Here is a 203,167-nt window from a genome sequence, read left to right as displayed (position 1 = left end):
TCTCTCTCTCTCTCTCTCTCTCTCTCTCTCTCTCTCTTTCTTTCTTTCTTTCTTGAATGGATACAGCTTGGAAGCCAAATACTAGTCTTATATTTAAGAGAAATGTGGCCCATTGAAAGCTTCTGCTCTACTGAAGGCTTTTATGTTAAAAACAACAGCAAACTAATCACCAGCCTTTAACGGTTTGGGGAGCTCCCACACAAATCTGGCTTTATAGCTTCCCTGCACGTCTAGACAGTCTTTCTCTGCTAAGTCACTGTACTTCTCCCTGTAAGGCTCACACACACCCATTATTCACCGTCGTTTCCTGGGTCAGTTTCTGGCCCTCACTGGTTGGCTTTGTGGGCCGTAAGGTTGGATATATCTAGAACGCAGTAATCTGGGGAGAGCTGGAAGAAAGCATGTGAGCCAAAGCCATTTGTTTTTGTTTTGTGTCCATACATCACATGCCAATGCTTCTGTAGAGAAAACCTGACGTGGCTCTGGACTATACTCCCTGGCAGAGTGAGGATGTGGCTGGTGAACGTGATCAAAGGGTCTTTCCATGTGCTAGGAAACGTCCTAGCCCTCATTAAGGCTTTGGCTTAGTGTTTCTCTAGTAAGTAGGATGTGATGACAGACTTCTTTCCAGTGGCTATGGGGATTGCCAGAGGTTAATGCGGTGCCCAGCCCCAGTCTTGGATATTTTTGGGGAAGTTGCTATAGGGCAATCAACTACATCCTGACTTTCAGGTAAACAAACTTTATATGGACTTGTGTGTGTGTGTGTGTGTGTACTAGAGGGAAACCCTTTTCTTGTTCTAGTGAACAAGAGACTACTCCTTTAGCACAAGAGCTAAATAAACTGTGTCTCTTCAATGTCATGGAATATTATCCAGTATTAAAAGGACAAGTTGACAGAAAACCATCTGACCTAGAATGCAGCTAAAATTTAATTAGGGCTTATTGTATACTGGACACCGTCCCAAGGCTTTCCCCATGTATTAATTTACTAGATCCTGACAAGCACCCTTTAAGCACCCATCTAGCAGGTAAGGAACTGGGGCATGGAGAAATTAAACAATCCATCCAAGGATAAACAGTTAATATGTTGTAGCACTAGGGTGTGATCCTGTGGAATCAAGACCCAAGAAGGCTGAAAATTGTGTCTTCGGGTAGATACTGAAGTTGAGCACATCAACTGCTGCTGAATTGTCTGAGTCGTCCTGTTTATCATGTTGTATCAGTCCGTAAGCAGTTAGCCCTTTTGCTTCCAACGTTAGTGCTCTTTTCTTTTTCTTCAAATCAACAGAACCTTCTTGATGCTAAGCAGTATGGAACTTACACCAAGCAGAAGAGCTTTTGCTTGAGTTCCTAAGGTGCCATTCACATACAGCCCTTAGGAAAAGTTGAGCTTCTTCGTGGTTTGCAGGGATTTTCTGTTTGTTTGTTTGTTTGTTTGTTTTGTTTTCTTAGGAATGTGAAGCATATCATGCTGTTGAACATACAAGGGGATTTTATTAGTCCATTAAGGAAGCTGAAGTTTAGACATTAGATCCAAGGTCACAGAGGGAATCCATACCTTTGATGAGTAGAATCTTAACTGTGGTGGTCTGAATGATTCTATAGGCTCATATGTTTGAATGCTTGGTCCCCAGGTAGTGGAACTGCTTAGGAAGGATTAGAAGATGTGGTTTTGTTGGAGTAGATGTGGCCTTGTTGGAGGAGGGTTTTTGTTTTGTTTTGGTTTGGTTTTTTTCTGGGGTTACTTTGTGGTTTTAAAAGGTTGTATCAGGCCAAGTGTCTCTCTCTGCTTGCTGCCTGCAGATGAGGATGCAAAGTTCTCAGCCACAGCTCCCTGTCATGCTTGTCAGTTTTCTGCCACGATGATCATGGATTAATCCTTTGCAGTTGTAAGCGATACCCCAATTAAGTGCTTTCTTTTTAGAGTGTTGCCTTGGCCACGTGGCTCTTCACAGCAACATAACAGTGACTAAGACACTCATTTTTAAAGAGCTTGCTAACCTAAGCTGTGGACACACAGTGATTTATACCAAAGGCCTTCCAGGTGATTCTCGCCTCTAGTTATTGACTTAATTAGGTCAGAGCTTGTAATTAGCATGACATTCACCCATAGGTGTCAGTGGAAGAGTGGCTTAGGATAGGCTTTGGAATGGCTCTGTGTCAGTGTTCTGGGGCTGCTATAACGAAATACCATAGACCAAGTGGTCTGAACCACAGACTAAAATTTACTTTCATAGTTCCTGAGGCTAGGCAGTGCAGCTCCAGGTGCTGGCCACTCTGATCTCTGTGACTCTTGTTTTCCTAGTCTGCAGACCCAGTACCACTTCTCTGGGTGGGAAGAGAAGAAAGTGGATTTTTCCTTGTCAGTTACAATGATACTAATCATCACCCCAATGAGCCTTTGATTTCTGTGTCCAAAAGAGGCCCTTTCTCTATTTGTTGTGGGTTGGGGCTTCAACTGTATGCATTTTTAGTCTGTAGCAAAAGCTCGGCCCACTGCAGCTACCTAGTCCCATCTTTCTTCTGCATAGGGAGTGCTGTTGTAGAAGGATTTGTCCCACTTGTAGCGGGGGCAGTCACTTTTGGACCTTTGTCATCTAGTGAATTGCCTGCCACATGGCAGGACTTTACTTACTGTTTAGCTTTGCTGGTGAATTCGTATCAGTGAAGATCTTCTGTTGCCTTTTTGTACCTGAAGTTTTCTTGTGGCTGTTAACCCTATTCTTTGAAATTAGGTAGCCAGGGCGTGGTGTTTCAAGGGGTTGTTACAAAAGAAGCAAAGTTTTGGCCACTGCAACTCCGCCAACATTTGTTTATGTAATTGAATACCTTTGAGGTAAATATGAAGGAATAATATGCTGAGGGATGGGTGATGAGGAAGAGGATAAGGAGATGTCACAGGGGACCCACACTAAGACAACTGCTGGTGTAAAGATGAAATTTTCATCTCGGTCTCTGATTTTCACAGCAGAAAAGAAAAGCATTATTCTGTACATTTCTTCGTTCTCTTAAGCTATTTAGGAAGGAGACATTTTTACACCGAAGGTACTACAAGGAAAAATTTGTTGCATGTGTTATAGAATTAAGAACTTTGACTTTGTTTAGTGTGTAAGGCATTGCTGGCAACACTGCTTTGATCTTTCTTTAAATAAAACAAATACTAAAGTCTGTGTTAGTTTCTTACAGACTTATTGAAACTCAAAATTATAAGAGTGAGTTAAATATCCAGGAAGTATTTCTTTGGGTAACTCAAAGTGTAAATGCAGCCATGCAGTTTTCTGGTGATTAACTTGTATTCAAGCAACAGTACTAACATAGAAATGAGAATGCACACACACCCATGTGTATCTTGGTATACCTATACCTTGGTAATGAATTCTAGGAAACTGCCTCTGGCAGTGATCACCATAATTTCTATCTAAAACTTAGAAGCTGTTCTTTAAGAATTGAGATAGAAATGAGCTACCTAATTTCAAAGAATAGGCTTAACAGCCACAAGAAAACTTCAGGTACAAAAAGGCAACAGAAGATCTTCAATTGACTTAAAACCTGAAAAGATGGAATTACTCTGGCACATGAGCCATCACCCTCTACAATGTTTTAATTCATTTTGGATGGGAGTCTGGAATAAAAAGAGACATGGTCGAGCCTCCCTAGTCCCAAGGATGATAGTTCTCAGAAACACACCATCAAATGTTACTGATCTATGTCTCAACATTAAGGCAAGGCTCGTTTTACCTTTTTCTTGCTTCCATTTTCGCAGTGCTAACACTTGTTTATTTCCTGGATCTCTAAGCCTGCATTTTCAGTCTTCCTTTTAATCTTCTCAGCAAAGTACATAAAGATCCTTAAAGCAAAACTGTCTTATTGATATTTCTAAATGGCCCTTTGAAAAACTGTTAGGCCACCTCTTCCTTTCCTGTCAAAGATTGGATTTCCTTTGGTCGTGGGACCCTTCACTGTGGTACAGCGGGCTGCCAAGGTTTGAACACGACTAGGTAGAACATGCTTTGAATCAAAGCTGTGCAAAGCCTTTCTTACCTCTTTGGCAAATTATACTCCAAGGCTTCCCTTCAGAAGGAAAGCCTCAGTCAACCAAAAAACCGAATGCATGATCTGCCCATGTGTCCTAGCTAGAACAAAACAGACACTAACCAGCTTGCCTTGTCCTGGAGTCCGAGGCTTTTGTTTTTTATTTCTTGCAGGAGGAGGAAAAACTCCTCTCCCTCTCTGTGAGTAGGTAGACTTGGTCTTTATAGTACCCTCTCCTTTTAACATGGTTCTTGATGCCTTTTGCAGTTAAAGGACGTCTCTGGATTCAGAGTGGAAGTGGATGATTGTATCCTTTCTTGCTATGGCAGTGGGCTTCTGCCATAGAGCTTCATGTTTACCACCTTTAGTTGATTGCAGTTCAAATCAGTAAGACTCTGGTAAAGCAGAGGTCTTCCCCCTTCTGCTTTGGAGAATCCTTGTTTGTGACCACATTCATCAAATCTGAGGCTGTAAGTCAGGGGCCAGTGGGAGGGAGCCTGAAGTGATATATACCTGTTCAATCCTTTCTGCGAGCTGGCCTGCTTTGCGTTTCTCAGTTGCTCTGACTTGAAAACCCTTGGGACCGTGCGATAAGGGCAGAGGAGAAGGGCAGGGAAACTGATACAGCACATGGTCAAGAGCGAGTTCAAATGCTGGCTGATTTTCTCTGCTGTGCTCCTAGCCCACTGCTAACCAGCTACTTTGCACCTCCTCTGTGGCTCCCTTCACTGACACTCTCTTGTTCTGGGGTTTGGGAAATAAATTTTGCCCTCAGCAAGACTCTTTGTAGCGTTTGACCTGATATGGGGAATACTTATGGCCAGTGAGGCCAGCCTGGGCCTGAGGCTCCCAGAGGGCCCTGCCTCACAGCAGTACTGTCCCTGCTTCTGAAAGGGAGGCTCCCTCGCACCTTTTCTCCAGGGTGGCTCTCTTTGGTTGAGCCGCTTAGTATTGAAGAAATATTTTCCTGGCAAGGCCGAAGCCAGCGAGGAAGGGCAGGCCGTGCTCCGGCTTGTGGGAAGTAGATAAACAGCACAGATGCAGGCGTCTGGCACACTGACTCAGATCCCAGCCCAGGTACTTGCTTATTAGCTACGTGACCTTGGGCAACGTTGCCAGGTTCCCATTTTCTCACATATAAAATGAGGCTGATAATAAACGCTTACAGGCTTTAGCGGGGATTTTATGGCTCTATTACTACTGTGCTGTGGGTGGTCAGCGCATGGGTCACACAGGTTGGGCTTCAGTGTGTTGGAGCCTCGGAGAACTGGGGAGGGGCACTAGGCCACAGTCTTCCAGGTCCCTGGATCAGCGGGCCCCAGCTGATGGAGGTTTGGGGGGCGCAAACCACCTTTCCTAAATGAGCACTTCCGGGTGAAGGTTAGAAAGTCACATCTGTCCCCTTTTGTGCAGTCCCAAGTTTAGGCTGTGTGTCTTTGATTGGGTCTCTAGGAGCGGGGGAGAATGGATGTGATTGGAATGTCATTTTTTTCTGTATTACCACAGACTTAAGATGCTGTGCTCTCAGGGGTCTTTGGCCCTGATGGGATATAAATCTGATTAGAAGCCCTTGCTGTTGTGCCACAAATCATTACCCCCCTATGTTCTGTTCTTATAAAATATGGATAGCAGCGTGGCTCCGTCTTTCAGGAGTTTAAGTGCATTAGCTAATGATCAGGAGACCTTAAGAATATGAAATTTCCACCAATGCCAAGAGCTTTTGTTATTACACATTATTTTACTTGGTGTCCTTAAGAGCTTGTTTTAAACATGAGAATCCTAGGGCATATTTTTGCTTTTCTAATTGTAGAGCAAGAGCTGAATCCAGAGAGTGTTCAGGATGCTAATGGATGTCCTGATGAAGTCCCCAAGTAGCTAATGGAAGTCTTGATGGAGGTCCCCAAGTAGCCCAGGCAGGACTGACTGTTTGGGTTGCACTGATGGGAAGGATGGATAGAGGTGCTGCAGTTGAAGTGAGTCTGGATTCAAGGGTCTTGACCACTTCAAGCAGAAACACCTGGAAACATCCAACTGTCCCCCTTTCTCCTCTAAATAATTATGTTACAAGGGACTCTCTGAAGATGTCACTGGTAACATTTTGAACACCTTCAGTCAAAGACTTTAGATACAGAAATTTAAGAAAGAGCCATGTAAATAGCAGGTGCTCCTGATAGCTGATGTTGTTTTTATCTTGTTTCAGGCAGTGGAGCGACTGCTGTGGTTCAGGCAGCCCTATGCAAACCCAGGCAAGAACGAGTAGCCATAAAGCGGATCAACCTGGAAAAATGCCAGACGAGTATGGACGAACTACTAGTGAGTACAAGGGAAGGGGATTCCTGGCCCTGGGCTAGCGGACATGGGTGAGAAGGACGTGGTGTCCATGGGGTGCGTTTCTTGGGCATCGGCAACACCACTTTCTTCCCTGAGTGATGCTCGTGACTGAATACCTCTGATGGGTGTTGTTCAGGCTGCGCAGTCCTCATAGCCCCAGTGTGGCACTGCATTGTTCACACTGAAGGACTACACTCCATGCTCAGACCTGAGGTCACGTGACTTCTGACCCTAGAGTTAGATGTCTAGTTTCTTCTCGCACTTGTCTAAGAGTTCATGACACAGCTATGGATTATTCCAAAAGGGTTTCCTGATCATTTCTGCTTTTATAAGTTACAAAATCATATTAAAATGTAGGTGATTTTTTTTTTTGTAATGTAGAGTAGACTGCACTGGCTGTTGACACAAGTTTGTTACTCTTACATGGTTACCTTTTATTTCTTATTTGAAACTAAGCACTTACATAAATAATTGGAGCTTGTCTGTGCAGTTCTGTCTATAGGAGCTTTGGTTGGTTAAGGGAACATTTACTTTTGGCTTAACTGCTCATTATTAAATGAACAGCTTAGCAAATGCTTATTAGTTACCTAGCAAACTGTGAAGGGTTTTGGAATTTAATCTCATAAATATAGTTGTCGTTGTGCCTGCCAGTTTTTTTTTAACCCTTTGGCCATTTATTTCAGGATAAAAGAAAACTGCAGTGGAGGAGTTAACTGGTTATCCCAGTGCCAATCCCAGCACAAATATTAGTCCAGTAGCACCACACAAGCTACAAAATATAATGACAGTTGGCTCCACATAAAGAAGCCTTTTGTTTTATTCTACATTGGGAATGGAATGCCATTAACAAGAGCTTTTTGTCTCTACTCAGAATATAGCTTTTATTTCAGGCTTAATTACAGTACACTATAGTATAAATTAAGTTCAAGGATAAAGCTGTACTTTTCCAGATCCGTTCGGCCTTACATTTTAAATCAGGTTACACAATGCATAGATCTCACTGGGACTGAAGCAACGGATTGCCAGCCAAGGCCCAGACTAAAGCAAGGGCTTCTGCAATTAAATGTTAATTAAAAAAATCATTCATGTATGTTTTTTATTTCTTCTCAAAATTTCAGCTGTGCAATTGCTTGCGTGGGCATTGCTACTCCATAGGACTTATCTGTTTCTGCCTGTGTAGTGACCAGTACAATTGTGTCTTTGTCATTTACCAGTTCTCAAGGTCACCTTCCCTGAATGGAAAAAGCATTGAATAAACTGTGGGGGAGAGTTGGGTCCTCCTTCAGGCACTAACTTGTTTTTTAACTTTAGTTGCATTGCCTAATAGCTTTGGGTCATTTAAGAGAGAACTGGAGGGGAAGATCCTGGAGGTCTTTTGGGTGTCTTCAAATTCTGTTGCTGTGCAAGAGGGTGCATACCTTTTTTTTTTTTTTTATGTGTACTGTACATTAACATTTATGCCTTGTTTGAAAATCCCTTAAGAGCTTGCCTGTGATGTTTGCATTTCACTGTGGTGCCGCTCTGTTGGAGCCTCTGCCGCCTTCTGACTACCAGCCGAATATTTTACACAGACTGTGAGCAGCTTGAGCGCCCTTGTGCTGGCAGTGTTGGAAGCAGCTTTGGAGCTGCGCTGATACAGTGCTCTGGTCTCTGTCAAGCTCTTAGTTGCTCAGGGCCCTTGGTAGCTTTTTTTCTCCTCACAGTTGGCAAAACAGACACGATGGCCCAGTTAGGGTTAGGTTGTTGGAGGTCAGCAGAGACATTTCCTTGGACCAGTAAGCATGCCATCACAGGCTCTTTGCCACTTACCTACCTGTCTGTCTGAGGACTGGGCTTTTTATCCCTGTGTGAGTTCGTCTGTTAGCAGTGTTTAACTAATTCTTCTGACCTGCTTTCTCTTGCTTGTGGTGCCTAAGCTGTAGAGAGCGCACGGATACTTATTTTTTCACTAAAGTAAAATGATAACATTTTCAACATAAAAGATGCATTCCTGAATGTATTCCTTTGGCCATTGCTTAGCCTAGAACTTTTGCCCTTTCATTGCCCTGATGTATTTAGAGATGGTGGGAGGAATGACTCTTGGTGTTTCAAGATATGCTACTGTTCCTGACTTCTTTTCAAACAAAAGTAATTAAGAATTCAGAGGGTAGCCTGTCCACAGTCACCAGGCCTTTGTGGTCCAGATGATTGACACGGGGGCTTTGTGTGGGGCTGAGTTGCCGTACCCTTTTGACCTCTAGTCCTGCTGTTGCCTGCACTTTCATTATTCCTGCGGTTTCACATTTTGGCAGTGTTCGGACATCCGGCATCCTAATAATCCTTTAATTCCATGCGGGTGTATTATCTCCAGGTTGGGGCACTGTCTCATCTCACAGAGGGTGCCACGTGTTAACTGGAAACCATTGTTCTTAGAAGAAACAATGGCCACTGGGGTCTTTATCTTGTGAGAGCATTATGTCATAGAAGTCACAATTATCAACTATCTACCAGCTCTTGGAACATGTGCCTCCCCCAAGGGCTCTTTCGCCCCAGATCCCTACTCCCTGCTCTGTTTCCAACCCTCAGTTCCCTCCCTGTGTTCATGGCCCTTGTCCCACGATAGGGGACACTATATGCAGAGCTGGCAGTGATGACACACAGATTCACAGCATCTCTGCTTTGCTCATGGCCTTGACTCCAGGTTTAGCTGAAGAAGGACTGAAGTTGTTAAAAGTGTTAATCACCCTGCCAACTTCTTTGAGAATAGAAGAAGGAAAGCAAATGTCAGAGGGACTCATTGGTACTGAACAATTGCTGATTTAAACATGTCTGTTGAAATGAGTTCTGCTATAACTCTTCTTCTAGGTGGAAGAGTTATAAGTAAAGATGCATTTATATGTTTATCTGATAGATACTTAAACATAATTTCTGTGGCATGCTTAGTCTATTAGAGGGTTAAGTTACAGATGTGTATATTGAGTTTCAAGGCTCGTTATTCGTGCAAACCTTGTTTGATGTAGTTTAACAGTAATTAGAAAAGAGGGCCCCCCCCTGAATGGTTTCATTCAGATATTGACTGACATTTAAGTACACCAAACTTAGGCTTTCTCTCTGTATTTGCCTGCATTCTTCTTGTCTGCTTTAGAATTTGCCTGTGACTGACTGTAACCTGTCAGCATGAAGTGATGATGGCCGATAAGGTCTGTTGCTGGTCCTCCTTGTGTCTGTTTCAAACATGTGCTCTGATCATGTCTAAGATGTTTACCTCATACTTAGTGTAGGACGGCACTCATCCGTCCCACCGCAATATTGATAGGAATGGAAATTTAAAGTAGCTTATCGCCTGGGAAGATACTTTTTTAGTTGTTAATTTCCCATATACCAAATGCTTCAGATGCTAGGGAGGTTTTGCCCCCTTCTAAACTAGTAAATCGGTCTCTTCATTTTGGCAGAGGGTGGTGAGATTTTTGAGCAGCGGATGTCTGTCTTTTCCCTCGGTTGGGAGCCACTGTGGAAGATTGATAAAGCAGATGGGAATGTAAGACTTGCTAAGTGACCCCCTGTCATGCAGACTGGTGAGCTCCTTTTGGAGGGAGCTTTGAGCCTCCTGAAAGTGCTTGCGTCCCTGGCTTTTTGGTCAGTTTCAAAGGTTAGGAACACTATACATAAGACGCTTTTGAGTTTTTCTTTAAAATCCATTATATATGTGGAGAACTAATCAGCTTTATTTTTAAAGCATCTGTTTTTTCAGTCCTTCATCATATGATAAAATAAATCGATAAATACACCATTCATTTTTATTTACCTTGTAATTCAACTTTTTTTCTTGTCCTTTATTTTATCCAGAGGCTATTGAACATTTCTGACTCATCAGCTAATTTGGCTTTTTTTTTGGACATGAGCTCCTAATTCAGCCATTATTTGCCTAAACTTTACTGCTCCTGATTCAGCCTTCCACCATGCCCAGCTTTTTCTTGAATCCTAGGCTTTAACCAGAGGCCTCTTACCTTCTCCTCTGACTTGAGTTCCTGTGTTCTCCTTTGTGCTATTGAATATACAGTTTAATTACTAGGCCATAAGTTGTAGGTGAAACCCTTACACCTTGTTTCTTTAAGAGGGCAAGGAAGGGGGAGAGGGAGACGAAGAGAAAAGAAAGGGAAAAAATAGCTCAGGGATTACATTGTGAAATTATGTAATGATTTTCGTTTGTGATGGATGACAGATGTGAACAGTCATTTCAGAGGAAACAGTGCCAGTACAAAGTGATGGCTCCTGAACACTTTGGGAGAGGAAAGATAAAGGTCCCAGAGTCAGAGGACTTTTCTACTTCCTACTTCAGGGCCCAGGAGCAATGCTGCCTACAGTGGGGATAACCCACTTTCTCACTGGTGCCTTAGTCTCTTTCATTCAAAGAGAATCATAGTAGCTGGTAAAAATTCACTCTCTTGAGAGCTCTAGGATGTTTAAAGCTTAGTTCTTTAAAAACACACTCTTTCAAGATTCATTTAAGACAAGAATACAAATTACCAGCGAGTTTAATTACTGCATTACCGGCATTTAATGTAGTCCTGTGCTGTGGCAGTGAAAACCTTGTCAGGTCCTGGCTGGGGCTCGCAGTGTGCCTTCTTCTTTCTATGTACAGCATGAAAATACTTCTGTCTCTGAAGTTGCTCCAGTTGTCAGAGTTCGGGCTTTTGCCCTTCTCTCTCTCTCCATCATCCGCGTAAAGGCCATTTGCTCTGTCTCAGACAAGATTCATCGATAAATCAAGGCTTTTTTTTTCTCCTCAGCAAAAAGACACTGCTTTCTGCTTCTGGGCTATTATTCTTCCTTTCTCTTCATCTTTTCTTTATTCTCTCACTTCAACTCTATTTTTCTTCCCTCCCCCACTTTAGAAGTATAAATTAGCTTTGATTTATAAAGTGTTTTGGAGAAACAAAAGCTTTGTTTGGTCCTCTGGTTTAATGATCATTCTGAAAAGAAGAGTTAACCCTAACCATAATGAGGTGCAGGTTTTCCATTCTCTTTATTGCAGTGATAGTATCTGAGGCCATCGGAGCAGAAGTCTCCACTTTATTTGAGCCTAAAAGAAAACAAACAAGCACCCTCCCAATAAAACCAAACTTCGTCTGTGCTGTATTAGCAAAACTGATCCTTTTTCAAGTTGTGTTTATTGTTTCTTGTGGGACAGTTATTCTGCCTAGAAAGCTTCCAGCTTTATAATTTGGCCTCCAAACAATAGTTTCTGCATGTATTTTCTCTATTTCATGTATGAAAGTAGTTTTTAATTCTGCTTGAATGTCTTAATTTCTAAGTAGTGAATTATCTATTCACAGCTCCACTCATTCTTCCTCAGCTGTGGACAGATTGCATTTGGCTATTCGTTGTAGTCTTTTGCACGACACCTTTAGTGATAAAATGCATACAGCTCACCAACTGAACATTTTAAGTCTCAACTGGAAGATTTTGCTTTCTTGCCACCCTGCTTTGTAATCATTTTCATCTGTTTCAGTGTTTGTGTTTTTTGCAAGTCTTGTCCAGTTGGAGGCAGGGCTCAGCGTAGAGTTTAGGGAGCGCTGTTTTGAAGATAGGGACACATGTTAAAGAAATGAGAGAACAATTACTTATATGCAAAACAAATTCATTTCTATAGTTCTGAACTTACATTAGCCTATCAATATGCGTAAACTGGAAAATAGTTTTTATTCTTAGAATATAATATTTAAAAGTTAGGTCATAGTTTCTTCAGATACTAATTAAATAACACCAATTGAATTTACATTTAAAAGAATTTAAATGCAGTTTTTGGAAAAGGTTGAAAACATAACTAAATCCAATTTTTCAAAAAGTGAATAAAAATAGACACTGCAAAAGAGACTTCTTTGGGCTTCTGCTTTGTCAGCAACAGAGACCTACCTAGTACACACTCATGTACACAGGAAGAAGTGTGGAAGGCGCTTCAGACTGAATGCAACTGTGGTCATGTGTTTCTTTTTTTCTGCTACCGAAGACTGACCCTGGGTCCTCACACATGCTGGACAAGTACTCTACCACCAAGCCTCATCAAACACCTCACTGTTTTGTATCTTACTTTCATCATCTTTTTCAGTGCTCTAGACGGTGCTTGGGTTGAGGCAAATGCTTTTGCTCTTTCCTCCTCTCTTCTTTTCTCTTTTGCGTTGAGTGTTCCACAGTGATGAAGACCGTGGCTGCCAACGAGTGCCCTTGCATGCAGGGGAAGTTTGTTGAAGGTGGGGCTGGTCTCTTTCTTGGGCAGGAGGGTTCTTCCGTGACAGAACTCCAGTGGGCCCGGCACACCTGTGTGGGGCAGGATAATCCTCAGATGACAAGTGACACCTCACATTCCTGGTAATTTGGTGCGGACACCAAAGTCTGTAGCATTGTGAACAGGTGGCTTCGTGTTTCCCAGGAATTTGACAAGGCAGCAACCAAAGAAATTCTGTTTGTGTTGTTGTTGCTGGTGTTGTAACCATCCACCTGACTTTTTTGCGTGTTTTCCATCACAGTTGTGAATAGCTGAACCTTCTCCTGGTTCTAAGCTAACCTCAGAGCTTTGCGTGTGTACATGTGTGCATGTGTGTGTTATACACACACATATGACTGTTGCTATTTGTTAAAGAACTATTTAAGCCAACTTAATTTTTAAACAAAGGTTCTTCATACTTTTTTGCAAACAATTTCATGTCTCCACAAACAATACTCTAAACCCTGAGATCTACATTCTGTTCTGTCAGTGAGCGGATATTTCCCCAGTTTGATTCTCTGCTCCTCCTGAGGGATTTTCCAGACAGCCAACCAGTCAGCCTGGCACTTCAGCCTGTGACAGCAGCTCCAACACCGAATTAAGCTGGTGCTCCAGATTTGTGCTTCCGTTATAGAATTTTTTCTTTCTCTTTTAAAACTATCTAGAACTTTCCCACTTGTAATCTTAATTAGAATGTATAGATACCAAACCACAGGAAAATAATGGCAGAGGAAAATGGTAAAGCACACTTTTTCATTTGCTTGTAGTGATGTATGATAGACTGTTTGGCTCACTCCTTGAACGGGGTTTTCTCTGTTCATTTCTCCGAAATGATGCAAGGGTTTGTGTCATAACAATGCATCATTTTCATAATTCAAAAAATTGATGTGACATTTTATAATTGAAAGTGATAGCCAGATGAGTACATTGCCCTTGTAAAGCTTTGTTAACTTTCTTCTAATTTTTCAACAAACATCAAAATTTGCTTTTTATTCTTATATACTTGATATGAAATTAACTAACTGGTTTGTTTTTGAGACAGAGTGTCATGGTCTTCAGGTTGGCCTGAAACTCTCAACACAGCAGTGAATGGCCTTAAGCTGCCGCTCCTTCTTGCCTCCAGGCCTTAGGGGGAGTGTGCGCCTCCACGCTCAGGTTTCCGTGGCGCTGGGGATGGGACTCAGTGCTTCCTGCATGGTGGGCGGGAACTCTACCCCCTGAGCTCCAACCCCAAACCTTATTCTTATTTACCTTAAAGCCTGTCTTTTATGGTATATGCTTAGCTGTGGGCATTGCTTTGATTTCCCTTCCTGATGATGCTGTTACTGTGGAAATACAAACTAGAGAATTACCTTCTGAAGTGTTTTTTATTTGCTTGATTACCCCAATATCATTTAAGGAATTATTTAAATCTTGGAGAGCATCACATACATTTTAAAGATATGTTTTGCTATCTATTTAATTTGGATGATCAGATTTATAAAGGTCATATACTTTACATTCTCCCTGATTCTTATATTTTCAAATTTGTAGTTTCTTTTCTTCTTCACCCTTTCCATGCATATATTGGACTGTTTTCTAAAACTCTTTGAAGCAGCTTACCAGGATTCGCAGAGCGTAACGGGGTTATAAATGAAACACATATGGCGAAGAGCCATGGTGGTGGTAAAGCTGGCTCCTGACTCCCCATTGTCCCCGTCTGTGTTTAGTCAAATGGCCCATCCTGCAATACAGGAAACTCCTGGAGCTACCAGGGCCAGTGATTGTGTCACATGAACCATCTCCAGGAACAGGTGAACAAGGTGCCAGGGTCAACTCTACGCCTTTAAGGCTGAGCCAGGCGCTCTTAACCCTTGCAGCGAGCCACCAGCATGGAGACACTCGCCTACAGACAAGGACCGGAGACCGCTGACCAGTAGCTTGGGTTGTCTTTTAGCATAATGTTACAGGCTAGACCTGCGAGAAGAGGTGTGTAAACCTCCCTTTGCTTTTTGCACACTATTCCTAAGTGGCAGATGGTATTAATCTCATTTTAAAGGAAGGGATAATGAGGCTCATAAAGGATGAATGCCCTGCAAGGGTAGTCAGGGAGGTGAAAGGCAGAGTTAGGGAGCCGAGTACGGGATTAGGTTCTATGTATGTAGTCCAGGCTGACTTCAAAGCTAAGATCCTCCTGCCTCAAACTTTCCAATCAGCTGCCATTACGCATTTGCGTATTGGGAGGTGTAGTTCTTAGAGTTTTTGGAAGATCAGGTTCTTGTTAGCTATAGTTCCTCTTAACATACTACCATTTAGAGAAAGAATTTTTGTGTGTCCGGGGGTGGGGGGAGAATAAGGACTGTATATCAATGCCACAAAATCCCTCATAAATACTGTATTAATTTCCCTATTTGGTATTAGCAGATTTCCCCATCTGAATCCTTTGTCGTAAACTTTATACATTTTAAAAAAGTATTCTCCACCAAATTTAAGGGGCCCAAGTTAGGTTGGCAATGTAGCTCAGTTGTTAGAGTGCTTGTATAGGGCAGCCAACGCCCTGGGTTCCATCCCTACCACTGTGACATAATGAGTTCAGGGTCAGCCTTGGCTATCTTAGACCCTGTCTGAGAGAGAGAATTGGAGAGAGGAGCCCAAGACCTCTGTCTCGTTCTGATTGCAACACTTGCCCTAGGCCCAGGAGCAGTGTTGGGGTGTCCTTTTGTCTGTCTTCGCACGTGGCTCCAGCAGAGAGGTGCGGCGGAACTCTCCGCTTCAGGGCTGCCCTGTCTTAAGTTGGTTTACTCCTTGGAAACTTGGCTTGTAGTTGACTCATTTCCAGTGAAGCTGCACAAGCGGCTTCGAGCCTGTGCCGCAGCTTGGTTTGCACTTGATGACACGCACAAGTCCTTGCCACGGACTCCGGGGAGCCTCTGCGGTTGTCCTTAGCCACCACTTTGGCACATGTGCTGCCCGAGCCTGACCTCTGCTTTTTGTTGTTGTTGTTGTTCCAACGTGGAACCCTCCTCTCCATTTTCCGTGGATAATTTAATTTTTGGGTTTATCTATCCTGGTGAGGTCCCAACTGTTTGAAATATTACCTTCTGCCATCCTTCCATCTCTGTTTCCTGCTCCTCCCTTCAGTTTGAGCTCAGCTAGGCAGTGCAGAGCGCCTGTCTCCCTCCCAGCCCTTAGGACAGCGTTTGTGTTCGTTCCCCTACCTTCACTGGGCCACCTTGCTGACCTCCAAGCTCAGCGTGAAGTTCTGCCACTCCATGCTAGGTCCCTGGTCTCATACACAAGCATTGCAGGGGAGTCTGCAGGAAGGCGCTGTAGGCCTGACCCAGACCTGTCCTGTGGGGCCTGAGCATTTCCACCTGCCCATGTGACCACATGCACTCCAGTTTCAGAAGCCCTGGCCCTTGACTTCTGCCTAGACTGTGACCCAGCTAAGGGAATCAGAACTGGATCTTTCTGTAGGAAGAACTGGATACAAAGTTTTTACTTCATTAGTCTGTCTAAGCTTGGGCAATATATTCATCAGCATTTGAGAAAAGAACAAGTATATGAATGCACTTGAGGCAGTGGGGAAAGCTTGGGCTGTTAGCAGGAGATTCAAATAGCAGCCCGACCGCTGCTACAAAAGTAGACTTTTTGTCTTTTTTTCCTCTCCTCTTCCTTCTTTCCTTTTTTTAAATGCTGGTGATCATACCTATACTATACTGAGATAAAGCCCAGCTCTAAAAGGGAGCTTTTTTTTTTTTGAAAGAGTATTTGATTCAGCAAATATTTATAGTTTTCAAGATTTTACTGTTTTAGACTTTGCTACTGGACAACTAAACCAAATGATAGTATATAAACGAGGGTGCAGAGAGGCCAGCAGAGGACCTCATGTCTTCCTCTCAGTGTGTATGTCTTCTTTTAGCTTCCTGGGTAGCACAGATAACAAGGGATAACTATAGTGACCCATGTTTTCATTCTGTCTTTAGGCTTTTGAGGCCCCGTTACATAGGGAAACTGAGGCAGCTCGGCTAAGACAGGAGTATGGGATTTGCACCCCAAAACTAAATGGTGAATGACTGTGGTGCTGCACGGTAGAAGCATGCGGGGCTGTGAGCTGTGGACTGATGGAAGTCTTCCCCAACTTCTGACCCCTTATTTGGGCTGCTTTATGCTGCTCCTGTGGTTTTGTTGGTAGGATCCTGACTGGGGCTGAGCTCTACCCACTTTTTAGAATTCTGTAAGTTATTTCTCTCTCTCTTTCCTCTCACACACACTCACACACATGGGGGAAGGAAGAGAGGGAGTTTGCTCTACAATGTCAGAGCACCTGGAATTCTTGGTGTATAGGATGTGAAATTACGGCCATTTATGTACCAAGGGTTAAAAATTGTAATTTTTTTCTTCAAGGCAAAACAATTTCCTTAGATGTGAACTTTGGTTATTCATTGTCCTTTTGAAAGATTGGCGGTCGGAAGCCAGGAAGGCATTCATTAGCAGCGATAATTCAGAGTATGTCTTCGGCCAAGATACTTCCTCTGTTCTCGTGCTGTGTAAATCAGACCGAGTTGGGGAGGTATTCTGTTGCCCACTGGGTGATGTTGACTCAGAAAAGAGTGTCCCAGGATGTATTCCATTTCTCATCTAGAAGCATCTCATGGCAAAAGAACCTGATGGCCCTGAAGAAACAAATGACACCGGGCCTTAGGTTGACTCAGATCTCGGTCAAAAGATACAAGTGGTTGAAAACTGTCAGACCTAGAAAATCAGCTAGCTGGCTGAGGGGAGAGAGGAAGGAAAACATCTGTACAGGAGAAAGGGAAAATAGAAAAGTAAGTGAGTTTCTCAGAGCATTAGGAAGAGCTTTAAGTACATGTAGGTATTAAGGTATGTGCCTGTGTTGAGAGCTGGCATATTTTAGCCAAGTTATCTGATGTTCATGATCTTTTTAATAATTTGAGGATTAGGTCATACTAGATAGACACGATTGTAGCCCAAATTGGAATGTGCTGGTTAGGCGGCCGAGTTAACTCTAAGTCAGCCAGAACTGCAGTACGGACCATGCATGTGGTTGAATGCCCAGATGCTCCCTTCTTTCATAACCAGCGTGTAACGGCACATATAAAGCCGCTTGGGTGACCGACTAGGGGTGCTCTTTTGCTATTGGATAGCACCGTGAAGTAGATGGCACTTCAACTTTATGGGCTGTGGGTTTATGGTCATGACTTTAAACACCAAACTAAAACCGGTGCGACCTTGAGCATAGCATTGAAGCTTTTCATGTGCTTTATTTAAAAGCTTTGTCATTTTATGTAACCACATAAAGTTTGCTCTCTGTGGCAGTGTCTGCAAAGCATTGCTCTCTGATGTCTTAGTGAAGAGGACAGTTAATGTACTGTGGGTCTTAGAATCTTCAGCCCGGCTCCAATTGCCAGGATCTCTTTCAGAGTGAGACACTGTATCTGATAGTTCCCAAGCTTGTTTTACCTTGCCCACCTCCCGTCCCCCACCCTCCCTCCTTTTTCTCTGGAGGAATATCAACTGTGGCATAGTTTGTGAAATGATAGGCTGGCATTTGCTCAGTTACCACACTGAGGAAACAGAGGCAGTGTTGTCTCCTTTTGGATGAAGGTGGAGATAAGACCACCAGAGCAGAAGCTGGTCACGGGGACTCAGTTCTCCTTGTAGCTTGCCAGGCTTGTCTTTCTTTTTATCGATGCCTTCAGGTCAGGCAAGGAGCACATAGTTCCGTGTTGCAGAGCCCTTGGCTGGCAGCATGAGGGTCATCTGGTTAATACACTGGGCTGAAGTCCCTCTGTCCTGTGACAGGCAATATAAATGCATCACTAAGCAGTCTGACCAAAGTGTGGTCCTCCATCCGCTGTTTTTCTGAGCTCCATCATCTCCTGTGAGGACTTCTGAAAAGTTGCAGATAGTTCGTGGGGGGCGGGGGGGCAAAAGGGGTATTTCCTCCTGGGTTTCTACAGGCCTTTTTTTTTTTCCTCTGAGGGGGAAATTCATCGAAAAACTGGAATTTCTTGGCGAGCATTGTTTCAGTCATCTGATGACCAAAGGAAGGGACAGAGGGCAGGTTGGTTACAGTTCTAGATCATGTTTTTCTTCTTCTTTTTTCCTTACAGAAAGAAATTCAAGCCATGAGTCAGTGCAGCCACCCCAATGTGGTGACTTATTATACCTCCTTTGTGGTCAAAGACGAACTTTGGCTGGTCATGAAATTACTAAGTGGAGGTAAGTGAGTTACGTTGCTTGTTTTTGATGTCTGTTGTTTTATGGGAGCCGTCATTCTGAGTAAGATTTTAGACTTGATGCCCCTCATTCCTTGGCTTGAAAGGCCAGATTTTTTAACATTGACACCCAAAGCTTTTCATAATTGGGTTTAATGTCCTAGAGTGTCTGTGTCCCTTTCTCCAGGTATTGAATCCCTTCCCCTTCTAGGTTAGGTGATGCCAATCTCCCTGATGATGATATGTTGTTCTCAGAGGCTTGTAGCGCTTCCCTTTTCCTGTGTCTCTCTTCTCTCTTCTGCCTTAGAATGCAATCATGTCCTCTCTGTAGCCACCATTTATTCTTTTTGGAATCATTGGTCCGTCATTGTCTGTGTGTATGAACTGCTTTAGCACCACACTGCAGCTCAGCCCAGCCCTTCCTCTTCAAAGTCCTTTAAACACAATTCAGGTTCATAGAATGTTGTGTTCTGTGATAAAGAAAGGGTTCCATGCCTCCTCCACTGCTGGTGGGAATGTAAACTTGTACAACCACTTTGGAAAGCAATCTGGCGCTTTCTCAGGCAACTAGGATAACTCTTCCTCAAGACCCAGCTGTACCACTCCTAGGCATATACTCAAAAGAGGCTCAAGTACACAATAAGGACATTTGCTCAACCATGTTTGTAGCAGCGTTATTTGTAATAGCTAGAAGCTGGAAACAGCCCAGATGTCCCTCAGTGGAGGAATGGATGCACAAATTATGGTATATCTACACAATGGAATATTACTCAGCAATAAAAAACAAGGAAATCATGAAATTTGCAGGTAAATGGTGGGATCTGTAAAAGATCATCCTAAGTGAGCTATCCCAGAAGCAGAAAGATACACACAGTATATATTCACTCATATAGAAATATAATATAGGATAAACCTACTAAAATCTGTACACCTAAAGAAACTAATCAAGAGGGAGGACTCTTGCTAAAATGCTCAATTCCTATCCAGAAAGGCAAAGAGGCTGGACATCAGAAGAAGGAGAAAAGAGGGAACAAGTCAGGAGCCTGACACAGAGGACCTCTGAAAAGCTCTGCCCTGCAGACTATCAATGTAGATGCTGAGACTTATGGGCAACCTTTGGGCAGAGTGCAGGGAACCTTATGAAAGAAGTGGGAAACAGTGAGATCTGGAGGGGACAGGAACTCCACAAGGAGAGCAACAGAATCCAAAAATCTGAGCACAGGGGTCTTTCCTGAGACTGATATTCCAACCAAGGACTATGCATGTAGATATCCTAAGACCCCTGCACAGATGTAGTCCATGGCAGTTCAGTATCCAAGTGGGTTCCATTGTAATAGGAACAGGGACTGTCTCTGACATGAACTGATTGGCCTGCTCATTAATTACCTCCCCCTGAGGGGGAAGCAGCCTTACCAGGCCACAGAAGAAGACAGTGCAGCCAGTCCTGATGAGACCTAATTGACTAGGATCAGAAGGAAGGAAAAGAAGTCCTCCCCTATCAGTGGACTTGGGGAGGGGCATGCATGCAGAGGGTGGAGGAAGGGAGGGATTGGGACTGGAGGAGGGAGAGAACCACAGGGGGGATACAAAGTGAATAAAGTGTAATTAATAAAGAAAAAAATAAAAGAAAAAAGAAAGGGTTCCATGGACTCTTGAGCCCTGGCATGGTGCCTGGTGTGGCAGAACCTAAGTTTCTGTCCCATGTTTCTTCACACATTTTTAAGTTATCTGTGGCGGCTGGAGGCTATGAGCTGGTACTGGTCAGAGCAGAAACTGTGGACTCCCCAAAGAAAGAACCACCCACTGAACTTGATGAAACTGGCATCCTGCGGCTAGGCACTGCATTTTGCTACAGTTTACACGGAGAGAAATGTTGTAAGAGGAGGTTTTTCTTCCGTCCCTAAGCTTCCCGAATAACGACTCATAAGACTCAATTATTATTTTACAAATGCCTAGGCCACGTAGCTAAGCTCTTCTCTGATTAGCTCATAACTTAAAATAATGCATTATATTAATCTACATTCTGCCATGCGGCTGACTACCTGAGCTCAGGCCCAATATATCCTCTCCTCCTCACACCTTGCCAGCGAATCTCTGAATCTCTCGTGTGCCTGACTCTATCTCAGAATCCCATCTGCCTTCCAGATGTGTCACCTATTTCTTGCCTCAGCTATCGGCCATTGACAGGTGTTAATTGACAGGTGTTGCCTCCATATAATACACAAGGGAGCCCCTCCACAGAGAAATGCTTGTCACTCTACTGGCTTGCAGTGTTTGCTGCTCTTGGAAAGAGATCTTCAGCCTCATCGCTCTCAAGTTACTGACAAATTACTTTATAAGGCCTTCTCACATCCACGATTTTACCTGAAAAACAAAAGAAAAGAAAACAAAACAAAAAAAAAAAAAAAAAACAAGCCAACACCTCGATATCAGCACCAGAGAAGGAATGAAAATGATAACCATTGGTATTCTTGGACACTTACTCCTGTCCAAGACAATTCAAGTACTTGTCTCATTCCATCTCAGCGTGCTCAGTGTCGCCACCATTCCCATCATGCAGAAACCGCATGGAAGCCTGGGAGGTACGCAGTGAGTCCCATGTCTCTAACTCTCACGAACTCAAGGACTGACACTACAGGAACATGCAGGTGTACAAACTCTCTCATCTCACACTCCTGGACATCAAAGCCAGAAGGCCTGCATGGTTTCCTCTGCAGGCCTGCATTCTCTTCGTGCCGTCTCTCTCTCTGGTGATGCTCCTTGTGGAAAGAAAGCTCTGGGCATGAAGGAGATCTTAGAAGCAGGAAACAATTCTGTGGTGATTCCGTAGAGCCAAACCTAATGTAGCTGGATTTTTAGACCCAGTACCAGCTAAGAATAAATTAGGGATGTATTTTAATTCACTACGTGTTTAAAAAAGATTTATGTATGTATTGTATGTATGTATGTATTTTATGTAGAGGAGTGCTTTATCTGCATGCGTGCCTGCATGCCAGAAGAGGGCATCAGATCTCATTATAGATGGTCGTGAGCCAGAATGTGGGTGGTGGGAATCAAACTCATGAACTCTGGAAGGGCAACCAGCGTTCTTAACCGCTGAGGCATCTCTCCAGCCCCTAAGTAATTACTTTTTAGTAAAAGAAACTCTGTGTCAAGCAGAGGCCCAGATATAAGATGGTAAGTCTCTGTAATTAGAGTGAGTGTACATGGGTGGGTCTCGTGGGATTCCAGAGAACATGTCTCGCTCTCTTGGTCCCCTCCACATCAGTCCTGTTTTCTTGAGTGCTTGCTTTAGTTTGTAATTAAATAGAAAAAGAAAAGTCAGAAAAAAACCATACAGCCGAACTGTCACCCTGGACTCCCGAGCTCTCACTGGCTTCCTTCTGGTATGTCCGGTGCTATGGCAATAAGGCAGTTTTAGCCACTTGAGGTAGAGTGTCACAGGTTCCACTGTCTCTGAGAAAATGGCCAGTTCTGATGACCTGGACCCCTGGAAGTCTTAGATTCTCTGTCCCAGTTGAAGAGTTCACCTCAGTTAGCCTTTTGCTTTCGTGAATTTGAGAACATCCCTGGATTCTTTTTGAGGACCCAATAAAAAATGCATTGTCTGCCTGAGAGTCCAGTCATCTCCAAACAGGGCTTTAAAAGGTAAGATTCTAGGTTTACAGCAGGCTTCCACAGGAAAGGGGGATGCAGACAGATGAGGACTCGTGAACATCCCTTTCTGACAGCTAGAAATACGTATCTATTGGTTAGGTTTTACACTTTTAAGAATAAAGCAAACAGTGTTTGGAGTCACCATTTTTCTCAATGACCTAAAAATCAAAGAGCTGATACATAAACAGATGCTTTCTCCCCGCTGGGAGGGAAATTCACATTTGTTTTTTGCTATGCTATTTGACCACATGGAATCCCCTAATGAGGGGGCCCGGGCAGCTGGTTTAGTAAAATAATATCTGATGGGGAGACTCAGTCCTCTTAGTTAATCATAAAGAGCCTCCAGCAGATGCAGGTCCTGAGGTGAGCCATTTGCTAACTCTTCAAAAATGCTGTTGATTCAGGTAATTACAGCTGCAAAATGACCCAGAGGTGTGCAATAGTGAATTCATAGTGCCTAGGATGCCAGTCTGTATATAGTAGCCAAGCACTAGTCCTTATTCATTAGAAAAACCTGTGCATAAAGCATAACATGAAAACCACAGTTGCCTAGATTCTCACAGAGACTCCGGGGGTTCGGGGCAGCGGTGTGGAGGCGCCATGCTTGCCCTGCCTTCCACCTTTGAAGTAGGTCCCGAGAAGAGCTGTTGTCACTGCTTCCTCTTGGTTCTCTTCTGCCCTTCCTCTTCTTCTGAACAGTGTTTGCTTCGTGACGTCACTTGTTTTCTTCTTTTAAAAAAATCTTTTCAAATATGTCTTTATACTTTTGTAATTTTTAAGTGATTTATTCATTTCTATTTTATGTACGTTGTTGTTCTGCCTGCTTGTGTGTGTGTGTGTCAAATCCCCTGGAACTAGAGTTACAGACAGCTGTGACCTGCCATGTGGGTGCTGGGAATTGAACCCAGGTACTTTGGAAGAACAGCCAGTGCTCTTAACCAGCCCTTTATGTCCTTTTAGTAGATCAGTTTGTTTTTTTTTTTTGTTGTTGTTGTTTTGTTTTTTTTTTAAGACTGTTTTTCCAGCTGTTTCTGAACTCCTGAACTCAAGACATCCTTGCATTTCAGCCTCCTGAGCGTGTGAGGACCACAGCCAGCCTTTAAACCTCATCTATTATTATTTCTAGTATTACTATGCCTATCAGTGGAGGGTTGTGATACCTGTGACACAGGCATGTGTATGGAGGTCAGAATGCCTTGCAATGTTCACTTTTTTCTTTCTGCCATGTGGCTCCCAAGGAGCAAAATCAGATTGTCAGGCTTTGCAGCAAGTTCCCTTTTACCCGTTGAGACCTCTCTCATTGCCTCCCCACCCCTGCCCACCACCACCAAAAGAACATTTAATTAAAAAAAAAATGCTGGGATCCATCCATCCCAGGCCCTTTGAAGCAGTCAAGATTCTCTAGGGGAACAGAACCTTTGTGGGGCTGTATGTCCTACAAGTGATTATAAAAGTGAAATTGGTGTAAATGACTGGAGGTTGAGCATTCCACCATGGCTCTTTGTGCAGTGGAGAGGTAGAGGACCTGGCAACTGGCCAGTCTGCAAAGCTGAAAGCCTTCGAAGCCGGGCCCAGTGATGCAGCTGCCATCCGAGGCTGGAGACCTGGTGGCTCCCTGGGGTCACCGGTGCCAGCCTGCACTGAAAGGCCGGTGTCTGCGGGGGCGGGGAGGGGGCAGCAGCAGGCACTCTCACCCAAGTGGGGCTTGTGTGTGTTGGTGACATTTCTCTCTTTTTATTTTATCCAGGCCTCCAGCCTATTCAGTGCTGCTGCCTCTATTTGGGGCAGGCAGGTCTTTTCCCCCTAAGCTACTGTCCCACATGCCAGTCACCTCTGAGAATACCTGTATGTGCTTCATTTACTCTTAGGAATTTCTCAGGACAGTGAGTTTGATAATGAATCCTAATCATCACAGCCTTGCACACGCACATCGGATCACACAGTTTTTCACCCCTTCCCCTCAGCTTTACGTGTATGTGTTTATCTTGTATGCCATGTGTGTGTGGCCAGAAGACGCTGGATCCTGTGGAGTAGAAGCTGTGGGCCACCCAATGATGGTAGCTGTGGGAACTGAAAAGCAGCCATCGATCTTCTGTGCTGAACCATTCAACTGAGCTCTAGTTCCTGATTCTTACTGAGAATCTTCTCAACTTCACACTGAAAGTGTCGTTACCAGCTTATTAATAGATGCAGTGTTTCTGGCCTTGGGCATGGCATTTGATTATTACTATTCCTTGGGAATATTGAAATTAAGTGAACAGATTTTATTTTTGGTGTCCCTCTCTGGGTTGTAATAGTAGAGGGTTCTTAATCTAAAATAGAATGGATTTTCTTATAAAGACCATCTTTCCAATACTTCTGTCCGTCTACACAGGTTCCATGTTGGATATCATCAAATACATCGTCAACAGAGGAGAGCATAAGAATGGTGTTCTGGAAGAGGCGATAATCGCGACAATTCTTAAGGAAGTTTTGGAAGGTTTAGACTATCTGCACAGAAATGGTCAGATCCATAGGTACGATTTCTTCACAGTCTGCTCTTCGTATTGTACAGCTCTAGTTTGTAAAGAATTTCAAGGAAGTGTATTTTGCAGGTGGGCCTTTGTGTTATCCAAAAGTAATACTTAGAAACAAAACAAACCTCCAAAGAATAAACATGGATTCATTTCCTTGGTATCTTTGGTATCCTTGGGGCTGGTTCATGTGGTGAAATTGCAATAGAGCAAATGTAGTAATTGCTGCATGGGCCCATTAAGAAATTAGTTAACATAATTGCTCTGGGAGTGTACTTGCTTGACCTGATGGCCTCTCCCTCTTCTCACGGGAGGCAAGAATGTTAACATTCTATGGTAACAGTTTTGGACCTGGGGTAAGAGAGAAGGAGGCAACACTGATTTCTTCTTCTGCAATAGGAACCAACAGTCTGTGAACACAGGATGTTTCAAAAGCAACATTATTACTTTGCCTCTTAGGAATGTTATAAGTTAATAACATTGCTCAACCCGGAACAACAAGAGAGCTGTAGATTTAATGATCTGTGCCGTATTTTTTTTAATATTTGTCTCTTAATTATCACTTTCTTTAAGTATTAAAATTGCTCCATGGAGCTTCCATATAGTGAAGAAATACCATATAGAATATTATAATTAACACTTCGCCTTGGTATCACCCCATAGGAGAGATTGATCAAATTCATGTTAAGTGGGCTGTGGGACTGTTTGGATTCGTGCCACAGGCTCTAAGTGGAAGCAGAACAGTTCTACCAAGACAAGGATTTAATTCTTGATAAATATGGCAGACTTGTAGCTGTAAGGATAATCACTAACTCGGAGACATAAAATAGTCTACTCAGTAGTGATTTAATTAAATGCAGATAATGGCTTCACATAAAATATTTGTTACTAAAATCCCTACTGTGCCTTGGGAGCAAAGTATGAATTGACAGTATGCACTTACAACTTTTAAAAAGCTGTAATGTGACTTTGATATTTGCAGTATAATGATTGTGTCCAGCAGTTGGCTTGTGTTCTGTATGTTAAAATCTTCCTGAGAGTGAGTCAGTGTAATATATAATCTATGCTTTATAATTTTTCGTCTGCTGTTTTTCTCCTAACAGGGATTTGAAAGCTGGCAATATTCTTCTGGGAGAGGACGGATCGGTACAAATAGCAGGTAAAGCTATTAAAGATGAAGAGCCTCATTGTTTACAGACTTTCATATTTTAAGCAATGGAGGACAGCTCCCATGAAGTAGATGTTTTAACACTGTGTCTGGCCTACCCTTCTCTAATGGACACACCCTTACACAAGGCCTGGGACTGGAGCCTGGATGAATCATGACTAGTTCGCCAGATAAATAATGCTATTTTAGCACAGAACCTTTTGATAATGATCTGATTTTCAATTTTATTATTCCTACCTGAATAGCTTTTCTACCATTCAGACTGAATAAAGATGATATTTATATACCTGCAGGAAAAGCCATTTGGAAAAATTGTTTTTGCTTGAGATTGAAAATTTAAAACATTATATACATTAGTCTAGAAAGCTTTCATTTCTCTGTGCCATTGAGTGACCACATCTGGTGAGTATGTTCCATGCTTGGCTCCTGTCATGTTGTGGTTTAGAGTTGCCAGAGTATCCTGAAAGCCTTGGCAGAGAAGGTAATGCACATCCGTATTTTTCTCTTGTTCTGCCTCAGGTCCTTGCAAGTCTGCCACAGTCATCTTTTTAGCCATCACCATCTTTCTGTGCTGGTGATTGTGGCTGGATGGTCTTTTCTGGTCATGGACAGTTACTGCCATTTCTGAGGGTTCAGCGTTCTGTCTTCCAGCAGTTAGATATTATTAGCTGCTATTGCCAGCACCATCCTTGGTGAGAATCACATTCAACTCCTGTTAGTAAGAGTGTTGAAGTGTGCTTCATGCTGAGGAATCAGCTTCATTGGCTTAATTTTTAGTTGTAAGAAGAATCCTCTGTGCTCACATAGATCTAGGTCTTGAGCATATCTAATTATTGAACCAAAATCAACCACAGTGCTTTATTCTAGACAAAAGTGTGTTTTGTCTGGAACCTGGGATCCGTAGAGATGGCTCAGAGAGTAAGATCACTGGCTACTCTCGAAGAGGATACAGGTTTTATTTGCAGCATCCACATGTGGTTCAAAGCCATCTATAACTATAGTTCCAGGGAACATAATTCTTGTTTCTGTGGGCTTTGTGAACACATGTGGCATGCAGATATACATGCTGGCAAAACGGTCAAACACGTAAATTAAACTAATTCTATATTTTTAAAGAATTGAAAGAAAAGAAATGCAGGAGTTAAACAGAAAACAAAATCTAACAGAGAGACTAAGCTTCTAAATTTTGGGGTGCTGGGATCAAATGCAAGTCCTTGTGAATAGTACACAGGTGCTTTGCCGTGAGCGCCACCCTCAGCCTCAGGGCCTGAACTGTGGCCAGCTCTGATTCTGTTTACTTCTCTCTTGCTTCCACCCTGAGGTGAGACTCAGAGCAGTGGGCAAGCAGGATACTGACGTGGCCTCTGTAATTTTATATGTAAAGAACAACTTTTGAGTTCTCTTTTAAAGAAGACATTTTTTTAGAGATGCAAATGAAATTTCTGTTTTTCCTAGAATATGAATATGTTTTCCCTCAGAAAACATATAATGGAAGTAAATTGGTCGATAAGGTAGATTTGGTCAAGTATAGTAGTTGGTTTAAGACCTCGGGAAGCAACTTTGTTGTCTCAATTAAACCAGAAGGCTTTGAAATGCTGATTTACATCCACTGTGTGTCTCACTTAGGACTTGTTGTTGGGTCTTTTAGCCTCACTTTCCCCATCTGAAACTGCTTACTGCGCTGGCAGGTAATGATTAACTTTGTAGCTACCGCACCTTAAGACTCAGGTGTTTGGGTCAGTGATTTCTTGCACCTATGTGGCAACTCTAGCTATGCAGTCTAATGCCCTCTTCCGGCCTTCATGGGCACCAGGTACACATGGACATACATGCAAGGAAAACACCCATACACATAAAATGAAATAATAATAATAATAATAATAATAATAGTAATAATACTCATGTGTCTGTGATCAGACCCTGGGAACTGGAAAGTGTTCTAGGTGGACAAAGGACCATTTTGCATCTTTCTTTTCCCCCATGCAAACATTTCTGTTAAACTGTCTGAAAGGAGTCTAGGAAACAGGGGCTAAGATCTTTACAACCTGCAAGATTCAATTAATTAATCAATTGAAGTTGTTTCTGTGTGTGTGTGTGAGTATATTGATGGCACTGTACATGTGTGGAAGGCGGGGACAACTTGTTGGAGTCGGCTCCCTCTTTCCACCTTGCCGTGATTTCTGGAGCTCACATCCGGATTGCCAAGTTTTCAGGGCATGCACCTTTACTCACTGCATCATCTTGCTGCTCCCATCACACATTTCCTTTAAGGAAAGAGACACGTTCGTACAGAAACTTTGCGTTCATAATTTCACATCGCCTGTGGACTGTGTTCAGATTCTGTCTCTTGTCCCATGAAACCTGGAGCGACCCCTGCACACAGGGTTGTTGTAATTAATAAACATACGAAATGCTTAGAACAGCCAATAAAATGGACAGTGGCCAAAAGCAGTCTAATGAGCACACTGTAGAAGTGGAGTTGTATGTAAAGGGAAACCATGCTCAGTGTCACACGTGGAGAAATTCAGCGTGAGTGTGTTTTGAGAGGCCTTGACCACAAAGCCGAAGGGTAAAACACTGGTAACAGCACGAAGAGTCACACCCACAGTGCAGTCTGGTGGTGTCTCTCACAACGCTTCTGGTCGGCCATGGTGGGGCTGTGGCATCTCCGGAGTTTGCAGCCTGTCTTTCTGAGAGGGTGCTCTTAATCCCTTCTTAGCACACAGTTACGGCTCTGCTAGGAATCCACCCTCTGGCTATCTCCGTGTGTGTTTAGAATGTCAGAGGCCTAAAGTTTATTTGTTGGAGGTTTCATTTTGGAAGGGTGTGTAGCCTAGACTTGAACTTGTGGCAGTCCGGCTGGCCCTGCCTCCCAATTACTGGGATCACAGGTACATCTCCCCCATGCCCAGATAAATTGCTGGAGTATTTGTTTGTGAAAGCAAAAGATGAGATGTAACACAGTGTCTTAAGTGTAGTAGACACAGTATGCTTACATAATGGGATACCACTCTAAAGGACAATGGAAAACTCACCATTGGGTAAATAAATTAAACAAGGGGACAGATGTCATTGCCTTTGTGACCAGAATGAGGAAAACTGAAAGGGGATCGCTCTGACTTTGCACATAGATGCAGGGAGTTTAGTCCCACAGGAGTTAGACTATTCATGTACCTAACACTTTGAATTTTAAACTGTACATCTGGCTGTCCTTATAAAACAAATTCAGTGGCTTAGCAGAGTTAATAATACACTACCTATAAACTGGATCATTTTCAGTTATTGCGCGCGCGTGTGTGTGTGTATGTGTGTGTGTGTGTGTGTGTGTGTGTGTGTGTGTGTGTGGTATTTCTGTAGACCAGAAGTTTACCTTGTGTTTAGTTCCTCAGGTGCTGTTCACTTTGTTTGTTTATTTATTTATTTATTTATTTATTTATTTTTTAAAGACAAGGATTCTTATTGGCCTGGGACTCATCAAGTATGGTAGGCTGGTTGGCCAGTGAGCCCAAGAATCTGCCTGTCTCTGCTTCCTCAGAGATGGGGTTATAAGCAACAGCTGAGCAATTTTTCTTTTAAACCTCTGTTCTAGGATCAGACTCAGGTCCTGATGCTTATGTAATGGCCTTTTTTTTTTTTTATTATCAACTAAGCTATCTCTCCAATCCCCAGTCTCAGACTTTTTATTATAAAAAAAGGTCAAATGCCTGAAGTTGTAAAAGTAGTTTTTATTTGTCTGATGAGATTCTCATCTCTGAGGCTTACTATGTCCATCTGCTAAACTATGCCTAGTCCTGGAAGCTTCTAGCTTCCTTACAATCTAATATAGGCCTAGAATGTTTCCAGCCTTTGAGACTCACTACAGAATAATCTAATCCTCTCTAGTTCTTTTTGAACTCTGGCTGGTTCAACTCAGCTGTTCTTGCTCAAACTCTTCTAAAAGCTGACTGATTCAAACTGGCTTCTCTCAGCTTCTGACTGAATTGATCTGCTTAGTCTCAGACTAACTCTAGCAATCTGTTCTAATCTTTTTTCTCCTCATTCTCTGGCTCGTTCTGTCTTCACCTGTGCCTTGCTTGTTCTTTTATTTTTTTTTTAACCTATCTCTATAAAATTCTCTTGGTAAAACTGTTTACTCTTTTCTCTCTCTCCCTCTCTCTCTGCACTGCTCTCTCATAAGTCTCTCCTCTTTCTCTTCTCATGGAAGTTGGGCATATCTTATGTAAAATATTTCTCTTGTTTGTTACTGTGCCTGCCTCTCAATTAGACAGTACATTCAAACATAGGGGCTTCCTTCTGCAAACTTACTTTAGCTTCACTGTTTGGGATTAAAGGTGTGTGCTAAGGTCACGTCTGAATTCCAGACAGATCACACAGAAGATCACCTAGAAGGTCTTTGAATGTGATCATAACAGCCATGTTGCTGGGTTGAAATTCCTCTACAGGCAGTGGTAGGAATGATCCTTCTCACACACCAAGCTTGGCTTCAGTGCTTTTCACTATTCATTCTCTGTCTATCCTTCCTCCTGTGTTTTGGCGGCTTATGTTGTTCATATGGAATTTTGTTCTTCTGGCATGTAAGTAGCAACTTATACGTGTGCATTTTGTCAGTCCTTGGTGAGTGTAGGACTCCTTATCCAAAAGACTAGGGGTAATCTGGAAAACTACTTTGGTTTAGGCAGTGACAGGCAAGATAAATGTGAGTAAAACTGTGAAGCTGTACAGCCACAAGCAGTCTCCTCAGGTGTCTGCAGACTGTCAGCTGGTTGACATTCCCAGGCCACCACTCAGTAGTTCCATGTTGTTGGATAAGTTACCAAGCTTCTCTAAGACTCATTTCCTTTAGAGGGGAGTAAAGAAAATAATGCCTTTTTTAACAGTGCTGGCACACAGTAGGTACGCTATAGCTATCAGCAGATGCTGTTGCTATGGTGACTAAGTGGGACTGTCATTTCTAGCATTGCTGCAGCCAGCAGGACGACACTTTCACTACCTGGAGGTCATGGATAACCTCAGATTTGTCTTACAAGGGATTCAGCTATGAGACTTTCCGAGTCACAAAAAGGTAAGCTCAGTAAGTTTAGAATTTGCAGGAAAACTTGGCATTAATCTTGAGTTTAGCTGCCAGAGAAGTACAACTAACTTTGTTTGATGAAACAATCAGCTCAGTAAGAGGGTCAAAATAGCAGTCAGTTGCCTTTGAAGTGCGAGGACAGGTCAACCCTGCTCTGCTCTGCCACTTGGCACCCCGCCAGTCACCCCATCTCATTATTCTTGTCAGATTAACGATCTGAGCCCTTTCTGGGGTGTCTGGAACACCTTGTCCTTTGCTTTCTCTCAGTTGGGATCTTCGGAGAGTTTCCCCCTCACGCACATTTTCTGTCTGTCCCAGACCTTAACGTTCTCTGTCTATCATGAGTGGTGGTGGGAGTGCTGTGGCCCTGGGGGCCGCTGGGTTCATGAGGACACCTGTGGAAGGAACCTGTGTTTGGTGGCTCTGAGGACCAGCTGGGTCGGGGTGTGAAGAGCTGTGCGCTTTGGGTGTGCCTGGTACACAGCGAAGACTTTTGTTTTGCAGTTCTTCCTTGTTTCCTGCTGGGCTTTTTACATAGTGAACTGGGCTGTCCTACCCCTCATGCCTAGGGAGGCCCAGCAGGCATTTACTCAGCAGTCCCTACACCCTTGGTGCTATACATGTCTAGAATTCACCCTTAATTTCCTCCCCTTCTCTGAACTGAGCGCAGTGTTGGGTTTGGGCAGAATTTAAAGTCTTAAAAAAATTGGAGGTATAAACGTAAGGTTATTGCTCTAAAAATCGTTTCCTGTGCTGTCTGGGTACAGGGTGCTGCTAATGCTGTTCTCATTTCATTACCAGATCACTGAACCTGGCCAGGCAGTCACTGGCTAAACAGAAACTAGGACCTACGGAACTCAGAACTGGGCTTTGAGTTCCTGGCTGTCCTCTTTGGTGTGGTTATGAGGGAGGTAGGTGGGTTAGAGGGACAAAAGCAGTGGCACAAGGCACAAAGGCTGTAGCATTCTCTTGTTACCTGATGTTCTGTTTGAACAAATAGTGATTGCTTGTACACAGACTGGTCATGCCCATTTTTCTTTGTGTTTCCTTGTATCCTCAGGATGTCTCTTAAAATAAAAGTTCTACAGAGGAGCTTAATTTTTACATATTTCTTTGAATATATTATGTGTAATGTATTCTTCATGCCAAGAAGCCACTCAATCTGTTATGCAGGTGAACCCCGTTTTCCAGATCTTTCTGTTACCCAAGGGAAGATCAGGGGCCAGACTCCGCCATGGGCAACCCCGGCTTTGTTATGTAATGCACCTAGAAAGCATGGTGAATAGGCGTTCATATTTAGTTCTGTTTACAGTGGTGCAAGCCATTGGGAGGCACATGCATTTCTACTGACTCTGGATGTGAATTCAGCAGCCAGTGTGTACTCTGTGTTTCCTGTATGTGAGGCCAGCTCTTAGGCTCTAACTGTCTAATGGACACACTCAGCCTTGTCATAGCTCATGGGGAAGGAGCTCGTAGTTTGTTTTAAAGACCAGAGGCAAAGAGACAGAGTGAGAAAAGACATCACATGGGTCAAATATAGGCTACATGCTGGAGGCCACCTTCAGGTTCTGGCCTTCTGACTCTAGAGTTTTTCAGCTCCCCATCTGTGGGATTTCCAGGAAGAACCCACTCACTACATGATTTAAGTGATTTAAATCATGACTTAAATGATTTCAGTTTCAGATTGCAACTGAGCTGTCACCAGCTTTTCCGTGCCTCTTTGTAAACCTACTTTGGGTCAGGGAACAGTATGCCCAGCATCTTCCTCCTTGCTCCTCCAAATTGAATTGCAGGTAAGATTTGAAAACAGAAACTGTCCTCGGTGTCTCTTGGTGTAGAGTTAAGCTTGGAAGTGACACCACACAACACTCCAAGGATTGGTAAAAGCTGCTGCACGATGGTGACACATCAGCCTGGTCTATAGAGCGAGTTCCAGGACAGCCAGAGCTACACAGAGAAACTGTTGAAAAAGAAAAAAAAAATTGGTAAAAGTCAGCTTTGTTGTCATGATTAAAATCCAGGGATGGAAAGCCCCCTCAGGATTAAATAAAAGGCTTTCCATCTTCTGCGCCAATGATTCTGCTCACAATGAACTTGGACTGGGTGTCTTGGTAACAAGTAGGGTTTACCATAGGATAAAAGGGGGTGTGGCTATTTGGAAGTCATGCTTTTCCCACAGCATGGCATTTATTTACTAATTTGATGCTCTGTCATATTGTCACGGAAAGTTCAGTGCCTTGTCTGGCAAGTGACTAAGCCTGTTTGTCCAGAATTCGTGATTGAGAGAGAGAGAGAGATTATTTTGAGCAAACAGAAAAGAATACTGTACAGGTCACTTTGGGATGGCATTAAAGGCATGTGTCACCATCACAGCCTTACAGACATGATTTCCAAAGGCCTTTCCTGATACATAATGCTACACTTTATATAACAGATGTCATGCTCATACGTGCGCATGCACTTGCCATTTGGGAATTATGCACACTGCGGTCAGTTTGTCTCTCTGTCCCCTGTAAACTCATGTCAGGACTTATAACTACCGATAGGAGTAGTGACAGCACGCAGGCTTGTGATGGGCGTAAGTGGCTGTAAACTAGCCTGTAAAGAGAGGCTTTTATTCTGAAGAGATGCCTCCCATGGCGGGAAGACACCCCGCAGGTGGCAGGTGACGTAGAATGGCCAGAGATCAAGACCACGCCAGATGGAAAACCTGGTGTCAGGTTCTCAGCCCTGCGAACATTGAGAAACAGATTTCGGCTGCCGTTACGTTTCCTGGTGGAAAGTTTGTGGTTAGTCTTACAGTCACAAACTGCACTGCTGTCTGTGAAGGCCTGTTTCCCATCTCCGGGCTTTCTCTTGAATGGTACTGAGCTAAGCAGCATAAGATACTGGAAATTCGCCCTCACACCAGCCTGAAGGTACCTGAGTGCATCCCATTTTGGCCACAGAGTGTTCCAGTCTGACTTCCATATACTTCGGTTCCTGGGAGGGAGATGATATTCTTTTAGTCCTTACATCCATGGGCAGCTTCTGTCCGTGTTTCAAACACTGAAATCTCTCTGATAAATACTGCCAGAGAAGCTTGGGAAGGAACTTACTTTCAGTGCACTAGCTTCATTCTCGAGGAGAAAGTGGAGAGTGTGTGATTGAAGCTTTAAACCCACGTCCGCTGGGTTATTTGTGCTCCTTCTGTCTTCCTTGGGCTTTGATGGGGGTGCCTACAGGTTTTTATTGAGATGTTTCTTGTGTTGTGGGAAAGAGAGGCTGATGCTCGCAGTAAGGTAATGTGGAGACTTGATCTGTTCCAGAAGCAGCCTTTGGTGAGGATGGGCATACTCTGAAAGGAACTGAATCTCAATGAGTAATTGCTGGTGGTGTCATATTTATTGATACCTTGGCCCAGCGTGTGGGCTCTGACACTGACTGGGAAGCCTGCTTGAAACCCGGTGAAACATTCTGACCCCATAACCACGTAGTCCATACGTGGCTGTGATAATAAAACACCAGAGCCCAGTTAGAACATTCTGTTTTTCCAGTCAGCTGTTACCGGTGTGTGGGAAAAGGGGGCAGGGACCTCACTTACTTGCAGTGTTGAAAGATGACTAGGAGATGGTTAAAGGACAAGGCTCCACGCACTCTGTCCGACCTCCTGCCCTGTCCCTTTGCTGTTCCCCTTTGTTTGACCCATCATTTCCCCATTGTCACCCAAGGGAAGACTTGACTGTGTACTTCCCATGTCACTTCCTGGATACAGTTTAAAGCCGATGGGTGGAATACATAAAGCTCCTCAAGAAGCTGTAGACGGGCCTGCCCATGGCCGTGTCTCCTCTGCGAGTACTTCTTCTGTTCCTCAGGGCCCTCTTCACTTTGCTAACACCAGCTGTCCTACAGCTCTGTTCCCGGCATCCTTTCCTCCCCCATCCTTTCCTTCACTAACCCAGCCTCCCTTGGTTGAGCCCCCAAGAGGTTTGAACGTGGTCGTGATCTCTGCACGCTCTAACTTGCTCTAGCCCATGGTGCTGTAGAGAAATTTGGCCTTTCGTTTTCCCTCTTCATTCCAAACCAGGTACCTCCCAAAGGTAGAAATGCAGGACACGGGGGTTCAGGAAGGTTTGTTGAATGTGGTCTGACTGGGAGACATGGTATAGGCAGAGCTGATAGATCAACTGAATAAGCCTACATACCAGCTTACAGGCAGAAGGGACAGTGTTTGAGATATCCAGGCACACACACAGTTGCATTTCCTGCCAAAGCTGAAAGTAGGTTTTTGTTTTGTACGGATGGGCTCTCATTTGTTTCCCAGCTGTCTTTGAACTCACAATCTTGGTTCTACCTCCTGAGTACAGGGATTGTAGTTGGTGGGCCAATGCTCCCCATCAGGGATAGTTTCTTAATGAAAAAAAAAAAGTTTTTTCTCTGTTTTGGGGTATGCTTTGCCCTGGGTAACCATGGATTAAATGATTAATGGAATCAGAGGAGAGTGAATCAAAGAAAACAAGGGATATTGGGTGTGCCTAGAAATTAGAATACATAGATGAGTTAGAATCTTTGGTGGGAATAGTTGCTTTGTAGTCAGCAATACTTGTGAGATTTAAGGATAGCTTGTCATTATATAACTTACAGTTTGACTATTGATAAGAAAAATCTCAGAAAAAACTTTTTTTTGATTAAGTAAATAAGGACAGTGAGTGGTAAGTTGATTGGACTTCTTGACTTGGGGGATTTTGAACTTCTTGACTTGGGGGATCTTGATAGGTGTTAATATTTGGTGAGACCTCTAGCATGTGCCAAGGATGTGATCAGTTCTGGAAGCTTGGGTTTCTATCCCATCTGTACAGTCATCGGGGAGAGATTGTAGGCAGCTTCCACCCTTAGCAGCGGCTGGCGTTAGCTTGGGCAATAACTCAAGTAGCGACGGAGGTGAACGTCGGGGAAGTAGATGGAATTCTGTCTCCTTCTCTCTCTCCCTTGCTGCCTTCCTTCCTCTTTTTCTCCGTTCCTTCCTTCTTTCAGGACTCTAATCACCATTAAGTTTCATATATTATCAAAAACTATAGATGCCAGGGCAAAACAAGAGTGTTTAATCGAAAGAATAAAGTTGAGTCCACATGTATACTAATTTTTTTTCATTTATATTTTGGCTTCTTATTTGTTATAGTCTATTCTGCCCTTGGCAAAAAATAAGCATTAGATGCTTGGGCTCAGTGTCATCTTAAATGACTAGCTGATGCGTATTAATAAAGCATTTACACACAGTAAATGAGCTGACAGTGTCATACAGTAGAAATATTGGCACAAGCATATAGCGCAAGCGTTGGAGGCACAGCACATTTAACTGTGAGATAGTAGACTTACATATATTTACGTGTGGCATATGCATTTGTTCATGTTACAGGCAGGTGCATGTTTTTGTACGTGCATGTGACTGGAGGCCATAGGTCAGCTTTAAGTACCTTCCTCATCTGCCTTTTAACTTATGGTTTATGCATGTGCGTGCACATGGGTTTTCATGGTTGTGCTTGCCCGCACATGCCCTCGAGGAGCAGGTGGTCAGTGTGGGGTGTCTTCCTCTCTCCCATCCCACCTTATCATTTTGAGACAAGATCTGTACCGAGCCTGGAGCTCAGCTAGACTAGCTGGCTAGTAGAGTGAGAACTTGATAAGTCACGAGTATAGATAAAAAATACTGAGCCATCAAGTCTAGTGAATACTCTTAATAGTTAGTTGTTTTAAATGTGGGATTTTTCCTTATAGCACATTTGAAACCCTGCAGATTCTTTGAATATTTTGTTATCCTCAATTAATCCTTCTTAGAACTTTGCGGAAATGATGTCAGTTGTTTCTTTGAATACTTGTGGCAACTGGGGCTATTTTCATCATTTCCCACAGGGCTGTCTTCTTTCAAGTGTGCAGATAGACTGTTGTGGTTTCCTAGAAGCTTCTGATAATCGAGCCAGTTCAGTAGGGCTTTGCCTGCAAAAAGACCACCTGCGGGTCTATAAATGTTGCATTGGAAATTTAGAAGTATTAATATTTGATCTAAGATACATGCGCCTGTCTTTTTGCACGTGGCCAGCTGCGGACCCCAGTGACTTCAGAAGTGTGACTCTGGCTTTGGAAATGATACTTGTATAAAGTATTTACCTCAGAGCAGTGCCAACAAGCTCAGCAGAGTAGGCTTCAGAGATGAGGGAGCCAGGCCTGGCGAACAGTTAGAGACTTGTGTGTGGAAGTTTAGTCAGTCAGAAGGTCATGCAAGCAGATTTCTCTCAGATCCCCAGACTGCCCTTGCAGCGTTTGCTACAGAGCCCCCACCAGGACCTCCCAGGGGAACTTTAACTCTGTATTTCCTGACAGGTCAGCTGTTCTGGAGATCAGCTCCCTCAGATGGAAAATAAGGAGAGTTGACAACATGATCTCCAAGGACTGATCTTGTATCAGAATGTTTGAGTGGCTCCTCATTAACAGTAATCACTAAAGATGTTTCTGGTCCTGTTTTAAAGCGTGCAAATCTGAGGGTCATTTTGGGCACGGAGGATGTGATTAAGCCTAGTTTCTGTCTACAGTTACCATTGTCAGAGTATATTTCAATTAGCCCTGTTCACTGGTTCACTGGATTTTCCTTGGCTCAAGTGTCATATTTAATAGAAAGTTGACAGGACAAGACTGGCTTCTGCCTGGACCTTCAACATAGCTGGACCTTCAACTAAGACTAGTTTCTTAGCCACACTTGAGGGAAAATGGTTGATGACAATGTTGAGAATCTACCCAGATGATACCCTATGGATAGGTAGTCTTGCCTTTTGTTAAATTTTCCTTTACGGAATGAAAAGAGATGTCATCAAATTTCTTTTTCATTTTGCTATCAGAAAACGTTGTAAAATCAGCACCATCTGATGTTTCAAAGACCATCAGGACTGGCCCTCTTGCATTCATGGATGGGGACTGTACATTTGTCCAGAGCAGCTGACAAGTGACCTTCCAGGGCCCAGACTCAGGAAATTCCACAGGATCATGTTTTTGGACTGTGAATGACTCAGATGCTATCCTGTGGATAGGGCCCCCAACCAGTAAAGCCAGACCAGTACTCAGTGAGCACCATTTGCTTGTAAGAAGGTAGAAGCAGAATGAAAGACAAGAGTTTGGTGGGAGGCAAAGGTGAGAGGTCAGCAGCGAGTGAGGTGGTGAGAAGATTCTGGCATTTCCCCCGAACCCCACAGGCACCAGTCTCTCTGGAGCAGGACAGGTGGCATGTAAGCAGTTGATGACTATTTGTAGATCAGTTCCCAGCATGCTTATTGACTCCCTTCAAAGATGAGCGGCTTCAGGGTTATTGCTTTGATAAGACGACATTTTACCTTTATTTCAGCGGCGTCTTCATGAGTGGGAAAGAAATGATCAGACTGCAATCTTCTGTGCGTAAAATAGCCACCACAGCTTCTCTCCCGTACTTCGGCCTCTCCTTTAGCGATGGACAGTTAACAGCAACATGATTATAAACTTAAAGAGATTCGGAATCCTCTGAAGAGGGGTGGCTGTTCTTAGCTGCCTGGTCTTCTTGATAAAATGGACATAGTTAAGGGGCGCTGAATTAGGCCATTCACTGGACATGTAGTTAATCTTTGTATCTCCCTTGGACTTACTGCATCACAAAATACGTGGCCTTCTGTTCATACATGCTTTTCCTTATGTTCTCTTCTCACGGCTGTGCTTCTTTTCATCTAAGCTGAATGAGGGAAGCTGGGGAGTTACTGTGCAGTGGGGTCGCGAGGTCCCCAGGCACAGTGATTGGCTAGGAAATACCAACTTCACTGAGTCAGCAGCGGGCAGCAACTTGCTGCAGTGCAGATTCTGTCCAGTGGCTCCGCTCTGGGACCTGAGTGAGGCCTGCCTTTCTGAGATGCTCCCAGGCGACACTGCTCATTTCAGTCTGTGGGCTACACTCTGAGGGTTCAGACCATAGAGTTTTGAAGATAGCTCTCTTTTCTATTTCTTAGAAGCGTGTTGTTCTGGTCAAGGTTGTGAAATTATTGCTCCAGATAGCAACCAAAAGTTAGAATTTGCTTTCAGCATGTGCCCCTTGAGATGCTTCTGCACTTGTCATTTTGATTTATGCCCTTGGCATTAAAAGCTGTGCTAATACTGGAGCTGTTTTATAATTGAAAATTGCAATGCATACTAAACTTTTTTTTAAACCAAATCCTTTTGGGGATTGCAACAAATTTGGTCTTTGATGTAATGATTAACTCTTGGCAGTCAGGAAGTCTTCCAGTGCACATGGTTGGGTTGGAGGAAGACAGGAGCCTTCTTGTAAAAGTTAAGCCTTTGGGTACAAATCATAGAGTTGTTGTCTAATGGGAGATTAAGCATCAAAGACATTGGACCTGCTCCTGTATCCAGGAATCTTAGGCACAGGGTTTCAGTTGCTTCGGAGCTCTGTGAAGCTCATGGACTCCTGCCTGTTTCCTTCCTTTTTGTGCTGTGTGTTGGAGTGTATCTTTCTCCCTGGGCTGCTGTTGCTCTCCAAATCAAGCCTTGCACAGAAAGAGGAGTTTGGGGAGCAAAGGAACCCATCTAGGTGCAGACTTTCCTGCAAGAACATGAGGGATCCCACAGATCCCCTTTGGATCTCACTCACAGGCTAGAGCCGTTCACTGGTGCAGAGGAACCCATCACTGCTTGGCTTAGACCCATTTAGATCCATCCCTTGGGGGATGGCCAATAGTCCAGGGTGCGGTGGAGCAGGAGAGGTGACAAAGCAGAGCGGTGACCCAGCAGTGTGTGTCCCAGGAGGACTCTAGACTCCGCAGTCACTGTGCATGGGCCTTGGGGCATTTAGGTTCATTCCAGTGGGTGCACTGAACAGGGGCTGTCAGGATAGAGGGAACACTGTCCCCAGCACAGTGGGACCCTTTACGGAAGGAAATCAGCCCAGTAGATAATTGTAGGTTGCTGATGTCCCAGATCTTAGCTTGAATTCTGCTCCTGGCCCCTAGAGTGGTGCCTGGGTTCTGCTGTGGTGGTGGGGGTGGGGACGCTCAGGAACGCAGAGGTATAGTGCCCAAATGCTCCCTTGGACACTTGAAGTGTCTCTCTGCCACCTTTGGGGGGGGGGAAGTGCTGTCCCAAGCTCTCCTCTGTTCTTGGGTTGCAGGTTCCCAGCCTACAGGAAGGAGGCTGCGGCCTCTGGGGTTTCCACTTAGACTTGGCTTGGCTGTCAGTGCCCGGAGGCTTGATGACATTTTGATGATGGCAGGGCTCCAGGAAAATGAGAAGTTGCTGTGATTTAATTCATAAGCAAAGATAAACGGGTAGACAAAGACCACATTTCATCACTCATTAGAAAAGTAAAACAGAAGCTGTCATTTGGTAGTTAAAGGAGCTCAATGGCACTTGGCTGGCTTTTGTGACAATTAGAAGGCTTACCTTGGGGAGAGGTAATACTGGAAGCAGGGTGACGCCGCAGGCATGCTGACTTCGGGTCTGGGAGGAGCTTCCTCACTCCCCAGTGCCAGTCTTGGGGCAGTGGTACAGGGGCAGGGGAGCTGATCAGAGTTCCAAGGTCAGAACTATACTTTAGGAAGAATAATCTCTGTGGAATTTGTGGGCTGGACCACACTTGGAAGAGGCCCGCCTGACCCTGTAGTTGTGGAAGCCATGGCTCTCCCTGGTCCTGCTTTTCTTCCCTGTCTTAGAAATGGGGTGGAGGGACAGCTAAGTGTCATGTGTTTCTTTTATTTATACTTTCTGGCTCGTGCAAAGACCACTCGTTGATGTATCTTCTCCTTTCTGGTCTCCCTGGTAGGTCCGTTATGTCTGAAGTACAACTCTTCCTGGCCGAGGCCTTGTACCCACTGGGGACCGAGCAGGAATGGGATCCTCTAAGTGCTGACTGACATCCCAGTACAAATAGCACAAGAAACATGAGATACATTGTTAAAAACATATTCTACAGTTGGTTCCTAACAGAACCGTAGCATCTGTTTTCATATCTGTTGCTATGTGGTTTGTGTAGTAATGATTTAAGCCACAGTGTACTTTATGTGCTTGTTGGGGTCTGTCCTTTTCAGGAACCTGTGGAGCTCAGGAAAGCCAAGAGGCTGGCGGGGCTGAGGATGTGTCAGGCAAGGGCTGCTGACGTAGTAGAATTCTTCCTAACTCTTAATGAAACTGATGTTCAGACTGATTTTGCCATTCATTAGGAAGCGAGCCCCAATTTGTCCTGTAAGCGCAGAGAAACCCCTGGTCACACTCCCTGTAGGGGAGTGAGAAATTCTGTTGTAGCAGGCGCACACCAAGAATCCACACACAGGCCTCTTTGTCCTTCTTTTTGGCCTCAGTAAGCCAAATCTACAGAGAAACACCAGGAAGTAAGTCTATATTTGGGCCTGTCTGGGATTTTTTTTTTTTTTAATGCAAGGTGAAGAAAAGCTCTCAAATGCATAACAACTTTTCTGTGCTGAAACCTGCCATTTTTTTTTCCAGCTTCCAATAAACCGTTGTAAGGTTTTCCCTTATACCTCCCTGGAGTCTATACCTCACTCTCACTTAGAAATGGAGAATAAGAATGCTTGTAGATGCCTGGGTAACTCGGGGTCCCCGGGACCCCTCCTAGGCCTTTATCATCAGGAGGCCAGGCGAGCCCCTGGGTTATTATTGTATTAAAGTAGAATATCACACTTGAGTGTGCTGATTTTAGACAGGGTAACAGCACGGCTGGCAGACTAATTTTGTAGGCTAAATCAGGCAGGAGGAGTTGCCTTTTCCCATTGTTTGTTTTTTTTTTTTTTTAATATGGATTTGTTGCCAACAACAAAAAGAGCAAAGAAGCTTCTCCGTAAAGAGAGAAAAGAGAAAGCTGGTGTTTGTTGTCTCTGGGAACTGGGAAATCGGCAGCAGCAGCAGGTGTGGGCTTCCTCTCTGGATATTCTCTGCTCTGGGCTCTGGCTGAGGGGCAGAAGCTGGCTTGAGAGCTGGGTGGGAGGCTGCTGAGAGAGCACCAAGGCTGAGGAGCATCAAGTGTCCTTAGTCACAGGGACTGTGGCTCTCAGGACATGGCCTCCTTTCTATTTTCCCACAGCCCCTGTGGACACTTGCGTTTTTTTTGACATTTGAAGCTGCTAGGGTTTTTCATCTTGCATCCAAGCTTGTGCTTTGCCCACACTCTGCCGTTTGCTGGAACTGGTTTCCTGGTAGCTTACTTGGCCAACTCCTTACCTCATTTTCAAGGCCAGGACCAAGGCCCACTTTGGTTATTGTCTTTGGTGACAGTTACAGCTTGCGTGTTCTCCCACACAGACACCATGATGTTGGGTTCCACGTGTGGTGTCGGCGTGTATTATTTCATGTCTTATCCCTCAGGAGATGGTAACATCTTAAGATCTGGAAGCAGATTTTTCTCACTCATATTTCATGTCAGCCACTGAAGAATGCTGGTGGCAGATCCTCTTCCATGGCTCCCTTATGCTGTTTGTTAAAAGGTGAGAATAGTACGTTGTCAGTCACCCTAAGGAAAATTTATATATGGGGAGAGGAAGCAGGATAAACTTATAAAATGAAAGCAAAAGAAAACTAGACCTGCCGGATGCAGTGGCACATGCCTGTCATCCCAGCACTTGGGAAGGCAGAGACAGGCGGATTTCTGTGAGTTCAAGGCCAGCCTGGTCTACAAAGTGAGTCCAGGACAGCCAGGGCTATACAGAGAAACCCCATCTAGAAAAACAAACAAACAAAAACAACAATAAAGAAAACTAGACCTAAATGATAAATACAGTCAAACAAACAAAGGTTCAAGAAGGTACCAAGTCATGTAGTTGAGGTGTGTGCTGGCGCTGATCTTGCATGCTGTGACTGACATCTGCCTTCTGTCTTGTAGCATGTGGTGCTCTCAAAATCAGGTAACTACAATGCTACCAATCCTCTCCACGCTTTCCACTTACACATCCATCTAGGACGATGACAAAGTGTCTCAGATGATACTGGACAGAGTAGGCAGATCCAAGGATCAAGATGCCGGGGATGCCTGTCTGGTAGCATGCCCTTTGCTAGGTCTGCCTGCGAACAAACGGTGGAGGGAACCCTGCTGCTGACAGCAGGCATCACATGTAGAGGCAGCACCGGGGACGCTAGGAGCTACTGACATCGGAGGAAAACACTTTGGTGGGGCAGGAGGTTCTGGTGGAGGTGGGAACAGGGAGCGATGGTGCAGGAGAGGAAGGGGTTGATATTTACGTGTTGGTTAAAGGGCTCTAACGTCATTCCAGTCTTTTAAGGAGGCCTCGGGGGCCTCTTTTCTTGCTTGAGCCTGGTTCTGAGGGAGCAGGAGATGGGGATTCAGGAGGGTAGCTACCGCAGGACTCTTAGCACAAAGTAAAGATGGCTTAAACTGAGGACCTGACCGTGGGACAAAGAAAAGAGCAGATGGATTCAGAGAGTTTGGAACCTTCCTGTACTAAGATGACAGCATCTTCCTGGCTTTTCCCTTACAGTGGTGTTTACCCATGTCCTGCAAAAGCACAAAGAAGGGATGGCTGAATTCATGTGTAGCATTTGACTGCCAGAAAAGTGTGCATGATTTCTGACCCAAGTGTGTCTGGCTGCTTTCAGCTGTATGCCGGTGCCCCTAGGAGAACTTAGGGCTTATCTTTACTAGTCTCACCCACTTGTCACTGTCACGTGTGCACGGTCTGGACAGAGCAGAATGCACTGATTTTCCTGTTTGTATAAGTACACTATGTTCTTTTGTCAAAGGCCCTGTTCTTAGTAGGGATAAATAGTTCTGAATACACATTAGCCACACACAGGAGCAAATTGTAAACTATTCTGTGGTTGTACTGGTGAGTGGAGTTTAGGATTGGCGTTTTCTGCTTCTAGAATTTCTTTTCCCTGAGCTGTAAAGACATTTAACCATCTGTTTTTGACTTTAAAGTAGATGTTCTAAGCAGAGGCTGTGAATAAGTATGTGACTCATGTGAATCATGGAAGATATATTGAAGAGATATTGTCAATATTTAATTGCTACCATGTATCTTTCGCAGCTATTTCTCTAGCTTTCCAAGTGTATAATGTAAGCAGGTAGAATTTTAAGGAATTAAAAAATAATAACTGTAGTTTAGTTGTCTCACATCCTGCAGTGCCTTTAGTGTAAGAACCTAATTATTCCTAAAAGCAGCCATTATATATATCATTGTTTATTTAATATTATCATATTGTAAGATCATTTCAATAAAAATAGTGTTGAATTCTTTGTTGAACTTCATTTGGAAATATAAGTCAAATTACAGTTTATATTTTTAAGAGCCTTAGAGGAGTCAGCTTCTCTAGCCACGGGTAGTAGGTACTTACAAAGGACAGTTCTCTTGACTTCTCTGGTGAACTACTGCAGTGTAGTCATTCAGAGAATTTTAGAGTAGGCTCCATCTATGCAAATTAAATTGTATGACATTTTTCAAAATAAAAGTTTATTGCTGGGCTGGCTGGAACTGCCTCCTGCCCAAATAATAACAATGAAACCTTTTTATTAATATGAAAGCTTGGTCCTAGGGCTTGGTTTGTTCCCAGCTCACTTGTATAACTTAAATTGACCCATTTTTACTAATCTGCATTCTGCCACGTGGCTTGTTACCACTCCTCTGTCCTGGCACCTGCTTCTTTCTCCAAGTCTGGCTGGTGAATCTCCCACGCACAGTTCTTTCCCAGCATTCCTATCTCAGCCCGGAAGTTCTGCCTATGCTTTCCTGCCTTGCTATAGGCCTTCAACTCTTTATTAAACCAATGAGAAGGTGATGGAGAAGATGGTTACAAAATACTGAGACAGGTGATGCTTCATAAAAAGAGCAATATCAAAGTCTGGCCTGTACTCAACTCTCTGTGGGTACAGAAGTCAGCATTTGAAGAATATAAAAACAACCTTTACACAGCACACAAAAAGATTATCCCAACACAACTTTTCTTCAAGAGTAACATGCAAGCAGCAGATGGAACAAAGTTGCCATCTCTTAATTTTCATTTCATTTACTTGTAGCTGATATCCTGTTGGGAGTGAAATATGTTTAACTGTAAATAGATACAACTTATTTACACTTATGGGACTAATTACAGTATTGCTAAGTCATACCAGTGCATACCAGTGGTGTTGTTCTAAAAAAACGCATGGATGCCTTTGGTGTAGGTTTGTACTTGAGGTTGTTCTTTGTAATTGCTGGCCTCCTGACAGTCAAGAAAGAGAACTAGCAAAAAAAGAATTATACCCAAGCAGCATTGCAGCAGTCACACTGCATAGTATCCTGCGTTGTGCTAAGGTGCTGTCTACCCCCGTTTTCTGGCAGACGGCCTGGGTCTTGCTATGTGGCCCTGGCTGGCCTCTGCCTCCCAAGTGTTGGGATTAAAGGCATGTACCACCGCACCCTGACCTTTCTACACTTCACTCTCCAGGGATCCTTGATAATGGCTGTTACCAAGGAGTGTGCTAGTCCTGAGTAGTTGGTTCTTTTAATTTATAAACCTCTTTTACTCTATATGCAAACATGAGCAAGCGTTAGTAAGCAGCAGTTTACTGCTGTCAACAACGGAAATTATTTTTGCACGTTTGTCCGTATGCATTGTCCAGTATATCAAAGCAATCTCACATACCAAAGTTTGACTATATAATGAACACCATGAAAAGTATGATGTTTTTGGCCAGCGAGATGGCTCGTTGGGTAAAAGTACTTGCTAGATGAGCCTGAAGGAGTTGAGTTCGACCCCACGAACTCGTGTGTAAGGGCCTGATGTGGTGGGGGAGCGCATCTGTAATCGCAGTGCTCCAGCAGCCAGACAGGGGTGGAGGAAAACCCGCAATCCTGTGGGCCAGGTAGCCTGCAGCCTGCAGCGCAGCAGGGACAGCGGGAGAAGGCGCCTCAGTATGCTGGAAGGAGAGAGGCAACTCCCAAGGCTTGTCCTCTGTCCTACGCAAGTACATCTTGTGCGCACACTCATATGTTCCATCCTCTCCCCTACACATGCATGCACGCACACACATATGTAGCGCACACTAATTACTGAAGTAAAAGAAGGGATTACTTTATTCTGCATATCATTCCTGTGCACTCATGACAATTACCCAGGAAGCAAACTTTGGGAAAAACCCAGTCTTGTCTGCCTCAGCTTTTCCTGGTTGTGGCTGGTTGCATATAAACAAAACTAGGCTTGCTGTGAGCTTTGGTTACCTGGTATGTGGCTTTGCTCCTATGATTCTGGCCAAGGTATTAGTACATACTGTTTAGGGCATGATGATGTGGAATGGATCCATATTTCTCTTTATGAAAGTAACTTTTTGAACATTGATAACATAGAATTAAATGGGCTAGAAAAAAAATCACAATAAAAATATCAAAGTAACTATATTACATACTACTCTTGCTTTCTCCAGTGGTTTTCTTGTTAGTGATTAAGGAATAAAAGACCTACATAAAAGCCAAGACATTTTATAGTCTCAGCTTTTGAAATGCGTTTATGCTTTCATTGATAGTGTAATTAAAAAAAAAAACAGTGATTTTTTGGTACCTTTTGGTAGAAAACATTGTATGGTATGGTAAGCTTGCTGGCCCGCTACCTCTCACAGGATTTTCTGCAGTGGAGAGAATGGCAGATGGTAGGACAACCCTGGCTTATTTCTGAGAAAGCTCCATGTTTGCAGCCACCCATCACCACCCTGAAGCCCAACAGGGAGAGCTGAGATCAAGAGCAGACTTCATAAGCCACATAGACCATACAATAAGGTTGATCTTTTTTCTCTGCAGATTTTGGGGTAAGTGCATTCTTAGCAACAGGGGGTGATGTTACTCGGAACAAAGTGAGAAAAACATTTGTTGGTACCCCGTGCTGGATGGCCCCTGAAGTCATGGAACAGGTAAAAATAAATGTTGCCTTGAATGTTGTAGTAAATACATGTTATTGATATATCTATAGAGAGAATGTCTAATTAATCTACATAACACACATCTGATTCCCTGCAGCTGTTAACGTTTCATTTCAGTCAATCACTGCAGTAGAATTTATAATACAGTGGTAGATTTGAATTCGTGATTGCCCATAGTAAACCACACTGCAATTTTGTAAATAGTACTTTGAGTATCTGACACAATAATGGATGTACTAATGTGGACTGGGCCTGTCACATCACTATGGGTGCTTTTTCTTCATCTTTCCCCCCCCCCCCCCCTCTTTCTTAGGTGAGAGGCTATGACTTCAAGGCAGACATGTGGAGTTTTGGAATAACTGCCATTGAATTAGCAACCGGAGCAGCGCCTTACCACAAATACCCTCCAATGAAAGTAATGACTGCTGGAGTGATTTGCTGGGTTGGAACAGTGATGGGCGTGAGGGGGGCGGCGGTGGGAGGTGGGGCCGTGGGTTCTGCAGTTCTCCTGAGCAAGCTTATTTTCCTCGCTGACTCGGGGGAGTTAGTGGGGGGGAATTCGGCCAAGTTGAAGGCTGACTCATGCTCTTCTGCACCGAGTTGACAAAGTATAGCAGTGGCAGTGCCCTGCTCTGGGACTTGGTGCGGATTTGAGCCGATGCACGTCACCGACTCTTGAAAGAGCAGGACAGTCTCAGCTCTCCCAACAAAATCTAAGAGCATGTTAGAGGACTATTACATTTGCAGACAGATTTCAGATTTCTTTAAGAAGAAAGTGGTCCATCCCATTCTCCGCTTGCTCTCGGAGTATGGTGTTGTGGCTCATCTGACGTGAGTGCGTCATGGTGTTTTGTAGCACCATATACTTTAGGTACTGTTTTCAGGTTTTTATTATTCTATCTGCCCTTCCTCCAAGACAGGATCAGTGTTTCCAATTTCTCCAACTTGATTTTGCTTTGAAGCTGCAGTTGTTGAGTGGAAATTAGGAAGACGTTTCATCAAATCTCTGGTCCATGCTGGTTTTATTTTTCATCTTTTCACTTTTAGAAAACTTAAAAGAATTAAAACCTAGTGATGAAAAGTGGTCTAAGAAGCAGGTAGCGGGGCGGAGCTTAGGGTTAGAGCATGTGCTTAGGGAATGTGAGACTTGGGTTTTGTCCCCTGGCCGGTTTCCAACCTCTGCGCCACGCCCCCCCCACCCCCCATGCACTTTCTCATCGTAGAGAAGCCGAACGCGCAAAGCAGAAGAGCAAGGAAAAACAAACACTTCTGATCTCACCAGCCACAAATAATCTCAGTTAAAGTTTGGGCGGGGTTAGTTTCTTACTGAAAGGGTGTTTTTGGTGACTGTGCCCTGGACTTCACCTGTCCCGAGCATACGGCCCTGCCGAGCTACACCCCCGCCCTGTTCCCTGTCTGTCTGAATTTTTAATACAGTTCGGATGCCAGTGGTGTGCTTGCATGGGTGCCATACAGAGCGTGTCTGCACATCTCTTTACTCTGTGATTTACTTTGAGCAGAAAATCTGGAATTGAAGTGTAAAACACAGAAGAGATTTTCATGGAAAAAAAAAATACCACAGGAACTCTGAGGACTTTCTCTTTAATCCATTTTTTTTTTAAATTTTTATGTTTCTTTATCTTCCTGTCACCACGTGTTTTTCCCACCTGGGTTTAAAGAGGTGGCGCTTGTTAGCTTTAAGTCTACCAGGACCCTTTTCAGGAGCTCACAGTCCACCCACATTCTCTTCCTGACCAATGTCCTCCACAAACAAGTCACCTTTATCATTCATCTATTCACACGTTTCAAAGTGTTTGAAAGGAGTCTTGGCATGTATAGCATTTGCATAAATTAGGGCCGACTTATGCACTAAGAAGTTTTATTCATTTTGTAGGTCGGCAGTATGCTGTCCACCTAACTTGCTTTTTACAGCAAGCACTTAGTGTGAAAGAGATGAATTATTTCCTTTTTTACTTGAAGCTGTAGTTTCTGCTGCCTGCCATGTATCACATACTTTGATATGGTTATAGCTTTTTTATAACTCATATTTATATCCTGGACATCAGTATCTTACTCCTTCAGTTTTTACCCAGTCCTTTTAGCTGTTTGTTTCCTCACTCTGTTCTCTCCTTAAGAGAAAATCACAGTGCCTCCCGGGAAGGTGTGGTTTTATTTTTAGTGTTGCTAATAGGTTGCAGGAGCCCCGAGTATGCGAGTATGGCGGGTTCTGTGCTTACGAATGGCCTTCACACTTGACTGTCCCGGTCTCTCCCAGCCACGGCTCTTTCCCAACCAGCCTGCGTTGCAGCGACATGCTCCCTGAGGTCCTGTGAGAGCCATGTCCCAGAAAACATTTTCCCTGTGGCTTTGAGAGATCGTGATTAACACACAGAGCAAATTTCATAAGTTCTGTCGATGGGAAAACCCTAAAGGGAAAGGAGGGTGTGGGCAGATTTGCAAAGAAATGTGTGTTCCTCCAGTACACGACCCCAGGACCATTCAAATCATGGGAAAAGCATGTTCATAACGTAGTCAAGGAAAGTCTTGGATGCTTTTGTGAAAACTGAAAGTACCGTCATCATTCATTCAACAGAGACCATCTCTTCCTTTGTTCTGGCTGCAGGTGCTAATGTTGACTTTGCAAAATGACCCACCCACTTTAGAAACTGGAGTAGAGGATAAAGAAATGATGAAAAAATACGGCAAGTCCTTCAGAAAGTTACTTTCACTGTGTCTTCAGAAAGATCCTTCCAAAAGGTATGTCACACTCAGAGCGGGATCTGATAACCTGGTTTGAATTCTGACAAAGCTGTGTTTGTGGATGAGAAACTCTGTTTGCCATCCCATCCTGTTAGTGGGAGTCAGCCTGAGTCTGCAGGGAGAGACACCATAGCATCAGGGGGAGGAGGAGGAGGAAGAATTGAACTTGCTTGCCCAGAGTAGGCACAGTCACCGAAGGGAACAGAGCAGAAACCAGAAGCTGAGCTCATATCCTGCACTGTGTAGGTGGAGCTGACCTCCTAGAGAGGAACATCCGGCTAGCTCTAGTCTGAACCAGGCCCGTCACTGAATTTTACATGAGCTTCAGTTCAGTTGCAGAACAAGTTGTTTGGGCTGTTCAAAAGATTATCAGCAGAGAAAACCTTACCTAGAGAGATTAATCATGCAAGCGGAAGCAAATGGCTTTAAATTAACTTAGTGTCTCCTCTGTATTCTTACCCCACTGCCTTGCACTGGAACAACTGGTTTTTGAATCTGTTTCTTCCTTTTTAATCCTGTGACTTTGAAATACCCCTGGCCTTGACAGTGGAACTCAGAGTACTTTACCATGGAAAGGAAAATTTCAGTGATGCAAATCATAGGCAAGCCTTGACCCTTGCAGAGACACAGTGTCTCTCTGGACAGTCAGTCCTCTGTCATAGTTCACCCAAGGCGCCAACCTGTACTTAGATTAAAAATAAATAATAATAATCACTTTTCTTCTGGAATTCTCTCATTCAGGGACGGATCCCCCTTGTTAGAAGGTATTGCTTTATTCTAGTTGTAAACTGTTCATGTAACTTCTTAAGCTTTTTAACTTTCTCACACGATTACTGTCAGCTAGGGCATGCTTCTTTAGCCCTAGCACAGTTTTTGTGGTACTTTGTGACGATTTGCTATTGCAAATCCTTAAATTTTTTCCTGCAAATATTCCCTACAGACTGCTTCTGCTCGACATTTCTCTTGTCCTTATGTTTGATATTTAGGGATTTTTTTTTTCTTCCTATGTCAAGTGATCTTTCACTGGGCTTACTTTTTACTCTCCCAAAAGCGAGACTGCTCTTAGATATTAACTTTGTTCTTTAGCTTCTGCTTATCCTTTCCTAGTATTTAGCCGTGAGGGAAAATTTTGACATTGCAAAGCCACCGCAGCTGGTGAGAGCCAGCCTTGAGTTTCTGTTTGGTTCCAGGTCTTCACTGACAGCCTCTGTGATTCTGGAACAAGTTGAGAGCCACCTAGTGGCTGTGGTGAGGAATGTCACGCAGCCCAGACAATGGTTCCTTAGGGTAGAATTGCCAGTGTGGTAGTGACAGGTTTGGGATTTGGTCAAAATAATTTAGGCTTACATGCAGTATATTTAACAGACCAGTTTTGTCTCTTAATAAACTAAATAAATAAAGTAAAGACTTTTCCAGGTTTTATTCACTGTGTGAGTTCAGATGCCTGATTCCTTCCGTGTGTGTGAGACACAGTGAACCAGAGAGGAAGAACTGTACAGCTGTTCTCTCTTGAAAGAGCTGTAGAATAGTTGTGCTCCATGACCTCCCCAGAGGCTCTGCCTTTTAATGAGGAGACATGGACACTGAAGACAAATGTGAGGAGTTTAGGAAAAGTAAAAGCAAATAAATACACAAGAAACCATCATGGATTGTGAGGATGGAAGAAAGTACATTGTTGAATTCTTTTCATATAACATGTAATTTAAAACAAGTCAGTATGAAATCTACAAATAAGCATTGATGCACATGCCAACATTTTGAAATGATGGCTTTTCCAGGGTTTTTAATCCCTTCTGCCCTTCTGCTCTGTTCATGTCGTGTAAGACTTTCTGCTTTTTTCTCTGTTATTTTTCTTTTTCTTTCTGTTCTCTTCTGGTAGTTTTGCAATCCTGGATGGGGTTCCTAGCTCGGTTTTGTTCTCATTTCCACGAATTAGTTTTTCGGTCTGTATAATGGGTCTAGTAATGTTCATTTCAAAGGATTGTTCTGAGGACACAGTGAAGTGACATGTGAGGCAGACAGCAGAGTGCCTGGGGCGGGCTTCAGAGCTCAGGAAATAGAGATTGTCATTCGCAGTTTGCCTCCACCCTGGCTGCGAGAATTGCAGTGATTTTAGATACTAGTTAGATTATGCTAGTGATACATAATTCATACATACATACATACATATACATATATGTATTTGGCACTGTTACACTGTACGCATTTGTGTGACTTACAAAGTAAATTCAAACTTTTAGGAAGAGTTGTACACGAACCTTTATATGTGGCAACAGAAGCCAGATTCGAGCGGCTTTGGGAGTTGAAAGCAAACTCTGATGATTGTTGTGTGTCTGTGTAGCTTGCATTGGCTCACCTCCCCGCAATCTGAGTGCGTGAGCAGGCAGCAAAGCCACAGAGCTGCTAAGAGACTCAAGTGGCGACAGGCACAGTGGCAGGATAACCGGGACAGATTCCCTCCTGTGCTCACACGCCAGGCTCTGGACTGTCCTCGTGACTTGGAGCTAAGGTGTCGGAGCCCCGTGTCCCATGGAAGTCTGTGCTTCGCCTTAGCCTAACGGAGTTGCTTGTATTTGCATAGCAGGATATCTTGCTCTTTTTAAAATGAGCCTTGATCTTACAGATTACATACCCTTAATTGCTGGTGACCTATAGGAGGAGTGAACATTTACTTTGAGCACCAAGGGGGCGGACGTTACAGAGATAAATCTGCCAAAATGAGTTAGACTGGAATACAGTGTTGCTGAGGGGGCGGGGGGTGGGGCTGTGCAGAGCAGTTTCTGCCTGAGGTCAGTAAGCTGTTCGAATTTATTAAAGCATGTGGTGAGAACTGTTTAGACTGCATAATACTCATCCCGAATCCTTTGAGATTCCTGAGTCTCAGTGGGCTCTGGCCCCTCCATACATATCAGAGGAATCTGGTGAGAGATTTTCTTCTGAGCACATTGGTACAGAATACTGCGTTGTTTTTATGGATTTTACATCATCCAGTCATTCATAGTCTGGACTATCTCAGGTGCGGGTAGCATTTTAGCATTTCCTGTAAAACGGTGTTTCTGTTTCTATTACCTGCTACATTGCTGGGTGGTGATGTGATAGCAGCCATGTGGAGGTGGCAGGGAAGATAACGCTGCTCCAGTAGAACTCAGTTACAAGACAAGCAGGATTGATGGCTCCACAGTGAGCATGGAGCAGTAGTTTCCGTAGCATAAAATGACAATAAATAATTAACTAAGCATGCAAAGGGAAGCTCAGATGGGCAGCAGCACCTCTGCTTGTCTCGCACTTTCATTTTCCTCATTTCTTCTACTTCCCCTTTCCCCTACTTTCTCATGAAGGGAGCTTAGCATGTGTGACATTTTACCCCAAAGCTATGAACACTTCAGCTGACTTCAGTGCAAAAGCACCCAGTGACCTGCTGTCGAATTGTTCTCTGTATCGGATTAGGGTGACCTGCAACTTAACAGTTGTGTCTATTAAAGAAAAACAAAAACAGATTTTTTTTTAAAGCTATTTCCCCTTCTAACCTTATGGTGTCTTTGTGAAGGATAAGGGTGGTATTGAGTGGGGAGAAAAGGATTTTTTTCTGCAACATGCTTTTCCCCTTTACATTTTTGGTTGCCATAGAAATGACCTTTCTCTGGAAGGGAAAGAATTTTCCCAGTTCTGTTTCTCAAGGTCAGTCCAGCATTTCACAGTCCAGCCCTCTCTCTGCCTTGGTTTAACATTTGACCTTTGGCATGCAGAAGGAGGATGAGGGGTTGCCGAGGAAAGGGAAAATCATTTTGGGTCCCCACCTCAGCACCTCCACTGTCCCCACTCATTGATTTGCTGGCATGATCTCCTTCTTGCTGCATCTCTTCCTCACTGTGTGGAGCAGATGCTTAGACTTCAGTGCTGGCTAAACTTAGCCTCAGGAGTTACAGCCCTGTGTGCAAATGTCTACCAGCATCGCTGTCACTTCACACCTGGGGTGTGAAATTGAGCTATAGTAGTTTGCTGTTCTGTCCCGGGCATTGGGAAACGGAAATGAATTCTATAGGCTCTTTGCCTTCGAAGGGCTCATGGCATGATCAAGTGGAACTAGCAAGAGGGTTGAGCATCATAGATGGAGGTAAACACAGAAGGGGAGTGAGGAAAGGCAGGTTTCCCCGGGCACCAAGTTCAGAGCAATGAATCCTCCTTATAGAAGCTGGGAGAGAGATCCTGAAGATGTTTCTTGACTTAACGAGCATGCTGGGTAGGAAACGTTTTGAATCAGAAAAAGCAGGGTACATTTTGTCACGAACGAACAAGAGACAAGTGAGGACGCCATCATAGTTTTGAGGGCAGACTTGTGTGGGGTGGGTGGAGGCAGCCCCTGAGGCTTTGCCATCACCAGGCTTGATTTGGTTTCCTTCAGGAGAACCTGCCTCTGAGGATAGGCAACACAGGCCGGCGAGCAAGATGAATGTACTGCCGATGCATCACGTAAAAAGGCTAGGTCCTTTCTCATCCCCAAGTTCTCTGCTTTTTAAACAAGATGCAAACGCGTGCATTTTGAGTTTGCCAAGGGATACGGCTCTCTTTTTGTTCAGACCCTTATTTACTCAAAGCAGCTATCAGTTAGCAACTGTGGTAGTGGGTGTTTGGCTCGGGCTAAATATTCTTAAAATTCACAGGAAAGAGTGAGCGGTAACCGTTAGGATAAAAATCGTCTTTGTACAGAACACAGTTTTTCACTCCAGCTTAGGCAGATAGCGGCCTATGCCTGTGCTTGCTGTGGTTTTGTTTCTGCTTGAGTTTGGTCTCTGTGGGCATCTTGGTGAAGCCTCTTGGTTCTGTAGGAGTAGCCACCTATCATTTTAGGCACAAGGTCAACTTCTAAATCTGTACCCTCGTCTCCATAAAATGGTCTTTGTACTGCAGCTAGCCTGTGAGAATAATGTGCCGTGATGCCTTCTTCTCTCTTCCAGTTTGCCGTTATATGATTTTTAGAAGATGTAGGAAATGTGGAAAAGAGCTCGGTGTTTGCTTCAGTCTCTTCCATCATTATTAACATTTACATTTTGTTCGCGTAGTCACGGTGGTTTCCCACACTTAAGAAAATGAACAGTAATTTTTTTTTACAGGCTTCCTCTGTGTAGTGAATTTACAGATCTATTTCTAAATATTTTCTTCTGTTTTTTTTTCTCTTTCTTTCTTTCTTTCTTTCTTTCTTTCTTTCTTTCTTTCTTTCTTTCTTTTTTTTTTTTGTAATTTTCGCTGCTTTCTTTCAAACCCAGTGTTTAATCAGGGGTAACAAGCTGTGTTTGGCTTTATATTTTAGGTGTGTTTTGGTCTAGAACACTTCCCTCATCTCCCCCTCGTTCCTCTTGGAAGATGAGGGGCTTGTCTTCCAGCAGATTATGATGAATCCCCTTTTTCTCCCTCCTAATTCCTCCTGCTTTGCCCTTTCCCTCCCTCCTCCCTCCTCTCCTTTTCTTAATGTAGGACTTAGCCGCTTGGATGTTAGACAAGTGCTTCTCCGTTGACCAACATCTCCACTCTCATACACATGAGTATTAGGGCAGCTTTTTCCCCTTGTTCCTCCTTTTTTTTTTTTAAACAGATACAAATAGAGAAAGCTGATGTGAAATGGATTCCTAATTAAGGAGTTATTGGCAAAGGAAGCTATTCCTTATGGACGATAGTCAGGTGAACATAGAAGGAATGCTAAAAGTAGGAAATCAGTGTTCTGCTACCTCCCACAAAATATTTAAGGCAAAGAGGGTAAACCACAGGGCAATGTTTTCAGCAACAGGAGAAAGACAACACTCAGCAGGACACTGGCTAATTGCTGTGGGGAAAGCAGACCTTCCAATGCTGAGCTTTGGGGCCTGGGGACCCATTAGTTAAACTTGGTGTCACTAACAGTGGACTGTCCTAATGGTCACCTCCTCTGTGATACTGCAGTGCAGGTCATGACAATATCTTCAAAAACACAGTGTGAGGAGGCCAGATTCAAAATGTATTTTGACTTTCAGAGTCTTCTGAACTTTGGAGAATTTAAAAACTCTACCAGTTATGTAACCCTTGTCCAAACTCTGCAATCTGAAATGTTTCTAAATGTCTAATTTTATGAGCAGTCTTTGTCAGCATTCCGAATCATGATGAAACTTCTTTGAGCCTTCTGGACCTGACTTGAAGTTTATGGGACATAGAGCAGAAGGAAACAGGTCACATGATGCCATAAGGAAATAGGCATATCCAGAAATACTTTTAAGTGAATTTTCATTTTATTAAAAACCATGCCTTATTGCATTTCCTTGAAAGACAGTGGTCCGTATACACTTGAAACAGTCACTTCAGTAACTGTGTAGACTGAGCTGGCACACAAGTTCTGTCTGTGAGCCCTTTTCAGTAACTCTGAAGACTGTAGTTCCTTTTTACAGGGTCATGTTGCAGTTTGTATGGCTTCTTAATAACCTAGGTCACAGAAGTTGGTGTGCCAGCTGTCGGAAACTGCCAGGTTGGCATACTCAAATATAAGAATGGAGGGTGCAAAATTGATCGTGCCCAAACATTAACTCCCAAGACTTTATGTGTTTTGCAGTAGAGCAGTGTGGAAAGACCTAGAAAACCGACACTGTTTTAATCAGTGCCAGCTTGTGATTGACTGAGTTGTTGCTTTTGCTTGCCCTAAGATTAGTCTTCCAGAAATGCTCTAAGGTTAAGCTGTAGCATCAAGGCAGTATATTTACTATGTGGTGATTGTTTCAACTCTAATTTATTATTGATCTTTCAGGCCCACAGCAGCAGAACTTTTAAAATGCAAATTCTTCCAGAAAGCCAAGGTAACATACTTAAAGCCCCCAAGTCAGTCTGCTATTTTGAAATGGCTGTGAGCTTGCGTGTCTCTGATTTGGTGTTAAACTATTGGGATCTTTTTTTTTTATTTTTATTTTTTTCAGAACAGAGAGTACCTGATTGAGAAGCTGCTGACAAGAACGCCAGACATAGCCCAAAGAGCCAAGAAGGTAAGCTCTCCACCTCCCCAACCCCATCACCCAGAAGGGTCCTCTCCCCTAGCCAGAATTGAGAACCGTGAAGAAGCAGGAAGAAGGTTCCCACCCACTCTGCCTTGCAGTGTCGAGATCCTCCGATCCTCACCACTCTGGGTTTCCCCTCTGGTTCCCTCAGGTTGCTGTTACATGTGTGGGCATGGAAACAGTATGAAGCTTGTATGTTTGCAGTTTTTTGTGCAGCAGCTCCCCTCCCCACCCCAGAAGGTTAGAAACTGGGTGCTGGCAAGGTTTAAAAACTGGAGAAGTGAGATAGCTCTATTACTTTCTTTTGTGGTTTTACAAAGAAGGAATAGTCAACTTTAAAATGTAGTTTGAAATGATGAAAAGAAAACATGCATTGTAGGAATGATGTATGGAATAATAGTCACGCATGTAGATTTGCATGTGGTCATGTGCGTGTAGAGTCCAGAGATCAATGGCAAGTGTCTTTCCTTAGTTTCTCTCCACCAGTTTTTTGAGACAGTGTCTCTCACTGGACCTGAAGCTTATGACTCAACTAGGCTGGTTGGCCTGAGAGCTCCAGGGATGCACTTGTCATGCCTACTCTTAGCCCCAGTGCAAGCCAACACGATGGTTACGGCTGTACCTACTGTGCCTGGAGTTTTTAGGTCAGTGCTGGCAGTTTAGACACGGGCCCTCAGTCTTTATTGACTGAACCATTTTCCAACCCCAAACTTGATTGTAAAGGTTGGTTGGATATCTGTGGGCTATAATTCATTTCTCATAAAAGATCCATGATCCTTTTCCAGTCTACCTTTGTTCACAGTTTTGATTACCTACAATTTTTCAGTCCTAGGTTTTAGCTTTTTAAAATATCATGCAATTATGTATGTATTCATCTATTATGGGTTATTTTGTTATGGGTTTCATTATGATATATATGAAATCCAATAAATGGTAGCATCGGTTTGGTTACTTGGCTTTAAATTTAGTATCACCCGCTAGTAATTAAAAATATATTTCCTGCAGATTTAGAAAGGGAAGTCTCTTGCTTGCCTCCCTGTTTCCTGCTGTAGACAGAAAGCTGAGAGGAATCAGAATTGTGAGTGATGTAAATGAAACCGACAGATGTTCTTTGGATACTGAATCTCCTCACACCCAAGGTTAAGTGGATACCAACTTCAAGGCTTTGACGTTTCAAAAACCGTTCTTCTCAAAATGCATTTAGCTGGAGCTTCAGTTTTGAGTAGTTTTTTTCAGTTAGCTGTGAATGGGAGCCTCCCTCCCCATAAGCATCTCTCCTCCACTGAGGAGATAGTTCTGAGGCCTAATTGCTTCTGGTTTCGTGGGGTTATTATTGCTTTCACTTAATCAAAGCCAGTTTTTCAGGCCTCTCGCCTGTCTAGCCGTAGGTTGGAAGGGGCAGCCTGGGGAAGCCAGCGATTCCAACTAGTGAGAGAGAATCTGCCGGGATCTGAAATTGCCTGGCCTGGCAGGCTCGAGGTCTCCTAACGGGAGGCAGAGAGAGGAGCCTGAATCTCTTCCTTCAGTGTTGTTGGAGTCTAGCCTGGGGACTTTTGGTCACATGTCCAAAATGCCATCCAGAGGTGACAAAGCTGTCAGAATTTCCCTGGTTTCTATAGTCAGTATCTGCACGGGACTGTTTGAGCTCGTTGGCTCCGTGCTTTGCCTCTCTGTCTTTGCACCTGTTCCCCCAGACTCCAACATCGGCGTTACGTGCGACATCTCCTTCCTACCACGTCTGCGCCATCTCAAGCGCCTTTCCTTGCTCCCCAGCAGCACTGGGACCCTTTCACCCTCCTTTCTTTCCCACCACTTTCACCACCAACTTTCACCCTTCACTTCCTGTTTCACTGTGTGGCCCAGGCGAGCTTCAAACTCATGATTCTCCTGCCTCAGCACAAATGCTTGGCCGCTGTACAAGGCTCCTCCCCTGTTTTTAAAGTCTTATAAAAGATTATTTTACCTACATTAGTGTTTTGCCTGCATATGTGTCTGTGCACAGTGTGCATGCCTGGGGCCCATGGGGGCCAGGAAAGGGTAGCTGATGACCTGAAACTAAAGTGAACCACCACGAATCACCATGTGAGCACTGGGAACTGAACCTGGATCCCCTGGAAGAGCAGCCAGTGCTCGTAACTGCTGAGCCATCTTTCTGGTCCAGCCCGCCCCCCTTTTTCTCCCCTTTAAAAATGGTTCTTTTAAGTTTTGAGACTAATGTAATTTTCTCTTCTCTTTTTTTCCCACCAAACCTCTGCATATACCGCTCCGTAGCCTCTTTCAAATTCGTGGCCCTTTTTTTCATTAAGTGTTGTTACATATGTATCCCTAAATATAATCTGCTCAGTCTACATCATGCTAATTGTATGTATGTGTGTGTTCGCAAGGCTGACAGTTTGATATCGGGCAACCAGTTGGTGCGCTCTTCCCTGGCAAAGACTGTTTCTCCCACTGCCGGCATTCCTCAGCCGACTGTAGTTCTTTGTTCAGGGTTGAGGCCTTGTGGCCTTTCCCCAGCCCACTTTAGCATATTTGTTGTCCTTCTTGTTCGGTTCAGGATTAGGCAGTCCTGTTGGTGAGACTTCATGGCTGCAGCTTCTGACACTCCTGGGAGACACAATCTCACAGCAAACTTCCTGATCCTCTGGCTCCCACCGTCTCTCCACCCCCTCTTCCTCAGTGTTTCCTGAATCTTGGGTGCAGGAGTGTTTTGTAGATATGTACGCTGGGACCAGGCTCCAGACTCTGCATTTTGATCAGTCATGGTTTTCTGCAATGCTCCCTGACCGTTGCAAAGAGATGCTTCAGTGATGAGGGTTGAAGACTACATGACCTGAGGATATTACACAGATATTTAGAATGCAAGTCCAGTGTTTTTAACTAGATGCCTGTGGTAGATTTCTGTCTTTCTTTCTATCTCCTGTTCTAATTATCCTTAGACTCCACTTCAAAATTAACTTTCTGACCATGCTCAGGAGTGCCTTTCAAAATTAAATGGAAACAAACATGAGGAAAGATTTAAGAAAAAGAAAGAAAGAAAAGAAAAAAGAGAGAAAAGAACACATGAGGAAAGATTAAAAAAGAAAGAAAAGAAAAAAGAGAGAAAAGAACACTTTCTGCCTAATAAAGGCCAAGATTCTTAATACTGAATTTCTAACCTTATAGTCTAGCCACCAGGAAAATGCACCCTAACATCACCCAGACTTTCCCTGGAGACTTCCATCAAATTGAGCAAATGAAGAATCCGTTCAGACTGACTTTCTTTTCTTCTGTTGCAAATATCTTATTATATATGAGTGTGCTATATATCCCAACTCCTATTTTGCCTTTATCGTGCACAGTAAGCAGCTAGAACTTTGAGGGATGTGAATTTCTAACCATATCTTCTCACATGTGTTAGATCTTTTCAGTACATCATCATCATCATCAATTAGTGGGTTTGCTTTTGCTTTATGATCAAGTCATAATATATAGCCCAGGCTACCCTTCAGCCCACGACCTTCCTGCTTCTGATTCCCAAGTGTTAGGAAAAACTGGTGTGCATCAATGCTCATACATGCTGGATTCTTGATTTCAGGCCTTAATTTGTCATCTATCTTTAAAAAAAAAATAAAAAACCAACCCCCCCCCAAAAAAAAAAAAAACAGCTTTCTGTCTCAGTCTAAAAGGCGACTGTTGAGTTTCTAAGCATCATGTAAGAAAGGCTTCATAATGTTTTCCTGGCTGTTTCCCTTCTTAAAGATAACTGTGCCCCTGTCACACATTCCTTGTCAGGTCCGCTTTGGCTGTTGTCTGTACTTCACCCCTCATGTGGAAATTTGCTGATAGGTGCAAGGCTAAGACCCCCACCTCGATGGCGCATCTGTTCTCCATTGCATGTGACCAGAAACACTTGCTCTTCTACCGACCACATGTCCTGAGTCAGTCAGAGAAAGGCCTCTGCTGCCACCCCGTTCTTCACCCTCTTGACCTCAATCATCTGTTGTGCCCACACTCCTAGGAGTCATATTACTGGAAAGGAGCCTGTCTTCCTGTTTGCCTCCTAGTCCTTCTGTTAGTAAGCAAACATGGTGGTCTCCACAGGAAACCTCTCTCAACGGAGGCCATAGGAAGCAGATGTTATTTGAATTACCACGTTTAGTGAAAGCCTTTACTGTAGGTTATCTCCACATTTCCTGTAATTTCACAGAGCTTACGTAGGTTTTGTGTTCAAGTTGGTGCAGGGGGCTTTTGTGTTTTTAACTCGTGTGCTTCCTTACAACGAGGCAGATGTCCTCGGCTTATCGCTGTCCTGTTTGCTGAGGTGCTTTCTCAGTTTTCCTCTTGTTTCTATGGTGTGGACTTATCCCTTGCACACTGCTTGTTGATGATAGGTCATTGATTTTCTTTCATTTTGTTTTTGTTTTTTTTTTGGTTTTTTTGGTCCCCACCACTCTGTTTATTAAATAAAACAACGATCCCTTTATAACGGGTGCTTAAATAATGATTGGGTCTCTTGGGGTGAGGCTTATGGCCACTTTACAACTGTGTGGATTTTAAATTTGTCATAAACAATAATATACATGTTCCCTTCATGCTAACTCAAGTTAACCTATATGTTTCTTTAATATGGATGATTTTCATATTTTAAAGACACACAGACTCATATGTAATTGCTCTCAGAAAATCTCTTGTAGCCACCACTATTCCTTTGTACAATAGCTAGAACTCACACACACTTTCCCTTGTAAAATATTTTTACCATCCTGTCTTCTTTAGGGAATGTTCTGATGTCTGCAGATCACTTTGCCTTTCCTTGGCCCTGATTTTTCTGTCGTTTTCATATCTAACCTCTACGCCCATGACATGAACCTTGACTGACCACAGTCACAACTAATGTTTACATGCTTTCTGAAACACACATAGGGCCAGATGTGTGTGGGGAGGGGTCTTAGCCACCTACATGGCTAAAACTGTTCCCTGGTCAGCTGGAGATCTTGATGGAGAACGGCTAGGCCTACACATAGAGTTCGCAGTTCTTTTTACTGTGGTCTCTGAGTTCTGGTGGGAACCGGGATGCTGGAAAGTATGTGTTTCCTCTGTGCTAACCTCCCAGAGGAAGAGTTAAAAATGGCTCGTAGTGTAGTCAGCATCGGAAGGGGAAGGGCTATCAGGATAGGCATGGTTGTGTGTCATTTAATCCCAGCACTTGGGAGGCAAAAACAGAGGCAGGCATATCTTTGAATTTAAGGCCAGCCTGGTCTACATGGTGAGTTCAAGGCCAGCCAGGTGACGTTGTTTCAAAAGCAAAACAAGGAGAAAGGGAAGTCAGCAGTGCCATGGTGTGTACAAATGGTACAAATTTCTTTTTATCAATCTGTAAGATTCTTCCTGTATTTTAAAGACCTAAAACCATTGACCCTATTTGAGTCTAGTGTGTGTTTGTGAATCAGTAGGCAGAGATGCCACAGTTCGCGTTTATTTAATACTGTGTTGCTTTATGTATTTTCACTGTTTTGAAATAACTTCAAACTTTTGCAAGAAACTTAGAAGAATACTGCACAACTTTTTGAGTGTATTTTCCTTTTCACTCTTTCCCTGAACAGTTCAGAATGCATAACGTGCAGGAAGCCCTTTGCCCACAGCTGCACCTTAGTGTGTTTCCCCCAAACAAGGACAGTCTCCTGCGCCACACAGCACAGTGACCAGAAGGAAGGAGTTAATCTGTATGTCCTATAATGTGCTTCCCTGGTCCCAGGCAAGGTTTACCAGTCTGGTCAGCTTCCCTTCAGGACCTGATTCCTAATTCTTTTAGTTGCCCTGGTTCCTTTCATGGAGAGCACTGCTTCTCTTCTGCAGCTGTCACACTTTTGAAGGACCCACGCCAGTTATTTTGTAGAATGTCCTTGGATAAAGTTTTAGCTGGTGCTCATCGTTTGACTTACCTGCATGTTTTGACAGTAGCCTTAAGGGATGATGCTCAGATGAAGAGGCACACCCTGCTGCCTCATTCCCACCCTGCCGAGCTGTCATGCTCACTACCTGCTTTAGGTGGTGCCTGCCAACTTTCTCACTGAAAACACAAGCTCTGTCCCCTAATAGGAGGAACGTACTCATCTCCCAGGTCATGACATCTTTTCTCCAAGGCTGTATCTCTGTTCTACGTCAGTGTGGCTGCACATTCATAGGAGGCCAGGGCTAGGAATTCCTTGTAATTTGTAGCACATGGTACTTTAGGCAGGAAGGGAGGCTGGCACTGTTCTCCCCACATCTGTCCTGGGCACAGCTGTGGCCAGGTGACAAGACTGACCTGCTTGCTCCAGCATCACTGACTCTGTGATGCCTGGGCCGAGCCTTGGCCAGCACAGGATGCCTGGCCCCGAGGTCAGCGGCGCCAGATGCTGAGCCCACAAGATTGTCTCGGCTGTTATGTGGATACAGGGGGTCCCTCGTGGCTATGGCAGGTCTGGATGTTCTACAAGCATGTCGGCACACGGCTTGGGTGGGTGATGGAAGTGGCTAATCTGGCATGGGTTCCCTGGGTGGAATGGACAAAGAGCTCCTGGAAAAGTGCACAGAGGAGGGAGGGACTCACAGCCTTTATTCTTTGAAACTATGATTTCACCGCTGTTGCCTGTCCAGCAGTCTTGTTAAGAGCCAGAGCTAACCTCTGCTACCGTGAGACGTGTGCTTGGGCAGGGCATGGGAATAGGGAGCCGCAGTGAGCACAGCGATGCTCCTTTGGAGCCTTCACGCCCTCTTTTCTGCCTGTTTCCTTCTCATTCCAGAACAGTTGTGCATGCATGACAGAGGGCAGAAGCAGCATAAGGGACCTCCCGCATTATAACAGGAGTTAGGCGTGAGCTCCCTTCTCATTGCTGGGTCTACTCTGCTTCCGCTGCCTCGTGAGGAAGAGAAAGGGGGCTGGAAAACAACTAAACGGAGCAAGTGGGGAGAGGGGCCTGGGCTGTTACTCAGGCCCATAGTGAGTTGTCGGGTCTCAACACAGATAGGGTGGAGGAATGGCCACTTGAGGGCAGGGGTAGAGGCATGTCCGTGCCATTTGTGGTCACTTGGGGGCGCTGTGTCACGAGGTTTGACAGCTATCTGGTGGGGTTGGGTGAATCACAGGAAGGTAGAAGGGTTCGAGAAGGGGGAGGACATGGCTAATGAGAATTTGGTAGCACCACCAGATATTAAATTACTTAAAAAAAAACAAGTTATTAAACAGTCAGCTTAGCTTCTCATTCATAAAGGATAGAGGCGACATCTTCCTATGTTTGTATAGAACTGGGCAGTGTATAGCACAGCAGTTGGGGCAAATTTCGCAATAACTGGTTGTTATCATATACTTTATTGTTATTATGTATATTTTTGAGACAGGGTATCTCTGTGTAGCCTTGCTTTGTAGACCAGGCTGGCCACTAGTGGCCTCTGAGGCGCACACGTGACAGGACTGCCGCTCAAGGGGTAGCAGAGAGTGAAACCATCAGGCCCTGGTATGGAAAGGTGATGGAGCTGGTGGGTAAGTGCCAAGGGAGAGGAGAGAGAAACACTCGTGTGTGCTGGGCTAGGTAGCTGGTTATATCTGTCTGAGTTACTGCATCACTACAGCAATCAGTCCTGAGTATGGTATCTATTGGATAAGAGAGAGCATGAGATATGTTAACTAATTAAGAATGGCCCAAAAAAGACCATCAATACTTTTAAATATCTTTGGAAAGGTGAAACCTAATGTAACTAATATTGCCAAGCCAATATTAAAGTTTACAAGATTTTAAAATGGAAACGGACCATAAATGTTTGCCCCAGTTTTCAGAGCATAAATTGAGATCCCGAGACGCTGGGCCTTGGCTACAGCCCACAGTCATGAAAAACTGACTCCAAAGCCAACTTCAAAGCTTCCTACCTTTTAGGCTTCTCTAGGTCAAAAAGCAGGAAACTTAAGTTTTAAGCTTTTGCAAAGTTGCTTTTTTCCCTCCTGGTATCTCAATTCCCTAAGACAGAAGAAATAGGGCGATTTTCGCTTGGTTCCGTGGTTTCCCAGCAGAGGGCAGCAATGAGTTTTAGAGCGCCCAAAGAGAACCGGCCTTGGAAGGCATCAGACCTGCGGGAGGAGGTGACCCAGGTACTCTGGCTAGTCAGTTGGCCGCTCTTTCATTGGGGGAGCAATTGAAGGATGATGGTCTAGGCACTTGTCCCTTATATTTTAAATTAAACTTTTAAAATCTGTTATATTTTCTATTAACAAACTAAAGCAGTCTAACATACTTTTTTTTACACAATTCATGTCAAACCCGAAAGTCTTAATTTTACACAGATGGGAGAGCGTCCAGCATTTGTGAATAAATTAATAGTTGTAGTATCAGGCTTTTTTTTTTCCCCAGAAAGCCCCTTGTTTTCTAAGACTCTCGTCAGTGATAACCGAAGTAGAAGGAAGCAGGACTCCTCTGCCCCAGTCGCCACACCTGTGCTATGGTCAATGTCCTGAGTGGCCGGCCTCACTCGGCTGTCCTGCGCAGGCCGGGCCCGCCCAAGTAGGCCCGGCGCCGCCCGCGGTGGGCCGGGCCTCCCCGTGTCGGTCATCCGACAGGCACACCGGTGAACCTTGTCAAGCCCGTCCTTCCCTTAAGGTTGCCTCCCTCCCTCTTAGGTGACTCAGTGTTGCGTCAGGGTGGGAACCGGGATACCCGGACGGACGCGTCACTCGAGCTTGAGGCTGCAGTCCCCGCACAGCTCGCAGTTCTCACTTCTCCTCTCAGAAGCGGCTGCGCGCCTCGGCAGGGAGGACGGTGACGGCGAGGCGTGCTGCTTCTCCTGTCTTAGGGCCGGAGTGGCCGCCTGACCGGGGCGGTGTCTGGGACAGTCCTTCGGAGAGTCAGGCCCACAGACCTGGTTACCCGAAGTCTGAAGTCAGTTTAGAACAGACTCCATTAGGTCGGAACGGGGCTTGTGCCACTAGGGGGCGCCGTCGGAATAGTTCATCCGCGCGGTCGGTCTCCCCAGGAGCTCGCCGCTGCCTGTCCTGGAATGAGCTGCCTTCGTGCGTGCCGCGTGAAGCGCCCGCACCCCCGCTCAGCCGCACCTCTCACCCACAGCCCCTGAGCCCCTGGGCCGGACTCACAGGCCACAGCCCCCTCCTTCCTGAAATCCTGTCGTTCCGTTTCCCCCGAGTACCGTTGAGCTGTTAAACAGAAAGAAATGTGACTAACATTGGGAAACTACAAAGACCCTCCCAGGCTTCGGTGGCAGGTAAGGGAGGGGCAGAGCTCCAGCTGCTGACGGGGTGAGGTCCACAGCACAAGGAGGGCAGGGCCGTGCAAGGCCTCCCTTGATGGTTCTTCTGGTCTCCCTTTCCACCACCCACGCCTCAGCCACTGGCAAAGCTTCCTGGCGTTACAGAATTTCCGTTTGCACCAGCAGGTAGAGCATGGGCATTTCACAAGTGTTTTCTGTGAAGGTTCTCTCCCGGTCCCTCGGTTCAGAAAGCTGCCCTTAACTAGCATCACACCTTAAATTGCAGTGGCTACCTACGGTCATCTCGTGTTTGGACGTTTGCACGGCAGCCAGTGTTTCTATCTGGAAGGTTTGGAGACAGGGCCTGGCTGGATCGGAAGGGGGTTCACTGGGGTTCCGTTTTGAGGATTATAGCTGACCTCATTTCCAGCCCGAGCCTTTTGCTTCCCAGTCTTTAGAACTGTAACGGGTGTTTGCCTTGAGCCCCTGCCGCCCTGGAGCCAGCTGCACAGCCATGCTTTCCTCACCACGAGGGACCGTGTCCCCGTTAACTGTGATCCAAACATCGGCTTCCCTCCCCGGAGTTGTTTCTGTCGGGGGCTTTGTTCCACAGAGGAGAAGATGAGCGGCCCCCTCTTCCTGCAGCTGCGGGGTGAAGCTGGCTCACCCCTCATCTCCCTGCAGCCCTCTCTCGCTCCGCAGCCTTCCACCTGCACCGCTGTGGCATTGCTGAGCCCAGTTCCGCGGTTATTGACGTCACCCGGAGTTCATACCCGTAAGCTCTGCCGAGGTGTCCTCCTGTGAGTCCCATGGGTGGAGGAGCAGTGCCCCCATCAGCTCCTGGCTTCGGTGCTCGGCAGATATTTTGAACTGAAGATCATTCAGGGAGTAAGATGGTGCCGCAGCGGCCGCTGGTGTAAATGTGAGAGCGTGAGGCGGCTAAACTTTTGTTCAGAGGGTTTCAGCTCTGTGGGTTTCCTGGGGTTCGCAGCTAAGATTCGGATGCAGCTGATTCAAGGCTTAAACTCTCTTATTACCTGGGCTTTCTTGGAGTCCTTATCCTAAAGAACGACGACGCTTGAGGGTTATCATCTTAGCAAGGTGGCCCTTGCAGGAGTAACTGTGTGTCCCCTTTACTCATGCTCCTGTCCACCCCTTCACTGAGTGGAAATAATCTCAAACTCTCTCCATCTCTATCTTGGAAATCTTTCAAGTGAGTTCGACATTTTGGAGAGGGAAAGCAAAAGTCACAGGAAGTAAGGAGCTTTTGGGCATGGTGGGACAGGACGGAGCCAGTGCTGTGGAAAGATATCTACACTGTGCCTTTCTTTCCCTCTCCAGTCTTGTTCCTTCAGTCACAGAGGCCGTGGTGAGGTGAAGCGAGGTACAGAACAAGTTTAGAAACACAGAAAAAAGTTGGAGGGGAGTAGGGACAGGGCCTCCCCTTGTTTGGGGCTAATCAAATGTGATTGGCTTATTAGAGATTCAGGACTAACTTTTTGAAAGGCAGAATTATTGTGTATTTTTAGAAAAGATCTTTGAAATTCAGTCGTTTTAAAACAAATTAAAATTGAAAGGATCTAGTTAAGGTTGCTTTGAGAAGGTTGCTTGATTTTTTTTTTTAAGCTTGCTCTTTAATTACTGCTGACACATTCAAATGCTGACTTAAAAGTATTTAAGGACTTCTGTTTACTTTCCCAGACTAAACACAAAGGGAAGGAGCCCCGTGCAGCCTGCTGAGCAGCAAGCGCCCAAGCTGAGCAGTGCCTTCAGCTCAGCCCATGCTTGAAGGGCCACAGGAAGCTTTTTGCCTTGCTCCTGGGTTTGTTGGCAGATGCGAGTGAAACGGCCAGGCTGGAAAGGGCTTGTGGGCAGTGCAGACCTCGCTTAGATCCTCAGACAGTGGTCAGAGGACAAGCCCTGGGGAGCTGGGGGTGAGGAAGCCAGGGCCTCCTAAGTGTGCCCAAAGGTCAGTCTCTTAAGACAGACTCTAGCTAGTCCTGGCTCTGCCACCCACTCGTGGGGTAGCTGTTAGTGTCAGCGGCCCCGCTCTGAGCCCCTTGTGTAACAGGCAGGCTGTTGCTTGTCACTGACGTGTAGGCTTAACAACCAGAATCCTCAGTGATGCGGCTTTTCTCAACCTCCCAGCCCCAGTTCTCCAGGCCTGTTCCCGTTTGAGTGTTACATACTCGGCTACACCCTCTGACTGGAAGTGTTAGTGCCTCTATCCAGGAGACCTTAAGTGGGTCCCACTGAGTCATTTCGCCAAAGAGCAAAGCTGGATTCATGCTTCTTTTGGTTTTTCAGTCACTATCACATCATTTCAGATGTTGGTAGAAACCTTTTTGTGTCAAGAGATTTTCTTCACCATTTGAATACCTACATAATATTCCACTGCAAGAATAATTAATTCATTGGTTCTTTTAACTACAGAGGGGTAAAAATCACAGTACATGCATTATTGCTAAAATGTTACCTACTTGTGGGGATATAGTCCAAGGAATAAAATCGTTCGATTAAAAAGCCTAGCATTATTGATAAATATTGCCTTACTGATTCTTAAAATGTAAGACGTTCTGTTTAAATGTAAATGTGAGTCTGGGGTCCTTCATCAGTAAAGTAATATGTTACTACACAGACAGACACACACACTGTATACACAGATAGACACACATTGCTTATACAGACAGGCAGACAGATGTTGTTTACACCGACAGGCAGACAGATAGACAATATTCATGTAGACAAGCAGACACATTGTGTGTTACTTACACGGACAGGCAGACACTGCATATACCACCTCACACATAGTATTCAGGATTTGGTATTTGGTGCTGCAAAAGCAATGATGCACATTTGACTTGTACTGGCTTTCTCCTCGAGCTGTAGTTAGCTGTTTTGTAGAGAGAGCTCCAGGCTTGGGACAGTTTTGCAACCTTGAAGCCCCGAAGCTGTGAGTAGGTACAGGGAAGCTCCAAGTGTGTTTTATCCCGTTGCTGGAAGGTTGGTGACCAGCGCACGGCCATTCCTGTTCTGTAGCTCATCTTTGGACAAGGAATTGGGCTGAGTGTGGGGACCGGCTGAATGTGCACTGTTATGAGGTATTCTCCTCTCACTACTCTGCCACTGTAATCTCTTCTGTCCAGAACAAACAAATGATAAAGCAGCTGCAAGCTGGAGAGTGCTGATCAGGCCCCTTCCATCATCCCCTGGCTCACGCGGTTTTTCAGAGCTCATTACAGCTGCCTGTGCTGGCCGTGGTGTGGGGTACGGTTGGCATCCATAGTCAGAGAACTTGCAGATGTTATCTCTCTGGTCAGATGCTGGCTTTCAGACCCGAGCACCTTTGATCTTTAGTTCTTGTGTCTTTCGGAGATGGGGAATTCATTTTCCTCCTCCTCCACCTAAACCCTCGTTTAGGCTGTAATTACTCTTTCGGAGTAATTGCAGTCTCGAGACAACCTCTTCATGGTCCTTTGGCTGGCTCAGAACCTGGGACAAGCCCCCGGGCGAAGACCTCCTGATCTTTTAAGCTGAGCTGTGACCGTTTATGTCAAGTGCTTCTGTGCTGTAACCTGGGACTCGTAAGCGCTCTGTGTGCTGCCTTCTGGCTCTCACTGTGAGTCTGGGGGCGCCGCGTCAGGAAGGGGTTGCGTGTTGTGCTCCTGAGCATAGGGAAGCATTTAGATGTCACACCAGGTTTACCTTTGTTTCCCGAGGAAGTTAAATGTGGAAGGTTAGTGAACTTCATCCTGCTCTTTCACGCTCTTTCTATGTGTGTAGAGCGCAGTGGCCCAGCATTCTCAGGACTTTGAATCCTCGAAGTCTAGTTAGAAGCACTGTTAATTGTTTTTTATTTCATTGTAAAATTCGGATTTCTTCACTGCTCGTGAATTTTTAAGTTCTCGCCATTTCCTACCCAATACATGTCTATCTCTAGGAGCATCTATCTCTTCTCCATAATAAATACCTCTAAAGGAGTAAATACCTCTTCAGCCTTCCTAACGCTGCAACCCTTTAATACAGTTCCTCACATTGTGGTGACTCCAACCATACAGTTATTTTCGTTCCTACTTCACAACTATAATTTTGAAACTGTTATGAATGATAATGTAAATATCTGTTGTGCAGGATATCTGATACATGACCCCTATGAAAAGGTCATTAAACCCCAGAGGGGTCATGACCCACAGGTTGAGAACCGCTGCCCTATAGATTTCCGTGATGCTGTTCCTATGGCACTCCTGCTGTTTCTCTTCGCTACCTCTCCTGTAGATGCTTGACTGTCCCCTTTCTGCCCCTTCCTTACAGAAAGTGGCTCTGATACTGACAGTGCTTGTAGCCATGCCCTGTAACTGGAGTCACAATCAGCAGATCTTGGGCATGGCTTGTCCCCAGAGTAGCACTATTTGGAGAGTGTGGTATCTTTAAGTGGTGGGGCTTGGTGGGAGCGAGTGGGTGTGGGGCCTTTGAGAAGTGTGGCTCAGTGGGCTTTTTTTCAGAGGCTGCCCAGTGGCCTTGAGAGGCTTGAGAGGCAAATCTTTGTGGCCTTGTTTCAGAGGGACTGGACTGCTGGTTGTACCCTTAAGAGACGGAGGCCAAGAGGCTTTCTTTCAGAGGGGCTCTGGTAGGTGTTTACCATGGAAGTGGGCAGTAAGATATTAGTGGTCTTCTGTCTCCATCTTTGCTCCTCCTTCTGGCTTCCTGGCCACCATGAGGTGAGCAGCTGTCCTCCAGATGTGCTTCCTGTCACTACTTGCTGTAATGCCACAGGCCCGAAGGCGACCCGAGCAAATGATCTTGGACAAATCTTTCGAAACCAGGAGCTGAAATAATCCTTTTTATCTTGTAAGCTGAACATATGTTATATGTTATAGACATATATGTCTATATGTTAGTTATATGTCACAGTAACAAAATATGACTAAGGGAACCCTTACTCTCTCCAATAAGGAGACCAGGTGGTGATGATGGGTGTTTCAGTGATAGCCCCACCTTCTTCCTGCTTCCTGGGTAGGAGGGGCCACATTGCTAAACTCACACCAAGGCATGAGATTTTGCCGAAGGCTCATACAGTCTTTCTGAAGGGATATAAAAAGCCCACTTTCTGTCTGCTGCTGTGTCTCTCTGACCCTCCTGCCACTCAGTGTCCCCTTGGCACTCTACATATTGCTGGAGCATCTGGTCCACACGGCTGGGTTTAACATCCATCTTCTGATAGCGTTCTATCAGAGTGGCATCTCCGGAAGCCCCGATTCCTTTGGCATAAGCAGCTCTCTCACAGTCATGATTAAAGTTGCCTCTGATGTCGCTGGTGTTAGTAACACAGGCTTTTCTGTCACCATGTCCGGCAGGCTCCAGAAGATGTTGGGGAGCCTAATGAATGGGTGGTGAGGTTTTTGTCATAACAAGTGCGGAGTAGGAGGCAGTGACGTGGAAAGTTTCCACTGTGCCAGCAAGAGAGGGCTTGGAAATGGTTTGGCCTCATTGTTTGGGGTAGTTTTTAACTGCTGCAGACTAGTCAGTGTTAATCAGTGCTTAATGCACCTGGGAGTTGAAACCACAAGGACCCTGAAGACCGGAAAGAGACCTTAGATACTGTCCTTTAAGGTGCAGGAACTGCCGAATGGTGCCCAAAGCAACCAAGGGGTCCATGGAGAGGTGAGGAAGGGCATTGATCCTTTGTCTTTTAGGGCACCAGGCATGGCTGCAGGGCTTTGGCCAGTTGATATCAGGTGATATGGATCACATCGTCCATGGAGCCCGGCAGGCTGTGTAAATGCATATGATCATTTTCTGTTTGCCAATAAGTAGACAAGATTGAGGCAATAATCCAGACCGCTTAGGAACAAATTCTGGGAACTACCTGGACATCCAAAAATATGAATACTTTGTGTGTGTGTGTGTGTGTGTGTGTGAGAGAGAGAGAGAGAGAGAGAGAGAGAGAGAGAGAGAGAGAGACTTTCCCTGTGAATCTTCCCCTCAGAGTTAATTCTCTCAGGAAATGCCCTCACAGACAGCCCCACCCCCGAGTGGTGTGCCTCAGCAGCTCCAGAGTGATTTTAAATCCAGTCAAGTTGATGACCGAGATTAATGATCAGAAGAGGAGAAACTGAGTGAAGATGGAGTGGGTTTTAAATCACTGGCTAAGGCGTGGACTCCTGCTTTTGACTTCAGTGCATTTGAAAAAGCATCGCGTAAGCTGCAATTAGAGGACAAAAGCAGTTAATGGATTGTGAGTTCATTAGGATCAGGGACCACCCTATTGGTTTCTTTGTCCTCAGTGCATAGCGTGCTGTGTGATAAAGCTGGAGCTTAATAGATGTTGACCAGAAGAATGAATGTGAGTGTGATGAGGCTTATTTCCTCTTACTGGGAGGTTGGGCAGATGCCTGTCAAGCTTGCTCCAATAACCATCTGGTGGTGTTATTTTCTTATTTCTTGTTTGTAGTTAGGGAAGAGAAGGCAGAATTTACCCATCTTCAATGGAATTGAGGAGTGTTGTACACATCGCGTTATCCCACTCACTTGCAAGGGTGGATTACAAAGCAGAATTCAGAGGCTTTGGAGAAGTAGGGGATGTGGCTCAGGGCTAGAGTTTCTGCCTAATGTTCAAGGCTTTGAATTCAGTCTCTAGCAACACACACACACACACACACACACACACACACACACGAGGGAGAGATAGATTCAAATTGATATTTTGAAATTTTCTTTTAATTTATGATAATGACTCATTTTATGAAGTTAATTTTGCTTTAGATTATTTTTCTTCCACAGTGTCTGCATGTGAGCAGTGGAATGAGTTGGGTTATTTTATCAACAGTGGTACTGGCGTATCCACTTCTTTGGGATCCAGTATGTGGTTACAGACAAGGACCCTGATTTTGCCATTGTGGAGGATCAGCTGATCTATGGGACAGGTTCTTCTTTAAACGTGGGTTTTATTTAATGTTGTACTTCTGGTCATACGGAAAGTGGAGGAAGATGGAAGGAAAGGAGAAGTATTGGGAAAAAAAGGTGCACTTATGTTCTTGGGTGCCATGGAAAGCTACCAGTGTCTGTGACCTTCTTCAGCAATGTATGAAAATTGTTTAGCGTGATTTGTAGCCCTTGTGATGTTTTTTTTTTTTTAAAAAAAAACTTAAGCTAGAGTTTGATATATAAAAGACAGACATCTAATGTGTCCACAGGTGGATGGTATCTCTTGCCTTCTGGCAGAGGTTAAGTCTTTGAAAGAACACTTTGTTCTGTGATAAATGAAGAAATGTTAAATTCTTTAAGTACCTCCTTTGTCTGTAATCTGTGTCCCATGTAAACAGCCACATGTGACATTCTTAAAGCAATTTTTAAAAAATGGAACCATAAAAATAATCTGTTACAAATTACCTAAGTGACCAAGCAGATCTGAGAAATAGTCACTTTTAGAAAGGAAACACCCATTAGAATTAGAAAAACAAACAAACCAAACAACAACAACAACACACACACCAGAGAAAAGGCTTAGAAAGATGACTAGACAGATTACATATCACTGAAGAGAGAATTGGTGGAATGGAGAAATGATCAAGAGTGCAGCAGTACACAGGGACAGGGAATTAAAGAGAGTAATTTACAGATATGGAGGATAGAGCAAGAAATGACTGTTCAGTCTCATTGTGCTCTTGGGGAAACACAGAAAAGTCAGGAGAGGCAACATTTGATTTAATTTTCCAGAGGTTATTTAGAACTGTTATTCTGTAGTGTGAACAGAAGAAAAAGTAATCTGCGCCATGTAGAAAGTATAGTGGGACAAGCCTACAAGCCCGGATAGTCAAGGCTGGAGAAATAGAAGTTCAAGGCTAGTCTTGGCTAAATAGTGAAGTGAGTTCAAGGCCAACATGGGCTACTAGAGACCCTGTCTCAAAAACAAAGCAAAACTAAACAAAAGATAGAAAGAAATATGCACTTTGGAATTTGAAACAAAATTATAGGATTCCAAAGATTTAAAGATAGGAAAGCCAGATAAACTGGGAAGCTGAGTTGGGAGAACCATGAGTTTGAACCCCATCTGGGCTACATAGTAAAGCCTTAAAAGGGGGGGAGAGAAAAATCATGTGCAGAAGCATAGAGGATCACCTCCTAACACAAGTAAAAACTAGCTGACAGCAGATAGCTCAGTAGCAACAAAGAGAACCCCAGAAATGAAGGAATAACTTACTATCTTCAGAGAGTTGGGAGAAAATTCAAAAGTGAGAATGAAACACATTTTTACATTAAACTGAGAAAAATTATACTTAATAGACCTACATTAAAGGAACCGCAGGAGGAAGAAAAATGAAAATTAGCCAGCTAGGCGTCTAATTTGACACAGAAAATGAGCAGTGTTAACTGTAGGAAATAAAGAGGAGGACTTGATAAAAGTATGAACCCAAATTAGTGGCATTGGAAACAGCAGCAACGAAGATGTTGCTAATAAATTATAGTTTCTGCAGAGATTTCGAAAACCTGTAATATACTGTGGAGTGCTGTATGACAGCTAGCGAGGTGAGACAGATAAACTGTAAGAAAAATATAACTTATGAACTTGAGTCAAGAAGAAAAATAGATGGAATAGTTTTATAAGTAGAAGGCAGATGAGGATATCATGAATTTGTGGTGGAACTCTATTGACTACGTTTAACAAATTAGATAAAAGACTTTTGGATAGGCAGAAGAATAAACTTAGTAGAAGACATTGAAGAAAACGTAACAGATGGGCGGAGAAACCAGGCTCCTGATCAAGACAATTTAGCATAGCAAGGAATGAACCACTCAGCAGGGCTATTCTTAGATTTATTTGTTTGTTTTTTTTTTAAATAATTTTAATTTTTTTATATTAATCACAGGTTGTTTACTTTGTACCCCAGCTGTAGCCCCCTCCTTCATTCCCTCCTAATCCCACCCTTCCTCTCCCATCTCTTCCCTGTCCCTTTCCAAGTCCACTGATGGGAGAGGTCCTCCTCCCCTTCCATCTGATCCTAGCTTATCAGGTATCTTCAGGACTGGCTGCAATGTCCTCCTCTGTGGCCTAGCAAGGCTGCTCCTCCCTTGGGGCGGGGGGAGGTATCAAAGAGCCAGCCATTGAGTAGATTTATTTGACGTTCAAAGACTCAAGAATATACAGTGTGCCTCAATAAGATACTATAAAATTGGGAATAGGTCAGTGATGTGTAGAAATAGACCCTGAGATTTCAATAAAACTTGATTATGATAGGTATGTTATATGTCTGCGTGGATAAGGAGGATTTTGTTAAATAATAGTTCTGAGACAAGATGATTAAAAAAAATTCTAAGCTTTCTATCTGTAACTTTTTTCCCCCTAATGATTAAAGTGATGTAGGTAAAAGTCAAAGGCAAGACATTATGATTTTAGAAAGATGGGTTGAGAGTTAGCTCAGTTGGTAAAATGCTAACCCTGCAAACATGAAAATCTGAATTTGATCGTGAATTCCCACACTGAAATGTCAGGTGTCATGTACTTGTAATTCCAGCACTGGGGAGCTACAAGTAGGCAGGTTCCCTGAGCTTGTCAGCAAGACAATGAACCCAGGCCTCAGTGAGAGGCTGTGTCCTAACAAACGAGTGGGCAGATCTTCAGGCGCAGTACCCGTGATTTCCCTCTGGCCTCCACACAGATGCTCACACAAAGGAACACTAACACGCAAGCATGCATACATACACATACACATAGGCAGAGGAGAGCTTTTAGAAAGAGAAAATAAATTACTTTGCTTCATAGAAGCATCTCTGAAATAAAATTGAGTCTGTTCATACAAAAAGGAGACTGTCAACGTTAACTGCATTAAAGTTGAGGACAAGTGCTTACGAAAGGACATCAGTAATAGAATAGGCAAAACTCAAACTGGTTATAATATGCTTTTAGTTTTTTGTTTGTTTTCAATACATCCTGATTGCAGTACCCCCCACCCCCCGCTTCTCATAGTCCCCTCCACACGCCGCCCCCCCAGATCCACTCCTCATCCTTTTCCCTTAGGTAAATAATTGGCAGCAGTTGGTATCTACATTACATGAAGTAATTGTCTTCAAGTCCATAGAGAAATGTATGTAACATATGATGGCCATGACATTGCAGATGAGGAGCTCTGACTGGCTTAGCATCCCGTCAAAGGCTGCCCCATCAGTCCCCAGTGAAGTGATGATCAAGATCAGGAGTGTGGACCTCCTTTATTTTTATGAGAACAGAAACTGAGCAGTGGGGGAGGAGTGCGCATGCACACTGTCACACTCCTGGCAAAAGTGACATGCGGCACATTCCGCAGCCTCGTTCCCTTCACGTCGGCGCCCTGTGCTAGGAGACACGTACGAGCATGCTCGCTCAAAGCAGCAACGCTTAAAATTACTACCAAAGGGAAATGCCTCAGATAAGCGGGAGGAAGAAAAGCAGCGGTGTGGTCGCACAAAACATGAGGATAGCCTATGGACGTGAAATGAACAGCACATATGAATTTAAGGAATGTAATGGTGGGTAAAAATGAGCAAGTAACAGACTAGTGTGGTCAGAATGACACCGTTTTTGTAAAGCTTACAAGCAGTCATAACTAAATGATAGTATTTCAGGATATCTGTTGTCACAAGACTATTTTTACCAAAGCAAATACAGTGAACGCGGTGTTCTTGGTGATGACCAGTGTTAAGACAAGGAGGCATGTGTGTGACTGTAGTCGTCTCTTAAGCTGGGTGTTACTGTGCTTCATAACTTACATGTATGAGATGTATGTTGTTCATCACATACCGAATATGTAACTGCAGCACGGGGCTAGCTGCAGGCTTCCCTTGGCCTAGTTTGATTCCTCTCTTCTGTAGAGGTTCAACCATGGCTAAGTTACAGAACTTCTTCAGAACTTGGCTTCCTCAACTGAAATGGCGTGGTAGTAACTGCCCTTCAGTAGAGTCTTGATTGCTAAAGGAAATTCTGACACAGAGGAAGTGTGCCACAGATTTCATGTCCGTTAGTGATGTATAATCCTGAGTATCTTTATGTAGAATAAAAGTAGTCTCCTATACCGAGTGGACATGCAAATAGTGACACTAGAAATGAGGTGTTCACTGGATGGATTTAAATATGCAGAAGTAGTGTGTAGTGATTAAAATGCTGAGCACAAGTTCTAAGTCCCCGAAAGACTGAAAAGGGGTCTTCTGGAAAGAGGAGTAATGCTTATTGCTCCCAAATCTTTTAACCTTTGGAACATTAGCAAAATGCTCCTGTGTCTCTGGACTACTGTGAAACAGCATTGCAGAGGAAAGTGGTTTTGCAAAAGTGAGGTAAAGATCACTGCAGCTCTGTTCTTAGCAGTAATCACGTTTAGCTGCTGCAGTTGTGAACGAGGCTCAGTGGTTCCAGATGGCTTGTGAGAGAGGGTTGTGGTTCCGGCAGGTGATTTAAGATAACTTGTAGTCTAGCATAGGTCGGATTTTGCTGGGGTTGATGAGACAGTCGTGTGACCATTTGCCATTTGGTTGGCTTGGAAACAGTCTGACCACAGCCACGTACACAGCCCCTAAACCATATTCACACTAGTAGCCCTGTTGGCACAAGAGCCAGAGTCATGGGAAGGGACTGACTCCGGGGCTCTTTACTGGGGGTGTAGGGAAATGTGGAGGTTTTCTCTGTGTTGGTCCAGGCTCTGAGCGCTGTTACAGTAGCATTTCGATCTGGTAGAATAATAAGGAATGATATTGTGAGGGAAATTTCTGGCAGCGTGTAAAAGATGAGATTATTCTGTACGTGTTATCATTTTATGACTCAGTGTACCTGTGAAGCCCATACAGTCATTTCACAGTTAGTTTTTGTGTTATGAGGTTCAACACAAATACAAAAGTGTGAAATGTTATATTGGGGACACTTTTTTTTTAACCATGGCATGTGTGTGTGTTTGAGTGTACTTATGCATTGTATACATGCAGATGTGTGCATGAGTGACATAGCACACATGAGGAGGTTATGAAATGATAGATTTAAGGTCAAGTAGTGAGCTAGTGTGGTCAAACTTCCTTTACTTGCACATCTCAGCTTATTCTACAGCTGAGTGTTTCACAAAGGTGGGCAAACAAAACTGGCCTCTGCCATGCGTTAACTAAAATGACCATAATGGTTTCAGGGCAAATGCCTCTCTTCTTCAAGTAGGCATGTGGTTAAGTGAGAGATTAGTCATCTTTCTAGGAAGCCCCAGATTCCCCAGACCTTTCAAACCATTTCCCTGTAGCAAACCTTGGTACCAAATGCAAGACTGGAGGTTTTTCACAAGCTTCAGTCACTGCACTGTGCAATTTTCATATGGGGAATAGAGTCAGACAGAATAAAGCAAAATTGAGAGATTTTGAGAATATAACTTGAGGATAAAAGTGGTAGTTACCTCCTGGCTTATAGTTTAATAACTACAAAGTTAACTAGTGATTATTATAAAAGCACAAAGTATTTTGTAAGCATTACATTAATACTAAATAATTGTAAACAAATAGGTGATTTTTATTTCAATTTGAAGTGAGGTGTTAGGGGTTATATACTATTCCCAGGCAGCCAATTTATTATAGAAAGAACAGGTTTCTTGAGTTTTAGCTTTCATCTTTGCGTGCACTCTGCCTGATTCTGGTCTGTATGCTAAGCTTTGGAGACTTGTGATTTAATCTGGGATAGAATCTAGATCCATAGAAGTCTGCATGTGTGTCTCCATGTGTTACTGTTTTACAGCGGGCACACTGGCTCTACAAAATAAGACTGCCGTACGTGACACACGCCTTGATTGCTCGGTCTAGGAAAACAGTAGTTTTACTTTGGATTTCAGTGTGAGTAAGGTTCTGGGATGAGTATGACCCTTCAGTAGGACACAACCAATTTCTTTTTTTCTCATGCAGATTCATGTGGCCTTTGGTATTAACCCTTAAACCTCTCAATTAAATGCATGTATTCTTTCTGGCAGATACACTTGGCATTTCTAGACTATTGGGATTCTCTAAGTAATGGCAAATGCCTATTTTTAAAATTTCCCTTTAAGTTGCCAGGTTTTCTTGCTGTGCATTGCCACCCTGAATTTGCTTTTGAAGTTTGCTCGTAAGTTCAGACTTTCCCTTGGCAGCCTATTTATGCCAATTAGAGAGCATTCCTTAGGGGACTGTTCTGAAGTGGGCCCGCTGGAAAACAAGGCCATCCGCCTTCAGAGTGTGTCTGTGATGTTGAGGTGCTTTATTGTCCTGACTTCATGCTTCTTGCACAGTACAGAGCTGGTTCTCCATTGGTGACTTGTTCTCTTATTCTGTCCCACAGGGACTGGCAGCCCAGTACTGCTGCTAGTGAATATTAGGTTGCAGGACATTGGGGAAGCCATGAGCTTTATTAGAATGTGTAGGATCAACTGAGCTGCCTCCCCTTCTCACACAGATGCAATTTTAGGCAAACACTGGAGGACATAATGAAGAAAGTTCAAGCTAGCAACCTGACAGGTGGCCTGCTGGAAATTGATCTTCAAATGTTTGTTTGATCAAATATAAACAGCACAACATAATGCAGTTTCTGCCTTGTTCCCCCCACACTGAATATATTTCCAAAGTCCTCACTCAGCTTCCTCCTTCCTATTTCTAAATAATAGTCTATTGTAATTTTTACAGTCTGTCGTCTGTTACTCCATACTTGAGTTTTCTCAGGTTTTTACAATTACAGACACTGCTTCAGGTAGTTTATTTTTACATATGTGCCATTTTGTTTGTGCTAAGTTATTCTGTCAGGCACACATTGAGGTTCGGAGGTGTATGGTAAAAGGCATACCCAGTAGTTATATAAGTGGGTTTGGCCAAACTGCCTTTCAGAGAAACGTATTGTAGGAGAAGCATCCCCACCATTTCCCAGTGAGTATGTTAAAGTGGAGCCTGAAGGGTGACCCTGAGAAATACTGTCAAGGTTTCCACTACTGTACCCTGTTCTAGAAAGATTACTTCCTTTAATCTGATTCTTCACCTTCATGAAACTATCCATCCTTCAACATGGACACAAGAACATACCAATGTGCCTCCTGTGTAGTGCCCTTTGTGCTTACAGCTCCACTGTTCCCGCCGCTCTCCTGAATTATGATGTCATGGACATACCTACTCTAGCCCTCCGTCTTACACCAACTGCAGTCATCATTTCTTTTGCTATGTCTTTCCTTTCCAGTTTTCTCTCAATGAGGCCAGGACCATGAGGGCACTGAATTTATTATTTTCATTAAAAAAATAACAATGCATGCCCATTATGAGAAACTTAATTGATAAAGTGTCTGCATATGTAGACCTGGCCCCAGAACAGCAGCACTGAGGGCTGAGTACTTATTAGCATTGTCCTAGGCCTGTTTTATGATAGGTGTGTGTATGTGTTTGAACATCCAGATGGATGCATACAATTTAACACATGCTGTTATGCTATTCTGGGCATTGAGAACTTTTATTTTCCTTTAATAAAACACTTAAGCTTGTTCCATGCCAGTTGGCTTGCTTCTGCACAACATTAATGTGTTTCAATAATAGTTGCATGTGTGTATATTTCACAGTTTTTTTTTAAACCATTTTGACCTGATTGTCATTTGTGGGTCATGGTTTTCTATCTGGATGAGTAAAATCCTTTCAGGTTGGTGCCTTACTCCTTAGTATGGTAAAGCCATACTTAAGTCATGCTATGAAATTCAAACTGTTATGTCCTTGAGTAGCACCGCTTGGCCATCAGAGAGTGCCTGGAGATCTCACACATACATAAATGGAGCGGAGATGTTAATGAAGTGTTCTAGAAGGAGCCGCCTTTGCATGCATTCATGAAAGTACAGAGAGCAACTACCTCTTCCTCTGTCCTGCTGGACGCATCTTTCTATTTCTGAGGATTATTTTGGAACATGAGTCCAACTTAGAATAATATGAAAGCATTTTTCCTTTTGCCAAAGTACAGAGAGGGCAATGTTCTTTGGTTCATAGAGGACACTTTGCCTAGGAAAGTGTGTACTGGTGAAAGGGCCTGCAGCTGTGGGCTATTTCGATGCTTCCTTGAAAACATTTCGGTGTGTTTATTTCTTCACTACTTCACTTTATTTCAGAAAAGACTGGAAATAGATTAGAAAGATACAGATTCTCACTGCACAGAATTTACTTTGTGGGCAAAAGAAGGCAATGGGGCCCCAAGGATAGGAAAGTAACTAGGCAAAAATGAAGATTGTTTACACAGCAAACCACACATGAAGAATGGATTTGCCACCATTGGCAGTTCAAAGCTGTTGAACATGGATGGTTTGTCTGGTTAAACCACAGTGGTAGGTGTTCAGTGGTTCATGGTGGATCTCAGGTTTGGCCCAAAGCGTGTATGATAGAAATGAGGACACATCTTTCTTATGGTTGGAACCCATGCCTCCTGCCTGGAAGAAGCCCAATTGTTTTTGATGTTGAGGCCAATGAAAAAAGTGATTTAGGGAAGAGAGTTTTAAGCCACCTAAATTTATGATCAGAGACAGTCAAGAGTTGGAAGGCTCTAAGGGGCTGGCCTGCATATGCTTTTAGGTTCAGGAGGGGCTAGCACCTTACAGTTGTGCTATGGTGTTTTTTTTTGAAGGTACATATTTTGTTGGTAGCTTTGGCCCCAAGTCTCACCTCTCCATTTTACAGGTAGCTTGTAAAGAGGAAGGGCTTTCTGTCAGGAATAAAGTGGATGATGCAATGGAGAAAAATACAAAACAAACTCAGAAAGAAATACTGTTGTATAACCACTAAGAAAAAGACAGACAATAGGCCAGGATTGACAGGCTAGGAAGAAATTGCAATAACCCCCACATAGTGAGTGCTGATGGGGAAATAAAATGGTATGGCTGTTTTGGAAAACTGTTTCACATTTCTTTACCAGGTTAGCATATGGCCCAGTCATCCCATAGCTAGGTACACATTGACGAGAAAAGAGAAGTATGACCATCTAAAACCTCCTTTATGAATGTTCATAGCAGCAGCATTCATCATGGATCAAAGTGCAGTAACTCAACTGTCATCAGCTAATGAATGGAGAGAGGTCCATTCATTGTATGATTCTGTGTATATGCACTGTCAGGACTGAGCAAATCCATAGAGGCACAAAGCAGATGAGTGGCTTTTAATAGGGAATATCTGCTGATAGGCACACGGGTTTCTTTGGGGAATAGTTAAAAATGTTCTAAAAATGATGGTGATGATGGTTGGACACTTGAGTGTACAAATGACAGCTGATGGCTTACACACTTGAAATTGTGCTACGCTGACATGTAATGGTAGACATACAACCTGTACAATAAGCTCTCTACTGAGCAAACTCTATAAATACAAAGAAACCAACCCAGGCACTGACCTCTAAAAGTATGGCTATCTTTGCTGAAGCTAGAAACCAATTTCTGAAGAGTTAATGAGCTACCTTGCCTGCAGGAGAGCCTGGGCAGAGCTGGTGTGGCACTGGCTTTCCCTGCTCATGTGGCCCTCGGTGATTTCACTCTGTTTAGTTTTGTCTGGCCTTGAACTATACTTTGAAATGATGTTTGAAGTCTTCTAATATTAGGCATAACATAAGCCTTGAAATAGCAATATTTTCAATTAGCTTTCATAAACTGTTTGAAAATTGATCTGTTGCCTTGTCTGGGCTTTGAGGAGATTGGTTGGCCCATCTAAGCATTACCCGGTGGGTTTGCTCTTTCCCGTTTCTTCTTTATCCTCCATCTTTTCACCTTGATCCTTCTGTGCCAGAAGGACCCTTGAATAGAATGCAACGGATGTCCATTACAGTGGAGTCTCTTTCTTTCTTGAGTGTTTACAGTGTGGCAAATCTTGCACAATGCTTGCAATTATATGGGCATAAAGTGAACTTTGGGTTTCCTGTGGTAGATTCTTAGTATGTTTTATTATGGTGTTAAAAGTGTTTTCTTTGGCCAAATCATTGTCACATGAAAAAATAATAAGGGTTATTATTCAGTGAAGTTGACAGATTTTATATAATTTAAATTATGTTAGCTTATTGGAGTTTTATATAAAGAAACGTGGATTATGAGTCTGGGGACATAAATCAGTGAATGCTTGTGAGGATCTGGGTTCAATCTACAGCCCCATAAAAACAGAAGAAAAAAAGGGGAATTGTAGGAGGTAGATAGAGAAACAGAAGTTATCAACAGCCACAAACCCATGCTGTTAATTTAAATTATATAAAATTTAGTGCCTGATAAGGCATTATAATTGAGTTATAATATATAATTATAATATTATTGAGTTCTCCTATTATATTAGCAGAACGTATAATGAGGCGGAAGCTCTCTGAAAATTAGGTTTCAGTGCTAACTGGGCTTGCTGGGATGTCCTTGCTTTGGGGAAAATAGGCCAGCACAGCAACATGTCCAGTCTTTGGTGCACATAAATCACCACCAAATAATACACTTTTAAAAAGTGTATTATCCGGTTGACTCTTCAGGTTGACAGCAACTCCTTGTGCTTGGCTTGGTATCTCTAGCCTGAGGATTATGCATACTCTGATATCTGTCCCCCTCTGCTCTCCTGACCAGTGCTGTGGAGTCCTTCACCCCAACCCTCAGTTGGCCAACTCAGCGGCAGCCATTTTATTGTTATCTGATGTTTCTGTGAGCCCAGAAGCCCATCTTGCCTACTGTTTGTACACTGGCGGGTTCCTTGAGGCTAGCCCACTCAAACAACTGAAGGTTCCTTCTTGAACGGAGTGCAACAGCCACTATTTAAAAAGAGGGAAGGAATCGGTAGGAAACAAAAGCTGTGTGGCTTGGTTGTACAGGGACAACAATGAGGTGATGAAGGCAAAGAACGAGTGCAGACGGTAAAAGCAGGCGACGGTGGACTTTGTGGTGGACCCTTCACAACCCTTTCTTTCCTTGCAACAGACCCTTGCTTTGATTTTTAATACAGAAGTCAAATGGACATAAAAGGTCAAACATGTTTGGGTGCCTGTAATATGTAGTATTCTAATTTAATATATTTGACAAGATTATAGTAGAATAAATCGAGTGACTTCTTAGTATTGTTTCACCTGGTGATTTCAGATACATGTGTTATAATTAATGAAATCTGAAGCTCTAGTAGAATTATCTAGTAGGATTGGCTAGTAGGATTCCATTTTACAAGTCATATCAGTAATGCCCTCTTGCACAGTTCTCATAGGTTCTAAAACACTGTAAAATGAAAATCACATAGAACTGAATACATACTAAATTTTATTCTTCCCTTTAGCGCCTTCATAGAATGGCTCAATTTTCCTCAAAAAGAATTCTGTGCATTTTTGGTATTAATGAAAACATCTAATGCACTCATTCATTCATTCATTCTGCTACTATGGAATCCGTAACCCAAATCTTGCTTCAACATGTGGAGTTTGCTAGTTCCGTGTGCCAGCTGTTAAGGGGATGAAGTTCCTGATCTGTAGAACCTCCATGAGGATTGTTCATTAAAGAGATGTGGAGATTCATAGGATTTTTGTGAAATATTGAGCCGTCTGCTGGAGCAGTAAGGAAAGCCGCCGTGTGTGTCCTCAAAGGCTGCAGCTGGATACTGGTGTGGACTCAGTATCTGGAAGACAGTCTTCCAGGATGTGGAGAACTTGGGCACTTCCTCAGTAGCAGCTCTGAGTGCCTTGCATTGCCTAAAGAGGTTCACAGTTGATCAAGGCGCCAGCCATACCTGGTAGGTCTTGTCAACTTTGCCTCTGACTAGTGTTAGGAAAGCAACATTAGCAGGGCAAGGGTTCATGAGGGTGGCATGAGTTCAGAGAAGGTCATAGAATAATAAGCCGATAGCTTGTTCCCTTCTCTTTCCTATCATCTCTGGGGTACCGTTATACCTGTTACAAGGCTTTCCCCCAAATGCTCATTGATTCAGCTATTTATAAGAGGGTAATTCAGAATATGAATATGAAAATAATAGCCCATGGAAGTTTATCTTTAACCCAGACATTATGTCATTAATACTTTAAATCTCATTATGGCAATATAGCCTGAATGCCACATCTTTCTTCCTGTATGGAAAGATTGGAGAAAAATTCTGGCCTGCTGTCATAGTCATCCATCCATTTATTACCGGTATTCATAATGATGGTCTCAAAATACCCCAAGTAATCATATTAGGCTGCATACTCCTAAGAAAGTAGGTAAATGTGCAGCCCATGGTGATTTAGTCTCTAAGAGGGTTTGAGGGCGAGGACTCAGATTCTGTTTTATGCAAAGTAAAATTCAGTATAAATCAGTATTTTAGATCACCTGCTGAGCTTTAGAACTGAACTAAGCATTTCAGACTTTTAATCTCACTTACCTGTGAAAACACCTGATACGATAGGAATTATTGCTTTGTTTGAGATGAATGACCCAGAACAGTGGCGCGGAAATGACAACTCAGTCCATTTGGAGCCTTGGTTCAGGAAGAGTCCCCTATGTTGATGACCATTATGCTCGGCTGCCACCTCATAATTCCCATTTCATCCTTCTTTTACTGCCTAAGGTTTCTATAATATGAATCAATTTTGTGTTAAAAACACTGAACCAGCATATAATTCAGTGGTTTTCAATTTATTGGGTTGTGACCCCTTGGGGAGGGTGTGCTGTATGACCCTTTGATAGGGATTGCCTAAGACTACTGGAAAACACAGATACTTACATTTTGATTTATAACAGTAGCAAAATTAGTGTTACGAATTAGCAATGAAAATAATTTTAGGGTTGGGAGGCACTACAACGTGAAGAACTGGATTAAAGTGTCACAGCATTAGGAAGGTTGAGAACTGCTGATTGATACATGCAACATGTGTTAAAAACACATCTGTACATGATTTGAAATATGAAATATATGAACCTGAACACTTTGCCTCATGTTCAGTGAGTATGTACATAATACTGTTGGTGCTTAAAAATACAAAAGCCTCATAGATATTAAAGCTCCTGCTTCACTTATTTTTCTTAGGAAATTAACCCCTCTGGTTTAAGATCTTTAGTCCTTTATCATATTTTATTGTGAACATGATTTACCCACATCATTCCTTGGTAGGTATGTCTGTACCCAGTAAGGTCACGGACAGTCAGATGGCTTCCGAGTGTTGGCAGTGTAGATCTGAACCTACCTGACCAGGAGGATGGTACTCCAAAGATTAGCTGAGGGTAGCGTGATGAAAGTTCTGGTGGAACGGCCCCCAGTGTGTTAGTGAGGCAGAAGTGGGGTGGCCGCAGAGCGGCCCACGCAGACTTCATGGGAGTGTGGTGCGTCCGTTGTCCGGTGTGAGACAGATGGTAGCCTTCCTACTCCAGAAAACAAGCATTCGTGTCTCCATTGGACAGGCCTGGGGAGGTGATGCTCAGGTCATGCCACTGTGTGATTGAAGCCGAGGGAAGAGCCACAGGGGTGGGCAGGAATGCGAGCAGTATCCAGATCAGGAGGATGTAGAACCTAGGTCTTTCTGTTCGCTTCTTGCAAACCCACGCTGTGATGGGAATTTAAGCAAGTCTGGTAACTGGGAACACTGTGCACCAAACACGGAAAGTGTGTAGGCCAAACCCAGATTCTCAGCTCAGGAGTAGACTCTGTTTTCTGAATGACTTGGATCCCTTGTTGCTTTTTCTCTTTTTCTGCATATTACCTGTGAGGCTTTTATTGGGGTTAGGCAGAATAAAAATAGAGCATTGGTTTCCACATGTTCCTAGTTTCACTATTGGCCGGCAGGTGCCATAAGAAGAATAAGTCCTGAGGAAGGAGTGGACCTACAGGGAATTCACTTTGGGGCTGTTTTTTTGCTATCCCAACCATCGATCCCAGGACTGTGATTTTTCCCCCCTCACTATGTTTTACTTTTATTAGCCTCATGAGAATATATAACTGTAATATGTTGGTCAGATACTGTCTTTGTCAGGAAAGTACATGAATTAGAATATATGGTTTGCTAGAAACCTTTGCAGAGAAATATATATTATTTATTTTGCTGCTCTAGCAGTTTCTTTAGTAAGAAATAAATTAAGATAAACAGAATTTATGATAGCTTTTCATTGTTGAAGCACAGCTGGATGTTGCCCCAGAAATGGAAGTCATGTCTGGAGAGTTTTTACAGTGGGTCCTATATCCTACCTCTTGTTTATTACCAAGAATGAATTTTCTTGGTGATGTAAGAGAGGAATCTGGTCCCTGTGGAAGAAATATGTTATGTTAGTAATAGGAAAACAATGAAGACCTTTTATAAAAACACATCATCCAATATAGATCTTGCTTGCGTGGAGATAGTATCTCACTTCCTAGGACGGACCTTAAAGGTCTGTTATATGTTAGAGGTATGGACTATTTTCCCATGTTGGTATACACTGGTTCTGACACAGCAGGGACAATTCTAACATAGACTATATGATATTCTGCTAGGGGATTACTGATGGTTTTCTCGAGGGAAGGTGACGGTGCGATGCCCCAAGCCATGACTGTTAGAGATGGGTGTTACCATATTCCCAGGTGAGATGTCGCAGTGCCTTGGATTGTCCATCAGCAGATGAATGCATAAAGAAAGACACAATGGACTAAATTACTATGTAATTTTCAGGAAAATAGATGGAAATAGAGATCATGGTATTAAGAGAAGTAAGCCAGGCTAAGAAAGACAAAAACACTACATTCCCACACGTGGAACCTGCATTTCACACACACATGACATGAAAGCAGAAGAGGGTAGATACAGGGAGGGGGAGGTAGGGGAGTGTGAAGATGTGAGAGGTGCAAATCTGCCCTTGTGAAAGCCAGCAGTGGACACACACTAGTAGAACAGTAGCGTGCCAGAAAGAGCTGTGGTTTATAGATGAAACAGACTGGCAGAATATTAATAAGTGAGCATGTGGTTTGTTATAGTACTTTCACATTTTGTGCATTTGTGAATGTTTTATTTAAAGCCAGAAGTTTATGTGTAAGCCAAAGTGTTGTGCCATAAAGAGGAGGATGTGGGAGGCCTGGTCCTATCCAGTTGGTGACACTTCCATGACACCTGCTGGTTGAGTTACAGCATTTTTTGCTTCTCTACTCCAGCAGTTTAGGGAAGGTGCCTCCCTGACTAAGCTGAAGGTTCTGTGTTTAGGGGAGGGTAACACTGCCATCCAGGAACACGAGATTGCTCAGAAGCTTAAGCCTCCAGTGGAAATGGAAACAAGGAGATTCCTCATCTCCTGGCAGTTTTGTAACTTGGGTAGAATGACCTGTAAAGTGATTAGGAGAGAGAATTTAAATACCAGGCATGCTTCTGCAGGTCACCCTCATGGTGAAGTCCCTGACATTCCTTACAAGCTCAGACTTGTGCTGGAAACACACCTCTCCTATTTTGAAGCCAAGGGATCTGTCAGTGCTGGGCTTAAGCACGCACAGGTGTGCACCTTCTAACTAATCTTACACCTGACATTTCTGCCCTTCCCAGACAGCAGGCAGGCTAAATGAGTTGGTGACAAAGGAAAGTGATCTTATGGAAGCTATAGGGACTTGTTTGCTTCTTTGAATTATCCCCAGTGCAATATGATGTTACCCTGTCAGCTCAGAGGCAGATGGGCCCATCTGCTACCATCTTGAGCTCTGCTGTTACTCCCATTTAGAGCTCTGCCCTTCCTCCCAGGATTTTCAGATGCTTGGAAGGTGGCCCGCAGTTACCTTGACATCAATTGCTACTCTGCTCATGCAGGTAGAATAAATTAGGCCTTTCAACCTTCCATCTCTCTAGTCTCCGTTAGTCATTTCCTCACAATGAAGTGGTCTGTGATGGCAAAGGACTGTAATTTTTATAAGGGTGTGATAGCAAGCCTTTGAGGCTCAGTGTGAGGTAGGGTGGTCCAGAACAGGCTTAATTCTTGCTCATTCATTTAGGATTATTCTTTCATTTTATTTATTCATTCGGTGACACTCTCCTCTGCCTGTGATAGTGTTGTGTGTGTTGGGGCTCGTCCTGCTGGTTTTTCTGTCCCCGAAGCATCTGTTGGTGATATTGGGTCTGCTCATCATAGCAATGAAGAGCAATGAGGAGCTAATGCGGTCTTTTTAACTTGCTTGCTCCCTAGTACCCCTTTGGGATACTTTGTTACTGGGCTTTGCCATTCCTCTTTGAGGGAAAATGCAGAGAAAACTTGTAGGGAAGTTTGTTTATCAAACAAAGTTTGAGCAAGTTTTTTTCATCAGCAGCAGACAAACAGGATCCAATCAGCAAATACATATTTATCTGTCACTAAATACAAGCGATTGCAGTTGCCTGGAGCCTATTCTTTCCAAATTTTTTATTATGCCAGAATATTTTCCCATTATCTTTAAATTTATTTTGTAACAATTGCCAACTTAAACTGAAAACACACCAAACCCAGAATCCATCATTCTATAGAATAATATGGAAGCACACAAACTTAGCTTCCTGATAGTGAGAAATTGTAAGGCAGTACATGAGTAAATATGAACTTCACCCATTAATTGCATTTTTTTATTTTAGAAACTTTATTATTAAACTTGCAGATAAGAACATCAGGAAGAGCTTTCTCCTGTTTTTATTACAAAATAAATGACAATTCTTATGTGGTAAAGTGTTTTTGTTAATAGGTCCACTTACTGGAGCAGTTATTTGCAAAACCCATGATAGAGTCCACTGTTGAAGCCACCAAGTAGAAACCAACTGTTAAAGATGTTGGCAATCCTGAGCTGTTAACAGATGCCAACAAAGATAAGTTGATATTCTTTATTTGACTCCACTGTCATGCAAGGCGATAGAAACCTCTTTCCTTTCGGTTTTAATGATTGAAAAGAAGGAAACTCAAGTTTACATTATGCTTCACTGCCTGGAAAAGTCAGTCATCTACCCTGTTCTACATAAACACTGCTGTTGTGTTCCAAACAGTGATTTTAAAAGGCTTTATAATTTCAATTTTTAAATCCTTAGTTTTCAACTCGAGTGTATATACCTGGTAGGTTAAGAAATGACCTAGAGAGGGAGGTAGAGAAATCAGGAAAGCTCCCTGTCCCCCTTTCTACTGGGGATCCCTGTGTCACCATGGCCCTGCCTGGGTGAGGGAGGAAAGCGCTGGTCAGCCTGCCTGAGGGCCAGACAAGTCTTGTCTAAATGCAAGAATCTGTCCACAGAGGCAGGCCGCTTCCTGCTGAGGCTACAATCCTGGACACTGCCTTTGAAGTGCAAAGCTGATGTTTAGGACCTGAGATGCCGTTTGAGCTTATTTCCAGGTTAGTATAGAACTAGGGAGAAAGGGAGAAATGTTACTGGCTGGGGCTCCTTGAAGCCCAAAACATGGTGAAAAAGATGCTTCCCTTTCAACCCAGCAGACCTCCCTGCATCCTGTAAGTGCTTGTAGAAACATTCAGACTCACCTAGATATTTATCCATGTGCCACCCCGATGTTCTTTTGCGCACTGATGGAGGCTCTGTTCTCTGTTAGGTTTTCCTACCATTTATATCTTGATGGTCCGCTTGATGCTCGTAATTGGCTACACACTGTTCTGTGCTATGGCTGTCTGTTGATTTTGCAGTCAGAGACTAGGCATGTTTCCACCTGAGCCCCATAAAGCATAACCCTGATAAGCAGTGCAAACACTGTGTGCTTCTAAGAGGCACGGATGGCAACTGCTTTCCATTTTCCTGTTTTATATGGAACAGCTGTGCCGTGCGTAACTCTGCAGTTGACGAGACTTGACGTGGGTCTTCCCGACAGACATTTATTGTCTGTGTGCTTTTAACTGTTGCTGTCGTTCAACCTGGAACTTAAGACGGCTGAAAGCTGAAAGAAAGATCTTTAGAGCAGTGCTTAGTCGTTTGTATGAAGAGACTGTTTGGAATTCATGACACAAGCTATTATAGATTGGTTTTGGAACTTAGGGTTAGAAGGATGCTTGTTTTTCAGGTCCAAGGTCTGGGGTTCCATCCCTAACATCTCATAAATTGGACAAGGTAGCTCACTCTGAAGATTTAGGCAAGAGGATCAGGGGTTCAAGGTCATCTTTGGCTACATAGAAACTTTGAAGCTAGTTTGAGCTGCTGTGTTTACATTCAGAATCAGGTTTCTTGGTAGAAATCTAACATTGGGATTATTTTCTATGCAATAGTTCCCTAGGTTTGGATTTAGTTTCCATTCCACCAAATTAGTGCATTGGATATGAATGTATTGGCTCAGGACACCCCAAGACCAAGTACTCAACACAGAGAAGATGCATTTGTCCCAGAAGGACTAAGGGCAGGGAATAAGAGAAACAAGATAGAGGAAGAGGGAGAAGAGAAAAGGAACAAGGGGATGGGGAAGGCATATTTGTGCGCTGGGGGTAGGGGCTGACAAAGGACTGCCTCTGGATAAAGAGGAGACGGACATGGGCCAGAGGAATATGGCAGTTTATAAAGTGAGAAACGCTCTTGTAAGGATGAAGTGTTTAATATTAATTGGGCATGTTAGGTTGATTGCTGAACTTCAATACTTTGATAGGTGGATCTTGACTATCAGCCTCAGGTCAAATAAGGGAATAAACCTTGGTGGCCAGATTTAGGAATATAATCTATTGGGTTTTTGTTTTGTTTGTTTTTTAAGCAAGGCAGAGGGAATGGGTGAGAAGGGCAAGGCCTGCTAGAACCATGTTTGCCAGCCCAGGCTGCCTAGAGTTCTTTCAGGATATCACTCCAGACTGTGTTCCCCGTCATTAATCAAAGCTCATTCCTGATGAAAGGTTTACCAGGGTAACAGTGTTCGCTCGCTGTCTTCTTTGAGCATGGAGCTGTTTGAGCCAGTAACTAGCTCCTAATTTTGGTAGGTGTCATCTCATTGTAAGAAAACCAATCTCCTAAGACAGATCATGCTACCTTAGCTACTTTGCGTTTTGTTGTCTTCTTTAAATCCTCCTGTGGATGCTAACCATTTTCCATCAACAAAAAGCCAGAGGATGCAAGGTTGGATGTCTCTCTTCCACTGGTTAACTTGCCTTCTGTTTGTAAATACAAGAAATGGGGCTGCAAGATGCAGTGAGTGGCTCCGTCAGGCCAGAGAAACAGAACCAGTGGGAGACCCAGAGAGAAATTATTGCACATAGTGGGCACATTCATCTGTAGGGCTGCCTAGGCTAGGCTGGAATCCACAGAGCCAGCGCTCACGAAAGCCAGGCTGGGACTCTGAAGCATGGTAGAAGCTGTTGTTGTCCTGGCTTAGCTTGGAGGGCTTTTTCACTGATTGCATGAGTCCTAGCCAGTTTATCAAGGAGAATTTCCCTCGTTTTGATTGTGGGTTTTAATAACATTGACTAAATGCCTTCACAGCCTCACCTAGATTAGCTTTTGATTGAGTGACTGTGGACCGTAGTGTAGACAGGTTGACACAAGAGAACGGAAACTGACTACCACTTTGCTTCTCTGTTTCCTGGGAGACTCTTTCTGGTTCCAGCCCTTAGTTATACTGCCCTCTGGGAGCTACAGTAAGCTGGCAGGGTCATCTTCCTCAGTCCCCACCTGTCCTTTTGCAATTAAGTTCCCTTATAACTGGCTGCAGAGTGCAGGCAGTTCTACTCTGCTCCAGAGCCAAACATTATTTTCTTCTTTTCCTTTGGTTTTATGAGAAGGGTGTCTTCTCAGTTTGTGCTATTCGTCTTACCAGGGCAGAGTGTTCCCATGTTCCCATTGTTCTTCATTAACTGAAGGTACATATCAGCTTGGCACCCATTCCAGCAGAAGCTTTAGTTTGAAAAGACAATAGTTGCAAAATTGGATGCTGCTTTCGTGGATAGTAGCTGTTGTCATTGTTCTTTGTCACTCTTACTTGGAGAGATGCCATACTGGAGGATTGATGGGATTAAACCAGAGTAAGAAGTCTAATTGCCTCTGTGTTTTGTGCTGCTTTTGCAAAAGAACTCCCTGCATTCTCTTTGAAGACACTATACTTTCATGTTGGATTTCCAAAGTTACAAAATTCTTTTGTCTCCACCTGAAGAGCAACATTTATCTTTTTCTACTGTTGTTGTTGTTTTTTGGTTTTTTTTTTTTTTTTTTTTCCTCAGGAGAAAATGCTAAAGGATTATGAGGAAGTTCTGCAAGGTGTCCTTTAGTGTTCGGAACCACTCATAATTAACTTAGCAATGTGGTCCCTTTCCTCCCCAACTTTTCTAATCACCTATAGCAAACTCTCAAGTCTTCATCTCTGCTGCCCTTCATGCTCTGGAGAAAGAGAAGCCAAGTTTTCTCAGCAGTGTGAGCAGGAGTTTAAAAGGTGGTAATAGGAATCACTGAGGAGAAGGACCAAGATTTAGAAGTAGCCACCTACTTGATTAATAGCAATAAGCTTTTTCTCTTCTTGGTGTTTTAATGTGCAATAGCATGGTCAGATGGAACTCATTTGTAAGTGTGAATTAAAATGGGGTTTTGTAGACCCAGCGCATCCACAGTTGCAAAACGCTACTCGAAAAGCAAAGTGTGGTCAGGTCTATTGTCTAGCATGGTGAGGCTTATCAAATATGACTCGCTGATCTTCAGAGAGTCGCAGTATCCGGAAGGGAAAGTGAAATTGAATAAATTACTTCATCAGTCCTTACCTTGATTACTCATCTTTGTATGCTACATCACCATAAATGTAGTAGCTTCAGGCAGAGACAGTTCTTTCCAAAGTCTCCTGTTTTCTAAAGGTCGGGAATTAGGGAAAGCCTTGGCCTGTTGCTGTCTGGCCTCACACAGCTGCAGTTGCACGGGCTGTCTGAAGACTGTATCTTCATGGGGCCTCATCTGGGCTGTTTGGTCCCCAGAGCCTGCAGAGCCACACAGGATGCTTGTGTGACTCCTCAGCACCTTGGCCACAAATGTTCACGTGACCACTGTAAAGTTGTTTGAATGGAGGCATAAGGTATGGATTCACATTATCACCTTTTTTGACCTGCTGCATCAGGTCTGCTTTTCTCTGTCAGTCCTGTGCGATGCACTAAGCTACTCAGATTCAGGCAGAGGTGCTGGGCTCCAGTTAAGTTACCCATGTTTCCCTTGAACTTATTCCATAGCCCACATAGGCCTTAAGTAGCTATCTTCTTGGCTTAGCTTCCCGAATAGCTGAGATTACATGTCTGGTTTTGGATTCCAGTGATGTGATTCTAGAAGAACTCATAGGACCAGGAAAAAAACAAGTTATTGTTTTTTTTTTTTTTTGGGGGGGGGTGTAGGGTGATGTGTCCTTCATCTGTCTTCTGACCATGACAGTTTACATCTCTGGGGCATATAAAATGCAACCTTGTATTTGTAATACCCACAACATCCAAAAGTCTTTCCTCATGATGCTACCTACCAGGCTCAGCTTCAAATCAAGGGCTCCATCATCTAAACTTGGTGAGCACAGAGGAGGCGCTGTGCAGAGGAGAGTCAGTTCCATGGCTCTAGCTCCTTGAATTCTGTTGTGGAGACCTCGATCTGGAGAGACTTGTATTTGCTCTTCACACATAAGAACACTGTTACTTGGTATAGTGATTCTACATGACAAGATCTCTCAATGGATGGCCTTAGGCTTCTGTGAGGCGACACCTTGGATCTTTCTGAAATCTTCACAAAAGGTCACACAGTTCCACTCTGGGCTCAGCCCTGCCCTGAAGCTCTTTCTTGGTGTGGGACTCATCTGATGCCTGGATGAGTTGGAAATGAGAACTCATCATAGATGTAATTATTTGCTTCTGAACCCATCTCTCTCCACTCATGTTTTGCCATCTGCACTGAGCAGAATCCACGTGTGGCCTTTGGTTGTCCTGCCTGGCAGTCTCTTAGCTGGCGCGCTGAGTTTATTATGTACATTTATTTCAGTTGCCTTCTTTGCTCTAGCTGTCTTTATCGTCACCTGCCAAGGTCTGCCTTTCCTCTAGCTTCTAGTAACATTTCCCTTTAAGCTTTCACACACACACACACACACAAAAAGCCTTCCCAAAACAACAGTAGGCACTTCATTATCCTGCACTGTTACTGTGTGTTGGGACTTGGAGAGGGCTTGCCTTGACTTGGGGGTAGAGGGGAACTCTTGGCACTTGTCAGCTGTGAAGGGAATCTGATAGCCACAGAGAACCTGTGTTGCTCTGTTTTTAAGTTACCCAGTGTTGGGTGATTGTTAGGCATCTGTGATGGAGGCCGTTATGTGCGTATTGCTTCCTGCTGCTGTCACTATCAAGCTCCCCATGTATCACCCCCTGCCTACTAACTTATTTTCTTTTCTTTCTCCACTGTCTATGAAGAAATCCAGCTCATCTGCTGGGGAGTATTACAGAGGCTATGAACTCATAGACCAAATTTATCCTGCTGTTATAATGTATGTTTAACTGTTCTTTAAGATACATTTCTAAAGTAAAATAGAATTACTTTCTCTCCCTTCTCTTTTCTCCCTGCAGCCTCTCCCAGGTACCCTCCATCCAACCCCTCCCATGCCCCCCTACTCTCAAATTGAAATACTTTGTTTCTTTGATTATTGTTGCTACGTAGATATGTATACAGATATAGCCCGCTGAATCTGTTTTTGTTGTCAGTGTATATATGGTCCAGGGCTGGTGATCACTTTGCATTGGATAATCAATGAGGGAATCACCCTTGGGAGAATCTAAATCTCCTTCCCTCCGCAGTCGTTAATGGGCTACAGTTCTTTGTCTAGGGACCCCACAAAACTTTCTCCCTTCCGTGTTAGCGTGTCTATGGATATAGGCAGGGTTCTGCTCTTCTTTACACAGCCATTTCTAGGATGAGACTGTTTCACATCAGGCTGTCTAGTGTTCTGGCTCTTAGAGTCTCCAACTCTCCCTGTGTGATGCTCCTTGAGCCATAGATACAGAGACTGTGAAGTTCATGCCTTCATTCCTGAGGTTGCGCTGCCCAGGTCCCATTGATCCCTGTGTTGTGTCCAGTTGTGTTTTTTGGTTCTTTTTTTTTTTTTTTTTCCTGTGATGGGTCTCCGTTTGATATCAAGAGAAAGATTCTTCGATGAGGGGTGACAGCTGCATGTAGTCTCTGGGAATAAGGATACAATTTAGAAAGTAGGAAGGAATAATGCTATGCTATGAAGTTGGAAATGGAAATATGGGGTAGGGTCTTAAACTGGGTAGGAAGGAGAGAGATCAGTACACAGACAGAAAGATGGATGAGGGCAAATAACAGCAAGGTTGTTTGATAAAAGCTGAAGGAATCATATCACTCTCTTATTTACTAAAAATTATATACAGTGCAAATAAGTATATGTGAATCTTAAGGAAATTATGCCACCTGGGCTGACAGTGCTCCCCACATGGACCATGCATAGAGTAACGGAAACCCCAGTATGAGACATGAGAAACCTCCTTTTGTATGGTTGATCAAGTGACTCCCAAGACAACATAGACTATTGCCTTTTCTTTGTGAACACCACGCATTTCCTAGCCCTATTGTCTTTTGAAAGATAGTCATCCTGTCTGTAACCCGGTCTTCCAGAGTTTATATGTTGGTTATAACATTCATTGTTTATGGAAGCAATTAGCTGATTTCCTCCTTTTGGACTGTGATTTACTAAGAGATATAGGCACTTTTATTCCTCTTTGATCTAGAACTTGATAGAAAGATATTCATAAAGCTATGTTGACTGGTAAATCAAAATGCAATTTGAAATAAGGCCAAGGCAAGTTAATTTTTTTCCCTGAAGCAACATACAGTTTGATTGGTGATCCATCAAAAATAATAAACAGTAGAATGATGAAAACATATAGACAGAACTACAAATCGGAGGACCAAAAAAAAAAAAAAAGGTTCTTAGACTTAAAAAAAAAGATTATTGAAGAACATGGGAAGACACTTCAGGTCAGGTGCATGGCTTGCAAGTGTAAAGCAGCAGAGTGAAGAACGGATACAATTCCTACACACCCCAGCTATGGCGTGTCTAAAGGGACGCAGTGAAGATTGTTTTAGGAACTTTAATGTTAAAATGGCTGGAGTCGGGGTTGGGGATTTAGCTCAGGGGTAGAGCACTTGCCTAGCAAGCGCAAGGCCCTGGGTTCAGTCCTCAGCTCTGGAAAAAAAAAAAATGGCTGGAGTCAATCTATAGGTCAGACTGAGAAACTTCCTATATGATATGCTAGGAAGGCTAAATTGAGCTAGAAACCAGAGGCTTGGAGATGAATTAACATTGTGTTGAGTGCTATAGGGGACATCAATGTTGAAGGAGCCAGAGGCAGTACAAGGTGGTAGCTGAAGAGGTAAAAGATGGAAAATGCAGCATTTGATAGACTTAGCTGTGAGGGAAAATTAACTATATTAATAAGATTGCCTTTCAGGTCTTGTTATGAGGCAGACATCATGTTGGGAGCTGTAGGTGATCATTCCCTTTGGCTACCATGATGGATGTGGTGAGTGTTGCTGTAAGGGAAAAATCTAGAGGTGTTAAACTCGGACAACATCGGAGAAGTGTCAAAATGAGGCTGGTAGTGGAGGATTCTGAAATTCAGTTTTGAAGCATTGCTCTGGTGTTCCTATCTAGCCATGCACTTGGAAATCAGGACTTAGATGCGCTACGCTTTAAAGCTATCCTTCAGTGTTGAAAGGGAAGCTGTGAAAAAGGCCTGTGGACTCACAGTCACTCCATTGTGTGGCAGCATATAGTGGGGAGAAGCAGCCATGTTTATGGCGAAGAGAGAGAACAGACACAGGCAGAGGAAGATAAAGGCTGGCAGATAAATTCTGTGAGAACACAGAATGGAGGGAAATTGCAGTAAAAGAATGGATCCAGCCATGCCCACCAAGATGGCTGGGAGTTGGATGTACAGGCTGACCCAGCGTGTTTCCTCAGTGGTGTGCTAAATAGACTGAACCATCAGCCAGAGGAGGGGAGTATGAGGCAAGTGAAAATACAAGCCTCCAGGGAGTCAGCTTAGGCTCCAGGCTGTGTGAGGTGGCAGGTAGGAGAGGACAGAGCTGAGGCCCCCAGGAAGTAGCACAGGCATGACAGAAGGGCTGGGTACCAATGTTCAGATGGGGCTGATGCCGGCATTGAGCCCTGGAGACAGTGAAACGCTCACTGCTGAAACCCTACCAAGCCTCACTGTGTTTGTTAATTTTTGATAACTTAGAAGCCTTGTTGTTTGCCTCAACTACGTTAAAAAGGCAATTAATTAGAAGCAACTTTAATGCTTCTTGTTAGTAGAATGATTGAAAATAGAAATATGCCTTGTGCAGCTTTCTGCTGTTCAGGGGAGGCTGGGTGGACTGAGGTCCCCTGTGAGTTGGATATAGGACTGAGTCAGGCACATGTAATGTCTGCAGGGGAAGAGAAGCTGAGTTCAGACTTCTCAGTCATAGGGAAAATTATTCCCAGGAGGCTCCAGGACCCAGTGTCTAGAGAGTCTTGTGGCAGTGAAAGACTCTGAGGGCAGTTGGTAAGTGGCTGGGTGTGCCAGCTGAGCATGCATTTTTCTTTTGCTCCTAGTGTGCTAGAGACACGCACATCCATTTCCATGATCAAATGCCACATGGAGCAGGTCTCTGTTGGCTCCCTGATCAATTCCTTTTCCTTCCTGGTCTGAAATCAGGGCCAATGTAGAAACTCGCCCCTTACAAATATGTCAGGGGAACCATTAGAGTACTCTGGCCACCTGTCCCATCATTCTGTCCTCTTCTTCCCCTCGCTGCTGTGTTCCATGTTTGCTCTGGACACCCGGCCAGTGGCCACTGCAGCTGGCCAGTGAGTGCCACTGCTCCTCGGTCTTTTTCTGTCCCCCTCCCCCAAGCCAGTGGGCAGTCAGATCTTTGTTTCCTTTCTGTAATGGCTTGATAGATTGTAGTCATTGAAAGGGAGTTCCCCTCCCCCACCTCTACCTTCCAAAGTCTTTCTCCTAAGTCAGAAGGCCACTTGTAAAACAAATGAAACTTAGGCGCTCTGTTTCTATGAGGTAAAAGTTGTTGCTTTGTCCTTATAAAAACTCCCTCCAAGGATGTGATTTCATACAATTGATTTTTTTTTCCCTCTTTACTCGATGTCCCTGTCACATAAAGACAACACGAAACCTGACTTTCAAATTTTACTGCAGTTTTATTTGTTGGAGTGAGCTGGGGACCGGTGCGCAGACGAACTTGGGTTTTTATTCCTGATACTGTTCAGCCTGTACTTTCCCTTTATACATTTTAGAGTGCTCTATGTCCTGGTTAGGTTAATGTATATACTGACGGGTTTGCTCAACAAGGTAGTTGGCTAAAGGCCCATCCTGTCATAGCTTTCAATATCTGGGACCATAATCCTAGACATTTTGTTTTATCTTTTTCTCTTTCAGCAAATAAAACTGAGAGAGAAGCAGCCAGGGTCTGCAATACAGCAGACATGAGGGGCTGGGCGTTTTCTTCTTGGCACTCAGATTCTGCTTGTAGATTGGAAACTGACAGAGCTCATGAAGGCAGTGCTTGGGGGATAAGGCTTGTTCTCTGTTTCAGAGCCTGAGTCTGAGCTGTTTCCTGGAGGAAGGACGTTCCTTTTGTGTAATTTAGTGAGGAATACTAATTTATTGGTGATCCCTTGTTTCTACAATTATTCATAAAGGCAGTGTTTACTTTGGTTTTGGTCTGTGATTTCATTTGTTTTCTCACTTCTTAGTCGAAAATCTGTTTTATAATTGTTACAGCTCCAAATTCCTTTCTTTTAAATGTAGTCATTAACAAATGCCCCTCATCATGATTAGTGTTGCCAGGAAAATTAATTGTATTGTATATGTCAGTGGAGAATTATTTCCTCTTCCTTACCCATTCCTTGGTAGTTTGGAAATGAGCAATCTGTTCTAAACATCCTTAACTGCATTTCAGCATTTATTTCTGTAGTACTTTGCCAGCATCTATAAGAACCATTAAAATTACTAACACGATAATAGGTTTTTGCAGCAACTCAGACTCCAATGCTGAAACATCAATGCTGAGCATGGAGGTGCTGCACGGAGTGTCTCAAAGGTGACTTCCCCCCCCCCGCCCCTTTCTGGAGTGGTGAAAATGGCTGCACATTTTAAAAGTTAATTTCAATTATGAATAGATTTTAGTTCTTTTGAATTTTCTTTGTTGGAGCTCAAATCTTTTAGAACAGGCAGTCAGTTTATACATGGTAATCTCAAACCCAGCCCCTCTCTGCACGTCTGTTCATGTCTTCATGTTTATATGACATGTACAGTGCTTACATTCAAAGTGTTCAGTGGTTGCTGCTCTTTGTTTAATGGCATGTCTGTGTTATGGCTGAATGGTTTCTATTGTAGAAACATATCCTTTATTATCACATCATAGATGTACAAGTGTGTGTGTGTGTGTGTGTGTGTGTGTGTGTGTGTATGTATGTGTGTGTAAGGGTAAGCTAGAAGACAATTATGGGTGTCATTTCTTAAATAATGCACACATTTTTTTAAAGACAGGATCTCTTACTGGCCTGGAGCTACTTAAATAGACTATGCTGACTTGCCATACAGCCTCAGGGATCTACCTGTCTTCATCTCCTCAGCACTGGGATTGCGTACACCCCCAAGCAGAGCGGTTTTTACACGAGTGCTGGGGATTGAATTTAGGTCCTTGTGAATACAAGGCAGGAACTCTTACCATCTGGATCTCTCCCCACCTCTGTATCACAGACTTCCAGAATCCTCTTTGGATATTTTCTAGACAGCTTCTTTCTGATTTCAGTGACATATGGAGAATAAGAGTCTGATGCTGCTCTTCACCTTCTTTCTCCTGTGCTCTCTTCCTCTCTTCTGCTCTTCCCCTCTCTCTTTCAGGGACCTCCCTTCCTCCTCCATGTCTTTCTCTTCCTCTCCTCTCTCTCTCTCCTACCCTGCCCAGAGATGGTCCCTGTGACCCCCCTCCCCTTAATAAAACCTTCCACGTGGAAAAAAAAAAGAAACTGATGCTTTGTTTCTTCCTTGTTTTTTGTTTGTTTGTTTTGTTTTGTTTAACCCCAGCAGTTACTTGTTCTTGGGTCACTTTCTGGGCCTTCCTCTCCACATTTGTAAAATAAAGGGGCTGAGCACATGGTCTCTAAGGTCCCTTTCCACTTGAAGTTCCTGTGAGACAGTGGGCCACCTGCTGTTGGGTTCACATGTTCATCTGCTGCACTGCTTTGCCAAATTACATCTCAAATTGCCATAGTCAGCAGCTCCTTCTCCAGAGTGGAGAATCCTCTCCCTTTAAAAGCTTTTCCTTACCAAGCACAGTACATTTGGAAAGCACGTCCCATGAATTATATCATACCCTGACACCCTGTGTCCCCAAGTGCAGTAACGAAGGAAGCCTAATTATGACAGCCAGGTTGGGGATGAAGAGGCTCTATTTGTCATCTCACAGGTGTCAGATGTACTAATAAGTGTGTTAGGAGTAGTCTAAGGCTGTTTTGTTTTGCTCAAGTAGACTGGATAGAATCCTGGAACTCGGGTATGCTGTCAGGGTCTGAAAAAGAGCAATGTGACAATGGATGAGGATTCCCTCTGTGGATGTAAGTTTTAGATCGCTGATACTCTGGCCCAATGTGCTTCATCAGGTGCCCAGATTTCTCGGCCTTCACTCCGTCAGCAGTCAGCAGCTTGGGTGCATGTCCTCAGGCAATTTTGAAACTTGGCACATGACTTTTTGTGCATGGTAACTAATAAAGTTGCTAATGCATGTGAAAAATGCAGTCCATAGTTAATGGATCACGTGGGCGGCATTCTTAAAAATGTTTTGTTCTACCTGCCATACTTAGGCATTTCAAGAACCCAGTAGTTTTGGGAGGATGGTGAGGTGGAGGTCTTCACGTTGTAGGGTCCCTTGGTGTGTGAGCTTCCATTGTGTGTGGACTGAGAGCCACTTAGGTTACTGCTTTCAGAGTCTTGTGCATCTGCTGTATAACGCAGGCAGCAGGTCCAGGGAGGGCTGTGCTCAGCCAGCCAGTGAGAATATGGCTTATCTTGACTTCAGGTAAGGCGAGTTCCCGGGTCAAGCGGCCACCTCCATAAAACTGAAGATGGAGACTGGGAGTGGAGTGATGATGAGATGGATGAGAAGACTGAGGAAGGGAGAGCAGCTGCCTCCCAAGAGAAGGTACACAACCCTGATCACCACTAGCCAATGTGCATTGTGTTTCTGGTGTATCTCATGTGTTTTAATGGACGTGTAATTGTTTTTGCAGTCACGAAGAGTGAAAGAAGAAAACCCAGAGGTGAGGACTGGTAATTATGTATGTATGTTTGTGTGTATTTGCATATTTATTTATTCCCCCATTGGGTATCAGGGTTGGATCCGTTTGGGAGACAGTCCTCAAAATCTCATGAAGTAAGAGAGAAAGGAAAGGCAATTAGAGTTTATTGGTTTTGATTCTGTCCAGGGTTTTCGTGGCCTGATTAGAGTGTGGTGGATTACCCAGAATTCTCTGTGAGTCTCTGCACTCCCCTTGCTGTGGGATGATCATAGCACTTATGAGGTAGCCAAGAAGACGGTTGAATCACATGGAAACACACTCAGTGGAATCTTTGGCCTTCACAAGGAAATAATTATTTCTAGTTCATAGTGTTCAGTTTTGGGAAAATACTAAAAATATACAGATAAAATTTGCCTCATGCTTTAATTTGTGGAAAAAAACAACAACAGACATTGAAGTGCAAGGAACTCCAGGTTGAATCTCTGACCTTTCAACTGCACTGGCTGAGTTAGGTAAGCAAGAAACCCTTTTTCATGACTTCACTGAGAACTGGTCATTTTTTTTTTAAATAAGATCATTTTTTTTTTTTACTTTCTTCCTTCATCTGATTAATTATTCTAATGCCTAATGATGATTATAGCATACTAATACTCATAGAGGAAATTTGAGAATATTTAAATAGCTCCCAGTGTTTCACTGACAGTAATTAATACATACCTTGCTAAAGCCTCATTACAAAACTGGAAAACTGTGGCCTAGAAATGATACCCACCCAGACTTTTTCTTCTTCTGTTTTTAATTAGCAGACAGTTCCTTTTGGTTGAGTGAAGCGCCATCTTTCATTGGGTTTGAGGCAGCAGTAGCTAGCTGTGCTTTTAGCAAACCTGTTGCAGAGCCACAGGGCCCCGTGTCCCCTGGCCTTTCCAATCACCCTGCTCTCTTCATCTCCCCGTAGTGAAAGGGTCCTGCTGTCATTGCTCAGGTACCTGGCCACCAACGTTGGCTCTCCTTCAGATCCTGCCTTCTTCCCTGCTCGTTCTTTGAACCACTCTCTCAGTTTCCTACTTACAACATGAACTTTGCTCTAGGATGTTGTTCTTCTCCGTAGGAGCAGTGGTGGAGCCCCCACAATGGGACGCCCTGGGTAGCACGTTGTATTGGGATGGTATAACTAACTCTACCCTCTCTTGGCCACATCCCCACTGTGACTAGAGGAAAGCACAGAGTTCAGGTTTTTTTCATTTTGCCTCTGAGACTCTCTGTAATTGAAAGTGTGAGTCCTGCTTAGATGTAGAACAAGTGAAGATGCTTCAAGCACCATCATTGACTCAGAAAGTGTTGCAGTTCAGTCGTCTTTGTCCAGAAAACGAGGGCAGTATTTTATTTATATGTGTGTCCCCTTTGGAGACTGACTGTACCCTTTATGTTTGTTGCTAACATGAATATCCAGGCACTACAGTGAAAACATAAAATGGAGGAATGAATAGGCCATAATATTTATATGGTCAGAATGGGGATAAAAGATCAGAGGATGTTATGTGTAGTTGAAGCGAAGTTCGGCCAAAGCTGCTCAGGTACTGCCGGGTTTAGCCAGTGAGATGTGGCGTTTTACGAGTGCTCTGCTTGTGAGCGGCTGTGTGCCATCCTCGGCAGGCTAAGGAGACCATGCAGGCATCACAGCAGCTGTCGCAGAAGGTCAAGGGGTCTGAGGAGCTGTTTGTCCATGGGGCACAGAGGGAGAAGTATCTCTTGGGCCACATTTAGAGGTTCAACCTTGGAAAGAATTTCTGCTTTGGACTCTTAAGCTCTCAGAGTTCTCACTAGTTAGCTTGAAACTCATAGCCCAGCACTTTGAAAAATTGGCCCAGTTTTTTTTTTTTTTTTTTTTAAATATGATCTTCTGGGAAACTTACCCACTAGTAATTAATAATTCTCAGCAAATGGATAATCACCTTTTATTTATCATCTCGTTTTATAGAAATCCTTGGAGACCAAAGTTCATTAACAACAATACTAATATTAGAACCAGAGAGGATTAATTGATCAAAAACTGGGCCCATACCTCATGTCTGCATGGAACTGTGTTAGACAGCTTGGGGATTTATGCAGAGAGAGGAGAAAGCCTGCTTTCCAGGGAGCATTTCATCTTTGGGGAAGCATGCGGAGAAGAGCCTGGCTAAGGGCTCAATTTTTCAAATTTTTTTTTAATTTTTTAAATTAAATTTTTCTAGCTCATAAATCTTATCTAAAATTTCCAGTTGCTATCCATTATTGATTTTTGTTTTGTTTTTTTTTTAAAGATTTATTTATTTATTACTTATGCAATGTGTGTTAGCATGTACACCTGCACGCCAGAAGAGGGAACCAGATTTCATGTTTAGATGGTTGTGAGCCACCATGTGGTTGCTGGGAATTGAACTCAGGACCTTTGGGAAGAGCAATCAGTGCTCTTATCCTCTGAGCCATTTCTCCAGCACCCTTTTGTTTTGTTTTTGAGACATGTTTTCTCTGTGTGTAGCCCTGGATGTTCTGGAACTCTCTCTATAGACTGGCTAGCCACAAACTCACAGAGATCTGCCTGCTTCTGCCTTCCAAGTGCTGGATTAAAGGGATTAAAGGTGTGCACCCCACCGCTTCGATTTTCCTTTGAGAAGTGGTTTGGAATTTCTTTTTGTTAGACTCTGAACTAAGTACTTGTTATATGACTGTTGTCATTTTTGCTTCACTCTCTTAATTTTCTATGTGAAAAATGAAGCTGACTTTAGCTTTTAATCGAGCTACCTTTGCTTTCCTTTAACAGTGGAAGACATTCACCAAGGCTTTCATTCAAACAGTTTCTTTTCAAAGCCACATACATAGGTTAGAAGACATGAAAAGATTTACTGCCCTGCCTCCAGTTAGAGCGAGCAAAATGCTGGAAACATTGAAGTGATTCTTGGGCTCAGCCAGTTGAGTTAAATTTGGTAGCTTAGGGTTAGGCCTAGGCAACTCTGAATTTTAAAAAGCTTCCCCCATAGGAGGACCTCCCCTATCAGTGGACTAGGGGAGGGGAATGGGAGGAGAAGAGGGAGGGAGGGCAGGATTTTGATAAGTGGCTAGGATCCCCATGATTGACTAGGAAAACTGCAGAGGCCACTCTGAATCCAGGTATGCAGAATGGCGCCCAAGAGGGTGGTGGATCTAAGTTCCTGAAGCTTCTGCTTTGACAACTGCCTGTCTGAAATAAACAAACAAACAAACAAAGAATGAAAGAATGAAGGAAGAAAGCATTTCAGAAATCAGCAGACAAACTGACTTTGACTTGAGCTAAGAAGATCCTAGAAGAAGGCTGTTGAAGGGTTTTGTTATTCCGTGTCTAGGATAGGGTAATCATGAAAGCCTCAGCTTGCCAACTCTGGGGTCTTATTCGCATTGGGGAAATTAATGTGGATTTATAGCAAATTAATTTTTACCAGGTTTAACTCAAGATTAAACACAATTGTGAAGATTAAATTTATTTCTGTCATTTGATGGTTTTTAAAAACTGCCACTAGCTTTTAAAACCATTCTGATGAAAGGTGTTTTCTCTGATGCTAGGACAGTTCACAGACATGTCTGTAGGATCCCTCTTGGAGAATCTGCTTAGCTCAAGTCAAAGTCAGTTTTTTTGATGACTTCTGCAATCCTACCTTCCTTCCTCTCTTCCTTCCTCCCTCCCTCCCTCCCTCCCTCTCTCCCTCCCTCCCTCCCTCCCTCCCTCTCTCTCTCTCTCTCTCTCTCTCTCTCTCTCTCTCTCTCTCTCTCTCTCTCTCTCTTCTACACAGGCAGACGTCAAAGCAGAAGCTTTGGAAACTTAGCTACATAACCTTCTTGGATGCCGCTCTGCATATCTGGATTCAGAGTGGCCTCTGCAGTTTTCCTAGTCAATTGTCTAGATCCTAGCCACTAATCAGGAAGGTTTTTAAAGTTCAGAGTTGCCAAGACCTGTGTAAAGGCACAGAAGGTCGGGTTTCTTCACAGATATATTGTGCTAACCCCTGTCTGTCACAGGCTGCTCAGCCTAGGTACCAGCTGCTGCCATTTATCCAGTGACTGCCCTCCAGAGTACTTGTGACCAAAGATAGACCTGTGATCAGAAATCCACTGTGTTTCCAAACGTGAGCTCTTTGTTTTAGAATAATTTTCAATTTGTGGAATTGCTACAAAGATGATAAACTCCTCACTCATTTTCTCTTTGTGTTAGTTTTTCACATAATCTGAGTATATTTATCAGAACTCAAAACTGGATTCTACTACATTATTATCAGCAAGTCAGATTTCCCCTGGATTTGGTTAATTTGTGCACTAATGTCGGTTTTCTGCTCTAGTGGGATGCAGTCAAGCACAGCACATCGTATTCTGCCACAGTGTTATTAAAAGCAGAAAAAGAACAGACAGAGCCCAGCTCCAAGAAAAGTTGGAAGTCAGACAATGCCTTTTTTCTCTCTCTCTCTCTCTTTTTCCAGTGCTAGTGCGTTTACCTCTCTTTTACCAAGTCTGAGGTGCCTGTCAGGGTCAGTTTCCAGAGGGACTTCAACATTCATTTCTTGCTTTCCTTCTTTCCTCCTTCATATCCACTGAAGTAGCCTTCTTGTGGCAAACCGTTTTGAAAGAAAGCAACCCGGCAAACTTTTTTGTTGAGGGGTGACTGCTACTAAATTGCGCCAGCTTTCTTATAGGGTTTCTGGTTAATGGAGTGTGTGGCTGTGGCCTGATTTCATAGAATTAGCTCTCAGTGGTGACAGTGGGACCTGCACTTGTTCATTACTGAATACATTTTGTATGGGGTACCTCTTTCTTACACTGAACCCCCTGCATATTTGGAGGAGTCCTGTGTCCAGTGCTACTGGGAATGACTCCCCCATGACACGCAGACTTATGCCTACATGGGAAGTTGCAGGATGTGTGGCCCTTCTGTCCAGTCACCTGACTGGCCCTCCAACTGAGGATGGCCCAGGAACAAGGGATTGGGGAAGGATGGGGCAGATTGTGGATCAGCCTGAATGACTCTTTGAAAGGGGTATTTGATAGAGGACCTTTTCCTCTGCTGGTAAGTGGCCAGAGATCTGTTGTGTTTCTAAGAGTCATTTTCACCATCGTGTTCTTATAAAACTTTTCAAATGTACAGCAACATTAAAACACTTTATAGGGACATACCTGCCACCATGCTTCAGTAGTTACTAAAGGTGCTTTTCTACATGTGTGTTCTATTCATCCAGTTGCCCACCTTCACTTTTCCATTCCTTTCAAACCAGAGGCATTAATGCACCTCTTCCTATCACTTCAGTCCGAATGAAGTTATTTTTAATTGAGCACAGGGAGCAAGAATTTTATTCTCTGAGACTTTAGGACATGCTTGCTGCGAAGACTTCTGCTTATTTTAGTATTGGTAATAAATTAGAAATAAGATCCCGTTTGCTTATTTTCATCCATATCTCTCTTTGACTGTGGTGGGTTTTGTTGTTGTTGCTGACTATCTCTCAAGGTTGTGCTCCAGGGTAGAGCTCACAAACGAAGAGCTTGAGGCAGAAACACCTTAGGACCAGAAGAGAAATCTCGAGTTTGACTCTTGCATTTCTTTTAGGGAAATGGTTTTGTTGTTGTTTTTCACTCCGTTTACCTTATCAAATGACAGCGAAAATTTATTCAAAGTACTGCTGTGTAAGGCAGGTTTTGCTGACTCTTTGTCTCTTTTCATTAAGGTCCCTTTAACATTAGATGAAATGCTACCACAAGATAAGTTGTTAGTTTAAAGCATACCATTTCTCCTAAACTGCGTGGGCCACCCCAGAATTCATTAAAGTCGTAGATTTTCCTTCTCCATGAGATTCTGAGTGGCAGAACAAATGGGCCCTGAAGTCCGAGGGTGGCCAGCAGCACTTGGGATGTGCGTTTCCAGATGTTGCTGCCTATGGTCTTCTAAAACTAGCATCTCTGATGATCAGGATATTGTAATGTCCCAATGATAACATCTCCCTTTGTCTTCCTTGCATATCATAATATCGTTTTTCTTGACAGATCTCGGTGAACGCTGGTGGCATCCCCGAGCAAATACAGTCCCTCTCTGTGCACGACTCTCAGGTGGGTTCCTCTGCCTGTCATTCCTATTTGAGATGCTTTGCAGAAAGCTTCATAGAGAAACTCAGCAGTTGCAGATGGACAGACAACATCAGGGTAGTGCTACAAAATGAAGGTCTTAAAAACAACAACCAAAGAAACCATCTCTTTAAGCAGTTACAAAGAAAGAGAATGTCACCACTATCAGCTGCTTTTTACAAGATGTTCAGCTCTAAATAAGACTTTGCAAAAGAACTAGATGACGTGCCTTTGAAATCCCTGGTGGATGAGACCAGATAAGCTAGGGTCAGATGGAAGGGGAGGGTGACCTCTCCTATCCATGGACTTGGAGAGGGGCATAGGAGAAGATGGGGAAGGGAAGGTGGGATTGGGAGGGGAAAAAGGAGGAGGCTACAGCTGGGCTACAAAGTGAATGAACTGTAATTAATATAAAAATAAAAATTAAAAAAGAAAAATAAAGAGAAATCCCTGGTACTGGGTGAGATAAACAAAGAGAAGAAAATGATTCTTAAGCCTGTTACACTCTAGCCAACAAATACTGTTATTAATTGATACTTTTCTCCCATGCTTCTGATTGGATTTCTACACCCTCTCGATCCTTTTATCATTGAATTTTACGGGCCAATTCATCTCTATCACTTGTCTTAATAAAATAATAGTTCAGTGACTGTGCAGTGCATGTTATACTTAGAACAGGTGTGTAACAGGAGGCCTGTGCTGTGATTGTGTTGGGTGGTAAGGCAATCAAGGGAAGGATACGAACACAGGACCCCAGGATAGCCCCAGGTATTTTGTTGTACAGTGATATTCTGATGATATGCCCCCCTGTTTTACCTGCTTTTCTCCTTATGGAGCAGCTGTGAGCTGAGGAGGTGTTTAGACAGAGGGGATTCATGACTGCAGGAAGCTAGTCCGTGGCTAAGAGCTGCAGAAAGACACACGGAGGTTAGCCGGTTTGTGCAAGGCCATGTAGCCGCTCAGAGGCAGAAGCAGATTCAGTGTTATCTTTACACTCATCATTCAACTGAGTCAAAGACCCTGAGGCCTCCCCATAGAAGACAAATGAGGAGCAAGTATGGGTCCAAAAGCCAAGGAAGTAAGCAGGAAGAGGAGACGATATTGAATAATATTTTCCAACTTATGGCTCGCTCTCACATCTCCTATTTTCCCCAGCAACCTTTTGAGACAGGTGGCTTACCTGTTTTGTGAATGGAGCAACGGGCTCTGTGAATTACCTGTCTGTGGTTGCAGGTTCCCAGCAGAGCCAAGCTGTACCTGACATCTTTTATTTTCCCACTTGAACAAGGAGTTCTGATCAAGCCCAGGTATTCGCAGGAATAGTCTGTGTTGTAGAGGCCTCCATGATGGATGATCTGTATCAGGGTGATAGGGGAGAAGTGGAGGCAGGATGACTGCCCATTAAAATCCGTGTTCACCTGCGATGCTTATGTTTAATGTTCATGAGTCATCCCAGTGCACCCCCACCCTACCAGATCTACTCTAGGGATACACCCTAACACCTTCTGCATGGTAGGCAAGTGTTCTCCCACTGAGCTACATCCCTAGCTCTTGTTTTTTGACACAGGTTCTTGGTATGTAGCCTAAGCTGTACTTAAATTTGCAATTCTCCTGCTTCCATGGCCAGAATGCTGGAATTACAAGTATCACAACCGACCCTGGCCAGGTTCCTTATCTTTGTATGTCTCTAAGGTCTGGTGGATGTTGGCACTTCGCTCTGGACCAGCCGAGTGCCACATTAAATGGATGGCCTTAATTTGGGCTAGTTGCAACAGTGCTGTTCACGCACAGAATCCAACCTCTGACTGAGGCTGTCTGTATGAAGCATTCACATCCATAGTCAGGATGTTTTTTAAGCATTTTTCTGATCCTCTAAAAAAGGCGTTTGAAACCAAAAAAGACCTGCCGGGAGAAGCACTAATTTTCAAGTTTCCAGAAAGTGCTATAGGAATCAAGAGATATTGTGATTTTATTCATTTTCTTCCCAGTAGAGCTTACAATGTTATCTGTTGTTTTGTTTTCAAAGGGCCAACCCAATGCTAATGAAGATTACAGAGAAGGTCCTTGCGCAGTCAATCTTGTTTTAAGATTAAGGTAAATAGCATTATTGCTTATTTTGCATTTTTTTCTACAGTGTTCTGACCTCCTCCTTTAACTTCTCATAATATTAGGATAATATGAAATTGTTAACTTACTTGATTTTTCCAAAAAACAATGAATGTCATATTCGTGGAACTAATTATACTCCTTTCAATGCTTGCAAAATGATTAATAAGAGAAACACCATCTGAGAGCAGCTATAGGCTCTATGTACACTTCATTACATTTTTTTCTCCCCTTGCCTTTTCTTTATAGTTTTTTTTCTTTTTAACAATGTAAGATCACAGTAAGAGATTTTTAATGAGTTTCTTTCACACTCCAGCAGTCAGTTTCTGACAGAAATAAACCATGCTTACACTACAAGTTGCCTGTTCAGAACATTTTTCAGTGGCAGGTTTGATCAGCCACTGGAGAGAAATGACAGATATATTTTGAAAGCACTTTCATTCTTCTAGGAAATGGATACAAATATGGCACCTGATAGTCCATAGACCAGTGAATGAAAGCTGTTTCTATTTTAAGACTTTTTTGAAACTTAAAGGTCTATCTTTTTAGATGTTCTTTGTTAAGGATGTAGTATCTAAAAGAAAGGAAAATTGGCTAAACTTAATTGCAGACAGCCAGGTCAGTCAGAATGCTTTCTGTGACAGCATTATTCTGAAGGTGTAAAGGGGAAACATGGATTCTCCTGACAGTTAAACATATAAAGCACGTGTGTTTAATGATTAATGGAGGTCTTCACAGTTGTGGCTAGAAAAAGTGGGTGTACAGTCAAGGGCAAGGTTGGCTTCCAACTCATGGAGTTAGCATGAGCGGAAGAGTGAATCTGTTCCAACGTAATAGCTTTGAGGAATATGTACAGTTAGTGACTTCAGCAACTGCCAAAGAATGAAGTAGATCATTTTGTGCTTTTGCCTTTGGAGCCCAGAGTTGAGATTTAAATATTCAAATTCCATCCATTGTATACCCAGTTCTCTGAAGGAAAAACCTATATCAAATGAAAAGAAAGGAAGGGAATGTTGATATATGGTATTGAAGGTATTGTACTGCATACTTACATGTCAGCTTGACATTAGCTAATGTCAATGGACAGGAGGGAGCCTCAATTAAGAAAATGCCTCCATGACACCAGGCTGTGGGCAAGCCTGTAGGGCATTTTCTTAATTAGTGATTGGGGAGGGACCAGCCCATTATGAATGGTGCCATCCTTGGGCTGATTGTCCTGTATTCTATAAGAAAACAGGCTGAGCAATCCATGGGTAGAGGACCAGTAAGTAGCACTCCTCCATGGTCAGCAGGAACCAGGTTCCTGCCTTCCTTGAGTTCCTATCCTGATGTCCTTCGATGATGAACAGTGATTTGGAAGCATAAGATAAGTAAACTTGTTTCTCTACAAGTTGCTTTGGCCGTGTTGTTTCATCATAGAAATAGACACTCTAAAACAGGTATATTAATTTTATATACCTGTGTAAAACATTACCTCAAACAGTGTAGTGAAACAACACCCACTTACTTTTGCATTATGTCTGTCAGTCAGAAGTGCAGGGCCAGCTTTGCTGGGTTCTCCATCATCTTGTAAGACTGAACCTCAGGCACTCAGCTGACTGGGGTTCAAGGTCACTTGGGCTATTGGCTAAATGAGGTCTTTACACCTGTAGATCGAAACTTTTAAGAATATCTCACCCTATTTATTAGTCTTCTTCATTCCAAAGGGATATGGTTATAAAGTAAGCAATTTACACATAGGAAATAGAACTGTTAGGACCATTCTACAGCTCTGCAATCCATAGAAGATCTCTCTAAATAAAGTCTTTTAGAATGTAGACATCTAGTGGAAGTGTAAAATCAAGCCTTGAGGCAGAATAAGGATCTGTTTAGGAAACACTGATGAGCAGTAACAAAAGTGCCAGGAACCCAGAGTGGGTAGAATGGTGGGCAGGGTGTGAGTTTAGAGCAGGGTGGGAGCCCAGTCATGCACCTGTGTAGCTTCTGGAAAAGACTTTTGCCTTCACTCTAAGAGTCAGAAAGCCTGTGAGCAGAAGAGTGATGAAATCTGAGTGAAACTTTAAAATTAACATTGCAGCCACCTGATGGCTTTATAGTAAAATACTGGACCTGTCTATTTGTACTTGTGTGTACTTCTTCTGTCTGTATGGGTTTTGTGGTGATTTGAATGAAAATGGCCCCCATAGTCTCATGGGGAATGGCACTGTTAGAAAGTGTGGTCTCCTTGGAGTAGGTGTGGGCTTGTTGGAGGAAATGGGTCACTGGGGGTGGGCTCTGAGGTTTCAGAAGTTCACGTTAGGCCTAGTATGGCTCTCTCTTCCTGCTGCCTGCCAATATGGACGTAGAACTCTTTGCTGCCTCTTCCGCACAATATCTGCCTATGTGCTGCAATGCTTTCCTTCATTATGATAATGCACTAAACCACGGAAAGGTAAGCCAGCCACAATTAAGTGTTTTTCTTTGTAAGAATTGCCATGGTCATGATGTCTCTTCACAACAATAGAAACTCTAAGACATGTATGTATTTGCTTAATCTGTGCAAGTTTTCTTCTGTGTTCTTATTGAAGAATGATGGTGATGATTAATGGAAGGCAGAAAGATAATTTTTTTGAGAAAATGCTTAAAGATTACTGTAGGACTTGACTGAAAATATTATTAATGGAGTCATAATAATTATTTCCTGAGATGGACAAGGGAGTTGAAGTTTCAGGTTGGGTTAGAATCACAAGTTTGTTTGAGGGGCACTGTGAAATCTGTTAGATGTCAATGTATATATGCCAAGTAGGTGTTGAGATGCTATTAATCCAAAGATGGAAGGAGAAGACCTCCAACCCAAATCATCATGACCAAATTAATTAAAGCAAGCAATTAATTAAATCAAGCTTTTTTATTAGTGTACATAGGCTGCCTCCCACCAAAGACTAGGTTCAAGAGTTCAGCCTTGGACATGAGAAAGACAGGGTTTATGTAGCTCAGGGATAAGGAGTATCCAAATGGAGTATTTGGCAGGCAAAATAGGCTAGGATACAGGAGCAGAACATAAATAACATAACAAGTTAGTCATAACAACCTCCTGAAACAAAGAAATGTTTGCAAGGTCCTCATAACAAGTAATCATAACAACCTTTGGAAACAAAGGTAGGATTGGAAGATGATCATTACAACATTTTGAAACAAAGGCATGATTTCTGTTTCCTGGAAAAGGCAGTATAGAACAATTTGTAGTTTAGGTTAAAGGACGGGTATAGCCCAGTCTTTGAGAAACAGAGGCTTAATTATAAACAGGAATGAGTCTAGTTTCTTTTTACTGTAAGCTGGCTTTTAAGCCCAAGATGGAGATAGGCTATATGCTTTCAGGGGCCTGGGCTTACAAATTTGAAACTTTCTGTGCCTTGACATTTAAAGCTGTTTAGTGTGGCTAGCATCTAGGGGGACAACAGAAGGCAGAGAAAAGCAGAGAGATGTAACACTTGATGCCAAGGTAAGAATCCGAAGATTGGGAGGGAGAGAGGTGTGTCTTGGTTAGGGTTTTTAATCTCTGTGATAAAACAATGCAACCAAAAACAACTTCCAGAGGGAAGGGTTTCTCTGGCTTGTCCAAGGGCCAGAGTCCCCTGAGAGAAGCAGAGGCAGGCACTGAAGCAGAAACTATGGAGAAGTACTTCTTACTGATTTGCTCCTCATGGCTTACTCAGCCTGGTTCCCTAATGAAAAAAGGCCACTTGCAAATGGAATGCAACACCCACAGTGGGGTGGGCCCTTTCTTAACGGTCATTAATCAAGAAAGTACTTCCACAGACTTGCCTATGGCAATTTGAGAAAGATATTAACTATCTGTCTGTCTGTCTGTCTGTCTATCTATCTACCTACCTACCTATCCTCCTGTAAACCTCCCTTCCTCTTGCTATTGTTTGATACGGTGTCTAACTATGTATTTCTAACTCTTCTGGAACTCACAATGTAGACCATACTGGCCTGGAGCTAAAAGAGCTCTGGTGCCCAAGTGCTAGAATGAACAGCCTGTGCTACCATGCCCAGTTTTGGAGGCTATTTTTAAATTGAGGTTCTTCTCCTAATAACTAGCTTGATTGTCAAGTTGACAAGAACAAAACCAAACAAACAAACAAACAAGTCCAAGAAAGCCAACCAAACAAAACAACAACCCTGTCAGGACAAGATGGCACTCGGTCTCACTTTCCTGCTTCTGCTGAGATTTTGTCTGGCTTGATCTTGTGCTTATTCTCACAATTGCTGTGTCCAGGAAATTGTCACTGTAAGAGTCAGTGAATGACTACTCTCCCTGTACCCTCTCTTCTGAGACAATTCTTGAGCCCTGGGGCCGGGGAGTGATACAGATGTACTGTTTGGAGCTGAGCACTGGGCAGTATCTTCTTTTCTGTACATGGGCCACATGTGGGTCTCTGTGTCTATTGCCATCTACTGCACAAAGAGCCTCTTCTGATGAGGGGTGAGACTCAGAGGGCTTGAAAAGACTTGAAGTTGAGTGGGTGGGAGGTAGTGGTAGACCAGAGAGGAGTTGTGAAGATGATCAAAATATACTGTATGACATTCTCAAAGAATTAATAAAAATATAATTTTGAAACAAAGGCAAAGGTAGAAAGGGGAGGAGAGAGTATTGGTCCTCTAAGAAGAATGGAAAATATCTTTCTAAAATGGCGGGCTGAATATTGATCATTTACTGTTGGAATATGAAGTACAGTGAGAACGAGTTTGGTTGAGTGTAATACAGTCTTGATGTTGGCCAGAACTACTTTAGGAGAGTGATGTGTCAAATACATGGTCTGAATTTAAGGCACAGTGACAAGGGGGACTGTGAGGCAACCTGAATGGACAGACTGTGTTTGTCCAAATGTTCTTTGTAGAAATTCTTTTATGCCATAGAGTAAAGAGATGCGGATGGAGCGATGGAAGTACTGAGAGAGAAGTTTTGGATTTTGGTTTTGGGTTTTTTTGTTTTGTTTTGTTTGTCTGTTTTATGCCTTGACATAAAGAAGGGAAATTTGGTTGAGAAAAGGTACATTGCTATGTCAATGGATGAGTGGGCTGGCCATAGATAGGAACCTTGAGAAACATGTGCTGGGCGGTGTAGCCTTTACAGGCACTAGTGGGTAACTGTGTGGGTTAGAGATATCAAGAGATTGGTATATTTGGTGAGGGTGAGAACAGTGGTTGAAATCTTCTGTTTCTTTGATTTTCTTTGTAAAATGTTGAATATCATCATTTAGAAAAGTAGGGAGAAAAAAAATAGTTGTGTGATAGGACAGGAGAGGAAAATCAACAGGTGGTTCCAGACATCAGTTGAGAATAATGTCTATGAAGATCACATATCCTTGAAATGGACTTTATGCCCCTATCCCACAGGAGGGAGGATGGGAAAAAAAGAGAATATTAAAAAGAGAATATTAAAAATGAAGAGCTTAAAATTTAGAAGTTAACATATAAAAGAATTTGTAAAAGCTAAGTGTGGTGGCTTATACCTGTAGTCCTAGTAATTGGGTGATTGAAGAAGGATTGCCACAAATTTGAGGCTAGCCTGGGGTATAAGGAAAGGGTTTATCTCAAAAACCAATACCAACAATTTTGCAATGATGCTATGGGCCACAGTTTCGGGGAGACCACTTAAAAAAGCCAACATGGGCTATACAGAGCTGCTATTGAGTGCTCTTATGTGGAATGGTTGCTGTGGTCCCTTCTCACATAAGCTTCCCCGAGAGACCTGGCCTCCTCTTAGAATATCTGAACTTACAAGTTCTTTGAGAGTCAAAACCTGCCATTCAGTGTTGGTCCCTGCCGTGCAGTTTCCTCACATCCAATCGATACCTGCCACTCAGTGTTGTTCCCTGCTGTGCACTTTCTTCACATCTACTCCACAGTTGAAATCTTCTCTAGAACCCTTTGGTTACCTTTGGGTCCAGATAACCATATCCTGAACCAGCGTGGGCGATAGTAAAGTAGGTGGCTGTTCTTAGTTGTTACCAGATGAAAAGAAAATCATGCTAGCTTCATTCAGTCTCACAGTCACATCAATCTTCCAATGTCTGTCTATCTACATATATGCACATACATACTCATATATGCATTCCCTCTGAATCACTGGCCTACATGTGCTTGTTCCCCTTGACTCCTGAGTCTGTGTGGCATAACACGTGCTGTGCTCCACAGACTGATGGGTAGGAGATTCCAGTTGAAGCCAGCCAATGTCATGTGGGTGGCTGCTTGCAGTCTGCTTGATAAGATCACACTGATTTTTTTGGTGCAAGATTTAGACTTGGCAAGGAACGTGCTGTGCCTCTCTTTCTCACTGTACACTGTACACTGTGTACCCAACAGCCTCCTCTCTGTCCTCTGAAAAGATCCACACTGAATACCTGTGTGCCTGTCAGCCACCCCCCCAACTCTTCCTGAAAAGGTCATCTTCATTTTGAGAAAAGGAAATTGGGGAGTCTTTTACTTTCAAAATGATGGGGTCTGCAAGAAAAGACAAATGCACTGTGGGTCTGGGTAGTATATGTCTCCTTTATTCATTCACTTCTGTTCACAGACAAAAGACAAAGGAGGCAAAAGTCTAATTTTTCCTCGAAAAGGATTAATTAGCTTTTAAGACTGAGAAAATAGATTTAAACATTTGGTTTCTGTGTCAAATGCTAGACATGGGTAAAATCTAGATATTTTTTTTCTTTATGGAATTTACTGTTATTTTCTTCTCCATACTGTATATAGTTAGGTTGTATGTAATAACAAATATGTATCAAAGAAGAGTAAGGCATTAGGTCAGAAATGTTCTTGGATGCACTTCAAGAGGATGACCCCCAACTATATATAACCTTGTGTTTCATGTACCATCAAGATATGTTTATAACATTTTTGGAGTGAGTCAAATAATAAACAAATATTTTACCATTCATATACTTTTTAATGAAATAAAAATATGGGATTGAAGAGGTGGCTCTATGGTTATGAAAATTCGCTGGTCTTGCAAAGGACCCATGTTTGCTTCCCAGAATATACATTGGTCAGCTCACAACCACCTGGAACTCCAGCTTGGGGGATCTCATGCCTGTACTTATCTCCACAGGCATATCCTCATGCCTCGCACAAGAAAAATTATATAAATCTTTTTTGAAAGATTTATATCTTCAGGGGCTGAAGAGATGGGTTCAACCCATGGACATGGGTTCAATTCCCAGCACTAACATGCTTGTTCAGAACCCTTTGTAACTCCATTCCTAGGGAATCTGGTACCTTCTTCTGGCTTCCATGGGAATTGTATGCATGCGGTGCATGGACATCCATGCAGACAAACATTCGTGCACATAAGACAAAAATAAAAGAGACAATTAAAAGAGAGTCGCGTGTTTTTAACATAAAACATGCAGGCTTTAGCATCAACTCCTTCATTTGGAAAAAATGTTTATCAGTTGTGTTAATATGCCAATTCCTTTGTGTGAATGCTGTTCATACTTTGGCAGCTCTGCTGTATGGATTGCAGAAGTCAACCACAGCAATTGATGTATGTAGGTGCTCTGGAACAGGGTGTCCCATTAATTTTCTCATAATGAATTCAGCTTGTTCTAATGAAGCAGTGTCATCAGATGCAGAAGCACTGGTCATGGCCTCAGGTGAATACATTAACTCCCTGTTTGTAGGGGAAAGCTGTTTCTGGAGTGGAATACGAACTTAACAGAAATTCTAAGGTGTTACATATCATTCCATAATTTATTGACTAACTGTTTTAATCGTCCCCTGTCCCCTAACAGGCATACTTGGGGAATACACTTAGAGAATTTTTATTTCATAAAGAATGCTAACCTGTTAGGAAGTGTTGGTCACTGTGTTAGCATGAGTACACCAGAACTCTGTTCTGATCTTGTCGCTGTTCAGGAGTAATTAGTTAGTTTTCCAGCTGGTGAAATAGGGTTAATTGCATAATTCTCCAGTCAAGTGGCTGGAAGCCTTGATTAATTCCCTCCACCCCCTGGAGGTTAAATACTATGGGCATTGAGCTCTGTTATATAGTGCTCTTTATTGCCTGTTCTCCTCTTCCCTCGTCAACAAACTACTTATCTGCTGCTTTCTTTATGCAGGACTTTGTTGAAGAGACAAAAAACAAATATGACAAGGCCTCTCCCTTCTGAGAGGCCTGCTGATAGGCAGAGAAATCAGATTCTGCACAAATGACTCTAATGCAACGTAGAAAGTGATAAATGCAATAGAAGACAGATAAAAAACGAGAGCCAGGAGTAGTTAGGAGTAGGTGAGAGGCTTTTTGTCTGAATGTTATCTTTGCTTTGCTTGTTCCCATAGTAACCAGTGTTTATGCTTTTCAGTAGCTCCATTTAGAGCAGAGTAAGAGGTAAGAGGCATCTGGGGGCAGTGTCAGGCTGCTGGCCTCCATAAGTGACTTGCAGTCTTACATTATTTCTGACAAGACTACTTTTGCTTTTCAATAAAGTGATAATGTATTATTTTGTAGGTGACAAATTATTAGAAATGCAGTCCTGTAGTCTGAAATATATTTGCCATTTGACTTAACTCTTTGGATGTTCATGTTCAAATATTTTCTTTTCTTTGATAATTGGAGAAATTGTTGTATATTTGTTTATCATTAGTAGTGTCCTTCAAAATGGCAAAGCGCCTGCTATGTGCTAGGCACTAGGATGAGCATGCTGTATGCTTTGTCTTGCTTAGTCATTGCTTACTATTAAAATATCACCACTGGTGCCAACATTTCACAGGAGAGTATACAGAGTTCAAAGCTCTTCTAGTCCTTTTTTCTACACTACAAAGCCTTTAAGCAAGGAAATGGTCATGGTCACCACTCTCCTGAACGCGTCAGTCTTTGTTCTTCTCCACTTGATCCTGCATCCTTGCATTATTTAGTTTTGTCTTGAATACATTTAGAAATGAACACTTTAGGACTGCTAAACCTTCTGTCTTCTCATTAACACTCGCTGTGAACACTCTTTTAACAATGTTTCCTAATAAACTCATCATTAGTGTTGTGACAGAAATACCTGAAATATTTGTCTTGGGGATTTTAAAGGTGATGATTGAAATGCCAGTGAGTGTTTGTGGTTTTAGGTAATTTCAAAAGCATGTCCCATCATTTGCCTCACCTCATTTTTTTCTTTTGATCTTCACTTGCTACCAACAGATGAAAAAGAATGAAATGAGCCTTTAGGTAGATTTCCTGTGGTCCAGAAGCTGCTTTGCTTAGATTTGCAGGCATTTGGGTCTCATGCTAATCCAGTGTCTTAGTGATGTGGTACAGAGTGATGTGTAAATATATCTGATGTGGTGTCATGTTTTGTATGTAGAATTTCCACCTGCCAGTAAGCATGACAAATGAAGGACAGTTTATGTTCAGAAAGATTTGGAAAGATAAAGGGAGCAAAATAGAAGATTAAAACTGACCAATTGTAGAATGCCAGTTTAAAAATATATATGTACTTGAGCCAGAAGACTTTGAGTCTAAATAAATATTAGTGGCAATAAACAATGTATAAAGTTTTAGAAAAAAAAAAAACCGTCATTATTTCTTTATTTTTGAGCCACATATGGAAAGGTTAGATAGCTTAGAGAGATAGACAGTTAAAGTAAATGACAACAAAAGAAAGTGGTGGCTGGGGGTGTAGCTTAGGGATGGAACTTTACCCTGTCATTCCTATGGCCTTGAATTTACTCCTTAGCACCGTAAAAAGAAGAAAAAGAAAACCACACATACTATTTTCACTTAGTGATAACAAGAAGTACTCTTCTTAATATGTGTTTATACAGGCCTACATTTTTAAAAGCACTCTTACATAAGCATTTTATTTTGTTATAAAACAACATATGTTGAATAGTCTGTTTTGTAATATGTCTTGGATTCATTTTATATTGATGAATGTATATCTGTATACTCCTTTCAATGGTTTGTTTGGATTTTAATTGACTATGTCAAATCTTGTATTACTTAAAATTACATGTTATGAATCTGTACTGCATGTGCCTGCCATCTATAAGGCCCTGGGCTCAATTCGAGACAGAGCACAGGGCTTCTTGAAGTGCTGGCTGTGCCTCACAGTTTATGTGAGGATGCTAACACATCCCTGTAGCAGCAGACATCATTTCATGGATGAGTCCTACCTCAGGGCCTAACTAAATGAAATGCCTAACTGCAGAAATGGATGCTCTCTCCTCATGAATGTGCTCACTAGAAGCTGAACATAGAGGACTGGGGTTCATCTGGAAGTTATGCTTTGGGGGGGGGATTTTGTTTGCGTGGAGCACCCTGGGGTGTGACAGCTAACACACAGGACTTGATCGTTGGGAGAGGTGGGAAATGGACTTCAAGTTCTTAGAACCTTACGCCTTGCCCAGCAAGTGACAGACTGTTAGTAACACGTTTCTCATACAGGGCAACTGTGAGTCTTCAGAAAAGATACATTTCAGCACTTCTTATACCATGGTGACTCACAGGATTGTTTATATGGGCAATTCTTCATGCTTTCTTTTCTTTTCTTTTTCTTTTTTTAATACCACAACACAAAGCACAGTTACTTGCTAGATTTTAACCATAAAAATTCCCAGTCAGCTTGGTACTTGGCCCTCTATCTTTTGTTCTTTCAGATATCTGCACTTAGAACAAATATAGAATCTGTGCTGCAGACTCGGAAGACAGTATCTGTGGGGGAGATAATCAGAGAAGCCCACACTAACTGTGTGCATGCCTGAGCGTTTTTTGTCTAATGTGCGCACTCAGTTTGGATTGTTCCCGAGGCCCTCAGTATCTAGCACCTCTTCTGCTTTCAGGCCTCTAGGTTAATTCCTTAAAGTACTGGCACAGTATGCTCCTCCGCCCAGACTTCTCTGTGACAACATGTTCCCCAGTGTGGTGGGTTGAATGAAAATAGCCCCCAACGGCTCATAAGAAGTGGTGCTGTTGGAGTAGGTGGGTTTTGAGGTTTCCAAAGCTAAAGCCAAGCCTGGCGTCTCTCTCTATCTTTGTGCTGCCTGTCAATATGGATGTTGAACCCTACGCTCCTTCCACAGCACCGTGTCTGTCTGTGCTCTGCCATGCTTCTCCCATGATGCTAATGGCCTAACATTCTGAACCTGTACGCTAGTCCCAATTAAACATCCTCCATTAGGAGAATTGCTGTGGTCATGGTGTCTTTTCACAGCAATAGAAATCTTCACTATGACACCTAGTAGAACCGCCTTCTACTCCTCCTTTCCCATTGAAAGAACACTGAAGGCTTGCACTTCTGATTGCTGCCTTTAAGTGGCTAAAAAGTGGAAGTCATCATTGAACCATTCTAGTTTCCTAGGACTTTTCAAGGAACATTTTATCTGACCTCAGAAAAGTAGAGTGCACTGCACCATGTTCCATGACCAGTCGGTGTCAGGAATCAAGGCCTAATATTTAATAATGATAATCATTTAATAATTTAAAAGTAGAGCAGAGGCTGCACCGTCATGTGCTCCATGTGACTGGCAGCTGGTCTCTTATGCAGGACTGGTGGGTCACATCCTGAGACTCACACATCTTTAGTGAACTCTTGCCTCTTTCTTATGAGCCTTTTGATGTTCTTGCATGCAAAACTGTGTCTGTAAAAGTAGGAGACACTTTCAGAGTCTTAGTGGCGTTTAAGTCAGTGTTAATCACCTGATACTTTGGCTGATTGGTAGCAGCCTGAAATTTTAACAGATGTCTTCATATTTCATTTTTTTCCTTGATGCTAATATTGCAGAGTCTCTCTTCCTTTTCCTGTTTTATATTCCAACTGTCTGGCTGCTGCTAAGGTAACCTTCTGCTCTTAACAATCTAAAAATCCACCCCCACCCCCAGTTTTACCAGGGGCGGTTGACTCTTAGGACTTGTCCTCTTGATCAGAACTGCATAAGTCTAGAGACTGTTTGCAAAGTTATTTCTGTTCTCAGTTACCATATCCCTAGAGATAATGAAGGGCAAGATTTCGTCTTCAAATATTGGGTCTTGGAATTGTAACAAGCTTATGTCATTTGGGGGTTTGCTGTGCATTAACTTTTCTTTCCCAGCGGAAGCAGACTTCTTGGAGTATAGTTTCTGCTTTATTTTGCAGTCCTTAATGCACTAGAAAACTTTGTCCATCTACATACAGTTCACTGGTTGTGTTGTGGGAAATCTTCGCTAACCGGTGAACTTCTTTGGGTGGTCTTTGTATTCATTTGCCATCACTGTCATAACAAATTACTGCAAGCCTATTGGCCTAAAACAGTATAGATTGGTTATTTTCCAGATGTGGAGGTTAGAAGTTCACTGTGCACAGGGAGGTCTGTGGGGATAATTTCTTTCCTCTTCGACCCTAAATTTTAGATGTTTCTTCTGTTCTCCAGTCCTAAGCCAGCAGCTAAATGCCTCTCTGCAGCTGTTGTTACATCCTCTTCTGACCCAATGAGGAAATCTGGTTCAAATGAGCTCTCCAGAGTACCTTCCACCTAAACTTCCCTAATCCCATCCACTGCACTGGGTATCACACATGGGCTTTTGAGCTTCAACCCTGGACATATTTAGGTATCTGTAACTCTGATGGTAGAAAAATAGCTTTAAGTGTTTCTCGTCAGTTAAAGGTGTATAACTTTTTTTCTGGTTTATTATATTTTTTCCTGATCTTCCACATATCTCTTACTGTTTCTAAACATGATCTCTAACATCCCTAACATTAAGACTCACCTGAAGATAGGCGGTGAAATTTTATGGCATTGGGTTACACTTGCGGGGTACCCAGCATTTATAGCATGTCATATGCTAAAAAGAAAACATATGTATGGACATGTTATGTCTCTACGATATACTAGAATCATTTGTAGGGAAATTGCTATTACCTAGCTCATCACCTTTAAGGGTAAGACAATATATGGTAATTTGTGGAAGCCTGTTTTCCTACAGCATCTCCAAGGCAGAGGTTCAAATCTATGCCTTTTTCTGCCTTAGGATCTAATAACCAGTTATTTGCTGCTCTGTCTGTAGAGTGTTTTAAGTCTCTCACTGTTACAAAGCACTGCCTCCCTCTACATGGAAGAGTATTTCTCTAGGATGACAATGAGCATAGATACAGGGCAGGAAGTAGGGTACAGACAAGGAATCCTAAGTTTTCAGTCATGGATGAAATGATCACAATTATGTATAGCATTGCCTGCTGCTGAACAACATGTAAAACGATGTTCTATTCTGTGCTTCTAATGGTGTAGACTAAGTGCTAAAGTTACTCTCACAACTAGAAAAACTAATCAACAAAAACTTCAACATGCCAAAGCTTAGGAGTTAATTAATTTGACTGGAGTCACACTCCAATTTTGTATCTTAATAGGAATTTCAGTTTGTGTTACCTGATCCTAGAGGATTCTCATATAAAAACTCCTTAGTATGGCTAAGAATGAGAGAGAAAGCTCCCCAGATGCATTGATAGAGACTGTTAAAAACCTTATGCTATGGTGTTTGAATTTTAATTTCTAGTAAATGGAAAATAATAACGTATTTTGGAAAAGATCTTGTAAAACAATTGTCTGGTTAACTTTAGAAACTCAAATTTCTTTTCTCCACTGCCTTCATTCTCATTACAGAAACATTAGAAATGTATTCCCGTTGTTACTGGGAGGAAACATGGAGGGAATTATTTAATGTAGAGGAGGGTTCTTTTTCAGTCCACTCTCACCCAGATCCTGTCTTCTGATGAACTTGTTTCCATTGTTTTCCTTTGAGCATCAACAGACACTTCAAAGACTGTCATGGCTAAGGCCTAATAGTTAAAAAGGTACTCGGTGACCACTGTAAGCAGGATATTGCTGGTCATTGCATCTGTGAATGGTGAAGAGACCCCGTCTTGACAAAAGCTGGTTACCTTAGGAAACTGAGTTGACTATAAAAGTTGTTGGAGTTGAGTGTATTAAGTCAGTTGGATTCCACTCAGGGTGTTACATGGGGTAAGGAATGCCTTGGAGTTAACCACTTAGTAACCACTCAAGAAACCCATGGAATTGCAGAGATGGGGGAAGGATGGCCCCAGAATCTGCGTTTGGTGTCATGTCTGGATGCCAGTGGCTGTCAGTGGCTGGGCGACAAAGCAGAGGTGTGATTGGGAAGGCCGAGAGTCCATAGGAAAGCAAGCAGTTATTGGATGGCATGGCAGTTGACATAGTGCTCCTCAGTAAGTTTCTTGGACCCATTCGCTGGACAGTGCCAGGGTCTAGCTTGATTACCCCTTGGAGTCCAAGTTTCTTGATCCAAGTTTCTGAAAAGTAGTGATATATAGATGAGAAGGAGGTAGAAATTTGATGTATTAAGGAAGTCTGGCTAAATAAAACTCATCTTTTGATAGATTTTTTTAAAATCAGTATTTGTGTACATAGAGTAAGTAGAGATAACCTCCCAAGATTTCAGCAGCCAGCACAGGAGGAAATAGACGGCCTCACTAGTCTCAGAACTACATCCAACTTTTTGTTGTTGTTGTTTAAGAAAATTAAACTGCACTCCTGGTAATCTGCTGAACTTAATGAGTCAAGTAGGAAAGTACCTTCAGTCTTGAAAGGAAAATAGCAGTTTTGATGTAAGAATTAGGAAATGTTCTCTACCGTACTGGGCCACAAAATACTTGTAGGAGCCCTCTTCAAAATCCTGTGCCGTAGTTTTCTTTGCAAAGATATGCTTCTTTTCTAAAAAGCTGATGAAGGCGTCTGCCCTGGGTGAGATAGTGGACCCTGCTCCCTGATGCATGGTCCCTCATACCGTTCCTCTGTCATCGTCATTGGTAAATCAGAGCGCCCTGCAGTGGGAAGGTGGAGGCAGCCCTTCAGGTTCTGTAAGGAAAAAGTGTCTGTCTGTGTTGTGATTCCTGGAGACTCTATGTGCTGGGGGCAGGTTCTGGTTTTAGAGGTCCTGTCAGAGGGACACATGGAAGGTCAGCCTGGTGAGAACACAGCTGGGGTTCTCACTCTCTGAGCTGCCCTCTTTACGATTCCATCACAGCACTTCGCTCCCTCCCCTGAAAGAAAAGTCTTTCTCTGGGAATGTTAAGATGAAATATTAGTCCCCTAAAAGCCTTGAAATGAATGTTTATTACCACAGCATGGGCTGTACCACTTTAAACTATCACACTGTAAATCATACCGAGATCGGAGCCAGACTGGCTTCACACCGCATTAGCCTAACTGCCCCATGGCAGGCCGCGCTGGGCTTTACTTGCAGTATTTTTAGCAATACCCAAGCAAGGCAGAGGAACCTTCTTTGTTTCTCAGAGTTTCTGTTTCTCTCATCTCCTTTCCCTGAATTAAGGTTAGTAAGAAAATAGGGGCGCTGAAAATACCAGCAATAAAAGACACTTAATAATCCCACATCCATTCTTTTTCAGTCGGTGCTTTGAGGGGTAAAAATGAAAACTTTAACTCTTTAGTCACGACTTACAAAGCGTTCTGTTGGATCTTCCCTCCCCTGTTAGCATCTTGGGCACTATCTTCTGAGACACTTATATCGATGTTGGCTCTTTTGTGGAGACCTTGGGGTTCTCTGAGGAGTTCCAGGATAGGGACCTTCTTCCCATGAGCTGAGGAAGTGAGCAACAGTCCTCAAGAGGCCAGTAAGGGCAGAAGGGCTGGACTGCAGCTACCTTCAAGACTGATTCTTTACCATACCATGTCACAAGAGTGCGTGTACAGGCATGCTCTAAGGTCGCTTCTTCTTTGCACCTTGCCCGTGAAGATGGTTTTCTCTTGCTCTAGGAACAAGGGCTCATGAAATACTAGCGTTCCCTCCTTGCAAGCACCACTGTCACTATGGAGTCACTATCTGGGAGCAACTGTAGCTGGGTTGCTGATGGCAGCATCATGCTTCTTGGGCTGATGTTTCATAATGAATTCTGTCACTTTGCTTTCCTCCGCTGTATCATCTTATGTAAATGATTATTGGCTGGGGGAATCAGAGGTCATAGTAGGGACTGGCACAGTCATTTTGGGTAATTATCAAAGTGCCCCGGAGAAATTGCGCATCATTAATAACTGTAGCACTCTTTAGAACGTGACTGTCTGGTGCCTGCTCTTCCTTCCCATTGAGCCAGAGGAAGACTCTGGTGTAGCCATTCATTCCTGTGCACTATGCATTCCTTCCTGATGGGTTGCCATGGGCAATGTTAGGAGACATTAAACTTGGCCTTTAAGAAACATACTGCATCTTGTTTAATAACACAGAGATATAAACATGAGAAATACCAAAAAAAAACTATACAAAGGAATGTATGGTAGATATTCCAGTAGTACAGCTGAGCATAATATCATAGTTTATTGAGTGTCAGTGTGACTGACCTAGGGGAGTCAGCTGAGGTCTCTGCTCTGCTATGAAGGGCTTGGAGCAGGAACCTTTCTGCCCCTCAAAAGCCTACTGCTTTTATGTATACAGCCCTGCACAACTCAGAAGACAAGGAGCCATGTGACAATGGGGCGGGTGGATATGGAGGCTGCTTGGGGCCCCTGCTTTAGGGTGTAAATGTCAGGTGATATGTTTCGTGCTTCCAGCTGTGTCCTGCAGATCAAAAGGAAGTGCTCAAGGTACAAAAGGCACAGTTTGGGGGCTGGCTACGTGATAGTCTCCTAGCCTGATTTCAAAGTGACATAATTATTTTTTATTTATTATTTCTTTTTGTCAGTCACAAACAAGTACACATCGGGTACCCCTTATCTGAAAGGCTTCAGACAACACCTGCTTTTAGAATTAGAATTTTTTAGATTTTTGAAGTGTTCATCCGTACATCTGTATATACGTGTGTAGATATATATCATGAGATTATCTAAGGAGCAGGCCCCAGATCTGAACGAACACAAAACTCATAGATATGTACATGTATAGCCTGCAGGTAATTTTATGCAGCATTTTTTGCTGCACCTGTGCCTCGACTCTAACCCATCAAACAATGTCAGGTGTGCAGCTAGCTTGTGATGTCACATGAGCATTGGGAAAGTTTGAAAACTTTGACTTGTTTTGCCTTTTAGATTCTCAGTGAGGAAGACTCAAACCAAAATTCCTTTTCTAAAACAGCACCTTTTCGGGAATCCTATAGAACTGTAAGAATGTCCTCTGCGCTGACTGCCCCAAACCTCCCTCCTTCCCAAGTCAGGCAATTCATCTTTGGTGCACTTGGTTTGCACATTTACCAGTTCTTTTCTATTAGTATAGTTCCTTGAAAGGAGATCAGTTGTTCCTTTCTTTTTAACAGTAGGCCATTTGGGTTTTGGTCTGGAGTGGCTTTTAGATGTGAGTAAGCAATCTGCCCAGTGTCCTGTGGTATGTAGCTCCCTCTGTCTCCTTGCACACTTCCTGTCTTCTGATCACAAGCCAGCATGCACATTGACTCACCTAGTTTTACCAGCTGTTTCATGAACTGTGTCATCTCAGTCCTGGCTTTCTTCTTTTTATCGGAACCACTGGCCATTCTTCGAGTTCATCTCTGCCTCAGAGAGCTGTCAGCAGTTGTTCTTTTCAGTGTTAGTGTCTTTGTTAAAAACAGCGTATTGGTCATAGCCTAGTATTTTATCAAAATTACTTTAAGGACAAGCCAGTAGCTCCCCTTAGGCTGGAATGGCTTCAGAGCATTCAGTAAATCACCATGGGTAAGGACCCCAGACTTATCACGGCAGCCTTGGACTTCTAGTTGCATATTGAGTGATAAGGGAAGGACACACATCCAATTTTTCTATCCTATTCTCAACTACATTATTAGTGTTGAAACTACACAAAGGTCCATTAAGTCTGAGGTTGCCTTAAAGGGAGGTTATCTCTGCTATTAAACTGACAACACCCTTGATGTACTCAACAATATTGCAATGACCTCCTTTACCATCCCTCAGAAGTCAGCTGTTTATATTTATACATGCCTGTGTAACTCAGAAGAGAGGAGCCATATAAAAGCATTTTAACACATGGCACTGATAACCAAAGACTTTCCAACGGCAGCCCCTGAGAAGGAAATGGTTATTTTTATAAAGTACCGTCCTGTCTGATTTGAATGGTTGCCTTCTGCTAGCTAAATCCTCATAGTGGTACCAACATCTATTATTACTTGGAAAAAGAAAGTCGTGAGTATTGGAACTATTTTATATGAAGACATCCTCACTCTGGAGGATTTCTTTACTACATAATGTGCAGTCTCATGAGAACAAATAAAAAAAATGGAAATTAAAATCCTCTTACCTTAACGTATCCATAATAATGCTGCTGGAAGCCAAGGGTCAGAAACTGCATGAAGGTAAAAATCTTCAGGGAGAGAGAGTGCTATTCTCACAGCAGATGAGGTCAGCAGCCAGGGCAGGGCCTGGAAAGGGACAGCGGCTCTGTGAGTGGAGGCCTGGGTCTCTGCCAGCAGTGGGAAATGCCTAGGCTTTAATCTTACAGTATTGTTTCCATCCCTGTCAGGTCAGTTTTGCAAGGATCTGCACAGAGAATACACCATTGGCATTGCAATTCTGTTTTAGGATTTAAAGCAACTTCAGTGGGATTTAATCAAACAGAAAAATAGGTTTAACTACATTGGAGGGGGTTGTGTTTCCCCCCTCCCATATATGCATAGTTAATTGCTTCTGTTTTATGGATCGCTTTAATTATTTTCAATTAGAAAATTAGAAGTCATCCATGGGTTAGATTGGCTTTCATTAGTTATTGGTGAGTAGTTTTGACTTTCTGTTTTTTTGGTTTTTGGTTTTTTGTCTTTTTTTTATCAGTGACTAGTAAGTAGAACTCAGATTAACTAATTCCATTTATTCCACAAACATTTTGTTTTGCTACTTAAGCATATGTCAAATGCTGGCCTGTAAGTTTTCTTTGGTTTGCCTGTGGTATATATGCAAGATTAGAGTCTCACAACAGTGTGATGCAGCCATGATCATTCAGGCCTTTACAGCCATTGAAGCAGGACATTCGCCCCAAGCATGGTTGGATACCATAAAAAGCTAAAATGTTACGCTCAGGATGCGAGGCTAAGCACTGCACTCAGGGTCAGCCGCTTTGGACCCAGAGAAGAGCATGTCTGATTGCAGGCCGGTTGATGCCCCAGGTCCCGCCTCTGAGAAAAAGGTATCAGACGGGTCTGATGCTCTTTGGGTGGATGACACCTAAATGAACATCGGTACAAAGTCCCAATTTATTTCTAATATCAGAGATCAGACCTCTACTCTTGCCTGATGCGTCTAAAACAAAAAGGGGGAACTGTAGAGAGCTGTGGAATGTCGCGCCTTAAAGATGGAGCTGGTTTCTGCCTTCCACCTTCCCGATGGTGAGTGCTCTCTGTCACGAACAATTCCACATTTGGCTAAGGCTGAGGATCTGGCTTGCTTCCATGTATGTGGACCTATCTGCATTGCCCACGTGGCATGCCTGGGTTGGCTACCCAGAGGCTATTTAAGCTGTGGGCTGGCTTTCCCCAGGGTCAGATGATTGTTCAAGGTTCCTGAATAAACTGCATTGAAAAAAATAAAGAAAGAAAGAAAACAAGCTAAATGCTGAAGGAGAGCATACAGTAGGCTTCTGAGTAGCTCAGGCTTTGAACTTTACCTTGTCTTGGTAGCTAGGTGTCTGGACATTGGACGGTGAATGGGGATGGACTCAGTGAGGACAGCAGTTCAAAACGGAATAGTTCTTAATCATAGAACGATGACTGAATTTGAAAAATTAAAGTCTCTAGTTAACCGCTAGCATCTACATTTACTTTTGAGTATCCTTGAGGTACAGCTTTTGTTTGATATTGGAATACCCAGCCTCCAGCTAAGCCCTTCCTCAAACTGTGCATGACCTGGATAGAAACAGAAACTGGATGGGCCATCTTGTCCTGTCTGTCTGCTGTAAGCATACAGCAGAGGAGTCTGGCTCTGAGTGTGGGTTACATGTGAAGAGCCAACCCTCCCATAGATAGATGCTTACCCTTCCTGCTGTACCATCCTGAACATGTCCTATGTCAATTGACAGATGCTGATCCAGTGGCCAAGGCAAAGAATGGAAGGTGCCATGAATGTCAAAAACAATCCTGCTTCTCTTTTTAATTTCTGTTGATCACTCACTGAAATGTTTACGTATTCATGGAGCATAGACCAGGAGAGGGGGTAGACACAGATTCAGATGAAGAGGCTTGAAGTAAACTCCACAGTAAAAACAGGGCATTTAAACACAGAAGCACCCCTAAGCTTCCAGCCACAGCCTCCACGGTACAGAGTTGCCCAGGAGTAATCCTTGTTGGATTTTCACTTAGGTCTTGCTTTCTTGTCTCTGATTCCTACACCTTCCCCTGGATTTTGTACCTACCTTTAATTGTGATATGTTTCTGTGATCCCCTTTCCTTTCCATCTGGAGTTCCTTTGGAGACCTTCACAGCACTCAACTTGGCTGTTGTGTTTGCTTCTCACCATTGAATGGTCAGAGGTTGAAAGCATCCCACCTGGACCAGTTTCAGAGCCTTCTCTAAAGCCAGTAGACATATACATAAGTTCAGTATGTTTATGGCAAAACTCTTTCATGCCACACATATTTCTAAAAAGTGCTAGCTACAACAAATGAAGGTATCAACACTGGAAGAAAAATGTTCAAATTGTGACATTTTAAACTGGCCAAGATGTGCTTTTAACTAGGGAGTTTTGCTATCTTCATGGAAATTGGCGTGTGAATTATGACCTGGAAAAAGGAGATTGACATGGCGTGGTCCAGAAATAGTCAGAGGAGCTGAATTTGAGTCATCATTGATGCTTATGTGGGAAATCAATCGTTTGTTTCTACTTTGCCTTTTTCTAAGGAAGATAGGAGGTAACTCCTCACACAAAATATAAAGTAGGAGATACAAGATGATGTAAGCATCCTTTGAAAAGGGAAAGAGAATGGTTCAGGAAAAAGTTGTGCAATTACAATCACCGTGAAGAAAACAGCCTTGGCTCATTAGCAACTGGCAAATTAGAATTGTCTCGATGGTTCTTTCTCCCAACTTGTAAGATTAAAACATTGTATAGTGGCAAGATTTTTCTTGAAACCAAATTCAAGACATTTTCATCTCATGGTTCTTTCCATGAAGAATCTTGGCTAACAATGTGGACCTTGGCCTATGGTATTTCTTTTCAAGGAGTGAAAAACTGTTCTTGAATAGCATTTTCTTAGATTGAGCTTCCTCAGAAGCTATGAGCTTGTCTTCATTGATTTATAGCATCAGGCTAGTTCTTTGGGGCCTAAACCAGGATCTTGCCTGTTTTCTTTCCTGTGACCAGCTCTGATAAGAGAGCCCTGAGCTTAGAATGAAAGAAATGCCTTTGACAGGGAAAGGGCAAGCACTTAGTACACAAGAAGAGATCTGACAACCACCAACAATGTTGTAAGCTCTTTGTGGCTTGAAAAGAATTTTCATGTTTACATGTCATGCAAGCAATTAGCATAGTTACCATTCTTAGGAAATTTCAGAGTTGGTTTTTTACTTCACTGGGAGAAAGGTGCAAAGACTATACAGATAGATCAAACGATTTTTCAGAATCAGAAGCCTGGAGTACTTCTACTTAATACTTAGTGTAGGTTATACCTGTAAACCATACATTATAGATGAGATTTCATCTGAAAAATCACTTTTCATATAAGATGGGATAGTGGCTTCCTGCTCATAGATTCAAGTCTATCCTTTGGAACGTCATTGTCTTTTATTCTAAATATATCTCCAATGATTTGTCTGCAAGGTTGGAAAGGACTGCATGCTTCTATTCTAGTTGTAATGAGTGTCTCTCACAGTATGTCTAGGTCCAGAGTATGAATATTGAGTGTGTTAAAGAACACAGTTCAAAGTCTGACATGATCCTGGACGTGTTGACTAGCATCTTTACACTCAGGGACTCCTCACCAGACTTTATCTCCATGTGGTCAAGGACCAGGGCTGTGCTGTTGTTCATAGCTATCCTCCAGGCTACTTCAGAGCACAGGGGGTTCCTCAGATATTTGCTGTTGAAGATAAGTTAGGGGTTGCAGAGATGGGCTGATTGTTGAAGTGCTTGACATTATGAAAACCTGAGTTTGGATCTGCAGAGCCCATGTGCAATCCAGGGATGACAGCCCATACCCATAATTCCACCCTGGATCCCTGGAGATAGGAAGCTGCCTGGAGATTACTGGCCAGCAGTTTAGCCAAATCCTCTAGCTCAGTAGTTCTCAACCCTGTGGGTTTCTATGCCTTTGGGATTCGAATGACCCTTTAACAGGGTTTACCTTAGACTACCAGAAAACAGATGTTTACATTACAAATCATAACAGTAGCAAAATTACAGTTACAAAGTGGCAGTGAAAATAATTTCATGGTAACGGGTTCACAAAATGTGGAACTGTATTAAAGGTCTCGGCATTAAGAAGGGTGAGAACTACCTATCTAGCTGTAGGTTCAGTAGGAGACACTGTCTCAAAAATAAATGGAGAGGAATCAAAGAAGATACCCATGCCAGCCTCTGGGCTCCACATGCACGCCCTCGTGTACTCACAGCCACATAGAGCAACACACAGACAGATGCACACACTAACACACACACACACACACACACACACACACACACACACACGTAGGTGGCACAGCTTCTTAACTTCCCCCTGTGTTAATTGAAGTGAGCAGAGCACCAAGGCACCATTTAGATACATTTAACAAAAAGGATATTGAGAGCCGCTCCTTTGATAGTCCAGTTTGACGGGGTGTGTGTGTACTAAGACATACATTATCCGCCCAACTTCCACTATGCACAAAGCCCCAGGAACGGCGAGCAGAAGACTGGAGCAGCTCTATTGGTTGCCATCACCCTGTCCAGGTCAGTGAGTACTTTTATAAGTGTGTGCTCAACAGCAGAGTGTTGCCGCAGCAGCTGCCAAGAGAAAAGAGCCCTTGGCAGTTGGCAGAGAAGATGGATATATACAGGCAGTTTTGGTCTGATGAGTTAAGTCCCTGATAATCCAAGGTTTTCAAAAATAGAAACATTTCCTCAGTTAACGAGAGGAAGATGCTTTTCTTTTTTAAACCTTAGCTCATTTATCTGGGTCTTTTTAAAGTCTTTATTGCTCACCTGATAATGAGTCTTTGTAATACAATTTGATATAACCTTTTTAGATGATACAACACCCCTTTCTAAAAGCAATACTTGTTCCCTAGAGGAAATTTGCAAAGCACACCAAGCTATAAAGAAGAAAATGGCTTCCCATCAGGCCACTTCTCAGGAATAAACCTGATCAGTGTTTCATGTGTTTTCTCCTTTTCCTCTTACGCTGCGTGTATTTTGTACTAATAACTGAACATGCAGTTCTGTACTCTGCTTTTCACACTTAGGATTATGCCATAACCATTTTCAAACGTCATTAGAAATTGTTTCTATAAACAGAATTTTAATAGCTGCATGCTATCATATCTTGTGGTTATTTCACTGCAATTTGTTAGACTATCTTCTTATCATTGGAAATTTAATTTGGTTCCAGATTTTTACCATCCTAAACCATGTTCTAAAAGCTGGCTTGATAAATAAAACTGTCAATTTTCTAAATTATTTCACATAAAACATTTATTGATGTACAATAGGGTCAAGGGGTATAATCGTATTAATTTTTTGGAAACATGTTGCCAAGTGATACTGTCAAAAGCAGTATCAGTTTATGCCCTCGATGGTAGTGAATAAAGGTCTAAGAGAATGTACCCTTACTGGCATTTTACCATCCCTATTATCATTTTGTAATTTTTACTAATTTAATTTGATAGATTAGCCAGGAAAGGCTGCATTTTATAGCTTGCATTTCTGCTGAGCCAAGTCTTTAAAATCCTCAGGTAGACAGAATTGAGGAGGCCATGAAAAGACCTTTGGGCAGTTAATGAGTTTCCAACCCACTAAAATCGTTCACTCTACATTTAAAAATAGATTTCTCTTTTAAAAATTAAATTTACTTTTAAAATTATACATAAAATTGTACATACTTGTGAGCAAATTGATGATTCTCTTATTACCCTAAAAGAATGCGTGCCATGTCCCCAGGCGGACTTTATCCAAACAAGGAAGCCTCAAGCTTCCTCTAGAAATGAAGATATTTATTATAAAGCAGAGAAGCAAATTAAGTTATTCTTGGGTACTCTGAATTTGTCCTTTAAGAATGAAGTGTTATGCTATTACCTGTTCATCTCACCCCCTTTCCTAGTGTCTCTGACAAATCTCCTGCCTAGAATGCCCCCAAGCCCTCCCTTGCTCTGCCAGTGGTAATTAGAGCCTCGCTGCCTGGCTTCCTTACTGGTTTGGAGAAGACTGAAGTAGTTGTCTGAGAGTCAGTCAAGTAGGTGAATGCCAGCCAGCAAGAAATACCCAGGGAATGCTGAAGAACATCTACCCCTTCAGCTAACACATTTGCTCCTAACCCTGTCTGTTTACAGAGGTGACCATTTGTGCTCCCAAAAAGGGTCATGGCCACTTCTGGAAGATCTGTTTGTTGGTTCACTGCTGTCTTCTCATTTTTAGAGCCACAGTGAAGATGCATTGGATACATCAGGCTTGTCCAATACTTGGAAGTAATCAGTAATGCACCCCCTTTGTTTCCTTAGGCGCAAGGTTACATGTTTCTGACTCTGATGGAGTGCTGCAGTAGAACCTCCTGATGATTAAAGGTTACAGAAATGAGTGAATTTGGGGCATCTGTGTCAGCCTTCCTCTCTGGGTACATCATCTTCCACCCCAGGCAGCAGCTCCTTTGCTCAGTCTGCAGTTGGGAGATTGCAAAATAACAACACTCATGGGGCTGTTCCAGCAGGCAGGCTTGGTTCTTGGCCAACCTGTCCTTGTCTGTCTTTATGGAGAAAATCTGTGAAATAGCTTTGAAATTCCTCAGCTGTCTTTCCCCCAGTTTAGTAGTTTAACGGACTGGGCTTTTCCTTATGCTAAGCATTCATTTGCTGGTTGATACCAGGTACCGTGAAGGTTCAGAATTGGTGGTTGGCGACCAATTGGTATTAGCGACCCTCCTTAAGAAATGTTTATATTTAAGGAGAAGACAGATTAAGGTAGGAGTGGCAGTGTATGGCGGCGCCGAAATGCTAGGCCCTAGTGTCTGTGGTAAGCACTCTCCTAAGGACAGAACGGTGTACTCCCTTTTGCATGTATGCTTTCTTTCTAACTCTGAGTTCTATGATTGGTCATAGCCTGTTGACTAAGCTACGCATTTCTTCATTCCTGCGTGTTCGCTTTCAAGTCTACAACATTTCTGTGTATCCTGAACATATCTAAACTGAGTGCATGACTTTCTCTTTCCGCCATTTTTAATTCCATTCATTGTTAGGACAGCAATCTCAACTTCTTAGAAAGGTTTGACCATGTCTACTTAATTAAATGGTTTCTGTTATATTTTGTTGAAGTTTGAAGAATTAGGTTTGATATGTATTTTCCCTTGTTAGGTATTGTGTAAAAAGAAACCAAGGAACAACTAAGATACTGTTTGTCAGAAACTACCCGTTATCATATTTTAGGTTTAAATAGTAGTTATATTATTTTCTTAATATAATTGTTCTGAAATTAAAAGGGGTTTATAGAAAAAAAAAACTTAATTCAGTTAGTTAAATGAAACTAAATGCCACTTTTTTTTTCATGATTTTTGGGATGAACCCAGGGCCTCTTGCATGCTCAGCAAGCACACTACTACTGAGTCTGTGAATCGTGTTTTCTGTACCAAGAAAAGCAAGACCACTGTCACAAGTATCCCTAGTTCCATCTTTGAGACTCCTCCACTGCAGAAATCTTCTTTCATTTACAGCCAGTCAAAAACATGAGCAACCGCTCTGGACATAGGGAGTCTCATGGCCAGACTTAATCACAGCCAGCTTTGAGACCAACTCCAGGTCTTTCAAGTCCACAGCTGCTTGGCAGCCAGGCCCACTCTCTAGTTCATAAAAAGCCTTTCAGGTCATTTAAAAATGTTTTATTAATGGGCACATCAACAGGATAAAGGAGGTCAGTATGCTAAAGTGCACATAAAAATGAGAATTGTATTTTTCCCTCCCACTTGGCTCAGCAGGAGATCCTATTAGTGTGCTAAAAAGTTATATAATTAGCCAGGCACCCGCTGCTCATTTGGTGAGCCAAACAGATTCCTACTGTTGAGAGTACAAAACACGTAAATGTCATCTTTATACACTCCATGCTATCACTGATAGCCAAGGGTGATTGTGAGTGACAGACCCATAAAAGCAGTGATGATGAGAGTCACAGTTCAAGAGCAGCCTGAGTTTGGAGCACTCTTCCCTCAGGCAGTTCTGAGTCCAGAGAGGCTTAGGAGGCTGGACAGGACACTCTCTGTGACATGTGTACACCACTTGTGGTGCATCTTAAGAAAGTCAGAAGGGACTGGTCACACCATGGACCTGTGTGCCATTCTTGCATCTGCTTTGTCTGGGAATTCCCCTAAGCTAACACCTAAGAGCCCAGACTTGAGCCATGTTTTCAAAATATACATTTCTAACTTTGATCATGGAACCAGGGCTTTTGATTTGAGCAAATTAAGCCAAGAATGTGCATTAGTTATAGCAGAAGGAAGTGTGAGAAAGACTGTCAGAAGAGCTGATTATTGTGGGTTCATTTTGCACCCTGATAATGGTCAAAGTTCTCAAGTCAGCCCCGTGATCGATCCCGCTGCTTTCAAAGGCTGTGCTAGAGGATGTTGTCATCTCCATCTGCAGGTAACTGCTTACTTAAAATACTTTGGTGATCTTTGAGAGGAGACAGACCTGCCCATCCAAGAAATATTGTTGCAGTTATGCTAGGGTTTGTGGTGAGAAGCTGCTGTAGGACTCATTGGAAGTTTGACATGTACACTTGCTCGGGCTGGGTGAAGGATGATATATTAGTTGCTTTTCTCATCACTGTGACAAAATATCCGACAAAAACTACTGAAGAAGGTGGGCGTTTTAATTGCTTTTAAACTGCTGCGATGAAGCTCTATGACAAAGGCAACTTAGGAAAGAAAACATTTAGTCAGGAGCTTGCTTACACAGGATGAGTCCATGGCCATCATGGTGGGGAGCGTGGCAGCAGCCAGGCAGTCATGGCACAGGAGAAGTGCCTTGAGGGCTCACATATAATTTATAAGCAGGAGGGGGTAACTAGGGATGGGCTTCCAGAAACTCAAAGCCTCACATCCCAATTCTTTCGAAACAGTTCCACCAATTTTGAACCAAGTGTTCAGATGTATGAGGCTGTGGAGGACATTCTCATTCAAACCACTATGAGTTTGAATGGGTTATTTTGGCTTTACAGTTTGGGGAAATGCAGTTTCTTAATGGCAGGAAAAGCATGAGAAGATTGGAATTCATTGTGTCCACATTTGTAAGGGAGCAGGAAGAAAGACATAGTGGTATCCAGCTTGCACTCAGGTTAGGTCTTCCCTCTGCTGCTAAACCTCTCAGGAAGTAGTATCACAGACTTACCATGAGGTGTGTTTCCTAAATCCAGAGACACTGACATTGAGGACTATGATAGATGACGAAGTCACAATTATGGGAACAGGACTAGGACCGGACATGCAGAACTCATTGCCTAAATGCCATGTTGGTCATGCTTGACACTACTTAGCTGTTGCAGAGTGGATGTGGGTGCTTGCTCCTCTAAACCATCTCTAATCAGACCCCCTCATTATCATTATGCTCTGAGCATTTATTGTGCTGACTTCACTATAGAAATGAAAATACTGAACTTGGAAAACTGAACCAACTTCTGTAGGGCCAGGTTATTAGATCTTGCAAGACATACTTTTTGCTCTCCTCTGACTTCCCTTAGAACCATGCTAAGGATTCTGAAGAGAGACTAGGAGAAAGACAGAAGAGTCACTGCTGCAAAGAGGCATGCTGTTTCCTACAGCATTCCATACAGGAATCTGCATACAGTTGACCATCCTGTCACTCTTGCACAGATGGCTTAGAAGCAGAGTTTCAAAGCCACAAATTTGGCATTTCTAAGTTACTGTGAATACCCAAGCGCTGACCAGTTCATAACTAGTACATCCTAAACTTTGCCTGGATTGAGCCAGATAGCTCTACTGTCGGCTTTTGGCTCTGCTCCTGTCAGAACTCTGTGCACCAATTTAAGTGCCTTTGGCCCAGAGAGATTTTGTTGCTGATCTTAATTTGCTTGTTTCCATCTAGCCACATGTATACCTAGGAATGCGATACAGTATAATTACATTTCATACAGTGCTGTGCAGCAGGAAAGGGGTAGTGTTGCTCCCATTCAATCAATTCAATTTCAACAATACTTACTGAGAATTTAACTACATGGCAGGTCCTGCTGTTCACACTGGGGGAGTTAGCACATGACATAAAGCTCTCCTCTGACCCTGCTCTTAATCGAGTATGTTTATTGAGAAGGCTCAGAACCGATTCCAAATGGACTTATCCCTCCATCTTTCTCGTGGACATTCATCCATTTGCCTTTTTAAATCAGATACTTCCCTTGGATTAAATCAAAGTTGACAGTGAGTCAATGATTATTTCATTTTGTTAGAAACTGATAGAGAGGGGCTCTGCCATTGAATTAACCACTTGTGTAGGGCTCCTCTTGGCTGTGCTGTGGAAACCCTTTCCTTGCCTCGTCCCAGGGCACCAGTCCTTAGTGCCTTCTTGAAAGCACAGATAGGAGTTTACTGTTAGTGCACCACCTGCAGGGGGCCAGCATATAACCAGCTCTGTGGAGTGAGAACACTTACACATCCCATCTGGCCTTTTTGATGAGATTGTTCCTTGAGCCAGAAGTTCGAGAAATCTAAGCCGATGATAACAGGAAAGCACTAGAGATTAACAGCCTAGATATAAGGACCACTCACTCATGGACACATTGTGAAAGAAAGAGACAAACCTTCATCAGCAATCCTTATGTAAGAATACATTACCCCTAGTTCTTGGGCCCTACCCTTGTCATGTGATTACACCCATGAGAGATGCTGCTCAAGATTTTCCAACATGTTTCCAAAAACCATGTTTGATTGCTTTAAAACACAGTATTGGTTATTTTTCATGTCATGCTGATCAGAGAAATTGACAGGAAACAAGTGAGAAATGATTTATTTCAGTTCATAGTTTCATAGAGTTTTAGCCCATGAGCCAAGAAGCAGAAATGGAGGCAGGTGTCTTTCTCCTGAAGTCTCTGCCCCTCTGTGGCTCAACAAAGGCCACTTTCTTCCTGTGTCCTCCTGTCTTCTAGGGCACACATAAGTCTGTGTTCTTAATCTCCTGTTTTCATAAGAAAGTTTGTGATTAGAGGGTACCCTGAAATCTCATTTAAATTGTACCTCGTTAAAGACTCTGCTCCCCAGGGCAGCATCCTTCTGAAGTACCAACAATTAGACTTGTATGTACAGATGAGGAGCCAATTTCATCCTAGACCAGATAAAGACGGAAAGGTGCTGTAAGAGGGCTGCATGTTCAGGAGTATATTTCAGTAACAAGAAGGGTATGCAACCCTAACTGAGAATCAGTTAGGCTTGCAAAGGGCATCCCACAGCACAGAGTGACTGAAGCTCTCTCTGTTTTCTCTTCTCTCACGAGTATAAAAGTCTATGGACTTTCAGAGAAAATAAGTTATGCAAAACTTGCCTGGACAGGTTTTTGTCCTCCTTTGACCCTGCAACCTATAAGCATCACTCTTCTCACATCCTCTCCTTTCTGAGATGTGGTGAATTCAGAGAGCCTCCCAGGCTCTTCTGGAGGGGCAGAGCAGGACCATCTCACTCCCACTAGTGACAATCATCATGAAGTCACATAATCCCTAGGGAAAACCACATTTTACTGTTTGTTTGCTGTTTTTGTCCATTGGTTCTGATAGAATGTTTGCAGTTTGGGTTTTGTTTTGATATTACTCTGAACTAAAGGCTGCCCTAACCCAGCCTTCAGACAGGTATGGGTCCGGATGCTCTCTGAGCACACTCCGTCCTGGTATGTGACAGCAACTTAGTATATTCCCAGAGGCACCATGTTTATTCCATGCAGCTGGGCAAATAGCTGTTGCTGTTACAGTTTTACTAAAAGTTCAAATGAAGGCTTCACATCAGCTTTGTCAAACAGTCACGCATACAGACTGTGAGTGTGCTTATTACAGGCCATTTTCCTGTGACGCATCGAAAGGAAAAATGCTTGTTTCCAGTTGTTTTATGATACGACCTGTGGGAAAGCAAGGTGTGGCTTTGCCTTACTAATTATTCCTTCATAAGGTTTTCCTTTATTGGGTTACATTAGTCTAACTTAAAAGTGGCCGTGCTCCTTTTATGCTTGCTAGTTTTCTCTATAGCTTCCCTTTGATTTTATTTTTTCAGCACACAAGATAATGATGAAATTATTAGAATAAGAAAGTTAATGCAGATTTCTTGTTCCTCTGGTTGACTAAATTTGAAGGAATTTATTATCCATTCATTTCATATACTCTTGTGGCTTTACAAAAATTCCCTGGGATACATTTTTGTTCTTAGTGTTTGGGGGAGGGTCTCATGGTGTAGTTCAGGCTGGCCTTAAACTCATGATCTTTCTTAGAATCCCGCATGCCAGGGTTATAGGCAGAGGCAAGCATGAGTGGTAGTACTACTTAAAAACTCTGAAGTGCAAAATGATCTCCCCTCTGTTCGGATGCAGGAGGTTTTGGAATTCAGTTGAGGACATTGTCCAGGCGGACGCACACTGCGCCTATTTGGAAGTTTAGACATTCTCCAACCCTGATATTTCTCCATGTGGCACTTGATAAACATGTATCTGGGCCCCCAGGAAGACAGGTTGGAATAGGCTGTCTTTTTTTTTTTCTGTGCTCTACAGGCTTTCTCTGATAAAGGTAAATCATCAGGAAACAGCATACCTTGGCTGTATTATTTCAGCTTCTAGCAGAAATGCCATCACTCAAGTAAGATTTAATACTGTGCCTGCAGCATGTAGAAGGAAAAATGTGCATCTTTTGCTCCATGTAGTTAAAGACATTTATATGAAAAAAGTGTCTGCTTTTTACAAAATGGAGTTGAAGACATTGTTAGGTGCTCCTTATGAAAGATTCCATAAAAATCTTCTCCTTGAAATAAAAACCAAGGGAAGGAAATCTACCTTGCATGTTTCTTGTTGGCAAAGTAAGAACTGAACTCTGTAGGTTTCTCTTTGCCTGTGTTAACAACGGGACAGACAGATAGGAATGACTTCAGCACTCAGCTGGCAAGTAGATGATAACATCACTTTCTTCCCTTTCCCCCTTGTTTTCTAAATTAATTAATTCATCTATTTATTTGCTGTACTGATCTGAGTTGTGGCTCAAACTCAGATCCTTGTGCCACCGCAGGCAAACACTCTGCTACTGATCCTGCCCTCAGCTTCTATATGTTTACAAACTAAATGTGAGTTATATGTTTTGTTTACTTTGAAAATGAGCAACATTGATTTTGTAAGAATTAACTGAAGTACAAACACAGAAAATGGTATTTATTTGTGCTAACTAGAGTTTGTGATGGTTTGTGCCTTAAATAAGTAAACTTAAAAAAAAAAAACAAAAAAACAGTCCTGGAATTCCCCACTGCTGTCCTAGCTCCTCTCCCAACAACCCACCTTTTGCTTAATTTTTGCAACAATAATAATTGCAAGTCTGTGTAATTACTCCTACTATGATACTAAGTCTCAGTTCCAAATGGGCATCATTAAGTAACTGTGGCTTAGAGGTGCCTTTCCATTTTTATAGTGAAGAGCTTAGCCTGTTGGCTCGGAAGCCCAAGGCACTGAAGAGAGACATGTACAACCCAACAGTGATGGCTGGTTTGTCTGAATTACACCTGATGTATCCTATAGTGATGATGATCCGAGTTGTTCTCTGCAGCCCTCAGCTGATTTCCAGAAGGGCATCTACAGAGCTCCCTACCTAGTAAACACACTAAATATTTCTTCCTACAGTAAAAGTAAGTTTACTCATTGACCAGACTACAGTGTTTGCTCTGCCAGCTGGACAGCAGTCAGCTTTCCTGAGGTCACTCTTTTTCCATTTCAAACTGAGAGTAGAGGTAAGTTTAGTGCACATATTCACGTGCTGAAAGGACTACTTACCTCAGTGAAAACAGAATTTCATAATCTTGACAGGAAGAAGTATTTACACAATAATCTGGTCTCTTGTGATTTATCATAGCTGGGACATAACTCAATTGATTTTGTGCTGTGTAGGTGAAACTTTATTAAAATTTTATGTATTCTGCTGTGAAGTGAAGGGCAGAATGTTGCCACTTTGAAATTCTGGCTGGTAGGTAAGCAAGTGCTTGTTTTACTTCTCTTTATGCCTTTCTCTATATTGAATTTTTTTTTCATAATTTCAGAATCTCTTATACAATAGAGAAAGCAGAGCTGAGGTTGAGGGTGGGAGAGATGAAGTAGCTGTGTTCTCAGTCTCATGACTCCCGGGACAGAAAAGAAGAGACCACCCTACCTTGGTTTGCATTACTTCAGCATGAAAACTACTTCTGTAGGCGATCAGTTATGAATGTGACGGTTGCTAGGTGTTGGCCTTGTAAGGCCTACCTAAAGTTTCTATATGTGAAGCTCTCCCGGGGCAAACGTTTGGGGACACTGCTGAGAGGTACAGCAAGCGCTCCCAACCTCACTTTTGTTATGGCATCTCACTGCGTGTAATAATTCTTATCTGGGTGTGGGGATGTGGTTGGGAAAACAGTCTCTGTTGGAGATTGCAGCTCTCAGCTAGCTCGGCCCGCACTCTGAGAAGCAGCCATGCAGAACAAAGAGCAGTGTTCTAGAAGCCTCGGCTCCCAGGCTTGAGTGCCATGTCTGCATTAATGGCTCCCAGCATGGGCCTGACACCTAGTAGGTGATCAATAAGGATTTATGGCGTATTGAGTGAATTAACCAGCTGTGTAATCTTAGGCAAGCCACTTCATCTCCTTGCTTCAGTTGTTTCACCAGAGGAAAGAGGGGACTGGATTAGGTGCCCTCTCGGGCCCCCTTTGGTTGTAAAATTATATGATTCTGTGATTGGCCCTTTACCTGAGAGGAAGATGAATTTGGCAGGTGTTTGAAAGATGGACGGCAGTGAGAGTGAGGAGCGGGAAGTGTGCTGTCCTCTGAACTGCTGGGTGTCCTTCCTCTCCAGCTGTTTTCTAGCACTAGCACTGGCATCCCAGCATAGGATGGGAACGATTAGGGCTCAGAGAGACCAAGCAGGGCAACAGCGGTTTCCTTGAAGGGGCAGGTGCTGGGTCTACCAAAGTGTTGCTGAGGGTTTCAGGAACTGAGGGAGACAGGAGATGTACAGGTGCGCCAGACAAGAAGCAGCAGAGCCAAGGGGGGAAGATAGGCAAGATCTAGGCTTGCTAGTTTGTTGGTGGTTTTGCTTCTGTGATCACCACCAAAGGAAACCCTAAGAAGAAATAGGTTATTTTGGCTTCTGTTTCGAGAGAGAGTCTATAATGGTGGGGCTTGGGGGCACAACAGCACGTAACCAAAGCAGAGAGTTGAGCGAAAGCATTTTCAACCACAGATGCAAACCAGAGAGAGCAAACTGGAAGTAGGGGAGTCCATAGACCATCAAAGCCCGCTTGAGGTGACATTCTTCCGCCAGCAAGGCTCCACCTCCTAAAGCTTCCTCGACCTTCCCAAACAATGCCAGCATCTGGAGACCAAGTGTTCCGACTATGTGAACCTATGGAAGACATTCCTCATTCAAACCATCACAAGAGCCCAAGGCATAAGGACTTTGAATTTTGACCAAATCAACTCCCCTCAGTCCCCGCCTCCTAATGCTTCTGTTCTGTGGAATATGTTTCCTTATGTAGCTTGTCGGGGGACTGATTCTTATCACAGCAACTAGAAATTACCTCTGCCTTTCCACAGGTCATAGAAGGCCGGAGAAATGGTTTGTGGATTTGAATCCGTACTCCTGTCTTCACAGCTTCCACTGTCCAATCCCTTTCTACTAGCTGCCTCCTAGAGTGGAGGAGAAAAGAGATGCCAGCTCCAAAGGAGCTTAGTCTGTGTCTTCTCCTCAGGTCATAGAGACAGCCTTAAATCAGTACAATGTAAAACAAGAAGCAGGCTTAACTAAAAATAAACCTCCTCTTGAGCAATGCAGAGGTTCTCATCCATCCCAGAACTTGTCTGTAGAGTCCACAGGCACCATACTTTTCTTTTTCCTTAGAATTTTAGGCAAAAGTAGGGAAAAGAATAGAGCAGTTTCTGCCTTTTCAGCTTCCAGCTGCTTAGAGGAAGAACTTGTGTGTCCCTTGGCTTCTTCCAGCCTTTCAGGACTTCTGGTGGCTGCACTGACCCCAGAGCTGTTGAACATTGCTGCGCTAGGGGTACGTGAAATACCAACGGCAGGTGCTCTTTCCAGCGCCCTTGCACAAATGAATGCCTTTGGAGTGATACTGTTAGTCCCATCAGGTCCCTGGGCTTTGTCAGCCCCCATGCCTACATCAGCACCCGCTGAGAGACATAAGCAGGAAGGTGGAGAATCCAGGCGGTCCTGGGCTGCACTCTGGCTTTGGAGCCCTTCGGGAACAGTGACTGTCAGCTAGCCCTGGTAGGACACATTAAGAGGCCCAGTGACTGCTATGTCCTGGGAGATCGCTCTGTCCCCCGTCTGGCCTGTTGCTCCCAGCCCACCAGGAAGTTACCTGCTTTCTGGTGGGTTCCTTGCCACCGCAGCTGTCTCCTTGGAGTATTTTTCACTGTGTCACTTGGAAATGAACTGACAGCGTAAGAAGAAAGCTTAACACATTCCAGTCTAGACCAATTTGGGCAGAAAATGAAACAAAACAGTACCCCCACATCCCAAATAACACACTAGTCAAAGACAAGTACAGAAAGTTTGAAACCACTTGAAGTTTTATAGGTTGTATTTTCTTTTTGATGAAATTTTTGGACTTATTTTTCTATCCCATGATTAATTTTTCCAATGCTTACAGCCTGAGAGTCAGTGTATTATTTATGACCTTTTTTTTTGTAGATTCTTAAAAATAACATCAAAGTCTTACCATTTCAGAAAACTTTGTGCCCTTCTGCTGCCCACAGTTCCTGTGTTATTATCAACAGGTGTTCTGTTTTATACTCAAAGTCACTAGCGAGTGTTCATCAGCTTCTTCTGATCTCTGTGCCTCGCATCGACTCTTTCAAGTTACTCATCAACAGTTGGAACTCTGGGATTTCCTGGGTAGTGTCAAATTTCAATTGTCTCTGGAAAGTTTGAACAACTACGGTTTTCCCAAATTCTTGCCTGTCTGTCACCAGCAGGTGGCAAGCGCTGACTGGTTGCCCCCTTGCTGTGGGATATCGGCTTTCTCCTTCTGGTTCAATCCCCATATCTCCTAGTTCTGTAATACAACCCCCACATTATTCTTTGAATATTCTTGCAACTATGCATACAAATTGCCAGTGACAGTGAAAATTGGTACAACTGAAATGAAGAGGAATTTGGCAGCACCTATCAAATTACCCACGGGACCAAGTAGCTGACTATTAGAAACGTATTTTATTCTTACGTATTTGCAGAATGAGGTAAGAACAAGTTTATTCATTGACTCATTGTTTGTAATAGTGAAAGACTGGAAGCAGTCTCTTCACAAGATAGAAACAGCTTCAAAAAGGGTATAGCAATGGAATGGGGAAAATGTTGTTATAGGAAAGGGATGTGAACTTTTTTATTTTTTTCCAAGACAGGGTTTATCTTACTGTCCCGGACTTGCTTTGTAGACCAGGCTGGCCTTGAACTGGCAGAGATCCACCTGCCTCTGCCTCCCTGAGTGCTGGGATTACAGACTTGCTCTACCGCGCCCAGCCTTCTATTCAGAAATTTTAGGATACATTAATAATTTAGAACTAAAGCACCAAATAGTGGTTACAGTTATCTGCCACTGGATTAAGTGTGTGTGTGTGTGTGTGTGTGTGTGTGCATGTGTGTAAATTATCTCAGGAAGAAGATACTCAAAAAGCCTAAAGTGCCCATTGCCTCTGGGAGCTGACTAGATTTTTAGGTAAGAGGGGTAATAGATAAAACAGTCACAGGATATGCAATCATATGTATTTCTCATTTGCAAGAATAAATTTCTTCTAGAATGCTTTGGCATTTGCATTTCTGAGACAGAGGATGCCTACAATGAGCAGTAAGAAGTTCTGCTTTGCCAAACTTAATAGTTTTTATTTTGGGATTAAGGAGGTTTTTAACAAGAGTCAGCAGCAGCAGCCTAGGCCTAGAAACTGTTTCCACTGTAAAGCTGCATGCTCTATTTTTGGCCTTAAACCCATCTTCAGTTTCTTGGAAATCAGGAGTACCCTGTGCCATATCAATTAAAGTGAATGTACTTTGAATTAAAGGTGTAAGTATGAGCCTGAAAAGATTAATTCTTTATAAAAGGATGACCTTCAGCAGTTAGATCCAATTAGGCATTTTTCCAAGTATATATCTTCTTGATGGGACAAGTCCGCTACTTATAATCAATCACACTCATCTTTTCAAAGGTGAGACTTAGGTCCGGAGTCATAAAGAGTGACTCGCAGAGGCGAACTCCACAGCTCTCAGTGGGGATCATGATGGTTGGCTATTGCTTTTGTGATATTAATATTTTAAAAAAATTCATGAGGGCATCCTGGGTGCAGCTCATGCATACACTTCTTTTACAGTGGCCTGAATAGAAAAAAAAAAAACTAATTTAAACAAGACCAATTAAATGAGAAAGGAGCAATGACACCAATTAATACTGAACTAATAAGCGCCTTTGTTGTTTCTTCCTTGACTCATTTCATTATTAGATATCACACTAGTGAGTTTTTCTTAATGATCTTTTTTTTTTCTTACTAGATTAGTTTTAATTTCACTTTTGTTTATCTATAGCATCCACAGCGAAGATTATTAATGAGTTTTTGGTGATTGTTTTATATTAACGTGCAGAATGCCGAAGGATGTTGCTCTCTCTTAAAAGTGAAATGACTTGAGTCTTTCTGTGTCTGTCAGGTATTTCCTGTCTAGAAGTATAATTTCTATATTTAGGATAGAGTATTTGGCCTTACACTGCCATTCATTAAAGTCATAAACAAGGGAGACTTTGAATGCAGTCGTACAAATGGGAAGGGGTAGTGGTAGTTGGGAAGCATATAAAGGAACAAGCAGAAATGTTTTGCACATCTCAACAGCTGACTGTTGGAACCAAATGGAAAAATATCCAGCTACCATGAACATAAACGTCTGAAGATACTCAACTCTCTTACATAATGTAATATTTCCATATGACATCTTTTAACATAGTTTAAAAGAAATTTTTAGTGACTAATACAACATAAAAGACTCCCTCTAGAGTTTATGAGGGCAAAACTATAATATTAAGAAATCAATTACTTCTTCACTCGTTCTTTTATATGTACATTATTAGTGAGGTTTTTTTTTTCCTTATAGGACATGCAATATTGCAACAAATCAACTATAAATATTCGGCCTTGTGAAACTGTTCAGTCTGTTCATGTGTTTGTTTTTCTGTTGTAAGGAACAATTACTTTTACTTTTGTACTGGAAAAAACTACGACCACACACATATTAGGTAATACTCTGTTGTAGAGTAAATCCTCAATCAGAAAGTACTTATTTATGAAATATTTGAAATAAAATTAGGAAGACTAATTGTTTTTCTTTCAAGTAAATTGATGAGTATGTGCATTTTATTGGGTCTGAGTTCTGAAATTATAAACTAGTTCTAAAATGGTTTCAGAACAGTCCACATTTATCTCCAATTTATTCTATATTTTATGTAGGTATGTACATACATACATACATCCACATACATATGTACTTTTTAGGGTGATAATCCACATTCTTCAGTAGTCAGATTGCGAGAGAGCCCTACTAGAAGCACAGCTTTAAGACTTCAGCCCTCAGAGGGTTAGTGGCAAAGTCGAGATGGTGAATGAAACCTGAGGGCAAATGCAGGTTTCTGGGCTCAGGACCCAACATCTGGACTTGAGTTCTTGCCCTCTTCTTTGGCCCTTGTCCTTATGGATAGGTATTAAATGTGGCTTACTTTTTCTAGGCAGTAAGAAGGGCTTTCTCTAAGTGGGTACTGGGTCCTTTCTGGCTTCTTGACCTCCTTGTACTTAGGGTGGTTAGAGTTGATAGTCTAAAAAGCATGGGAATGGTTATGGAGACTGACTGCATTTGGAACTCTCACGCTTTGTACAGAGTCCACAGAGACCAGAAGATATCACACAGAGTTGAGAACTAAACCTGGCGTATTCGATAGATCTCCTTAGTCATGCATGGCAGGAAGAGGAGCATGTCCAGGAGCATGCATTGGGAGATCTCTGCTTCTCTCTGACTCATTTTAACCCCTGACCCAGGCAATACCATCCTGTATCCTAAGCTGGTTACTTAGGGTGTTCTTACTGACTTTATTTTAGTATGTATAATTACTTTTAATTGATTACAGCTCACATTATCATTACTTAAATGAGAAAATTGTCTTAGATTTTCTGAGTGTCATTTAGTTTGTACTGAATACATATTTATGTGTGCATTTTACAGTTTTCTGTATCTTATATAGTTTATTATCCAATGGAAATTTTGCAACATTCAGAGATCCCTGAATTTAGAAAAGACTTTTAACAATAAGTCACCTTATTGTTTTTCACGTGATTTAATATATAATGCCTGTCTTGAACTTATTACAAGTGTCTGTTGTTCCTGATACTTCAAGATTCTGTTACTAAACTCATACTGTCCAGGGAAATATGAAAACTGTTTAAGATAACACTTAGACTAAACGCTTCTAAAACTGTATATTCTGGAATAAGACTCAAGTTTATTGAGTTAGTGTGGGTTTTATGAAATGAACATCTTGTTTTGGGAATTTTATGTTATCGGCATGTTCATTAAGGTAAATTTCATCAAATATATCTATTCAGCTATTGTTATTATAACTATATATTCCACTTGAGAAAAGATTTGGAGGTAACCTAAAACTGGAAAATGCTGTCTTTACATTATAAAAATTGAGAGTAATTTGGTTTGATTAAACTCTGCCTCATTAGATTTTAATGTGCTTTATGTTATGTGTTTCAGAAACTCCAGAAAGGAACTTAATGACATACGATTTGAGTTTACTCCAGGAAGAGGCAAGTTTTAATTGAAATTATTATTTTGGTGGAACAAGAAACAAATGAGAAATTGATTATAAGCGTATGGTTATAATTTGCTATTCAAAAATGTTTTGTCTACAAACAAACAAAGGGAGAAAGAGCTTGCTTGCTGGAAGGATTCTAAACCAGTACTCACTACATGAATCCCAGAGACACGTGTGGCAGGGTGTACATACACATGTAAATTAGATGTATTAGCTTAACCATGAAAATGCACGCTAATAATGCAGCTTTTAGTGGAAATGACAGTAAGCATGGTGTTGCTCCATGGAGTAACAAACTCTGCCTCTCTTATGGCCTCCATGTCATTTGAATATCTCAACTATGTTACTTCAGCTGCTTAATGGATGGACTGCTCGTTCATACATCTCCTGGGTGCCAGAAGACAGAACCATGTATTGTTTTTTATTATTATTACTGTTATTATCTTTTGTGACAGGCATAGAGTCTGACATGCAGGAGAATATCAGGAGACCTTGGTTAATAGATACGTAACACAAGGAAAGAAAAAAAAAAAAAACAAAAAAACCTTGGTTCATGTCATTTACCATATGACCACAATAGTCCAGAGAGACTGAAAACCAGGTGCTAATACATGCCAAATTTGTAACCGTTTTCAGTGACCTGTGGTTTCTCATTTTTATGTACATGCAAAGAGCCCCCTCAAGGTAGGCCGTGAGTACCTTTGTGAAGTATAGTAGTCTCACTCATTCTGACTTGTTAGTGTCCCTAAGCTCATAGCCCAGTGCTCATTCTACATAAACTTCATCTCCATTAAGAGCATCGTATTTGCTAAACCTTCAGAAGCCCAACATACAAGGCTTGAGAGCCGGTCAGGCAGTATACCACCCTGGTTGCCTTACTGTTATCACCTGCTAGAAGATGCTGGCTAACTGCCTTGAGGAGCCAGAGTGAATGACAGGCACTTCAAGAAGTTGCTGTGTCCCATCCCTATACATTCATGAGAGGGTTTTGTTTTGCTTTGTTATTTTGGTACTGCCAATCAAATTATGCTCCTAGACTTTGAGCGGTCCCAGGTTTACCCTAGTTCTGATTGAATCTCTGTAAATGCAAAAGTTAGACGATTCCCTGGATATTTGAATTGGATAAAACTATGAAGTATCTTTTACAAAATAAATGCTCCTGAGCTTGCTAGCCAGGTTTTCTTTTTAAGTGTATCCATCTTTAACAGTTTGAGATTGTACGACACCAGTTGCAGTTACCAAAAAGCCATCTATTTTGTCATAGTATAAACATATTGACCAGGCAATGTTGTGAATAAAATCTGGTAATTATATAATAGATGTTCTGAGGACAAGAAAGAGCAGATTCTCATTTTAAGGTTCCTTCTTTTCATCTGGTCATTTAAAATTGACTGCAGCCATAAAAATCAATTTTAATTTTAAGAACTAACAAAGAATGAATTCCCAGCTTGGAGATTTGTGTGGATAAGATGGTCCTACCATCAGTAGTCCATTTGCACTGCCTTTGGCAGACTTGTTTGCCAGGGACTGATGAATAGCCTCTTACTTCTGTTGCCCAGGTAGAAACCATAGCCTTAGCTTAGCAGGTAATTGTGTCACTTCCTGGACAGCGAGCACAGGCCTCTTCATACTGGATGCACTGTGTGTAACTCCTGGTGCTACATGTTCTTCAGGCATTGTCTGTGATATATCTGTGCATGTACAGCTCATGTGCACTACATTTGTGCTACCTGTAAGCAAGCATAGTTGTTTATGGCATAAGCTGTGATGTGCACACAGAACATTCTCTGTTGTCTTTTGAGGAAACTGATTTATTATGTTGTATACTCTGGAAAGAAGATGTTGACATGTGATGTTTTAACCTGTTTCAGCATGACTTAAAGCAAAACTAAATTGCTAGTAAACTTGAAATAATCGTTTCTTATTTCTGGTTTAAACTACTACAGGTGACTTACTTACCTGTATAGAAAATGACCGCTTAATGTCATATTACAGAGACAGGCTGTACTTCCCATCTTGTCCAGCTAGCATTAGCCATTTGCCACTTTGATATGATCCATCTGGTGCCCAAGAGGCCTGAAAATAGGACATGCTATCCAATTTAATCACCAGGGAGTGGCTATCACTCTGACACTGGTTTAAGTGCTAGGCCTCAGTGTAGCTTTGTTTGACATGTCTCCTTTCAGCTGCATTTGGAGAGTGTAGCTGCTTTCGGAAATGTAAGATTCAAACCTTGTAGCTGCTGGCTACCACTCGAAGTATAAATGATTTCCTGCTGGAAGCCTGTCACCTACTCCTGTTCAACACCTTCATTAGAAAGGTTTCCTGTCCTGGAGGTTTGGTTGATCTCCGGGAAGATGAAGATTCCAGGTGCCAGCAGCTTCAGAAAGAGAATCACAGTCAGAATATAACCATTCAGGTCCATTCAGCTATCCTCAGGTCCCCTCATGCAGGGTCATTCCATCAGAGACCTTTATAAGCTTTATTCGTAATGTTTGAGAAAAGGGGAAGGCTTTTTTCACACAAGTTTACCTTGTGTGGAATTCTATTATTTAGTGAGCTTTCCACACAAACCCCTGTCATCCATTTCAGTGTCTTGCATCCTATTATGAAGTGGGAGAAAACTCGATCTTTGGAAATATCAGGTATATACACTGAGTTTTGATCCTTCCTGGAGATTGAGCAAGGGAGAGAAAGTGCAAAGGAGTCTGCGATGAGTTTGGAATACCCTTTGGTGCGGTGTTGTCATCACTGTCACTGGCACCATTTATTGTATTCGTAAAGTTACACACCAGGTAGAACACTTTAAACCTCCCAAATTATTGAAGAAACCGGTCACATGCATGTATGTGCATCCATATGGCAGCCACGAGCAATGTGCATGCCCACGATGTGTATGTACACACCCCTGCTCTGTGAGCTCAGTTACATAGTCACAATAGCTGGTTTATGCTGAGGGTAGATTTCTGTTTTGATGTCTGTTTGATGCAGCATCTATAATGGTCAGATATTCCCTGGCTTTGGAAAACAGTGATCATGTCGGCCCCTCACTAGTCCATGCTTTTTGTAGCCAGTGCTACTTGGTGTCTGTCATAACATCTGGAGGCCCTGGAGACCAGGCCATCTCCTTTATTGTAACACAGGGTTCTGGAATAGTTCTTTTACGCATATTGCAATTTTCAGTTCCTCCTTGAAAAGTCTTTCGATAGAAGTTAGCAGTGTTACCATGCCATTCATAACCTCTCAATTAAGTAATTTTAGCTCTATTCACTTGCTGCAAGCCTGTTCAGTCCCATCTTTATGGGATTGCCAACTCCTGTCACTTATCATTGAGAAGCCACATTATTTTACCCAGTCATATTCTCTAAGAGAATGAATCTGTTGCTATCAGATGATCAATGTTGTGTTAAAGGATTTTTTTAATAGCATGCATTTAAATAACTCATCTTAATAGTCCAACAAGCCCACAGGCTGTTTGTACTAAGTATGAGCTTGTATCAGATCCTACCTATTCAACCTTTGCTATAAATTCTTAACTCCATAGCTACAAGTGATTGAAAAGGATTGATGATGGCCGGAATTAACCTTGGCAAGACAGAAAAGCAAAGTCATAGAGAACACTTAGGTCTTCCATTTATACTGGAGGATTAATACAGAGGATGGTCAGAGGGAAAAGTGTTTTGGTTGACCAAAGTGAAATAAATATTATTACAGTAACATCTGTTAAAGGAAAAACAAAATACAAATTGCTTGTGGGAAAATATACCTCATTGTGTTTCTAATTTTTTTTTCCTGATAGGATCTGAATTGATGAATTAAAATCATGTGGGTGATTTTAGTAAATGAAAAGTATATATTTTATATTGTGCTGGGCTCTTGATTTTTATGTTCTGGTTTCTAATACATATTCATCTCACATTTGGACAGATACAGCAGATGGTGTGTCTCAGGAGCTCTTCTCTGCTGGCTTGGTTGACGGTCATGATGTAGTTATAGGTAAATTGTTTTTTAGTATGCAGTATCATTTTGTTGATGTATCAAATAGAAATTTGCTTAGAAACAAAATATTTTATTAAGGAATAATTCTCTGTAAAATTTAAAAGAGAATCTTCATAAATTCTATGTTTATGTGACATTGCATCAAGAATCATATTTAAATTTCTTCAAAGGTGTTTCATGTATTTCCCTCCCCTTTTCCTAAGCATGGTTTATCCAATGAGGTATCAAATATCAAAAAGAACGAATCATGTTGTAGTTCTGTATTTAGGTTGGAGAGGGCCTTAAAGATCATTCAAACCAGTTCATCTGTTGTCCAGGTAAGGAAACGGATTCGTAATAAATTTCCCTGTTTCTCCAGAGTTGTGCAGCGGGTGTGCAGTCTTTTACTTGAAAATGGTCTCTCTGCCATTCATCATTTTTTCTAAATTAAAAAACCCTGCCCAGAGCTAGGGAAGCTTGCATGAGCCATGCATGTTGATAGAACAAACAGTCTCATGTAGGTCTGTCAATGATTATGTGTTAAGAAGGCTCTTAGCATCATCTAAGCAAGCCTGGTATGGCTGCCTCTGTTCCCTGAGCATCAGCATGCCCCCTGGAAACAATGGGTCTACAAGGCTTTTAAACCGTGGTCTGTCACTGTGCATTCCTAATAATGACTAAGTGAGGAGGTTACATAGTATATGAGTGATAAAGTATTGATTTAATTATAATTACATTAAGAAGAATGTAGTTAAGGCAAAATATTCTTCAAAAATAATTCTTCATAACATCCTTTAAAAAAAGCAATGTTTAAAATTCATGTTGTTTGATTTTGTGTTGTATTAGTTTTGAGACAGGGTATCTTGTCTGTGAAGCCCAGGCTGTTCTGGAATTCACTATGTAATCCAGGCTGGCCTCGAACTCACAGAGATCCACCTGCCTCTGCCTTCCCGTTGCTGGGATCAAAGGTATGTGCCACCATGACCTGTTTTAATTCCACGTTTTAAAGCATTCAGTTATTCTAAATAAGTCCTTGCTTTATCATGGTGGAATGTATGACTGAGGGAATTTGAGGCAGATTAGCAGACCTGTTAGAATTGGCTTCTAGAAACCTGGTAGTACAGATCATTGTGAAGTAAATGTATATATTTCATTTAAATGAGAGTACACACTGGTTTATAGTACAAGTTATAATTCTGGCTAAAAACTTAGTATCACTATCTTATATGAAAAATGGTATGACAAATGCAAAGTAGGAAAACTAAATTCTTTTGCATTAATCGTAGACTAAGTGTAAACAATTAAAGCTCGTATATCTTTGCCAAGTAGTGAATACAAAAGGAGACATGCCATATTCTACGTGAAATATATATATATGCACATATTTATGTAGATAGTGTTCCCTCATTCCTCCTTATCTTCCAAACTTTTTTTTAAGATCCTGTTAGGTCTTTTGACTAGCTGAGTTCTTAACTGTTTTCTGATAAAATGTGAAGAGTCAGAAAAAATGTCAACCCAGCTTCAGTGCCTTGTTAAAATTTCACCTCTGACTTCTTCCTCTTAACCCTTCAGTTCCTTGTTTAGAAAAAAACCAAACCAACAAACAGATACCTTTGTTTCTTAGTTTACTCAAAGAAGTAATGAGAACAGTTAATGCCAAAATCAGGATACACTGAAATATCTATTTCCTTAAAGAAAGCTGTTTTCCATGTACTAAACAGACAAAATTAAGAATTAATTGGCAAAGTAGACTTCAAATACTAACTCACCCCAGTAGGAATGAAATAATGAAGGAAGGTGTGTGCTGGGGGTGGGAAATTTCTGTTCTTTTGCTTTGTTTTCACTTACTGAAACAAGAAACATGGCTGACCCTGGGCCTGAAGTTGCTCACCTCCGGCCTCTGGCCCTCAAGTGCTGAGATTACAGCTGTGTGCTGGACGCCGACGTTCGCGTCAGTGCTGTGAGGTAAAAGCAGCCAGTTGATTTAGTCGCGGTTTCACAGACAAACCGGAGAGCTGAGGAGGCCTCCAGGATGTAACCTGCAGTCCTTGGTGCTGGGGCCTCGTGACTCTTGAGAAAGCTTGTCCTTGTCCAGGCTCTGTAGACAACTTCGACAACCTGTGCATCGTAGGGAAAACAAATGTAACAAACTTATTTTTTCCCCAAAGCAGTAGATACATCATTGTATATTTCAGCTGTTGATTATTTCACAGATAAAAATTCTTACCCCTGATCCCACTAACCAGTCTCAGAAACTCCCGCTGTCTCCCTGTCCATCCTGTCCACTCTTCACTACATACGACATGTCAAAGCTGAGCCTCTCAAAGTGTTTGAATTTCTCCCTGTGTCTTAATACAGCTATTCTCTTCCAAGGTCTTCTAAGGAAATTTGCTAACAGGCCTGTCTTGCCTCCATTTCCCTACTTACCATGATCTCCTGAACACACTGCAGCCAGCTTTTGACCTTCCTACTCCACCCCAGCTGTCACTCTCCCGTCCCATCTTGAGAAGACAGGCCTGACAGGTGCAGTGCTAGGTGCAGCTGGAGTGGACTGAGCCATGTGGTGTTCCAGGACCTGTGACCTGAGAATGGCTGTCACCTTCCTACGTCTGAAGTTCATTGTCTGTCATGTTCTTAACTGGCCTGTCAGAAGTACTGGGCATAGAAGGTGCGGCCTTCCTCCATGACCAGCTGCTCATTTGAGCTTTTGAAACCCCCCCTCCCTTTCTTCTTCCTCCCACCTTGGGAGTCATTTCTTCTCAGTGTGTTACTCATCATCTTTCTCACCTGTAGACACTGATGTATCCAAGGAATCTAAGAACATTTCTTTCTTCTGTGACTACTTCTTCTGGCATGTCGTCTTGCTTCTGTTCTTTAACTTTCTGACTCAGACCCTTCTTTGGAATTGTAGACTCATAGTGGGATCCTTCTTTTTTGTTTTAATCATCTTTCCTTAGGAAGGCAGTCACCATGTGAAATTTAATTTTCAGTCTCCAAAATGCAGCCCTTGGTGCCTCCGTCCCACCAGCCCTACAGTGGTTCTTCTTTCTCAGGGTAACCTTGCTCTGTCTCTGGGTCTTCATGCCAATGACTGGGAGTTACCCCTGACTTTTCTTCCTCTCACACCCCTCTTCCAAATCGTCATGTGTACAGCATCTTAGTACTAGCCATCACCTTGGCTTTCGTCTGTATTGGTTTTTTGTTGTGTGACAAAATATCCAACAAAAACAGCTCAGTGAAGGGAGGATTATCTTTGCTCACAGCTTGAGAGAATATAGCCCATCATGGCATGGAGGGCATGGTGGTATTCATGGCAGCTGGAGGATGTGGCCAAGTCTGGGAGCCCTGGCAGCAGGGGTCTCTGGGAGTCCTAGGTCAGTGCCAGCCATCCCTCTAGCCCCATCCTACAGATGCCCAGTCAGGCCAGGTATCCAAAAGGCTACAAAACCACCTCCGACAGCAGATCAGGCATTTGAGTATATGAGCCTATGGAGGGACATTTCACATTCGGGCCACCCCCGGCCCGATTATTAGCCCCATGTCTTTACTGATAGCCCAGATTCTGTCTTTCCCACTGTTGTCAGCTAGAGGTGGCCAAGTAAATTAGATCAGACATAAAAGGCTATGTGATTACAGGTCCTTGAAGTGCCCAGTGTAGGCAAATACATAGAGGGAAAAGAAGGAAAGAGTTGTGAGGAGTAGGACGCAGAGGCTGTGGAAACAATGGCTACTTTGGAATTAAAAGCCATCATGGATATGCAAACTTTGAGACTGTTCCCAAAGCCACTAAACTGGGAACTTCATTTGTGTATGAGTCACAGCCCAATTGAAAAAAATGACCAGATTATTTTAATGCTTTAATCAAAGCCTGGAATGGCCTTCTGCCCACATGCCACTGGCCATGGCATGTATGTCCCTTTGGTGTATGTCCCAGTCACTTCTCAAGCCACCTCTCTTCTCTCCACCGTGCTCACACCCACCAGCTCACACCAGCAAGCTACATCTGCCTGTCTTCCAGCATGCCCCTCTGAAAGCAAACATAGGCCCACCCTGTATCTCTTGGTGCTTTGCCAAAGTGCTTTCCCTGAGTCCTCTACTGAAAATGACATAACCTTCCCAACTCTCTGCGTTCTTCATGGCTTTGAACTTTCTGCTTCGTCTTTCCTTGCGCAGCACATTATGTTGTTCACTTATGTTAGTATCTGTAGGGTTTCTTCTTAAACACAATTTTCCCTCCCTCCTTCCCTCTCTCCCTCCCTCCCTCCCTCCCTCCCTCCCTTCCTTCCTTCCTTCCTTTTCCTTTCCTCCTTCCTTACTCATTTAGTTATTTGGTTAGCTAGTTATTTAGTTAGTTGTCTATCATGTAGTATCTCACTGTGGAGCCAGGCTAGCCCCAAGCTTGTGATCCTCCTGCCTCAGCCTCCCAAGTTCTGCCATTACAAATGTACTTAACCACACCAAGCTAAGCATTAGCTTCTTAAAAAGACAGTTGATTTTCTCTCTGTTTCAGACTGATCCATGACCACTGCTGAAGTGCTTCCCTTCTAAGAGTGAATCCCCAACCGACACTTGTCCAAAATTCTGTTCTGATCTCTATAGCTATCTCCTAACATTTTCATATTGAATGTAGGAGAGTAGTATTTTGAGAATCTTATTTTAAAAATAGTTAAATTTGAGTAGCCTTTACACCATGAAATAAGCTCCTATGAAGGAGGCTGTACAAAAAAAAAAAAAAAAAAAAAAAAAAGAGCCTTTTCATGTGCATTTCTTTGGCTTCCATAATATAAAGTCGCTAACATTTAAATAGATTAAAAATCTTTTTTTTTTACCATCAGCATTTTTCTTTTGAATTAGAAAAAAATGCTTATGGTAGCATGAAAAAGCTGAAAAAAAAAAAAAGCAACAGCATGTGTGAGAGAGCAGTGGGTACTGTGACTTTTACTCTAGCATAGCAAACACAGATTACAAAAGTCTGCCATTACCTAGCTGCAGGGTAATCTTCCTGGAGAGTGCAAAGCTTTACAAAGCACAGTTTGGATTGAAGGAAGACCAGTGCAGGGCACAGAGTGATTGCTTTCAAGCAGAACAAGGGCTGTGCAAAATTAAATGCACTGTTTGTAGACTGAAATCATAAACCAACTTCAGTTATGCTTACATTTAGCACTACCTTAGGCAAGAACAGGAAACACTTTTAGGCCTTGTGTAAATAGACATGCATAAGACAGCACTGCCTTCTGGGTGGATGTTGTTTAAAAAAAAAAGTGAATTTGTGAGATAAAAACGTAGGTGATATGCATGTATAAATTTGCTTATCTTGTCTGTCTCAGTTGGCTGGAAAATGTAAATAGACAAGAAAAGAGTCCTTATTCCAGTTATTTCAAAGAGGATTGCCAAGGAAAACTGACTCGGAGAGAAAATCCCCTCTCGCCCCTGAAAAAAAGCTGCCCATTGGAAAATGAAGCCTCCCTGGGAGGCGTCTGTGCAGAACAACATGGCTTTCTCTATGTAACAAAATTAGTTCTGAATGTTGCTCTAGACTTGTGCGTGGTGTTTGTAATTTTCTTTAATGAGTTTTGGAACCTCTCCAGAAGGATGAAGGAATAGGGTAGGGGTCCTTAGCCAGTATGTGTGTAAGGCCTATTCTACAGCTCCTCAAAGCTGTCCACCCACAGCCTGAAGGCCCAGTGCAAAGGCCCAGGGCCAAATGCCTGCATGGAGGTGGGGAGGCTGCTGGGCCAGTTCATGTGAGCATAGTGTCTGCTGACTGTTGTTGCTAAAGTTTCCTGCCACCCTGCCTGAGCTCTGTTACAACATATTGCTGGCTTTCTTTAGGTAGATTTTGAAACCAGATGTTAGAATTTCTATCTCTAAAAGAGAGTTGTATTTCTGCACTAATTTATGCAATTTTACTCTCTGATTTGTTTTGAGCCAGGAAGTTTATTGAAATGCATATGTCCTTGAAAGTTCTCTCTGGACTTTCAGACCCATTGTTCATGTTTCTGGGGTAGTCATTCTCTGCACCTGAAGAACTCCATGTAAAATGTGCTTGCTGAATAAGACTCAGCGTAAATGTCTGCTCCCCTGCCTGCCGCTTCCCATCCTGTATGCTGGAGGACAGCCTGTCCTTGTGCAGAACCCCAGAGAAGCAGTTTTTACCATTTTGTGACTTGTCTCTTTCATCATGCTGTACATTTGGTGCTCTTTCCACTTCACGGGGAGGCGGAGTCACCTTTAATGCAAGACCTGTCTTCTGAGTTGTTGGCTCTGTCACCCTTACACTTACAGGTTCTGACTTAACATGATGGATGAAGAAACACGCTTAATCCCATTTCAGAACTTTAGCCCTGGACCAGTATATGAATAGATAATTTTGGGCAATGACAACATTGCCGCTCCTTTAAAATGAAATCATAAAAGGCAGAGGTTTTGTTGGTGCTTGTTTGCCTTTCTCTCTTCCTCTCTTTCTTATCACATGACTCTGAGCAAGGAAATATAGACAGCTTCAAGTATTTCTTTTCCAGTAGGACATGTTCCAGAATGGGTGTTTCTGAGAGCTTGAACAGTGAGATCTCACTATCAAGATCTCATCTGGGACACTTCTTACAGGTGTACATTGCTGGGATCCAAGCAGCAGGCGTGGGAATGGCACTGTCCGTATGCATCCCAGGTCCACACTCGAGTTCCTTTACTTTCTGTTTCCAGGAGCCTATAGTGGTCAGCCCTGCCCACTTAACCACTGTATCTTCACGATATCACTAAACTTCTTTGTTTTCCCCGCTTTGTTTGCTTATTTTATCTCCTTGGAAGTCTGCTTCACAACCATGCCAGTTAACTTCTAAAATTGTGTACTCGTATGAAAGGTGTAGATGCTGCATGTTTGAAAGAGCCTTGCTGGCATAATTTTCACTCTAAGGAACAGTTACATTAAAAAAGTTAAAACTAAATATGTTGGGGCTGCAGAGATGCCTCAGTAGGTGGGATCATTTTTTTTTTTCTCTATCTCCCTTCAGCATTGTTCAAGTCTGTTCTGAATGACTGGAATGATTGAGCAGCACCATGCTTCTATGATAAAGCCTCTAGGAAGAGTAAAATTCTCTTATGTTCAGTTCAGTGGTATTTCTATGGTGTTTAATGATATTGAAATTGGCGAAGAAAATTTTTCCTTAACAAAAGAGGCTGTATTGTGCAGTCTTGTTATTTTTTAAAATAGTGATAGATAGTTTTTTTAAAAGAAGACAATTCCTTCCATCCTCTCTGGGTTTAGGCAGCTTTGGAGTCAGTTTAAATACTGTCAATAAATGTAGTTGAATGGTTCTTGATTGAAAGTCGTATGTCAAGGGGGCTGGAGAGATGGCTCAGCAGTTAAGAGCGCTGGTCGTTTCTTCAAAGGGCCTGGGATCAATTCCCACCACCTGCATGGTGCCTTATTCCTCCAGCTCTGGGGAACCTGACGCCCTCTTCTGTAGAGTGGTACATAGACCTACATACTGGCAGAACACCTGTATACATTTCTAAAAATAAAATGTAAAAATCTTCAAGACGAGGCAGTGTTAGTAACATCCCAGGGAAATACGGACTCCTTCTGCCTTGTGAACACTATATTGATTACCTTCCTTAAGCACATTTTATTTTAAACCAGCGGTAAGGAGTAGACAGTTACATATGACAGGGTTTCTGATTTTATCAGAGGGCTACTGCCAGTTGACTGTAACTCACTGCTCCTGGCTGCCCAAATACCCCCATTGCTCTTTAAAGGCAAGAGTCATGCCACAGGGAGAAGTGTTATGATGTCTGAACAAGCATGTGCACAGACACATACACAAAAACTACTTTTTTAAAAAAAATGATTGCCTCTTGACAAGGGGAGGGGCGTTGCTGACCTGTCCTTTATAAAGAGTTTCTGATAGATGGCCATCGTGTAATTCAACACTACCTTTCAAAATGTGCGCAGGTGCTATTTCTAGGAAGCTCTGCTATAAAACGGCATGCCATCTCCCTAAAGATACTTTATTTCTGTATCACATGATTGTGAATCAGTACAGCAGTAAACTGCAATGTAAACCGTGTTAAGCAGTTAACATCGTCCCTTTTTATTTCCTGAGGAATTGAGCGCCCTCTGTAGAGAACCCCGACAAGGACAGATTCCAGCTAAGGCTTGTCATTTAAGTGAAGTAAGAGCTGACCAGTGGGTTAGTCTCAGTCCACAGAGTCCTGCTCTTTTCAGATCCTTTAAACTGTCCTGCTTTAATCAAAATGTTAATCTCCCTCTTAGCCCTAAAATCAGATACGCATGAAGATCATGCCCGGCCTAGCCAAACTTTCTGACTGTTGCATGAGCCCCAAATTGTCAGGGGCAATCTTCTGGTAGAACTAGTTAAAGTGTATTTATTTATCTAGGGAACTATAGTCTCTGTGATCATATCCCTTTACTAACACTACCAGGGGTGTCAGGTGAAATGAGTCACATTGAATAGTTCACTGAGTAGACATAATCCATCTTTGGTGGCCAAATACGTATATGTGAGCATGTATGTGTCTGTATTTGGTGTGTATCCACTTCACCAACCTCTGGGCTTACATGTTAGTGTTCTAGTAATAGCATAGGATTCTAGATATAAAAGTGAACAGTTGTACTAATTAATAGTCTGACAAGTCACTCACCACCAAGTGAAACTCCACTGCTGTTTTGTAAACCTACCAGTGTATCTCACAGTAATTCCTTACACAACAGGAAATGAAGCTGTTCTTTAGCCAATCAAACGTGAATTAAGCACCAAGAAAGAAAATAAGTCCACATTTTTTTTTAGCTCAGTATTAGTTAATATCACTGTGTTGGCATCATATCCAATTATATGTAACTTTGATCCTACATCCTGAATTCGATTTTCATTTTTTGACGAAGACTTTCTTGCAGACTCTAGGAAAACCTAGCGCTTAATCCTTGTAACAAACAAGCTTAGCATCCAAGAAACAGTGTATGAGAATGCTGTTGCCGCTTGAATCCATTTAAGACAAGGAGAGACTTTTCCACCAACAGATTGACCATGCCCTTGACATCAGGCCTGTGCCCTCCCTGCTGTAAAAGTCAACATTGGCGCAAGCTGTTCAATAAATAGCACAAGCTGTATTTGCTTGACATCCACTTTGTACTGCTGGTCTCCCTGTGCTTGGTGAGCTTCTGGACGATTCAACAGGAAACCACAGACAGGGAAGCGTCCCGAGACATGTGACTGCAAGTTCCTGGGCCCGGCTGGGCATCCGTCCGCCCTGATCCCACCTAGGCAGACTGTGAAAGAGCTGCCGGTTCATTTGACTTGGGAAGCAATTTTTCCTACATAATTTCTTAACAGTAAAATGCCTCACAACCTTAGTGAATTTCTTCAGCCATGAGCTATACATTATCGGAAATGAGGATATCTCATACAAAGCATCTTTTCAGTAATAGTCCCCTTGGAGACCTAATTTATAAGTAGCTCTTGAGGCTTCATACCAGTTGTGTTTGTGGTTCAAGGCTCTAGAAAAAGGTCTATCCATGACTTAATTATTGTCTGGCCTTCCTTTGGCTGGGTAACTGTTGCCTTATTACACATTTTTCTCACAGTTGTTTATATGTTTGTTTCTAATTCTTTTTGTACGTGGTGCTGGATCATAAGGTAACCACTATATACAATGATATACTAACTTCTGAAAATACAGAATACGGCTTAGAAGACATAAGTTAGTTGGGATTGCTCTTAGGATGCACACAAATATGGTAGATTTTTCTGGTTAATGGGCTCAGTCCCTGGCATGGTTTGCTAGGGCTGTGAAGATTTCCTTGCAAAAGAAATTTAGAAGTTGTGTTTAGTGTTTGAAAAATGCATATTATATATTATATGTATGAGAAATTAGCTTTTTTCAGAGAGTTTTTCTGTGTCAAACTTAAGCTTAATGTAATTCTTAACAGAGGCTTCATGTTGCATTAGATTTCTAGACATAGTCTGAGATATCAGTGCTTTTCAGATAGCTTCAAATTGGATAGGTGTTAGTCATTATAAAACCACTGGATACCCTTGGAAATTCCCAGAGAGAGGTGTCTCGGGTTCTTAGGTTGCCTGTGCAGTGCTAGTGAGCATGTGGTGTTTTCACTGGCTCCCTCCCATCTTTCTCCCCCCAAGAGATGGCTCAGCAATGTCACCAAGTACCCTGTGGATGCCAATGCCCACATCATGTTTGCTGCTTCCAGAAGGGCCCGTGGCACACCTGTTACTGGTTATATGCCTATCCTCTAGATCTATCTGCTACAGCTATTCAGTGAATAGCATCTCACTCACTCTGTGTCAGGTACACCTGGTACACAAAGCAGCCAGTCGTTACCCTCGCAAAGCCTGAAGTCTTAACTCGAGAGCAGGCATACATGTGAGATTGCAAACCACGAGAGATTCCCTTACAAAGGAAACACTGGGAGTTATAAAGACGGTTATAGATAGGGGCTGCACCTGGGTTTAGGAACAGAAAAGTCTTTCCTTTCCTGGGAGATATGAGTGCTTGAGTCTGTCTGTGCTGGGCACGTGTGCAGAAAATGGACTCAGAATAGATGATCAGAATGGTCTTATTGAATAAGAAGAGAGGGCAGGGCCCAAATCAGCGTCTTACAAACCATACAAGCCACCATCCATAATGACATTCAACTAAATCCAGCTTCTCAACTGAGACCCTTAAACATGACCTTCCTTGTTCTTTGTGTCTTCCTTGTTCTTCTGTAAAGGAAGAGAAGTAGTTTTCTTTAGACTTATGTCCCTGTGCAGAGCATCTGAATATACAGTTTAAGCTAGATGCCTTTATTGCCTAACTTTGACTCCTCCTTTTTTATAAATTACCATTATTATTCCATGAAATTTGTTATCACTGACAATTCCATACACATGTAAAATGAATTCTGTTTAACCCACTCACCTCTCTCATCCTTGTCAGTCCCCACAGGTCAGACCCATGTTCATTCTTTTTGTTTTGTTTTGCCTCACTAATTTTTTACCTGAACCGACTAAGTGAGCTTGGGTTTGGAGCTATCAGTTGAATCATGGTGGTGTCACCATTGCTATACAACTGATGACATTAACTATCTCCCCCTGAATCTATCCATACCCCGTAGTTGAGCATAGAGGGTAGGGTCTCATGAATCCCTCCCCTATCCAGGATTGGGTGTGGACAGGCCCCATCTTGTCCAGGTCCAGTGTGGGCAGTTGCACTCGTGAGATGTGTTTGCAATGGCTGCATCATGCCCTCAAGGTCCCATTTTGCGGTCCTTCATCCCACCTTCCAGCCTTTACTTGATGTTTTGTGAGCCTTGGAGGGGTGAAATACAGATTTCCTCTTTAGCACTGAACACTCAACCATCCCTGTTCTCAGCACCTTGAGCAGCCCGAGTCTCTTCCATGTAATCCCTTCACTGCACCTCTGGAGAAGCTTCTCTGATGAAGCACAAGAGAACCATTTGTGTATGGCTTTAAACATTAAAAAAAAAAAAAAAAAAAAAAAAAAAAAATCACCCTAGGGCTTACGACCTCCCCAGCCACGGGTTTTTGACCAGGTTTTATAATACAAGACATGAATTCCCTTCTGTGCCATAGGCCTCACACCCAAACCGAAAGCAGTTTGCTATCCCAAAACATTCTTACCTGGCAAGTTGGCACTGTAGTTGATGGGGTTCACAGGAGATTAATCTGTTGCTGTGCCCCCACCCCCACCGCCCCAGCACACACACACAACACAGCATCCTACATAGTGCCTGCCATCACGCTCTAGGAAGACTACCGGCGCAGAGGATGCTTCCGCCTCAATCCCAGCTTGATTCTTCTACATCTTGCAACCAAGGCATGCGGTGTTTTCAACAACAGCATGTTATCATGTAGTTCCAATGGGCAACCAAGAGGAAGGAAAAGAGCCGTCCTTGCTGTGAACATTTTGAGGCCTTTCCTACCAACAGCTCATAGAGAGGTCTCCCAAAGCTGGTATTTCTAGGATCAATAACATTCAGGTATGAAGAACATGTCCATTATAACTTATTTTTTAACTGAATGTCTTTTGTTATTGCTGTTGTTGTTGTTTTACTGAGACAGGGTCTCTCTGTGTAGCCTTGGCTGTCCTGGAACTCAAAGAGATCCACCAGCCTCTGCCTTCCTGAGTTGCTGGGATTACACCTCCATCACCCGGCTAGAACTATGTCTTTAATTAGCTTACAAAACAGGTTTCTGCGTGTCTTTTTACATACATCCTTTATTTGGAGTAACACACTCTTGTTTCTCTAATTCCTCACTCCCTTCCTGCTTAACCCTTTCTCTTCCCAGTGATCCACCTCTCTACTCTCAATCACCTATGTTCTACTATCTCCCATATCTTAAGACACATCCACAACCGCACCCCCAACCCCACCCCAAGACTGAGGCAAGTTAGAACCACAGAGGGACAGGAGTACAATACTTGAAGACTGGAGAAACAAAAGCTGAAATGATGTTTCAAATTTCTAAATTTCTTTGTGTTTGAAGGCTTTGAAAATTCACTGGCAATTTAATGTTTCAGGCCCCAGAAGAACTTTGGAGATGCCATTTAGGAATTCTCAATCCAGTTATTCTATCAAAAGGAAATTCGAATTTTGAGAAAAGGCAACACATATGCATTAATTACAGGCATTTGCTTTATATTAGTTAGTGATCAAAGGGCCTTCAAGTATAGTCCCAAAGAAAATGAAGTGTGTTTTCTATTTCTTAGTATTGCCTTAATTTCACATAAATTATGATGTGTGCTGAGGTAGCACCATATATACAGTGGGACTATTATTATTACAATAGAGTACAGAATGCATAAAATATTCATGTTCATTGAGTTAAAGTAAACCTGCCATTTCAAGTCCATTAATTGCAGTAGAATTGAGTGAATTTTCTTCCGGGGACTAACACTATAATTGCCTAGATTAAAGTGAGCATTCAAAGGATTGTATGTTCAGAATGCAGGCTCAGTAAAATAAGCTCTTCCTTTGCTGCCTTTTGTCCTGTTAAAGTGGAAATGGGGCTTGGGCAAAGTTTGCATGTGATTTCTGGCTTGTTTATGAGTTGTCTGGTCTCACTAGTCATTCCTTTCTTTCTGTCTTTCCTTCAACCGGCTTTATTCTCTCCCCAGTGCTTTCAAAGGAAAAGGCGATGAACACTTGTGAGCGGTAAAGCAGATCACTCAGTGGCAGAGACACAACCATTCAGGTTATCCCCTCCATACCTGACATCATAACTACCTGAATCCAGATTGGTTCTGGTGAACTCCATAACTGATTACGTACTGCTGAAACCAGTTGCTGTCAGTGTCTTGAGTGGCTGCATGGCCTTCCCTGCACTGAGCTGTTTGAGGCTCCTTTCCCCAAGCCTCAGACCTCAGGTATTTCAGACTTGAGAGTAGTTTCCCAAACTTTTAAATATTTGCCTGTGTATAATGACATATCTTGCAGATGAAACCCAAATCTGATCGTAAAATCCATTTACATTTCATATTCACTTCACATAGCCTGAAGGCAATTTCTTACAATATTTTCATCGTCATGAGCCTGAAACAGATCTTCCAGTTTCCAGTGTGTATTTCTGCTTGTGGCATCCTGTCAGTGCCTAAAAAGGTTTTTTGAATTTGGAACGTTTCTGACTTCGGATTTTCAGATTAGGAATGCTCAGCTTGTGAGCTTTTTGTAGTTAAAATTGCTTCATCTTTATTGAGATGTTGAGAAACTCCTGAAGAGACCCTGTGGCTCAGGGAAGGAGCACAGCCCCCGGGGATGAGCCAGATCCCGTGACCCTGTCACTCAGCGAGTGCAGGGCTGGGACTTCTTCAGCTCTGCAGTCCTCAGTGCTTTCTGTACTCAGGGGAAACTCCTTAACCCTGGGCTGCCAGGGGCTGCTGGGCTACAGGACTAGCCGGACGTAGGGCCAGCCTTTCAGGCTGAGACAAATGGCATCTGTCCTTTCCGTTTTAGAGCCAATTCATCTACCTCTTGTACAACAGAAGATTTCTTTTATGGAATCCCATCCTAGTTGGGAGAATCTAAAGGAAAACTGCGGGTTTTCATTGCAAATACAATGAGCAGGAAGTGCCAGCGGGGGGAAAATCAGATCTTCCTGTAGACCTGCTGTGGTGGGTTATTAATATTTAATATTGATTTATCTTTTAATTATACAGTGGTTATTCCTAAACCAGCTGTATACCCAAATCACCACACAGAGACTAGGATTATTTAATTAACCTAGAGTACAGTGCTGGGCAATAGTTACTCCATCCTAAACCCCCAAGCCCGCATACCTTCCTCCCATTCAGATTTCCCACATTATACCTGCTTTTAGTCATATCCGGTTCATCTCTCCTCATGGTTCCAAGTCCTCTCCTGCAGATCTCTCATCCCCAACTCCTCCCACTTGCTTCCTTTCTCCTCCCCTCCGGACCAGGATATCCCACCCTCTTCTCTCCATTGCTCAGCACTGGCTGGTTGTTTTATTGATAATACAGAGAACAAATGGTGGCATGTTTGCACAGACTTCAGACAGGTGATGCTTAGCATAAACATCACAACGGATTGAAACCAGATGATGAGGTAGAGAAATCAGCATTTGAATGAACAAGGGTAAATTGCATACATTCCACAAGAACATTATACCAACAACCTACTAGTCAATCACAGCATGCTTCGTGAATTTGCCTGTGGTTCCTTGGTGCTGGAGGGAGTCGGTTTTTCTTCTTTGCCCCAAATGCAGGCTAAAAAGTGGTGTGAAAACTAAGTTGAAGTGACACTAAAGAGGGAATGGGCAGCTAGGTAAATTAGTGGTCTAAATTTCTACCACTGGGGTTGACTTTAAGACACCTCCTCTTTGACTTTTCTGATTTCATCTTTGGGCACTTTGCTCCTGCCTACAAGGACTACAGATATGCCTGAGAGGTGAACCCAGGGCTGCCATGCCAATCCCTCTCCTCAGGCTCACACTCTGAGCCCCAGGCCCTTTGTTGAACTGTAGTTCTTACGTTAAGAACTATCACCCCACCCCCACCCCGGGAGTTAGTGATGGGAATGTCTAACAGCTTGCAGGGACTCACTGCTTATCCCAAGCAAAGTTTCAAGGACGTTCACCACCCTGTCTCCCTCTGTCGCTGGTCTGTGTTGACTTATCAGCCACACTGAATAAGCCCTGCAGTAGTGCGGGGCTGACGTCCCCATGACCCTTTGCTGGGCATCAGCTATACTCACTGCAGGCCTTGTTATCTTCTCTCTAAATAGTCTTAGCTCTTCTAAAGTGTTTTCCATAAAACACTCATTCTAGGTGTAGACGATTCTTCAGGAAATTTATTAGAGCACTTTTAGGTTACTGCCACAGTAGTGTCACATATCTTTCCTGCATGCCATTGAGACACGTTATTTGCAACCCATTTTCAAAAGCAAAGAATATTAAAGAGGAGGGAAAACCAACATACGCCTTCAGCTGGGCCTTCTATCTCACAGGTGAGCGTCTCACACTTGACAGGAGAGCGGCATCCAGCTTGTTTATTATTTTCATTTGGCTTTCCCGTGCCATGTGTTCTTATCTTCAATCAGCAAGCCCGCTGTTATGGTCGGTGCCCAGTTGGCGCTTCCTTGATGATTGTGTTGCTTTGTTCCGTTCTCTTAACTCTATTTGGTATGCAGAAATTCAACCTTAATTATATATTATAAGCTTTCCCCAGACTTGAAACCATGACTCCTTTTGTTTGAATATGTTAAAAAAATAAATTTCAGACTGTGAAAGAGTGATTTTTCTTTCAGAATTACTGCAGCCCACATTTTCTATCTCAAGTCTTAATTTAATCACAGTTCTCAAGGAAATGAACCTAGGCAGTCTTAATTGAGTGCCTCTGTGCCTGTGGAATACATTCCTCTGTTGGCATACGAAAATTGAAATTTGTTGAGCTTCGGGTTTTTACTGCAAAGATTCTGAACCACTATTTAGTCAATAACCCATCCCATATCCTTTTTCTCCGCTCTGATTCCAGTGATCATCAGCTCTCTAGGCTTTTTGCTATCTCTTTGTGGAGGTTTCGCTCTTGTAGCCCAGGGCTCCATCTCTCCTACACACATACTTTGCTTGGCCTGAACAAACACGATTTTGGAATTGATTGCCAGCATGTAAAAAGTAGGGCAGTTACTTGATAGAAGAAGGATGCAGCCTCAGCTTTGTCTCAGAAAACTGAGAAGATCTGAATGTGGCTCCATAGCTTCTTAACGTTCCCTCTTTCCCTTATGTCATTGAGTTATCAGCATCCCACGATCATCTCTGGGTTAGAAGTGTACCACAAGGGCCTAGCAATCCAACTTTGGAAAACAGTTTAGTAGACTATTGGAATATGAAGTTGTAAGCTGTGAACCTGTTTCCTAGGGAGAAGGAAGGCGATCTGTGTTTCGAGAGGATTGTTCAAAGTGTCCATCGTGGGGACCACTTCTGCTCTCACTGTGCCTCTTATACAGATTCCTGGTGATTTGTTAATGTGGAGGATAGCTCATTATGGAATCAGCATGTGTTCCCATCCTAAAATGTAAAATTGCGATATTCACCTACATACCAAAGGCATGTATCTGAGCGTGGAAACAGCAGCGATGAAGAATGCTGTTCTTGCTCTGAGAGGATAATGGCATCTTCATAATGTCCCTTGTTGCTTCTGATTGTTCTTTTCTGACCTAACTCACAAGACCTCTTCTACCACCATTAGAAACATTCATTGCATAACTTCACCTTCCCATTTCTGCTCAGGTCCACCATGATTACCCAGGTCTGCCTCCACCCCATAGATCCCCACCCAAAATTTTGACCGCTGATCAAGGCGAAAATATTCCAGTGTTAGTAACATTGCAGACAGGCATTGAACTAATGGTGTCTCTTTGGCTTTGTTTTTCCAGATTAACTTAGGTGTCTGTCATGACAACTTCCATCACTGGGGAAGTAGATATGTTGGAATACTTCTGTTGTGTTTTGTTTTTGTTTTCTTTTTCAATAATAGCTTGTTGGTCATTATACCATTTAAATAAACAAAAGGATTATGTGGGTTTGCAAGCTTTAAGGGTTTTCCAAGCGTGTTGTGTGTCACAACATTTGTTACTTTGTCTGCCTCTTTGATCTCAAGTAACCTTACCTTGAAATCTCACCTTGGAACCCCAACACAACCCAGATTTCTAATGTGCCATTGCCATGTTGGACTCCATTTGAACACTGTAGCTTGGAATACCTAATAGAGTGTTATTTATAAAAAAGGTCGCTATTCCCATGCCTCTGTTGACAGGGAGAGGTCACAGATGAGTGAACTGAGAAAGCTCCATGTGCACAGAGGGTTTCATTTGCTTTGTTGACTAGTGTTTCTTAGGACACTAGAATACTAAAATATTTATTCAATAAATACTTGGTGGATGAATGAATGAATTATTAACTTGGCTCCAACACACAATTGTGCATATGATAAAGATATATGGGGCTTATTTTGCTATTGGATTTTGTTGGCCTTAATCAAATCGCTGGCATTTACTAGCAGCAAAAACTGGGGTTCACATTTGAACTGTGAGATTTATAGACTAAGCAGGATAGGCACTCAGACTTTCTACCTTCCAGAATTATTTCTCAGAAGCCAGAAGTTAGATGTGCAATCGTTTTTTACTGCATTAGCCAGGCAAGAATGAATTCATCATTTTTATCTCACCATTTCTCATTAAAAGACTAATGCCAATATCTCCCACAGAACAGAGCCAACTTTCAGCTTGTGTTAAAGTAAGAACTTAGAATGTACATTCAAACAGTACACTGTGGACCAATGGCAGATTAACTCCTTGGTAATGGAAAATATACACGTCTGACTGACCTCCAGCCAGCCAGAAATAAATCCTGTGCATAATCTTGCTAGCCTGTCAGTTGATTGTGAACAGAGCCCCTCGTTTGTCTTAGGACAGCCTAGAAAGCAGGTGCCTGGCCATGGCACCTTCTCTCTTACTCTTCTAGGCAGCTGCGTCTTAGATAAGCTGATGCTGAAACTATGTCATTGTCATCCTTTCTCATTAAAGGAATTCTGTCTGGTGGTGAGTTTTCCTCTGTTTTAGCTTCTGATAGCTGTTTAGTTGGTCTTTGAACATGCTTCTCATGTTCTTAAGCTTCTGACTCACTGCATCTTTTCTATTAGCTTTTGAATTTTCACATGAGATTTTTCTCTTCATGTCAACTAGAGCTTTAAGTCTACTGTCAGAAGGTTTTAGCACATTCTATATACATGGGCAATCTTGGTCCTGATTTTTCCTCTGCTTAGGGCCCTGCTTATTTAACTAAGAATCTGATTGGCATGGGTTTTTTGTTTTGTTTGACTTCAGGATTTCCTGCAATTAGCAAAACTCCCTTTCTAGAATATGTGTGATGCAAACAACCATTAATTGAATTAAAGTGAATATTTCATTTTTAATTTTGTAAAAATCCCCGTGTGTGTGTGTGTGTGTGTATGTGTGTGTGTGTGTGAAAGTTTGCAGACCTAAAGGTCTTTACCTCCATCACCCACTGCCCTCCAGCTATCCCCTCGAAAAAGCTCTCCACCTTACTTCTAGCTAATGTCTCCGATTTGTGTTTCTTCTTGCACAAAAATGAAATTAAGTCTTTGAACCAAGCACAACTGGTTCTTTGGGGACAATGAATTGGAAGTGTTGGGTGGCAGCAAGATTGCCATCCGAGGCAACCTACAGGACAGAGTGTCCTCAGTTCTGTTGTGGGTAAAGCTGTAGGCCATGACTGATGCTTTGTTTCTGTGGCTACTCTTTCTGTAAAACACCACCCCTGGTCTAACAGTCAAGGAGCCCATCCTCGCACCCGTCTCCTGGAGTCTTCTGGTCTTAATATACCCAAATACTGTCATTCTAAAGGTACTTTTAAACATATACATGATATCTCAGGTATTTTACGTGTGAATTCTTAAAATTGATGCTTAAACCAAGTTACCCATACCACAATCATCTGTTCTAATGGTGATTCCCCCTTTGTGTGAAAAAGATGAAGGCCTCACCTAAGGAATTGAGATTTGTTCTTCCCTAGAGCAAGAAAACTTTCTTTTTTTTCCTGAAAACAAGAAAAAGACACAGGAGTAGCAACAGCAGGATAATCCCCAGAGCTGCTTCACTGCCTACAATTTTACACAGAGCCAGCTGTCAAATGTGGAGTTATTGAAGTGTTTGGAAACTCCTGGCTAAAAAGCACTAAAATCAAAGGAGTGGTGCTTTATGCTGAGGAATATCAGCTCCAGTTCTGTCTAAAATGTTCATAGGTAGAGAGCATGGAGGTCTCCCTTCCTCCCACAACTCACTGTCTGGATCCCCAAAGAGATCTTTGCCTCTTCCTCCTGACTGTGTTCAGGGAGCAGCATCAGGTTATGTGCAACAGAATTCACCCAGGCCCTTTGATATAAGGAGAAGACTCCTTCCGTTGGCTCCCTTGTGGTGCCTGTCAAGTCCTCACTGGTCCACCAACTGCCTACCTTGAGGTACATGGTACATTTAGTGTGTCTTACAATGTAAATGTCACCTGGTCATGGTGTCACAAGCCTTTTAATCTCAGCTCTCAGGGAGTCAGAGTCACAGACAGATCTCTGTGAGTTCAAGGCCAGCCTGGTCCCCAAATCGAGTTCAGGACAGTCAAGGTTACACAGAGAAACCTTGTCTCAAAAAGCATAAACAACCTCCACTCCTAGCCCTCCCAAAAGGATGTTAATATCTCTCTGAGGTAGCGCCAATTGTAACCGGGTCTGCAAGTTCTGGTGAACGGAAAGGCATGCCTTCAAAGCCTGCGTAGGTCTCTCACAGGCCGCACGACTTGGAGCAAGTGACATCCCTCTTCGCACCAGTTTCCAATGCAAAAGGAGGACAGACTAAAGAGCTTAGCTTCAAGAATTTAAGCCTCAGGAAGTGTGTATTGTCAATCTTTAATAATAGTTTTATTTATTCTGACACATTCTTTTTATCATTCTCCCATACCAAACTCCTCAATGGCAGCATAAAGAGATGTTTACAGAATTCCCCAACAAGTGGTCATCAGCAGCCGATAAAACTGAGATCTCATCATAGAAACACAGGCCAGCACTGGGGAGTTATCTGTGGGCATCATCGCTTCCTGGGTGGCTCGGTGTGAGGCTGGGCTGGCCAGCAGCGGAAGTAATCTGTACGATGATGTTCTCCGGCTCTGTCTGCCGCCCCAGTTCAGGCTTTAACTGAATGACCAGGCAGCCATGAAGAGAATACGAGAGAGAGAGAGAGAGAGAGAGAGAGAGAGAGAGAGAGAGAGAGAGAGAGAGAGAGAGAGAAGGAGTTTCTGTTGTGTCCCAGGATTGGCATATTTTGATTATGTTCATAATAGTTTACAGGCTTCTCTAGTTAATTTTTCTGTACACAACATTGTAGTCATGGTGGCTGCCCTGAGGAGGAATGATGTTACCAGCGTGTATGAAGTGGCTGCACAGGGTAGACGGAGGGCTTTTCTGTGCTTTAATCTTCTTCATCTGCTCACTCTCTTCCCCACTCAGTGTATAGGGTAATGATAAGCCCGAGCTAGGGCAAAGTGTAGCAGAGGTACTCACGTCATAATAGAACTCCATGAGCTGAGACCTGCATTTTTAACACCCCCTCCCACCCTTTTGAACTGTAGATCTGCTTAAATTGCAGCTCATAGCTTTTTGGTTGGTTCTCTCTCTCTCTCTCTCTCTCTCACTCTCTCTCTATCTCTCTCTCTCTTTCTCCATCTCTGTCTCTCTTTCTTTCTTTTTCCAGCAGGAAGGAAAAGCCGGATCGGCCCAGAGCTAATGAGAACTTGTTGCCTGAAATAGCAGCAGAATCAGCCACTCCGGCTCGTTCTCTTCCCTGCTACAATACAGCCCACAGCCTTGGTTGCCCTTTCCGCTGCTGTCAAACCTCCTTCTGATTTTCAGTCCTTGGTGCATTATTGATGATCGTCCCCAAGTCAGCATCTCTTCCCTGGCTCTTCCTCTGCGTCTGGGCTGCCTGTGTTGCCTCCCGCTATTGAGCCTCATTACTGCACACGGCATGAGTCTCCTCAGCTGTGTTCTCCTACCACTGCTGCCTCTCCCTCCCGGTGCAACCCCAGTCTACTCCCTGCCATAAGTGATCTATTTGTTCACGTGGGTTTTATTATTATTATTCCCCAAATCGGTGTGACATCTGTTCCTCTCACTCTTCTCCCGTTCCTTGTCATGAAAAGTCTATGTGTGTGCCAAGTTTCTAAGGCTGACACAGCACAGGACAATGATGTCCTTTGTCTATCCAGGCAGGAATGAAATTCTGAAATTCAGTTTTACTGTTGCCTATGAGGTTCCTGTGGTATCTGACCCCGATGCATGTTATTGTGTTTCCGAAAGTTGGGTTCTGATATCATAGCAAGGTCCCAGGCCAAAGTCGTGGTAATTATTCCCTGAATCGCTGTGGCTTTTGTGTGTGTGTGTGTGTGTGTGTTTTGTTGTTGCACTTACTAGTATTAATGGGTGCACCCATTCATATGGGTTCACATGCCAGAGGGTGTGCTGTGGTTTGACCATACATGTCTTTCAGTTGTTCTCCGCTTTCCTTTCTTTGAGACAGAATGTTTTGCTGTCCTCACAGCTCATCAATCAGCTAGGCTTGTTGTCCAGTGTGCTTCAGGGATCTCCACCGCTACTCTGAGCTCTGAGGTTACAGATGCATGCCATCATAGTCAGCTTTTTCCGTAGGTTCCTTCAGACCCAAACTCTTGTCCTCAGAGGACAACTTGTAAGAGTTGCTTCTCTCATAGCTTGTGAATCTCAGGGATTGAAATGAAATTGTCAGGTTTGCCAAGAGCCTTCACCCACTGAACTGTGTCGCTGGCCTTGAGAGTAGTACTTCCTTGTGCCTCACAGTGGGTGAGTGGGTATCTTGATTTCCTAAGGCCCTGTAAACAAGTGTGTTATGAATGGTTCTTCTAATGTGGACTCTTTAAGTCTATGCATTATATTACTTTTTAGATAACCAATCCCCCTGCACACACACTCTTTAATGTTGTTTATCCACCAAGAGTTCAATAAGGAAGGCTTGTGGTTTCATTAAGATGCACTGCTGGGTAATCAGGTTGTAACTGGTGCACTGTGGAAAGGGATAATTAAGGAAGATTGGAACTTCCTTCTATAGACACTTTCAAATGTCAGATAAACAGCTTCCTCTGGATCAGAAATGAAGCACACACAGCCCGGCATGGAGAGAGAAGGTTGAAGTCAATAACCCCAGATGGCTCTTCCATCATGAGGACACATTACAGCTGCTCTAACTCTGCTGCACATGTTCAGCAAGGAAGCAACTCACAAGTTGGGAAAGCCAAGGAAGGAATCTTTTCTTCTGTTGTAGTTTGGTGCCCCCACCTCCAAACCTCCAGTATCTGTTGGTACCCACAGCCGCCCAGATGCTAAACCTGCTTTGGAGCTGTGTAGATGGAGCTCAAGTCCAAGTACACAAGCATCTTCCAAGTGACTTACATTTGTAGCCGCTTAGCTCTTCTCTGTTGCCTTCAAGATAGGAGAAGAGTCTCAGAGGGGGGAAAAGAATGCCCTGACAGAAGATCTCTTATCTGTTCAATTAAGGCAGTGAGCATAATGAGGATCAGTGATTTCTCAATTAACAAATCAAGTCACCCCACCTATGCTTAGATTCATTAACATGCCTGCTTAAGGGTGTCTAAGAATATATCAGGCAGAGCTGAGTGTCCAAGAGACTCTACAGACAAGAACTTTATTACCTGTTTTATTTATTTATTTATTTATTTATTTATTTATTAATATTAGATCCTAAGTATGAAGGAAAACATGATGTGCTCTTTGCCTGACTTACTGGACTCAGCGTGGCAGGCTTTAGTTCTGCCAGTCTTTCTGCTAATGATTGGACTTCATTCTTCTTTGGCTGAATAATACCCGTGTGTGTGTGTGTGTGTGTGTGTGTGTGTGTGTGTGTGTGTGTGAAAAGTGATACCAAAATAAATAAGTATGAGTGAGAGGGTGTGTCATAAGCTGGCTCCATCTTCTTTCAGTTACATACCTAGGAAGGGTATGAGTAGTATCACATCACAATTCTATTTTCAGGTGTTTAAAGAACCTCCTTGTTGTTTTCCATGGGGGCTGTCCGAATTTACATACCTGCCAGCAGTGTGAAAGAATCTTACCCCACCCCCAAATTCACCAACATTCACTGTCATTGGCAGTGTTTATTTTACTTAGCTTTATTTTATGTTAATTCTGAATGGCATGAGATGGAATCTCAGGTCATTCTGACTCACCTTTCTCTGCCAAAGCTAAAGTTATCAGATGTGTTTCATGTATTTATTGGCCATTTGTATTTCTGTTTTTGAGATATGTTCATGTTGTTTGTATATGTATTATTAATTGTTCTTTGATTTTTTTTAAATTTTTTTTACATTTATTACATTGTATTCACTTTGAATCCCAGCTGTAGCCCTCTTCCTCATTCCCTCCCAATCACACCCTCCCTTCCTTATCTCCTCCCATGCCCTTTCCAAGTCCACTGATAGTGGAGGTTCTCTTTCCCTTCCATCTGACCCTAGCTTATCAGGTCTCATCAGGACTGGCTGCAATGTCCTCCTCTGTGGCCTGGCAAGGCTGCTCTTCCCTCAGAATTTTTTATTGTTGTTTTTTTTTGTTGTTGTTGTTGTTATTGTTTTGTTTTGTTTCTTAAATATATTCTGGAGACTAGACTTTTATAGGAGGGAGAGTTTTTCTCCAATTCTTAAGTTCTTGCACTCTGCTGATTGTCTCCTTGGCTGTGTGGGTGCTTTTGAATTGGATATAAATCCATATACCAACCCTTCCTTTGTTGTTTTGTTTTGGTTTTTTTTTCTATTCTATTTGAATTCTGTTCGGTAAATTATAGTTTGCCTCAATGACTTGAAGTATTTCCCCAATGGTTTTACTCTGATAGTGGAAGGATTTAAGGTCCTCTGTTTGGTCTTTGGTTTCTTTTGAGTTGATTTTCATTCAAATTTGGAGGTTTCACTTGTTGCAGTCCAGTGTTCTCTGTGCAGATACCCCTTAACTCAGCATCATTTGCTGAAGAAGAGATCCTTGTGCCAACCTGAGTTTTCGACGCCTTTCTCAAGAGTCAGTTGACTGTAGATGTGTTTGTTTCTGAGTCTTCAGTCTGCTTCTGTGTCTATTCCCAGGGTGTTGTTTGACGGGCCCACTTGCCACCAAGCCTGCTGTCTAGTTACTGCAGTGTATTTTGGAATCAGGAATTGTGATGAGAGTCCATCATTGCCCTTCTTGCTCAGGATTGTGTTCCCTAGTCAGGGTCTTTCATGTTTCTTAAGAACTGTACGTTTTGGGGGTGTTTGTTCCTTTGCTTGTGGGGTTTTTGTTTGTTTGTTTGTTTGTTTGTTTGTTTTTCCCCAGTTGGGAATTGCATTGAATCTCAAGTTGGCTTTTGGTAGTAGAACCAGTTTATCAATGTAAATTCCCGTGATCCATGAGATTGGGGGAGGGTCCTTTCCATCTTCTATTGTATAACCCAATTTCTTTTTTCAGTAGCTTTGCTTGGTTGGTTTTGGTTTTTGTTTGTTTGCTTTTGAGACAGGGTCTCAGTATGTAGCTCTGGCTATGTGGATCTCACCACGTAGACCAGACTGGCTCACAGACATCTGTCTGCCTACCTCATGAATGCTGGGATTAAAGGCATGTGTCACCACACCAGGCTCTTGTCTTATAATTTTTGTTGTAGAGCTTTTCCATCTCCTTGGTTAGTTGGGTTTATCCCTGCTTGTATGAGGCTATCAGGAACAGTGATGTTTTTTCTGATTTCATTCTCAGTGAGTTTGTTGTTGCCGAATAGGGAAGTTACAGATTTCTATATGCTGATTTCGTATTATGATTTCTTCTTGATTTTATTTTTTATTCTAAGACCCTTTTGGTGGATTCTGAGATTTTATAGGTACAGAATCATGCCTGAAAACAGGGACAATTTGACTTTTTTTTTTGTTAGTATGACTTTTGCCCACTTTTTTTTTTTTTAAGATAAAAAATGCTCTAAGAAGGAGCATGTTCCTCTTGATTTCTAATTTTAGAGGAATTGTTTGTTGTTTTTTTCTGATCTGTGGATACTGGCTGTTTGTGATTTGGCCTGTATTGTTTAATGAACACTGGGTTTTATTGTCACTTTATTTTAGTATATGATCCATCTCCACCTAATTTTCAAGGATTTTATTAGAAGATAATGTGGAATTTTGTCACAAGTCTTCTCTGCATCTGTTAAGATGACTGTGATTTTTATCCTTGATTAATCAGATATGCTTTTTATGTTAATTGATACACATAAATTAGACCCTCCTAGTGTCCTTAGAATGAAACCTCCTTGTTCATGTTTTATAGTCATTTAATGTGATACTAATTTTATTTTTTAGCATTTTACTGAAGATTTTTATGTCTCTCTTCAAAGATACTTGTCTGTAGTTTTATTTGTTTGTTTTGGTTGGTTCCGTATTTTGGTTTTATATCTAATATATTGACATATAATCATGTTTTCAAAATAATACCTATGGCCTGTGGATTTCACTTATGTTTCTTTTAATAATGGTTTTTTGTGTCTAATTTTATTCATTTTGGTCCTGTTTCTTTTGAACAAGTCTGCTAAGAAAATGACTATTTTTAGTCTTTTTCAACAGACCAATTCTGTTTTGTTGTTTGTTTGGGTGTTTTGTTTTGATCTTTTCATCTTTATCTTATTTACTTTAGGTATTATCTTTATTAATTCTTTTCATCTTAATGTTCATGTAGTTTGTTCTTGGTTTTTTAGGTTATTTACTACGTCTCTTTTAACATAAATATTCATAGTTGTAAAATTGCCTCTTCACATTGTTCTTTTTTTTTTTCACATTGTTCTTATTACGTCCTGTAGGTTATGGTATTTTCATCTGATTCTCTGAATTCCTAAATTTCTTCTGTGACTTCTTCTCTGAAGTATATATTCAAAATTTTATTTAATCTTTTTGTGTTTGTATAGCTTCTATCCTTCCTGTTGCTGTTAATTTCTCGGTTCAATTATGATCTAGTAAGATTAGTAAATTGTTTGGATTTTTGTTGTTGTTAATACCAAGTTTACGGCCTGAAATACCGTCTGCTCTGAGGAAAGGTCCCTGCACTACAAATGGATTCCCCCGTTTGCTGGAATAGCCTGCTGATGTCTAATGAGGCTTTTAGGTCTGCATTAGGGTAGGGTTTAACTGGGGTGTTATTTGGTTATTTTGCCTTAATGATCTGTCTATTAGTATAAGTGAGTATTGAAATCACCCACTCTAATTGTCTTGGGCTTTCTTGTCCTGTATTTCCTGTAGTGTTCATCTTACAAAATTGATATTCCACTATTCACAATAGAGACGGATCTGGTCTAGATGTCCATCAACAGATGACTCGACCTATGTAAATGCAGTGTATATACCAGTGTATATTTGTTCCACCACAGAGATTGAAGTTACATCATTTTAATGAAACTGCATGGAATTGGTTATCAACAGACTAAACAAAGTTAGCACAACTCAGAAAGGTCAAATCTTTTTCTCTCAGAACCCATGCAGACATAATCCACAAATATACACACAGTAAGATATAAATGTTTTTTCCTCTTAGAATCCAAAGAATCCAAGAATCTCTGCAGACACAAACAAGCACAAACACACATGTAATGAAAATAGAAAGAGAACAGTGAGCAGGATAAGGAAAAAAAAATCAAAGAAAAGTTAGTCTTCAAATGGTTGACTAAATCATTATATCCCCTTGATAGATTATCAGTTTGAATTGACTTTGTTTATCTCCTACTAGTTTTGGTTTGGGTTCTCATTTCATTGGATATGAGTTTAATTACTCTTGGCTTTGGACTTCATTTCCATTTTCTCTCCTTTCACTCCCAGGCTGTATGTATCTTCCAAATGAGGATTCTTGCAGCAAATAATTTGGCCTACTTTTCAATGGTGAATAAATGATCTACATAGGGTTATTATTGAGTCATATATTCCGATTCCTGTTACTGTATTACTATATAAATCACACTTAATTCTTTCCCAACTCTCACTTGTTTATATACCTTTCTAGTAAGATTTAATTTTTCCTTATTAGCTCTTCTGATTGTGTTTGTCTTGTTTTGTCTTTTGTGTATAGAATTCATTTAAATATTGTATTAGTTAATTATTTTTGATATGACAAAGTACCCAACAAAAGAATTTTAAGGAAGGAAGATTTTATTTGGGTTCTCAACTTCAAGGTATTGTCTCTCATGAGTTGAAAGTCGTGGTAGCAAGAATATGAGGCAATATGTCACACTGCAAGGGCAGTTGTAAAACAGAGAGAAATAAATGTTTTCCCTTCTCCTTGTAATTCAGTCCAGAAACTGACTCATGGTCCTATGCTACTAACTTCTGTGGTGGGATGGTGTGCTGTCTTCTGTTAACCCTTTCAAGAAGATCCTCATAGAGACAGTTGTCAGTGCATGATGATCTGAATCCAGTCAAGGTCACAATGACAATTGTCACCTGTCTTCAGTCATGCTGGTTATGGTGCCCTTTCAGTTCTAACTATTTTAAAAAGCATTTCTACTTTGATTCTGAAGGATAGTTGTGCTGGATATAGAAATCTATGATGATACTTATTTTCTTTCAGAACTTGAATTACATTATTCTATGCCATCTGGCCTAATTCCCCCTAAGCAATGCGCTGTTACTACAATGGATTTACTCTTTTATCAGTAGCATGGCATGTTGTCTCTTACAGCTCTCTGTAGTCATCATTTTTTTTCTCTATTTTCAGTTGTTTCATTTCTTTTTTCATTTCAGTTTTCCATTTCTTTCAGCAGTTCATTTCTTTTCTGTGCCCAGGGATGCAGTAGATTTCTTCACCAAACCTATCTTGCCATGGAGGGAAAGTAACTTGCAAACTAAACTCCCTTACTGAATTTAAAGCTTATAGGCACAGTGGGTTTCCCCTCAAGCTAGGACACGCATCTGCTATTAGCACTTGGGCTCATTGCAGGTCTTGGGTTGCACCAGCATTCCCACTTGTATCCCTCAGCTACAGTCTCTCAGACTTGCCCTTCCTGAACCAGGGAACATCTTTCTGGTTACTCTTCTCCTACTTGGAATATTTCTCATTCTCCTAGTAAATTCTCACTCATCTTTCAAGAGTGACTGTTACCTCCTCTTAGAATCTGACTTAGAACCCAACAGAAAAATTTTCTCTGGGCTGATGATGTTCATTCTTTGTGCCTCCCCCTTTGTGTTCATGGAAGCATACTTTAATCATTTATGAATTTCTCACTTGGCACACAAGCCAGTGTTTCCATTGCTTATGTTTATATCGTCTCATACCCAGCAGGAATGCTGACCCTGACAACACACTTTGTGTGCAGTAGTTGAATGATCACAGTGTGCCTACTACAGCACACACCTACCTCAAGGGGGAAGCAGCTTAACAGTCTGCAACTTGAACTTCCAATCTGCAGCTTCTCACTGCTCCTTCTCTTCAGCTGTGGGATCTCAGTCCCCAACTCAAAGGCACCGATTACTCTGTGGGCTGCTACAGAGCAAGTTTCTCACGATACAGCCTGAAAGCTATTATTGGTAAATACCACTACCAATCCTCCCGAGGCTCCTGGTAGTTGAAAACAGTAGTAATGAATGTCCAGAAAGGTCTGAGTTTTAAGGCTTGACAAGGAGCAGTCAAAAAAAAGGCATGAGAATTTCGCTCACATCTCACATGGCCAAGGGTGTGTTGGTGGGATCAGTTGGTCTCCTAACAGTGAGTACCACCTCCTACAGCTTCAGTGGGATGTCTGAGCCAGACTTACGGAACAAAGCTAGGATTTCCCTCTGACTTCTACAAAATAAAATAGCCTGTCTCTACTAAAGTTGGTCTATTATAAAATTCACTTTTCTATCTCAGATTTAATTACACAGCCTGTAAGAGCTTCAGTATTAATACTAGTAAAATAGACGGCTGGATTTATTTTCATTTGATATTATTTATATACACCTTCTAAAAGCTAGATGCTGCTGTGTATAGCGTGTCACTCATGAGCCCATTAGATAACTTCTGTCCTCATTCCCGTGCTACCTCAGCCTTTGCTGATCTTTGAGGACAGTTTTCTCAGCATCTGATAATGGTGTGCGGGTAGAGAACATGAGGGAGCTAGAAGGCTGAAGAAGATACAGGCTTGTTTAACTCCGCCCTGATATGTTCTCCTCATCTCCATCTCTGTGGGAGAAGACAGCAGCTTCCTGAAGAAGCCTTTCCTCTTGGCCACCACACACTGTTAATTCAGCTGATGCCTACTTGGAGCCTGGCAGGAGCTGGGTACTGACCGATAATGTAGAGGACAGATGGGTTTACTGGCGAGGATCCCCGGTCTGGCTCCTCCTGTCAGTGGGTTGACCATACCAGTTTTTCATCCAAACTTAGGCATTTGGGAAGTACAGAAGCCATGCAGAAACCTTCAGTAGCTGCACTCAGGCATTTCAGGAGCAGCAGTCTGTAAGTGCCTGTCATCTCTTGAAGGAGATGCTGATGTTTATTACCCAGTTTGTATCCCTGTTTTCTTGAGGAACTTGAGATAGTAAATAAAATCCATTGAATGGGTAGATAGATAATTGTGCGGATTATGGGATGCCTTTTATAGGACACATTCTTAGTGCTTGTTTTTTTTTTTTTTAATTGAACATGTATTTTTAAAAAAGTATTGATATCAAAAAGATTTGATGAAAAGTTAATGAAGATTATTAGTTAAGAAAACAAACAGCCAATGGCTTAGGCCATACAAGAGCTACCAAAAGTACCTTGTCAAGAACCCTCCTTTGTGTTCTGTGTAAGACCTGTGAAGGTTTTAACTTCTGCATTTTGTTTGCTGACCCCTAGTTACACAGTTCCACCAACTGGCGAGCTAATCATTTTCCTGTACTTCAGTCCCTGCAGTAGGTCTGACCCGCTACACCAACCTGCTGCCCAAAGATTTCTATCACGTACATCAGCATTCTATGTTTCTCTAATCCTAACAGGGTAGACTACTGTCTACCAGGATCTTCACTGTGTTACTGCCAAGGCCTCTGGAGAGAGGTGGGGTTTAGTCATATGGTGCAAGGGAATTTTTTATTCCATTCAGTTATTTCTCATACTTCATTAGATAAAATTCAAGTGGGAGGTACACAGTCAGCCACCACACCCACCCCAGGTTGTATTCTTGTAACAATTAAAAATAATGTATTTTAAAAGTTGAACCCACAAGACAAAGGTTAAGTTGAAAATGGAACTGGAAGAAGCAGCTTCCCTGTGAGGTAGTTGACCACTGTATTTATTTACTTGTGCTATAAGTAAATATGCTATAAGTCTTTGTTAATTCTTGAATTGATTTGGATTTTTTAATATATTATTATCACTGAAGAAGTGAATTAAGAGGCTATAGAGATGGCTCAGGAGTTAAGAGCACTGGCTGCTCTTACAGAGAACCTGAGTTCAGTTCCCAGCATTCACATGGTGCCTCACAACTGTCCATAATCCAGTTACAGGGTATCTGATGCCCTCTTCTGGCCTATATTGGCACTAGGTATGGAGATGGCACACAAACTAACATGTAGGCAGACACAAAAAAATAAACAAATCAAAAAAAAAGGGAGAAGAAAGAAAAGAAAATTCAGTTTTACTCTGTACTTACACTGTCTGTTAAGTGTACTTTAAAGCTTTGGAACAGATGGAAAATGAAGAAGCAAATCACCCATAACATGAAGGTAGAGTGGACATCCTACTTGAGACAGTGCCAGACATTCAACAAAGGCTGAGCCCTCTAAGGGAAGGCTGGCTACGGATGTTCGTCAGTCTGGAAGGCCATGACTTTGGGTTTCCTTTGGGTTTCCCTGGGCTTTTTATCTGGACACCAGATGGCATGGCCTCAGTCTGCTGCATCGCCTGTAATTTAGGTAGCATTCCTCATATCAGTGTATTTGCTGTCTCATTAATTTTAACTTCTCCGAAGCTTTTCCTGGTACAGCAGACTGAAGTTCAAGCTGTCTGTAGAAAGTGCTCCCTATAAAACACATCAGGGTAAAATGTGAATAAAGGTAAAAGTTCCCTGAAGTTTAACACGGCTTTTCATTTTCCCTTGACACGTTTGTGCTTGATGGATGCCTTTCTGCAGCTTATAGGATTTGACAAGGTTGTAAAGACAAATCTTAAGATTGTCTCTTTGCTTTTGTTTTTAATCAAGTCATTATATACATCAAAAGAGATCATTTATTTTTCAGTCTTATGGACAGACTAGATTGCAGAGCAGTTGCTCTTGGTTGAATGAGTAGCACTTGCATGGGAGTCTTTCCTCTCAATGATTGTGATGTTGTCATTTAGAGCCCTGGTGTGTGTGTGGGGGGGTGTGGGTAGGTGGGTGTGCCAGCACACATGTATGCATGCTTATTTTATTACTTGTTAGTATACAAAGTAAGTTTTTTTAAATATCTGTGTCATTATAGTTTCTTTTAGTTTATCTAATTCATCTCCCTTTATGTCTTTTGCACACATAATCCTGTTAGCATTCCCAGGAATACGTTCAGGGTGTCAAACTCCGATCTCAGAGCCCAGTAATCTAGCATAATTAAGTAAGCACCTTCTGTTGGCATCAGAGAGCTGGAAAAGCTCTTCTTTGTGCCTCTAGAAATCAAATTTGTATATCTCATGATATGGTCACTTTCCTGTCTTCCCTGTTCAATTGCTCTCAAACTCACAACCTACACGTTGAAAATCTATGGTGTAAGAGAACTGAGATTTCTTTCTGCTGCTGGCAGAGGTCGGGAGATTTTGAAGGGTGGACTAATGTACTCGAGATTTTCGAGTAGCTGTGTAGCTACGTTTTGCTCCTTCACTGCAGGGATTTGAGGAAGGTCTTACATGCAACAGTCTATGAAGAAACATTGGTTCCTTAACAGTGAAACTAGAAACTCAGTTACCTGTAGCAAATGCTTAAGAGCAGCATTAGAAAGCCCCAAAAAGCCTACCAAATATGTGTGTGAAATACAGTCTGTTAAATAAACATAAATTAAAAGAATACATTTATTAGAGTGACCCAGATTAAAGATTGACCATATATGACTAAATGCTGGTGAATGTCAAAGAAACAGAAACTCCCCTATCCTGCCAGTTGCTGTTTTTTGAAAAGCCAGTGTACATCTCTCAAGTGAGCATGCCTTTTCTACTTGTAGGTAGCTACCCAAGCCAGAAAACAAACAAACAAAAAACTTAAAAAAAAAACAATCAAAAACCAAGTGGCCAGGCACAGGGTACACCTTTGTAATCCCAGACTGTGGAAGGTGCAGCAGAAGGATCAAAGATTCAGGGCCCACCTGCACTTTGTATTGAGTCCTTCTTCTAAACCACAAAAAGGAAAAAAGAAGAGAATTCATCTGTTCTAAAACTCCTATGAGGATATTGATAAAATTTTGGGTTTGGTTTTTTTTTTTTTTTTTTTTTTTTTGGGTAACAAAATTCCTAAACAGTCCAGATGACCCCAGGGTAAATACATACACAAACAAGCCTTGTTTGTACGATGGAATACACCTTCGAAATAAAAAAGAAAGTATTGCTCATGTTATAGCATGGATGGGTTCCAAAAATACGAGGTGTGGGACAAGCCAGACAAAATGAGCACAGAAACATTTTATACATGAAATCCTCCAAAACGCAGACTGATAGTGAGTGTCAGGAAACAACGCAGTGCTTTCCTGAGGAGAGCCTTGGCAGGGCAGGGAGGGGGAGGGCAAAGGAGGAGTTACTGTGGGCACAAGGTGGATCATGAGAGCAGTAGATATGCTCGGGTTTTCCATTTTGGTGGTGGTTTCACACAAGTTCAGAACTCATGTTTTACCCTTGAACTGAGCGCAGTTTATGCCACAGCAGATGCACCTCAGTGTGGCTGCTGTGACACACAATTCGTGTCCTCACCTCTTAGCTGCTTACGTAAGTATGACATGGTGTTAAGAAGCACAGAGGCCATGGTTAAGACTTTAAAGGCCGGGGCCCCATTAAGAATTTAGGAAGAGCTACAGAGATCTCTCTATAAGTATGCCCATGAAGCTTCACCTAAAATTTAGAGGCTTCTAAGGCAAAAGGCCCAGGCTAAGATCCCTATAGAGTTCGTCATATCTAGGAACCAAGGGCAGTTTAACTACATGCTTCTCCCAAGACTATCCCCTTCATTTCTCTAAGCGAGTGAGTGAATTCTTACCATTATCTCAGATGAGTGTTTATTTTAACTTTTTTCATCTTCATTTCAGAGAGGAATTTAACTTTAAGTACATTGGTCTACTACCACCACCGTTAGCGAAATGAGGCTACAACTCTATTGATTATATTAATTTCATTGCTCTGAAAATGAGCAATAATTACAGAATGATTACTGGACACTTCCATTACCACGTGGCCAGCCAGTTCATAAAATTCTCCCTCCAACACATTAAATGAATTTCGGGATCAAAATACCAATCTTACAATTGAGTTTTAAAGGGTAGATTCAGTAACACACAGTTTTGCTATGTCAAATGATTTCAGTTTTTCACACCCTATTCAAGTTGTACTAACTGGAATTTACCTGTACCTTAGGGAGAATTATGGGTGTATGTCTGCACTCCTTTCATTTCCCATAAATTTCATCCTTCAGTGTATAAAGAATAAGGTGCTCAAGCATGACATTTTGGTTCTCCTACAAAGTAAGCTTGTGGTACATGTAAAATCCTAGAATCTCTTGGAAGTATCTCATTTCCTCACCAGGATTTTAAATGAATGAAATACCAAGAAAAGTATTTAATGTCATTTTTCATTTTTCCCCAGTATTTCTTTCCAGTATTTTAATTCTATATTGCCTGAGAATTGTGTAAAGGGAAGTTCCTTTTAAGGTCCACTCATGAGCAGAGCTTTGGGGTTTGCCCAGAAAGAATGAGAGGTGTAGATTTGTATTGTGTCTGAACTAAGGAATCTAAACGAAGAGGAATTAACTTGTTGCAACCAGAAAAAAAAGCAAATGAGTGTGGTCAGGCTGAGAGGGCTCCCAGGGAGAGTCAGCCTTGAAGCCATGGGCCTTATGCTCTCACAGCCAGTTACTGAATGCAGGAAGGTTTGGGGAAGAGCCTGATCTGGGCTAAGCCCATTCTCTGGCCATAGGGAACTCCGGAAGAGAGACTAAGATTAGAGTTTTCTGCTAACAATAGCCTCAGGAGATGGGAGGAGACATGCCTCCATGAATTCATTCTCTCCTGTTCACTGCAGAGGAGGGAGGGCAAGACCGAGCTGTAGACCTGATGGAGACCTCAGCTTTTATTCTGAGCTGGAATCAATCAGACAGCTTTCAACAGCATTGGCAGGCTCTGAGTACTTGTTATCTGCTTCACCTGACCAACAGGGAGATCTGGACTAGCATGTCTGCTGAGAGCTGTGTTTTATCTCATTAGGGGGTGAAATGAAATCTCATCTCTGGAAAAGAAACTGAGAGAAAAATGCCCAGCCCTTATAAACATAGTAGGATTAGTGTGCATTACCTGCTATTCAGTTGAGATGAGCCAAGAGTTCGTTCGTTTTCATTTGCTTTGGGAAACATATGATTATGGAGCCATGCTTGTAGAAATTCTTTTAAAATATGAACAGTTCTTCTATCAGAAGCTCACAGCCTGGGTGGGTTTGCATTCCTCCAAAACTGCATGTAAACTTTCATGTGCATGATTCTAGGGAGAAAGCCTGTACTGTACTTCCCAAGTACAGCTGAGAACTAACAGCTTAGAGATCCATTTGTTTATTGTTTTCATGTGTTCAACACAAATTGACATTCACTATGAGGCATTGGAAAAACAGCAGGAAACAAGACCTTACTTTTCAGAAACTTATTCTGAGGTTTTAACTCGTACATGGGGTTACACACAACCCCCAAATAGCAATCCATAAATATGTAGACTGTCTGGAGTTGATAAGCGACACAGAAAGCAAAACATCCTGGGTAAAGAGATAGCAAGTAAAGCTATTTAAGGGAAAGGAGTGTGATAGCCCTGCCAGGGGACTCTGTAGAAACAGAAGGAGAGGGAGGCAGCTCTGGTGGAGGTCTTTTCCTTCTGGTAGAGGCGATGGGTGGCAGGTTCAGGGGTTTGGGGTAGGAGCCTGCTGTGAAAGCTTGAAGTCAGTTTGGAGGCAGTTGTGACTAGTGCAAGGACAAACAGGAAAGAACAGTGGGAGATAAGGTCATGGCTAGAGCTGAGGCCTTGGTCAGGAAGGCTGTGTAGATTTTGTAGAGCCCATGGCTTATATCCTGACCCGGAAAGCCATAAAAGGGTTTTAAATATAAAAGTGACACCAACTGGTACATAGTGACAGATGCAGCTGATCACTGGCAGAGGCTGGCTTCCGGGGCCAAGGCTGTAAGCACAGAGAGACCACCAGCTATCATGCAGAGGGTGAGCAGAGACGACCATAGCCTGACGTTGGGCACAACAATGGGACCAGTGAGAACTCGCTGTGTTCTCTGTGCACAGATAAATTTTAAAATACCTCTTTTAGAAAATGTGGAAGCTTCTCTCATTTATCAAGAAGTTTCAGTCTAGCAAGGACATTAGACGTTAGACGTTAGACATTAGACATTAGACGTATGCAGGTGTTCTTGTCAAGAGCCAGTGGTAAAGACCAGACTAAAGGAGAATGGAGTTAGGTGACCATTCCTGGCAAGATGCAGAACAGGAAATAGAAAAAAAAAAAAAAAGGCTGGAAAGGTAAATAGAAGTTAAACCTCAGTAGCAATCTCGACTCCATTGAGGTGGCATTATCCAAGGAGGCAGCAGGTTCTCACATAAACAATGAGTGTGAAAAAAGATGCTACGGGCAGTTAAGACCGAATTCAAGCCAGCTAAGTTACTGCAGCTGCCCACAGCACACAGAGCACACAGCGTAAATGTGTCAGCGTGGTGAAGTCTCAGAAGCCCTCAAGCACACAGAGGCAGAATGAACTTATTCCGAGAGGTCACCAGCTCTGAAAAAGAGGCAAGATTTGAACCCAGGCGTTGTAGGGGTGGTGGTGGGATTCGGACCTGTGCACACTGTACTTCAGTGCATCCCATGAAGTCAGGAGCCTAGAGATGCAGGGAAGGTACTGCAATGAGTCTCTTACTTCATCCAGATCTGGAATGTAACTGGCTATTCATTTTAGAGTAACACAAATAAGACCTTCTTTTCATCCCCTCTTCTTAGAGCTGCAGTTATCTGCCTTTCTTTGGCATTTCTGATCTCAGTGTGTGATCAGAGATGCAGGGTGTCTCTTGAATAAATCATCAGATTGAAGTCATCACCTTCTCGGAAGTCCTAAGATCATACTTGTTGTATCTTGAAATCTAACTTGTGTCCATCAGTGACCACTGGCCTCTTTCCCCCCCCCCAAAGCTTTTGCTTGGTACTAGGTCAGATTAAGTTAGCTCACCATCACATCACAGGAGTGTCAGCATTGTATGGGATGTTATGAAATAAGCTGGTGTCCTGGGAGAGAAGTGTACCTATTGACTAATTGCTCTGAATATAATCAGGCTGTAAATAGTTCTTAAATTACCTATGAAAATATGGAGAGTTTGAGAAGCACAAGGAATTCATAGAGAAAAGTGTCTGGAGAAGGCCTGGCTTCATTTGCCAAAGAAGTATGTGCTTGGCCTCCTGGATCCTGACAGATTGTCTTGACAGTTCTTACTTCCTCCTCTGATTTGATCCTAGGAGGTAATGAGCATGGTTTCCATGGGGGCTGTTAATGATGCGATTACAGTTCTGTAAGCCACAGTGCTTGCTGTAGCTTATGACACGTTACAAAAGGAAATGTAAATGCAAACTTAGCCCTGATGGACCTCCAAGCCTCAAGTGTGAAGCTAGCGAAAGGGGGGCTTGAGAGGTGCAGTCCCGTGGGCCTCGATGTGCCCCTACTTCCCCAGAGAGAGGGAAGCTTTGAGGACTGACTTCAGTGGCCTGCGGAGGAATGGGGAGGCAAGTTCAAAGGAGAGAGTACTGTGCACTGAAGCCAAAGACCTGGGTTTTAGCTGAGGAAATTTAGTTACGTTTAATCCTTGACCACTGAAGAACGGGCTTCAGCAGCAAGCCTTTCGAAACAATGGAGTTTCTTCCGGTTCAGTGTTCCCTGACATGGGCGGGCGAGAAATCCTGGAGTTTCAGGCAGCCCTACCCAGCTCTTCCTTCTCCACTCACGTTCCAGGTAAAGAGCGTTTTTATTTTTGAAATCCAGGTGCACAGTCAGGAGAAGGGAGAAAACAGTGACACCCATCTTTTTAATGAGCATTGCTGCTGGAAAGAAATTAGCATCACTCTGAATTTTCTGTGATGTCAGTTAAATGAAGGTGTTTTATAGCACTTTACAACAAATTAGAATCAACTAAATTGAAAATAAGCCTAAGCAGCTGGGTTAAGTAATCAGGTAAGTGGCCAGTTTCGCTATTTTTGCTCTGAGCTGAAGACAGAATTTGAATTTCTAATGTCCCAGAGGTATGGGACTCACAGTTGGGGGGCACGGGTCCTCGGGTGATTGTTTAAAGTGCTGGCAGCCCATGCCTGCTTTTGAGTCAGCACACAACTGCTAGCCACTTCCTGGAAGTCAGCCCTCATGCACGTGTTTGATCACCGTAGGGCTGTGAATTAGTGCAGGGCAGAGCAGTGCTTTTGGCCAAACATTAGCGAGCAACCTAGAAGTAGCTGACCCAGAACAAGGCTGTAAATCACCCACATTAGCCAAGAGAGCCTAACAAAAAAGGACTAAATTCACACAAAGACTTTACAGCCACTCGTGAGATCAGCCCACATCAGTGGGGCTATTCTATTCGACTGTTTTTATGTCATAAGAATGCAGGCACCATCTTCTTTTGCTGCAATTTGTGGATGGTCATTGTGGCCTGACATAGTAAAACCTGGCTTCCTTTGCCAGCCAGTACTTCATAGCTGGAAGTATCACTTTGTGAGCCAGTGTTTCCTGCACAAATTACTAATGATCTTAGTGTCTAGAATCTATTCATGAAGCTTAGTAAGGCCAGCCTCATGGCCAGTGTTAGTGGCCTGGGCTTTGCTCAGTAGGTGTGGACTTGTATCCAGTTGCATGTGCTAACAGAAAAAAAAAAAAAAGAGGAGACCAAAGGGGTGGGAGTGGGTAAAAATGAAACCTTTCAGATTGTTCAGAGTGGAACTAGTGAGAAGGCAGTAAATGCAGATAAAATTAGGCTTATAGTTTTGATTTATGAAGAGAAATAGGCCATATAAAGTCTTTAATTTTTATTTTTGCCCTCCTCTACAGCCCGCAGATTAAATGAATAAATCTTCAGAAAATCCTTATATCTAGGTTAATGCCTGTCAGCCATAAAGAGAAACATTTTTTTTTCCCACTGATTTTCTTCTGTTTTCTACTTGAAACTCATGTATGTGGAGGAATTGTACCATCTTCTCAAACTTTCAGATCTCAAAAGAAATTCAGAAAAGAATGATATTCAGCTGCTGAAGCAGCAGTTAGTTTTTCTCGTGACATAGAAATGACAAACAGACTCCCATTGTTTCAGTTTTTGTTCTAATAGTAACCTCTTTACAGCGGCTCCAACTTGACTGTCAGTAGTTTATTCCTGAGATCTAGATGTGAAAAGGCAGCTTTCAATTTTCATCCTCTTTGCTTTTTGATAATTCTGCTCATGTGCAATTGGGGGGAAAATTTGCCTTCTGTACTGTAGCATCATCTAGATACCAGAACACCACAGGGACCAGGGCCGACCACTGATGGATCAGCTGACACTAAGCCTCCTGTGCTGAACTCTGCACTGACAACCTCCATGCCTGACTCAGTCACAGCTCAGGGTGGTACATCATCACAGAGATGGATCACTGTGCTCTGGAAGCATGTTGGCCTGCCTGAGCTGCAAAGGTTGTCTGCTGTATTATGTTGCATTGATAAAAGTGGGTGCAGACAGAGAATTGAGTGAAATCACAGGCCAAGAGTTCCAACATGCTGACTGGTTATTTCCCAGAGAAGTTTATAGCAACCCTTCTCCTCTTTCGCACTGCCCTCTCCTGGCTAATAATTTTCTTAGTAATGAGTTTTTAGAAAAACCAACGAGTTGAGACTCTGGAGCCGCAGTCGTTTCTCCTTTCCATTAGAAAGTAATTTCAGATTTTATTACAGGAAATGCAGGGTTGATGTACAGTGATTAATCCAGATGCACATAGATAGGAGGTGACAGAAATGATATAAATGGCTTCAGAAAGTATCTGTATGAAAGTAATTTGGTCATTTATATGGACTTTGTAATGTCTGTGAAAGAAATGATTTTGCAGTTTATTGCATCATTAGTCAAATTTTCCGAGTCGTTGATGTGAAAATCCAGAGTTATTGAAAATAACTTGGACACTGTTTCTCTGTGTTTATATTTTACAGTGGCTGCTAATTTACAGAAGATTGTAGATGACCCCAAAGCTTTAAAAACATTGACATTTAAGTTGGTAAGTGGGAAGGTTGGAATGGAAGTCATGTTTTTGTCATGCTGGTACCGGTAACGAATAATCATGTCATTTTATACATGTAATTTTGTTGTTGATAGATTTGGGGAGGATCACATTTTGTCCTCATTAGTTGCCTCTGCCACACTGAGAACATTTTTCTGATCGTGACTGGAAACTCTTCCTTCGTAAATGTAGGTCATTCTTTCCTCATCATTCCTTTGACTGTGAATGGCCCTTTGAGATCCTCAAAGCCACTTTTGCTCCAGAACCTCTTTTGTACTGCACCTTGACCACAGACAAAATTAAACTTAATTCTAAACAGCACTCTTACTTGAAGCTTTCCTCAGCGAAAGCCAAGTAGTGTAGCTTTTAAAAATAGAGGCCAATAGTTGAGTAAATGGTTCAGGTAATTGGAAAGGATTGCAGAACAGCTCACTGAAGGCTAGTGAACAAAGACGTAGCAATTTCACCCCGACTCTGAAATCATGCCACCACATTTTTGTAGAGAATAAATGTTCTACCGTTTTTGTTTTTTTTGTTTTTTTTTTGTTTTTTTTTTTCCAATACGCCCTAGAACATTTTAAGTCTAAGTACAGGTAGATACAGGAGACAGGACAGTGAGCATCCTTGGGTGACCATGAAGCGAGAGTTTAAGTCCAGGTCATCGAGACTGATCGTTTCCCTAAGCCATTTTAGCAAGCAGTGTAGTAAGGAAGAATAGACGACTCATTTTTCAAAGATAAATTGATCTTATCAAGCGCCAGTCAGAATGCCACAACAATTTAAGATCTGGAGGAGCAACATGTGACTATGCCCAGCTGATCCTAATGACCTTTGTTGTTCCTTGTGAAAATCAAATGGAAATTTCATGTGGGCCACAACTACTTCCATGAACAACCACAGTAAATGCAAGCCTGCTGTTAATGAACTTTCTGTGTCTTGCTCCGCATCTCATTTCAGAGAGTTAGGCTATGTGAAAGGACTTTGGCAGAATATCCCTGGTAACAACAAAACATTTTGTTCAGTACAGGGCACAACAAGAAACTGAACTTGTCCGTGAGGCTGGCCACTATCTCACCTCTACTGTGTTTGGGATTCGCGTGCAATTCTGTAAACATGTTTTATTCAAATGGGAGCCTGTGATGGGAAACTGACACCTTGTGTCAGCCTTTCAGACCCTTCAAAAATAGCCTTTACTGGGGTAAGGCACTCTCCGAAGATTATCCTCATTTTGGATGTCTGCACAGAGACAGTCATTTGAAACGTGCCTGCTGATTCATTCCCATCATGTGTGCCTTTACTTCCTCAAACACAGGAGAGATGCTGGCCCCTCTCTCAGGAAAGTTGTTCTGAAGGCAGCTACTATACCTTCCTGACACCAGGAGGAGCAACAGACACCCTCCACACCTCGTGCCCTGCTTAGCTTCCAGGTTTCCCAGATTATTTGTGATTCCCTCTTCTGTGCTCAGCACCTCAGCAGGAGACACTGCTCTCCTTCAGAGCCAGTCTCCCTAACGACTGTCCCCTAATGCCCAGTTCTGTGCACAGAACCGCAGCTCTGGCCAGAGTAACCTCTCTGCCATTCCAAAGTGCTGTAGAGTGGCTCCCTACTATCCTCTTCTCAAACCCTCAGCCCTGCTCATGATGAAAAAGCCCCCTCTCATCCTAAGCTTTGCACATCTCCTGCTGCACTTCCCCTCTCCTGCTGGGGCCCTTTGTGTCTCGGAAGTCTGAGGCCAAGTTGATATCCATGGTCACACAGTAGATACTGCAAATTCAACTCTGGGTCTAGCTCAGAGCCCTTGCTTACTGTCCCATGTCCTCTTCCAGAGGCATCCCACAAGCCTGGGTGTCCATATATTCCTCTGGATTCTTCTTTTGTATGTCTGGTTGTGTTGACTTTGCTTGACGCTGGGTCTCCCCTGTGGCTTAATGAGCGAGCAATGCTGCCCAGTACAAGGGAATCCTGGAAGCAAACCCATGTGTGTGCTCCTCTGCCTCAGTTAGACAGGTGGCAGTGCGGGTATTCTCAAAACATGGAAAATGATAGTATTTCCTCCAAAGGTAGTTAGAGATGTTCATTAAAACCAATTTCTAGAATGACTTACTGTTCCTGTCTTAGCCCTCTATCCAGCTCTTGTTAAAGCCTGAGAGGTTTCTGGATTGTTGTCAGCAGCTAGCCAGGTGAAGGCCCACACACTACAGAGCTAATTTAAACCATGGGCAGCCAGAGGAAACTCAAGGATTATTTTGATGCCTTGGCTTTCATTCATCAACTTGGTTGTTTTATTTGAAGAATAAAAGATCAAAGCATTCCAGCGGTGGCGTTCCTCATAGGCGGCTGCTGTGGTTCAAGGTCTTTTCATCTCTCAGCTGTTTATCGTGATTCTCATCCTAAGGAGAATGTCAGGGGTCTAGAAATTGCCTGGAGAACAGGGAGGTATCACTACTGTGTTCTTACCTCCTCGCTGAACTATTTCTTCACTCATGGGACTGTAAGTACTTCTAAAAAGTCCCTAGTGCCCAGGTCGTTGGCCAGGTTTTCTGCTTTAATGGCTTGTGCATTCTGGGATTTTAGAACTTTGGGGACTCTGCTTAAAGATGCTGGCACTTTGCCGCAGCTGGAAGCATTCTTTCTGTAGATTGATCAGTTGCCATTCCAACCCAATCCCGCCACTTGGTTTCCCTTTGGTGCTTACCTTGTGTATCTAATCACATAAGAAACCAAAGGGCCAAGGGATGGTGCATGCCTGTTATCCCAGCACTAAGAGGGGAGAGGCAGGCAGACCTCTGTGAGTTCAAGGCCAGCCAGGCCTCTATAGTAAGACTTATAAATATCTGTAAACAAACAAATAAATAAAGTTTGATTTCACCTTTGCCCAGGAAGGTCTGTAGCTTTCTCTGACAGGTATGGTGACCCTGTTGTCATGGCCATGGCTGGGGAGCAGCTTCTCTGCTTTTAACAAAGTGCTTCAGCCAGGACGCTATTTCAGCTCCAGCATCCCAAGGCTTAAAGTTGACATGGGCGCACTGCTTTAGAATTGTTAATTTTTAAATTAGCCATCCTGGGGATTTTTAATGTAGATGAATTTTGACACTTTCAATGTAGAATTTCAAAAATTGCATTAGTGAGAATGTGAAATAAGATATTTAATTTGCTTTTAAAAAATATAAATTGGAATGCATCTAATTAGCATCCAGTTGGCACCTATTTATATGAACATTATAGATTTTAGTTGCTGAAACATAATAACATTATGTACACCACAGATTTCAAAAAGGTTTTGATGATTAGTAACTAAAGGATTTATTTCTAGAGACTCTCAGCTTAGGTCTGCTTGGAGGTTACTTGACTACATCTTTTCCTGAAACGTGGGAAAAGTCAAGATAGAAACAAACTACTTGAGAGTTTTGAGCTTTTCCCTTTGTTGCAGGGGGAACAAGGGTGAGATCTAAGGCCCCGGCCTGTTCAGAAGGTCCACGTGGCAGCCCTCTGCTTCTTGTTCTGTCTAAAGCAAAGGCTGGTGACATGTGGGCCAGAGACCACAGAATTGCCGAACACCTGATGAAATGGAAGTACCAGGGCCTTATTTCAGACCCAGGGCCCTGGACAGATGGGCTCTGAGTCACAGGAGTCTATTTAGCTGTTTAAGTGAGAACTGGAAATTCTGAGCCTGAAATTTGAGGGCCAAGGCTTCATGGGAAACATGGGTTTTACACTTCAAGAAGCACTGGAGTAAATGGTTCTCGAACTCCATGGTTCCTGGTAATTTCCTTGGGAGCTCAGAGCATCCAGGGCTAGGCCCAGGCCAACTGAATCACCACCCATGGAGCAGAAATGGGCTTTGGTATATTTTCAAACTCTTCCACTGACTCCAGTACACATCCACCCCTGAAGCAGAAGGGTACGATGTTGGTGCTGAACTCCCACATCTTCAGCTCCTACACAGGCACAGGCAGTTCCTGCAGCCTGCAACAAGGAGTTAGGGAAGAAGCTTTAGGAGTCTGGCTGTAGGCTTAAATGCTAACAGCCATGCCATGCGGTGTGGCTGTGCAAAGTCCCTGGGAATTTGCATATTTTTCTTTTGTATGGGAGGCCAAAGATATGTCTCTTTCTCTCTCTCTCTGTTTGGTTGATCCTGAGAATTACTCACCCATGAGTATGATGGCATATGCTTGTAACTCCAGAACTTAGGAGGCAGTCAGGAGAACTGCCATTGTTTGAGGTCAGAGTGGAGTGCATAATAAGACCTAGGCTTTTGTTTTGTTTTGTTTCGTTTTTTAAGAAGGAAGAAGAGAGAAATTATTAAATTGATGAAGAATGACATAAATGAGAAAGGCATACAAATTGAGGAAATGAACACCCAAAGTAGCCATTAAAGTTGAACAAAAAGCAAGAAAAGTATAGGGAAAAAAAGTAACACAAGGCAAGGGGACATGGGCAGAAATAATTAATGGTGCAGCTGTGGGTAGGATTGTAGATCTTAATTGTTCTAATCATTCCTTACTATTAACTTATACTTGATATTGTACAAATACTCTTAACTCTCCTACTTGATCACCGCGCTATCATGATTACCTGATTATCAGCTGAGATTCTCTCTATCCCCACCCCCTCCCACAGTAAATCATTTTTACTGAAAACAACAACAAACTATTGGTATCAGATTCAGCTACTCAGCAGACAACATTTTAAAACCTGACAATATTTGTTGTCGGTAATAAATTGGAATTTTCAAATGAAAATGGCATTTTGGAAAACTTCTATCTTGTGTTATATGACAGCCTCCAAGTTCTTAGAGGCTTTTCTGCTGAGACTGCTGATGGGCCATATTAATGACTACAATTTGTTTACACTGTATAACATTCATATTCTGCAATGAAATAACCTTTAGAAGATCTATAAAACTCGATGGTGCTTAAAAATCATACCCAGGTAAAGATCCCCTCAAAGGGCAGAGGGGACCCATGGATTTTAATGGAATGTAGCAGAGAAAGTTCAGCGGTCTTGTTTCAGATTCCACGCTGCAGCTAACCTTTCCGAATCACCACTGGGAAAGCCTTAGTATTGCACAAGTGGTATTTGAAAAGGCTTCTAAAAATACCCCCCCCTTCTGAATACGTGTTTGTGTGAAGGTGGGCTTGGCTTCACGCAGTTTGGAGCGAGCGTAGAGTAGCAGAGTAAATGCATAAGCGTATATGAAAATCCAGGTGTCATCACTGAGCAAAGTGTTAAAGATGGCAAAAATGTTAGTCATGTTGGTCGGCTCAGGGTCTGTGATGGCTGATGAGTTTGTGGGAGGTGATGGGGGACTATTATTTTCCATGAAGACTTTTATTTATAAGATGAGTTCATTATTGGGTTCAATGAATCAGTAAATATTTTAAAACTGTACATTTTAATTTCTAAGATAATGTAGTAAATATAACCGACAGACATGTTTTTAGTATAAGGTTTTTCATACTTTGGGGACGCTGGGACCTGAACTCGGGGCTTCATGCATGATAAGTTTCTGAGGCACTACTAAGACATAGCCTCAGACATTACTTGAAATATTTTAAATATTTTACTTTAATACTGTCAAAATATTTTAAATTTTCTCAGTTTTGATTTTCGAGACAGTTGGTACAATGATTGCACCCCACATAAGCATAAGTTTTGGGAGCCTTCAATCGTTTCATACAGTATAGAGTGACTGTGAGTCCTCAGGTGTTTGAACCCTATTTCCTGAAAGGGTCTTGGTCCCTTGACTCTGAGTGATGGCATCGTGTGTACCTGGGCTCCTTGGCGTTTTATCATACTGGGAGGACAAGACAGGGCGGAACCCCTAATCACGTGGCCAGGAAACAAATGGCAGGGAGAAGTGATCTGGGACCCCACGTTTCTCCTTTTAAAGGCGTGTTCACAGGCACCTAAGACTTCCCACTTAGGATGCTGAGGCAGACAGGATATGAATGTCATCCGCAAGCCTAGGTGGGCGGGCCTTCTACCGATAAAATAGTATATCTCACCACACCTCTGCTGGTCAAAGTCACCCGGACCAGATTCCTAACAGCATTTGGCACCCAGCAAACAGTCATTGCCTAACGTGGTTCTGGGAGGGGGGCTTTCCGCGAAGGGGAGCCGATGACGGGGAGTGGACGGCCCTCCTGCAAACCAGGCTCTAAAAACGGCACCGACAGTTTCTTCCTCTTCCTTTTCAGGCTTCTGGCTGCGACGGGACAGAGATCCCTGATGAAGTGAAGCTGATCGGGTTTGCTCAGTTGAGTGTGAGCTGATGTATGTCCCTTGCTGTCGCCCTCATCTGTCGTGCGCCCCTCTCTTCCAGCCCCCTCTTTGCCTCCTTCCTCCCACCCCCTCACTCCCAAACCCCAACAAATAAGAAGATTGTGAAGAGGCTGGCTTCGATGAAGTGGGATAAAAATAATAATAATAATATAAAAAAAAAACACAAAAAAAACTTAGAGCACTCTGAGTTCTGCTATCTTCTCCAGCAGTCCACAGTACCAGAACAGGCAAGTGCCACAGCTGCGCAACTGTTGCTGATTTCTTTCCAGAAAGCTATTTACTATTCTTAGCAGTCAATTTGGGTAACCCTTGAGTGAGGGGTCTCAAACACACTCAGGTGGTCCTATCTCTTGGCAACAGAAGGAATCTTCTACCAGAAGCCTTTTTCTCCTTTTCCTGTTATATTTCTGTTTAATACTTTAATTGTACACCTGACAATACTGCCTCTTTTATGTTGTACTTAGAAATTAATATACTTATAAAATTAAGATTTATTAGCCAAACTTGAATTCTAGTTTTAAAACTGACTGTGAATTTTATTTTTCATATATTTATGCTTTACACACCTTAGCTATGAGGGGGGAAAAGTTTTGATTATACGCTTCTTGCAGTTGATCTCTTGTTATTTAAACAAAGTTTCAGGTCTATCTTTGGAGTATTTGTAGCTTCTAATTTTTGAAATGACTGAATTAAGAATTTGGATGCTTGCTCTTTTGGTTGGTTGGTTTGCCTAAACCCCGGTCCACAATCCAGTTGTCTCTTGGGAGAGGGAGGTGCCTTGCAAACTTTCATATTTCGAATGTGCCTGAGGCTGCTTTACTCTGGACGAGTCTCAGATCTAAAACCCACACTGCATAAGGTGGCATACTTAAATTCTGCTTCATCGGGACATTTAGAATACTGTAAAAGTGTTGCCGTTCTGTTAGCTTGCTAACTACATCCCCGTCTCTGATTCGGCTCTCCTTAGGTGATAGCATTTGTTGTTTTGAAGGTGAGAAACTTGACAACACCAGAATCCAAGTTTTACTTGAAACTCTGCAGAATACACAGGTGGCATGAAAAATAATAGAAAGGGTTTTGTGCAATGACAAAAGGTAAAAAATGCTGTAAACATTCAAGAATAAATATTTCCAACCCAAGAACCTTCTGCTTGACTATGTATTATGAACCTAGTAAACCTTAGGATTTTCAAATTTGGAGTCAGTACCTTCAAGGAGGTGAGCCCCTGGGATGGTACCATTGCTCTTTCCTAGCTAACCCTAGATACGGCAGCTCTTTAATGTACTTTAAAAAGCAAATATATATTACTAAGGAAAGAAATTATTTATAATTGCCTTGTCATAACCGTTAAGGTGTTCTAGAACCATTTGCATACAATTTAATGTAATTGCATTCCATTCTATTGTTTACACAATTACTCAAAGATGACTGCAAAGGTAAAAGGAAAATAAAAGTGTATTGCACAGTGTGCACTTGTGTCTCCTCCGTCTCGCCCCTCCTCCAGCTGTCGTCATCATCTCCACAGTGCAGTTCAGCATGGTCCCTAAGATGCCTAGCGCAAGCCAACTAGTGAGAAATGCTCCTCGGGAAGATGCCATGTCTCTGCAGCCCAGGCCCAGAGAATAGGCGTTAACTGGTTCACTGAAACATCCACACTCCGTTTAGACAGGCAGCCCTTGAAAGCAGTGGGGCTCAAGGGACAAAAGAGAGCAATCCCTACCAGCTGCTTCTCCATTCACGTTAATGCTGGGACTGCTGAGGAATGCCCAGAGTAGTTAAGTGACTTATCCGTGGCCCTTCACGGAGCCACTTGCAAAGCTGGACACCCTGGATCCTGCTTTCCTGATGAAAAGAACAAGTTCTTAACAGTTTTTAGCACAACTTGTGAATAAGAACAGTCGCTGAAGCTGAAGGTAAGTCCCCGTTGCTGAAGATACCACACACTTTTGACATAAGACACAGACAATTTGAAATCCTCACCTTGGAAGATTAGCTCTTATTGTACCAGAAGGTGCTAGCCAGGGAGGGAGGGAAGCAATCGCTAGTCCTACCCAGCTGTGACAGCTGTGAACCACATCAGTGACCAGCCTGGCTCGATATCCGTAGAGGTGCAACAATGGCACTTACCTCTTGGAGTTAACCAACAGCTCTCCAGGGGTGCTCGAGGCTCACGTAACTAGAGGTAAATCATGCCTGGTACTGTAAACCTACTAAACTACACATGGCTAGTGGGGTCTTGGATCTTAGAGGAGAAGGGTATTACTTCCACTTTCCTAAACCAGTCTAATTCCAGTCTGCATTCTAAATACTTACCCTCGTATCCATAGATAAGCATATATCTCATCTCGCATCAAAGAACCTTCTTTCTGTGGCGGAAGGTGACCACATCAGAAAGCCACAACTGGTTAAAGTGCAGAGAATGACTGACTGCGGGTGGTCCTCCGCCCCATGTGACATATTTCCTCTTCAATATTTGTTACAAAGCTTCGATCATCTATAACCTAAGACCAAACCACTATGAACACAACTGATCTCTGGTCTCAAGCTAAGCAGGGAAGGGCGTGTCAGTACATGGAAATGAGACAAAGCTTTTGATAATCCAAGTATTATTGTGCCATCATAAGATCTACAGCTACATACACACACACACACACACACACACACACACACACGGAGGGTGGATGTCCCAGAAACAAGCCCACACACATGTGACTGACTTAAAATCAAACCATACAATGCAGAAAAGAATGTGTCTTCAATGAAGCTATTGAGAAGCTAAGACTCCATATGCAAAAGCATGCAACTGGATCCTTTTCCTATGTCGTATATGGTATCAGCTCTGCGGGTTTATAATTAAAATCTAAGTCATGAAATTGTAAAATGCCTAGAGTAAAGTGGGACATGTCTGGCATTGACATTGATCTTGGCAATCAGTTATGTGAATGGAATGCCTAACACACACACACACACACACACACACACACACACAAATTGACCTACGTCAAGCTAAAAGGTTTCTACACAGAAAAGGAAATAGTTAGCAAATGAAGAGGACCTAAAGATTGGGTATTTGCAGACCGTATATCTACTAAGTTAATATCTGAACTGTACAGGGAAGAGCTAGAGAGCTCATTGTTCAAGAGCAATTGCTCTTGCCTGAGGACCTGGGTTCAGTTCCTGGCACCCACATTCATAACTCAGGTTCCAGGGCATTCAACAACCTCTTTTGATCTCTGCATGCAACAGGCGCTCACATGGTGAACGTACATACTTTCAAGCCAAATGTTCATGGAATCTAAAAAGAAAAATACATAGAGAGAGCTGAGTGCAGTTGTGATAGTACAAGTCTCAGAGCTCTTGAGAGGCAAAGATAGGAGGGTCATGAGTTCTAGATCTGCCTGGGATTGATTGCATATACATGGAATTCACTGTAATAGATCCTGTTCTCAGCACACTTAAAAATAAGTGAAGTATTTGAAGACACAGATGTATAGGTTTTCTTGGTTGTGACGATCAGTATACTGTGCATATAATTGAGTACACTTCTGTTCACTTTCAAACCAAGAAGAAATAAAGGAAATACTGGTCATACACAAGTTATATTAAAGTAGGAATTTCCATTGTCTGTTGGTAGGAGCTAAAAATAATTGCAAGGTAATCAGTATTTTTGTTTTTGTTTTTTCAAG

The 203,167-nt window shown here is 42.6% G+C and overlaps 1 protein-coding gene across 1 annotated transcript; it reads left to right on the top strand.

Annotated features, from left to right (window-relative positions):
* Nucleotides 1-6,235: 6,235 nt before the first annotated feature.
* On the top strand, nt 6,236-200,951 carry Stk39 (serine/threonine kinase 39; the record flags this gene model as incomplete). The annotated part of the gene is given in 17 exon segments (XM_060390333.1): nt 6,236-6,348; nt 18,727-18,835; nt 24,863-25,004; nt 26,105-26,160; nt 47,020-47,129; nt 47,452-47,553; nt 49,762-49,895; nt 56,665-56,713; nt 56,831-56,896; nt 102,039-102,161; nt 102,250-102,279; nt 108,295-108,357; nt 110,399-110,466; nt 149,569-149,621; nt 153,557-153,625; nt 193,128-193,192; nt 199,397-200,951. Coding segments are annotated over 17 exon segments (1,329 nt in total). The 3' UTR covers nt 199,472-200,951.
* Nucleotides 200,952-203,167: the final 2,216 nt, after the last annotated feature.

This window comes from Meriones unguiculatus, chromosome 8, assembly GCF_030254825.1.
Source record: "Meriones unguiculatus strain TT.TT164.6M chromosome 8, Bangor_MerUng_6.1, whole genome shotgun sequence".
NCBI lineage: Eukaryota > Metazoa > Chordata > Mammalia > Rodentia > Muridae > Meriones > Meriones unguiculatus.
The sequence above is the reverse complement of the archived record's forward strand: the minus strand, read 5'-3'. Positions and strand labels throughout refer to the sequence as shown.